Below are 288,358 nucleotides of genomic sequence, written 5' to 3'. Positions count from 1 at the left end.
ACGGGGGACCGTGTTGTGGGTGTTTCAGGGGAAAGGGTTCCATTTCACCTCCATCATCGAGGACGTGACAATGGTTAATAAAATCTCCCCATGTCTGCCAATTTTTTTGCACAGTTTTGTAGGCCTTCTCATACAGCTGCAACTATATATGCATTCGTAAATCAAGACTTTTCTTGAGTTGGGCTCTGGGATGGTGCAACTGTTGAGAATGTGAGCATATGGTTGTGTGGGGGAAAGGGTTTGAGTCTGTTTGAGTGTGTATGAGTGTGTGGGTGTATGTGTGTATCCCACAACTGTTGCGAGGGAGTAAAATATGTTAGGAACAATATAGGATGATTCACAATAATTGTTTGCTAATTTAATAATTGCTTGCAATAATGTAATTTTGATAATGGCAAGACTGGTGGGAGGTAAAATCCTTTGCAAAAGTTGCCTACATTACTACAAACATTAATAGCTAATTATGGAAAATAAGAAACAGGATTTTTTAAAATATATATGTATAGTTTTTGATGGCTATATATAATACAAATCGAGGTGAGGGCGATGGAAATTTATTTGGCAGTTGATCGACTTCTGTTCTGTGAGTGGCACTGTGTGCTCTTTTCGAAGGATGGATCCCAGTCTCTTCAGGGATATGGGATCTAGGCGGTTGGGGGTGGTCTGCTGGGCATTGGGATGACAACCCAACTCGGTATGAGGAGGGCTTTTAGCGGGTGGAATAGTGGGGACCAAATGGAGGTTTACTTGGTAGCAATGCAAATGTCATGGTACAGCTATAGAGACACTCAATCATCATGTTACTTTTTAATGGTACGTTTACAAACATATATTTTGATAAATAGAATGGAAAGTTGTGTCTCATTATGGTAAGTGGTGAAATAAGTATAGCCAGTTATAATTGTAATGGCTTAGCAGATAACAAGAAAAGACGATCAGTATTTACCTGGCTAAAAGAGAAAGAATATAATATCTATTGTTAACAGGAAACTCATTCAACAATTTTAGATTAAGTTTTGTGGAAAAAGGACTGGGGGTGAAATATATTTCTCCCATGGGCAAAGAAATTCAAAAGTGGTGATGGTATTAATTAACAGTAATTTTGATCCAAACGTGCAAATTGTCCAAACAGATCATCAAGGTAGATGGATTACTTTAAATATGTTATTAAATTAACATCTGTACAGAAAGACTCATGAGAAGGCCAAATTACAGAGGAGGAACTTTTTGATGTCGTTAAAGCCTTTAAGGCTGGGAAAAATCCAGGGCTGGATGGCATACCAGTGGAATAATACCAAACCTTTTTTGATATACTCAGAGGCCCATTATTAGCCTTATTTATCCACTCCTATATAAATGGTGTATTATCGGACACGCAGCAAGAAGGTCTGATATCATTATTACTGAAACAGAACCCAAGTGTTATATATAAAGATCCAGTCCATTTAAAAAATTGGAGGCCTCTTACACATCAGTGTTGTGATGCAAAAATCCTAACTAAATGCTTGTCACATAGAATTAAAAAAGTCTTGTCAGATATTATTTATCCTAGTGAGACATGATTTTTACACGGACGATACATTGGAGATAATTTAAGACAAGTACGGGAAACAATAGAATACTATGAAATATCGGGGAAACCAGGCCTGGTTTTCATAGCTGATTTTGAAAAGGCTTTAGATAAAGTACAACTGGAGTTTATATATAAATGCCTAGAATATTTCAATTTTGGGGAATCTCTTATAAAATGGGTTAAAGTTGTGTATAGTAACCCTAAGTGTAATATAGTAAATAATGGCTACATCTCAGAAAGTTTTAAACTATCTGAAGGAGTAAAACAAGGTTGTCCACTATCGGCATATCTATTTATTATTGCCATCGAAATGTTAGCGGCAGGTAGCCTAGTGGTTAGAGTGTTGAACTAGTAATGAAATGTTAGTGGCAGGTAGCCTAGTGGTTAGAGTGATGGACAAGTAACCGAAAGGTTGCAAGATTGAATCCCAGAGCTGACAAGTAAAAAATCTGTCGTTCTGCCCCTGAACAAGGCAGGCCGTCATGGCAGGCCGTCATGTTCCTAGGCAGTCATTGAAAATAAGAATTTGTTCTTAACTGAATTGCCTAGTTAAATGAAGGTAAAATAAATTGTAAAAAATAAATACAAATTAGATCCAACAATATTATATTAATGGATTAGAAATCCGTGGCTTAAAAACTAAGGTGTCATTGTACGCTGATGATTCATGTTTTCTTTTAAAACCACAATTAGAATCCCTCCACAGCCTCATAGAGGATCTAGATACTTTTGCTAACCTCTGGATTAAAACCAAATTATGATATGATTGGATCAAAAAAAATGCAAATTGTACAATACCGTGTAGTTTACCAATAAAATGGTCTGACTGGGATGTGGACATATTTGTATACAAATCACAAAATAAATAAATGAACTCACTGCAAATTTTTTATAGAAAGTTAGCAAAAATAGATAAGATATTGCTACCATGGAAAGGAGAATGCCTGTCTATTTGTGGAAAAATCACCGTGATTAACTCTTTAGTCATATCACAGTTTACCTATTTGCTTATGGTTTTGCCTACACCTGCTTTTTAAATGATATGAACCAAAAATATTCAATTTTACTTGGAATGGCAAGCCAGACAAAATTAAAAAGGCCTATTTATATAACGAATATGAATTCGGAGGGCAAAAATTATTAAATATTAAAGCATTAGACCTCTCACTAAAGGCATCAGTCATACAAAAGTTATAATTAAATCCAAACTGGTTCTCTAGTAAATTGGTAGGAATGTCTCACCCCATGTTCAAGAATGGCCCTTTTCCCTTTATTCAGATTACAACTGCTCAATTTTGGTTGTTTGAAAAGGAAATAATGTCCAAAATATTGTTATTTTTTAAACAAGCCTTAGATAGTTGGTTGCAATTTCAGTTTAATCCACCTGAAAAGACAGAACAGATAATACAACAAATATTGTGGTTAAACTCAAATATATACACTGCTCAAAAAAAAAGGGAACACTAAAATAACACATCCTAGATCTGAATGAATGAAATAATCTTATTAACTACTTTTTTCTTTACATAGTTGAATGTGCTGACAACAAAATCACACAAAAATAATCAATGGAAATCCAATTTATCAACCCATGGAGGTCTGGATTTGGAGTCACACTCAAAATTAAAGTGGAAAACCACACTACAGGCTGATCCAACTTTGATGTAATGTCCTTAATACAAGTCAAAATGAATCTCAGTAGTGTGTGTGGCCTCCACGTGCCTGGATGACCTCCCTACAACGCCTGGGCATGCTCCTGATGAGGTGGCGGATGGTCTCCTGAGGGATCTCCTCCCAGACCTGGACTAAAGCATCTGCCAAGTCCTGGACAGTCTGTGGTGCAACGTGGCGTTGGTGGATGGAGCGAGACATGATGTCCCAGATGTGCTCAATTGGATTCAGGTCTGGGGAACGGGCGGGCCAGTCCATAGCATCAATGCCTTCCTCTTGCAGGAACTACTGACACACTCCAGCCACATGAGGTCTAGCATTGTCTTGCATTAGGAGGAACCCAGGGCCAACCGCACCAGCATACGGTCTCACAAGCGGTCTGAGGATCTCATCTCGGTACCTAATGGCAGTCAGGCTACCTCTGGCGAGCACATGGAGGGCTGTGCGGCCCCCCAAAGAAATGCCACCCCACACCATGACTGACCCACGCCAAACCGGTCATGCTGGAGGATGTTGCAGGCAGCAGAACGTTCTCCACGGCGTCTCCAGACTCTGTCACGTCTGTCACGTGCTCAGTTTGAACCTGCTTTCATCTGTGAAGAGCACAGGGCGCCAGTGGTGAATTTGCCAATGTTGGTGTTCTCTAGCAAATGCCAAACGTCCTGCACGGTGTTGGGCTGTAAGCACAACCCCCACCTGTGGACGTCGGACCCTCATACCACCCTCATGGAGTCTGTTTCTGACCGTTTGAGCAGACACATGCACATTTACGGCTTGCTGGAGGTCATTTTTGCAGGGCTCTGGCAGTGCTCCTCCTGCTCCTCCTTGCACAAAGGCGGAGGTAGCGGTCCTGCTGCTGGGTTGTTGCCCTCCTATGGCCTCCTCCACATCTCCTGATGTACTGGCCTGTCTCCTGGTAGTGCCTCCATGCTCTGGACACTACGCTGACAGACACAGCAAACCTTCTTGCCACAGCTCGCATTGATGTGCCATCCTGGATGAGCTGCACTACCTGAGCCACATGTGTGGGTTGTAGACTCCGTCTCATGCTACCACTAGAGTGAAAGCACCGCCAGCATTCAAAAGTGACCAAAACATCAGCCAGGAAGCATAGGAACCGGGAAGTGGTCTGTGGTCACCACCTGCAGAACCACTCCTTTATTGGGGGTGTCTTGCTTATTTCCTATAATTTCCACCTGTAGTCTATTCAACAGGATGTGAAATTTATTGTCAATCAGTGTTACTTCCTAAGTGGACAGTTTGATTTCACAGAAGTGTGATTGACTTGGAGTTACATTGTGTTGTTTAAGTGTTCCCTTTATTTTTTTGAGCAGTATACTAATTGATTAAAAAAACCTTTTTTTCAATGAAATGTTTAAAAAAGGTATAATTTCAGTGAATCATATCATTAATAGGACTGGTGGAGTTATGGCACACATGCAGCTAACACAGACATATGGAAATGTCTGCTCTACCCAAAATTACAACCAACTAATTGCAGCGTTACCACAAAAATGGAAGAGGCAAGTAGAAGGGGAAAAAATAAGAAACTTGTGTCAGCCCTACATTAAAGAACATTAAAGAACATAAATGGTTAAAGAAAAGTGTGATAAATGAAAACATATACCAATTTCATTTAAGGACAAAAAAATTGACAGCTGTGCCAAATAAATTGCAAAATAGTTGGGAAAAGATTTTCGATGTACCCATTTAATGGCACATGGTTTATGAATTGACATGCAAAACAACGCCGGATTCAAAACTTCGAATTTTTTTATTTAAATTACAATTCAAAATTCTTGCAACCAATAGAATGTTATATATATATGTGTGGGATACTGTCTTCCCAGCTCTGCAGCTTTTTCTGTGAGGAGGCAGAGTCATTAGATCATTTATTTTGGTATTGTCCATATGTAGCTCGTTTTTGGTCACAGGTCCAGGAATGGCTGAAGAATTGCAACATTTGACTAGAACTAACGCTGCAGATAACAATACTGGGTGATTTGAAAAGCCATAGTCAATCAATCAATAATATATTTTTTTTTTTTTCCAAAATGTTTATCTTCAATTTACAATCTGTAGAAGTTATGAGAATAGAAAGGTTCAGTACTTTTGTGAAGCATCACATCACAGTTGAAAAATATATGGCAAATAAAAATCCAACATGGATGGTGTTAAGAGACAGGTGGGAGGGGTTGAAAGGAGCGGTAGGGTGGGACTAATAACCACTCCACAAATTTCTTGTTAACAAACTATAGTTTTGCCAAGTCGGTTAGGACATCTACTTTGTGATACAGTAATTTTTCCAACAATTGTTTACAGACAGATTATTTCACTTATAATTCACTGTATCACAATTACAGTGGGTGAAAATTTCACATACACTAAGTTGACTGTGCCTTTAAACAGCTTGGAAAATTCCAGAAAATGATGTCATGGCTTTAGAAGCTTCTGATAGGCTAAGTGACATAGTTTGAGTCAATTGGAGATGTACCTGTGGATGTATTTCAAGGCCTACCTTCAAACTCTGTGCCTCTTTGCTTGACATCATGGGAAAATAAAAAGAAATCAGCCAAGACCTCAGAAAACAATTGTAGACCTGCACAAGTCTGGTTCATCCTTGGGAGCAATTTCAAAACGCCTTAAGGTACCACGTTCATCTGTACAAATAATAGTACGCAAGTATAAAAACCATGGGACCACGCAACCGTTATACTTTTCAGGAAGGAGACGTGTTCTGTCTCCTAGAGATGATCGTACTTTGGTGCGAAAGTGCAAATCAATCCCAGAACAACAGCAAAGGACCTTGTGAAGATGCTGGAGAAAACAGGTACAAAGGTATCTATATACACAGTAAAAACGAGTCCTATATCAACATAACCCATGGTGTGGCGTTGGAATAGCCCCCGTGATATGCAACTTTTCAGGGAAGTTAGGCACAAATATACACAGGCAGTTAGAAAAGCTAAGGCTACCTTTTTCAAACAGAAATTTGCATCCTGTAGTACTAACTCAAAAAAATTCTGGGACACTGTAAAGTCCATGGAGAATAAGAGCACCTCCTTCCAGCTGCTCACTGCTCTGAGGCTAGGAAACACTGTTACCACCGATAAATCCACTATAATTGAGAATTTCAATAAGCATTTCTCTACGGCTGGCCATGCTTTCCACCTGGCTACCCCTATCCCGGTCAACTGCCCGGCACCCTCCACAGCAACCAGCCAAAGCCCCCACCATTTCTCCTTCACCCAAATCCAGATAGCTGATGTTCTGAAAGAGCTGCAAAATCTGGACCCATACAAATCAGCCAGGCTAGACAATCTGGACCCTCTCTTTCTAAAATGATCTGCCGAAATTGTTGCAACCCCTATTTCTAGTCTGTTCAACCTCTTTTTCGTATCGTCTGAGATTCCCAAAGATTGGAAAGCTGCCGCGGTCATCCCCCTCTTCAAAGGGGGTGACACTCTAGACCCAAACTGCTACAGACCTATATCTATCCTACCCTGTCTTTCTAAGGTCTTCGAAAGCCAAGTTAACAAACAGATTACCGACCATTTCGAATCCCACCGTACCTTCTTCACAATGCAATCTGGTTTCAGAGCTGGTCATGGGTGCACCTCAGCCACGCTCAAGGTCTTAAACAACATAATAGTCGCCATCGATAAGAGACATTACTGTGCTGCCGGATTCATCGACCTGGCCAAGGCTTTCGACTACTTCATCATTATTTTTACAAAAATATAATAGTACAAAAAAAATATATATATATAAATAAATAAATAAATAAAAATGCATGAAATGAAATGTATGCATTCACTACTGTGAGTCGCTCTGGATAAGAGCGTCTGCTAAAAGACTAAAATGTAAAATGTAATAATATTAATAGCAAAAAACAGTTTACCTCAAATCAAAAGGTTTACAATAGTCAGGTCAATGATTTTGACAGCCTTGGTTTCTCAAATGATTGCCTCGCCTGGTTTACCAACTACTTCTCTGATATAGTTCAGTGTGTCAAATCGGAGGGCCTGTTGTCCGGAACTCTGGCAGTCTCAATGGGTGTGCCACAGGGCTCAATTCACGGGCCAACACTTCTCTGTATACATCAATGATGTTGCTCTTGCTGCTGGTGATTCTCTGATCCAACTCTATGCAGACGACACCATTCTGTATACTTCTGGCCTCTCTTTGGACACTCTGTTATCTAACCTCCAGACGAGCTTCAATGCCATACAACTCTCCTTCCCACACCTGCTCGCCCGTCCAGCATCACTATTCTGGATGGCTCTGACTTAGAATGCGTGGACAACTACAAATACCTGGGTGTCTGGTTAGACTGTAAACTCTCCTTCCAGACTCACATTAAGCATCTCCAATCCAAAATTAAATCTAGAATCGGCTTCCTATATTGCAACAAAGCATCCTTCACTCATGCTGCCAAACACACCCTCGTAAAACTGACCATCCTACCGATTCTCAACTTCGGTGATGTCATCTATAAAATAGCCTCCAACACTTTACTCAACAAACTAGATGCAGTCTATCACAGTGCCATCCGTTTTGTCACCAAAGCCCCATACACTATCCACCATTGCGACCTGTACGCTCTTGTTGGTTGGCCCTCACTTCATACTCGTCGTCAAACCCACTGGCTACAGGTTATCTACAAGTCTCTGCTAGGTAAAACCCCGCCTTATCTCAGCTCACTGGTCACCATAGCAGCACCCACTCAATGCACGCGCTCCAGCAGGTATATCTCACTGGTCACCCCCAAAGCCAATTCCTCCTTTGATCATCTTTCCTTCCAGTTCTCTGCTGCCAATGACTGGAACGAACTGCAAAAATCCCTGAAGCTGGAGACTCATATCTCCCTCACTAGTTTTAAGCACCAGCTGTCAGAGCAGCTCACAGATCACTGCACCTGTACATAGCTCATCTGTAAACAGCCCATCTATCTACCTACCTCATCCCCATACTGTATTTATTTATTATCTTGCTCCTTTGCACCCCAGTATCTCTACTTGCACATTCATCTTCTGCACATCTACCATTCCAGTGTTTAATTGCTATATTGTAATTACTTCGCCACCATGGCCTATTTATTGCCTTAACTTACCTCATTTGCACTCACGGTATATATACTTTTTTGGTTTTCTTTTGTTCTACTGTATTGTTGACTGTAAGTTTTGTTTATTCCATGTGTAACTCTGTGTTATTGTATGTGTCGAATTGCTACGCTTTATCTTGGCCAGGTCGCAGTTGCAAATGAGAACTTGTTCTTAACTAGACTACCTGGTTAAATAAAGGTGAAATAAATAAATAAAAAAACCTGAAAGGCCCCTCAGCAAGGAAGAAGCCACTGCTCCAAAACTGCCATAAAAAAGCCAGATTACGGTTTGCAACTGCACATGGGGACAAAGAACATACATTTTGGAGAAATGTCCTCTGGTCTGATGAAACAAAAATAGAAATGTTTGGCCATTATGACCATTGTTATGTTTGGAGGAAAAAGTGGGAGGCTTGCAAGCCGGAGAACACCATCCCAACCGTGAAGCACGGGGGTGGCAGCATCATGTTGTGGGGGTGCTTTGCTGCAGGAGGGACTGGTGCACTTCACAAAATAGATGGCATCATGAGGGTGGAAAATTATGTGGATATATTGAAGCAACATCTCAAGACATCAGTCAGGAAGTTAAAGCTTGGTCGCAAATGGGTCTTCCAAATGGACAATGACCCCAAGAATTCTTCCAAAGTTGTGGCAAAATGGCTTAAGGACAACAAAGTCAAGGTATTGGAGTGGCCATCACAAAGCCCTGACCTCAATCCCATAGAAAATTTGTGGGCAGAACTGAAAATATGTGTGTGAGCAAGGAGGCCTACAAACCTGATTTAGTTACACCAGCTCTGTCAGGAGGAATGGGCCATAATTCACCCAACTTATTGTGGGAAGCTTGTGGAAGGCTACCCGAAATATTTGACCCAAGTTAAATAATTTAAAAGCAATGCTACCAAATACTAATTGAGTGTATGTAGACTTATGACCCACTGGGAATGTGATGAAAGAAATAAAAGCTTAAATAAATCATTCTCTCTAATATTATTCTGACATTTCACATTCTTAAAACATAGTGGTGATCCTAACTGACCTAAGAAAGGGAATTTTTTCTAGGATTAAATGTCAGGAATTGTGAAAAATGTCGTTTAAATGTATTTGGCTAAGGTGTTGTCACGTCCTGGCCAGTATATAAGGTTAATTGTTTTGTAGTTTGGTCAGGGCGTGGCAGGGGGTATTTGTTTTATGTGGTTCGGGGTGGTGTGTTTGTGTAAAGGGTGTTTGATTTAGTAATTCCGGGTTTTGGTTTATGTTTAGTTAATTCTATGGTTAGTCTAGGTTGTGTGTTTCTATGTTTGGTTGATTGGGGTTGGGACTCTCAGTTGAAGGCAGGTGTTGTCTATCTGCCTTTGATTGAGAGTCCCATATATTAGGGTGTGTTTGTATGTGTGATTTGTGGGTGATTATTCTGTGTATAGCCTTGTGCCTTACCAGACTGTTTATTTGTCGAGTGTTCGTTTTTTGTGTTTTGTATGTTCGGTTTTGAAGATAATTAAAAATCAAGATGAGCATTCACGTACCTGCTGCGTATTGGTCCACATTTTCTGATGACGATTTCGCATTATCGTCAGAAGACGAAGACAACAACTGTGACAGGTGTATGCAAACTTCCGACTTCAACTGTATATGAATGGGTGTGTACGTATAAATATATATATTTACCAATATATATATTTACCAAAAAAAAGATATGGGAAATTGGAAATGATGCAGACAATTACATTGATGGATGCAACAATCTTTCCGCAATATTGAGCTGATCTACCCCTAAATTATTTTTACAAAAATATAATATTAATAGCAAAAAAACAGTTTACCTCAAATCAAAAGGTTTACAATAGTCAGGTCAATGATTTTGTCATATTTTTGTTCAACATTGAATTTCACCCTGATCAGCATGACTAGGTCTGAAAGAAGTTAATGGTACGAGGTAAGGCCAAAATGGATTAAAAGGTTTTACATTTGTATTTCAATCATGACACATAGGAGGACTACAAACGTTTTCACCAATACTCCTTTACTTAGCAATGCTAATGTCAAAGTATATTATGAAAATATTGGATCATGACCACAACTTGTCTGATATTACTTGAAGCAGGTCCAAACTACAGCAAACAGACTTCAACTCACATTCAAGTCCCGAAATATGGACGGCCTAATTAGTCCAATAAAATACACTCGTAATTCCAGCTAGTCACTATATTATGTTGTCATGTTCTAGGAGCAGTCTTACAAGACTGCCAAAATGAACTGGTGATAAAGTGAGTGGGAAATGCAGTTAGCTAGACTAGCTACTATAGCTGCTGATGCACTGACCACAATATTTATCTATAAGCATCACCCACAAGTCAAAAAAGCAATTATAATTTGGCTAAATAAACAACTCACCTTAAATCAGATTAGTCCTCAATATATAGTAAGCAGCTGAAATAAAGAGAACAAACTAGCATGAGGCTAAAAAAGCTTGGTGCTGAATTGAGACACGGCCATGGAACCACCACGTGGAGCAGACTAACTGCACAGGACAGGGGTGAGCTAGTTAGCTAGCATGCTAGCTATCTAGCAAAGATGTGCAAAAAGTGAAACACAAATAACTCTAACATTAGCTGCACACACACAATCAAAACTGTTAATTTGTATGTTACACTGCAGTCTGACAACCAAGTATCAAGTATTTCAATTAAAATAGCAAAATAATATAATTTAAATAATTGTTTGAAACTCACCTTTGCGATGAACAAATTAGGATTTTGTTGATCCAACAATGGCGGTGAGAAAAGAGTAAATTTTAACGCAGAAACTGAGTTTATGGGCGGGGTTTTGATGATGCTTACACTTACTGAGTAAAAGTCTACACTAATAGAGTAAAATTGTATACCTTAGCAATTAACATCAGTTATCAGCACTGATGTGGTCATTTGGCACTGCCAGTTGCTAAAACAACTCTATGGGAGTCAATCACTTTTGACACAGTGAATATAACACTGGTGATTTTACTGTGTGCATTCAGGGATATGTACAAATGAATGTAATATTTGAGGTTCTCTCTCACCAATTGATAGTACAATGTACACACATATATTTACAGTTTGTAAATGTGTGATATGGGTTTTAGAGACATTTATTTCGATATTACAAAGAAAAACATTTATAAACAATGCACTGAGCCTTGCTGTTGGAAAAGCACAGGAGTGTCCGACATTTCGGCTGTCGCAGATGCACCTCCCCCAACTTCATTCCTCGACTTTTGTGTCCAGTCATTTGCTTCGGGCCTTCTCCCTCAAAACAAGCCCAAAGGAACACGGCGTATCTGGTGTGATCCACAGGGTGTGTTCGTGCAGTAAGCCTAACGAAGATGAGTGTAGATTAAAGTTGCAGAGTGAAGTGGGGGAGGTGCATCGGCTACAGCCAAAAGTCAAACACTGTACAGGTTTTCATACAACAAGGCTCCGATCAACACAGCAGTGACAAGATAGCTGCTATTGTTCAGAAAAGTTGTTCTGTATAAACTTTTTTATACTCCATATCACACATTCAAACTGAAAACATAACATGTGTACAATTCATTGGTTAGAGAGAGGTCTCAAATAACACTTTCATTTGTATCCCCTGTTGCGTTATAATGGCGCCAAAGTTGGTTTCTGTTTCAGTCACGTCTTTGTTCACGTGGGTCGTTGGTAGACCAATAGTGCTTCCCACAATGCAGTTGAAGACTCCATGGTAACAGTCCATGAGAAGCAACTGCAGCGACTTGAAGGCTACTTCATCAAAAACTGCATGGCATTTGATCACATTTAATTTTTGTATTGTTCACGTTGACATTTAGTCTATCACAAGTCTGATATTTTATCCTCGTAATGCAACACATTTTAAAGGGATGTGACCAACGATGGCCAACGTCTTGACAAAAGTGACCCACTTGAACACGCCCATTTAAAATCACAGAGTGCATTGCCATTTACAACAATTTACAGTAAATAATGAATACAGTACTTTACTGTTAGTTTTAGTGTAAAATACTGTAAAAACAAATCATGTTTTACAGCACTATAGCAAACCATGACCTCTGCTTGCAGAATCATTGAATATGAAATGAGTGAGCAGGAGTTGTAGACATAACAAGCCCAGAATGAGTAGGAGTTGTAGACATAACAAGCCCAGAATGAGTAGGAGTTGTAGACATAACAAGCCCAGAATGAGTAGGAGTTGTAGACATAACAAGCCCAGAATGAGCAGGAGTTATAGACATAACAAGCCCAGAATGAGCAAGAGTTGCAGACATAACACGCCCAGAATGAGCAGGTGTTGTAGACATAACACGCCCAGAAATAGCAGGAATTCTAGACAGAAAGCCAAGAATGAGCAGGAGTTCTAGACATAGCGGTTAAAGGTCCCTAAAGCAAGACACATAACTGCACTCTATACTCCTCTGTAAACTGGTCATCTCTGTATACCTGTAGCAAGACCCACTGGTTGATGCTTATTTATAAAACGCTCTTAGGGCTAACTCTCCCCTATCTGAGATATCTACTGCAGCCCTCATCCTCCACATACAACACCCGTTCTGCCAGTCACATTCTGTTAAAGGTCCCCAAAGCGCACACATCCCTGGGTTGGTCGTCTTTTCAATTCACTGCTGCTAGCGACTGGAACGTGATGCAACAAACACTCTAACTGGACAGTTTTATCTCATTCTCTTCATTCAAAGACTCAATCATGGACACTCTTACTGACAGTTGTGGCTTTTTTGCATGATGTATTGTTGTCTCTACCTTCTTGCCATTTGTGCTGTTGTCTCTGCCCAATAATGTTTGTATCCTATGCTGCTGCCACGTTGTGTTGCTACCATGCTGTCTTGTCATGTGTTGCTGCCATGCTAAGTAGTTGTCTTGGGTCCCTCATTATGTAGTGTTTTCTTTCTTGTCGTGATGTGTGTTTTGTCCTATATTTTATTTTATTTATTTTTTGCCTTTTGGTAGACCGTCATTGTAAATAAGAATTTGTTCTTATCTGACGTGCCTAGTTAAATAAAGGTTAAATTAAAATAAAATACAAAATAACAAGAATCCGTGGCAAAAAAATCTGGTGTTTGGTTCCTTGAGTAAACAGGGAAGTGGCTCTTTCTCTCCTAAAAGTTAAATGCATAATATACAGTCCAGTCAAAGACAAGAACACATTGTTTCAGTTCCTCTCTCAGGACATGCAATGCGTCATGATCTGGGTTGGACTGGTCATACTTCATAGTTTAATTCCTTTATGGGTTTTCAAGCAAGTCGAATATTCACATTCAAGTCTGCATGCTTGCTCTAGTCAGGGCAAAATAGTTAGATGTACAGTGGTTCTTCCTTTAAAAGTTGCGGCTTACTGCAGAACAGCTTGCAGGGTGCCGCAGAATTCTATGGCACATTATTTAAGTGTCAGCCATTGTTGCCAGAATGACGCAATTTACCGCAATATGCCACCATCTACCACAAACGGTCACGGCATAAACTCAAAACTTTTAAAGGAAGAACCATTGTAGCATGTTGCTGTGTCACACTAACTCCATAATACTGCAAGTCTTTCAATAAGCCAAGGAGACTGATTCCTACCATGTACTGAAGTAGAAAGCTCTACAGCAAACCATGAGCTCCCTCTAGTGGTATCAACTAAAATGAGAGGGGTAGAATAGATATAATATCTGATGGTTTTGTCCAGTATTGTAATAACCTTTGGGTACTTTCTGATACTGATGCAGACACTCTGATTCAGAGCAATTTACAGGAGCAATTGGCGTTAAGTGCATTCCTCAAGGACGCATCGACAGATTATCAAACTGACAGTGTTAGGCCGGCATTCAATCTGATCAGGGGTTGATGACAATGCGGACTTTAAAGGCAATTTCTGAACATTGCCTTTAAAAGCCGCATTGTCTTCAACCAGCGATCATATTGAAATCTGGCCTTAAGTTTCCATACTGAGTGTATCCATCTCAGGTCTGGTTTAGGTTAAAAAAAAGTCTCAACAGTAGAAACTTTAACTTTAGTTAATTTATTTAAAAAATACTCTTATGTACTCATGCTAGCCAAAAGATTGAAGAAATAGAATACAGACTCAAGAAATAGATCACTGTTTTTCTTTAAAGGTACATTAAGGAGTATCATCACTTATTAGAAAAATAAAGTAAAAACTCTCCCTATTAATTTTATTTTATATTTTTGTTAACTGCATTTGTCTTGTTGGTTATTGTTTTTCTATTTTATTTGTTGTTTCCCATTGGGCGTGTGTATAGTTTTGTGTATTGTGTTATTGTTTTGTGTTAAATATGCAAAAAAAAGTTAGCATATTTTTTATTTCTTTTTATTTCACCTTTATTTAACCAGGTAGGCCAGTTGAGAACAAGTTCTCATTTACAACTGTGACCTGGCCAAGATAGAGAAAAGCAGTACGACACAAACAACACAGAGTTACACATGAGATAAACAAACGTACAGTCAATAACAAAATATAATAATTGATATAATAAATAAATGATTACCTTGCACTTTGAACTGAAATCTTTGTAATCTGTCAGAATGAGAGGTGAGTGAGGAACTGCCCATTGGTGTACAGATTTAGGATCTTCATTTTAGCCAGTTTGCTACAGCAGGAAAATAATCCTACAGCAAGAGGAAATGTGAATTATGTGGATTACAATTAATGGATTTTTTTAAAGTGTTAATACATTGACATTTTAAGATGGAAATTACAAGTCCTTTTAAACCTCAAATACACTACACATTTAACATTTCCTGCGTTGCAAGAAAGTAGTTTCAGGTAAATGGACAAGGTTTCAGGTGAAACAGGATATGATCCTACTATGACCGTGATAAATTAAAGGGATAGTTCGATATGTGTCTGCGTCTAGTTCGAAGGAAGTTAGAGGTTGTTTTGCGAGCATGCTAGCTGTTCCCATAGACTTCCAGTAATTGCGCTAAAGCTAGTTTGGAACAGACTCAGAGGCATAGAAATTGTATTCACAAGTTAATTTGCTTCTGGGGAAGCAGGGTTTCATTGCCAAAATCCTAACTATCCCTTTAAGGACTAATATAGGATTTAGATAGAATAAACCTTGTGGGAGGGCAAAGATGACATTTGAATTTCGTTTCACTGAAAACAGCAACAGCCACACCCAGTGGATTGGTACACCTCACCTGTCTCCAATAGTACAAATACGTTGTTCAGACAGGAGCGAGGTGTAACATACGGAGAGGACACTATCAAGTAAGTTACTGAATTTGATTCCGCATTTCCCGATATTCACTTTACAAGAACAGCTGGATAACATAATAAGCAAAAAAGTAATGTTCTTGAAAACAATTTTGAATCAGGAATTTACATTTTTTAAACCCAGGATGGAAGTAATATCTTTGTCTATGTATTCCGATATGCAACAATAGGAGGCAAGGTCAGGAAGGAAAGTGACACATTTCCAGCAGATATGTCTCAGAGAGCAAGACATTCTGGTAAGCACTATCTCCTTAACTATCTCCCGATCATTGTAGCTACCTAGCTTGCTGTTGCTAGCTAATTTGTCCTGGGATATAAACATTGGGTTGTTATTTTACATGAAATGCACAAGGTCCTTTTTTCCTGGATCATTGTATACTTTTGACCAATTCTGAGTCACACAAAATCATTCAATCACAGATGAAAGGGTAAACCTAGTTAGTTTCAGTTCAGCTTTCAATCACCCATGTGGGTATATGCTCCTAAAAACCAATGAGGAGATGGGAGATGCAGGACTTGCAGCGCGGCAAAAAGAAAACCAAGTTCCATTTCAGAGCCTGGCTATGCAGAAGCTCATTGATGCGCACGGGTAGTTTGGGGGAAATTACTGAATAACATGTATCTGTAAATGTATTTTGCAATGCTGGCACTGTAAAATGCAGGCGTAAAATGCATGTAACATTATACCATTGTAGGACGCACAACTTGCACAAGTACAGGTTGTATCAACTGTCTTGTCCTTTGATTACAGGGCGGGGCTTTACTGGTAGGCCTTATGCCAGGAACAGGGGAAACCGTGAAGCACTGTCTGTTCATCAGGACACTAGACCACGAAGGATTAGACCAAATGGTGACTACTCTTTGTACTACTATTTGTATTTCATGCTTAATTCAGACATTCACTCAACGAACAACAAATACACTACATACACATTTCAGAAAAATATGTAGATGTTTATATATGTCTCATATATTTGTAAGACTGAAAGGACAGCGAGGATATATATTTAATTTCGATGTAATATTACAATGTATTATCATATGAATACAACAGTGAATAGAATTTTTCCTCAAATTGTGTTTTAAATATTTCTTAAAAAATACATATGAATAAAAATAGTGCATACAACTATGTTATTGCCTATTCAAAGGTGGTGGAATCTGACTACTGTTATATGGTTTAGAAATAGACAGTCATTCACGTTTTAGAGTAGGTTGAAGATATGTGCATAACGTGATATATGATGATCTTACTTTATTCTATTTGACTATTTCTGGTTTTGTCTACTGAATTGTCGCTTGATTGCAGGGAGGGGATTTACTGATAGGCCTAACACCAGGAACAGGGGAAACTGTGAAGACCTGTCTGTTCACCAGTTCACTAGACATCAAAGAATCAGACAAAACGGTAACCAGTCTTTGTATTTAATGCTTAATTCAGTGTGTACTCCATGAACAAACACAGTCCATACAAATTAGAGAGAAGGAAGTTGACAAATATTCAATACTATGCTGAATATAATCTCAGTCTTTGTTTTAAAATGATTGTGTTCAACTGTGACTGTGTAGTACTGATTTAGAAAAACACCAATCATAAATATTTCTGATTATGTTAGAGATAATTATACACTGCTCAAAAAAATAAAGGGAACACTTAAACAACACAATGTAACTCCAAGTCAATCACACTTCTGTGAAATCAAACTGTCCACTTAGGAAGCAACACTGATTGACAATAAATTTCACATGCTGTTGTGCAAATGGAAGAGACAACAGGTGGAAATTATAGGCAATTAGCAAGACACCCCCAATAAAGGAGTGGTTCTGCAGGTGGTGACCACAGACCACTTCTCAGTTCCTATGCTTCCTGGCTGATGTTTTGGTCACTTTTGAATGCTGGCGGTGCTTTCACTCTAGTGGTAGCATGAGACAGAGTCTACAACCCACACAAGTGGCTCAGGTAGTGCAGCTCATCCAGGATGGCACATCAATGCGAGCTGTGGCAAGAAGGTTTGCTGTGTCTGTCAGCGTAGGGTCCAGAGCATGGAGGCACTACCAGGAGACAGGCCAGTACATCAGGAGACGTGGAGGAGGCCGTAGGAGGGCAACAGCCCAGCAGCAGGACCGCTACCACCGCCTTTGTGCAAGGAGGAGCAGGAGAAGCACTGCCAGAGCCCTGCAAAATGACCTCCAGCAGGCCACAAATGTGAATGTGTCTGCTCAAACGGTCAGAAACAGACTCCATGAGGGTGGTATGAGGGCCCGACGTCCACAGGTGGGGGTTGTGCTTACAGCCCAACACCGTGCAGGACGTTTGGCATTTGTCAGAGAACACCAAGATTGGCAAATTCGCCACTGGCGCCCTGTGCTCTTCACAGATGAAAGCAGGTCCACACTGAGCACATGACAGACGTGACAGAGTCTGGAGACGCCGTGGAGAACGTTCTGCTGCCTGCAACATCCTCCAGCATGACCGGTTTGGTGGTGGGTCAGTCATGGTGTGGGGTGGCATTTCTTTGAGGGGCCGCACAGCCCTCCATGTGCTCGCCAGAGGTAGCCTGACTGCCATTAGGTACCGAGATGAGATCCTCAGACCCCTTGTGAGACCATATGCTGGTGCGGTTGGCCCTGGGTTCCTCCTAATGCAAGACAATGCTAGACGTCATGTGGCTGGAGTGTGTCAGCAGTTCCTGCAAGAGGAAGGCATTGATGCTATGGACTGGCCCGCCCGTTCCCCAGTCCTGAATCCAATTGAGCACATCTGGGACATCATGTCTCGCTCCATCCACCAACGCCACGTTGCACCACAGACTGTCCAGGAGTTGGCGGATGCTTTAGTCCAGGTCTGGGAGGAGATCCCTCAGGAGACCATCCACCACCTCATCAGGAGCATGCCCAGGCGTTGTAGGGAGGTCATACAGGCATGTGGAGGCCACACACACTACTGTGCCTCATTTTGACTTGTTTTAATGACATTACGTCAAAGTTGGATCAGCCTGTAGTGTGGTTTTCCACTTTAATTTTGAGTGTGACTCAAAATCCAGACCTCCATGGGTTGATAAATTGGATTTCCATTGATTATTTTTGTGTGATTTTGTTGTCAGCACATTCAACTATGTAAAGAAAAAAGTATTTAATAAGATTATTTCTTTCATTCAGATCTAGGATGTGTTGTTTAAGTGTTCCCTTTATTTTTTTGAGCAGTATATAATGTGATACATTTATGATGATCTTGACTTATAATGTCCTATTTGACACAGCTGCCACTCAAGGAATATTCACACCCAAAAGGCATCTGTCAAACCTGATTGTCTCCCTCTTGCAACCACTGTCCATTGTAGAAGATGCTGGTTTCCAGGCATTTGTGGATGCCATAAAAAATCCTGGCACCCTCATTCCAAAGGAGACATTTTCTATTCGAAAAGACCTTCTCAGAATGTACAATAAGACGAGGCAGAAGGTAGAGCAATCCCTTGCCTTGGCTCATGACATTGTCTTAACAGCTGAACTGTGGGTTGCAAGAGCAGAAGAGTCTTATCTGACAGTGACTTGCCATGTCATCGACACAGAATGGAACCTCAATTCCTACGTATTAGAAACAACTAAAGTCCTGGGTGAAGATGCATCAGTCGACATAGTAAAACAACTGATAGAAATTGCAAACGATTGGAGAATTAAGGAAAAGATTCACACTGTGGTGACAAACATAGATGGATCCATGAGAGAAGACATTTCTAGAAATGGATGGACACACATTCCTTGCTTTGCCCACACTTTAAACCTGGTGTTCAAAGATACGTTGATGAATGATCCTGTTCTAAAGGCAATGCTGAGAAAGTGTCAGAAGATTGTGAGGTTCTTCCACAATAACATAGAAGCTCAGAAAAAGCTAAAAGAGGCTCAACTCCAACAACAGTTGCCGCATCATGGCCTGATCCAGTCTGTTGGTGATGGATGGTTCTCTTGCTTCCACATGCTGAAGAGACTTGCTGAGCAATACATGGCTATCAATGCTTAGCCAAAGGCAAGAGTTCGACCTCTGTCTTAATGGATCTGACATAACTAAAGCCTCCAGTGCCGTAGCAGCCCTTCAGCCTTTCAAAGATGTGACAGAAGAGATGTCACAGAGATGTAAAGACATCTCTAATAATCAGAAGTACTACTTCCTCTCCAACAGCATTCCTCTGGTCGCAGAACTTCAGACAAAAATCAACAAAGAACAAAGGGGAAACGATGTAGCTAATCACTTAGCCATGTAATGCAAACTTCATTTTGGTGATTTGAAGAAGAGCCAACAACTGGTCCTTACCACAGCCCTGGACCCAAGGTTCAAAAACCTCATACTGAATGTCAACGACAGTGAAAGTGCTAATCACTTCCTAACTAAATTGCTTAAAGATCTCAAAGCAATTTCATCTCCACTGGTAGGTTCATCCGATGTACCGAACTTAGTTCAACTGCTGAAACAGTACAGGTTGGGTTAGAGTGGTGTTGCCTGGGGTAGGATGGGCTAAACTGGTATGGCTTGAAGTAGGTTTCACACTGGTGTCTGATCCGATACACAGTTCAATTCCAGAGACGGAAAACCCACTTGCATGGTGGAGATTAGAAGGATCTGAGAAATTCAAGGATCTGAGCAGGGTAGCCCTTAGAAGCCTTGGTGTGGTTTCTACAGCGATCCCCTTGGATTGGGCTTTCCATGAGACAGATAAAAAGTTCTACAGCAGACGAAGTTGCCTGGAGCCAGAGAATATCAACATCATACTGTTTCTGAACAGCAACTACACTCCTTAGTTGTAAAGAGGGTCAGTAGTGGTCACATGGTTATCTTTTAAATTAGAACAAAGTATGGTCTAGCGATCTATTCCTCTAGAATTGATATAGCGCTGCCAGCATGGGTTCGAATCAAGCCCATGGCTCTTTCAGCACTCACTCTTACCTTGCCTATCTGATAAACAATAAAATATGTAAAGAGTTGGACAGCCCCACTCCTTTAAAACAAGATAACAACTTAGAACTTACTGTATATAAGAACATTGTAATATGAACTTGAGCCATACTTAAATGAAAAGAACAATCTGAAAGCTGAAATGGATTGTGACTGCCACCTAGTGGAGAAGAGACTAACTGGTCTTTGATTTTTTCCCCCAGTATTTTTGGTTTTATCCAATCCTTCCAGACAATACAAGATAACAATGTGACACGGTATGAACAGAAACTATCATAATCTCTTGGTATTTTGAGGATGAGTTGAGAATCATGACGGGTTGATGTTTAAGGCAGCCAGTCCTGTAGTTTGGAAGCTTTGGCAGAGTGGCCCTTATGCCCACACTAAACAGAAACTCACAAAAGCAGAGATGTCATCCTTGTCATACTTCTTTTCAAGGTCAAATAGGCTTCTCTCTACACCTGTAATACATAAAATAGAGAGATTCTTTTCAGTTTAACCTTGAGATTCCTTTATTGAAATCTGAAGGTACATTTTTGGTTGAGTAAATCTTGAGTAAAAATAATGATGTTATATAGTCATACTGTATGTACCAAGAATAAATATTGAGTGATGTTATTGTACATTTATCAAATATACTGTCTGCTACACAATATGAACACATGTACATTTTAAAATGTTCATCAGTAAATGTACATTTGAAATGTGTCTCAATGCATTCCTGTCTTTATTCCAGTATAGGACAGTTTAAAGGACTGTTTTAACTGATGTCAACTATAGGCAGAATATCCACATTTAGAAAGTTTTGTCAACCAGTAGAAGGAATCATTTTTGTACAGGTTCCAAAACCAAGACCAACACATTATCTACTGGTGCCAAAATGGGCAAGTCATACCTTGTAGAAGGTTACCATGGGTGAACCTGAGTTGTTGTGGCTGAGGTAGGTTGGGTTAGAGTGTTGTTACATTTTACATTTACATTTACGTCATTTAGCAGACGCTCTTATCCAGGGCGACTTACAAATTGGTGCATTCACCTTATGTTACCTGGGGTAGATTGGGATAGAGTGGTGTTGCCTGAAGTAGGTTGGGTTAGAGTGGTGTTGCCAGGGGTAGATTGGGATAGAGTGGTGTTGCCTGAAGTAGGTTGGGTTAGAGTGGTGTTGCCTGAAGTAGGTTGTGCTAGAGTGGTGTTGCCTGGGGTAGGTTGGGTTAGAGTGGTGTGGCCTGGGGTAGGTTGGGTTAGACTGGTGTGGCCTGGGGTAGGTTGGGTTAGAGTGGTGTGGCCTGGGGTAGGTTGGGTTAGAGTGGTGTGGCCTGGGGTAGGTTGGGTTAGAGTGGTGTTGCCTGGGGTAGGATGGGCTAAACTGGTATGGCTTGAAGTAGGTTTCACACTGGTGTCTGATCCGATAGTTGATGTTCTCCATGCTGGGTACTGGAGAGAGGGCTAGCTTTTTGCAGGTGGAACTTGAGTGGTCAGCTCCACTAGTGGTGCGTTGAGAATATCACTGGGGAAGCCAAGCCAGGGAAGAAAAGCCATATTACAACCTATGTGTTGTGAATATTGTCTTGGTTGATTTATAACCTGGTAGTTCATAATCCTTGCCACCGTCATCCAGTATGACTAAGGCTGAGACAATAAGAAAACACAGTGGCAGAATAAATTCTACCACTCCTTTGTTTCATTACAAAACCAGAGAAGTCCAGTGAAGTACACAAAGCATACTGCGTGTAACAAACAGTTCCATGAGCTACAGCATGGTCAATCAAGTTAATGTTTCCGACATTTCATACTACTAAACAACTATTGCCTCCGCTATTCCAGCACCATTTTAACTTCAACAGTTGAACATCATCAAATCACCTCAGCTTAGTCTAATGCAGGTACAACTTAAAAATACCAGAAACAATTCAATTCTATCAACGTAAGCTAAATATGATTTAGCTGTTCATGGTACTGATTTCTGTGTGTGTGTGTGTGCAAGTAGAAAAAATATGTTGACTCACCCCTACTTGTAGAGAAATGACAATGCTATCCTCCTCGCATTCATTTTGCTGAAACATCTAGGACTGTCATACAGTACACACTTTTAGTTTTTGTTGTCTTAGGCCACCTGGCTAAAATGCTTGCTCTCTAGCCTAAATCCCTTTCATGGGCAATCACCGTTATAATCACCGTTATAATAGTTGGCCACAAAAGAGTATTAAGTAATACCAGCTAGCTAGCTAGCCACCGGTGGGCAACGACACAACTACGTGCAGCAATTCAAGTTTTTTCTGTCAATGACGATTGGCTTTGGATGTGATCTGATTGGTGTGAAGTCAAATCCTAACTGGCTTCCCTTGACAGTTAAAAAAAAAAATTGGTGTGCCAGGACCATTCACAGTTGAGCTCACTCAGTTTAGCTCAACACTATTATTTAATACTGTTTTATCAAAGGAGGCCAAATGCTCGCTGGCTTCCCTTGCATTCAATGCTACGGGTGGCAACAATGTCATATTATTTTAGACCAGACAGCATCAGACAGATGGGCTACACATTAGAGACAGAGGGATGCTGTTTTGCTCACTCTAATGATTTCTCCGGTGAGATACATTCAGCCTCTTGTGAATTGAAGGAAAATATTAAACAGAGAGACAAATCTATTATTTTCTGTATTTTGTTGTTACATTTTTTGGGGAAGCCATGAATACATGCCATTTTTCAGCTTTGTTCTTCTGAGGGGAAAAAAAATGCAAACATCATAAATATAGACTTTAATAGATTTGTGTAGATAGATTTCACAGTCATTTCTAACATCTACTACACTAGGCTAGAGCACAGAATACAGTATATGTGGCTTGACCTCAGTAGAACCAACCATTGAATGATCCCTGTCAGTGTAGGCTTTACTTATGGTCTGTCATTTTGGGCTGAAGATTTAAAAAATAGACTGTAAGTAAACAAGAATAAAAGCAATTTTGTGTCATAAAGTAAACTTGTTAAAAATGCACATAATCACACGAGGTGAAGGGGCATCTTACTGGGCTGAAACTGCTCCATATGGACAGAAGCCAATCAGATAATTGAGACACATTATCAAACCTGGGATATGGTGACGCCTGAACTTCGTAACTGTTGAGAGGATGAAACATTTCACAAAACGAATGTCATGGCCTGTATTAAACCTCTCTACGAATGGTAACAGCTCTACCCAAACGGAAACATGGCACCTCACCTAGATTTGAGTTAAAGAAAGGAACTATGAAGGTTGTCCCATCTCACGGTATCTGTTTTTATTAGTCACCCAACTTCTTACAAATTCTATTAATAATAGTCCTCTCCAAGCTGGTGAAAAAATTTTTATAAGCCAGCTGGCTGACGATACTACACTTTTTCTGAAAGACGCTAGTCGATCAATGTGATAGATTAGATGTTTTGGAAAATGATTCTATGTCTTAACATTAACAAATGCAAACTCAAAAGTATTGTGGAGCACCTGCACCTAAATGTAAACAGTACCTGCACCTTTTTCAGTCCAAGTCAAGTACAGGTGACAACCTCATATTATGGTATTCCAGTGAAAGAATAACTTACACATTTAGGCATAACCATTACAAAGGATCAAACATCTAGAGGCATCCTACATTTTAACCCTGTTATTTATTTTCAACTGAAGAAGCTAAACCAATGGCTACAGCGGGAGTTATCTTTAAAAGGAAGAGTCCAAATAACCAAGGCTGAGGGTATCTATAGACAAACATATTCGGCTCTATCTTTACATCTTGACAGGAAAACAAGCAAAGAGATAGACCAGATGCTTTCAACTTTCTGTGGAGAAACCGTAACCTTTATATGAGGAAAACTGTTGTAATGAACACTCATGAGTATGGTGGGCTTTATTGTCTGGACTTTTCAACCTTAAATAATACTTTAAGGTCAATTGGATAAAACAATAGCAAAGAAGACCCACTTCTATGTGGAACTTTATTCCTCATTGTGTCTTCTCTACTTTTGGTGGCCCTAACTTCATGTTGGTTTGCAATTATAATATTGACAAGGTTCCAGTGAAACTCTCTGCTTTTCATCGTAAGGTTTTTTGTCATGGTCCTTAATTTATAAGCATCATTTCTCTCCACACAAATATCTGGAATAATCGGGGCATATTGTATAAAAAATAAATCTTTGTTTTTAGAATATTGGTTCCAAAATAATATCGTATTGGTGAACCAACTTGTAAATGCAGAGGTTATTTTACTTAGTTATGAGGAATTATTATCCCTGTAACACCTAAAGAATTTGCAGTCATTTTAGATGATATTCCCTCAGGGGTTGCTTATTATTCATGAACATGTCAAGACATGATCCTCAGAACTTAGCTTCGATTATCCCTGTTGACTCATCAGTAGGAAAGATGTATTTTTATTTTGGTCCGTACAACAATAATATAATTATATGTGCCTTGTTTTAACAAGATGTTGTATCTATACCTCATGTTATGCATTATTGGAATCATTTTATTAATAATATCTGTTGGAAAAAGTTTGGATGTTGGCTCACACATACCTACTTATTAACTAAATAAAGGAAGTTTACTTTAAAATGATTCATAAATATTATCCTGCTAACCCCCAAGTTTAACCTGTTAGGGCTAGGGGGCAGTATTGACACGGCTGGATAAAAAACGTACCCGATTTAATCTGGTTACTACTCCTGCCCAGTAACTAGAATATGCATATAATTATTGGCTTTGGATAGAAAACACTCCAAAGTTTCTAAAACTGTTTGAATGGTGTCTGTGAGTATAACAGAACTCAAATGGCAGGTCAAAACCTGAGAAGATTCTGTACAGGAAGTACCCTGTCTGACCATTTCTTGGCCCTGACCAGGTGAACTCGGGTATTTTGGGTCAGGGTGTCATGTTGGGTATTTTTCCTTGGTTTGTTTTCTATGTTTGCGTTATAGCCTTGTGTTAGCTCTATGTGGTTTATTTCTATGTTGGGTTCTGTCGATTCCCAATCAGAGACAGCTGTCGCTAGTTGTCTCTGATTGGGATCACATTTAAGTCCCTTTTCCCCCCATGCTGTTTGTGGGGTGTTGCCTCTTTGTGTTTTGAGCAGTTAACGTATCGGCATTTTCTTGGTTTTGTGTACGTGTTTATTTCAGTGTGAAGAATAAACATGTGTTCGCTCCCAGCTGCGCTTTGGTCCGCTTCCTCATCACCCGACGATGATCGTTACAGAACACCCCACCAAACCAGGACCAAGCAGCGGGAGGATAAGGAGCGCGAGAGATGGTCTCGCGAGGGGAAGGAGTTCTGGACCTGGGAGGAGATCATGTCGGGGAAAGGACCCTGGCGGAAGGATTCCCAGGTCGAGGAGGTAATGCCAGCCGGTGGACGGAGTCGCAGGCGGCGGTCGAGGAGGCCCGGAAGACACCCCCAATAAAAACATTTGGGGGGGCTAATGGGGTGGTCCGGAAGGGCAGAGGAAGAGCCCAGACCACTGCTCTCGTGGGGGATGACGGCGGAGGAGGAGACGAAGATGAGGCGGTTGATTGAGGACCTGCTGAGGGAAGATCTGGAGGAGGAACCATGGAATGCGGAGTTGCGCGCTGTGTCGCCAGTGCGCCCGCACAGCCCGGTGCGTCCGGTGGACATGCCCAGCACATGCCGTGCTAGGATGGGCATCCAGCCAGGACGAGTGGCTAAACCGGCTCCACACTTCAGTTCACCAGTGCGTGTTCACAGTCCTGTCTGGCCCGTCCCTGCTCCCCGCACCAAGTCCACAGTGCATGTCCACAGTCCTGTCCGGCCCGTCCCTGCTCCCCGCACCAAGTCAGTGGTGCGTGTCCCCAGTCCGGCCCGGCCCGTTCCTGCTCCCCGCACCAAGCCAGTGGTGCGTGTTCCCAGTCCGGCCCGGCCCGTCCCTGCTCCCCGCACCAAGTCAGCGGTGCGTGTCCCCAGTCCGGCCCGGCCCGTTCCTGCTCCCCGCACCAAGCCAGTGGTGCGTGTTCCCAGTCCGGCCCGGCTCATTCCTGTTCCCCGCACCAAGCCCACGGTGCATGTCCACAGTCCGGCCCGGCCCGTCCCTGCTCCCCGCACCAAGTCAGCGGTGCGTGTCCCCAGTCCGGCCCGGCCCATTCCTGCTCCCCGCACCAAGCCAGTGGTGCGTGTTCCCAGTCCGGCCCGGCCCGTCCCTGCTCCCCGCACCAGGTCAGTGGTGCGTGTCCCCAGTCCTGTCCGGCCCATCCCTGTTCCCCGCACCAAGCCCACGGTGCGTGTCCACAGTCCTGTCTGGCCCGTTCCTGTTCCCCGCACCAAGCCCACGGTGCGTGTCCATAGTCCTGTCCGGCCCGTTCCTGTTCCCCGCACCAAGCCCACAGTGCATGTCCACAGTCCTGTCCGGCCCGTTCCTGTTCCCCGCACCAAGCCCACGGTGCATGTCCACAGTCCTGTCCGGCCCGTTCCTGCTCCCCGCACCAAGCCAGTGGTGCGTGTTCCCAGTCCGGCCCGGCCCGTTCCTGCTGCCCGCACCAAGCCAGTGGTGCGTGTTCCCAGTCCGGCACGGCACGTGTCCGGTCCACCGGTGCCCAATCTTGTTCCGGTCGACAGGCTCCGCTCCGGAGCCTGAGCATGCCGCTCCACAGTGGTCCAGTCCGGGCCAGAGGGGTAGGGCTAAGGTGGAGGCAGGGGAAAGAACACGCCCGGGGCCAGAGCCTACACCGAGGGTGAGGCGCCCACCCGGGTCCCCCCCCCAATAGACTTAAGTTTGGTGCGCCGGGAGTACGCACCGTTGGGGGGGGGGGTACTGTCACGCCCTGACCAGGTGAACTCGGGTATTTTGGGTCAGGGTGTGTCATGTTGGGTATTTTTCCTTGGTTTGTTTTCTATGTTTGCGTTATAGCCTTGTGTTAGCTCTATGTGGTTTATTTCTATGTTGGGTTCTGTCGATTCCCAGTCAGAGACAGCTGTCGCTAGTTGTCTCTGATTGGGATCACATTTAAGTCCCTTTTTCCCCCACGCTGTTTGTGGGGTGTTGCCTCTTTGTGTTTTGAGCAGTTAACGTATCGGCATTTTCTTGGTTTTGTGTACGTGTTTATTTCAGTGTGAAGAATAAACATGTGTTCGCTCCCAGCTGCGCTTTGGTCCGCTTCCTCATCACCCGACGACGATCGTTACAATATAAGTGTCTTATATCAGTTGAAAGCAAAATTCTTGTTTATCTAACTGCACTGTCCGATTTACAGTAGCTATTACAGCGAAAGAAAGCCATGCGATTGTTTGAGGACGGTGCCCCACATCAAATATTTTTCCACCGGCTCAGGTTTCATAAATTCACGAATAGTGATTAAATATTCACTTACTTTTTGAAAATCTTCCTCTGATTTGTCATCCAAAGGGTCCCAGCTATAACATGTAGTTTCATTTTGTTAGAAAAAATCCTTCTTTATATCCCAAAAAGTCTGTTTAGTTGGCACCATCGATTTGAGTAATCCACTCGTTCAACATGCATAGAAAGAAGTCCGAAAATCAACCCTTAAACTTTGTTTCAACAAGTCAAAATAAGTTTCTATTTACTTCTCAGATACCGTAAAATGTAATCGAACTATAATATTTCTTACAGAAAGAAGTATGTTCAATAGGAAACTGATTTTAGCAGGTGTGTCCTGTCTTCATGGTGCGCGCAAACACGAATTTCCAAGACTGTGTCCCTGTACCAAAACTGATATTTCTTATTTGTTTTTGAAGTTACAAGCCTGAAACCTTGAACATAGACTACTGACACCCTGTGAAAGCCATAGGAATTGCTTCTAGGGAGCTAATTTTCAGTATGACCTTATACTTGCCATTGTAAGAGGATGGTCTATCAAAAAAAAGAAATTCCAGTTGGTTTTTCTTTGGATTTTCTCCTAGCATATCTATTGTGTTATATTCTCATACATTATTTTAACATTTCTACAAACTTCAAAGTATTTTCTTTTCAATGGTACCAATTATATGCATATCCTGGCTTCAGGATCTGAGCAACAGGCAGTTTACTTTGGGCACGTCATTCAGGTGGAAATTGAGAAAAAAGGGGCCTAGCCTTAAGAAAAAAGACAAACTCAAATTGTACATTTTGTAATGGCGACCCAGAAACGGTGTTGCATCTCTTTTGGCATTGTATTCATGTAAAGAATCTGTGGCAAGACATCAGTAGATTTATAATTGGTCTAATTTATTAAGATTTTACCCTATTATGGAGAGATGTACAGATTTGATTCTTTACAGTACCTACAATAAAAACAATTTAAAATAATTGTATGTAATTAAGGTCAATATTATTTTGGCCAAATGTGATATTCACAAATGTACATTTACAAACAAAACACTCCTTTTTCTTTCTTCTGCATTCCTGATTTCTGTCATTGTTAGCTTACCTGTGAAGTATTGACATAAGCTCAGAACCACTTGTGTTTCAAACATGGTTATGATGCCCTACCCTTGGCCCAACCACAGATAGATAGAGCCTGCCTGCATTCCTGATTTCTGTAACTGTTAGCTTACCTTTGTAATATTGACATAAGCTCAGAACCACTTGTGTTTCAAACATGGTTCTGTTTTATCAATTGCTGTGCTGATCAATAGACAGTTCATTACTTCTGTCAAACTAATACATAGCTTAAAGTTATGTTTGTACTTACAATAGGCCTATATCTAAAAATACATACAGTCAAATAACATATACTGTGTATATCAGAGCTCTGATAGGTTGAGGGACGTATCCCGGAAGTTGTCATAATTACTGTGCCAGTCTATGGAAGGGGGTGAGAACCATGAGCCTCCTAGGTTTTGTTTTGAAGTCAATGTACCAAGAGGAGGACCAAAGCTAACTGTCCTCCAGCTACACCATGATGCTACCTTACAGAGAGCTGCTTAGGCTACTGTAGACCTTCATTGCAAAACAGTGTGTTTTCATCAATTATTTGGTGACGTGAATATATTTAGCATAGTTATATCTAAAAAGGATAACTTTTTAAAACATTTTATTATTTAGTTTTTTATGAAATTCACAGAGGATGATGGTCCTCCCCTTCCTCCTCTGAGGAGCCTCCACTGGTAGGGATGGTGGCCATCTCATGGATGAGGGCAATGACCTCTTCCTTGAGAGTCTGAAAGCTGGGCCCGCATCGACAAAGCGTCTCATGTGACCAATACAATTTCATTTGATTTGATTTGAGAGATCATTGATGAAAACCTGCTCTAGAGTTCTCAAGCCCAAAGACTGGGGCGAACAGGACAACAACCCTTCCAACAGGACAACGACCCTAAGCACACAGCCAAGACAATGCAGGAGTGGCTTCGGGACACCTGCCGCCCCATCATTATTATACTGTATGATTCAGTGCAAAATGCCTATCACATTATTCAAAATTGGTAAAAAAAAATTAACAAAAAAAGGTTATGCATGCCAACATATTAACCAAGAAACAAGAGTAGGCAAAGTGATCGTGCCAGTCAAAAATTATATCAAACATTTTACCACTGCAACATTTGATTCACAGTGGTTGTCTGAAGTGCCTATACATTTCACAGCTGGTGATGCCTCTTTGCGATTGGTTATTCCCCATAATTTGCAACATGTCAATTAGCGTCATCGCTATCTTTCCTTTGCGGTACTTCAAACTCGTGAGATATACTTTTATGAGTGGATTTTACTCCTGGCTCCAAGTTTGTCTGAGCAGTGTCTTATCATCATCCTAAAACTTCCTCTGCGCTGGGAGTTTCTTTGTTGTTGTTGTCTTAAAACTGGTTTTAACAGGATTCCTAGGACTTTTTCTGAGACACTTTGTAGATACGGGCCCTGGTCTCTCCTCCATTCTAGCAAGATGCACACAGTAGTACACATCACCACACTCACTGCCACTTGCCTGCCCTCCATGAACCCAAAGGCTCTTTTAAGAGCCACCTAGTATATTAAAATAAGTGTGTGAGGAAAGGAGGGGGAGGGGGGGCTGTCAAAACTGTTAACCACTTAAATGTAACTAAATATAATCGAAATTGTAATCTACTTAATCCCCAAAAGTAATTTATCATGAGAGGGCCATAAACAATAACAAGTAATGTTGCATACTCAAAACAAATGTTAAAATCTCACCTTTTATGGTACTTTTTATTTTTTATTGCTGAGCTATAGTCACTTTTGAGGACACAAGCTCAAGTACACAATACAAATATTATACAAATATGAAATATTTTATATGATGTTTTTTCTATTCAACAAAACTGTATTAATTAGGCTTGATGCTTTCTAGATATAGTATAATCAAATTAAAAAGCGACTAACTATAAGATTTCACCTTCCTTATCTGTAAAATACATATTTGTATGTTCAGTGTTAGAGAAAATGTACATATTTTCTAAAGGTCTCTCTTGATCAAAATGTCTGCCCCCATCGCTGTGAACGTCTCAGAGTTCTAGCTTAGCTTCTTCAACTTGTTAGGAACGCACCCGTCATCTCATATTAATCTTGTCCGACTATGACAAAGAAAGTGTTTTTAGATGAATGGCTATAAATCGATCTCTGAATGCAGGGGCGCAACTTTCACAGGGGATGGGTGAGGACATGACCCCCCCACATTCTGAAATTACATTTTTGTTCCCACTAGTTTTATCATTGCACTGTGATACAAAAAGTGGCACAAGTGTGCTTTAGGACCATGCAGACACCTCAAAGTGTTTCAGCTGGCTGGATTTAGGACCACGTAGACAGACGTGCGAACAGAGGCAGCTGTTGTCTGTGTGTGTTGTGCTTTTTCTCTGAGTTTTATTAAAAACAACCAGAGAATTGATGTAGCTGGCAAGGTAACTGCTGTTTGACTTAACAGAAAAAAATATTTATTCCCAGTGCTGAGCTAGTAGTGTAACTGACATATAACGTTAGCTAATGTTTCATCCCCTCTCGACTGAAGTTCTGTCTGAAGTGAATGAACTAGCTAGCTAACGTTAGCTAGCTAGTAGCTACCACAGCCAGTTCTGCTCTAGCTATCTGTCAGGTAGCAGTGTCTAACAGCTGTTGTGTGTATGGAAATGTTTTGTAGCCTTTGTTTTGTCACGTTTCAACAGAAGTAAATTTACTTTGCTAGTTTTTGTAGCTACCATAAGAACTATCCAAAAGTTGGCTAATATTAGCTAGCTAGCTGACTAACTTTAGGTATAACAGAATTGTTTTTGCCTCAATCATATTAGACCTGAATCAAATGATGAAACCAGCGGCCAAACGATTGAAGACCGTTTATTCTGACATTGTTTAACAGGGCAATGTGAGTTTTTATTAGAGTCAGTATAGCAATGTAACATTTTGAACCTGTCAGTTTCCATAGGTAATTCCCTACTTTTCACACGGACACGGTATAAATAGCTCTACAGGATTCACTGTCATGCTGCACGGTCAGTACACAACACTATGCTCATCATGTTTTAGCAGGATTGGATGGTGACAGGTGTCCCAGCAGAGTCAGACAGCCAGGGAAGACCAGGCTATGGAGCGCAGGTGAATTTTGCAGTATATTAAAACAATCAGTGAATAGATACAAAGTTCCATCTTGAGTTGATGGGTAGGCTTCAGTCTAAGATCTGAGAATAATGGTAATTTCAATTATATTTTAATTTCTTACATTTTATTTCACCTTTATATAACCAGGTAGGCTAGTTGAAAACAGGTTCTCATTTGCAACTGCGACCTGGCCAAGATAAAGCATAGCAATTCGACACATACAACAACACAGAGTTAAACATGGAATAAAACAAAACTTACAGTCAATAATACAATAGAACAAAAGAAAACAAAAAGTCTATATACAGTGAGTGCAAATGAGGTAAGTTAAGGCAATAAATAGGCCATGGTGGCGAAGTAATTACAATATAGCAATTAAACACTGGAATGGTAGATGTGCAGAAGATGAGTGTGCAAGTAGAGATACTGGGGTGCAAAGAAGCAAGATAAATAAATAAATACAGTATGGGGATGAGGTAGGTAGATAGATTGGCTGTTTACAGATGGGCCATGTACAGGTACAGTGATCTGTGAGCTGCTCTGACAGCTGGTGCTTAAAACTAGTGAGGGAGATATGAGTCTCCAGCTTCAGAGATTTTTGCAGTTCGTTCCAGTCATTGGCACCAGAGAACTGGAAGGAAAGGCGGCCAAAGTAGGAATTGGCTTTGGGGGTGACCAGTGAGATGTAGCATGCGCTCCAGCAGGTATGAGTGGGTGCTGCTATGGTGACCAGTGAGCTGAGATAAGGTGGAGCTTTACCTAGCAGAGACTTGTAGATAACCTGTAGCCAGTGGGTTTGGCGACGAGTATGAAGTAAGGGCCAACCAACACTATACACTACCCACCATTGCGTACAGGTCGCAATGGTGGGTAGTGTATGGGGCTTTGGTGACAAAACGAATGGCACTGTGATAGACTGCATCCAGTTTGTTGAGTAGAGTGTTGGAGGCTATTTTATGGATGACATCACCGAAGTCGAGGATCGGTAGGATGGTCAGTTTTACGAGGGTGTGTTTGGCAGCATGAGTGAAGGATGCTTTGTTGCAATATAGGCAGCTGATTCTAGATTTAATTTTGGATTGGAGATGCTTAATGTGAGTCTGGAAGGAGAGTTTACAGTCTAACCAGACACCCAGGTATTTGTAGTTGTCCACGTATTCTAAGTCAGAGCCGTGCTGGACGGGCGAGCATGTGCGGGCAGTGATCGATTGAATAGCATGCATTTAGTTTTACCTGCGTTTAAAGAGCAGGTGGAGGCCACGGAAGGAGAGTTGTATGCCATTGAAGCTCGTCTGGAGGTTAGTTAACACAGTGTCCAAAGAGGGGCCAGAAGTATACAGAATGGTGTTGTCTGCGTAGAGGTGGATCAGAGAATCAACAGCAGCAAGAGCGACATCATTGATGTATGCAGAGAAGAGAGTCGGCCTGAGAATTGAACCCTGTGGCACACCCATAGAGACTGCCAGAGGTCCGGACAACAGGCCCTCCGATTTTACACACTGAACTCTATCAGAGAAGTAGTTGGTAAACCAGACGAGGCAATCATTTGAGAAACCAAGGCTGTCGAGTCTGCCAATAAGAATGTGGTGATTGACAGAGTAGAAAGCCTTGGCCAGGTCGATGAATACGGCAGCACAGTAATGTCTCTTATCGCTGGCGGTTATTATGTCGTTTAGAACCTTGAGCGTGGCTGAGGTGCACCCATGACCAGCTCTGAAACCAGATTGCATAGCGGAGAAGGTACGGTGGGATTCGAAATGGTCGGTAATCTGTTTGTTAACTTGGCTTTCGAAGACCTTAGAAAGACAGGGTAGGATAGATATAGGTCTGTAGCAGTATGGGTCTAGAGTGTCACCCCCTTTGAAGAGGGGGATGACAGCGGCAGCTTTCCAATCTTTGGGAATCTCAGATGATACGAAAGAGAGGTTGAACAGGCTAGTAATTGGGGTTGCAACAATTTCGGCAGATCATTTTAGAAAGAGAGGGTCCAGATTGTCTAGCCCGGCTGATTTGTATGGGTCCAGATTTTGCAGCTCTTTCAGAACATCAGCTATCTGGATTTGGGTGAAGGAGAAATGGTGGGGGCTTTGGCGGGTTGCTGTGGAGGGTGCCGGGCAGTTGACCGGGGTCGGAGTATCCAGGTGGAAAGCATGGCCAGCCGTAGAGAAATGCTTATTGAAATTCTCAATTATAGTGGATTTATCGGTGGTAACAGTGTTTCCTAGCCTCAGAGCAGTGAGCAGCTGGAAGGAGGTGCTCTTATTCTCCATGGACTTTACAGTGTCCCAGAATTTTTTTGAGTTAGTACTACAGGATGCAAATTTCTGTTTGAAAAAGGTAGCCTTAGCTTTTCTAACTGCCTGTGTATATTTGTTCCTAACTTCCCTGAAAAGTTGCATATCATGGGGGCTATTAGATGCTAATGCAGAACGCCACAGGATGTTTTTGTGCTGGTCAATGGCAGACAGGTCTGGAGTGAACCAAGAACTATATCTATTCCTAGTTCTAAATTTTTTTGAGTGCGGCATTTTTATTTAAGATGGTGAGGAAGGCACTTTTAAAGAATAGCCAGGCATCATCTACTGACGGGATGAGGTCAACGTTATTCCAGGATACCCCGGCCAGGTCAATTAGAAAGGCCTGCTCTCAGAAGTGTTTTAGGAAGCGTTTGACAGTGATGAGGGGTGGTCATTTGGTCGCAGACCCATTACGGATGCAGGCAATGAGGCAGTGATCGCTGAGATCTTGATTGAAAACAGCAGAGGTGTATTTGGAGGGCGAGTTAGTTAGGATGACATCTATGAGGGTGCCCGTGTTTACGGATTTGGGGTTGTACCTGGTAGGTTCATTGATAATTTGTGTGAGATTGAGGGCATCAAGCTTAGATTGTAGGATGGCCGGGGTGTTAAGCATGTCCCAGTTTATGTCACGTAGTAGCTCGAGCTCAGAAGATAGATGGGGGGCAATCAATTCACATATGGTATTGAGGGCACAGCTGGGGGCAGAGGAAGGTCTATAGCAAGCGGCAACAGTGAGAGACTTGTTTCTGGAAAGGTGAATTTTTAGAAGTAGAAGCTCGAATTGTTTGGGTACAGACTTGGATAGTAATATAGAACTCTGCAGGCTATCTTTGCAGTAGATTGCAACACCGCCCCCTTTGGCAGTTCTATCTTGGTGGAAAATGTTACAGTTAATGATGGAGATTTCAGGGTTTTTGGTGGTTTTCCTAAGCCAGGATTCAGACACGGCTAAGACATCTGGGTTGGCAGAGTGTGCTAAAGCAGTGAGTAAAACAAACTTAGGGAGTAGGCTTCTAATGTTAACATGCATGAAACCAAGGTTTTTACGGTTACAGAAGTCATTATTGAACCATTGATTTTATTCTTAGATAATTATTTTCATTGGTAATTATTTGCCATGCCTCATCCGAGCAGGATCAGATGGTGACAGTGGTCTCAGCAGGGTCAAAAATGTAATGCTCTGATCCAGTGAAAGCGTCATAAAATATCGGATTACTTCTTGTCCCTTGCACAAATAGCCGACAGCTGTGTCTGTCCCGAACTCACTGGTGCGGGTAAACTCTGAGGGCCCAGAATATTTTATACAATGTTTCAAGTTTGCAAGCACGAGTTTCTGGGCGGCCCAGTTGATAGTTGATACAATGTTTCAAGTTCGTTGCAGACAGAACATGTGTAGCCAATGTAATTTCTAAGATATGTATTTTGCTCAAATATTTTTTTTTAAACACACACAATAATGGTGTATAGGTACTTTGTAGTAAAGACAAGTATGCAATTCTTATATAAACATAAAAAGCAGACAGATTCAGAAAATACCCAGAGTTGTAGGTACAAAATAAATAATACAAAATAAGATATACAGAACAAGGACAGGTAAACAGATATTACCTCCCACATCCATCCCTCATAGGATATGTATCTTTATCAGGATTGCAGCCTGCAGTTTGCAACGTTCTTATGTGGTGTAGGCTATTTCTACATAGTTGCCAATGGCATTAAAAGTTACTTATAGATTTGTATAATTTTCATTTAGATTTAGATAGAATGTAGATTAACCACAGACAATGATTTTGAGATACAAAGACTATTATAAATGACATGTGACTGTTCCACTAAAATGTCCATATAAAAATCATAACTGGAATGCAGATTGGTAGAAATGGTAAGATAAATTGTTGCTCCAAATATAAAAGGTTGCCGATCGCTGGTGTAGCCTATTACCGGCAACTTCAGGAGCTTAATGGCAGAATCTGAAAAGGCCAGCATCAGCGGGAGAAAGAGGGTCGGGAACAGGTATTTTTCTTCTGAGTCATTTGTGTGTCTTAATTATTTAATCAAACAGCATGCTTAAAGCATCAGAAAAGGTCAGTACGTATAGTTAATTTTAATAAAACACATCGGGTGTTGTTTTATGTTTTATTTTTATGGAAAAATATACCTGTCGATTCTGAGGGAGGACCCCCAGACTCCCTGCCAGGTTATGTCCCCCCCACTTCTAAAACCAAAGGTGCGCTCCTGTCTGAATGTGTTCCCGTGATAAAAGTACTCTCTCCTACTGCTCTACGATGTTTGTAGGCATGTCCTTTGTCAGTGGCTGTGACGACGGGTTCAGTCAGGAGTTGATGGACGTCGGAAGAGAACATTAAATGGTAGGAGGTTCAAGAGGTTTCAGATTTCACATCCGTCACACAGGCTCAGAAAACATACTCTGTGTCCATGGGAACCAGGGCTATCCATTTTTATGTACGGTGTCCACAAATCGATTTCTAAGCAAAAATATCGATCGGAACCGGTACCAAAACCACGCAGGATGTGTGACTGTATGCAAGCACCTACCTTTTGACTGTATCATTACTTGTTGTAACAACAACACAACTTCATAACAAACCTTCTGACATTAGACTACATGGCCCAGTCCCACTAAAACTACATCCCCCAGAAGGCTGAGTGATGCTTCCATCCTCTCCATGGATACAGAACCCCCTGGGTTAAAATTGTCTGACTATGACTGCAGTGATGAACAGGGTACTCCGTGGAGTATGCACAGTCATAGTAGCCCACTGATTCAATGGATAAAGACAGAAAAGATCACTACATTCACTAGTCACCATAGATACTCTAATTTCTCTATGATGCTACCCAATTTGACCCCTATCACACCTCAGTCATACCACACCGTCATATCTCATTCCAGAGCTGGGGTAGAAACCTATTGTACTGGAAATGTAATGGAAATAGGATCAGAGTTGCACTTCTTGGACACCCTTGTATCTCTCCTGTGGCCATGGAGGAACCTTCACGTGTAGCCATTCCTGCACTGTCTGCGTATCCAGAACCTGAACACTATGACCCTCTTACAGTGGCTTGCGAAACTATTCACCCGCCTTGGCATTTTTCCTATTTAGTTGCCTTACAACATGGAATTAACATGGATATTTGGGGGGGTTGTATAATTTCATTTACACAACATGCACACCACTTTGAAGATGCAAAATAAAGTTATTGTGAAACAAACAAGAAATAAGACAAAAAAAACAGAAAACTTCAGCGTGCATAACTATTCACCCCCCAAAGTCAATACTTTGTAGAGACACGTTTTGCAGCAATTACAGCTGCAAGTCTCTTGGGGTATGTCTCTATATGCTTTGCACATCTAGCCACTGGGATTTTGTCCCATTCTTCAAGGCAAAACTGCTCCAGCTCCTTCAAGTTGGATGGGTTCCGCTGGTGTTCAGCAATCTTTAAATCATACCACAGATTCTCAATTGGATTGAGGTCTGGGCTTTGACTAGGCCATTCCAAGACATTTAAATGCTTCCACTTAAACCACTCGAGTGTTGCTTTATCAGTATGCTTAGGGTCATTGTCCTGAAGGAAGGTGAACCTCCGTCCCAGTCTCAAATCTCTGGAAGACTGAAACAGGTTTCCCTCAAGAATTTCCCTGTATTTAGTGCCATCTATCATTCCTGACCAGTATCCCAGTCCCTGCCGATGAAAAACATCCCCACAGCATGATGCTGCCACCACCATGCTTCAATGTGGGTATGGTGTTCTCGGGGTGATGAGAGGTGTTGGGTTTGTGCCAGACATAGCGTTTTCCTTGTTGGCCAAAAGCTACATTTTAGTCTAATCTGACAAGAGTACCTTCTTCCATATGTTTGGGGAGTCTCCCACATGGCTTTTGGCGAATAAGTTTGCCTTAAGCAATGGCTTTTTTCTGGCCGCTTCCATAAAGCCCAGCTCTGTGGAGTGTACGGCTTAAAGTGGTCCTATGAACAGATGCTCCTTCAGGGTCATCTTTGGTCTCTTTGTTGCCTCTATGATTAATGCCCTCCTTGCCTGGTCTGTGAGTATTGGTGGGCGGCCCTCTCTTGGCAGCTTTGTTGTGGTGCCATATTCTTTCAATTTTTTAATAATGGATTTAATGGTGCTTTGTGGGACGTTCAAAGTTTCTGATATTTTTTTATAACCCAACCCTGATCTGTACTTCTCCACAACTTTGTCCCTGACCTGTTTGGAGAGCTCCTTGGTCTTCATGGTGCCGCTTGCTTGGTGGTGCCCCTTGCTTAGTGGTGTTGCAGACTCTGGGGCCTTTCAGAACAGGTGTATATATACTGAGATTATGTGACAGATCATGTGACACTTAGATTGCACATACAGTGAGGGAAAAAAGTATTTGATCCCCTGCTGATTTTGTACGTTTGCCCACTGACAAAGAAATGATCAGTCTATAATTTTAATGGTAGGTTTATTTGAACAGTGAGAGACAGAATAACAACAAAAAAATCCAGAAAAACGCATGTCAAAAATGTTATAAATTGATTTGCATTTTAATGAGGGAAATAAGTATTTGACCCCCTCTCAATCAGAAAGATTTCTGGCTCCCAGGTGTCTTTTATACAGGTAATGAGCTGAGATTAAGAGCGCACCCTTAAATGGAGTGCTCCTAATCTCAGTTTGTTACCTCTATAAAAGTGTTTGGAGGAGGAGGAATGCTGCCTATGACCCCAAGAAAACCATCCCCTCCGTCAAACATGGAGGTGGAAACATTATGCTAAGGGGGTGTTTTTCTGCTAAGGGGAAAGGACAACTTCACCGCATCAAAGGGACGATGGATGGGGCCATGTACCATCAAATCTTGGGTGAGAACCTCCTTCCTTCAGCCAGGGCATTGAAAATGGGTCGTGGATGGGTATTCCAGCATGACAATGACCCAAAACACACGGCCAAGGCAACAAAGGAGTGGCTCAAGAAGAAGCACATTAAGGTCCTGGAGTGGCCTAGCCAGTCTCCAGACCTTAAACCCATACAAAATCTGTGGAGGGAGCTGAAGGTTCGAGTTGCCAAACGTCAGCCTCGAAACCTTAATGACTTGGAGAAGATCTGCAAAGAGGAGAGGGACAAAATCCCTCCTGAGATGTGTGCAAAGCTGGTGGCCAACTACAAGAAACGTCTGACCTCTGTGATTGCCAACAAGGGTTTTGCCACCAAGTACTAAGTCATGTTTTGCAGAGGGGTCAAATACTTATTTCCCTCATTAAAATGCAAATCATTTTATAACATTTTTGACATGCGTTTTTCTGTATTTTTTGTTGTTATTCTGTCTCTCACTGTTCAAATAAACCTACCATTAAAATTATAGACTGATCATTTCTTTGTCAGTGGGCAAACGTACAAAATCAGTAGGGGATCAAATACTTTTTTCCCTCACTGTAGGTGGACTTTATTTAACTAATGATGTGATTTTTGAAGGTAATTAGTTGCACCAGATCTTATTTAGGGGCTTCGTAGCAAAGGGGGTGAATACATATGCACACACCACTTTTCGATTTTTTTAAATATTTCTTTTGGAAACGTGTTCTTTTTTTCATTTCACTCCACCAATTTGGACTATTTTGTGTATGTCCATTACATGATATTCAAATAAAAATCTATTTAAATTACAGGTTGTAATGCAACAAAATAGGAAAAACTGGGGGATGAATCCAAGGGGGATGAATACTTTTGCAAGGCACTGTATCTCTGTCGCTACTGTGGCAGCCTGGAGAAAAGGAACATGAGGGGAGAGAAATTAGGTTTCTTATCAATGTAAACTGTGCTACCTGACGCTAGGGGGCAGTAGATACTAAAACCAGCTCGTGAAATTTTGTCTTTCCCAGACTCGGCTAAATAATGTTCCCCATGAGTGAAAATCCTAAAAACTTGTCTGCTCAACTGTATGCCAGTGCACATATGCATTTATAGATGCATACAATGCTACAATGCTCACTCCCCTGGCAGCACCCCCAACAGGCCATGTGTCTGTCTAAACGCAGCCAAAGAGACTTTTCATATAACCCACGCATCCACACATTTAGTCATCCTTCAAATAGTTTCCCCTGATCCAATGCACAAACAACAATTGCAGACAACAAATACAGGGATACAGCAACATTTTAATTACAGAGCAAATCATTTGCAGTTACCTATCTTCATCAGCCTAACTCACCTCATCTGGTTTGTGTGCATTCAACCCCATAGCAATTGAGCTTCCCTGAGATTACAGTGCTTTCAGAAAGTATTCAGACCCCTCGACTTTTTCCACATTTTGTGGAAAAAGCCTCCACAGCCTTATTCTAAAATTGATTGAATAGTTTTTTTTACTCATCAGTTTACATACAGGATATGTCATTATGACAAAGCAAAAACTAGTTTTGACATTTTTGCTAATTTATATAAATACACACGCTTTTTCAGTTCTGCCCACACATTTTCAATGGGATTGAGGTCAGGGCTTTGTGATGGCCACTCCAATACCTTAACTTTGTTGTCCTTAAGCCATTTTGCCACAACTTTGGAAGTTTGCTTGGGGTCATTGTCCATTTGGAAGACCCATTTGCGACCAAGCTTTAACTTCCTGACTGATGTCTTGAGATGTTGCTTCAATATATCCACATAATTTTCCACCCTCATGATGCCATCTAATTTGTGAAGTGCACCAGTCCCTCCTGCAGCAAAGCACCCCCACAACGTGATGCTGCCACTCCCGTGTTCCACGGTTGGGATGGTGTTCTTTTGCAAGTCTCCCCCTTTTTCCTCTAAACATAATGATGGTCATTATGGCCAAACAGTTCTATTTTTGTTTCATCAGACCAGAGGAAATTTCTCCAAAAAGTACGATCTTTGTCCCCGGTTTTAGAGCAGTGGCTTCTTGTTTACAGACAGATTAAACAGCATGTTCATTACACAGGTGCACCTTGTGTTGGGGACAATAAAAGGCCACTCTAAAATGTGCACACAACACAATGCCACAGATGTCTCAAGTTTTAAGGGAGCGTGCAATTGGCATGCTGACTGCAGGAATGTCCACCAGAGCTGTTGACAGATCATTTCTTATTCATTTCTCTACCATAAGCCGCCTCCAACGTCATTTTAGAGAATTGGGCAGTACATCCAATTGGACTCACATCCGCAGACCACGTGTATGGCGTTGTGTGGGCGAGCGGTTTGCTGATGTCATTATTGTAAACAGAGTGCCCCATGGTGACGGTGGGGATATTGTATGGGCAGGCATAAGCTACAGACAACGAATACAATTGCATTTTGTTGATGGCAATATGAATGCACAAAAATACATGACGGAATAGGGAGGCCCATTGTGAGGCCCATTTTTTTTAAGGTATTTGTGACCAACAGATACATATCTGTAATCCTAGTCACGTGAAATCCATAGATTAGGCCCTAATACATTTGTTTGAATTGTTGAACGCTGAGCTGTAGTCAATGAACAGCATTCTCACATAGGTGTTCCTTATGTCCAGGTGGGAAAGGGCATTGTGGAGTGGGATTGAGATTGCATCATCTCTGCATCTGTTATGGCTGTATGTGAATTTGAGTGGGTCTAGTGTTTCTTGCATGATGGTGTTGATGTGAGCCATGACCAGTCTTTCAAAGCACTTCATGGCTACCGACGTGAGTGCTACGGGTCTGTAATCATTTTGGCATGTTACCTTCACTTTCTTGGACACAGGGATTATGGTGGTCTTTTTGAAACATGTAGGTATTACAGACTCGGCAAGGGAGAGGTTGCTAATGTCAGTGAATACTCTTGCCAGTTGGTCCGCGCATGCTTTGAGTACACGTCCTGGTAATCCGTCTGGCCCCGTAGCTTTGTGAATGTTGACCTGTTTAATGGTCTTGCTCACATTGGCTACGGAGAGCGTGATGCTCTCATGGTGCTGGTGCTCTCATGCATGTGACAGTGTTGGTTGCCTCGTAGCGAGCATAAATGCATTTAGCTCATCTGGTAGGCTTACGTCACTAGGCAGCTCGTGTCTGGGTTTCCCTTTGTAGTCCGTAATAGTTTTCAAGCCCTGCCACATCAGACGAGCATCAGAGCCGGTGTAGTAGGATTCAATCTTAGTCCTGTATTGATGCTTTGCATGTTTGCTGGTTTGTCTGAGGGCATGGTGGGATTTCTTGTAAGCTTCCGAATTAGTGTCCCTCATCTTGAAAGCGGCAGCTCTAACCTTTAGTTCGGTGTGGATGTTACGTGTAATCCATGGCTACTGGTTGTGAAATGTACGTACAGTCACTGTGCACTTATTGATGAAGCGGTGACTGAGGTGGTATACTCCACAATGCCATTGGATGAATCCCGGATAAATCCCGGAACATATTTCAGTCTGTGCTAGCAAAACAGTCCTGCAGCATAGCATTCGCGTCATCTGACCACTTCCGTATTGAGCAAGTCACTGGTACTTCCTGCTTTAGTTGTTGCTTGTAAGTAGGAATCAGGAGGATAGAATAATGGTCAGATTTTCCAAATGGAGGGCGAGGAAGAGTTTTGTATACATCCCAGTGTGTTGAATAAAGGTGGTCTAGAGTTTTTTTGTCCTCTGGTTGAACATGTGACACGCTGGTAGAATCAGTTTGTGGTGGTAAATAGACGGCTACGAATAATATAGATGAGAACTCTTTTGGTAGATAATGTGGTCTACAGCTTATCATGAGGTATTCTACCTCAGGTGAACAATACCTCGAGACTTCTTCAATATTAGATATCGTGCACCAGCAGTTATTGACAAATAGACACACACACCCACCACTTGTCTCACCAGACGTAGCTGCTCTGTCCTGCCGAAACATGGAGAAGCCAACCAGCTCTATATTATCCATGTCGTCGTTCAGCCAAGTCTCGGTGAAACATAAGATATTACAGTTTTTACTGTCCCGTTGGTAGGATAGTCATAATCATAGATCATCCAGTTACAAGGCATCCCGCTCTCTGCCCCCTTTTTCTCCGTCTATATTTTCTTCATGCTGATGATGGGGATTTCGGCCTTGTCTCGACAAAGCAGTATATCCTTTGCGTAGGACTCATTAAAGAAAAAATCTTTGTCCAGTTTGAGGTGAGTAAATCGCTGTTCTGATGTCCAGAAGCTCTTTTCGGGCATAAGAGACGGTAGCAGGAACATTATGTACAAAATGAGTTGCAAACAATGCGAAAAAACTAACAAAATAGCACAATTGGTTAGGAGCCCGTAACATGGCAGCCCTCCCCTCTGGTACCATTATTACCTTAATGGACCTATTGTTTCATTAATGGACGACATATATACCTATTGTCAAATTAATGGACGACATGTTGGCCTAAATCAGAGTTGCTTAATATAAAAAGGCTGATGCTTCTAAACCATATATCCCAATCTGACTGTGTAGGTGCCTCATATTTATCCTTCTCAGCAATAAAAAATAAGCTTGACAATTTTCTTGGATTAATGATCTGTACTGTATCTGGCAGACAAAAAGCTAACACAATAGATTAGATTATACAATGCACTCCCTGTCAATACAGCTATTCTAGCCTGTCTATGCTTAGAGAATGTCATTACCAATGATCTGTATAGCAGATATAATTTAAACTGAGGTTTATTTGGTAAGAAACACAGATTGGCTGTATTTTTATGTCTAACTGTATGAGAAGTGTGTGGACTTGATGGAGAGGAGCATCTCTGTCAACACTGAGTGTGAATACCAGCGTCTTACACAAGTTCCACCTCAGCCCCTTATGCTGCTAACTGCATAAATAAAAACGTGAACTGACTTGTTCAAGTATTTTCTCTATGAAACAGGTTCCCATAGGGACAGATAGACAACATAACACAAAATAACACAGAATACGAAATAAGCCACAACACCGCTCCAGGTAAAGATTACCAACTTTCTTTTTATTGAAAAATATAGCTGTTATTTCAATAGAGGACGTGTGAGGGAGGTAAATACACTGAACGAAAACATAAACACAAAATGTAAAGTATTGGTCCCATGTTTCATGAGCTGAAACAAAAGATCCCAGAAATGTTCCATACGCACAAACTTTCTCTCAATTTTGTGCACAAATTTGTTAACCTCCCTGTTAGTGAGCATTTATCCTTTGACAAGATAATCCATTCACCTGACAGGGGTGGAATATCGAGAAGCTGATTAAACAGCCAGATCATTACACAGATGCACCTTGTGCTGGGGAAAATAAAAGGCCACTGAAATGTGCACACAACACAATGCCACAGATGTCTCAAGTTTTGAGGAAGCGTGCAATTAGCATGCTGACTGCAGGAATGTCCACCAGAGCTGTTGCCAGAGATTGAATGTTAATTTGTCTACCATAAGCCATCTCCAACGTTGTTTTAGAGAATTGGGCAGTATGTCTAACCGGCCTCACAACCGCATACCACGTATATGGCATTGTGTAGGCAAGCGGTTTGCTGATGTCAACGTTGTGAACAGAGTTCCCCATGGTGGTGGTGGGGTTATGGTATGGGCAGGCATAAGCTACAGTTTAATTAATTTCATTTTAAATCGATGGAAATTTTAATGTACAGAGATACCGTGACGGCCCATATTGAGGCCCGTTTCTTTTTAAGGTATCTCTGACCTTCGCAGTCATGAAATCCATAGATTAGGGCCTAATGAATTTATTTCAACTGACTGATTTCCTCATGAACTATAACTAAGTGAAATCTTTGAAATTTTTGCATGTTATATTTATATTTTTGTTCAGTATATATGTATACACAGTAGAATGAGAAAGAAAAGTAGCACATACCTGGCATAAAAACTAGCCACAGAGTAGAAAAAAATAAAACACTCTCCAGCTGAACCTTTAAGCCAGTTCTTTTTCACAATCCCTTCCCCTTGTATGACTCCTCCTCCACCCCCCACCCCCCCCCCCCAACAGGCATCAGGCCAGGGCACTGAAATCTTCTTGTGGTTAAAACCCACTTTACTTTCTGATGTCTCTTCAATAGCGTCACTATGCCATAATGCCTATAACAAACATAGTAATAGTCACTGTTTTTCATGGATGGCACCATTAGTGTTTATCTACTTCACTTCAGTAGCAAATAAAATGGTGGTGGACAGGTATGAGTGTTTTGATAGAAAATTAAAAGGTTCTTTATAAAGTGTCCCGGCATTGGTGAAGAACAGCTAAGGGATTGCAGCAGTTTAACCCACTTTCCATAGACAGATTCTACAACAATGGAACAAGCAACTGAGTTTAAAACAATAAAAACATAAAAGAAATCCCAAATTTGGCCCATTTACAAATGAACAGTGTGAGAGGCCTGAGATTTAAGTTCCCTGTACTGCTGTAGCCCGTAAATGTTTCCTTCAAACATCAAGACTCAATATGACATGTCAGAGGATGATTACATACATACTTGGCACATTTACACCTGGTCATTTTAATCTCTGAACCGATCTCCCTTTAATACAGACATGTACACATGGAATTCTAACATACATAGCATGAATATATGGCTGAGTGATGTCACATCCTGCCTAGCATTAGGCTACTCCCCTGACCTAATACCATTGGATAATGTGTTCCCCTCTCCAAACAACACCATAACAGGGAACAGTGTCACATATGGCACAAATGTAATTTTCTCTCACTCAAGCATAAAGTCAATAGATTATGGTACTTTCAAGACAACTCGGAACTCTGAGGAAAAAACTATGTCAAATCGTGACATCAGTGATCTTCCAGTCGGAAAATAAAATCAGTTTTAGAAAGACGCCCGAGTTTCCGACTTGGATGACTGTTCAAAATGATTTTCCCAGTCAGACCTAGTTCAGAGATTCCCAGTTGTTTTGAACACGACAATACTCAGGGATCCAGGAAGGCGTGAACAGGGACTTCCTGCTTTACTTTAACAGATTAGATTTTTGTCTGACCAAATAAATGAGAGGGAGGGGGGAACCTATAGTCACACTCTATTCATCCTAAATGGCACCCTATTCCCAATATAGTGCACTACTTTTGTCCAGAGCCTTATGGGCCCTGGTCAAAAGTAGTGCGCTATATAGGGAATAGGGTACCATTTGGGATGCAAATACTGTAGCAGCAATCTAAAGGAAAAGGGAACAGGCGTGCCTGCCATTTCCTTTCCCAAACATATGACTCATGAATGGATGACTCGTTGGTTTGGTTACCGACCAATCAGCCAACAGAGTTCATGAATGAGAGGGTGGAGGGAAGCCAGAGGGTGTGCTGATTCAATCTGCTCCTACAGTATGTTTATGAATGAGAGGGTGGAGGGAGGGAAGCCAGAGGGTGTGCTGATCCTACAGTATGTTTATGAACGAGAGGGTGGAGGGAAGCCAGAGGGTGTGCTGATTCAACCTGCTCCTACAGTATGTTTATGAATGAGAGGGAAGCCAGAGGGTGTGCTGATCTAATCTGCTCCTACAGTATGTTTATGAATGAGAGGGAAGCCAGAGGGTGTGCTGATTCAACCTGCTCCTACAGTATGTTTATGAATGAGAGGGAAGCCAGAGGGTGTGCTGATCTAATCTGCTCCTACAGTATGTTTATGAATGAGAGGGAAGCCAGAGGGTGTGCTGATTCAATCTGATCCTACAGTAGCCAGGTCTGCGTGGCACAATGGAGAGAGGAGGGTAATATTGTCATTTATAACTAGTGTTCTACTATTACTGATACCTTCCTCCCTTCAAACTCCTCTCTTTCTCCTGATCCTACAAGCCTGGGGTGAGTAGGGGGGGGAAGAGATGACCACATAGATATGACAGTCTACTGTACGGTCACTAGTCTTGTTCACAACCACCATCTCTGCTCCTGTGAGTTATGTATTTGTTTTCATCTGTTTCTAAACATTTGTACAATAAAAGCACTACTGGTCATGAAAGCTTCTACAAAAAGGCCATTTATTTTCAAAATGTTCATTTTTTTCTATTTAATAATAAGTCAAGTTAATTTAAAACATTTACATGGAAACAAAACAAAGATTTTATATGTACAATAGTTAGTGTTTTAGGGAGTGAACTATGTTGCTACACCTTGGCAGTGCTTGCAGGGGATATATGACTGAGTCCATTGATCTAAGCTAAAGTGCCATGGACTCACGGCCAAACCCAAACCTAGCCTAATCAACTCCAAAGCTAAAGCTTAAATTGGCTCACTGAGTAGGCTAGTACGTTAGGCTTTAGAACAACTAAAGATCACCAAAATCCAACCTTTAACTAAATTCCTCCAATCAACATGGTGACTTAAAACAGTGCACAATATGATCTACCCCTTATTAGAAGTAGTTATTAGATAACAAATGAAACAAGCTAACTGTTGGATCATTTAGGACTTCAGAGTGTGTTGGCTGTATAGAGTATGTCTAGTGAACAGGACAATAAAGCTGACTAATGGTTGGAATAATGAACAACCAAGTTGTGCCATTGATTAAGAACCTGAAGACCAACTTATCAATTCTGAATGTAGTAAACATAGTAGAAGCCACCTTTATTTACCCTTTGAACATTAACAAAACCAATATTTTAACTGCATCTCACCTCACTCAACACACACATACACATACAATCCATTCAATGCCCCAAAGAATGCTGGGATACATTTCACTTCCTTTCTCCAAAGCAGTGTGGAAATATACAGTTCAGTCCGTGACCTCACATGACTCTACACCTCACGCATTACACCTCCATCTGGGTGATCAACAGTTAATGCTTCGACCTCTGTGACCTCTGTCAATCTCCATATGTCCGCTTTCAAAGAATGTGATAATCAGTGTCATGACCGCTGGTTGGTTTTCCCTTACCTAATAATGCGCAATAAGGAATATGCCAGTACTGTAGCCAGGACTGTAGCTATGGTAAACATGAAGGGAAATCCTCTGAATGGAAAGACAATGGTGGCGTGGGTGGGATATGGTTCTTGTTGAATATGAGTGGATATAAGGGTTGATCCCCTTATAAGGAGAAACACACTTTAAATGACATATTGGAACTGTGGGATTAGATCATCATAACGGCAGATCATAGTTCTACAAAAAGAATCCCTCAAACCAATAACTGGTGTCTCAGAGTTGCAGTGTGTGTGTGTGTGGGGGGGTGTGTGTGTGTGAGTGAGAGAGTTAGTGGTCGACACGGAATTCTGTAATGGGCTGGAGAAATGGACTCATGGGACAGGCATTTACATTTCCAACTGTGGGACAAACACACACACACACACACACACACACACACACACACACACACACACACGAGTAAATAAGGTTAAATAACAGATGGTGTATGGGTATTCCTGATCCAGGAGGTATAGCAGAACTGGGTGTCCCCGTATAGAAGTTCTCAGGATAGATCCATATGTAGGGATTTGTGCGGTCTTTACCGTGCTCCCAACCCCTCCCAGACTTATTATAGCTTCAAAACTCATTAAAAATAATTATCTCCTTCGGTGACCTCACAAACCACGTTCTGGTGTCTTTATTAACCACGTTCTATGGTGGTGACATTACAGCCCTGTTCTGTTTTACACCCTGATCTCATCATCATCCTCATCCATGAAGGAGAAGTCTTTATCGTCCTCCCCTCCAGCCCCCCGAGAGCTGTACTTGGCGCTGTCCGTGTCCCCCTCCTGCAGGTGGAGGAGTGGTTTCTCCTCAAGAGCCGCAGAGCCGGAGGAGGACACGGAGCAGCTGTCCAGGTGGCTGTGGGGGTGGTAGTTCCTGCGAGGGGTGTAGAGGGGGTCGGCCATGATCTTCTGCTGAGGATAGGTGCGTGGGGGCCTGACTGGAGGCTGTAGATCCACCTGGTCCTCGATCTCATCCTCCGTGGTGGGAGGGCTAAAGGGGGGTGACCCGCGGCCCTCGCTGCCCTTCCCCTCCTCGTACCCCAGGTCGTCTTCCTCCCAGCCCTTCTTTTCCATGACGCTGAGGATGTCCCCCAGCATGGAGGGTCCCAGGTCAATGTGGAATGACATGATGGACTCCGCATGCTTCATCCCGCCACCCCGAGGATGTGACGGGGGCAGGTCAGTCAGTTCTCCAAAGTTACGCTCGTCAAACTCTAGATCCAGCATCGCCATGGCACCGTTGACTGGATTGCTGATTCCATCGACCTCGGGCAGCTTCTTCAGAGGGCTGGAGGAGACGCTCTTGGGCATCTGCTGACCACCGCCCATCCTGACCACGTCCTCGTCATTGAGGTAGGGCAGGGAGATGGCGTTCTTCACAAAGTTTGGCGAGCCACCGGGGGGCGCCAACGAGTTGTTCTTGTACATGTCACCGCGGTTCACCGACTGGGAGCGCTTGCTGCTCCTAAAGGTTCGGGACAGCAGGCCTGGTTTGGGTCCAGGGGAGCTCTGCTGGACCTCTGGACCTTGTTCTTTAGGGGGCTCCCCAGACCGGGTACTTAGAAAAGAGGTGTCCCCGAAGGCGTCCCCGCCACGACCCACATGCATGGTGTGTCTGAAGTCCCCCAGTGGGGCGCTGATCATCTCCGCAGTCAGGTCGGCCCGGGAGCGACGCTTGGACTGGTTCGAGGTTAGCTGCTTGAGAATAGGCATGGTGATGTCTGATGAAGTCTGATTTAATACGCCACAAGACCAGAAACACCTGATTGGTGCTGAGAGTTATGTGATATTTGTGTCTTTCTCACATTTAATAGTAAACTGTGTTGTCAAGGCAAGGATTGATCCACATCTCTAGAGTACACAGCCATTGTGGTCCTTCAAACAGCTACGGTGAGTTCTGGTCCAGATAATCCCCAAATCAACCTAAGGGAAAAACAGAAGAGAGGACACATTAAAATCACATTGCAAGAACCATGCAAACCAACTCAGATCCTCAAAGTTGGCATGGAAACTAACTATAACACAGAGTAGCTTTGTAATTTTATTCCTTTGGAGAACAAGCACATGACACATGACAGTAAACAATCTATTTCCAATAGCTGCGGACTGCGTCTGCGGCCAGAATCTAGACAACTTTGTCGCTCTGCCTCAAATGTGGAAACTTTTTTTGCCAGGCCGGGGCTTTGAAATGAAACCTCCAGTTGAGTGGTTCCAAACTCTAGGGGGACAAAAGGTAGGTATTCTGGAATTTTTATTTCACCAAGTAGGCTAGTTGAGAACAAGTTCTCATTTGCAACTGCGACCTGGCCAAGATAAAGCATAGCAATTCGACACATACAACAACACAGAGTTACACATGGAATAAACAAAACATACAGTCAATAATACAGTAGAACAAAAGAAAACAAAAAGTCTATATACAGTGAGTGCAAATGAGGTAAGATAAGGTAATAAATAGGCCATGGTGGCGAAGTAATTACAATATAGCAATTAAACACTGGAATGGTAGCTGTGCAGAAGATGAATGTGCAAGTAGAGATACTGGGGTGCAAAGGAGCAAGATAAATAAATAAATACAGTATGGGGATGAGGTAGGTAGATAGATTGGCTGTTTACAGATGGGCTATGTACAGGTGCAGTGATCTGTGAGCTGCTCTGACAGCTGGTGCTTATAGCTAGTGAGGGAGATATGAGTCTCCAGCTTCAGAGATTTTTGCAGTTTGTTCCATGAAGTAGAGGGGGTGAAGTAGAGGGGGTGGAGGTGGGACTTAAGTTCTTTCTCACTTAACTGGAACTCTAACATTTCTCTGCCTGAACTAAAAGTACTTTTTAAAACAGGGGGAAACACGTTTCAAGTCATCGGAATACATTTTTCATGCAAATGCTTGTCTTTAATAGAACTTCCAAGTTCCCATAAATGCTGAAGTATTGTTTAAAAGCGGCAGCCGGAATATTAATCAGTTGGGCTTTTCAATTTTTAGGAGACGGCTGGCTGTCTGGAGTCCCTGCTTCCACTACAGTACTCTGTTCTACTGCCGCAGTTCTGCAATTCCCATTTGGGCCCATGCCCGCCTCTCTCTCCCTCTCTGCGTCTCTCTCTCTCTCTCTCTCTCCTACATTACCCTACAGTCATAGGATACTGGGAGCTTGAGGGGGCTCCAGCTGCCAGGAATAAAGAGAGGATGAAAAAAACTATGAAGACAGAAGGGTTGGAACAGAATGATACAGGTAGTTATTGACAGTCGATACATTTCTTCTGCAGCTTGGATTCATTTAAAGCAACAGCTCAGAAGTATCGACTGTCAATAACTAACTGTATCATTCTATTCCAACCCTTGTCAGTGACTGACTATCATTCTGTTCTAACCCTTCTGTCAAAGACTGACTATCGTTCTGTTCCAATCCTTTGGTCAGTGACTGACTGTCGTTTTGTTCCAACCCTTCTGTCACTGGCTGACTATCGTTCTGTTCCAACCCTTCTGTCACTGGCTGACTATCGTTCTGTTCCAACCCTTCTGTCACTGGCAGATTAAAACTCTCTCTGAGTCTCTCCTGCTTGATCTTGGATTTCTCTCTTTCTCACGATTTCCAGACATCTTTAAGCCAATGGGACGTTTGAAGCTTGTACTGTTTTCACACAGCCGTTTTTCTGCAGGTACTGGTTTCTGTGTAAATAATGACCTAAAGAATCTCACGCCCATCAGAGCCTTCTTATATCTATCCCATTAAGCTACATATGGTCCATATGTCACCGGTCACTTGTATTATTGCAACACTCAAAGCATGCTGTGACTGATCATTGTGATCAGAACTTAAGTTGTGATTAGAGTCAGGGGCCCTGATAAGTCTACAGCCCTGCCACGAGGATATCATTTACTGCTTACATGCTCTGGATTTCACAGCAGACACTTTGATCTGCAACCTGGCAGCATTTTGACCTATGACTCAATAAGCCTGATGATATGGGCCATTTCAGAAGCTGATGATACGGGCCGTTTCAAGAGTGTCTACTTACCTAAGCCAATCTGTCTTCGTGTCACCATTGACCCCGCAATGAAATAAGATCTCAAAACATAATGGTGTGGAGTGGACAGTAGCAAAGTTGGCAGCTTTTAATGGGATTAAAGTTACTGTCCCCAGGTAGGCCAGCAGCCAGCAATAAGACCCAGTAGGCACATGGGTAGGCCTAGGTGACGTCAACAAGGGTTTCAATGTGGCTGCTAGGCGCCATCCAATCATTCTCATGTTTTAAAACCACAGCGCACGCGTGCACACACACACACACACACACACACACACACACACACACACACACACACACACACACACACACACACACACACACACGGCACACCCTCTAGACTCTGTGTATTTGTGTATTCATACCCTCTGGATGAATGGGGCCTCAGGCAAAAATATTCCAAAGCAACGTCACCCTCAAACATTTACATCTCTGACAACAAAGGCCCATTCAACTGAAAAAGCAACTGTAGCAGCAGAGAGAACAGAGGGGGTTTTGAAAGATGATATGTTAACCCAGTTCTTCTCCTTTCAAAGGACAGAACGTCCCTAAGGACAATTCAATGATCTTCTTGTCTGCCTACTGTGGTTTAACCTCTTTATTCAGTACCTTCAGAAAATCTGTCCTCAGTCATAAGGATTGTTAGTGTGTGGGGAGAGGTTTTGCACCCTCAACAAAGAATTCCCCTTTAGACAAACACAAGGACAACTGTATTGACTAAGACTGAGCATGAATACTGCACAAGGGGTTTGGAGAAGTAGAAACTTTGTAATGGAATTTCCCATCTTCACCTTTTCACCAACAACTAAAACACTAGCCATTATGAAGCGCTAACTGCTCCAAAACAACCATACAAATTAGCTCAGCCATCACCGCTTTTGAGGGTCACAATTGTGCAATCTCACATTGTGCTGTTGTGGCTAAGGAAGTCCCTTAAGGAGGCCTAGCTTACTTTACTGCAGAGTGATCCGCCATTACCTATTACATTATTACACAACTCACTATGCATGAGACCACAATCCTCTAGTCAGTTTGCCGGCCCGTCTGCCTCTCTTCTATATGCCGGCCCGTCTGCCTCTCTTCTATATGCCGGCCCGTCTGCCTCTCTTCTATATGCCGGCCCGTCTGCCTCTCTCTCTCATTCAATGTGCAGGCCTACAGTGCTTTCAGAGAGTATTCATACCCATTGACTTCAAGCCGAAATTCAAAATTGATTAAAGAAATCTAAAAATCTCACACATCTACACGCAATACCCCATAATGACAAATTAAATACAGAAATACACTATATATACACAAAAGTATGTGGACACCCCTTCAAATTAGTGGATTTGGTTATTTCAGCCACACCCGTTGCTGACAGGTATATACAATCGAGCACACGGCCATGCAATCTCCATAGATAAACATTGGCAGTAGAATTGCCTTACTGAAGACCTCAGTGACTTTCAACGTGGCACAGTCATAGGATGCTACCTCTCCAACAAGTCAGTTCGTCAAATTTCTGCCCTGCGAGAGCTGCCCTGGTCAACTGTATGTCACGTCCTGACCAGTAATAGGGGTTATTTGTTATTGTAGTTTGGTCAGGACGTGGCAGAGGGTATTTGTTTTATGTGGTTCGGGGTGGTGGTTTGTTTAGTAGGGTATTTGATTTATGTATTCCGGGGGTTTTTGGGCACTGTTCTATGTTAGTGTATTTCTATGTTCTGTCTAGTCTTTTGTATTTCTATGTTTTGTTAATTGGGGTTGGACTCTCAATTGGAGGCAGGTGTTTTCTAGTTGCCTCTGATTGAGAATCCTATATATAAGTATGTGTTTGTTGAGTACTTTGTGGGAGATTATGCTGTGTATAGCTTTGTGCCTTACCAGCCTGTGATTAGTCGTTGTGTTTTCTTTGTGTACGTGTTTGTTTTGGTTCTCCTTCTTGTCCGTTTATAATAAAGAAGATGAGTGCACATTTCCCCGCTGCATTTTGGTCTAAATACGACGGCAACTGTTACAGAATCTCCCACCAAACAAGGACCAAGCAGCGGGGTAAGGAGCATCGGAACAAGTATATGGACTATCAGGAGAATTGGACCTGGGAGGAAATTCTGGATAGGGCTGGACCATGGCATCAGGCTGGGGATTACCGTCTCCCACCGGAGGACATTGAAGCAGCCAAGGCAGAGCGGCGAAGGTATGAAGCCATATACGCGCCGATAAAGCACGAGAGGCAACCCCAAGACATTTTTTTGGGGGGGCACACAGTTTGGCTGGGCCAAGGGTGAGCCCTAAGCCAGCTACCCGTGCTTATATGCAGGATCGTATGGAGTGGAGGGCGCCGAGTTTTGCAGAAGTGCGCACGATCTCGCCCATACACACGCACAGTCCAGTGCGAGTTATCCTAGCCCCTTGCAGATGCCGTGCTAGAGTGGGCATCCAGCCTGGTAGGAGGATGCCTGCGCAGCGCGTCTGGTCACTGGTGCGCCTCCGAGGACCAGGCTACCCTACGCCCGCTCTACGCACGGAAACCATCAGGCCCCTGCACAGCCCAGTTCGCCCTGTACTAGCACCCCGCTTGTACAGGGTTACTAGTTCCATCCAGCCAGGACCGGTTGTGCAGGAGGTGCGATCGAGACCGCCTGTGCGCCTCCACGACCCAGTATATCCACAGCCAGCATCACGCACCGGGCCTCCAGTGCGTCAGCCCAGTCCGGCTCAGCCTGTTCCCGCTCCCCGCACTAGCCCTGAGGTGCGTGTCCCCAAACTGGAATTTCCAGTACCAGCACCACACATCAGGCTTCCAGTGCGGCAGCCCAGCCTCGAGCGTCCGACAACAGTGCCCCGTCCAGAGCGTCCGACAACAGTGCCCCGTCCAGAGCGTCCGACAACAGTGCCCCGTCCAGAGCGTCCGGTAAGAGTGTCTAGCCCGGAACCGAGTGAGACGGCCCGCAGTCCGGAACCGAGAGAGTCTGCCCGCAGTCCGGAACCGAGTGAGTCTGCCCGCAGTCCGGAACCGAGTGAGTCTGCCCGCAGTCCGGAACCGAGTGAGTCTGCCCGCAGTCCGGAACCGAGTGAGTCGGCCCGCAGTCCGGAACCGAGTGAGTCGGCCCGCAGTCCGGAACCGAGTGAGTCGGCCCGCAGTCCGGAACCGAGTGAGCTGGCCCGCAGTCCGGCAAGAAGGACCTTGGTCATGGAGGTGACCAAGAATGCAACGACCACTCTGACAGAACTACATAGTTCCTTGGCTGAGATGGGAGAACCTGCCAGAAGGACAAGTCTCTACCACGCTTCACCAATCTGGCCTTTATGGGAGAGTGGCCAGACAGAAGCCAACCCTGAGAAAAAGGCACGACAGCATGCCTGGATTTTCCAAAAATGTATGTGAAATTCTGAGCGCATAAGCCAAAAGATTCTGTGGTCTGATGAGATAAACATTTAACTCGTTGTCTTGAATGACAGGCCCAGCTCATTACCCGTCTAACACCATCCCTACCGTGAAGAATGGCGGTGGCAGCATCATGCTATGGTGATGCTTTTCAGCGACAGCAACTGGGAGACTGGTAAGGATAGAGGGAACAATGAATGGAGCCAAATACAGGAAAACCTTGAGAACCTGCTTCAGAGTGCAAACAACTTTAGACCGGGGGTGAAGATGTACATTCCAATAGGACAATGACACCAAGCATACAGCTAAAGCAATGCTGGAATAGCTGCCTGAACAAGAATGTGAAAGTCCTTGAGTGGCCCAGCCAAAGCAAAGACTTGAATCCCATTGAAAATCTGTGGAAAGACTTGAAGATAGATGTGGAGAAGCAGTGAACAACGGATTTAAGAGGTTGAGAATCTGAAAGGAAGAAAATCCCCAAATCCAGATTTGCAAAGCTGATACAGACATACCTAAGATGATTCAAAAGGTGTAATCACTGTCAAAGGTTCTTCTACAAAGTGTTGACTCAGGGGTGTGAATACTTACAGTACCAGTCAAAAGTTTGGACACACCTACTCATTCCAGGGTTTTTCTTTATTTGTACTATTTTCTACATTGTAGAATAATAGTGAAGACATCAAAACCATGAAATAACAGATATAGAATCATGTAATAACCAAAAAAGTGTTAAAACAAAATATATTTTATGAGATTCTTCAAAGTAGGCACCCTTTGCCTTGATGACAGCTTTGCACACTCTTGGGATTCTCTCAACCAGCTTCATGAGGTACCCTGGAACGCATTTCAATTAACAGGTGTGCCAGGTTAAAAGGACATTTGTGGAATTTCTTTCCTTCTTAACCTGTTATGGCTAGGGGGCAGTATTTTCACGGCCGGATAAAAAACGTACCCGATTTAATCTGATTATTACTCCTGCCCAGAAACTAGAATATGCATATAATTATTAGCTTTGGATAGAAAACACTCCAAAGTTTCTAAAACTGTTTGAATGGTGTCTGTGAGTATAACAGAACTCATTTGGCAGGCCAAAACCTGAGAAGATTCCATGCAGGAAGTGCCCTGTCTGACAATTTCTTGGCCTTCTAAATTATCTCTATCCATTACAGGGGATCTCTGCTGTTACGTGACACTTCCTACGGCTCCCATGGGCTCTCAGAAGGTGGCAAAAAGCTGAATCGTGGCTTTGCAGGCTCTGGCTGAAAAAAAGTAGCGCGTTTGGGTAGTGGCTGGTCACAGTACTGTGAGACTCAGGCTCGTGCCCGAGTCGACCCCATGATTGTTTTCTTTCGTCTGTTTACCTAAACGCAGATTCCCGGTCGGAATATTATCGCTTTTTTACGAGAAAAATGGCATAAAAATTGATTTTAAACAGCGGTTGACATGCTTCGAAGTACGGTAATGGAATATTTAGAAATCTTTTGTCACGAAATGCGCCATGCTCGTGACCCTTATTTACACTTCGGATAGTGTCTTGAACGCACGAACAAAACGCCGTTATTTGGATATAACAATGGATTATTTTGAACCAAACCAACATTTGTTATTGAAGTAGCAGTCCTGGGAGTGCATTCTGACAAAGAACACCAAAGGTAATCAAACTTTTCTAATAGTAAATCTGACTTTGGTCAGGGCTAAACTTGGTGGGTGTCTAAATAGCTAGCCGTGATGGCTGGGCTATCTACTCAGAATATTGCAAAATGTGCTTTCACCGAAAAGCTATTTTAAAATCGGACACCTCGATTGCACAAAGGAGTTCTGTATCTATAATCCTTAAAATAATTGTTATGTTTTGTGTGAACGTTTATCGTGAGTAATTTAGTAAATTCACCGGAGGTTTGCTAGTTCTGAACGTCACATGCTAATGTAAAAAGCTGTTTTTTGATATAAATATGAACTTGATTGAACAAAACATGCATGTATTGTATAACATAATGTCCTAGGTGTGTCATCTGATGAAAATCATCAAAGGTTAGTGCTGCATTTAGCTGTGGTTTTGTTTTTTGTGACATATGCTAGCTTGAAAAATGGGTGTCTGATTATTTCTGGCTGGGTACTCTGCTGACATAATCTAAATTTTTGCTTTCGCTGTAAAGCCTTTTTGAAATCGGACAGTGTGGTTAGATAAAGGAGAGTCTTGTCTTTAAAATGCTGTGAAATAGTCATATGTTTGAAAAATTGAAGTTTTTGTATTTTTGAGGAATTTGTAATTCGCGCCACGCCTATCATTGGATATTGGAGCAGGTGTTCCACTAGCGGAATGTCTAGATGTAAGAGGTTAATGCGTTTGAGCCAGTCAGTTGTGTTGTAACAAGGTAGTGGTGGTATACAGAAGATAGCCCTATTTGGTAAAAGACCAAGTCAATATCATTGCAACTCAAATAAGCAAAGAGAAATGACAGTCCATCATAACTTTAAAACATGAAGGTCAGTCAATCCGGAAAATCTCAAGAAATTTCAAGTGCAGTCGCAAAAACCATTAAGCGCTGATGAAACTGGCTCTCATGAGGACCGATACAGGAAGGGAAGACCCAGAGTTACCTCTGCTGCAGAGGATAAGTTCATTAGAGTTAACTGCACCTCAGATTGCTGCCCAAATAAATGAGTCAGAGTTCAAGAAACAGACATCTCAACATCAACTGTTTAGAGGAGACTGCATGAACCAGGCCATCATGGTTAAATTGCTGCAAAGAAACCACTACTAAATGACACCAATAAGAAGAGACTTGCTTGGGCCAAGAAAGACGAGCAATGGAAACTAGACTGGTGGAAATCTGTCCTTTGGTCTGATGAGTCCAAATTTGAGATTTTTGGTTCCACCTGTCGTGTCTGTGTCAGACTCAGAGTAGGTGAACGGATGATCTCCACATGTGTGGTTCCCACCATGAAGCATGGACGAGGTAGTGTGATGGTGCTCTGCTGGTGACACTGTCTGTGATTTATTTAGAATACAAGGCACACTTAACCAGCATGGCTACAGCTGCATTCTGCAGCGATACGCCATCCCATCTGGTTTGCGCTTAGTGGGACTATCATTTGTTTTTCAATAGGACAATGACCCAACACACCTCCAGACTGTGTAAGGGCCATTTCCCCAAGAAGAAAAGTGATGGAGTGCTGCATCAGATGACTTGGCCTCCACAATCACCCAACCTCAACCCAATCGAGATTATTTGGGATGAGTTGGACCGCAAGTGCTCAGCACATGTGGAAACTCTTTCAAGACTGTTGGAAAAGCATTCCAGGTGATGCTGGTTGAGAGAATGCCAACAATGTGCAAAGCGGTCATCAAAATATATTTTGATATATATGATATACGGCGTTATCTTTTGCTTTAAATGTAATGTAAGTGCCTTAATGTCTTTACTCTTCCTGGGGACTAATGGGGATCCCTAATACATAGAAAGAGGGCTGTTAAACAGGGCTAACACAGAACTAGGGTTATACATAGAAATAGGGCTGTCAAAAGTATTGCACTATGTAGAGAATAGGGTGCCATTTGGCAGTGGTTCTTAAACCTCTCCTTGGGGACTCCCAAACAATTGTATTGTAGCCCTGAACTAGCACACCTGATTCACCTAGACAAAGGCTTGATGATTAGTTGAATTAGGTCTGCTAGCTGTGGAATAGATCAAATACATGGACCGGCTGGGGCTCCCAGAGGAGAGGGTTCAGAACCAGTGCCATATGGGACACAGTCTGTGTCTCAGTCCCTGCATATTGGGCTCAGAGGGGAAAACAACAACTGCTACACTTGAGGGGGAATGGAATACGTTAGAAAACATACATTGGATGTGATGCATCATTAGAAAACATTCATACTCAGGATAAAAGACCTCCGTGTGTACTCTTTTAATAACAAAAAGGCCCAAACCTCACACCTTGGGTCACTATAGGAAATGGCCCTTAAGGGCCCCAGTGTGTGTTTGAGAGAAGTGTCTTACCACTTGGCCCCATTACAATTACATCCATTCAAATACAGTTCCCACTATCCATAGCCACAGTCAAAATTGTCTATGTTGTAAAAATGTATGGAAAGAAAAATTAATTTAAGGTTAGGCATAAGGTTAGCAGTGTGGTTAAGGTTAGGTTTAAAATCAAATTTTAAGAGAAATTGTAGAAATAGGCAGGGTTTAGGACTTTGTGGCTGTGGTAACTAGTGGCGACGTTTCGTTACAGATGTAGGATCTTCATTTGATCACTTTAGTTGCTGTTAATTTTCCTGCACCGCAGGAAATTAACATTTGTAGTGCATTTTAGTTTTAAAAAGGTGTCTAAAGTTATCAATAGCCACTTTGAATACATTGATTTGCCCAGATTTTTTTTTTAATCAACCCCTACAAAAATTTCCATTGATTTCATTTAACATAATAATTCACACTTCCTGGCGCTGCAGGATTATTTTCCTGCTGTAGGAGACTGGCTCAAATTACGATTCTAAATCTGTATGCGTTAACGTAAATATAAATCATGCAAGCTATACGAAGCTACAGTACATACACAACCCACAAGCAATTCAAAACAACCTTCCAAACTGCTTGCTTATTTGTAGCACCTTCATTGGGGTGGCAGGTAGCCTAGTGGTTTGGACTAGTAACCAAAAGGTTGCAAGATCGAATCCCTGAGCTGACAAGGTAAAAATCTGTCGTTCTGCGCCTGAACAAGGCTGCTTTCGCATTTTGTTTCCTTGTCGCGGCACTAATGAATATCACGATACTGGTATCGTCCCGGCCCTTCAGTTTACGTTGAGCATTAACTAGACTGCAAGAAAAATATTAGTAAAAAGGAAAGCCATTTGCTTCTTTGCCTAGGATGTCATGCATGGGTAAGAGTAGTCACTGGGGAATCCACTGAGCCCAGCTGTATGGCCCATAATATGCTGCTCTACACACAAATACAGTGGTTCTAAGAACACCTCTGGGAGCTGGATTCCATCACAGTGATCTTTCAAATGCTGCTCACAGCTGGACTAGTCGAGAAGGCCAGGCAGCCCATGCTAGCTAGAATTCCACAGCTACACTCCAGACTTAAAGAAACACACATGACATCACAAAATCTGTGTTTAACTTCAAATACGGTCTCCAAATTAATTTCAGCAACTACTTAAATGAGAGAATTAATAGGATGTGCGCTCTATTTTGCCCTTCTTCAATCTGTGTTTTGAATCTGAGCATCATGCAAAAGCATTAGCCTAGCCAGAGATGGTGTCTTTATGTAACAAACTTTAAGCACTCAAAGCATCATGACACCAGATCCAACTGGCAGTAAGGTCTATGAATGATTAACAACATCTTATGTCGCCCTCAGCCCCAGGGCACCGACAGAGAGGATATTTTCTACTCATAGCATGGTTCCAGGAACTGTGGTGGATGCATAACGTGCAGGGCCGGCTCTAGCCTTTTGCAGGACCCAAGCGAGACTTGGTGGGCAAAACATTTTAGTGCCTCCCACCCTTGATGGCGGAGAGAAAAACGTAAGTTTTAAAGTGAATTTCCTGCAATTCTACTCATTTTGCCATGACTTATGCTATGTTAATGATATCTGATTGAGTGTGACTAACAAAATCAATGGGGGCCCCCCTGGAGGTCAGGGCTCTGCGTGTCTGGTCGGTATTCTTAGCAGCCTGGGGCCCTCGGTGACTGCTTATGCCAGGTGCCAGCTCTGGTAACGTAGCCAGCCCAGAAGAGCTAGGCGTGTCCCTATACTGTGAGTCAGGCACATCCCCATCGACCTCTTACTCTGCTAATCCTCCTGGTTCACAAGCCACAATCCTCCAACTATGTTCCACACAGATTACGCTCTTCACACCCTCTCTTCCTCAGAGTATGCACACACATAAGAGGATTGGGAAATGTCATCCATGTAGCCAAGTCAAGTCAATCTTCCATCGCTCCTTCCTTTCACAGCTAGACTACCTAGGAGAGAAACAAGCACACACTGCAGTCCAAAACCATGCTAGTTTTATTTTGGGGTCCTTTTAATTTTTCAAAAGGAAAGCCTGAGAGAGAACATGACTTATTCACTAGGTGGAAGGGAGGGTACTGGTTGTGTAATGTAAATAGAGTTGGATATTTTGTGGATCTTACACAACTGCAGAGTCACTAATGTATGCCCAGTTAGATATTCAATTCTAACTGGGCATAGTCACATTTTAGTATATATTAACAATGTCATAGGCTGTTAACTGTTAATAAGAAAGAAATAAACAGCTGACATGCTTGCGCCATAAGTTGCTAGCTTTATATCACCACAAAAATCAATTTTCCTTTCAGTGTTCCACAACCATCACTCATACCACATGTTCCCAATGTGTCAGCCATGTTTGTGCAACTATTTCAAATCAAATCGTATTTGTCACATGCGCCGAATACAACAGGTGTAGACCTTACCATGAAATGCTTACTTACAAGCCCTCAACCAACAACGCAGTTAAGAAAAATCAGAGTTAAGAAAATATTTACTAAAAAATAAAATAGCAACAAAATAACAATAACGAGGCTTTATACAGAGCGTGCCGGTACAGAGTCAACGTGCGGGGGCACAAATTAGTCCCGGTAATTGAGGTAACATGTACATGTAGAAAGGGGTGGGGTAAAGTGACTATGCATAATAAACAGCGAGTAGCAGCAGCGTAAAAAGGGGGGGGGCAGTGCAAATAGTCCGGGTAGCCATTTGAATAGCTGTTCAGCAGTCTTATGGCTTGGGGGTAGAAGCTGTTGAGAAGCCTTTTAGACCTAGACTTGGCGCTCCGGTATCGCTTGCCGTGCGGTAGCAGAGAAAACAGTCTGACTAGGGTGGCTGGAGTCTTTGACAATTTTCAGGGCCTTCCTCTGATACCGTCTGGTATAGAGGTCCTTGGCCCCGGTGATGTACTGGGCCATACGCACTACCCTCTGTAGTGCCTTGCGGTCGGAGGCCGAGCATTTGCCATACCAGGCTGTGATGCAACCAGTCGGGATGTTCTCGATGGTGCAGCTATAGAACTTTATGAGGAGCTGAGGACATATGCCAAAACTTTTCAGTCTCCCGAGGGGGAAAAGGCATTATTGTCCCCTCTTCACGACTGTCTTGGTGTGTTTGGAACCATGATAGTTTGCTGGTGATATGGACACCAAGGAACGTGAAGCTCTCAACCTGCTCCACTACAGCCCCATGGATGAGAATAGGGGCGTGCCGGTCCCTCTTTCCTGTAGTCCACGATCATTTCCTTTGTCTTGATCACACTGAGGGAGAGGTTGTTGTCCTGGCACCACACCACCAGGTGTCTGACCACCTCCCTGTAGGCTGTCTCATCATTGTCGGTGATCAGGCCTACCACCGTTTTGTTGTTGGCAAACTTAATGATGGTGTTCGTGCTTGGCCACTCAGTCATGAACAGGGAGTACAGGAGGGGACTAAGAACGCACCCCTGAGGGGCCCCCATGTTGAGGCTCAGAGTGGCAGATGTGTTGTTGCCTACCCTTACCAACTGGGGCGGCACGTCAGGAAGTCCAGGATCTAGTTGCAGAGGGAGGTGTTTAGTCCCAGGGTTCTTAGTTTAGTGATGAGCTTTGAGGGAACTATGATGTTGAACGCTGAGCTGTAGTCAATGAATAGCATTCTCACGTAGATGTTCCTTTCTGTCCAGGTGGGAAAAGGCAGTGTGGAGTGCAATAGAGATTGCGTCATCTGTGGATCTGTTGGGGCGGTATGCAAATTGGAGTGGGTCTAAGGTTTCTGGGATGATGGTGTTGATGTGAGCCATGACCAGCCTTTCAAAGCACTTCATGGCTACAGATGTGAGTGCTACGGGCCAGTAGTCATTTAGGCAGGTTACCTTTGTGTTCTTGGGCACAGGGACTATGGTGGTCTGCTTCATGGGCTAACACTGTAATTCTGTTAGACATTGTATATATTACATTATGCATGTTAAGTTATTATCACATGTGGACGGTGCCTTGTTCTGTTCATGTGCTGCATTGTGGTGGTAGGGTCTGGAGGAACCAGGTTACCAGAGGATAACCATTCCACTGTGAAGGCTAAAGTCCTGCTAAACTTTCCACCTAAAGCTTGTAGACTCAAGCCTGTGTGTTCATTACTGTTGATTTGGCAAAATATTTAAGGCTACGTGATGTTGTTGTCCTAAAAAAAGCCTCTCTATATTCCAAAAGACATATCCATGTATTCTTACAACAAGAGTGAAACACTACAACTAGACTAATCCATTTAACCAATGATAGCATCCCTGTTTTGTTTAACTTTGAACTGGTAAATCCCCCATCCCTCCCCCATTGTTCACACGCCTTGAGAAATGTCTCACTGTGAACTCAATCCCACCCCCTTCAACTCACAACACTTCATCCATGTCTAAACTATTTACCCATCATCCTCTACTCTGAGCACAGTGTGAACTCATGACCTCCTCCTCATCTCTTCACCAGGCCCTGGGCTAAAACCATGCAGCTTACACTACAGGTTAAGTATCTTCATGTTTTGATGCATAGACCTATTCCTTCCTGCAAGTTAAATACAAACCATCCAATTTCCAGGAAATGTCCAACCATATCCTATATATAGTGAATTCAGGGTGATGTACGTAGGCAGTGTTGTAGAATGATGTCAATATCATTTGAATTATATTCTGATAATGGCCATGTAAACAGAACAGTCATTCTGGACACAGGCTAACCCACTGTTTCAGTGTCACATGTACAGAAATAATTATCATAGTCACCATAACCCATTGTTCCAGTTTCTCTTTATAACCAATGGGTTGGTATGTTATCTGATAGGGCGGCCTTCATATGACTAATGAGAGTGAGAAAGCGCTACGGAAGGAGAAAGAAAGAGAAATGGAAAGATACCCCTCCGTATATTGTGAAATGCTGTTGTTGTCAGCTCCTGGTCCACCCTGAAGTGTCTAACTATCAGCAAACAGACTCTCCTGGAGGGAGGGAGGGAGGGAGGGAGGGAGGGAGGGAGGGAGGGAGGGAGGGAGGCATGGTACTACTTTGCCGTCTCACACTCCCTGCCCAGAAGGAGTGCATGCCAACGCTGTGAACCAACACAGGCTTTTACACAGGCTGTCCTCCAAGCCCTGCATGGAGCATTTCCAAACTGTCATTAGCCCCTACAGAGAGGCACAGAGGGGGATTGTGAGTGTGTGTTATTAATCAGTGAACCTCTCCTTCCCAGTCAGAGAGGCCTGATGGGCTCTCCTCTATCCCAGCAGCAGCCAGGAGAATACAGGACAGGCTCAACAGGCTAACAGGCTAACAGCTGATCCACAATAGATTGAGAGAGCTTCTATTGAGGATAATTTTATATGAAAGGAGAGGCTGTGCCCCAACCCTCATTACATTGGGACAGATGCCCATACCATTGCCAGAATTAGGCTACAGTTTCCATTCACTCCTGTAGTAGGAAAAACATCGTCATGACAATGTGCCATTTCCCTAAACCCTAGGTGTACTTTGTGCCTACAATATTACTGCACAATGGAACATTGATTGGAGCTAATTTTCAAAAAATAAATAAAAATAAAAGTCCTCCAGATGGGTGAGCCATTCGCAAACAGAGTGCTCACCCATGATGGCTCTGCCTATCCGCACCCCAGAGTGCTCACCTATGATGGCTCTGCCTATCTGTACCCCACAGAGTGAGCGGAGCGGCAGCTGGAGAGAATGTGTCAAATCACCAGAAAGATTAGCAGATACCAGGGCAGAATCTGTTCAGCCAATGCAGCAGTTACTGCTGATAAACAAACACACACAGTTACAGTAAAACTCATGGGGTAGGGAGCTCTGACCAAGCAGCTTTCTCTCTCTAATTGACAAGATAATAAACAGCAAGGTACACGCGTTCACAACACCAACAGCATACCAACCTGCATCCCACTGCACCCTTCCTTCTGAAACTAAGCAGCGTTGGTCCTGGTCGGTCCCTACAAAGCCTCTCAAACATATCTCTACACACACACACACACACACACACACAGCCTCTCAAACATCTCTTTACTACAGCCATAATACAGATTCACAAGCTGAAAAACACATCACAGTAAATAGGCTGGTCTTATTTGTTTGAACCCTTATTTAACTAGGCAAGTCAGTTAAGAACAAATTCTTATTTACAATGACGGCCTACCCCGGCCAAACCCTAACCTGGACGATGCTGGGCCAATTGCGCACCGCTCTATGGGACTCCCAATCATGGCCGGTTGAGATACAGCCTGTGATACAGCCTCTAGCAATGAGATGCAGTGCCTTAGACCTCTGCGCCACTCGGGAGCGGTGATCCGAGTGGTACGAACACATCCAGTAAATATGTTGTCTGAATGAGAGGCTGGCACAAACACAACACAGTAAATATGTTCTCTGAATGAGAGGCTGGCACAAACACATCACAGTAAATATGTTGTCTGAGTGAGAGGCTGGCAAGCACATCACAGTAAATATGTTGTCTGAATGAGAGGCTGGCACAAACACAACACAGTAAATATGTTGTCTGAATGAGAGGCCGGCACAAACACAACACAGTAAATATGTTGTCTGAATGAGAGGCTGGCACAAACACAACACAGTAAATATGTTGTCTGAGTGAGAGGCTGGCACATACACAACACAGTAAATATGTTGTCTGAGTGAGAGGCTGGCACAAACACATCACAGTAAATATGTTGTCTGAGTGAGAGGCTGGCACAAACACAACACAGTAAATATGTTGTCTGAGTGAGAGGCTGGCACATACACAACACAGTAAATATGTTGTCTGAGTGAGAGGCTGGCACAAACACATCACAGTAAATATGTTGTCTGAGTGAGAGGCTGGCACAAACACAACACAGTAAATATGTTGTCTGAGTGAGAGGCTGGCACAAACACAACACATCACCGTAACACGCATCATTAGGTTGATTACATCGCTGCTAAATTTAGCAGGATTCACTGACTGGTGTCTTTTCACCGCTGACTGAGTCAGTTTGTGTGTGTGTGTGTGTGTGTGTGTGTGTGTGTGTGTGTGTGTGTGTGTGTGTGTGTGTGTGTGTGTGTGAGAGAGAGAGACTCTTTCCCAGCGACTTTACAGGAATGCCCAGTTCAGGGCATTTGCTAGGGGAGGACGATGGGGGAATAGGACACATTTGCTAGGGGAGGACGGGGGAATAGGACACATTTGCTAGAGGAGGACGATGGGGGAATAGGACACATTGGCTAGAGGAGGACGATGGGGGAATAGGACACATTGGCTAGAGGAGGACGATGGGGGAATAGGACACATTTGCTAGAGGAGGACGATGGGGGAATAGGACACATTTGCTAGAGGAGGACGATGGGGGAATAGGACACATATGAGCCAGTGGCCTTTGTCAAGCCAGCCCCTGCTGAACAGATACATTGTACACTCAGACAGTGTCACCTCTAATTGATAGAGACAAATACCGAGTCTGCAGCTGTTCAGAGAGCACTGCGGTAGTTAATACCAAATCTATGCCAGCCATGTTATTGCATCCCTCGTCTACCTGCATACCTCTCTTACCACTGTCTCTTTCTGTGTCCCTGTCACCATCCTCCCGTTTTTCTCTATGGGGGTTTGGCATTCAGCTAACGAGCAGGTCTGATTTCCCAGAAATAATGATTTCCCAGAAACAGTTTATTTCTTTTACTTAAGACAGCGAGTTTACATGCAGAAGAGCCTTTGGAGAATGTCTTCATGTGCATTCACTAGTATGTAGACCAGGGCTATTCTAGTATATTCTTACGGGGGCAGACTTAATATTTTATTTACAGGGGGGCCAGACATTTTCTACATGGGATAACTTTTCCAAAGACTGTTATAAAAAGAAATGCACAAAAACACAATTATAATCTTATGAAGCCCTTTTATTTTATTAAAATGTAATGTTGCTAAAAGTTCATTTTAAGTGCTTTAAGATTAGCTTAATTCAGTGCATCAAATGGTTTAAATAATGGAACATATTTGTACTTAGAACACAGTTCACCTGCATCATATTAATTCATTCCTGCTTCCCTGTCTGTTTTACATTCATCTTTTGTGTTTATTTAAACATAGGAAACCTTTAATGGATGGCATGTCTCAGTTGACCAGCATCACATTCTGTTCTGTTTTCTATTTCTTTTATTTTTTTAAGCACATAGAAACCTTTTATGTATGACATCTCTGCAAAAGCTGGTCAACTGAGATAAGTCTCCCCATCCCCCTCATCAGTAGAGGACGGGTTCCTATAACAAACTGCACCCTCCCCAAGGGGACTTCAACTCATCAAATCTCATTGCAAATCTAGCTTTCAGTTTATCTAAAAACTCAGACATCTTGGGAGTGATATGTACTGATGACTGAATATACGTAGTTGCACAGTCTAGGGAAATTGAGCATTTTGTTTGGGCTCAAATCAGGAGGACAAAATAACATTTATTTAGAAAATAAGTCGATTTTTCTATCGTGTCAAAAACTGTTTAATCCCTCCCCTGTAGTCCCAAATTAAGTCCATTCAATTGACTGAAGATGTCCCTAAAAACCAACATCTGATATGAACTCCTAATCAAGCATTTTTGCTAGATGTGTTGGCTTTCTTGTGGCGGCAGTCGAGGAGCAGAGCAACTATCTTCTCCCTAAACTCACATAAGCTGCTGCTCTCGAGAGCACTATTACCCTTGTTTAGCCACCGAACATCAGTATGTGAAAGTAGATCATGATGCTCAGCAGACTAGGAAACATATATAGGCCCTGACGTAGGCTATTGGAGAGCCATAAAGGCTTGGCGCAGTTCCCTCCCTGACAGTAGCGAACACACACACAGCACAGAGTGTGAGTGTGTTTGAGAAAAGCGAGAGCCAGAATCGCTAATCTTGATCACAAAATACAGTTGAAGACGGAAGTTTACATACACTTCAGCCAAATACATTTAAACTCAGTATTTCACAATTCCTGACATTTAATCCTAGTAAAAATTCCCTGTTTTAGGTCAGTTAGGATTACCACTTTATTTGAAGAATGTGAAATGTCAGAATAATAGTAGAGAGAATGATTTATTTCAGCTTTTATTTATTTCATCGCATTCCCAGTGGGTCAGAAGTTTACATACACTCAATTAGTATTTGGTGGCATTGACTTTAAAATGTTTAACTTGGGTCAAACGCTTTGGGTAGCCTTCCACAAGCTTCCCACAATAAGTTCAATTCACCCGACAGAGCTGGTGTAACTGAGTCAGGTTTGTAGGCCTCCTTGCTCGCACACACTTTTTCAGTTCTGCCCACAACTTTTCTATGGGATTGAGGTCAGGGCTTTGTGATGGCCACTCCAAAACCTTGACTTTGTTGTCCTTAAGCCATTTTGCCACAACTTTGGAAGTATGCTTGGGGTCATTGTCCATTTGGAAAACCCATTTGCAACCAAGCTTTAACTTCCTGACTGATGTCTTGAGATGTTGCTTCAATATATCCACATCATTTTCCACCCTCATGATGCCATCTAATTTGTGAAGTGCACCAGTCCCTGCAGCAATGCACCCCCACAACATGATGCTGCCACCCCCGTGCTTCACGGTTGGAATAGTGTTCTTCGGCTTGCAAGCCTCCCCTTTTTCCTCCAACCATAACGATGGTCATTATGGCCAAACAGTTCTATTTTTGTTTCATCATACCAGAGGATATTTCTCCAAAAAGTATGATCTTTGTCCCCATGTGCAGTTGCAAACCGTTGTCTGGCTATTTTATGGCGGTTTTGGAGCAGTGCATTCTTCCTTGCTGAGCGGCCTTTCAGGTTATGTTGATATAGGACTTGTTTTACTGTGGATATAGATACTTTTGTACCTGTTTCCTCCAGCATCTTCACAAGGTCCTTTGCTGTTGTTCTGGGATTGATTTGCACTTTTCGCACCAAAGTACGTTCATCTCTAGGAGACAGAACACATCTCCTTCCTGAGCGGTATGATGGCTGCATGGTCCCATGGTGTTCATACTTGCGTATCATTGTTTGTACAGATGAACGTGGTACCTTCAGGCATTTGGAAATTGCACCCAAGGATGAACCAGACTTGTGGAGGTCTACAATTTTTTTCTGAGGTCTTGGCTGATTTATTTTGATTTTCCCATGATGTCCAGCAAAAAGGCACTGAGTTATAAGGTAGGCCTTGAAATACATCCATAGGTACACCTCCAATTGACTCTAATTATGTCAATTAGCCTATCAGAAGCTTCTAAAGCCATGACATCATTTTCTGGAATTTTCCAAGCTGTTTAAAGGCACAGTCAACTTAGTGAATGTAAACTTTTGACCCACTGGAATTGTAATACCGTGAATTATAAGTGAAATAATCTGTCTGTAAACAATTGTTGGAAAAATTTACTTGTGTCATGCACAAAGTAGATGTCCTAACCGACCAAAGAAATTTGTGGAGTGGTTGAAAAACTAGCTTTAACGACTCCAACCTAAGTGCATGTAAACTTCCGATTTCAACTGTAGGTAGTTACAGTGCCTTCAGAAAGAATTCACACCCCTTTACCTTTTCAAAATTTTGTAGTGTTACAAGGTGGGATTACAATTGATTTAAGTGTCATTTTTTTGTCACCAATCTACACAAAACACAATTTTTAAGTCTTGCCATAGATTATCAAGCCGATTTAAGTCAACTGTAACTAGGCCACTCAGGAACATTCAATATCGCCTTGGTAAGTAGCTCCAGTGTATAGTTGCCCTTGTGTTTTAGGTTATTGTCCTGCTGAAAGGTGAATTTGTCTACCAGTGTCTGTTGGAAAGCAGAATGAACCAGGTTTTCCTCTAAGATTTTGCCTGTGCTAAGCACTATTCTGTTACTTTTTGTCCTAAAAAACTCCCTAGTCCTTGCCGATGACAAGCATAACATTATGTGTTGTGTTGGACTTGCCCCAAACATAACGCTTTGTATTCAGGACATAAAGTTAATTTCCTTGACACATTTTTACTTTAGTGCCTTATTGCAAACATGATGCATGTTTTGAAATATTTTTATTCTGTCAAGGCTTCTTTCTTTTCACTATGTCAATTAAGTTAGTATTGTGGAGTAACTCATTTACATTTTAGTCATTTAGCAGACGCTCTTATCCAGAGCGACTTACAGTAGTGAATGCGTACATATCATGCATTTTTTTATTATTTTTTTTGTACTGGCCCCCCGTGGAAATCAAACCCACAACGTTGGCGTTGCACACACCATGCTCTACCAACTGAGCCACAGGGAAGACTGTTGATCCATTCTCAGTTTTCTCCCATAAAAGCCATTAAACTCTGTAACCATTGGCCACATGATGAAATCCCTGAGCGATTTCCTTCCTCTGGGACAAATCACTCACTCAACGCTAAACCTCGTTTAGATCTATTATTGAATAATGTGGCTATTGAGCAAGTTGAGGAGACTAAACTGCTGGGTGTCACCCTAGATAGCAAGCTGTCAAAGTTAAAACAGACTCAATCGTTGCTAAAATGGAAATAGGTCTGTCCATGATAGGTTGTTGCTCTGCCTTCTTGACACATCAGTTGACCAGACAGGTCCTACAGGCCCTAGTTTTGTCACCCCTGGACCACTGCCCAGCTGTGTGGTCATGTGCGGCTAAGAAGGACATAGGTAAATTCCAGTTGATCCAGAACAAAGCAGCACATATCACACTTAGATGTACACGGAGGGAAAGTGTCAGTAACATGCATGTCAATCTCTCATGGCTCAAAGTTGAGGAGCGATTGACTGCATCACTATTGGTCTTTGTGAGAGTGTGTTGAAGGTACAGAACTGTCTGTTCAAGCAGTTGGCACACAGTTCAGACACTCATCGGTACAACAACACAAGACATGCAGCCAGAGGTCTCTTCACAGTCTCCAGGTCCAGAACAGAGGCTGTTCACAGTATTAAATAGAGCCATGACTACATGGAACTCTGCCAACCCAGGTAATTCAAGCTAGCAATAAAACCAGATAAAAAAAACAGATAAAATAACACCTTACTGCACAAAGGTGACTTGTATTATATATATTGTAATTTGCACTATATTATGTATTAGACCTAGATATTGTGTGTATGTACTGATATGTAGGCTGTGTGAGACGTTTTAAATTGATGTATTTCAGTCCTTGACTAATAATGTTCAGTACTTTGTATTATGACATGTTTCATGTGCACCCCAGGAAGAGTAGCTGATGCTTTTGCATTGGCTAATGGGGATCCTAATAAACACCAATACCAATTCAAAAATCATGTTCAACACTTATTGCACACGGAGTGAGTTCATGCAACTTATGATGTGACTTGTTAAACACATTTTTACTGCTGGACTTATTTAGGCTTGCCATAACAAAAGGGATTTAATACATTTCAGCTTTTCATTTTTAAATTAGTAAAATATTTAAAATAAACATAATTCCACTTTGACATTATGGGGTATTGTGTTCAGGCCAGAGACACAAAATAATTTTTTATTCATACTGTAACTCAACAAAATGTAGAAAAATGGGTATGAATACTTTCAGAAGGCACTGTATTTGTAGATGAGTGATTCATCAGTCAGACTAAAATGTAAACACACACTTTCTCTCACGGTTCACACACACACATCCAGTCTGTCTCTATAGACTTAGACTAGCACAAAGCCAGCAGAACTGAAGAACCAACAACGTCACAGATCACAATGGACCCAGATCAACAAGAAACAAAGCAGTGCTTTCAGTGTAAAGGGAGACGGAAGCCAAACCCTAAAAGGGTTCCACACACACAGCACGTTGGGCCATCTCCTGAGAACTGACCCAGTAGACATGGCAGGCCAGTTCAGCCCAGAACACTCTCTATTCACTCGGAGTAAAAAGGACTGCATGGCCAGGATACTGCTGACAGACAAAGGACTATTAGAGGTATGACTCTCAGGGAATTATGTTACTTCTATAGACCAGACCAGTGGTCTAGGAGGCACAGTGGTCCAGGAGGAACAGTGGACTAGGAGGAACAGGATGGATCGACCCTCTAATGGAGTGGCCAAGGTTAACACAGAGGAGGCCGCTGAAAAGACAAAGAAGGAATGCCGTCATCTCTCCCCAGTGGCCGTAGGCCTGAGAGATACAGAACGGAGGGAGAGCACGAAGGGAGAGAACAATGGAGAACCACTGAACTGTGAACAGGCCAGAGCATTTCTCTCTCTGACAGACAGACCAGCTGCACATCACACAGCACAATCTGTTTTGAATACATAGGACTCCTCTAGTGAGTAGTCTACAGTATTGCCCATCTGCCTAACTACTAGGCCAGTCAAAGCAGTGGTGGTGTGTCAAAGCCAGAGGTGAAGGGAATTAATGCAATCAGGGTTAATGGTGAACCATGTCTCCATTGAAACCTTTATCAAAGCACACGAGGGACAATCAGACCAGAAGGAGGGACAATTCAACTTGCAATCCAATATCTACGAAGTGTAAACACTGCAACCTCATTTACATATTGTAAACAAAAACACTCCCCTAAAACATTGTTCGATTTGGTTGAAGAGAAAAGCGACTGAAGATGGCCTCAGACTGTACCTTGGGAATGTGACTCACCATGAGAAAATGACATGATTTCTAGTCATTTCAGGTCGTATTATCTTAAATTTCACAGCTTCTCCACGTCCATTGTCTAAACGCTTGTCTCTAAACGGTTGCCATTTAAACCTAGGCTTCTGGGTAAAAACTGTACTGTAGAAGCTATTTGTGCAAAATTATACAAGATTTTTGGGGAGACCTCTTCTACAATATGCTACTCCAAATATTGTGATATTCAATATAATCATTTTGCTCTGGTACTGACTAGATCATTCTAGATTGTGCCATTTTTGTTTTTATTTAATATATTAGTTGCATTCTCATTAAATAATATTAGTATGGGGAGAAAAAAAAGGCTTAGTTAATTAAATTAGACTTGATATTCAACATATTGATACAGACTGATAAAACTGCACAGTTTGGATTTGTAGAGTTTAAATAGAGTACAGTCTCAAACTTCACAATATATCATCAATGTGAAATATCACAATATTCAACTGAATTCTATAAAATCGGCCCAACCCTATGCTATAGTACAACCAGTAGAACAAATCCATCTTGTCAAGCAGAAGCTGAAAATATCAGCCTGAAGTGCTGTTGAACCACAGATGCATACGTTTACAAGGCTCCCGAGTGGTGGAGCTGTCTAAGGCACTGCATCTCCATGCTAGAGCCATCACTACAGACCCTGGTTTGAGTCCAGGCTGTATCACAACCGGCTGTGATTGGGAGTCCCATAGGGCGGTGCACAATTGGCCCAGCATCGCCGGGGTAGGCCATCATTGGAAATAAGACTTTGTTCTTAACTGACATGTCAAGTTAAATAAAAAAATTGACAGCCAAACTGGTTATTAGCTGGTAGCTCAGAGGACGCTCATAGGATTACAACCTAGCGACGACAAGAGCTGAAATGCGGACGCCTTTCAGAGTTAGGTAGCTACAATATCAGCTAACAGGGTCCAGGCCACTTCAGAAACATTCGAAACACTCATTCAAATTCTAGCAGGTGAAGTCAGCTAAGGCCCATAAAACAGTAAAGTTCAACAGGTAAAGTTCAAACCTCAAGAAAGTATAAAGACATCAATTTTCAAGTTCAACTGCTTCTTACTTCCATGTTGAACAGGGTTCAGATAAGTTCATGTCCTCAGCAAGACGTGTCTAACTTAAAAGGCATCTGCTTCCTGTTCAGGAGAAAGGTAGTTCCTGTAATTTTGCCAGACACAATATCCCTTCTCTGGGACTCCAGTATTATCCAAGATCAACAGGAGAGAAAATAACCAAGACGAGTAACCTGCTATCAACCACAATAATGTGCACACACACACTAAGGGATATAGCAGGGGTATTCAACACTTCCCCAAGGAGGTCCTCCTGAGTACTGCTGGGTTTCTGTTCTACCTGATCATTAAGTTGCACCCACCTTGTGTCCCAGGTCTAAATCTGTCATTGATTAGAGGGGAAGAATATAAAAAAGCAGTGGAACTGACTTCATGGTCCAGATTTATATTTGAGGGACCTATAACCTAAACTGGCTACTCAAGTCACACAAGGTGTCAACAGTTTAGAAAGTTTGAATAATTCATATTGAATTACCGAAGAGAGTTTAGACCACATCACCCACTGACACCCAATCCAGCCAACGTGTGTATAAAAATAGCTCTAGATTTGTGTCTTGAGTTCTGCGTGGATATAAAGGTCGCTGGGTTGAATGTTCACCTGGGGGTCAAAGGCTTGCATCACGTGAGGACTGATTGAGGCAACACCCTTGGGATAATACTTCATTCATTACGTTATCCAAAATACTTACTGAAAAATGGCATAATTAAAATGTATTGTTAAAAGATTGAATGGCCATTAAAATCATATTGGTGATTATGAGACTTATGGGCCTACATTGCATTGTGAGCCTCAGGCAGAGAGGTCAGACCTATTGGTTCTGATGTGCTGCAGAGTCTGTAGACAAAGTAAGTGGACCCTTCAAGCCCAAAATGGCAAGTCTTCCTCTAATCATACCCAGTTTCCTATAGGCAGTCACTGGGGTGAAGGTAGGTAGGTAGACTGCAGCAAACTCAAACATTTCATTGCATTTCCTGCCTGGTTTAGAGGGGAACAGGCAGATCTACACATGGTCCACACAAGAACACTACATGGTCCACACAAGTAGGAAACCTTTAGCCAAATTGGGCATATGAGGCAGCTAATGATTATGGGCTATGGGTGTACAGCCCTGGAAATCATCCTGAGGACTTGCCACTTTAACTGTTGAATCGCTGGGGAATTTGTTTGGCACCTCTAGAAATTCGACACAATCTGACTGTGAAATACGCCTGAAGTCAGCTGTTTTTACAAGAAGCAGCCTCTCGTCAATGTGTCTGAATCCACCCTTCCTCCAATGCTGCAGATTGTAGGGAGATGACCTCATCGTAGTGCAGAGCAGAACTGGGCAGGTAGCCAGCAGGAGCCTCTACCTTCACAACACCCAGACAGCAGTTACCACCAATCACACAGCTTCAATTAAAGTACAGTCAGAGTCCCAACATCTGAGGGCAAAGGTCAGAGGCTGTCTGCTCTGCAGTGCAACCCAACACAAAGCCAAGTTCATGTCACCATGTCTCAATAATTTTGTTTAGAATAACAGTTGCTACAAGAAGGGGGGTATAATCACTGAACTTTGAGAAAAGTATTGACAAAATAAATGGAAACCCTAGCGGAAGTTAGAGGCTTTACTAGTGGTTGATGCTGTTTACAGTACTTGGCCTACACATGATGACTCAATTGCCTAGATGCAACACAATACCATGTCCTGTAATTATCTATCAGGTCAAATCAAAATCACTCGGCTGATGCGATACAGTGACACCCATCTACTGAGGAACGAGTGGCGTGCCAAATATGATAACAGGCTCAGGGCACAGAGGTAATGAACTGGAAAATAGACAATTTGGCAAGGAAAGAGGAGGGAAGGGGTGAGAGAGAGTGAGAGAGAGGGGGGAAGAGAGAGAGAGGGGGAGATAGAGAGAGGGGAAGCGGGAGATGGGGGAAGAGAGAAAGAGAGGGGAGAGAGAGAGGGGGGAAAAGAGAGATGGGGAAGAGAAAGAGAGTTGGGGAAGAGAAAGAGAGAGGGGAAGAGAAAGAGAGGGGGAAGAGAAAGAGAGGGGGAAGAGAAAGAGAGGGGGAAGAGAAAGAGAGGGGGGAAGAGGAAGAGAGGGGGGAAGAGAAAGAGAGATGGGGAAGAGAGAGATGGGGGGGAGATCATCTGGGAAAGTTTTTAATAGTAAACACAAGCATCAACTCAGTACTGTCAGACAGAATAACGCTTGGCTAGTTTGTTAGCTACAGTAAACCTCTAATCATGCTAAAATGCCATGGGATGGATGATGATGCTCAATGTTTTCCCATGTAGAGTAATGTTAAAATAACCTGTCTTCCTATTGGAGCACTGACGCGTTACACCCCATCTGCCATTTCTAAGTCCTACAGGACATTCTATCTACTGTATTAGGGAACTAGTTATTTGGAGCATTTATGTTTTCCCCCCCAGTAAACCACTTCATAATCGCAAATAAATATTGCATTTAAGCCTATTTTATGCTCAATTAAAGTCTATTAAAAAAAACATTAATCGAAAAGAGGAGGAAAGTCCCTCAAATTTCTTGTCGCTCTCGCTCGGGATGGCAGAACTCACAACAATAACTTTTTACTAGTCACATATTTTCAGCTTCAATGAATGCAGCCATCACACGCTACAATAGAAGTAACAATACATACATTAACCCTGTAGGTCATTGATTTAAAGTGGCAGGCAACAACTTTCAGACAGGCAGATCACCTAAAGTGATGTTCAATTGTTGTAATGATGGGGGTCTTATCAAAACGAACCCAGTTAATAAGACCTTTTTAAACACAATGAATATATCTTCATCGTTGGTGGGTTGAGTTACAGACACGATAAACAAAACCGGGAAGACTAGGCTGTATGGTTGTGAGTTAACGTACAATAGACTGCGCTCTCCTATATTGAGGAACCAGCCAACGAACTGCCCCTACACGACGAGAGTGCATGGCGCTGAGATTGTTCCACAAACATATTTTATATTCAAAAGAGATGTAAATTCTTATTTTTCCTTTTACCAATGTTGCTCCACGATTCAAAGGTATTTGAACGTTGTATGAACTATGTTTAAGCGTTATGATCGTCAATAACAATTCAATATATACATTTTTTATATGTAATAAAGACAAATGTAATCAAGCCAATACTCAGCAGTTCAAATCACACAATTACAAATATGTTCAAAATGTTACCTTGATTTCTGGTAGTCCAGACTGGGAAATTGAAAAGAGAAAGTTGAATTTCAAAATTGAGTTCTGAACAGAGCAGGATTAGTCGAAATACACAACCGCTTTTAAAGGACAAAGGATACCGTCCTTTTACAGAATACGATATTGCTAAAATCGTTTTTGAATCTGACTACTTCATCTACAAAGTGTTATGAATTTCCCACGAGTCCAACAATAAGGTAGGCTATGATATCGGTCCACAGTCCTAATGAAGCCTACGTCCGTCAAATTTGCTGTGCTGTGGCGCACAAAAACTGAACAGTCAGAGAGAAAGAGGCGAAGCGAGAGGGATAAGGTTAACTTCTCCCAAAATCTTTTTTTCTCCAGCAGGTGGCGTTTTTTCCCGCTCGCCAAGCCTAGAGATTTAGTATGGAGGTTAACGAGAGATTCGAACGTGGTCAACACAAATATAATAGTTTATTTGCTCCGTGTGGTTTATTTGATAGAATATATGTTTCGTAATGGTTAGGTTGTTACGAGTGTACTGATATAAGTAGGACACGTGACATCCCGGCAACTTTGAGAAACAGTTGTGCCTGTTGCTCACACGCGTTACTGCCCTCTCATTGGCTAAAATAGTCCCACCTGATCTTGCCCCCGCCTGACCGCCTTCCATTTTTGAAGACATTTCTTTCCATTATTAGAGCGGACACTAGAGAATCTTGCCAATATAATGGATAATCTGTGGCGCAGTCCTTTCCACTACTTTCTCTGCGCTCACCACCCTCCCATCCCCTATCGCGGTTTAAAGGGCCAGTACACAATTTCCTGACTGTCACAAAGGAATATGTGTGTATCAAGTTACAATGGGTATTCAACCTGAGGTGAAATACTGCAGCAGGTCCGTGAAAATATATAGAAAAAAATTAACAAAAGAGGAAAAATACGTATTTTATTTAAAGGTTTTTATGAATACTGCTAGCAACAACATAATTATAATTCCATGCCTACTGTACAAAGAGGAGAATAACTAATACCTAATGCCACTCCCACCGGCTGCTGCAAAGCTTTCTTGACTTGGAAGTACATTTTTGCCAACACATGGCTAACCATTGTTTAACCAGCTAAACGGCTGCTATTAGCAGAAATCACAGTAGGTTGTTGGAACCTTAATTGGAGAGGATGGGTCCCTGTAGCAACAAAAGGTTCATCATCTTCATATTCACCAAAATCACCATCACCATTATTATCACCATCATCATCATCTTCTTCATACTCATCATATTCACCACCATCACCATCATCATACGGGGTGGCAGGTAGCCTAGTGGTTAGAGCATTGGGCCAGTAACCGAAAGGTTGCTGGATCGAGTTGACAAGGTAAAAATCTGTCATTCTACACCTGAGCAAGGCATTTCCCCAGGCGCCAAATATATGTCAATTAAGGCAGCCACCTGGCACCTCTCTGATTCATAGGGGTTGGGTTAAATGCGGAAGACACATTTCAGTTGAAGGCATAATCATTGCCATATTACAGAAAGCAGGCAACCAGAAAAGTGATTTTCTTTTTTAATTTAGAAAATAATGTATTTTGGTCATCATCACATCAGGTCAACTGACCATGTGGTGCAAGGACAACAACCTCTCCCTCAACGTGGTAAACGTGATCAAGACAACGGAGATGATTGTGGAAAAGGTTGACCGAGTACAGCCCCTCATTCTCATTGACGGGGCTGTAGTGGAGCACGTTGAGAGCTTCAAGTTCTTTGGCGTCCACATCACCAACAAACTGACGTGGTCCAAGCACATCACGACAGGCGTGAAGAGGGCACGACAAAACTTATTCCCCCTCAGGAGACTGAAAAGATTTGGCATGGGTCCTTAGATCCTCAAAAGGTTCTGCAGCTGCAACATCGAGAGCATCCTGACAGGTTGCATCACTGCCTGGTATGGCAATTGCTCGGCCTCCAACCGCAAGGCACTACAGAGGTTAGTGAGTACAGCCCAGTACATCACCGAGGCTAAGCCTCTTGCCATCCAGGACCTCTATCCCAGGTGGTGTCAGAGGAAAGCCCGAAAATTGTCAAAAGCCTCCAGCCACCATAGTCATACACCTGTTCCCTCTGCTACCACACGGCAAGCGGTACTGGAGTGCCAAGTCTAGGTCCAAGAGGCTTCTAAACAGCATCTACCCCCAAGCCATAAGACTTCTGAACATCTAATCAAATGGCTACCAAGACTATTTGCATTGCCCCCCACCCCGTATTTTAGGCTGCTGCTGGTCTCTGTTATTGTCTATGCATATTCACTTTAATAATTGTAACTACATGTACATATTACCTCAATTACGTCGACTAACCGGTACCCCCGCACATTGACTATGTACCAGTACCCCCTGTATATAGCCTCGCTATTGTTATTTTACTGCTGCTCTTTAAAACCTGTTGGGGCTCGGGGGCAGTATTGAGACATTTTGAAAAAAATATGTGCCCATTTTTAACTGCCTCCTACACCAACTCAGAAGCTAGGATATGCATATTATTAACACATTCGGATAGAAAACACTCTGAATTTTCTAAAACAGTTTGAATGGTGTCTGTAAGTATAACAAAACTCATATTGCAGGCAAAAACCTGTGAAAAATAGATCCAAAAAAATGTGAATTTTGTGACTGTACTATTTAGTGTCATTGTTTTATAGATACCATAGTGAGAAAGGATTCATTCATTCGCAACACCTACGGCTTCCACTAGATGTCAACGATCTTTATAAAGTTGTTTGAAGCGTCTATGATAAACAGAGAGCAAATTAGAATCCAAGGAAGTTGACATGTCATCACTTCATTTTTTTGCGCCTGCGCATAAATCTGAGAAACGTGAGTTTGTCATCATTTTTTATCTAGACATAGGATAGGTTGTGTGCAAATATTACTGATGTTTAACGTTAAAAATGGACCAAAAGATTAATGCTAAACAACATTTGACATGTTTGAACGAACATAAATAGATTATTTACTAGGTTTTTTTAGCTTTTCGGCGTGATTTTACCAGCTCCCCCAACCACGTTTTGTGGGAGCATAATGAACGCTAAGTACTTGGTGTTATTTGGACATAAATTATGAACTTTGTCAAAAGAAACCACATTTGTTCCGGACCTGGAATGCCTTCCGGACCTGGGATCCTGCCTTCTGATGGAGATAATCAAAGGTAAGGGGGTATTTACAATGTTATTATCGATTTTAGATGATGCTAACTGTATAGCATAGCCTGTTGTTCTTAGCATAGCACCCCGTTTATTGCAAAATGTGATTTCCCAGTAAAGTTATTTTGAGATCTGGCCATTCGGTAGCAATTACGAGATGATAATATATTATTCTTTGAATGACAATATTATAATTTACCAATGTTTTCGAATAGTAATTTTGTTATGTTCACCGGAAGCATTTCTGAGAAGAAAAAATCTGAATTTCACGCTACTGTAAAATGCTGTTTTTGGATATAAATATGAACTTGATGGAACAAAAAATGCATGTATTGTATAACATAATGTCCTAGGAGTGTCATCTGATGGAGATTGACAAAAGTTAGTGCATAATTCAAGCTGGTTTCTGCTTTTGGTGACGCCTGACCTTGAATTGAAAATGGATGTTTGTACTTTTGTGGCTATGTACTGTCCTAACATAATCTAACTTTATGCTTTTGCCGTAAAGCCTCTTTGAAAATAGAACAATGTGGTTAGATTAAGGAGATGTTTATCATTTAAATTGTGTAAAATAGTTGATTGTTTGAGAAATTGAAATTATTAGATTTTTGATGTTTTGAATTTCCAGCCTTGTTAGCAATCCCGACTCGGGGTTCATTGCTAACCTGTAGCCCCAACAGGTTAATTGTTTATTACTTTTATTTATTTTCTTTTTTAGGTATTTTTCTTAAAACTGGATTGTTGGCTAAGGGCTTGTAAGTAAGCATTTCACTTTAAGGTCTACACCTAATGTATGTGACAAATAAAAATAGATTTGATTTGATTTGATATTATGCCCAGAGCCAGTAAAGCATCACAACACCTTCAAGTGATTTTGTTTTTCTCAGCATAATCTAATAAAGAATATATTTAAATCACACAGAATACATACTTCGCACTAAAACACACAATATATTAAAATAAGTCCTGGTAGATACAATAGGTACTGTATGCGTGCCATTTGGGTCGTTCTGAAGGTCCCACAGTCAGATCCACCACTGTGTCTAGTAGCTGATTGAAATGGCGTTTCCCCTGGCACAGTACGACAACATGATAACAAAAATATATTCTGAGAGAAAATGTATCATCTCTAGAGGCATGATATCATAAAAGTTATTTATGTTGCATTGTTCCATAACCTTCTGTCAAATCGATCAGCATAATTTTTAAATCAATCGTAAGTGAATTATAAAAAAAATCAAATTCATATAAGAGAAAAACACTGAAGTAAAAACAAAATGTGGCACTGTTGGTTTAATTACTTTTCCATTGAAGGACATTATTACTTCATGTCGGACACAGCAAAACATCTGTCGTATTAATATTAAGGTTTGTTTTCACAAAGGTAGTGCACTGGGCTTTAAGGTCCTGTATTAGCAGACTGATATTGCCATCTGTAGCGTGTGCAAAAAAAGAAATCTGCCACATCATATATCCACTACCCTTGGATATATGATTACTTTCTTGTGTGCCCTCTGTTATGTTTTGTAATCAGAAATGGGCTGTGTGTGTGTCAAATCAAATCAAATGTTATTTGTCACATGCGCCGAATACAGCAGGTGTAGACCTTACCATGAAATACTTACTTACAAGCACTTAACTAAGCCCTTTGCTGATTTTGTTTCCCCAGGCATTCTCATTTGTTGACTTCTGTAATCGAAAAATCCTTGGTTTCATGCATGTTAACATCAGAAGCCTCCTCTCTAAGTTTGTTTTACTCACTGCTTTAGCACACTCCACCTTTCCTGATGTCCTTGCCGTGTTTGAATCCTGGCTTAGGAAGGCCACCAAAAATTCTGAGATTTCCATACCCAACTACAACATTTTCCGTCAAGATTGAACTGCCAAAGGGGGAGGAGTTGCAATCTACTGCAGAGATAGCTTGCAAAGTTCTGTCATACTTTCCAGGGCTATGCCCAAACAGTTCGAAATGAATCTCTCCAGAAATAAGTCTCTCACTGTTGCCGCCTGTTATAGACCCACCTCAGCTCCCAGCTGTGCCCTGGACACCATATGTGAATTGATTGCCCCCCGTCTATCTTCAGAGTTACTTACTTCTGTTAAGTGACATAAACTGGGATATGCTTAACACCCCAGCAGTCCTACAATCTAAGCTAGATGCCCTCAATCTCACACAAATGATCAAGGAAACCACCAGGTACAACCCTAAATCTGTAAACATGGGCACCCTCATAGATATTATCCTGACCAACTTGTCCTCCAAATACACCTCTGCTGTTTTCAATCAGGATCTCAGCGATCACTGCCTCATTGCCTGCATCCGCTATTGGACCGCGGTCAAACGACCACCCCTCATCACTGTCAAACGCTCCCTAAAACACTTCTGCGAGCAGGCCTTTCTAATCGACCTGGCCCAGGTATCCTGGAAGGATATTGACCTCATCCCATCAGTCGAGGATGCCTGGTCATTCTTTAAAAGTAATTTCCTCACCATCTTAAATAAGCATACCCCTTTAAAAAAAATGTAGAACTAAGAACAGATATAGCCCTTGGTTCACTCCAGACCTGACTGCCCTTGACCAGCACAAACACATCCTGTGGCGGACTGCAATAGCATCGAATAGTCCCCGCGATATGCAACTGTTCAGGGAAGTCAGGAACCAATACACACAGTCAGTCAGGAAAGCAAAGCCTAGCTTTTTCAAACAGAAATTTGCATCCTGTTGCTCTAACTCCAAAAGTACACGGTCACCACCGATAAATCCATGATAATCAAAAGTTTCAATTATCTTTTCTCTACGGCTGGCCATGCTTTCCTTCTGGCTACCCCAACCCCGGCCAACAGCTCTGCACCCCTCGCAGCTACTAGCCTGAGCCTCCCCAGCTTCTCCTTCACCTAAATCCAGATCGCAGATGTTCTGAAAGAGCTGCAAAAACCTGGACCCATACAAATCAGCTGGGCTAGACAATTTGGACCCTCTCTTTCAAAAATTATCCGCCGCCATTGCTGCAAGCCCTATTACCAGTCTGTTCAACCTCTCTTTCATTTCGTCCGAGATCCCTAAAGATTGGAAAGCTGCCGCGGTCATCCCCCTCTTCAAAGGGGGTGACACTCTAGACCCAAACTGTTACAAACCTATATCCATCCTGCCCTGCCTTTCTAAAGTCTTTGAAAGCCAAGTTAATAAACAGATCACTGACCATTTTGAATCCCTCCAAACCTCCTCCGCTGTGCAATCCGGTTTCCGAGCTGGTCACGAGTGCACCTCAGCCACACTCAAGGTACTAAACGATATCATAACGGCATCGATAAAAGACAGTACTGTGCAGCCGTCTTCATCGACCTGGTCAAGACTTTCGACTCTGTCAATCACCGTATTCTTATCGGCAGACTCAATGGCATTGGTTTCTCAAATGACTGCCTCGCCTGGTTCACCAACTACTTCGCAGATAGAGTTCAGTGTGTAAAATCGGAGGGCCCGTTGTCCGAACCTCTGGCAGTCTCTATGGGGTACCACAGGGTTCAATTCTCAGGCCGACTCTTTTCTCTGTATATATCAACGATGTCGCTCTTGCTGCGGGTGATTCCCTGATCCACCTCTATGCAGACGACACCATTCTGTATACATCTGGCCCTTCTTTGGACACTGTGTTAACTAACCTCCAAACGAGTTTCAATGCCATACAATACTCCTTCTGTGGCCTCCAACTGCTCTTAAACGCTAGCAAAACCAAATGCATGCTTTTCAACCGTTCGCTGCCCGCACCCGCCTGCCCGACTAGCATCACTACTCTGGATGGTTCTGACCTAGAATACGTGGATAACTACAAATACCTAGGTGTCTGGCTAGACTGTAAACTCTCCTTCCAGACTCATATCAAACATCTCCAATCCAAAATCAAATCTAGAATTGGCTTTCCATTTCGCAACAAAGTCTCCTTCACTCACGCCGCCAAACTTACCCTAGTAAAACTGACTATCCTACCGATCCTCAACTTTGGCGATGTCATCTACAAAATAGCTTCCAACACTCTACTCAGCAAATTGGATGCAGTCTATCACAGTGCCATCCGTTTTGTCACCAAAGCGCCTTATACCACCCACCACTGCGACCTGTAAGCTCTAGTTGGCTGGCCCTCACTTCATATTCGTTGCCAGACCCACTGGCTCCAGGTCATCTATAAGTCTATGCTAGGTAAAGCTCTTACATTTCCCTCACTAACTTTAAACATCAGCTATCTGAGCAGCTAACCGATCGCTGCAGCTGTACATAGTCCATCTGTAAATAGCCTACCCAATCTACCTACCTCATCCCCATATTGTTTTATTTACTTTGCTGCTCTTTTGCACACCAGTATCACTACTTACACACGATCATCTGCTCATCATCATCTGCTCATCTATCACTCCAGTGTTAATCTGCTAAATAGTAATTACTTTGCTACTATGGCCTACTTATTGCCATATCTCCTCATGCCATTTGCACACACTGTATATAGACTTTCATTTTTTTCTATTGTGTTATTGACTGTATGCTTGTTTATTCCATGTGTAACTCTGTTGTTTCTGTCACACTGCTTTGCTTTATTTTGGCCAGGTCGCAGTTTTAAATGAGAACTTGATCTCAACTAGCTTACCTGGTTAAATAAAGGTCAAATAAAATAATAATAATAAAAACAGGCAGTACAGGAAGGGACTTAGTGATGAGCTTTGAGGGAACTATGGTGTTGAACGCTGAGCTGTAGTCAATGAACAGCATATTCACGTAGGTGTTCCTTTTGTCCAGGTGGGAAAGGGCAGTGTGGAGTGCAATGGATATCGCATAATAATAATAAGAGAGCGAGAGTTGCACCCCTTCTGAAAAAACCTACACTCGATCCCTCCGATGTCAACAACTACAGACCAGTATCCCTTCTTTCTTTTCTCTCCAAAACTCTTGAACGTGCCGTCCTTGGCCAGCTCTCCTGCTATCTCTCTCAGAATTACCTTCTTGATCCTAATCAGTCAGGTTTCAAGACTGGGCATTCAACTGAGACTGCTCTTCTCTGTGTCACGGAGGCTCTCCGCACTGCTAAAGCTAACTCTCTCTCCTCTGCTCTCATCCTTCTAGACCTATCTGCTGCCTTTGATACTGTGAACCATCAGATCCTCCTCTCCACCCTCTCCGAGTTGGGCATCTCCGGCGCGGCCCACGCTTGGATTGCGTCCTACCTGACAGGTCGCTCCTACCAGGTGGCGTGGCGAGAATCTGTCTCCGCACCATGCGCTCTCACCACTGGTGTCCCCCAGGGCTCTGTTCTAGGCCCTGTCCTATTCTCGCTATACACCAAGTCACTTGGCTCTGTCATATCCTCACATGGTCTCTCCTATCATTGCTATGCAGACGACACACAATTCATCTTCTCCTTTCCCCCTTCTGATAACCAGGCGGCGAATCGCATCTCTGCATGTCTGTCAGACATATCAGTGTGGATGACGGATCACCAGCTCAAGCTGAACCTCGGCAAGACGGAGCTGCTCTTCCTCCCGGGGAAGGACTGCCCGTTCCATGATCTCGCCATCACGGTTGACAACTCCCTTGTGTCCTCCTCCCAGAGTGCTAAGAACCTTGGCGTGATCCTGGACAACACCCTGTCGTTCTCCACTAACATCAAGGCGGTGACCCGATCCTGTAGGTTCATGCTCTACAACATTCGCAGAGTACGACCCTGCCTCACACAGGAAGCGGCGCAGGTCCTAATCCAGGCACTTGTCATCTCCCGTCTGGATTACTGCAACTCGCTGTTGGCTGGGCTCCCTGCCTGTGCCATTAAACCCCTACAACTCATCCAGAACGCCGCAGCCCGTCTGGTGTTCAACCTTCCCAAGTTCTCTCACGTCACCCCCGCTCCTCCGCTCTCTCCACTGGCTTCCAGTTGAAGCTCGCATCCGCTACAAGACCATGGTGATTGCCTACGGAGCTGTGAAGGGAACGGCACCTCCATACCTTCAGGCTCTGATCAGGCCCTACACCCAAACAAGGGCACTGCGTTCATCCACCACTGGCCTGCTGGCCCCCCTACCTCTGAGGAAGCACAGTTCCCGCTCAGCCCAGTCAAAACTGTTCGCTGCTCTGGCACCCCAATGGTGGAACAAGCTCCCTCACGACGCCAGGACAGCGGAGTCAATCACCACCTTCCGGAGACACCTGAAACCCCACCTCTTTAAGGAATACCTAGGATAGGATAAAGTAATCCTTCTAACCCCCCCCTTAAAAGATTTAGATGCACTATTGTAAAGTGGTTGTTCCACTGGATATCATAAGGTGAATGCACCATTTTGTAAGTCGCTCTGGATAAGAGCGTCTGCTAAATGACTTAAATGTAATGAAATGTAATAATCTGTGGAACTGTTTGGGCATTATGCAAATTGAATTGGGTCTATGGTTTCTGAGATGATGGTATTGATGTGAGCCATGACCAGCCTTTCAAAGCACTTCAGATGTCTGTGCTACGGGGCGGTAGTCATTTGGCAGGTTAACTTGTCATTCTTGGGAACAGGGACTATGGTGGTCAGCTTGAAACATGTAGGCATTACAGACTCGGTCAGGGAGAGGTTGAACAGTTCAGTGAAGACACTTGCCAGTTGGTCAGCGCCAGCTCTGAGCAAGCATTGAAGGCATTTAGATCGTCTGCTAGGCTCGCGTCACTGGGCAGCTTGCGGCTGAGTTTCCTTTGTAATCTGTAATAGTTTGCAAGCCCAGCCACATCCGACATCCTACAGTTTAGTAGGATTCAATCTTAGTCCTGTGTTGAAGCTTTGCCTGTTTGATGGTTCGTCGGAAAGCGGGATTTCTTATAAGCGTACGGATTAGTATCCTGCTCCTGGAAAGTGGCAGCTCTAGCTTTTAGCTCGGTGCAGATGTTACCTTTAATCCATAGCTTCTGGTTGGGATATGTATGAACGGTCACTGTGGGGTCGACATCATCAATGCACTTATTGATGAAGCCAGTGACTGATGTGGTAAACTCCTCAAGAGCTTTGAAAGGCTGGTCAGACCACTTCCGTATTGAGCAAGTCACTGGTACTTCCTGCTTGACTTTTTGCTTGTAAGCAGTAATCAAGAGCTTTGAAAGGCTGTGTGTGGAGTAAAGGTGGTCTAGCGGTTTTTTTCCTCTGGTTGCACATGTGACATGCTGGTAGAAATGAGGTAAAATGGATTACTAGGTAAAATGGCCACTAGAAGCACCGCTTCTGAGTGAGCATACTCTTATTTGCTTATGGCCTTATACAGCTCGTTGAGTGAGGTCTTAGTGCCTGCATAGGCTTATGGTGGTAAATAGACAGATGAAAAATATAGATGAAAACTTGGTAAATAGTGTGGTCTACAGCTTATCATGAGGTACTCTACCTCAGGCAAGCAAAACCTTGAGACTTCCTTAATATTTTGATTGTGCACAAGCTGTTATTGACACAGACACAGACCACCACCCCTCGTCTTACCGAAGGTTGCTGTTCTGTCTTGCAGATGGACAGAAAACCCAGCTAACTGTATATTATCAACAGTTTTCAGCTGTGGTAACATAATTCCAAAAGGGTTTTCTAATGATCAATCAGCCTTTTAAAATGATAAACTTGGATTAGTTTACACAACTTAACATTGGAACACAGAACTGATGGTTTCTGATAATGGGCCACTGTACGCCTATGAAGATTTTGTCACGGCTGTTCAAATGATCAGACCAATGCGCAGCATGGTTGTAGTTCCACATCTTTATATTTATTGTGAAACGTAGCAAAACACCAAATACTTGAAAAATACAAAAACAACAAACCGTGACGCAGAGAGGAAAACACACTACTCAAAATGAACAACCCACAAAACCAAAAGGAAAAACCCCCTACATAAATATGATCTCCAATTAGAGACAACGAGAACTGGCTGCCTCTAATTGGAGATCATCCCAATAACCCCAACATAGAAATATAAATCTAGAAAAACCACATAGAAATAGGAAACAAGAAAACCACCCAAAACACCCCCTGTCACGCCCTGACCACTCTACTACAGAAAATGACCTCTTACCAGGGTCAGGACGTGACAGTACCCCCCCAAAGGTGCAGTCTCCGACTGCATACAAAAAAGCCCCAACAAAACAACCACAAAAACACAAGGGGAAGGTAGGGAGGGTGACAAAAGTCTATGGCGGCTCTGGTGCTGATCCTTCCTATCCCTCCGATCCTCCAGCAACGGAGGTGACTCCGACTCCGGGCGTAACCCCCATTCTGCCCGCAGATCCCTCCACTTCTGTAACACCGACCTGTGGATCATTATCAGAAGAAGCGGACTGTAGATGATTACCGGAAGCTCTGTGCAGCAGACCGCCGCTGAAGGTTCTGGGCTGCAGACTGCCGCTGAAAGCTCCGGACTAGGGAGCGTTGCTGGAGGCTCCGGACTGGGAAGCGTCGCTGGAGGCTCCGGACAGGGAGGCGTCGCTGGAGGCTCCGGACTAGAAGGCGTCGCTAGAGTCTCCGGACTAGGAGGCGTGTCAGTAGGTTCCGGACTGTGGGCCGTGTCAGTAGGTTCCGGACTGTAGGCCGTCTCAGTAGGTTCCGGACTGAAAAACGTCGCCGGAAGCTCTGGACGGGGAACTGTCGCTAAAAGCTCTGGACGGGGAACTGTCGCCGGAAGCTCTGGACAAGGAACTGTCGCTGGATGCTCTGGACGGGGAATGTGCACTGGAATCCTGATGTGTGGTACTGGCATGGGTGGCGCCAGACTGATAACCCCCACCTCAGAACGAGTGCAGGGAGCAGGAACAGGACACTCTGGACTGGGCATGCGCACTGGAGGTCGGATGCGTGGAACTGGCTTAGGTGACGCCAGACTGGTAACACACATCTCAGGACGAATGCAGGGAGCAGGAACAGGACGTACCGGGCTATGGAGGCGAACCGGAGACCCGGCATGCTGAGCAGGCCTACTCCTTCCTGGCTGAATCACCATCTTCGCCCTACACCAGTGAGGAGCTGGCACCGAGCGCACCGGGCTGTGAATGCGTATGGGCGATACGCCCGCTCCGTAGTGCTCTTTCTGCCAGTACCTCTCTTCGGAATCTTGCATTGAGCTCCGCGCTTGACTCCCTGACTGGCTCCTGTCGGCTCCACGGCTCTCTCCGATATGCACGGGAAGTTAGATCAGGTCTCCCCCCTGATGTCGCCAAACTCCCCGTACCCCCCCCCCCCAAAAAAATAGTTTTGGGGCTGCCTCTCCGCCTTGCCTATAGGTGGATATAACGCCTCGTAGTATCGTCGCTCCCTCTTTGCTTCTTCAATTTCCTCCCTCGGGCGACGATACTCCCCAGCCTGCCTCCAGGGTCCTTTACCATCCATAATTTCCTCCCAAGTCCATTCCTCCAGATACTCCTTACCATGCTGCTTGGTCCTTTTGTGGTGGGTTGTTCTGTCACGGCTGTCAGAATGATCGGACCAACGCGCAGCATGGTTGTATTTCCACATCTTTTTATTTATTGTGAAACGTAGCAAAACACCAAATACTTGAAAAATACAAAAACAACAAACCGTGACGCAGAGAGGAAAACACACTACTCAAAATTAACAACCCACAAAACCAAAAGGAAAAACCCCCTACATAAATATGATCTCCAATTAGAGACAATGAGAACCGGCTGCCTCTAATTGGAGATCATCCCAATAACCCCAACATAGAAATAGAAATCTAGAAAAACCACATAGAAATAGAAAACAAGAAAACCACCCAAAACACCCCCTGTCATGCCCTGACCACTCTACTTTAGAAAATGACCTCTTACCAGGGTCAGGACGTGACAGATATTCCATAAAAAAATCAGCCGTTTCCATCTACAATAGTCATTTACAACGTTTACAATGTCTACACTGTATTTTTGATCAATTTGATGTTATTTTAATAGACAACATTTTTTGTTTTTCTTTCTAAAACAAGGACATTTCTAAGTGACCCCAAACTTTTGAACAGTAGTGTATATACTCTACAAATAACATTATGGCACAGTTGGAGTCTGTGTGTGTCTACGAATAGGACCAGGGATGCGGTTTGGACAGTCTAAAAAAGGAGCAGACTATATTATTTTTGTCTCAAAGAAAAAAAAAAGGCAAAAAGAGTCCAGGTTATTTTCTGACCAGCTTTGATTTCTCTCAAATGACCTCCCCACTACATGTCTGTTACTGGACGAGTTTATCAGAACAATGAATGAGCTGATGAATGATTTGCTGTATTTATGTTGTGAAACTCCCTCCTCTCATTGAGAAGATCATTGAGTTATGTAATTGTGGTCCGAGTGGACTGGACTGGGGTGAACTGGGCAAGGTCAGGAGGGGACAGCTGTAGCCATGTAACAGGATTTCTCAGGTCTACTGATCCAATAACCCTACACACTGATAGAAGCCAGGTGGGATTTCAGCTTTCAGCGCCTAGCCTACAGTGCACACAAGATAACACACAGGACACAAAAACCCTGCTTTCCTTCTCGTCAGTGTTCCTCTGAAGTATGGGATATCCACAAGTGGAAGGGTCGCTGGCCTTTATAGGGAAATCATCGTAGATTATAAATGAGCTATTATTAAGTTATAATTGAATGTGATGTCCCTACTAAACACTTCTATCTGGCATTACCTTCCTGTGTACATGACACATTCACTGTTTACTGTCAACACCGTCTCAGCGTATGGTACCATGGTTACAGTCATACAATTTCATTTCAATGCCACACTCCATTCACATCATCCCCAATCTCCAAATCCTTTACCCCCCTTCCCACCCCTCTCCTTCCATTCCATTTACAGTATTGATACAGTACCAGGACAGGAATCCCATTGAAAAATAATTTATTTTGGAAATGTATCGTTATCATATATCCATTCAGAATCAACATAATGATAGATGTTTTATTTGTGTACAGTGAAATCACCCCACAAAGAAAAAAACACATGACAATTTTGGAATGATGAATAAACTGTGACTACCACAACTGAGTATGTAATTAAATGTGGCTGTGTCCTGCCTGTGGCTGTGTCCTGCCTGTAGCTGTAATAGTATGTGGCAATATCCTGCCTGTGACTGCTGTGTCCTGCCTGTGGCTCTACTATTATGTGGCTGTGTCCTGCCTGTGGCTGCTGTGTCCTGCCTGTGGCTGCTGTGTCCTGCCTGTGGCTGTACTAGTATGTGGCTGTGTTCTGCCTGTGGCTGTGCTATTATGTGGCTGTGTCCTGCCTGTGGCTGTGCTAGTATGTGGCTGTGTCCTGCCTGTGGCTGCTGTGTCCTGCCTGAGGCTGTAATAGTATGTGGATGTGTCCTGCCTGTGGCTGTACTAGTATCTGGCTGTGTCCTGCCTGTGACTGCTGTGTCCTGCCTTTGGTTCTACTATTATGTGGCTGTGTCCTACCTGTGGCTGCTGTGTCCTGCCTGTGGCTGTACAAGTATGTGGCTGTGTCCTGCCTGTGGCTGCTGTGTTCTGCCTGTAGCTGTGCCAGTATACGGCTGTGTCCTGCCTGTGGCTGTACTAGTATGTGGCTGTGTCCTGCCTGTGGCTGCTGTGTTCTGCCTGTGGCTGTACTAGTATGTAGCTGTGTCCTGCCTGTGGCTGTGCTATTATGTGGCTGTGTCCTGCCTGTGGCTGTGCTAGTATGTGGCTGTGTCCTGCCTGTAGCTGCTGTGTATTGCCTGTGGCTATAATAGTATGTGGATGTGTCCTGCCTACGGCTGCCATGTCCTGCCTGTGGCTGTACTAGTATGTGGATGTGTCCTGCCTGTGGCTGTGCTAGTATGTGGCTATGTCCTGCCTGTGGCTGTGCTAGTATGTGGCTGTGTCCTGCCTGTGGCTGCTGTGTTCTGCCTGTGGCTGTAATAATATGTGGCTGTGTCTTGCCTGTGGATGTAATAGTATGTGGCTGTGTCCTGCCTATGGCTGTAGTAGTATATGGCTGTGTCCTGCCTGTGGCTGTACTAGTATGTGGCTGTGTCCTGCCTGTGACTGCTGTGACCTGCCTGTGGCTATACTAGTATGTGGCTTTGTCCTGCCTGTGACTGCTGTGACCTGCCTGTGGCTATACTAGTATGTGGCTTTGTCCTGCCTGTGGCTGTGCTATTATGTGGCCGTGTCCTGCCTGTGGCTGTGCTAGTATGTGGCTGTGTCCTGCCTGTGGCTGCTGTGTCCTGCCTGTGGCTGTAATAGTATGTGGCTGTGTCCTGCCTGTTGCTGCCATGTCCTGCCTGTGGCTGTACGAGTATGTGGATGTGTCCTGCCTGTGGCTGTGCTAGTATTTGACTGTGTCCTGCCTGTGGCTTCTGTGTTCTGCCTGTGGCTATAATAGTATGTGGCTGTGCTAGTATTTGGCTGTGTCCTGCCTATGGCTGCTGTGTCTTGCCTGTGGCTGCTGTTTCCTGCCTGTGGCTGTGTCCTGCCTGTGGCTGCTGTGTTCTGCCATTGGCTCTACTAGTATGTGGCTGTGTCCTTCCTGTTGCTGTACTAGTATGTGGCTGTGTCCTGCCTGTGGCTGTACTAGTGTGTGGCTGTGTCCTGCCTGTGACTGCTGTGTCCTGCCTGTGGCTGTAATAGTATTTGGCTTTGTCTTTCCTGTGGCTGCTGTGTCCTGCCTGTGGCTGTGCTAGTATATAGCTGTGTCCTTCCTGTTGCTGTACTAGTATGTGGCTGTGTCCTGCGTGTGACTGCTGTGTCCTGCCTGTGGCTATAATAGTATGTGGCTGTCTCTTTCCTGTGGCTGCTGTGTCCTGCCTGTGGCTGTGCTAGTACGTGGCTGTGTCCTGCCTCTGGTTGCTGTGTCCTGCCTGTGGCTGTACTAGTATGTGGCTGTTTCCTACCTGTGGCTGTACATAGCATGTGGCTGTGTCCTGCCTGTCGCTGTACTAGTATGTGGCTATATCCTGCCTGTGGCTGTGCTAGTATGTGGCTGTGTCCTGCCTGTTGCTGTACTAGTACGTGGCTGTGTTCTGCCTGTGGCTGTACTAGTATATGGCTGTGTGCTGCCTGTGGCTGTACTAGTATGTGGCTGTGTCCTGCCTGTGGCTGTGCTAGTATGTGGCTGTGTCCTGCCTGTGGCTGTAATAGTATGTGGCTGTGTCCTGCCTGTGGCTGCCATGTCCTGCCTGTGGCTGTACGAGTATGTGGATGTGTCCTGCCTGTGGCTGTGCTAGTGTGTGGCTGTGTCCTGCCTGTGGCTGTACTAGTGTGGATGTGTCCTTCCTGTGGCTGTGTACAGTATGTGCCCTTTAAGCTGGTCATGGAGGGCAGGCGCCAGGCGGGCAGTGCCTACCTACCCTCCCTCTTCTCCTTCTGAGCATCCTGTACAGTCTCTTGTATCCAGACACACGGTGAACACTAAAGCTTTTGTCGAAGAAGTGTTATCATCAATCGTCAGCAGACAATAGTCACATATTCAGATAGGACTGAAAGTCAATCACAACTGCATTGTGCATTTGTGAATCCATTCCATGGCATCATCTCTTTACTTCGGCTCAAAGGCTTCCTGCCCCCGATGATGATGTCACTGACAGAGAGCAGCACCTGAGCCAGATGAGACATGCAGAGGCGCCTATTCTCTGTCTGTTTTTCAAAATGGCTCTTGTGTCTGAGCCTGCTCCTTTCTGTATGCCCACATGTGAGAATCATTGAACACAAAGAAACTTAAAATCTTGCTGGCTGTGTTTTTATCATGACACATTGTATTATGTACATCATTACACATTCACTGTCAACACCATCTCAGTGTATGCTACCATGGTTACAGTCAGACAATTTCAAGGCCACTCTCCATTCACATCAAGCCCCCCACCTACACACACTCCTTCCATACCCTTGACAGTATGCAGTACCAGGACTCCCATTGAAAAATAATTTATTTTGGAAATGTACCGTGATCATATATCCATTCAGATTCAGTATAATGATGGTTATTTTATTTGCGTACAGTGAAATCACCCCACAGAGAAAAAAGCAGATGAGAATTTTGGAATTATGAGTACGAGTCTGGAATTAAATGTACGTGCCCTTTCAGCTTGCCATGGAGGGCAGGCGCCAGGCGGGAAATGCCTTAGCCTGGGCATCCTGTACACACAGTGGATGCTCTGTATAAAGCTTATGTTGAAGAAGTGTTATCATCACACGTCAGCACAGACAATAGTCTCATTCAGATAGGACTCATAGTCAGTCACACATGCATTGTGCGCTCATCATCATCACCACCATCATTGTTACACAACATGAGAGAGAGGTGAATCCATTCCATGACATCTCTTTGTACAAGCTCAAAGACTTCCCATGATGATGTCACTGACAGAGAGCAGCACCTTGAGCTAGGTGAGAGAGACCCCAAAGAGCCGATAGATGAAGAGCTCCAGAAACTGCTTCTCCAATAGAAATCCAAGATCACGCTTGTAGGCGATGTCATGGCGATGTTAGCTAGCTAAGCTCATGTGCAGGCCATAAAATCAAAGGCACTCCTTCCATATAAAGTCATTTTTTTACAAAATGGAAAAAAAGTGTCAGTTTGTCACTTTTACAAGGTCGAAGTAATGACATGTTCAGCTACTTAAAACATTGGCTCAAATCTAATCTGGGTTTGAGAAGTCTGTGGAGACCAGCGGAAATGCATATTCTCTGTCTGTTTTTCTAAATGGCCCTCATGTCTGAGCCTGCTCCTCTCTGTGTGCCCACATGTGGGAACCAATGAACTCAAAGAACACTTTAGATGCTGTCTGTGTTATCATTTCCAGTCTTTATAGTTTGATGTGGAAGCATGATGATGTCAATGATGTTGTTGTGGGCCCCTGGGCATGTGCGGTGGCGGTGTGTTGAGGGTTGCGAGTGAGTCGTGATGCCACAGGTTAGGTTAGATCATCAGTATAGGAAGGGCTTTTAGATGTCTTCACACCCAGCACCTGTCAGATCTGTAGAAGGCTCATAGTGGCTGATGAGCCTCTGTAGGAGTAATGACCTGGAATGCATCCCAAATGGTACACTATTCTCCTTTTATTGCACTAGTTTTGACCAGTCCCATAAGACTCTGGTCAAATTGGTGAACTATATAGGTAATAGGGTACCATTTGGGCCGCAGCCTTGGTCAGGCCCATTAAACAGTCTGCTTTAGTGGTGTCAGATCAATACACTGTACAAATATACTTTATAATTAGAGATTAACACCAGTATCCGCGACCCCCCCCAAAAAAATGACGGGATATCGGGAACTATAATATATAGTGCTTTCGGAAAGAATTCAGACCTTGACTTTTTCCACATTTTGTTAGGTTACAGCCTCATTCTAAAATTTATTAAATAAAAAATTGTCCTCATCAATCTACACACAATACCCCATAAAGACAAAGCGAAAACAGGCTTTTCGAAATTTTTGCAAATGTATTAAAAAACAAGCATTTATTTACATAAGTATTTAGACACTTTGCTATGAGAATCGAAATTGAGCTCAGGTGCATCCTGTTTCCATGAATCATCCTTGAGATGTTTCTGCAACTTGATGAGAGTCCATCTGTGGTAAATTCAATTGATTGGACATGATTTGGAAAGGCACACCTGTCTATATAAGGTCCCACAGTCGACAGTGATTTCAGAGCAAAAACCATGCCATGAGGTCGAAGGAATTGTCCGTAGAGCTCCGAGACAGGATTGTTTCAAGGCACATATCTTGGGAAGCGTACCAAAGAATTTCTGCAGCATGAAGGTCCGCAAGAACACACTGGCCTTCATCATTGTTAAATGGAAGAAGTTAGGAACCAACTCTTCCTAGAGCTGGCAGGCTGGCCAAACTGAGCAATCGGGGAGAAGGGTCTTGGTCGGAAAGTGACCAAGAACCCGATGGTCACTCTGACAGAGCTCCAGAGTTCCTCTGTGGAGATGAGAAAACCTTCCAGAAGGACAACCATCTCTGCAGCACTCCACCAATTAGGCCTTTATGGTAGAGTCGCCAGATGGAAGCCACTCCTCAGTAAAAGGCACATGAAAGCCTGCTTGGAGTTTGCCAAAAGGCACCTAAAGACTCTCAGACCTTGAGAAACAAGATTCTCTGGTCTGATGAAACCAAGATTGAACTCTTTGGCACGAATGCAGAGTGTCATGTCTGGAGGGAATCTACCACGATCGTTACAGTGAAGCATGGTGGTGGCAGCATCATGCTGTGGAGATGTTTTTCAGCAGCAGGGACTGGGAGACTAGTCAGGATCGAGGCAAAGATGAACGGAGAAAGGTACAGAGAGATCCTTTATGAAAACCTGCTGCTGGGGCGAAGGTTCACCTTCCAAATGGACAACAACCCTAAGCACACAGCCAACACAATGCAGGAGTGGCTTCGGGACAAGTCTCTGAATGTCCTTGAGTGAACCAGCCAGAGCTCGGACCCGATTGAACATCTCTGGAGAGACCTGAAAATAGCTGTGTAGCAACGCTCTCCATCCAACCTGACAGAGCTTGAGAGGATCTGCAGAGAAGAATGGGAGAAACTTCCCAAATACAGGTTTGCCAAGCTTGTAGCATCATACCCAAAAAGACTCAAGGCTGTTATCGCTGCCAAAGGTGCTTCAAAAAAGTATGGAGTAAAGGGTCTGAATACTTTTGTAAATTTGATAGTTTTTTTATTTTTAATACATTTGCAAAAAAAAATTCAACCCTGTTTTAGCTTTGTCATTATGGGGTATTGTGTTTAGATTAATGAGGGGGGAAAAACAATTGAATCCATTTTAGAATAAGGTTGTAAAAGTCAAGGGATCTGAATACTTTCCAAAGGCACTTTATAATTTCTATGGAAAAAGTTAATCTGTTTAATATATCTGACTTCATCCACACATTAGACCACTGATCACAATTCTAGCGGCCTACCAATTCAGACTACTCAACACAAGTCCCCAATAGATTCCTTTTAACTGGCATCGTTGACTATCATTAAACTGTAGCAGACTACATGCGACCTTTGCTTACCATAACTGCGTTGAATCTCAATCTCACGTTCACAAATCTCCAAACTAGCTTTGCGGCACTGGCAGAGGCTCCAAAATACAAACTGCCACTCACTGTTAACAAAACGGCTGATACATTGTGTCCGCAAAAGCACTCAAGGAAATGGACATTTGCAACGTTGTTCCATGATGTTACACTAACAAAAGTAAGAGCATGATTTTAAAGATCCGCAGGGAATTGATAAACCATGGTACTGAATCTCCGCTACTGCGGCCATTTGCTTTTCTGTTTGTTTAGGGCAGCATCAGAGACTACATTCCCTAAGACTAAGCCAACACAGTAAGTATTCTAGCGGTTAAGAGCATTGTGCCAGTAACTGAAAGATTGCTGGTTTGAATCCCGAGCCGACGAGGTGAAAAATCTGATGTGCCCTTGAGCATTTCACTTAACCCTAATTGCTCCTGTATGTCCCTCTGGATAAGAGAGTCTGCTAAATGACTAAACTGTTGTCAAAACAACCACCACTTGGCCTCATTCCCATGATAGTGAGAGGAAAGGACCAACAAGCTTTCCGTCAATGGTAGGCTAAAACGAATGACGTTTTCACTAGGTTGTAATAACCTCCAGATATTTTACAAGTCGGCCAACAGTGCTTCATATGTCTACATTAAAACTAGATTACATCAACGAAATAGTGTGGTGACTTTGAGAACTTTCAGTTGATTAAGATGAAACAAAAACAACAAGAAACTGTTAGATTCCTGTGTATATTTTTCAGTGGTAGAATTATGTCAGATTTCCTTCGCTGGTATTATATGCTTTTAACTAGCACTTTCGCTTTCAACAGGAATACTGGGATGCCTGAGAAGGGCTTGTAAGGGAACATTTTCAGGAAAATATGAATCCCTAGTTATAATGAACCATGGCATGTCTGATCCACTAAAGGACACAAAGAACTTGCAGACCAACCTCAACATTTTTACTTCAGACATACTGTACATTTTTCATATCTGCCAAGGCGTGCAGGCAACTAGGTCCTTGGTGTACAGCACAGAGATGTGACCTGCTTGTGACATCGAAATGCTGTCAGACTCAATAGTGCGTACCCTATAGACCAGGCCAGATAACTGCTGAGGATCATGGTCCATAGGTTAAATAGGGGGAGGTCACTAACATATCTCACATTAACACCCAGAAACTTAATTTACCTAATTGGACAGGACTGGGCATTTAAAGACTGCCAGGGGGCTCATTTCAGCCTCAATCTCCCCCTTCCTCCTCACTTTCATTACTTTGTATTTTCTATACCCTGTTCCTCTTTTCATCCTTTAAACTCTATTGATTTCGCTCGCTTGTAGGGCCCAATTTTGGGATCCCAGTTTCATTGGTGCTTGTTACCCGAGTGTGGATTGACGCTATGACACTTTTATCATCTTGTAGATATTTTTTTCAAAGAAATTCTTGCCTTTTTACAGTATCTAACTAAATTATTCTCTTGTTGTATGTGTGTAGAAGTGTAACAATGAAAGAGAGAAAATAAATAATACATTGAAACTCATGCAAATCAATCAAACAGAAACATGAATAGATACTGTCTTGTTCTCAGCAGCTGTCTATGGGTTAAAGAATGGAAATAAAACTATACCAGCACATGCACACAAGAGGAACAATGTACTGGAATAAAGTATGTAACTTCTGTCCTGTCTGTGTACAGTATGATCCTTAAAACACAACTCAGTAATAAAAAGAAAAGAATAAAAACAAGTAAGAAAAAATGGAGAAACAGAAATCAATATGGTGGATTCCGAGGGTTTCTTTTGTGTTGGGTATTTACTCTCTAGACACGTTGGGCAGCAGGGTGGGTTTTGTTTTCAGAAGGGAACACAGATCCCTCTCGGAATCAAACGAAGGAGGAGAACCCGGCGATGGGGGCCCGAGATCCAGGGGCTGGGCTGGGGCTGCTGGGGGGCCAGTAGGACAGGGTGTTGGAGTGGCTGGGAGGGGTGGAGTTGGGGAGCTGCTGAGAGGGGGTGGGAGTCCGGCTGCCTTTAGGCCTGAACAGACTACCCTGGCCCTGGGGTGTGAGGCCCTGGGGTTGACCATGGGGCTGGGTCTGGGGCTGGGGTGGAGGGGTGGTGGAGGTGAGCTGGGGTGGCAGCGGGGGCAGGTGTGGTGACGGGGCGCAGGGCTCCGGGTCACCCGACTCTGATTCTGTGTAGTTGTAGGCCTGTGCCCGGGAGATGCCCTTCTGCTGGCGGCGCCAGGAGTTGTAGTAGGTGGGGTCACTGATGTAGTGGCTCACAAAGGAGTGTGTCTTCTGTCTGTTCTGGTCCACTTCGTACTCACTGTCACTGCCCTGAGAGGGGAGAAGGGGGAGGGGGGAGGGGAGAGGGGAAAAGGGAGGGAGAGAGAGGAGATGTTATCAGCACAATACCACATATTCTCTGAGAAGTTAGAGATGTGATAATGTGTGTTATTGGGAGGTTCAGAGGACAGTGTATTTCAATAACACACACACACACACACACACCACCATACACACACACCAAACACACACACATACCACCAAACACACCCACCACACCCACTACCAAACACACACTGTTGCTGCGGGTGATTCCCTGATCCACCTCTACGCAGACAACACCATTCTGTATACATCTGGCCCTTCTTTGGACACTGTGTTAGCAAACCTCCAAACGAGCTTCAATGCCATACAACACTCCTTCCAAGGCCTCCAACTACTCTTAAAACCTAGTAAAACTAAATGCATGCTCTTCAACCGATCGCTGCCCGCACCCGCCTGCCCGACTAGTATCACTACTCTGGACGGTTCTGACTTAGAATATGTGTACAACTACAAATACCTAGGTGTCTGGTTAGACTGTAAACTCTCCTTCCAAACTCATATTAAACATCTCCAATCCAAAATTAAATCTAGAGTCGGCTTCACTCACGCTGCCAAACATACCCTCGTAAAACTGACTATTCTACTGATCCTCAACTTCGGCGATGTCATTTACAAAATAGCCTCTAACACTCTACTCAGCAAACTGGATGCAGTCTATCACATTGCCATCCATTTTGTCACCAAAGAACCATATACCACCCACCACTGCGGCCTGTATGCTCTCGTCGGCAGGCCCTCGCTACATATTCGTCGCCAGACCCACTGGCTCCAGGTCATCTATAAGTCTTTGCTAGGTAAAGCGCTGCCTTATCTCAGCTCAGCTGGTCACCATAACAACACCCACCCGTAGCACGCGCTCCAGCAGGTATATCTCACTGGTCATCCCCAAAGCCAACACCCCCTTTGGCCGCCTTTCCTTCCAGTTCTCTGCTGGCAATGACTGGAATGAATTGCAAAACACACTGAAGTGGGAGACTTATATCTCCCTCACTAACTTTAAGCATCAGCTGTCAGAGCAGCTTATCGATCGCTGCAGCTGTACACCGCCCATCTGTAAATAGCCCATCCAATCTACCTACCTCATCCCCATATTGTTTTTATTTACTTTTTTCCTCTTTTGCACACCAGTATTTCTACTTGCAGATCATCATCTGCACATCTATCACTCCAGTGTTAGTTAATATGCTAAATTGTAATTACTTCGCTACTATGGCCTATTTATTGCCTTACCTCCTCACGCCATTTGCACAAACTGTATTTAGACTTTTTCTATTGTGTTATTGACTGTACATTTGTTTATTCCATGTGTAACTCTGTGTTGTTGTTTGTGTCACACTGCTTTGCTTTATCTTGGCCAGGTTGCAGTTTTAAATGAGAACTTGTTCTCAACTGGCCTACCTGGTGAAATAAAGGTGAAATAAAAATTTACAAAAATAAACACACACATGCACTACCAAACACACACACACACCTCGGGAAATTACAATTGGCTCAGAACAGGGCAGCACAGCTGGCCCTTTAAAGTACACGGAGAGCTAACATTAATAATATGCATGTCAATCTCTCCTGGCTCAAAGTGGAAGAGATATTGACTTCATCACTACTTGTTTGTGTAAGAAGCGTTGACAAGCTGAACGCACCAAGCAATCTGTTTAAAATAGTAGCACATAGCTCGGACACCCATGCATACCCCACAAGACATGCCACCAGAGGTCTCTTCACAGTCCCCAAGTCCAGAACAGACTATGGGAGGCTCACAGTACTACATAGACCCATGACTACATGGAACTCTACTCCACATCAGGTAACTGATGCAAGCAGTAGAATCAGATAAAAAATAATTAAATTTTTTTTTAAAAAGATAAAAATACACCTTATGGAACAGCGGGGACTGTGAAGAGATGCACGCACTCTACACACGCGTACATTGTAATATTGTTATATGGTGGTATTATACATTTTGTATTGTAGATATGTAGTGGTGTAATATTGTTGTATGATGGTGTTATACATTTTGTATTGTAGATATGTAGTGGTGTAATATTGTTGTATGGTGGTATTATACATTTTCTATTGTAGATATGTAGTGGTGTAATATTGTTGTATGGTAGTATTATACATTTTGTATTGTAGATATGTAGTGGTGAAACGGTTGTCCAAAGGAGTAGACCAAGGTGCAGCGTGGTAAGTGTTCATCTTTATATTTATTTTAAATCCGAACACTTAAAATAATAAACAATGATAAACGACCGTCAGATCTTGCAGGCTATACCAAGCAGTACAAAAATAAGATCCCACAACTCAAGGAGGGAAAAAGGGCTGCCTACGTATGGTTCCCAATCAGAGACAACGAATGGCAGCTGCCTCTGATTGGAAACCATACCTGGCCAAAACATAGAAATATAAAACATAGAATGCCCACCCCACACTAATAAAATAGAGAAATAAACCGTCTCTCTCAGGTCAGGGCGTGACAAGTGGTGTAATATTGTTGTATGGTGGTATTATACATTTTGTATTGTAGATATGTAGTGGTGTAATATTGTTGTATGGTGGTATTATACATTTTGTATTGTAGATATGTAGTGGTGTAATATTGTTGTATGATGGTGTTATACATTTTGTATTGTAGATATGTAGTGGTGTAATATTGTTGTATGGTAGTATTATACATTTTGTATTGTAGATATGTAGTGGTGTAATATTGTTGTATGGTGGTATTATACATTTTGGATTGTAGATTTGTAGTGGTGTAATAATGTTATATTATGTACTGTTTTATCTTTTGTTTTATATGTAATGTTAGTGCCTTAATGTCTTTGGACCCCAGGAAGAGTAGCTGCTGCCTTGGCAGCACCTAATGGGCATCCCCAATTAAATAGAAAACTACACACACGAAGAGGCTGTCTACACATGATCATGATTGGAGAGGAGGATGAATCATCACTGGACGTGCAGAGTAATCAGATCATCAACACATCAACTGGGGTCATAAGATGATTGATTGGGTTTAACATTACATTTACTACAACAGCCACACGTTGAGCTAACATATACTATGGGTATTCATCACATACAGTTTAACACTAGGAAGATACAGGAGAGATACCACAGGATCCAAGAGAAGTTTAATTGAGGAGAGGAAAGGAGGGGAGAGGAGGGAAGAGGAGGGGAGAGGAGGGAACAGGAGCAGAGAGGAGGAGAGAGGAGGGAAGAGGGGAGAGAAGGGGAAAGGAGGGGAGAGGCGGAGTGAGAAGGATGGAGAAGGAGAGGAGAGGTTAACAGAGGAAGAGAGGAGCAAGAGGGATGGGGGCTAAGGACAAGTCATTCTCCTACTATCAGTCTACAGACACACAAGCATGCAGAAAGCCACAGAACCTCACCCAGTTCAGTGGAAGCACACGCAGACCACCCGTCCCATATGAGAACACCAGGGCCTCCTATGGGTGACATGGACAAAGACATACATGGTTTAAAACGCCACAGTACAGTATGGCAGCCACCATGATCCCTCTGTGGTTCAGATCCCTCCTTGGAACCATCATCATCTCTTAAAGAGGCACTTCAAGGGTATGCCTTAATAATATAATAATAAAATATGCCATTCAGCAGACACTTTTATCCAAAGCAGTAGTGTGTGCATAAAACGTTCGTATTGGTGACCCCAGCGGGAACAAAAGCCACATAGGACAACTGGACCCTTATCCTACCAGTTAACCCCGACACACACCATGAAACTGATCTGACAAACACACCATGAAACTGATCTGACAAACACACCATGAAACTAATCTGACAAACACACCATGAAACTAATCTGACAAACACACCATGAAACTAATCTGACAAACACACCATGAAACTAATCTGACAAACACACCATGAAACTGATCTGACAAACACACCATGAAACTGATCTTACAAACAAGGTGAAACATGGAAGAATGTATTCCATGATCATGGTGCACAACCTTAGGATATAGGCTACCACCTAGTGCTTCTATCTATTTCATTCAAACAATCACAATAGGAATTTGGGTATATTTCCAATAAGCACATTCTAGTTGCTGAACTCCTACCTTGTATCTTTGCTAGATGCCTGGCATATGCTCATCTGAATCATGACACCCAACATTCCAGTTGTTAAACAAGAAACAGCTCTCTCATTGGTCACTCTGTAGGGTCTGTTCATGGTCAACCAACTCTCAGCTCTCCTGCTATGGTACTACTGCACATGTGATACATATGACCACACTCATATCCATCCTCTCCTGCACCGTCCCAACAGGTGTGTGTGTGTGTGTGTGTGTGTGTGTGTGTGTGTGTGTGTGTGTGTGTGTGTGTGTGTGTGTGTGTGGTGTGTGTGTGTGTGTGTGTGGTAGGGCGGAGAACAGGGTTGACATACTGGATTGCGTTACACCCCGGCCCACCCTCACTAAGGCTTTTGAGTGTGTGTGGAACAGATGGTTTGTTCTCCTTCAACGTTATCATCCACCCCTCCCTGCCTCCCTCCATTCCACATCCTTGTCCAAAATAAACTCAACGGTCCTATTGTGGAATCTACACTAAAATAAGTTTAGTTAAAATACGCCTTGAGGGGCCTTAGTCTGTGAAACAGTGATTCATTCAAACACATTAAAAGGCTAATTAGGGGAGATGACTGCTCTGAATGGGCCAAATCCTCTGGAATTTCTTAGACATCTCAGGAGACTACCAGACTTTTCAGGAGACTACCAGACTTCTCAAGAGACTACCAGACTTCTGAGAAGACTACCAGACTTCTGAGAAGACTACCAGACTTCTGAGAAGACTACCAGACTTCTGAGAAGACTACCAGACTTCTGAGAAGACTACCAGACTTCTGAGAAGACTACCAGACTTCTGAGAAGACTACCAGACTTCTGAGAAGACTACCAGACTTCTGAGAAGACTACCAAAGCAAGTGAAATAGATCAACAAAGTGAAAAAAAACTATCACAAATGAACAGTAAACATTACACTCAGAAAAGTTTCAAAGGAATAGAGACAATGTCTATACACTTGGTTGTAACGATGTACAGTGTTCTCTCTCTCTCTCTCTCTCTCTCTCTCTCTCTCTCTCTCTCTCTCTCTCTCTCTCTCTCTCTCTCTCTCTCTCTCTCTCTCTCTCTCTCTCTCTCTCTCTCTCTCTCTCTCTCTCTCTCTCTCTCTCTCTCTCTCTCTCTCTCTCTCTCTCTCTCTCTCTCTCTCTCTCTCTCTCTCTCTCTCTCTCTCTCTCTCTCTCTCTCTCTCTCTCTCTCTCTCTCTCTCTCTCTCTCTCTCTCTCTCTCTCTCTCTCTCTCTCTCCAACTCTCTTGGTTAGACTTCTCAGGAGACTACCAGACTTCTCACGAGACTACCAGACTTCTCAGGAGACTACCAGACTTCTCACGAGACTACCAGACTTCTCAGGAGACTACCAGACTTCTCAGGAGACTACCAGACTTCTCAGGAGACTACCAGACTTCTCAGGAGACTACCAGACTTCTCAGGAGACTACCAGACTTCTCAGGAGACTACCAGACTTCTCAGGAGACTACCATACTTCTTAGGAGACTACCAGACTTCTCAGGAGACTCCTAGACTTCTCTGGAATTTCCTAGACTTCTCTGGAGACTCCTAGACATATCTGGAGACTCCTAGACATCTCAGGAGAATACTAGATTTCCCAGGAGACTACTAGACTTCCCAGGAGACTACTAGACTTCCCAGGAGACTCCTAGACTTCCCAGGAGACTCCTAGACTTCCCAGGAAACTCCTAGACTTCCCAGGAGACTACTAGACTTCCCAGGAGACTACTAGACTTCCCAGGAGACTACTAGACTTCCCAGGAGACTAGTAGACTTCCCAGGAGACTCCTTGCCCTGGTATAGATGGTCTGTTGGGGCCAGAGTGGAATGCATTGTGGAGTCTTTAGTGCTGTTCTATCCATCAAACCTTGTGAACTTTATCTTGGGGATTGAGGTTGTAAGAACCCCCATAACCCTACACCCCATAACCAAGAGAGTTGGGAAGAGAAGGAGAGAGAGAGAGAGAGAGATACAGAGAGAGTGAAAGAGAAGGTGAGAGAGGATGAGAGCGATACAGAGAGAGGAGGGAGAGAGGAAGAGAGAAAACACTGTACATCGTTACAACACTGTGTATAGACATTGTGACATTTGAAATGTCTCTATTCCTTTGAAACTTTTCTGAGTGTAATGTTTACTGTTCATTTGTGATAGTTTTTTTCACTTTGTTGATCTATTTCACTTGCTTTGGTAATGTAAACAGTTTCACACTCATCATTGTTACAGTGAACACAGCAGGAACCCCAGGCAGCAGGTAAACACTCGGACAGTACAGAGGGAGGGGGAGTGTGTGTGTTTGTTTGAGTGTGTATTTGTTTGAGAGCATGTGTGTGTGTGTGTGCGTGCGCACGCTTGTCATATGTATGTCTGGTGCGTGTGTGCCTGCGCACGTTTGTGTGTGTAAATATGATTTTTTTAAACATATTGAGTCCCTTGCGAAATCCCCTAAAATCCAGCTGTACATCATTTGAGACAGGGATTTAGTGTGACTAGGCAGTTCTAATCCCCCTCTGCACACGCTGCAACTGCTGTTGTTTATGATGAACTAATCAGACAGATGTGACAGATTTTGCTCTGGGCTTTTTAACCATGTCTTAAATGTCTAACATAACATGCATTTGTGAATATTATGTCATGAATTATAGTCAATCATTATCAGGTATTTCCTCTTTGTTTAAAAAAATATATATTTCCTTTTTTCTGCATTTCACTAAGACTCTAGCTAGCATTATTCAAAGCCTGTTCTATTTTTACTTGGTTCCAGGAAGTGACATCATATGACTTAATGGTTCTTTCCAAAAATGCTACAGATGAACCCTCAGAGCAGTTCCAGACAAAACAATCCTCTGTGTTGTCAATGGAGACAACCATAACACAGCAGACATGTTTCTCTCTGTGGTGTCTAGGTCTGTGCTCCAGCAGCCGGACACAGCGTCAAGATACTGTATTGTATGTTCTTTCATCAAGCAACACACAGATTGAGCCCCAAATGGCATCCTATTTACTCTTTAGTGCACTACTGACAAGGGCCCTAGGGCACTATAAAAGGGCACTATGCTATAGGGCACTATGCCATTTGGGACGCACACACTATCTTCAACCTCCCATCGACTCAGATGAGCTCACTCCATTCTCAACTGCTGGTTTCTATCCAGAGTGTCACACACACAAACACACAGTGACACTGGCTAAACAAACTGCATAAGGACACACTGTCTATTGGCTTCTAAAGAGTGTGTCTTGTCTACCTGCCGCCTGCCCAGGTACAGTTGTGGTGGTGGCCCGGTTGCCTCGACAACCCCGCATTAACTTATTCTTCTAAATCCCTTCTTAAGGGGAGGACAATAGCCAATTTATACCTGCCAGTGGAGGACTGAACTGGAGGCCCATAGGGCTTAATGGAGACAACCCCAGCAACAACCCAACACTGAGCAGAGCTGATAGCCTGATGTTGTGTGTGTGTGTGTGTGTGTGTGTGTGTGTGTGTGTGTGTGTGTGTGTGTGTGTGTGTGTGTGTGTGTGTGTGTGTTCGTGCATGCGCGTGAGAGCTAAGCTGATAGCCTGGAGTTATCCGCTCAATAAAACTTCAAAAGGGACATCACGTTACTGGTCATCTGTAGAATGGACCACTGGTGATGATATGGCTGTGCTTTGAGAGGGGATGGCAGGGTAACCGCAGGGCTATGGGGAGGAGGCCTGGGCCTGTACGTCTGGGGTGGTGCAAATGGAGGTTGGAGGGCTGGAAGGCCAGATAGGCTAGGGTTGTTGAGATTGTTTGACAATAAGGAAGTATGGAATGGTAGATATGACAGGCTAATGATGCCATTTAAAAATTGCTTATATTGGAGGATGTTTTGGATGTAAGGAAACATCCTGTCTGTAGCAGTTCATTGGGTGAGATTCACATTGATGTGAAAGGAGCTAAACTTTTGATAAGGGAACAGCTGGAGAGAGACATCTGGCTACTGAGGAATTCATACTGGTATGTATTTAGCAGAAGCTGAGTCTGAGTCCCAGATGGCACCCTATTCCCTGTATAGTGCACTACTACAGTACCAAAGGGCTCTGGTCAAAATAGTGCACTATATAGGGAATAGGGTGCCATCTGGGAGACTGATCATTTGGGAAAGCTAGAGTCGAAAATTCCAAGATGAAAGAAAACTTAGAAGGCTGAAACCAGGGGAATTCAGGACCGCTTTCTCCCTCCATTTGCAGGTTTCCACACAAACCACAAGAACAGAGCAGAGGAAAACAGAAACAAGAGGATCAGTATAGACAATGAGCTAGAAGAGAAAAATAGACAAATTAAAAGAGAGAAAAATATAATTGGAGCTGGAGAGAGAGAGAAAGAGAGAAAAGTGAGAGAGAGACCGTGAGAGAGAGAACGAGAGATCCAGTTCATTGATGAGAGCTGTTCATTGGGCCCCAGCCCCCCTGTGTGTCTGTCTGTTCCTCTGATTCAGCAGATGACAACACAGCAGACTGGGAAGGGATGTAAGGGGCATTATGGGTAACGGTGACCCAAAACGAGGACAGGGCTGTGGAAGGAATTCAGCCTGGGCCTGAGAACGCAGCAGACCCTCCAGTCTGTGTGCGTATGTGTGTGTGTTTGTGTGCGCGTGTGTGAGCATCCTCTGTGCTTGATTCCGACCACCACCAGAGCTGGGCACTGGCTAATGGCCTTACTCCCAGAGCGTGCCTCCAGCTCAGCCTGACTGCCCCATAGAGACCAGGAGAGACATTGGACACATTTCCCATCCAAACCCTACTCTATCAATGCCCTGAGTGTCTGCTTACGGACATTATACCACTACCAGTACACTGGACAATGCACTGAGCCAAACACTCCGGGTTGAATTTTCAACTGTCCCTCCCCAATCCTAACCTTAACCATTAGGGGGGATATACAAAACTGACCACAGATCAGCATCTATGGGCATAGCATCAATGTAAAGGTGAGGTGCAGTGGGATCCAACATGTTGACAGACAGTGAGATGGGAGACGTTAAGGGGAGTACATACTGTCGGTACCTTAGAGTCTGATATCTCAGATGGTTTCTCTGTCAGGCTGCTGCTCTCAGCCGGGATCAGATCGTTGTACTTGGTGGTGCTCAAATCCTCGTCAGAGTAGTTGAGACTGCCTGGGCTGGGCCGAGGAGGAGACCTGAGGAGACAGGACAATATAGACAGATTAATATACACTGAATGGACAAATCATTAAGAACATGTTAGTCTATGTCATGCTCTTTCCATGACATAGACTAACCAGGTGAATCCAGGTGAAAGCTATGATCCCTTATTGAGGTCACTTGTGAAATCCACTTCAATCAGTGTAGATGAAGGGTAGGAGACAGGTTAAAGAAGGATTTGTAAGCCCTGAGACAATTGAGACGTATTGTATATGTGTGCCATTCAAATGGTGAATGGACAAGACAAAAGATTTAAGTGCTGCTGGGTTTTTCACGCTCAACAGTTTCCAGTGTGTCTCAATAATGTTCCACCATCAAAAGGACGTCCAGCCAACTTGACACAACTGTGGGAAGCGTTGGAGTCAACATGGGCCAGCATCCCTGTGGAACGCTTTCTACACCTTGTAGAGTCCATGCCCCGACAAATTGAGGCTCTTCTGAAGGCAAAAGAGGGTGCAACTCAATATTAGGAAGGTGTTCTTAATGTTTTGTACACTTAGTGTATAATTACATAACATTCTAATTACATTTCTATGGCAAGGACAGAGCCATTGGCAGTCCTATCAGTCAGTCACTGGCTAATGCACAACATTGGCATTCAAATGAGTTACACTAATATGATCAAATAATAAAGGAATTCTAGCTACAGTACACTCACTTTAACAGAAAGACCCTCTACATAACAACTTGTATAAAATCACAGAGAAATCCCATTCACACACCAGAGTGAAATGGCAGAGCAAATGTATGAAAGGAACCAGGAAAACAGCTGAAGGATACACACTGATCAGTCAAAATGTACTGAACTGTCTCCACGCATTTACCAATAGTGGTATAGAAAGGGATAGAAGAGAAGGCGCCCTCTAGTATTTGATGGAAACAGATTGGCAGTGTGTTTGTCTGGTGGTGGGGAGGTGGCTGTGGGGTATTGTGAGGGAGGGGGGGTTGCTATCAGGATCTTGGAACAGCCATGAGATCCCAGCCTGTCTATTGTCAGTATTGCCTGAGATGATCTCTTCTGATGAAACACTATGTGGGCTGTCTGTGGAATGTCATTACAGTTAGCCTTGTGACTGACTCATAAATTCAACTCTTGTAGAGTGGAGGAGCTCACTGCATAGGCAGAAATCCCATGCAGTCTCAGATAGGAAGGCTCAGGTTGTGTAGATTAGGTTATGTTCAATCCCCATGCAGTCTCAGATAGGAAGGCTCAGGTTATGTTCACTTTATTGTAAAGGTTATCAACATACATATAAATAACGAGATCCATTTAAGAGCCAACAGCCATGTTTCAGGGAGCGTAGGTGACAGTTTTAAAACCTCTCCATTCAGAGATACGTGTGGAGTGTGGAGGTTTACAAGGAGTGAGAGAGGCTATTTATGAGTATGGAGTGAGAGAGGGTATTTATGAGTATGGAGTGAGAGAGGGTATTTATGAGTATGGAGTGAGAGAGGGTATTTATGAGTATGGAGTGAGTGAACACGTTTAGTGGGCAGGGTCAAAGGGGAGGTTTTGAGAATGCTATGAGAGAGAAGGGGAAAGAGAGAGACCTCACAACATCCACAAGTGGTGCAGTCAGAACATCTCTCTCAAAACACTCAAGGTTCTTCTTAGAACTTGGTGAAAAAAATGTTTTTGTATTCTGCATAAGTTCCTCCACATTTTCCTCCCTCTGTCCCGAAAAGCCTGTTAAACAATCAGAAATCAGTTTATGCTGATTGGCCTTGGTTGGTTTGGTTGGGAGAGCCTCTCTCGATCTCTCTCTCCTCTCTCTCTCTTTCTCTGGCCACACTGTCACTGAAGGGCCTGAAAATCAACTTTATTTTTTCCACAAATATTTATAATTTAGGTTGAGTGCATTCCTGAATCCCAACATTTAAGTAAACATTTGAAACTTTCATGAGAAAGAAATTTGGAGAAGAGGGTGGAGGGTTATCATATCATGAGCGTGTTGCTGAAAAATGTGAACTAATCCACAAAAACCTTCAGGGAAATCCCGGAGAGAGCTGTAATTCAATTACTAATAATAATGTTAATAATTTATAACAAGACTACATTTAATACTCTTAAACTTGGATGCAGGAGAGAAACGCACACAATAGAAAGCTAACGTATTATTGCCATTTTCCATCTCTACTGTGTCTCGGTTATGAAACACGAAACATTAAAATGGGATATGAAGGTTATGAGGAACAATACTACCGCTGCGGCGGTTTTTGCATCGCCTGTTATTTGGACGAATCACGATTTCAAGTGAGTGCACATACACCTGGTATCTTTCGGAAGGGGAGGGGTTCATTTGGCCCATAGATGACAGTTTGTAAATCCTTGATCCTTTAACCTCCTCCACTGTGACCTTGCAGACAGCTGTTCTAGAAAGAGGAGGACACGCAGTCACTAATGAAGGACAGCATCGTTTGATAAGCGATAGAATTTGCAAACCTACATCTCTCTCCTTGCTCCTAGAGATAAGATCATGTTGAGCTAGCTCTGGTCATTATTTCATTTGGTCCCCACGGCCCTTCAATTTTAGGGCTCCCGAGTGACGTAACGGTCTAAGGCACTATATCTCAGGGCTAGAGACACTGAAGACCGTGGTTCAACCCCGGGCTGTATCACAACCGGCTGTGATCGGGATTCCCATAGGGCGGCACACAATTGGCCCAGCGTCGCCCGGGGAATGTTTGGCCGGGGTAGGCCATCATTGTAAAATAATAATTTGTTCTTATCTGACTTGCCTAGTTAAATAAAAGATAAACGGTCATGCTGCTCCCACTATGGTCATTCCCCCCACCCCCTCAACAGTTTTTACTCTGCCTCCATCCCAATGGACAATTATTTACTCATCAGTGCTACAGTTATGTATATAATTACATAGTGCTATTTCTGTTGTTATTGTTGTTTTTATTACCATTGTCATTATTTAATTTAGTCCATGTTAGAGATCGGAGCCTAACATTGTCACTGTACTCTGCAATCACACCTGCAACCCTGTACATGTGACTATTATCAAATCAAAACAAATTTGATTGGTCATACATATATTCAAATCAAACTTTATTTGTCAAATACAACTACAAGCCGAAAACAAGCCAAAAACAACAAGTGTAGACCTTACCGTGAAATGCTTCCTTACAAGCCCTTAACCAACAGTGCAGTTCAAGAAGAGTTAAAGGTTTTGTTCACATTGGCTACCGAGAGCGTTATCACACAATCATCCAGAACAGCTGGTGCTCTCATGCATGCTTCAGTGTTGCTTGCCTCGAAGCGAGCATAAATGCATTTAGCTCATCTGGAAGGCTCATCACTGGGCAGCTCGCGTCTGGGTTTCCCTTTGTAGTCTGTAATAGTTTTCGAGCCTTGCCACATCCGACGGGCATCAGAGCCGGTGTAGTAGGATTCAATAATAATCCTGTATTGACAGTTTGCTTGTTTGATGGTTCGTCTGAGGTTATAGCAGGATTTCTTATAAGCGTCCGGATTAGTATCCCGTTCATTGAAAGCGGCAGCTCTAGCCTTTAGCTCGATGCGGATGTTACCTGTAATCCATGGCTTCTGGTTGGGATATGTACGTACGGTCACTGTGGGGACAACATCATCGATGCACTTACTGATGAAGCCTATGACTGGGGTGGTGTACTCCTCAATGCCATTGGATGAATCCCGGAACATATTCCAGTCTGTGCTAGCAAAACAGTCCTGTAGTGTAGCATCCATGTCATCTGACCACTTCCGTATTGTGCGAGTCACTGGTACTTCCTGCTTTAGTTTTTTCTTGTAAACAGGAATCAGGAGGATAGAATTATGGTCAGATTTGCCAAATCTTCGGGGGAGAGCTTTGTATGCATCTCTGTGTGTGGAGTAAAGGTGGCCTAGGATTTTATTTCCTCTGGTTGCACATGTGACATGCTGGTAAAAATGTGGTAAAACTGATTTAAGTTTGACTGCATTACAGTCCCCGGCCACTAGGAGCGCCGCTTCTGGGTAAGCATTTTCTTCTTTGCTTATGGCATAGAGTTGGTTGAGAGTGGTCTTAGTGCCAGCTTCGTTCTGTGGTGGTAAATAGATGGCTACAAATAATATAGATGAGATCTCTCTTGGTAGATAGTGTGGTCTACAGTTTATCATAAATCCTCTCTAGAATACGGTCTAGTTTCCTGAATTTCCGCCTGACTGATGTGGCCAAAGTAAACTTCCTGTTACTCAGGCCCAGGACATGCATATAATTGGTAGCACTGGATAGAAAACACTTTGAAGTTTCTAAAACTGTTAAAATAATGTCTGAGACTATAACAGTATTTATACGGCAGGCGAAAATCTGATAAAAAAACAACCAGAATTTATTTTGTTGTTGAGGTCCCAGGCTCTTATAATGGAAACCTATTGTTCCTATGTAATTCTGTCTCCCAGATTGCAGTTCCTATGGTTTCCACTGAATGTCAACAGTCTTTATTGAAGGTTTCAGGCTTGTTATTAGCCCCATCTCTTTCAACCATACAGTTTTTCAATTCCTCATCAATCCATGGAGCCTTAACAGTTCTGACAGTCAGTTTCTTAACAGGTGCATGTTCATCAATAATTGTAAGATGCAATTTCTTAAATCCATCAAGTGCAGAGTCTGGATGCTCCTTATTAATCACATCAGACCAACAAATATTTTTAACATCATCCACATAAGAGTCACAGCAAAATATTTTGTATGATCTCTCATACACTATTTTAGGCCCAGCTTTCAGTACTTTGGCTTTTCTGGAGATAGCCACTATATTGTGATCACTGCATCCAATGGGTACGGATACAGCTTAAAAGTGAAAGTGTGATAGATACATGTGGATGATCTTGTTCCTGTGGTGTTTGTAAACACCCTGGTACTACAGGTTGATTAATAACCTGAACCAGATTGCAGGCACTGGTTACAGTGAGAAGCTTCCTCTTGAGCGGACAGCTTGATGAAAACCAATCAATATTCAGGTCCCCAAGAAAGTAGACCTTTCTGTTTACATCACATACACTATCAAACATTTCACACATATTAGATACTGACTGTAAGCACATGGTGGCCTATAGCAACACCCCAAAAGAAACACCCCAAAAGAAAAGGCTTTAGGTGTGCCAAGTGAACCTGCAACCACAACACTTCAATAACACTTGACATAAGATCTTCTCTATTCATTTCGGAATATGGCTCTGAATATATACAGCAATACCTCACCCATACGCATTTCTGTCTCTTTTATATATGTTATACTGCTACTGCTGTATTATCAAATGAATTATCTAAGTGAGTCTCAGAAATGGCTAATATATGAATGTTATCTGATGTTAGCGAGTTACTGATTTCATGAACCTTATTTCTAAGGCTACATATATTAATATGGGTTATTTCAGCACTTTCCTGGGTAGCTTTTTAGAAATAGACATAATATGGAAAAGAGCAAACAACCTACCCAACCTCTAATGGTCCTGGGCTAATGACACACAGCAGACTTCACAGCAAGTTTCAGAGACACATTGGACTGGTTCCACCATTGTGTCTTCTGTGAGAAGGGACTAGTCATGGCTGGGATGGCCCCTCTATGGGCAGACAAAGGGTTAAGGAGTGAATGTGAAGAAAATGTTATTGCTGGCCCTGTGAGAGATTATGATAAACTGCCTGTTTAAGAATTCAGAGGAAGCTCCACTCAACAGGCCCACTCCTCCCTTCATTCCCTTCTCTCTCCCCTCCCTCTTTCCCTCACTAACTCTGATGCTTATTCACTGTTGAGTGAGGTGTGAATTGTTTAACAATTCTCCGGCATAGAGAGGGGGTTGTAGCACCCTCATCACCCTCTTCAGCCCCAAAATCCAGTTTAGGAGTAGTAGGTTGGTTGGTGTGTAGTGAATGCCGAAGGGGTGTAATCCACCCTCACCCCCTCCTCTGCTCCCCTCCTCGGGCCTGTGGGACTCATTAACAATGACTGCAGTTGCGTTCCACAGCTTTGTGAACTCCGGGAGTGCTTCAAGCTCCTTTAACTCATACCCTCATTCCTTCCTTAATCGCTCTTGGCCAAAGGCCACTTCCCACTGGGCACAGACGTAACTTCAATGTCTAGTTTGGATTTACATTTGGTTAAGTTGTCAACTAACGTGAATTCAATGTGAAATCAACAAAACATTTCACCACGTCAATAAATGTAGGTTAAAAGTTATATGATTCAATGCCATCACATTACATTTGTTGGTTGAAATGACATGGAAACATTGATTCAACCAGTTTTTTCCTAGTGGGTTATCACCAGTGGTGTAAAGTACTTAAGTAAAAATACTTTAAAGTACTTGTTAAGTATATTTTTTTCAGGAATCTGTAGTACTATTTATATTTTGGATAAATTTTACTTCACTAGATTCCCAAATAAAATGATGTCCTTTTTTTCTCCATACATTTTCCCTTACACATGAAAGTACTCGTTACATTTTGAATGGTTAGCAGAACAGGAAAATTGTCTAATTCACACACTTATCAAGAGAACATCCCTGGTCATCCCTACAGGCCTCTGATCTGGCGGACTCACTAAACACATGCTTCATGTGTAAATGATGTCTCAGTGTTGGAGCATGCCCCTGGCTATTCGTACATTTAAAAAAACAAGAAAATGGTGCCGCCTGGTTTGCTTTATAAGGAATTTCAAAAGATGTATACTTTTACTTTTGATACTTAAGTATATTTTAGCAATTACATGTACTTTTGATACTTAAGTATATTTAAAAACAAATACTTTTAGACTTTTACTCAAGTAGTATTTTACTGGGTGACTAGTCATTTTACTTGAGTCATTTTCTATTAAGGTATCTTTAGTTTTACTCAAGTATGACAATTGGGTACTTTTTCCACCACTGGTTATCATTGAAGATGTAAACACACTGGCTCAAATAAGACAACATCCGTTTCCATACTCTCTCTCTCTAGGAAGTACTGAGGATCTTCAACCTTCCAATAAGTTAAGACACTGTTATTCAGAGGAGCTCGCCAACAACACAGCTAACACAATCACTTCAAACTGAAGCTGGAATGACTGCAACCTAGCAACACTTCGTTTCGTTGTACCTTTTTTTCAATTGACATTTCTTTGTATATATACATAAAAATTGTGCCAGCTGATTCATGATTTCGACTGGCTGAGAAACGCTGCCTCCCGACTCTCGACACGTTCATTACTATGGGACAGCTGGAGATCTAATTTGAATATTGAAACAATGTTGCAAATGTCGTAGAGACAGACAGCAAGGTTTATTCAAATCTCCACTGTTGAAAACTAAATGTTAGTCTAAAAGAAATGTGAGATAATGTCTAGATGTTTTTTTATAGTGGAGATCAAGTTTATAAATTGCCTGCCTAGGCTGATGAGACAGCAGATTGAATAATCAGATGGAGCCGAGTTAATAGGAATTTTAACATCATAGATTTAGCTCTGTGGTAATTTGTGGAATAGATACCGGCTGGAATGCAGTTTTAACCAATCAGCATTCAGCACCTCGGCAGTGGGGAGTTCAAAGATATCTGAGGTGCATCTTAGCATTCCTCTTCTCACACATAATCTCTCCCCCTGGCTACCTGGCTGCTCTTCAAAGTCCAATGCACCTTTGATCCTACCCCAAGGGCAAAAAACAAATAAACACACACACGCACACACGCACACACACACCTCCTGGGGTATCAAGGACAGGACTATTTCCCCTGGGCACAGCATCACAGCATCAGACAGAGGGCACTTGGCTTTCCAGCTGGTTCTTATGAGCTTGATCACACAGTCAGTCCCAAATGGCACCCTATCCCCTATTTAGTGCACATATTTTGACCAGAGTCCATAAAATTCTGGTCAAAAGTAGTGCAATATGGAATTAATTGCCATTTGGGATGCTCACACAGTCAGTCAGTCAGTCCCACACACCTTAATGCTATCTCCTCTAACTTAATACCATGCCGCTGGCACAAGTACACACACACTTACACACTCCACACAGAGTTAAATGCAGTGAGCAGTAGAGCAGGAACTCCCAATATGTTGCAATGCTGTGGTTAATCCTAATTTACTGTATGGTAGTACAAAGAGCCAAACAGTAAAATGCTGTGGTTAATCCTAATTTACTGTATGGTAGTAGAAAGAGCCAAACAGTAAAATGCTGTGATTAATCCTAATTTCCTGTATGGTAATACATAGAGCCAAACAGTAAAATGCTGTGATTAATCCTAATTTACTATATGGTAATAATGCCAGGTCGCAATTGTAAATGATTGTAATTGTCAACTTGCCTACCTGGTTAAATAAAGGTGAAATAAAAATAAATAAATACACAGAGCCAAACGGTAAAATCCTGTGGTTAATGTAGCACAGAATCGTCTCGGTGTGTATTCCGCAGGTTGAACCTCACACCGTTCTTTGTGGCTCGCGCCATCTTTTCTTCCGTTCCATGGCGTCACCTTAACATGTGCTGACAATACAACACAACAGATGAACCGGAATGACATTCACTCTCACGGGTGGCAAAAATGAACTAGCTGAAAGCCACGCCCCTACTAAGTCCTCCAGTCTTCTGCTCTAACCCGGTGGATCACAGCTCAATAACCCAACTGGCTGGGTCAAAATAACCCAACGTTTGTTCTGTCCACTATTTACCGAGCACTGGGTGGAATTTAATCCAGCCTTTTTTTGAGTGCAGGCCAGCTAAAGCAAAAGCTTAACGTTTTTTGAAATAGTATTTGAACCCAGGTCCGGAATATACTGCATGTCACGGTTGTCGTTGGTAAAGGAGGACCAAAATGCAGCAGGACTGTGTATGCTCATCTTGACGTTTATTTAAACTATAATCAAGTGAACACCAGAACAACAAACAAACAAAACGAACTTACGATCAACGAACAGTCTTGAAAGGCTCACTCACGTTAAACAAGAAACAATCTCCCACAAAACCTACACCAAACAATCTCCCATATATAGGACTCTCAATCAGAGGCAACGAGGAAGCACCTGCCTCCAATTGAGAGTCCCAAACCCCCATTAACCTAACATAGAAATACACTCACTTGACTACACATAGAAATACATAAACATAGACCATAAACCAAAAACCCGGAAATACTAAATCAAACGCCCTTCTACCAAAACACCACCCCGAACCACATAAAACAAATACCCTCTGCCACGTCCTGACCAAACTACAATAACCATTAACCCTTATACTGGCCAGGACGTGACACTGCATCATAAGAAAGCAGCCATTCTCTTTGTGTTTTACAGTGGAAATACGGGGTTAATAGGAGTATACATTCCATCAAAGTAAAAAGTTTGTTCCATCCATCGGCCTTAGTTGGACTTCTCCAAGCATGATACAAGTCATAGGCAATGTCCAAATACCCATACTGGTGTTCTAAAATTTGGGCTTTTTGGGTATGCTTAAATAGAACATTTTATAGTACATGAAATTTTGGAAATTGAGTTTGCTTTAAATGCAGAATGTAATACTTATTTCAGCTTTTATTTGTAGAATTCGCTGCACACTTTTGAGGAGGAGAATTGTCTTTTCACACCAATTGTGTCTGACAACAGTTGATAATCAGAATACAAATAGAAATGAATGGCGGGGAACAGGCTCATTAGATGACGCCTTCTCAGTATGGGTGAGTATTATGTTGATATTTGCTGCTTACTGCATACGTTTTTACTAAACAGGACATTCTAAATAGTATGTACTACGATTAGTACACAGTATGTAATTTTAGTAAGCGGTAGGCAAGCCAAATTTCAGACACAGCCATAGGGTTTTCTCAATAATGATAAACTTAGTACCATAATACTTAGCATTGTAACTATACAGTATTGTCAAAAACATATTCAAACCAGTCAATTTAAAGGTGCAATGAGTAAAAGTGTCAACTCAAGGTACTGCAAAGACATTTGTTTACATGCCAAGTAGGGAAGGGACGATACCAGTATTGCAATATTTTTTTCATGGCAAAAATAAAACACGAAGCAGACCCTTTCATCCTTTAAATTCTTCGATCCTTTAAAAACCTGCTGTATGTAACAAATGGTGTGCTATAGCTTGGAAAATACATACATTTGACTCTGGATGACGACATGATCATGTACTTGGTGTGGCCATAGCTAGAGACATGTTCTTGGTGTGACCATAGCTAGAGACATGTTCTTGGTGTGGCCATAGCTAGAGACATGTTCTTGGTGTGGCCATAGCTAGAGACATGTTCTTGGTGTGGCCATAGCTAGAGACATGTTCTTGGTGTGGCCATAGCTAGAGACATGTTCTTGGTGTGGCCATGGCTGGTTACTGACCTGGTATAGACACCGTTCTTACGGCAGAAGGAGTTCTTGACGGACAGCCGTCGGTTGTTGAGTTCCAGGGCGGGGAAGCGTCCCTCGTCCAGGCTGACCATATCTCCATGGGTCAGGGCATTACAGTTGGAGTTGTTCCCTGATGAACACACATAGAGAGACACTGTGACCACAGGCCAGAGGGACGGACGGACAGGCAGGTGGGGGTTAGTGATGCTGTATGTCATGTAGCCCACTCTAGTACTGTTACTACTGTATGGTTGTGCCCCAAATGGCTCCATATTCCCTATTTAGGCCCTTGTCAAAAGTAGTGCACCATATAGGAAATAGGGTGCCATTTGGAGCGTACACTATGAGTTGTATAGAAACACTAGAGGATGAATCATGGATGGATGTTATGCATAATATTATGTTATTACCACTACTAATGTTACTACTGAGGAGTGACTGGAATGATTCCAGAATTATGTCATCACTAGTATATTAGGCGATTGAAGCCAGGCATCTAAACACTGATGATAGATTCCACAATATTCAACAAAAACACAGCCTTTAAACCTAAACTAAAACCCACAAAGTCTAGGTCAATAGCCTTATCAGCTGATGTTGATGTAAAGATGCTGATTTAAAACTGATTTGTGTTGTTACTTCTCTGACCTCTGACCTACCCTCTGACCTACCCTCTGACCTACTCCTTCTTAGCGAGAGCTTTGATCAGCAGACTCTATTGGGCCTGGGTCTACAGTATGATAATATAGTCCCTGCCTATGAGTGAAGTAGGAATCTACGAGAAGGCAAGGGTCCAAACATCAACTACCCCCCTGATATACCAGACCCCTCCAAAGACATCTGGGAGCGAAGCTGTCATTATGCAAATAGTCACTCTATTTGCAGTCACACTAACAAACTGATTTGTTAACTAGGACTGGTCCAGTTTTCCATGAGGGTGTTACAGGGGGTCTGTGAGAGTATCTTTGTGTGAGAGAGCAGAGAAGAAAGGGAAGCGAGAGAGAAGGGAAGAAAGGACCTCTTGTGTTTCGTCTGTCAGTCAGAAACATGGGCAGTGACCCGCGGGATGCCCTACCCTGGCAGGATTGCCCGTGAACCAGACTGGCACTGACAGTGCCACACAGCAGAGATAAGTGCTGAGCCAGAGGAAATACCCTCTGATTTCAGAGAGAAGCAGACTAGATACTGTAGGCCCTCTGCTATACTCCTCCTCTATAGATCTCTCCCTCCCTCTCTCCACCCAAAACCAAACCATAATCCTAACAAATAGCTTGTTGTTCTACAATACTCCCCCTCTACTATACTCCCCCTCTACTATACTCCTCCTCTATAGATCTCTCCCTCCCTCTCTCCACCCAAAACCAAACCATAACCATAACAAATAGCTTGTTGCCTAGTAATATCAGGTCAATGACATCTTCGTCTCTGCCTCTCACCTGAGTCAGATTTCTTGGCGTACTTCTTGCTCTGTCCTCTGATGATGAGGATGAAGACCAGAAGGAGGATGAAGATAAGACCTACCAGGGCCACCACCACCAAGAACCACCACTCCTCGTAGAATGGCGCCACCTTTTTGGCTGGAGGAGAAGAACACATATAACAACTGGACCAAACACAAGGACAGGGCAGGGAGCACTGATGCAAAGGTAGCATCTGAAAATGACTCTGGTACATTTGTGCTATACTGATTAGTCTTATATTCTATATAATGAAGTAAGATTGTCATTGATTAACATGAAAACCTTAAGCTCAATGGCTTGTGTGTGCCCCAAATGACACCCCTATGAGCCCTGGCCAGAAGTGGTGTACTAGGGAATAGGGTGACATCTGGGACATACTGAAGATATATGAAATAACTCACCAGATATGGAGGCTGAGGGTGGACTAGGAGACCCGTAGCCATAGTCGTTCACGCCAATAACCCGGAAGTCATAACTAACCCCTTGCTTCAGAATGTCCATGTTGAAGGCGTATGACGTCACTTCCTTTGGGATGTCCTTGATCAAGATATCCCACAAGCCCTCATCTGTTGGCAGAGTAGAAGAAGTAGAATGTATTTCAATGAGTAGTAATCAGACATGACAAAACATAGTGGTAAAACAGACTCATTGATATAAAAGCTTATTTAAAACCTCTTACATCTAGACGTTCCGCTAGCGGAACACCTGCTCCAATATCCAATGATGGGCGTGGCGCGAAATACAAAGTCCTCGAAAATCCGAAAACTTCAATTTTTCAAACATATGACTATTTTACACCATTTTAAAGACAAGACTCTCCTTTATCTAACCACACTGTCCGATTTCAAAAAGGCTTTACAAAGAAAGCAAAACATTAGATTATGTCAGCAGAGTACCCAGCCAGAAATAATCAGACACCCATTTTTCAAGCTAGCATATAATGTCACAAAAAACAAAACCACAGCTAAATGCAGCACTAACCTTTGATGATCTTCATCAGATGACACTCCTAGGACATTATGTTATACAATACATGCATGTTTTGTTCGATCAAGTTCATATTTATATCAAAAACCAGCTTTTTACATTAGCATGTGACGTTCAGAACTAGCATACCCACCGCAATCTTCCGGTGAATTTACTAAATTACTCACTATAAACGTTCACAAAAAACATAACAATTATTTTAAGAATTATAGATACAGAACTCCTTTATGCAATCGCTATGTCCGATTTTAAAATAGCTTTTCGGAGAAAGCACATTTTGCAATATTCTGAGTAGATAGCTCGCCATCACGGGCAAGCTATTTTGACACCCACCATGTTTAGCCCTCACCAAACTCAGATTTACTATAAGAAAAATTGGATTACCTTTGCTGTTCTTCGTCAGAATGCACTCCCGGGACTTCTACTTCAATAACAAATGTTGGTTTGGTTCCAAATAATCCATAGTTATATCCAAATAGCGGCATTTTGTTGTGCGTTCAAGACACTATCCGAAGGGTGACGCGCCCGACGCGTTTCGTGACAAAAAAATTCAAAATATTCCATTACCGTACTTCGAAGCATGTCAAACGCTGTTTAAAATAAATTTTTATGCGATTTTTCTCGTAAAAAAAGCGATAATATTCCGACCGGGAGTCGTTGTTTTCGTTCAAAGACTGAAAAATAAAACATGGAGTCTTCTCGTGCACGCACGCACGCGTCCCCAGTCTCATTGTTCTCAGATCGACCACTATCCAAATGCGCTACTGTTTTTCAGCCAGAGACAGCAGAGTCATCATTCACCGTTCTGCCGCCTTCTGAGAGCCTATGGGAGCCGTAGGAAGTGTCACGTTACAGCAGAGATCCTCAGTTTTCAATAAAGAGAGTGTAGAAGGCCAAGAAATGGTCAGAGAGGGCGCTTCCTGTAAGGAATCTTCTCAGGTTTTGGCCTGCCAAATGAGTTCTGTTATACTCACAGACACCATTCAAACAGTTTTAGAAACGTTGGAGTGTTTTCTATCTAATTATATGCATATTCTCGTTTCTGGGCAGGAGTAATAATCAGATTAAATCGGGTACGTTTTTTATCCGGCCGTGAAAATACTGCCCCCTATCCATAACAGGTTAAAAGCCTATGGAATTAAAACAATCTGACAATGTCCAAGGTAACTCATACCACATACACATTATGCAAGTCATATATTTTACAGCTTCCATATGGGGCTCTCTGGTCTTTGAGAGGTACAAAAACGGGTCTAAAACATGGGTAGGTATGACTCACAAGAGGGACTATTATGGGATGTTTCATGTTTGCTTTTGTAATGGCTGCCAGAATCCATAAGGGCTAAGTGCTAATAACCATAAATATTATTTGGAGTTTGACAGTGTTCATGGAGTGCTCGAGAACATCAGCCAACACCAGAGTTTATTTAACGTTTATGTCAGTAGTGAAGAAGTGAAGATATGAAGGATCAATTGAATGTGTAGTAACGCCAGCAGTTTTTCCTTGACTATGACAGACTATGCACTAGTAACAAGAAGAGCTGACTAGTCCTACTGATGTGGTTAAGGGCAGGGTCACTTGGACCGTGGCAGGATATTAGGATAAGACAGAGGGTCAGGGGGGTTGGGGTTTAGGGGTATGTGTTTGTGGCATCCTAATCATCCTCTAAGGCCCCCAAACTCATCTGTGGACCTCCAAGCCAGTTCCACTGCTTTTTTCCCATTGTTCCCCTCTAGTCAGGGACTGATTTAGACCTGGGACACAAGGAGTGTGAAATCAGGTAGAACAGAAAACCATAAGGTTGAATAGCCCTGCTCTAGGGAGATCAATGTAATCCATACGAAGCTAAGCCTCTGCTGCCTAAAGGGGTTTCCCACCATGTCAGTCAGTCCCATACTCTCAACATCTGGGGCTTAGTGCCCCCAACTGATAGTGAAATCCATCCCTCACTCTGTGCCTCCCTCCCTACATACATCATCCATTTATTCCCTCTGTACGGCTGTCCCTGTGCACCGATGACGTGGACATCGATTAAGGCAGCTCCCCACACCTCTCTGATTCAGAGGGGTTGGGTTAAATGCGGAAGACACATTTCAGTTGAATGCATTCAGTTGTGCAACTGACTAGGTATCCCCTTTCCCCCCTTTCCCAATCACAGATGAAACGTGATACTACGTCTCAAGCTCTGCTGCACCTCAATCAATAGAATAGAGAGTGAGCATCACCATCTGTGGAAACACATTGACACTCTATTCTTAGACAGATTATTCCTGTCCAAGCAAGTATCAGGCCGGGCTAAGAGATTGCATGATTGGAAAGAATGTAAACCGTGAATCAATCTGAAAGGGTCCAGTATGTGAACCAGGACAGGGTTCACTGCAGATGCACTGCTGAGGCTCTTAGTTCCACTAGAAGCTAAAAGGAATACATCAAGCAGTGGAGTCCAGTATGTCACGTGTTGGGTGTATATACCTGAAGGTCTGGCCTCAATGACGTAGCGTGTAATAGGCGACCTCCCGGGATCACCGTTGGACCAGTGGATGGTAAGAGCTGAGCCGTACCGGGAGATGAAAGGCTCTCCAGGGGGGCCTGGGGCTCCTGCGTGGGGTCAACGGTTAGAGAAAGGTTTGAGGGTCAGGCAGCCTCAATATACTTTCAAAAATATTATGGCACATTCAGGGCCTAATCTTAAATTGAGACCATCACACTGACATTTGTAAATCATGCATTGATGTTAATTGAAGATTTGCACAGAATGTTGAGCTAAGTGGGGCGGCAGGTAACCTTGTGGTTAGAGCGTTGGGCCAGTAACCGAAAGGTTGCTAGATCGAGTCACCGAGCTGACAAGGTAAAAATCTGTTGTTCTGCCCCTGATCAAAGGCAGTTAACCCACTGTTCCTAGGCTGTCATTGTAAATAAGAATTTGTTCTTAACTGACTTGCCTAGTTAAATACATTTAAAAAAAGAGGGCATATTGCAAGTTACAATTTGGGCCTCAGTGAACTATAAAGACAGCCAAAGATAGACAAACCTTCCCCAGGCCCCATGGTTATGTTAGCCTCCACCTCAGGCCCATAGGTGAACGTCTTGGCCCGGATCCTGAAGTTGTAGGTCACCCCATCAGCCAGGTCCTTGATCTTCATCCAGAACGGGGCCCCTTTGACGTCCACCGTCACTATCTTACTGACGCCTGGGGGGGAGGGGGAGTGAAGACAGTCGGCACAGGCCACGGAAGATTCTAGACAAACACACCACATGTAAAATGGGGCTAATACCCAGGGAATGGATTGGAACAACATGAAACACACACACACTGACATAGGCACAGTCCAACATTTGTTGGGACATACATGGGAAATGAATGAAAAGGGTTAACATAGTAACATTATCAAATGATTCAGCATGTTATTTGGTGTCAACAAAGGAAATGAAGGCCACCACTCATTCAGTAATGAAATAATGTAGTTTTCAATATAGTTATTAAGTTATTTGGTTCGTTGATGTTTAGCCACAAACAGTGAGACTGAGCTCGTGTCCCAAATGACAATCTACTTCCTATATAGGGCAGAAATAGTGCACTACATAGGACATGGGGTGTCATTTGGGATGCATTTCAAAAATGTGCATTCATTGTGAATTGTCAGATGTGAGATGTGGGACATGACGAGGTGGGTGTCTTACCGTCAACAGGGGTGCAGGGCTCGTAGACCAGCCGGTAACCCTCCAGAATGCCGTTGGGGTAGGTGGGCTCACCCCAGGACACGTTGACTGACGTGGTGGTCAGCTCACTGAAGTGAATGAAGCTGGGAGCACTGGGGGCTGGAGTTCAGAGGACACACAGGTCAGAGGTTAGGGGTCAAATGTTAAGGGTTAGGGGCCATAGACAGTAATGCTACATCTTGGATTGTATACTTTGACATCCTTTTTATGATGGCCTCAGAATACAGGACAATTTGAGTTATGATTTCTATTTTGAAGATTGGAAAGACATTGCAAAAACAATTTAGGATATGTTGTTTGTTTTTTGTCATTTTCTATCAGCCATCATATCGTCAGGCTCCAGTGCCTATAGGCTACAGTGCCATAGACGAGCTTGTGACACTAACACAGTACAGCCAACACAGCTCTCATTGTGTGATGAGCCTTCTGCTATCAGTCCTGTGAAAAACAGGCTTCATTGTGTGATGTGCCTCCTGCTATCAGTCCTGTGAAAAACAGGCTTCATTGTGTGATGTGCCTCCTGCTATCAGTCCTGTGAAAAACAGGCTTCATTGTGTGATGTGCCTCCTGCTATCAGTCCTGTGAAAAACAGGCTTCATTGTGTGATGTGCCTCCTGCTATCAGTCCTGTGAAAAACAGGCTTCAATATGTGATGTGCCTCCTGCTATCAGTCCTGTGAAAAACAGGCTTCATTGTGTGATGAGCCTCCTGCTACCAGTCCTGTGCATCTCTTCTCCTCAACACACTTGTCACCTGCTTCCGTCTTTTCCGCCAAAAAGGCTACAGCCCTCTGTATCTACCACCCCCTTACACCCCTCCACTCCCTCTTGAGATATCAAACACAGAAAACTGCAAACATTTTTCGTTTTACGAGGGGATCGGATGAGACACACATTTCTACAGTGACTGTTCAGAAGGGAGGGAGGAAGACCTTTGGAGGGAAAAACTATCTGGCGACTGTCTTCTGTTGCTATTTAGAACACTGAGCCAGAGACAAAGCATTTCCAAGAAACCACAGGAAGGAGCTTGGAGAAAAAAAGGACTTTTAGCCTCTAAACATTTTCATACCATCTTATACCAAACAAGACTCTTCAGGGAACCAGTAGATGAGTCAAGAGATTGAAAGAGGTAATAGAAAGGGAACTGATGTTTATGCTATGTGGTTTCTAACATTCTTGGCTTGGCATGCTGACAGCAACAATTAGGTGCATTGTATAAAAGCTCACAGATAGAAACCCCTGGATGGTTTGTGGGAGTTGGAGGAGGAATTTGAGTCAATAGAATTGCTTTCTTTTCATTTTAAGATAGACAGTTCCTGTGTGTGTGTGTGTGTGTGTGTGTGTGTGTGTGTGTGTGTGTGTGTGTGTGTGTGTGTGTGTGTCCCTCCCTTACCAGCCTGTTGTGTACGGCCCCTGGTTGGGGGGCTTCGGGGCCCGTCCCCTGCTGCATTGAAGAGGGCCACACTGATCATGTAGGTGGTGTATCCAGTCAGGTTCTTCAGCTTGACCCCTCCCTCTGGCAGGAACAGGGTGCGCAGTCTCTCCGTCTCATTCTTGCGCTGGATCTCCCAGAAGTACACCTGGAAGGAGAAGGAGGAGTAGATATGGAGAACATACACATCTTAGCCCACAGCAAAGATGGCCTTTAAATCCAACTGGGATTAAAGAGAAGCAAACATGTGTAACTGCCATTGCATTTGAATGACTTCGATTGGAATTATTTAAATGATGTGCATTCTATGGTAACTCCATCCTTGTTAAACGCTCCTCTTCACCTTGTATCCCTGGATGTCTCCATTCTGAGTGTCCAATGGAGGAGGCTCCCACGTCACGTCCAGCTGGGTGGCCGTTGCTGATTGGATGGCCACGTTCTGAGGTGGGGCGGTGGGTACTGTGAAAAAATAAAGACGAAAAATTAAGCAAGAAACAACATTAAAAACAGGATAGATTTCAGTGAAACCCTTTTCAGTGGATTACTTGCCTCACTGTTCCTGGAAACACTACAACACTATTGTCTATCTGCCTGTGTGTGGAATGGTAGCTGTTTGGCTGAGAACAGGGAAAACCATCCTCACTGTACACTCCCAGGCTCTCACAGTCAAAGACATGGGGATTTAAGAAAAGTAAACGTATCCTGAAACCTGAATGAACTTAATGGTACCAATTCAATAGATGTTTGCCAAAAGCAGCTTGACAAGCAGAATAATCCCACTGCCTTCAGTTCTACTGTTCAGGGAGGTCAGATAGTCTATAGTTCTACTATTCAGGTCCTCCGTTGAGGTGATGATTGAAATGACAAGAAAAGCAGAGAGAAAGAGAGAGAGAGATTGTGTGTGTGTGTGTGTGTGTATTACACTCCCTCACTCTGCGACTTACCTGCTTCTCCTACAAACACTTCCTGTGGTGTGCTGGTTGGTCCCTCCCCCACGGCGTTATACACACTCATCCTGATCTCATAGCGCTTGTGTTTGCTCAGGTCTGGGGAACAAGGAACAACACTGACATTAACCAACAACCCAGCACAATATTTAATTTCACTTTTATTTAACCAGAAAGGACCCTTGAGGTTAGAAAACTATTTTGTGGGGGCGACCAATACATGCCAGAAAATACATTTGTTGATTTTGTTCAAATAAATGTCTTATGCAGCAGTTAGAGTCTATCCAAGGATGTAATTGAGTTGTTATTGCGTACTGGAAAGCAATACCCTGAAATATGTGACCGTCTGGTTTTGTGCTGCTTAACAAAACAAATACAAGTTCATGAGCCCATGAAACTTGGAATGGACAAGCAAGTCTACCGGCGATTCCTATTGAAAATACAATCCAACCACATAGACAGAGCGTCTTTAAATCAGGGCACGAACAGACAAACAAAGCATGTGGCAACAACTCCATTAGACTTACAGTGGGGAAAAAAGTATTTAGTCAGCCACCAATTGTGCAAGTTCTCCCACTTAAAAAGATGAGAGGCCTGTAATTTTCATCATAGGTACACTTCAACTATGACAGACAAAATGAGAAAAAAAATTCCAGAAAATCACATTGTAAGATTTTTAATGAATTTATTTGCAAATTATGGTGGAAAATAAGTATTTGGTCAATAACAAAAGTTTCTCAATACTTTCTTATATACGCTTTGTTGGCAATGACACAGGTCAAACGTTTTCTGTAAGTCTTCACAAGGTTTTCACACACTGTTGCTGGTATTTTGGCCCATTCCTCCATGCAGATCTCCTCTAGAGCAGTGATGTTTTGGGGCTGTCGCTGGGCAACACGGACTTTCAACTCCCTCCAAAGATTTTCTATGGGGTTGAGATCTGGAGACTGGCTAGGCCACTCCAGGACCTTGAAATGCTTCTTACGAAGCCACTCCTTCGTTGCCCGGGCGGTGTGTTTGGGATCATTGTCATGCTGAAAGACCCAGCCACGTTTCATCTTCAATGCCCTTGCTGATGGGAGGTTTTCACTCAAAATCTCACGATACATGGCCCCATTCATTCTTTCCTTTACACGGATCAGTCGTCCTGGTCCCCTTGCAGAAAAACAGCCCCAAAGCATGATGTTTCCACCCCCATGCTTCACAGTAGGTATGGTGTTCTTTGGATGCAACTCAGCATTCTTTGTCCTCCAAACACGACGAGTTGAGTTTTTATCTGACCATATGACATTCTCCCAATCCTCTTCTGGATCATCCAAATGCTCTCTAGCAAACTTCAGACGGGCCTGGACATGTACTGGCTTAAGCAGGGGGACACGTCTGGCACTGCAGGATTTGAGTCCCTGGCGGCGTAGTGTGTTACTGATGGTAGGCTTTGTTACTTTGGTCCCAGCTCTCTGCAGGTCATTCGCTAGGTTCCCCCGTGTGGTTCTGGGATTTTTGCTCACCGTTCTTGTGATCATTTTGACCCCACGGGGTGAGATCTTGCGTGGAGCCCCAGATCGAGGGAGATTATCAGTGGTCTTGCATGTCTTCCATTTCCTAATAATTGCTCCCACAGTTGATTTCTTCAAACCAAGCTGCTTACCTATTGCAGATTCAGTCTTCCCAGCCTGGTGCAGGTCTACAATTTTGTTTCTGGTGTCCTTTGACAGCTCTTTGGTCTTGGCCATAGTGGAGTTTGGAGTGTGACTGTTTGAGGTTGTGGACAGGTGTCTTTTATACTGATAACAAGTTCAAACAGGTGCCATTAATACAGGTAACGAGTGGAGGACAGAGGAGCCTCTTAAAGAAGTTACAGGTCTGTGAGAGCCAGAAATCTTGCTTGTTTGTAGGTGACCAAATACTTATTTTCCACCATAATTTGCAAATAAAGTCATTAAAAATCCTACAATGTGATTTTCTGGATTTTTTTTCTCATTTTGTCTGTCATAGTTGACGTGTACCTATGATGAAAATTACAGGCCTCTCTCATCTTTTTAAGTGGGAGAACTTGCACAATTGGTGGCTGACTAAATACTTTTTTGCCCTAATGTAGTTTCACTCTCCATTTCCTCGTGACTCCAAGTCAAGGCAGCGGACTATATCATATACATTTCCTCAGGACTTCAACTCAAGGCAGCTGACTGTATCATATACATGGCTACAGATAACACACTGAGTAACTTATTTCTGCTTTATGACTAAATTGTGTGTGGTGTGAATGTGTATGTGTGTGTGTGTGTGTCTACCAGCACTAGGGCACTGTGCTGTTCAGTATGTGTTTCATCAGCAGTGAGACAGACCGTGTTTCATCAGCAGTGAGACAGACCGTGTTTCATCAGCAGTGAGACAGACCGTGTTTCATCAGCAGTGAGACAGACCGTGTTTCATCAGCAGTGAGACAGACTGTGTTTCATCAGCAGTGAGACAGACTGTGTTTCATCAGCAGTGAGACAGACTGTGTTTCATCAGCATGAGACAGACTGTGTTTCATCAGCAGTGAGACAGACTGTGTTTCATCAGCAGTGAGACAGACTGTGTTTCATCAGCATGAGACAGACTGTGTTTCATCAGCAGTGAGACAGACTGTGTTTCATCAGCAGTGAGACAGACTGTGTTTCATCAGCAGTGAGACAGACCGTGTTTCATCAGCAGTGAGACAGACAGTGTTTCATCAGCAGTGAGACAGACAGTGTTTCATCAGCAGTGAGACAGACTTGTGAGACAGTGTGTGTGAGACAGACTGTGTGAGACAATGTGTGTGAGACAGACTGTGTGAGACAGACTGTGTGAGACAGACTGTGTGAGACAGACTATGTGAGACAGACTGTGTGAGACAGAGTCGGTGAGACAGAGTGTGTGAGACGCAGGCAGGCCTGTGAGGACTTACTATCCAGCTCATACTGGGTGAGAGAGGACTCGCTCAGGTTTCTCACGCTGTAGGGGGCTGTGAGGGTGATGGGTCAAACATGAATAGGAGAGAGAGGGCAGTCAGAAGAGAGAGGGGGGTAGAGAAGAGACGTTATTTTGTTAGTGTGGTACCGCAGTGCCAAGTATAGGTCCAAAAGACTCCTTAACAGCTTCTTCCCCCAAGCCATAAGACAGCCAAACAGTTAATCAAATGGTTACCCAGACTATTTGCATTGACATTTTTTTAAGCTGCTGCTACTCAGTGTGTATTATCTAATTTTTTGTTTTTATACACACACACACACACACACACACACACACACACACACATACATACATACATACATACATACATACATACATACATACATACATACATACATACATACATACATACATACATACATACATACATACATACATACATACATACGAACATATATTCAGTTGAAGTCGGAAGTTTACATACACTTAGGTTGGAGTCATAAAAACTCGTTTTTCAACCACTCCAGACATTTTTTGTTAACACAACAATTGTTTACAGACAGATTATTTCACTTATATTTCATTGTATCAAAATTCCAGTGGGTCAGAAGTTTACGTACACTAAGTTGACTGTGCCTTTAAACAGCTTGGAAAATTCCAGAAAATTATGTCATGGCTTTAGAAGCTTCTGACAGGCTAATTGACATCATTTGATTCAATTGGAGGTGTACCTGTGGATGTATTTCAAGGCCTACCTTCAAACTCAGTGGCTCTTTGCTTGACATCATGGGAAAATCAAAAGAAAGTTAAGACCTCAGAAAAAAAATTATATACCTCCACAAGTCTGGTTCATCCTTGGGAGCAATTTCCAAATGCCTGACGGTACCACATTCTAACAATAGCACGCAAGTATAAACACTATGGGACCATGCAGCCGTCATACTGCTCAGGAAGGAAACGCGTTCTGTTTCCTAGAGATGAACGTACTTTGGTGCGAAAAGTGCAAATCAATCCCATAACAACAGCAAAGGACCTTGTGAAGATGCTGGAGGAAACAGGTACAAAAGTATCTATAATCACAGTAAAACGAGTCCTATATTGACATAACCTTAAAGGCCGCACAGCAAGGAAGAAGCCACTGCTCCAAAACCGCCATAAAAAAGGCAGACTACTGTTTGCAACTGCACATGGGGAGAAAGATCATACTTTTTGGAGAAAAGTCCTCTGGTCTGAAGAAACAAAAATATAACTGTTTGGCCATAATGACCATTGTTATGTTTGGAGGAAAAACAGGGATGCTTGCAAGCCGAAGAACACCATCCCAACCGTGAAGCATGGGAGTGGCAGCATTCTTTGCTGCAGGAGGGACTGGTGCACTTCACAAAATAGATGAAATCATGAGGAGGGAAAATGATTTGGATATATTGAAGCAACATCTCAAGACATCAGTCAAGAAGTTAAAGCTTGGTTGCAAATGGGTCTTCCAAATGGACAATGACCCCAAGCATACTTCCAAAGTTTTTGCAAAATGGCTTAAGGACAACAACGTCAAGGTATTGGAGTGGCCATCACAAAGCCCTGACCTCAATCATATATTTTGTGGGCAGAACTGAAAAAACGTGTGCGAGCAAGGAGGCCTACAAACCTGACTCAGTTACAACAGCTCTGTCAGGAGGAATGGGCCAAAATTCACCCAACTTATTGTGGGAAGCTTGTGGAAGGCTACCTGAAACGTTTGACCCAAGTTAAAGAATTTAAAGGCAATGCTACCAAATACTAATTGAGTGTATGTAAACTTCTGACCCACTGGGAATGTGATGAAAGAAATAAAAGCTGAAATAAATCATTCTCTCTACTATTATTCTGACATTTCACATTCTTAAAATAAAGTGGTGATCCTAACTGACCTAAAACAGGGAATTTTTACTAGGATTAAATGTCAGGAATTGTGAAAAACAGAGTTTAAATGTATTTGGCTAAGGTGTATGTAAACTTCCGACTTCAACTGTATATAGATATATACACACACACAGTGCTTTCGGAAAGAATTCAGACCCCTTGACTTTTTCTACATTTTGTTATGTTACAGCCTTATTCTAAAATGGATTAAATATTTTCTCCCCCTCATCAATCCACACACAATACCCCATAATGACAAAGCAAAATTAAAAAAATAATATATTTATAATAAAAAGAAAACGGAAATATCACATTTACATAAGTATTCAGACCCTTTACTCAGTACTTTGTAATCACCTTTGGCACTGATTACAGCCTCGAGTCTTCTTGGGTATGACGCTATAATATTGGCACACTTTTGGGGAGTTTCTCCCATTTTTCTCTGCAGATCCTCTCAAGCTCTTTCAGGTTGGATGGGGTGCGTCGCTGCACACTATTTTCAGGTTTTTCGTCCCAGATGGTATCCCTAGCCGCATCCTCAGAGCATGCGCAGACCAGCAGGCTGGAGTGTTTACGGACATATTAAATCTTTCCCTATCCCAGTCTGCTGTCCACACATGCTTCAAGATGGCGACCATTGTTTCGGTACCCAAGAAAGCAAAAGTAACTGACCTAAATGACTATCGCCCTGTAGCACTCACTTCGGTCATCATGAAGCGCTTTGAGAGACTAGTCAAGGATCACATTACCTCCACCCTACCTGATACCCTAGACCCACTTCAATTTTCTTACTGCCCCAATAGATCCACAGACGATGCAATCGCCATCGGACTGCACACTGCCATATCCCATCTGGACAAGAGGAATACCTATGTAAGAATACTGTTTATTGACTATAGCTCAGCATTCAACCCCAAAGTACCCTCCAAGCTCATCATTAAGCTTGAGGCCCTGGGTATGGACCACGCCCTGTGCAACTGGGTCCTGAACTTCCTGACGGGCCATCTCCCCAGGTTGTGAAGGTAGGAAACAACACCTCCACTTCACTGATCCTCAACACTGGGGCCCAAAAGGTTGCGTGCTCAGCCCCCTCCTGTACTCCCTGTTCACCCATGACTGCGTAGCCACGCACACCTCCAACTCAATCATCAAGTTTGCAGATGACACAATAGTAGTAGGGTTAATTACCAACAATGATGAGACAGCCTACAGGGAGAAGGTGAGGGCTCTGGGAGTGTGGTGCCAGGAAAATAACCTCTCACTCAGCATCAACAAAACAAAGTAGATGATCGTGGACTTCAGGAAAGAACTTTGAAAGTTTCAACACGTGCAGTCACAAAAAATATCAAGCGCTATGATGAAACTGGCCCTCATGAGGACCGCCACATGAATGGAAGACCCAGAGTTACCTCCGCTGCAGAGGATAATTGACCAAGCATTATCACTATTGGAGACAGATTTTAAGATATTACAAGGGTCTTTTATACAGCTGAAACTTGTTTTAAATGCAAAGAAAACACATTTTATGATTTTTAATAGGTTCAAAAAGTTGGTTGAAAATACACTTGCACTTACGAGCTTAGATGGTTCTCGAATTAATCAGGTCTCGGCATATAAATACTTAGGGATATGGTTTGATGATAAACTGTCTTTAAAAATGCATATTGACGAACTTTGTAAACGGCTAAAATTCACGCTATGCTTCCTCTATAGAAACAGGACATGTTTATCCTCTACAAATAGAAGACAAATTGTGCAAGCTACTTTTATGTCTGTTATAGATTATGGGGATATTATTTACAAGCATGCTACGGCATCAACACTTAAATCGCTGGATGCTACTTATCATTGCGCACTTAGGTGCACTAGCTACAACACCCACCACTGTGTTTTATATCAAAATGTGGGTTGGACTTCATTGTCCGTGAGACAAGAACAACATGCTCTCGTGTTTGTCTATAAAGCACTTCTGAATAAGCTACCTTCTTATTTATCATCACTCATCAATATTAGCATTATAATTCCTAAAACCAGGTCTCAAGCATGGATTACACTTGAGGCCCATGTGATTTCCACAGAGTTGGGTATGGCTGCCTTTTCCTGTTACGCTCCTTGCATATGGAATAGCCTGCAGACTAAACTTAAACTTGAGACTCTTGTCCCCCTTGCCCATTTTAAATATTTATTGGAGGATATTTATTTTTGTATTTCTTGTAACTGTTTCGGGTAATGCAAGTTCCTGTGCTGTCAGGGGAATAACCTATGTGTAAATGTAATCAGTTGCTGTATTTTGTGTTATCTGTGATCGTTTTTTTGTCTTATGTAGTTTCTTAATCACTATACCTAAACTGTATGTGTAAACATGTATACGCAGGGCCCAGCTGTAAAAGAGACCTTGGTCTCAGTCTGTGTTCCTTGTTGAAATAAAGGAATAATAATAAGTTCATTAGAGATACCAGCCTCAGAAATTGTAGCCCAAATAAATGCTTCACAGAGTTCAAGTAACAGACACATGTCAACATCAACTGTTCAGAGGAGACTCTGTGAATCAGGCCTTAATGCACAAATTGCTGCACTAGCACTACTAAAGGACACCAATAAGAAGAAGAGACTTGTTTTGGCCAAGAAACATGAGCAATGGTCTGGAGTCCAAATTGGAGATATTTAATTCCAACCGCCGTGTCTTTGTGACACGCGGTGTCTGTGAACGGATGACCGCCATGTGTATTTCCAACCGTAAAGCACAGAGGAGGAGGTGTTATGGTGTGGGGGTGCTTTGCTGGTGACACTGTTTGTGATTTATTTAGAATTCAAGGCACACTTAACCAGCCTGGCTACTACAGCATTCTGCAGCGATACGCCATCCCATCTGGTTTGGGCTTATTGGGACTATGATTTGTTTTTCAACAGAACAATGACCCAACACACCTCCAGGCTGTGTAAGGGCTATTTGACCAAGAAGGAGAGTGATGGAGTGCTGCATCAGATGACCTGGCCTCCACAATCACCCGAGCTCAACCAAATTGCGAAGGTTTGGGATGAGTTGGACCGCAGAGTGAAGGAAAAGCAGCCAACAAGTGCTCAGCATATGTTGGAACTCCTTCAAAATGGTTGGCAAAGCATTCCAGGTGAAGCTGGTTGAGAGAATTCCAAGAGTGTGCAAAGCTGTTATCAAGGCAAAGGGTGGCTATTTGAATCTCAAATATATTTTGATTTGTTTAATTAATACTTTTTTGGTTGCTAAATGATTCCATATGTGTTATTTCATCGTTTTGTGTTCCCTAATATTCTGCAATGTAGAAAATAGTACAAATAGAAAAAACCTTTGTCCTAAAACTTTTGACCGGTAGTGTACATAGACTTGAAATCACTGGCCACTTTAATAATGGAACACTAGTCACTTCAATAATGTTTACATATTTTACATTACTCATCTCATATGTATATACAGTATTATATCCTATTCTACTGTATATTAGTTTATGCCGCTCTGACATTGCTCATCCATATATTTATATATTCTTAATTCCATTCCTTTACTTAAATATGTGTGTATTGTATGTATTGATGTAAAATTGTTACATATTACTTGTTAGATATAACTGCACTGTTGGAGCGAGAAACACAAGCATTTCACTACCCCCAATAACATTAACTAAACATGTGTATGTAACCAAGAAAATGTGATTTGTCTCTCCAGAGATGTTCCACTAGGTTCAACTCTGGGCTCTGGCACGGCCACTCAAGGACATTCAGAGACTTGTCCCGAAGCCATTCCTGTGTTGTTTTGGCTGTGTGCTGTCGTGTCTTTGGCATCATTAAAAGTGAAGACTTATTTTATCAAATCAGTTCTCTGTAATTATTATTACGTGATTAAATTAATCATGTAAATGTAATTAACTAGGAAGTCGGGGCCCCTAGGAAAATCTTCAGATTAAAAAGTTATAATTTTCCTAATATAACTCTTCAGATATTTTAATATCTGATCAATTAGTCTTCTAATTAATGAATTATTCTTTACCTCACATTAGTCTCATTCCAAACGTCGTAACTTGATGGTTATCTGCTCGAACCCAGCCTTTACTATGAATCATTCATACACCAATTGTCTTAATCATTTATTTACTAACTAAATAATCACAAAAATGCATAAACAAACAGCACAGTAGATATGGTTACAACGAAATGATAGGGGAGATTCCCTAGTGGGCTAAGCCGATATGACGGCTTGGTGGACAAAGGGAAGTGGGTGTGTACTGAGAACAAGCGGGAAGACAAAAGGAATCATTACACAGTTGATAATTATACTAATTGAAATGCTAATCCTTTGCACATGAATGCTCACTCATTCGGAGCGTCTCTCTCTCTCTGCTTCCCTGAAGTCCTTCGTGGTTACAATGGATACTTCAGAGTACCATTCAAAAATGTTCTCATTGACAGATGTTTTGGCGGTTGTCGGCATTCACAATCCCAGGTTTACATCATTTCTAGCTGCAGACTAGTAATTAGTATCTAAGATTTGCTCTTATTCTGTAGGGATCGATAGTCTCAGAGTTTAACCATTTCCCGCCGTGTAGCCAATGTTGCACGTGGTATGGTTAGGAATTCAACAAACATTACAACCTTAGCTTACACTGAGGTTTTTGTGGTCTGAAGATTTCTGATTTCCTCAGGAGGTTTTTTTCCTTTTTTTCGTCTGGCCACTCTACCATAAACCCCTGATTGTTGGAGTGCTGCAGAGATGGTTGTCATTCTGGAAGGTTCTCCCATCTCCACAAAGGAACTCTGGAGCTCTGTCAGAGTGACCATCGCGTTCTTGGTCATGTCCCTGACCAAGGCCCTTCTCCCCCGATTGCTCAGTTTGGCCAGGCAGCCAGCTCTAGGAAGAGTCTTGGTGGTTCCAAATATCTTCCATTTAAGAATAATGGAGGCCACTGTGTTCTTGGAGACCTTGCTGCATAAATGTTTTGGTACCCTTCCCCAGATCCGTGCCTCGACATGATACTGTCTCGGAGCTCTACGGACAATTCCTTTGACCTCATAGTTTGGTTTTTGCTCTGATATGCATTGTCAACTGTGGGACCTTATATAGACCGGTGTGTGCCTTTCCAAATCATGTCCAATCAATTGAATTTACCACAGGTGGGCTCCAATAAAATTGTAGAAACATCTCAACAATGATCAATGGAAACAGGATGCACCTGCGCTCAATTTCTCATAGCAAAAGGTTGAATACTGTTTTTGATTTTTAATACATTTGCAAACATTACAAACATTTGCAAACATTACTTTTGTCATTATAGGGTATTGTGTGTCGATTGATGAGGAAAAAAAATGAATTTAATCCATTTTATAAGGCTGTAACATAACAAAATGTGGAAAAAGTCAAGGTGTCTGAATACTTTCCGAAGGCACTGTATACATAACAAAATGTAGCTAATATGTTCTTACTTACTTAAAAAAAAACTCTGCTTAAGGGCTTGTAAGTAAGTATTTCACTGTAAAGTCTACACCTGTTGTATTCGGTACATGTGACAAATACAATTTGATGTGACTGTTCTGCAAGAACCAGTGAAAAACTCACACAATCATAGAAACCCGCACAAACGTCATCAAAGAGAAATGAAACATCACACAGACCGAGCAGATAGTTGAAGACTATTAGAAGAGGATTCTAAGAGGTGTAGTGTCAGGTGTGAGGCACAGCCAGTGTTACAGGAAGACAATATAGGAGAATGTTTGGTTCACGTTCTGATGGAGTTCTGTGTGGCCTTGTTGAGAGATGGTGGTTGATGTGAGGTTGTAGGAGCATTTTGGGGAGGTTATGACAATACTCACAGTTGAGCTCAGTCCAAGTATTGGAGGGGCTGTTGGCGGTGCGTACGGAGAAGCTGCGGAGGCGGTCGTACATGAGCTCCCGGTACCGTATCCGGAAACCCAGGAGGATACCGTTAATCTTCTCCTCAGACGGATGCTGTGATGACAACACATAACGTGAGACTACCATTAGGTCATGTTCAACATAGTCCCTTTCACGGACTGTCATATTTACAAAGCCGAGCAAGCTAACTAGTTATTTGATTAAAAATAATAATATGTTTCATTGATAACTCGCTTTACGATCATCCCATTTATGGCAAGCCCTCCCCGGCAAAGCATGGCCAGTGTACAACAGGACTAAGATAAAGAGACAGGATTCAAAAATCCCCAGACAACCGGAGCTCATCCATGGCTGATTCACACAGACAAAAATCCCCAGACAACCGGAGCTCATCCATGGCTGATTCACACAGACAAAAATCCCCAGACAACCGGAGCTCATCCATGGTTGACTCACACAGACAGAAATCCCCAGACAACCAGAGCTCATCCATGGCTGACTCACACAGACAGAAATGTCCAGGCAACTGGAGCTCATCCATGGCTGACTCACACAGACAGAAATTCCCCTGTTGTAAAACATTAGACAACAGGGACAGAACAAATGGAAAAGAGAAGAGTGAGAGAGAGAACAGGGGAAAGAGAGAAGAGATTGGATGTCTCGGTGTAAAACTCCTACAGGCAGTAACCTGGGAACTCTCCATCTCCCCTTTATGACCTGCTAATTCAGGTGTTAGTGTTAGAGAGAGGAGGTGTGTGTTCCACTCAGTCTAAGTACACCCTATTCACCATGCTACCCTCTCATTACCACCCACTGACTGACAGATGACTGGGTTTTACTGCAGATAGGAAGACAGACATCAGAACCAATCACCACATCTCTTCTTACCTGCCAGCGAATCAGCACGGATGTAGTTGTGTGTGGTGTGACAGAGAGGATTGTGGGGGCTTCGTCAGGGGCTGCAACAGAAGGAGAGAAAAGAAGAAAGGTTGAAAGCGAGGACAATTAGTTGAGTCTACCACCAGGCACAAATACCTAATGCAGTGGTATTCACAGCATACATACAACTAAAGAGAACATCTCACCCATTGGTAAACAAGTGAAATATGGCCATGAGAGTGATTTGAAGGAAGAACATTTCTTGAATTAAAGTTAGTTCTGCTCGGTTGACACTGTTTGGTTTTAAGTGCCCCCCCCCGTCGTACAGCAACCACAGATGGTGAAGATGACATCACCTATTCTGCTGCTGCCAATAATGTCCTCACCACAGCATTACATTAACTCATCCTGACATTCTACTCAGGGAAGGATTCTAACCCAACACTGATGTAAAACATACAGAACCCCTGCCTACGAATGTGGCAATGTGGCAAAACCAAGGACAATGAAGACCAAATCATGTGTGGATAATATGATGTCCACAAGGATCTTTATTTTCAATGCAGTAAGATACCACAATGTGAAACTAGTTGAAGTCTCCTACCGTCCTGTAGTGTGGTGATAACTTCACTCTCCTCGCTGTATTCACTGTCTCCTATGTCGTTGGTGGCTTTCACTCTAAACTGGTAGGAGATGAAGGGCTTCAGCCTAGCAACAGAGATGTAACACATGACAACATCATTCTCAGTCGTTACAATTTTTTTTTCAACCTTTCAAGTTCCATTTAGGGCTAAGTGCAGCTTTTCCAAGCAAATATCACAGCTCAAGGGTCTACACTGTGATAGGAAACCTTCCACTATGTACCCTTGTTAGTGCACTGGGTAGGGTGCTAGGTAGTGTGCTAGGTAGGGTGCATACTGTACCTGCCAACTATGTAGAAGCTGGACTCGTGGTTGACCGAGGCAGAGTGGACGGTCCAGTTGCTTTCGGGCAGTTCTCTCAGTTGCACGGTGTAGTAGCGGACCGGAGAGAGGCCGTCGCTGCCTGGTTCCCATGACAACAACACGCTGCGGGCCTGAACATTCTCTTGGGGCACCATGGGACGACCGGTGGGCTGAGGTCGAGCTGGGGGGGAGAGAGAGAGGAAGAGAGTGGGGAAAACAGAGGGGGTTAAAGAGGCTAACAAGGTTAACAAAAACAGTTCTACGATAACAGAAAGAAAGTTTGAACTGTGTACAGGTTCTTATCAGGTTAAACAAATGACTTATACCATACACAAATGGCTTTATCATTAGCCTACAGGGGTCACAAACTTCAAGTGCTTGTGTAAAAGCACTAAAAAAATAGCTTATTACTGCAGATGTAACCGGGCAGAATATGACTCATTAGAAACCAATGTGCTGAATCTGTAAACCACTATCAGATGAGATGAGTGTTTCTTCTGAACTCGTTGGAATTCTCTGTTGTTTACGGTAACTGCCTGACTCAGCCCAGCCACTCTAACATTTTGTGTCAACCCTGAGAAAATAAACCTGTCTGCTCTATAACACATGTAGACAATATTCTGTGGTATGCTCTATAAGTACAATAACTCATATGGTAATGTAACATAAAACTTGATCTAAGTACACAAAATATACAATCATTTCTGTAATGTCCGATAAGCTACAATAACTCATACTATAACTTTTCCATATGTTTCCATAGTAACCTCACTTTTTGATATATTCAATAAGTACAATAACTCATACACTGATGTGATATAACACATCATCTGACATATCTTTCAATTCACAGTTACCTCTCTTCTCGGTGGTGACCACCAGTGCCTCTGCGGCCTCCCCCCAGCCCTTGCGTGTCTGGGCTGTGATGCGGAACATGTACACTGACTCTTGTTTCAGGCCAGTCACCGTGTACTGGCGAGCACTTGGGTTTAACACGTCTACTGTGGCTGTGTTGCTATTGGTCGAGTTCAGACGATACGTGATCTGATAGGCTGAGAAGAGAAAAGAGAAAACACAACATGAAAGCATAGAGTCAGACACTATTAACTTGACGATTAAACTTAATGTCTGTCAACATTTCCTTCAGAAGATATGGACACCCACATGTTAAAGTGAAACTGACAGTTTTAACTACTTTGCAGACAAACAGGCAATTATATCAGTCAAAAATATAAAATATCCAGTTTATGCTTCAAAAACATCTTCATTTGACTCAACATTCCATGATGTACAGTAAGGCATTGTTGGCAGAATAGATGGATGTAGTTCAATGCATGATTAATATAATTCCCCAATACATTTCTTGGTAGTCCCAAAAATATTGCTATTGGGTTGTCAATCACAGCTGGCCTGGTACATTGTTTGCTGCCGCCACCCATTCTAGATGCACTCTTTCAGTTTCAATATATTTTGAACAAAAACAGAGGACCGGGAAGATGACTGGTGTAAGGGTGCGTGCTGGTGGCAGGGAAGTCAGGCGCAGGAGATCGAACTTGGTATAAAACGGAGTAGTTTAATAAACGCTCAAAAACTCAGAAAACCAAAATATACAAAATAATACCAGTGGGTACAAAACCTGTCGCACACCAGAACATAACTTGCACAATGCTTACAAACAAACAATCACCGACAAGGACAATGAGGGAAACAGAGGGTTAAATACACAACATGTATTGAATGGGATTGGAACCAGGTGTGATACAAGACAGGACAAAACCAAAGGAAAATGAAAAGAGGATCAGTGATGGCTAGAAGGTCGGCGACTTCGACCGCCAAACGCCGCCCGAACAAGGAGAGGGACCAACTTCGGCTGAAGTCCTGACAACTGGGACGGTTGGGAATATCATTACAATCAAACTAGCAAGGGCAAGTCAGTCATAATGTGGCTAATAGGCTAGCGCACTTGTCAAACAAAGCGCGCGGGCTGAATAGGACACACAAGCGTGTATAAATTAGTAAACAGTTGAGTCATTAACTTTATAAAATTACAGCTTGATGCGCACGCATAGGTGAATTCAACTTCAATTGCGTTTACAATGCGTAGCAGAGGGTTAAGTGTACAGACAAATGCCAGTCCTAGCTGGGCTACTAAAATGTTGCAGTCTGGCTTCGGTTTATAAAGCTTGACAATAAATAACCAAAAAACTAAACCTGCAACAAAACACCATACAAAAGAGAAACATGTAGGCCTATTACAGCAACTTTTGAGCAGTAGCCTAGGTTGGGCTACTCAACTAATGTTGCAATACATTTTGAGTGCACCATACAGCAATGCTGCATTGCTAGGTCAAAAGTTGGTTATAACTAAATCATCATAGTCAAGGTGTTGTTGTTTTTGTTTGCTGTATGAGGGGGTCATTCTTGTGGAGTCTGGACAGGTTAAACATGAAAGGTCAAGGTCTGGTCAGGGTCAAAGGTCAAACCACATACCCAGGATGATACCATTAGGCTGGGACGGGGACTGCCAGATGAGACGCACCGAGGTGGTTCGGACCTCAGGGAACAGGATGCCCACTGGAGGGCCAGGCACTGGAGACGAGAGAGTGGCAGAGGGGTTAGACTATTTAACACCTCTTTCTTCACTTCAGATGCATTGGTTTACTGAATGGTAGTGGGCATTGGTATACTATAACATCAAATTCTGGATAAGCTATTTGAAAGCTTGAAAATATCCTGTATCCACCACTACTTGATGGCTAAGGGCCCTACATGTAGTATACAGTTAGACAGGCCTATATTAGGCAGCCCAGAGCATACCGTCGTCCAGAGTCCTCTCCAGTATGAGTGGTGAGCTGGGCATGCCGTCTCCGATGCGGGTGAAGGCCAGGACCTGGATCTCATAGAGGACGTATTTCCCCAGACCAGTCAGCTGGACACTGTGGCTGGCATTCCCCTCCACTGTCCACAACTGGAGGGACGAGTCAGAGTCCTTCTCCCTAAACAACACCTGAAAGAGGAGAGAATAGAAGAAAAGAGAGGATAGATGAGAAGAGTGGAGAAGAGAGGGAAGAAGAGAAGAGGGGAGAAGAGAAGAGGGGAGAAGAGAAGAGCAAAAGGAAGATATTGAATTAGAGAGTGGGAGAGAGAGTAATGGAATTATTTTTGTGTACAGTATTGTATCCCTCTTGGAGGCGAGGGTGATGACTAAGCACCTCACACACCTTGTATCCCAAGATCAGTCCATTCCGGTCTGGTTCTGGTACTTCAAACCAGCGCACCAGGATACTGCTGGAGGTTGTGGCAAAGGCTGACACGTTGGTGGGGCCACAGGAGGGGACTGGACGGAATAAAACAAAAAAAAACTTTTAAGACCGAAATCCAGTTATTTTACGCTGATGATACTGTTATTTATTGTTGTGCCTCGTCTCTCACAAAAGCTTCCCAGAACTTGCAAACTGCTTTTTATACTGTTCAACATACCTTGTGTCAATTGAAGCTTATCCTCGTTACTGACAAAACTAAACTAATGTTGTTTTCTAAAGCAAGAAATTAGACCTCTGAACCTTTCACCTATTACTACCCGTCAGGGCAAGGAGATTGAGACTCTAACCTCATATAAATATCTTGGAATATTAATTGATCACAGCCTCTATTTTATATTGCATGTTCAACAACGTAAAAAAAAACTGAATTTGGGATTTTGGGATTTTATTTTAGGAATAAGGCCTGTTTTTCTTTTGAAGCCGGAAGGAGGCTAGTATCAGCTACATTTATGCTTATACTAGACTATGGTGATATTTTATATATGAATGCTTCCGCTCAGTGTTTGAGATCAATTGACAACCTTTACATAGAGCATTGAGATTTTTTTCAAACTGCAAAAACCTTAAGCACCACTGCAATTTATGTACCAGGGTTGGCTGGCCTTCTCTAGTCAACATAGGCTCAGTCACTGGTATACTTTTACAAAGTCATTTTGAGTTTACTAGCATTTTATTTGGCCATGTTTATTGTTCAGAAATGTGGTGGGTACTCTCTTCGTTCGCAGGACTTTATCCTGCTAACTGTTCCAAATGTCCGAACTGAATTTGGCAAAGGGGCTTTAATGTCCTCTGCGCCATTGGCTTGGAACGCCTTACAAAATATTTTTAAACTGGAAGAACTTGTCCCGATTGGTGTTTATAAGTCATTGATGAAGGATTTTGAGGCTGATTCCCTGACCTGTCAATGTTTTTAATTTGCTGTTTTATGATTTTATTATACTGTTGTGAATTCTATGTTTTTTTACTAGATTACCTGTAGTTTTTCATGTTGTCTGTCTGTAATTGTGCAATGACTTGGTGCTGCCTATCTTGGCCAGGACGCTCTTGAAAAATAGATTTCAAATCTCAATGAGTCTTTCCTGGTTAAATAAAGGTTAAATACATAAATAAAAATACATCTTAATGGGACATTGTCTGTGTGTGTGTTAAAGACATAGACACTGAGGCCTAGGGTCTAACCCAGGTGTAACTGTAGCTCCAGATAATCAGGCCAGCTAGGCTATGACTCTTTCCTGGCACACGTCCCTGGATATAATAAACTCAGCAAAGAAATAAACGTCCTCTCACTGTCAACTGTGTTTATTTTAAAAAAACTTAACATATGTAAATATTTGAATGAACATAACAAGATTCAACAACTGAGACATAAACTGAACAAGTTCCACAGACATGTGACTAACAGAAATGGAATAATGTGTCCCTGAACAAAGGGGAGGTCAAAATCAAAAGTGACAGTCAGTATCTGGTGTGGCCACCAGTTGCATTAAGTACTGCAGTGCATCTCCTTCTCATGGACTGCACCAGATTTGCCGGTTCTTGCTGTGAGATGTTACCCCACTCTTCTACCAAGGCACCTGCAAGTTCCCGAACATTTCTGGGGGGAATGGCCCTAGCCTTCACCCTCCGATCCAACAGGTCCCAGACGTGCTCAATGGGATTGAGATCCGGGCTCTTCACTGGCCATGGCAGAACACTGACATTCCTGTCTTGCAGGAAATCACGCACGGAACGAGCAGTATGGCTGGTGGCATTGCCATGCTGGAGGGTCATGTCACGATGAGCCTGCAGGAAGGGTACCACATGAGGGAGGAGGATGTCTTCCCTGTAACGCACAGCATTGAGATTGCCTGCAATGACAACAAGCTCAGTCCGATAATGCTGTGACACATCGCTACCCTAGACCCTGACGGACCCTCCACCTCCAAATCGATCCTGCTCCAGAGTACAGGCCTCGGTGTAACACTCATTCCTTCGACGATAAATGCGAATCCGACTATCACCCCTGGTGAGACAAAACCGCGACTCGTCAGTGAAGAGCATTTTTTTCCAGTCCTGTCTTTTCCGGCGACGGTGGGTTTGTGCCCATAGGCGACGTTGTTGCCGGTGATGTCTGGTGAGGACCTGCCTTACAACAGGCCTACAAGCCCTCAATCCAGCCTCGCTCAGCCTATTGTGGACAGTCTGAGCACTGATGGAGGGATTGTGCGTTCCTAGTGTAACTCAGGTAGTTGCTGTTGCCATCCTGTACCTGTCCCGCAGGTGTGATCTTCGGATATACCGATCCTGTGCAGGTGTTGTTACACGTGGTCTGCTACTGCGAGGACGATCAGCGGTCCGTCCTGTCTCCCTGTAGCACTGTCTTAGGCGTCTCACAGTACGGACATTGCAATTTATTGCCCTGACCAAATCTGCAGTCCTCATGCCTCCTTGCAGCATGCCTAAGGCACGTCCATGCAGATGAGCAGGGGCCATGGGCATCTTTCTTTTGGTGCTTTTCAGAGTCAGTAGAAAGGCCTCTTCAGTGTCCTAAGTTTTCATAACTGTGACCTTAATTACCTACCGTCTGTAAGCTGTTAGTGTCTTAACGACCGTTCCACACGTGCATGTTCATTAATTGTTTATGATTCATTGCACAAGCATGGGAAACAGTGTTTAAACCCTTTACAATGAGATCTGTGAAGTTATTTGGATTTTTACTAATTATCTTTGAAAGACAGGGTCCTGAAAAAGGGACGTTTCTTTTTTTGCTGCGTTTATATGTGATGTTAAAGCTTTTGATTCTGATTCTGAAGATGCTGCTGGAGTGAGTGGAAAAAAGGAAAAAACACAGAGGAATTCCACATTGTAGCCCATGTGTTCCCAATTTCCTCCTCTGCTCCCCACTCCCTAAAGTCTGGTAACCACAGTGACTGCACCAACGAAGAGAGAGAGAGAAAGAGAAGGCAGACAGATGGGTTGATGTCTGTTTCATATGGCTCCATGAAGCAGAAAGAGTAAAACTACCTTGGCCCCCAGCCATACACGTGGATAGCTAAAGAGCTAATATGCAGGAGGTCTGGGCCAAACCCACATATGGGTGAATATAACCTGCACACAGTGTTGTGTGTGACTGAAAACCTGGTACTTTAGATCAGAATATTGGTACTTTAGATCAGAATACTGATATGGTAGATCAGAATACTGGTTCTGAAGATCAGAATGCTGGTACTGTAGATCAGAATGCTGGTACTGTAGATCAGAATTCTGGTTCTGTAGATCAGAATTCTGGTTCTGTAGATCAGAATTCTGGTTCTGTAGATCAGAATGCTGGTACTGTAGATCAGAATGCTGGTACTGTAGATCAGAATGCTGGTACTGTAGCCATAGGCCATGCATTTTAAGTCCTAAATTACTGAAGTGTGTAGGTCAAAGGCCCCCAAATTAAAGACTGAACATCAGTGCTGTGTGTGAGACTCCACCAATTGTTGAGATGTGAACAGTATATTAACCAGATAAAACAGCATCTACAGTATACAAAGAGGCTGCATCCCAAATTGCACCATATTCCCTATGGACCCTGGTCTAAAGTAGTGCACTATACTATATAGAGAATTAGGTGCCATTTGGGACAAAGGCAGTGTGATCTCACCAGACTCCCTGGTCCTTCCTCTGACAGGCTGGCTCCAGGGCCCGGCCCCGATGCCATTGAGAGCCTGAACCCTGACATCGTACTCTGTCCACTCCTCCAGGTCCTCGATGGTGAACTCCCTCTCCAGCCGGTCAGCGATCACATGGGTCAGCGCCCTGCCCTGGGAGCCTGTACGGGAGTACTGGATCCGGTAGCCCACCACCTCTGGGTCCCCATTGTACTCCCACTCTGGTAGGGGCTGGGGGGGATACGAGGTGGATGTAGAGGTGGAGAGGGCGAGAGGGGGAGGGAGGGGGAGAGAGGGAGGGAGAGAGAGAGAGGGTGAGAGAGAGAGGGGAGAGAGAGGGAGAGGGATGGAGAGGTAGAGGGAGAGGGAGAGAGGTGGAGAGGGAGAGGGTGAGAGAGAGACAGAAATGAAAGAAAGGAGAGAAAAATACACAATAATCAGTATAAATCAAACAGCCAGTCATCATCGCTTGATGATGAACCCAGAGCATCACATCATAATGTCAGTCAGTTGAGACGTCACGTACCACCCATCGGAGCCACAGACTGGTCTCGCTGGCCGTGCGCAGTGTGACGTTAGCGGGGAACATATCTGGACGGGCCTGCAAGGTCTGGATCTTCCTGGAGGGCTGACTGGGAGGACTAGTCCCCACAATGTTCACCTGACGCATACGGAACCTACCGAGGGGGAGGGAAGTAACAAGAGCAAAGTGATCACAGGAGAGGTCCATAGGGCCCAGAGGGCTCACGGCTCTATTCATTACATCTAAACTAGACTAGACTAGACTAACAGAGATCATGAAGCTGTATCGTTTTGAGTTAATGGGGCCCAGGAGTGTATAAGGTGTTAGAGATTAGGTACACTACCTGTAGAAGGGTTAGAGGTTAGAGTTTAGAGGTTAGGTACACTACCTGTAGAAGGGTTAGGGGTTAGAGGCTAGGTACACTACCTGTAGAAGGGTTAGGGGTTAGAGGTTAGAGGTTAGCTACACTACCTGTAGAAGGGTTAGGGGTTAGAGGTTAGGTACACTACCTGTAGAAGGGTTAGGGGTAGAGGTTAGAGGTTAGGTACAGTACCTGTAGAAAGGTTAGGGGTAAAAGGTGTATATGGTTAAGTATGTTACCAATAGAAGGTGTAGGGGTTAGTTACACTACCTGTAAAATGTGTATGGGCTTAGTCCTGGCACCTCCAGGGATCGGGCATCAGGCTCGTTGGGCAGCTGGTGAACAATCACCCAGTCCTCATTGTCTCCTATCACACTGACCTACACACAACAACAACACAACAACATGATATAGTGTGCGTCCCAAATGGTACACTATAAGTAGTGCAGTATATAGGGAAAAGGGTGCCATTTGGGACTCAGCCCATAGTCGATGTTGGTCACAGATCAGGGGAGCAGCCAGAGACTTTCTCTGGGGAGAAGACCTTACCTGGGCCTCTACCTGCCAGCGAGAGATGGAGGTCTTTCCATCGTAGCCGGGTTTGAACTGGAGAGTGATAGATCGAGGGCCAATGTTGGAGATGGCCATGTTGGTGGGAGGACCAGGCAGCTCTACACACACACAGAGACAGAGAGACAGAGACACAGAGAGAGAGACAGAGAGACAGAGAGACAGAGACAGAGACAGAGAGAGAGAGAGATTTAACACATATCATTAGGAGCGAATAATACAGGGAGAACAGGAAGGAACAGAGAGGGTATCAAGGGCCAGACAGGGCCTTTAGTACAGTGAAGAGTTGAAGTAATGAGTCGACAGAAAACCTAATACAGTGGTCTCTATGCCTAATGCAATGTTGTTTTTGACTTGAGGTTTTCTACATTACATTCTTTATCTTTTAAATCCTTCCTGATTCAGGACTATGCTTCTACTACATTAAAATGCTCAAGATTTAAGGTACTTCTCCAATAAGTCTTTCTGACTGAAAAGTATCAACAGCATTGTTTAGGCTTGGATCTCAGTTGTAATATCTGTCCTCTGGAGTCCTATTAACCCTAAGTTCGATGTCCACGCCCCCTCTGGAATTAATTAGCATAATAAAGAAATCCCCATACAAATCCATCGGTTTAAACTAGAGACATCTGTTTGTTTTGCATTGGATGCGTCTCAATTCACATTGCTCTTCCTCATCTGCGGTGAAAGGTTACAGAGGTATAGCGGTGTTTGTCAGGCCATGAGACATCCCGAAAATCAGTCTTCTCACAAAATCTTCTGTAGCGTCCGAACGGTTTGACCTACAAACTACTATGGAAAGATGAAACTCCCACGAACATGATGGTGTTCTCCGTTTTGCTCTATGACCCTCACAAGTGTCTTGGGACTCGTCTGAATTCGGTACAGCCGATCTGCCAACTTCTGTCTGTAGCGTCCAAACAGTTTGGGCTGAACACTAATATGTGACTCTCACGAACATGCACATGTCTGTTGTTTTGCTCTAGCATGCCCACAGGCCTCACAAGACTCATCTGAAGGTCCCCCGGTACCAGTTGAAAAAATGAATGTAAGTACAGTATATATGGAGACTGTTTAATGCCAAAATAAGGGGTTAAATAAGTGTACAAAACAATAATAAATGTTACCTGATCTTTCTTATATCTCTCACTTCAGAAAAAAATTATTTTAGATTTTTGGGGGGCTATCTGTTTTTGTCCCCCCCTCCCCCGATTTAGACAGGGCTTGGACTCTTATGGGTTAAAGTTGTGGGTTAAAGTTTAATTTATGGGTTCAAGTTGACTACAGGGAAATCTATTACTTTGTGACAGTGCAGCCTTGTGGTCTAAAATGGATACTGCACTGGTGATGAGCCAATGCTGTTGAGTAGCAGTATCTCGCTCTCATGGAAGTTTCACTTCACTCAACTTGAATTTCTGAGATAATATAAAACAAACCATTTTAGATCAGCGGGTAGAGATGGGGATCTTGGAAAAAGCTCTTACATAGAGATAGCCCTATACATAGTATGCCAATTCATGATACACATTTACATTTGGATATTGTATTTTTATTTACATTATGAAAATATCAATATCCTAATGTAAATGGTTATTATTAATATCATGAAGTTGGCATATTCTTTATAGGGATAAAATAAACAGCCAAATCAATAGCAATTGCATTTCATCTCACTTTTTACATTTATGGATGGCTTATTCTCTGCAAATCCTGCTGGAGAAAAAGCTGAAGTATGTGTGTATGTGGGTGTGGTATTCCAGGAGCTACCAACACGCAGTCGGAATCAGCATAGTGTGCGGTTCCAGCATCAGACTCAAACACATGAAGAGGAACATCTTTATCATGGACTACGACGGACAGCTAAGATTAGTTCGAGGTAACTCACGATCAAATGATTGTGGATCACAAGCTGCTACACAAGTACAGTTATTTGCCTGTAAGTTACCGTACAGTGCAGCCTACACTGGAAAAAAAAAACTTCTGTTGTTTTTACGGTAAATTACTGGCAGCCAGTTACCTGTAAGTTAATGAGTGAAAACGTTTGGGAACCCCTGCCCTAGGGTACTCAGTGGAGGCTGCTGAGGGGAGAATGACTCATAATAATGGCTGGAACGGAGCGAATGGAATGGCATCAAACACCTGAAAACCATGTCTTTGATGTATTTGATACCATTCCATTTATTCAGCTCAAGTCATTACCACAAGCCCCTACCCCACAATTAAGGTGCCACCAACCTCCTGTGAGGGTACTATATAGTGAAAGGGGCCAAATCTTCAACTTGATGTAGTGGGTCTATTGGCACATGTAGACTATATACCTGGAATAGTAAAAGCATCACATTTAAAGCTGAAATATGTCACTTTTTGAGCGACCTGAGAAAAACCACATAAAAAATGTGAGTTATAGGTATGTAATTCCCATTGAAAGCAAGTTTAAAAAGAGGTAGATCTGTTCTATGTGCACTATTTCTATGCTTTCCTGTTTTAAAGTTTCGTTGTTGCGTCTTTTACTTTTGGTTTAAAACATCAGCTTCAAACAGCTGAAAATGTTGGTTATGGAAAATATATTTCACAGAGGTTTAGATGGTACAATGATTCTCTACACATGTTTTGTCACATAAATTGAAATTAGGTGATTTATTAGAATTTTAGCAACATGGAAATGGCTGAATGATTTCTACGTAGTCCATCTTTAAAATAACTGTCCAGTGTTTACATATTTCTGTGAAATATTACCTATAATTAATTACAATATGAGTGAAATAGCTTTCCTTCAACAAATTGTAATTGAGTATGTTAAAAAACTGCTTTTCTGTGATGGAATGGTGTGGGCTTATACCAGTCATAAAACATATTAATGCGAGTAGACTGCTGATTGGCCAGCTCATTCTCTTCAGGAGGATGACATCATCCTCTATGGGGAAATAGCAAGCATTTTTTAAACGGTCTGTTTGAGATACAAGTTTGAGGTGGGGATTTTGAAGTGTTTTTTTTCTCCAATTTATACTTTGGCCACAAATACGAGTATAGGACGAATCAACAACATTATATGGGAATGAGTTAAAAGAATATTAACTTTTAAAGGTGAGATTTTCAATGGACAGTTAGGATACTTTAAATCATTATCATGACTGGTTTTACAGACAAAAGCACAGTGTGAGATCTCAAGGGTGGGGACGTAGAGCTAAAGCCATAGACTATCTTTTTATAGTAAAAGAGTTGAAGTAATCACCATTCTGGAAAAATAACCATAGCTCTATACTGTACTAACTGTAACCCTCGATAGAATGGGTAGTTTTACTTGACAGCTCTGAAAGACATACTGTATAGTGTCTGGGGGAGCCGCAGGTGCAGTAATAATTTACTGGAGGTCTTGTATTTCTATAATACACTGTACCGTGTTTTAATAGGAAACTGTAAACTGGAATTATCCTAAATGGTCTCGATGGGCTCTTACTTTTGAGCCATGTGTCATTACTGACCTGGAGCTACACACCAGGGACTGAGCCATGTCCCGGTACTGACCTGGAGCTACACACCAGGGACTGAGCCATGTCCCGGTACTGACCTGGAGCTACACACCAAGGACTGAGCCATGTCCCGGTACTGACCTGGAGCTACACACCAGGGACTGAGCCATGTGTCGGTACTGACCTGGAGGTACTCCAGAAGAGATTGTGGAGGAGGACAGTTTTCCCTGGCCCTTGGAGGTCATGCCGGCCACCTCAATGGTGTAGGTGGTGAGGGCGGTCAGCCCCGTGACGCGGTACTCCAGGGTCACGTTGGGGAGGTAGTGGGTCACCCGTGTGTTGGTGCGGTTAAACTCCTCCCATGAGATACGGTACCCTGGAACAGAGAATCAATCAAATTCATCAATCAATCCAATATTATTTGTTCAGGTCCCAATGTCTTTTGCATGGTGTACCTGTGAGGAATCCGTTCTTCTCTTCAGGTTCTCTCCAGCTCACTTTGAGAGACGTGTCGAGGATCTCTGTGAAGCTCAGGTCACCCACCGCCCCAGGAGCTAAAGAGGAGGGCACAGTGGTTATTTTTTATTTGACCTTTATTTAACTAGGCAAGCCAGTTAAGAACTAATTCTTATTTTCAATGACAGCCTAGGAACACTGGGTTAACTGCCTTGTTCAGGGGCAGAACGATTTTTCCTTGTCAGCTCGGGGATTCAATCTTGCAACCTTTTGGTTACTAGTCCAACGCTCTAACCACTAGGCTACCCTGCCACCCCATTATCATGATGAGAATTATAACAGAATGGATGTCAATAGCATACATAATTACATTCTGTAGATCTATTTTAAAATATTAGGCTTTTTTTAAATTGCCCGTTGAACAGTCATTACAGCAACTAAAATAGGCAGAATGAGGCTTTTACTAGGAAAATTGTGTAATTACAAGTAAAAGCCTAGTACAGTATGGCCAACCCTTTATCTCTTGAGAAAATGTGTCCCAATTAAATGTGAATGTGTGCAAAACCCTAATTGTAGCCTACGTATTCAATAGGACTGTAGAACTAGGCTGATACTGTGCATTAACAATACATTTGACCCAGTGGGCATGTTTCAGTATGATTGGCCATGTCCACTAAACAGTGAGTGTGTGTGTTTATGTGCGCATGTTGATCTCACTGTCTTCATGTGTCCTCAGGCCGTTAGCGGGGCTGCGGGGGCCGTCTCCCGGCGTAGTGAAACACAGCACAGCGCTGTAGTACTCTGTGAACTTCTTCAGCCCCGTCACGTAGCCCACATGCACACTGTCCTGGAAGTTAGGTCTCACTGTAACCATGGTGACCTCCTCTTCCTGACCTGGCTCCCATGCCAACAGCTAGCAGAATGGTTAATGGGAACAGAGAAGGAGAGATCAAACTAGAAATAAAAACTAAATGGTAGAACATCTAATAGGACTGACTGGTTTCCTGACATTTTGGATGGGAACCAAAGAGCACCAAATGTCAAATAAAACAGTATTTGTCCACAATTTCCCCCAGAAATAGAACTGTTACTCCAAGTCTAATAATTTTCAAATGTTTTGTTTAAACCAAATCTTCTGTGCTCGTGACCTGCTCTGGGGTGTCATTTGGCATCATAACTGCCGTATGAATAGTTAGCGCCAGTGTCAACGTGTTCTGCCAGTGAGTAAGCACTGGAAGGCAGGGCTGGAATGAGTCCACAGAGAGAGGATGAAAAAGAGAGCTTTTAATTGTGGTGTATAGCAGGTCTAATGTATAGGGATTGCATACACATCAGAATGAGAGAGTGGCCAATTAGGTGTTTAGATGATTACTACCATTGGCAAATCTGTTGGGTCTATTTCTATATTGGTGCCCAGGCTGTGAGTAGAGTTTGCCTCTGGGAAAGCGAGTGTGGAGTTGGCACACGGTGAGGTGGGTGTGTAAGCTGAATGTGGAATATATGGATGTCCCCTCTGCTTCCGTTTCTTCTCTCTCTCTCTCTCTCTCTCTCTCTGTCTCTGTCTCTGTCTCTGTCTCTGTCTCTGTCTCTGTCTCTGTCTCTCTCTCTCTCTGTCTCTCTGTAACCTCTCTCTCAGGACAGCCCCTGCCGTCAGAGATAGTTTAACAGTGACTGCTAAGATGTCCTGATAAGTGGAGCCAGAGTCATTCTCATGAACTCTTCTGAGAGAAATACAGTGTCATCACATCACACAGACTATATAATCAAGTTCTAGTACAGCTGATTCTAAGCAGTCATTCTCTGTACATCTCATTCTAAGCCTATAAAGTACATATTTAAACGACCGCTGACTTTCTTAAACCATCTTCCTTGGCAGTGTGAGCTGGAGAGATTGAACAAACGACTTCCAGATCTAGTTAGCCACAAGATAGATAGCTGGCCAAATGCTCCAAAAATGAAGGTCAAAGAAACAAATCGGAAGCCATCTTTCACAATGTTTGGTAGTGGCATATCTGTTTCCCCTTGTGACACAGTATGAGGCGTACCAGCCTATCATCCAGTCAATCGATTGTACTGCCCCTAATGACAGGCTGCCTAGTGTCTCTGAGACTGCCCATAATGACAGGGTGACTGGTGTCTCTAACCTTGCAGCCATAGTTCTATCACCCATTAGAGGGTACTGCCCTTAGTGACAGGGTGACTGGTGTCTATCACCCATCAGAGGGTACTGCCCTTAGTGACAGGGTGACTGGTGTCTATCACCCATTAGAGAGTACTGCCCTTAGTGACAGGGTGACTGGTGTCTATCACCCATTAGAGAGTACTGCCCTTAGTGACAGGGTGACTGGTGTCTATCACCCATTAGAGAGTACTGCCCTTAGCGACAGGGTGACTGGTGTCTATCACCCATTAGAGAGTATTGCCCTTAGTGACAAGGTGACTGGTGTCATCACCCACTAGAGGGTACTGACCTTAGTGCCAAAATGACTGGTGTCTATGATGTCCCTCACCTTGTATCCCTGGTTGATCCCATTGATGAACTGAGGGTTAGGGGCAGCCCAGGTGATACGGATGGTTGTGGAGTTGACGGCCTCCACCTGAACTTTACTGGGGGCTATAGTCGGCACTGCGGAAGATAAGAGGAGAAGAGAGATAAAGAGAGAGAGAGAGGTGAGATGGACGGACAGAGAGAACAGGATACAACCAAACGAAACACATTTCAGATTGGACAGCCTTGGCTAGGTATTGATTCTGCAGGGCAGAGGCCACCATATTCACATCTTCACTCTCTTTTTTTTCTTCTCCTATCTTGAGGCTCAGGACTTATTACAACACTGTGGCTTTACTGCTCTCAGTTTCCAGCTCCGGGCTCAAACTTGAAATCTACGGCCAAGGTAGTGTAATGTACTACTCAGACCTTACAGACGATTCAACAGGAATACATACCTCTATTCAGCAAGGATTACATTTATTCAGCAATATTTCAATAGCATTTGGCACGGATGCTAACTCAAGGTTTTTGGTCCAGTGCTGACTGCGCTGCCTTCTACATGAACTGTATCAAGAAAATATCCTTGTTGAATATCATTCTTATATCCTCCAAATGGGCATGATGCTTGACAAGTAAATTTATGTGTCAACTCATGAAATAGGTATTTAACCTGTTTGGGATAGGGGGCAGTATTTTCACGGCCGGATAAAAAACGTACCCGATTTAATCTGGTTACTACTCCTGCCCAGAAACTAGAATATGCATATAATTATTAGATTTGGATAGAAAACACTCTAAAGTTTCTAAAACTGTTTGAATGGTGTCTGTGAGTATAATAGAACTCATATGGCTGGCCAAAACCTGAGAAGATTCCATACAGGAAGTGCCTTGTCTGACAATTTGTTCTCCTTTTAGGGCATCTCTATCAAAAATACAGCATCTCTGCTGTAACGTGACATTTTCTAAGGCTTCCATTGGCTCTCAGAAGGCGCCAGAAAGTGTAATGAGATGTCTGCAGTCTCTGGGCTAAGTACAGCAGCAGAGTTTGTTACTGGCCTGCCTGGGGGACAGTGACACTGGAGATGTGCGTTCATGTGAATTCTCAATTTTGTTCTTTCAGTCTTTGAATGGATACAACATCGCCCGGTTGGAATATTATCGCTATTTTACGCGAAAAATAGCATAGAAATTGATTTTAAACAGCGTTTGACATGCTTCGAAGTACGGATACTGACCTGAACGCACGAACAAAACGGAGCTATTTGGATATAACTATGGGTTATTTCGAACCAAAACAACATTTGTTGTTGAAGTAGAAGTCCTGGGAGTGCATTCTGACGAAGAACAGCAAAGGTAATCCAATTTTTCTTATAGTAAATCTGAGTTTGGTGAGCACCAAACTTGGTGGGTGTCAAATTAGCTAGCCTGTGATGGAAGAGCTATCTACTCAGAATATTGCAAAATGTGCTTTCGCCGAAAAGCTATTTTAAAATCTGACACCGCGATTGCATAAAGGAGTTCTGTATCTATAATTCTTAAAATAATTGTTATGTTTTTTGTAAACATTTATCGTGAGTAATTTAGTAAATTCACCGGAAGTTTGCGGTGGGTATGCTAGTTCTGAACATCACATGCTAATGTAAAAAGCTGTTTTTTGATATAAATATGAACTTGATTGAACAAAACATGCATGTATTGTATAACATCATGTCCTAGGAGTGTCATCTGATGAAGATCATCAAAGGTTAGTGCTGCATTTAGCTGTGGTTTTGGTTTTTGTGACATATATGCTTGCTTTGAAAATGGCTGTGTGATTTATTATTGGCAGGGTACTCTCCTGACATAATCTAATGTTTTGCTTTCGCTGTAAAGCCTTTTTGAAATCGGACAATGTGGTTAGATTAACGAGAGTCTTGTCTTTAAAATGGTGTAAAATAGTCATATGTTTGAGAAATTGAAGTTATAGCATTTTTAAGGTATTTGTATTTCGCGCCACGCTCTACCATTGGATATTGGTGAGGCGTTTCGCTAGCAGAATGTCTGTCCCTAACAGGTTAAAGGCAACTTCTCCACAGGTAAAATCCTTTCCATTCAATTTCCTTCCAATGTCATCTAAGTATTTATCTGACTGACAAGCATAATGAGCAATGAGCAGAGACCTTTACAGCTCACATCTGACTGACAAACATAAAAGACAATGATCAGAGAATATTCCAACTCACATCTGACTGAAAAGCATCAGGGAAAATGAGCAGAGACTATTCCATCTAACATCTGACTGACAAGCATAAGGGAAAATAAGCAGCGAGGATCCAGGATCACTCACCTCCCTGCAGCGTCCACTCAGTGACCTTGTGGCTGAAGGTTCCTAGCCCCGCCCTGTTGTAGGCTGCCACCTCTATCTCATAGTTGGTCCAGATGATCAGGTCCTCCAGGAGAATGTTGGTAACGTCTGGTTTGGAGATGTTCTTACTCTGGTAGTCCACCGGAAGACCTGTTAGACGATACCTGAGAGGGGGGGAAGGGAGGGAAGGAGGGAGGGAGGGATAGGGGAGAGAGAGGGTGTAGAGAGAGGAGAGAGAGGAGAGGTTAGTCTGGTCTGGTTTGGATATGTTCTTACTCTGGTAATCCACCGGGAGACCAGTTAGACAATACCTGAGAAGAGACAGTACAGTCTAGTCTGAGACGATTGTAACTACAAGGCCATCCAGGGTGAAGAGACAGTACAGTCTAGTCTGAGAAGATTGTAGCTACAAGGCCATCCAGGGTGACAAAATTGAGTAAAAACTGATTCTTAGTTGGAGAACAAGACATTCAACTCTTGTGTTTTTGTATTATGGTCCCTGAGACACAGTGCCTGTTAAGGCCAGGGGCTGTAGTACATCCTATCTACAGTAGAGGGAGACAGAGCAGTAGTCAACAGCACTCGCCAGAGTGAGCAAATGACGACGACGACAGAGTGATTGGAATATCTACAGAATGCCTGCCAACTTATTCTACACCATGACACAACCAGCTACAAACCTACTGCAAACTAAGTGTATCCTTACTGATAAACTGCCAGAGCTATAAGAGTAACTCCTAAAATTCTTCTTTCTCTCACATTGAACCACAGCTAGTGGTTTTACTTCATTTTGAACATGAGCTCTTATGTTATGTGCTTCCATGTAGCATAACAACTCTCGTCCTTGATTCAGAGAGCCAGGGAGGGTTATAGCAGCCAACCAATCCTGTTATCCCATGGTTCTCACCGGACGCTGTAGCCCCTGAGAATCCCGTTCTGGTGGCTCTCTGGTGGGGGCTGCCACTGGATCATGATGGACTGGTTGGTGCGGCCGCTGGCGATCACATTCTGGGGAGGGGCACTGGGAGGTTCCTCTGGTAGAGATACACTGCAGAGAGGAGAGAGAGCAGAGAAAGTTTGGAAGGATAGAGTGTTGTTTGTTTTTCTGTCAGAAGAGAAGACAATGCAGCGTGTTGATTAATCTGTAGACAGGCTCTGTCACTTCTTTCTCTTCCATAACCTGTCTCATGACCTCTTGCTCTTTTCAATAATCAACACAATGTCATGAGAATGGCGCTGGAATGTATAGCGGCCATTTTACGGGCTGTTTTGTGTTTTTCTGTGCTGATCTTAACTTATTATATATTTTTTTTACATAATGTTTCCGCTGTCGTTTTCTATGGCCAAAAAAAACTTCTGGACATCAGAGCAGTGATCACTAACCTTGATTTGGATGAAGATTTCTACTTCAATGGGTCGGCGGCCCAGGACATACTGCTCACCCTGGACCAGGCCCTAATCCCCAACACTCAGAAGAGAAGGAGATGGCGATATAGAGGGCGACGTGCGGGCACCCTGACGAAACTACAGAGGCGAGTAAATAAACCGCCTCTATCCTCTGTTCTATTGGCGAATGTACAATAATTGGAGAACAAACTGGACGAGCTCCATTCGAGACTACCTTATCAATGGGACCTGAAGAACTGTGATATCCTATGTTTCTCTGAAACTTGTCTGAAAAAGGACATGGATAACATACTGAAACTCTAGATCCCCTTTACTCCACACACAGAGACACATACAAAGCTCTCCCTCGCCCTCCATTTGGCAAATCTGACCATAACTCTATCCTCCTGAATCCTGCTTACAAGCAAACATTCTAACAGGAAGTACCAGTGACGCGCTTAATACGGAAGTAATCTGATGAAGTGGATGCTAAGCTACAGGACTGTTCGCTAGCACAGACTGGAATATGTTCCAGGACTCATTCGATGGCATTGTGTAGTTCACAGTCCACAGTACACAGTCGCCGGCCTCATTAAAATGCTGTGAAATAGTCATATGTTTGAAAAATTGAAGTTTTTGTATTTTTGAGGAATTTGTAATTCGCACCACGCCTATCATTGGATATTGGAGCAGGTGTTCCGCTAGCGGAACGTCTAGATGTAAGAGGTTTTAACAAAATGCATTTTTTGGCAGAAATGCCTTCTCGAACATGTGAACTTTCATCTGCCTTAATATCAAACTTGTACGTCATCTGTAAATACGAATGAAAATGTTAAATTACGAGCCTAGTTGGTTTAGCCACAGAGAAAGCCAGCAACCTTCGCGCTAGCCATGATTTGCTGAGATAATGAGTGGTCTAGACATGCCGAGAGATGAGTTTGGATTCGACTGCAGTGTGGCATCTTGTGTCTGTAAAATGAGCTGCTCGTAATGCCTAGATAGTCCTTTCTACTGCAGTTTATTTGAAAGATATAACTTTAGCCACGGAGAACTGCAAATATGTTGCTACTGCTCTCAATAACATTCCTGCTCTGAAATTATCAGGCGCTATCGACAAAGGTCAGTGGGGAAAAGTTGTGATGATGTAATACTTTCTGGACCGCAATCGTGCCACGCAATGCTTACTCTCTCTCACTCTGAAAAAAAACCTGTTTTGAAATCAGTGGAACACAACCAGCCAAACAAGCTGTGCAAACTAAACAGAAAAAACACAGGATGTCTTATAAAAGGGGTTGCAGTCTGCCGTGAAGCTTTCATCCATGTATACAGGTAAGAATCTAGCTACAGATTCAGATATTATAAGATTCTAATTTTGTCAGAATGTTGTTTTCATTGCAAGCTAAAGCTTGCTGTTAGCTAGACAGTTAGAGTTCAATCGCTGGCTTGCTAACTAACAATGAACATAACGTTATTTGTTTAACCTCTTGGCGTTCCCCTAGGATAGGGGGCGCTAAAGCGATTTTTGAAAAAAATTCGTGCCCATTTTAAATGGCCTCCTACTCAAACTCAGAAGCTAGGATATGCATATAATTAATACTTGTGGATAGAAAACACCCTAAAGTTTCTAAAACTATTTGAATGGTGTCTGTGAGTATAACAGAACTCATATGGCAGTCAAAACCCCGAGACAGATGGAAACAGGAAGTGGAATTCTGAATTGCGAACTCAACTTCATCACGTTGCCTATTAATCAAACCGTGAGCTATGGTTCATTGAGCACTTCCTATTGCTTCCACTAGATGTCCCCAGTCTTCACAAATTGGTTTGAGCCTTCTACTGTTAAAATTGAATGAATGAGACGCTGTGGAACGTGGTCACACGGAGAGGGCCATCACCATTATGACGCCGGCGCCCCTGGTTACCCTCCCCTTTCGAAACGTTTTGAAACACAATGCAATCGTCCCCCTCGAATCTTATTGGCTCTCTTGTTGAAAAACGCCCTGAAGATTTATGTTATACAACGTTTGACATGTTTGAACGAACCTAAATGGGGAAAAAATTCATTTTCTCGAAATGGCTGTCCCGTGGCCGACGGAAGTTTTGGAGCAGCCTTCAGACGCGCTAACAAGAACAAGCTCTTGGAACATAAAGGAGTCATTTTTTCGAACGAAAATACATTTGTTGTGGACCTGGGATTCCTGGAAGTGCTTTCTGATGAAGACAACCAAAGGTAAGGGATTATTGACAATAGTATACAAGACTAGATGTGATATGCGATTGTTCCAAGATGGCTAGCCTATTGCTATTGCTAGCCTATTGTTCTGAGTATCGCATCCCCTTTTATCGCAAAGTGTGATTACCCAGTAAAGTTATTTTTAAATCTGGCATTACAGGTGCTTTCAAGAGATATTCATCTATAAATCTTAGAATGACAATATTACATTTTAAAAATGTTTTCGAATAGTAATTTAGTAAATTGTAGCTCTGTTTCATCGGATGCATTTGAGGGAAAATAGTTAGTCAACGTTATGCACCGATGTAAAATGCTGTTTTTATATATAAATATGAACTTTATCGAACAAAAGAATGCATGTATTGTGTAACATGATGTCCTAGGTGTGTCATCTGATGAAGATTGTCAAAGGTTAGTGCTGCATTTAGCTGTTTTTTGGTTATTTGTGATGAATGTGGTTGGTCGGAAAATGGCTATGTGGCTACTTTTACGATATACTCCTCTAACATAATCTAATGTTTTGCTTTTGCTGTAAAGCCTTTTTGAAATCGGACAATGTGGTTCGATTCAGGAGAGGTGTATCTATAAAACGATATAATTTGAAAAAAATCTTTTTTTTTTTTTATTATTACATTTTGTTATGCTAATGGTGATATGATTTTTCGCTGGATGGCCGCACAGGGGTTAACTTTAGCTTGCTATGACAATCGGTTTGTATTGCTAGTTATGTTACTCTATGGATTGGGATTATATTTAAAAATTTTGCTAGCTAACGTTAACATGACATGTCTAAACAAAAGACCCCAAGTTACAGCTTGCTGTTAGTTAGCTAACGTCAGCTGAGGTTAGGTGGCTGGCTTGCTAGCTAACATTAACTTATGTGTATAAAGTGTGTGTAAAGTTAGTGTAGTTTTATCAGAATGCCATTTCACATTGCTAGCTAGCTAACATTAGGCTTTAAAGCTTGCTTAGCTAGCCAACTGATGTTAGATGGCTGGCTAGCTACAGTAGCTAACATTCCCTGCATGAACTGTGTGTAGTGATATCTCAGAATGCCATTTTGCATCTATTGTAAAATAATGCTAAAATATTTGTATCTGGAATTTGTCTTTCAGCATCAATCAGTAGAACACGCCTGACTCTAATCCACCATTCATACAGTCATCAAAAAGAGAGCTGGCCCAAGCAAGCAAAGGCAGCAGTGCAGTCATCAACTACAAGCACCATTTCTTCAACTACGGAGTTGAACTCAAATCGATGGCGCCAACTAAACAGACTTTTTGGGATATACAGAAGGATTTTATCTAACAAAATGAACATGCATGTTGTAGCTGGGAATCTTGGGATTGCAAATCAGAGGAAGATTTTCAAAAAGTAAGTGAATATTTCATCGCTATTTGTGATTTTATGAAGCCTGTGCTGGTTGAAAAATATTTTTACGTGGGGCGCCATCCTCAAACAATCGCATGGCATGCTTTCTCTGTAAAGCCTATGGTAAGTCGGACAATGCAGTTAGATTAACAATAATTTAAGCTTTTAAACGATATAAGACACTTGTATGTACCTAGATGTTTAATATCCATGATTTTTATCATTATTTATTCACCGGAAGTTGTCGACATGATCCCAGAGAGGTATGTATGGAATACTATGTGATACACATGCACGTAACAGTACAGTCATGGCCAAAAGTTGAGAAAAATACAAATATTAATTTTCACAAAGTCTGCTACCTCAATTTGTATGATGGTAATTTGCATATACTCCAGAATGTTATGAAGAGTGATCAGATGAATTGCAATTAATTGCAAAGTCCCTCTTTGCCATGCAAATGAACTGAATCTCAAAAAAAACTTTTTCACTGCATTTCAGCCCTGCCACAAAAAGACCAGCTGACATCATGTCAGTGATTCTCTCGTTAACACAGGTGTGAGTGTTGACGAGGACAAGGCTGGAGATCACTCTGGCATGCTGATTGAGTTCGAATAACAAACTGGAAGCTTCAAAAGGAGGGTGGTGCTTGGAATCATTGTTCTTCCTCTTTCAATCATGGTTACCTGCAAGGAAACACATGCCGTCATCATTGCTTTGCACAAAAAGGGCTTCACAGGCAACGATATTGCTGCCAGTAAGATTGCACCTAAATCAACCATTTATCGGATCATCAAGAACTTCAAGGAGAGCGGTTCAATTGTTTTGAAGAAGGCTTCAGGGCGCCCAAGAAAGTCCAGCAAGCGCCAGGACCGTCTCCTAAAGTTGATTCAGCTGCGGGATCGGGGCACCATCAGTACAGAGCTTGCTCAGGAATGGCAGCAGGCATGTGTGAGTGCATCTGCATGCACAGTGAGGCGAAGACTTTTGGAGGATGGGCTGGTGTCAAGAAGGGCAGCAAAGAAGCCACTTCTCTCCAGGAAAAACATCAGGGACAGACTGATATTCTGCAAAAGGTACAGGGATTGGACTGCTGAGGACTGGGGTAAAGTCATTTTCTCTGATGAATCCCCTTTCCGATTGTTTGGGGCATCCGGAAAAAAAGCTTGTCCGGAGAAGACAAAGTGAGCACTACCATCAGTAAAGCATCCTGAGACCATTCATGTGTGGGGTTGCTTCTCAGCCAAGGGGGTGGGCTCACTCACAATTTTGCCTAAGAACACAGCCATGAATAAAGAATGGTACCAACACATCCTCCGAGAGCAACTTCTCCCAACCATCCAGGAACAGTTTGGTGACAAACAATGCCTTTTCCAGCATGATGGAGCACCTTGCCATAAGGCAAAAGTGATAACTAAGTACCTCGAGGAACAAAACATCAATATTTTGGGTCCATTGCCAGGAAACTCCCCAGACCTTAATCCCATTGAGAACTTGTGGTCAATCCTCAAGAGACAATCAAAAACCCACAAATTCCGACAAACTCCAAGCATTGATTATGCAAGAATGGCTGCCATCAGTCAGGATGTGGCCAGAAGTTAATTGACAGCATGCCAGGGCGGATTGCAGAGGTCTTGAAAAAGAAGGGTCAACACTGCAAATACTCTTTGCATCAACTTCATGTAATTGTCAATAAAAGTCTTTGACACTTATGAAATGCTTGCAATTATACTTCAGTATTCCATAGTAACATCTGACAAAAATATCTAAGACACTGAAGCAGCAAACGTTGTGGAAATTAATATTTGTGTCATTCTCCAAACTTTTGGCCACGACTGTATATAAAGTATGCTGATGTACTGGTGTGACGCCATTTAAGCAGTGGTGTAAAGTACTTAACTAAAAATACTTGAAAGTACTACTTAAGCAGTTTTTTGTGGTATCTGTAATTACTTTACAATTGTATATTTTTGGCAATTTTTTCTTCACTACATTCGTAAAGAAAAATAATGTACTTTTTAGTCAATACATTTTCCTTGACACCCAAAAGTAAATTGTGCAATTTGCATGCTTATCAAGAGAATATCCCTGGTCATCCCTACTGCCTCTGATCTGGCAGACTCACCAAACACAAATGCTTAATTTGTGAATTATGTCTGAGTGCTGGAGTGTGCCCCTGGCTATCGTCAATTAAAAAAAGAAGAAAAAATAATTGTGCCGTCTGGTTTAATATAAGGATCAATTTAGACAAATGTGTCTGGGTAAGTGTCTAATATTTATAACATGTTTTATCTGGACACTATGTTTACCTGGAATTGTTCCTTGTTGTTGGCTACTACCACTTTTAGTCTTAATATTTTCTACACTACTCATCGTTTAGCACATTACCTCACGTGAATTCTTAAAGAGATGGGTGGGGCTAAGGCTTAAGAGGGTGTGAACAATGATGAATGGGTTTACACAAAGGAGAGTGCTCCAGTAGGTACCAAAACTTTCAAAGGCCCTTTTCTCAAAAGTGAGTTTACAAGTTGATCAACTTTCAAAGCAGAATTACTTCCCCATTGTTCCTCAATTGCAGTGTATGATATACCATTTTGTATCTCTGAGTCTCTACTTTTGTCCAATGTAAACACAAATGTTGCGGCATAAGACCGATTTGAGCTGGTCAGTCACAAATACGGAATTATGTAGTAACCAAACTCTAACTATTTTATATTTTTGATTCTTCAAAGTAGCTACCCTTTGCCTTGATGACAGCTTTGCACACACTTGGCATTATCTCAACCAGCTTCAGCTGGAAGGCTTTTCCAAAAGTTCTGAAGGAGTTCCCACATATGCTGAGCTGCATCTCAATTGGGTTAAGTTTGGGTGACTGTGGAGGACAGGTCATTTGATGCAGCACTCCAACACTCTCTTTCTTGGTCAAATAGCCCTTACACAGCCTGGAGGTGTGTTTTGGATCATTGTTCTGTTGAAAAACAAATGACAGACCCACTAAGCACAAACCAGATAGGATGGTGTATCGCTGCAGAATGCTGTGGTAGCCATGCTGGTTAAGTATGCCTTGAATTCTAAATTAATCACTGACAGTGTCACGAGCAAAGCACCCCCACACCATCACACTTCCTCCTCCATGCTACACGGTGGGAACCACACATGCGGAGATCATTCGTTTACCTACTCTGCGTCTCACAAAGACACAGTGGTTTAAACCAAAAAACTATGGGTCTTCGTTTCCTGTGGCGGTCCTCATGAGAGCCAGTTTCATCATAGTGCTTGATGGTTTTTGCGACTGCACTTGAACAAACTTTCAAATTTCAAATGTTCCGCATTGACTGGCCTTCATGTCTTAAAGTAATGATGGGCTGTCATTTCTCTTTGCTTATTTGAGCTGTTCTTGTCATAATATGGACTTGGTATTTTACCAAATAGTGGTAACTTCTGTATACCACCCCTACCTTGTCACAACACAACTGATTGGCTCAAACGCATTAAGAAGGAAAGAATTTCCACAAATTAACTTTTAAAGAGACTCAACTGTTAATTGAAATGCTATCTACAGGATAGAAATTACTAAAAATAAAGAAAAACCCTGGAATGAGTAGGTATGTCCAAACTTTTGACTGGTACTGTGTATGTACATATCTACCTAAATTACCTCGTTCCCCTGCACATCGACTCGATAATGGGACCCTGTGTATATAAGTTATCGTTACTCATTGTGTATTTATTATTACTTTTATTATTATGTGTTTTACTTTTATATTATTTCTCTATTTTCTTTCTCTGCATTGTTGGGAAGGGACTGTAAGTACGCATTTCACTGTTAGTCTACCCCTGTTGTTTACAAAGCATGTGACAAATAACATTTAACTTGATTTGATTTTGTCCATGCTATCTGCAGTATCTGTGTCTAAGCTGTGTACAAAACCATCACTCTGCCTTAATGAATTTCCTACTGATGGATACACATAAGGTACCTAGCCAGAGAGAGAAAAGGCTAATACCAAAGACCACAGCGGACCAGTCAGCTGATGCTGAATCAATTCAATCAATTCAAAACCAAAGGGCCCATACAGAGATATGACTTTTCAGAAAGCGAGGCGCAGTTGAGATTAATTGTGGCACTTTAGGATCAAATGGAAGCACAAAGCGCTCAGTGTGAACCCCTGCGCTGTCGGACGTGAGCCTCCTATGGCTCTCCTCTCAGCTGGAGATGGCTGGGGATCCAACTGCTCACATTTGAGCTGGCTTGACGAGCTAGCCTGTGTAAGAGGAGGGATTGAGTCCCAAATGAACCCCTATTCCCTACATAGTGCACTACCTTTGGCCAGAGCACACTACTTTATGAGAAGTGACTCAGGCTAGTGAAGCCAACCTGATCTCAACAATCTCCCAGGACACCCCCAAAGCCCTCTCTGAGTGAGTGAAGTGGTGGCGTGTGTCTGGCTGCATCGGCTCAATTACTAATCCTTCAGCAGATAAACACGCACAAACACAACACACACACACACACACACACACACACACACACATATATAAACCGTGGACAATGTGTACTGGCACGGGATCACACACTGGTTGACTGAGAGACTGAGTAGGCTGTTATCATTGCACGACAGGGGATAAGGGGCTTTAGAGGGGAGAGAGGAATCCTGGGAGGGCTCTCTCTCTCTCTCACCGGTCAGTCTCCTTGCTGAACTGGCCCTTGCCCACGTCGTTGACGGCACATAGGCGGAACTGGTAGGAGCGTGCTGGTATGAGTCCACTGACGGTCACCGCTGTCGACTCAGGCTCTATGTTGGCCAGGAGGATAGCCCAGGGAGCGTCTAGCACAGGAAGAGAGAACAGACACATATCAAACCTGCAGATGATCTAATCCTTGTCTTCATTCTATTCCTCCTACTAACAGTGGTTTATTCTTTCTCATTATCCATCTGCCTGTGTCCTAATGAGATCACTCACTGTTCTCAGAGACCTCGAGGATGTAGCGAAGTAGGGGGCTGTTCCCGTCGAAGGGCTTGGCCCAGGTCAGGTTAATGGCCCTCTTTTCTGAGGAACTTAGCAGGGCCACAGGGTTCTCTGGAGCATAGGGCAGCTGCCTGAGGGGTGGGGGGGTAGACAGATAATCAGAGAGGTTGTCAAACAGATGGGCAGACAGAAAGATGAGATATGACTGGATGAGTTTTAAAAAATACTTTCTTAGAGGTATGATTTACTCAAAATCCATCATTATAGGAAACCAAGGACAGCAGGGTAGAGAAGAAAAGAGAGAGACAGACAGGAGTGGGGTAAGACAGTTGAGAGACAGGAGAAGTGAGAATGGGGAGAGAGGTGAGACAGGAGAGGTGAATCAGGAAAAGTGACATAGGAGAGATTAGACATGAGATGTGTGACAGAAGAGGTGAGACAGGAGGGTGAGACAGGAGGGGTGAAAATGGGGAGAGAGGTGAGACAGGAGAGGTGGGACAGGAGAGGTGAGAATGGGGAGAGAGGTAAGACAGGAGAGATGGGACAGGAGAGGTGAGAATGGGGAGAGAGGTGAGACAGGAGAGATGGAAGGGAGAGATGAGAATGGAGAGAGAGGTGAGACAGGAGAGGTGAGAATGGGGAGAGAGGTAAGACAGGAGAGATGGGACAGGAGAGGGGAGAATGGAGAGAGAGATGAGACAGGAGAGCTGAGAATGGGGAGAGAGGTGAGACAGGAGAGGTGGGACAAGAGAGGTGAGACAGGAGAGGTGAGACAGGAGAGATGAGACAGGAGAGATGAGACAGGAGAGATGAGACAGGAGAGCTGAGACAGGAGAGCTGAGACAGGAGAGCTGAGACAGGAGAGATGAGACAGGAGAGATGAGACAGGAGACAGGAGAGGTGAGACAGGAGAGGTGGGACTGGAGAGGTGGGACTGGAGAGGTGGGACTGGAGAGCTGTGCTACAAGAAGACAATGAGTAAGAGGTGGCAAAAGAACGAGAGGTCAGAAAGTTAGAAAATGTTGAAGGTATTTTTCTGTGTGTGTTAAAAAGAGACAGGATGAACAAGAAAGAGAGACAGAGAAAACAAGAGGATGATAAAGAGGGAGAGAGAGATATGTCGATGGTGTTACCTGACTCGGAGGTGTGCGCTGCGTGAGTCGTTGCCTCCTACCGACATAACCCTACAGGTGTAGGTCCCGATGTCACCTGACCAGGTCTGGGAGATGTGGAGGGTACCATCCGGGTCCAGCCGGATACGGGGGATAGACTGGGCGTTGATGACCGAGCCCTCCTTCTCCCACACATACCTACAGTTTAGAGGTCCAATGCAGACATTGTTATCTAAATATCAAATCATTTCTGGGTAACAATTAAGTACTTTTCAACTAAAATGGTCAAAAAGAAAAAAAATGACTTCTTATCAAATAACAATTTCTCAAGCAAGAATTTTACTAGGACTGTCTGGGAGTGGTCTGAGTGAGGATGGGATAAACTGTAACTAGCTGTAATTGGCAGAGGTTTGGAACTCTCTTTCTTATTGGTCTATTAACTAATTTACTGCCAAAACTCCATCCCACCAAAACAGACTGAAATTTCAGGCGGCCTTTTCAAACAGCTCTTACACAAAAAGGGCATAATCATACATTTCCCAATTTCACAGTATCATTCCATCCTCATAGTGTGAAAAATATATATATAGAAGACAGGAAATCACGTTTTTGACTGCATTGAGCCTTTAATACACAGTTGCTTCTTGACATGCACAGCAGGTGTGACCTGCCCCTGTGACCTTGTCATATTGTGCAATGTTAGTGTGTGTTGTTGTATGTAAGGTTGGAGAAAAGTGTGTGTGTCCGTGTGTGTATAAGATGCTTTGTGTGCATCTCACTCGCTCTGTGTGTGTGTGTGTGTGTGTGTGTGTGTGTGTGTGTGTGTGTGTGTGTGTGTGTGTGTGTGTGTGTGTGTGTGTGTGTGTGTGTGTGTGTGTGTGTGTGTGTGTGTGTGTGTGCAGTGTGTCTGTATAAAAGTGTACTGTGTGTGTGTGTGTGTGTGTGTGCACATAGTGCTTGGTGTGTGTGTGTGCTCTCCTACCTGACAGTGACACTGGGGTCGTGTGTAACTCCACAGGTCACGGTGGCCTTGGTGCCTTTGATGACACTCTGGTCCTGAGGGGGGGTGTTGATACGGGTGCGAGCTGTAGGGAGAGAGAGTGGGTGTATGAACACACACACACTAGAAATAGAAGGATGCAGTGCGTGCTGCACATTCTGATTTCTCCAAGTGGCACGTTGTCCCTGGATCAAGTCACACGTTGTCCCTGGATCAAGGCACACGTTGTCCCTGGATCAAGTCACATGTTGTCCCTGGATCAAGTCACATGTTGTCCCTGGATCAACAAACATTTTGTCCCTGGATCAAGTCACATGTTGTCCCTGGATCAAGTCACATGTTGTCCCTAGAACAAGTCACATGTTGTCCCTGGATCAAGTCACACGTTGTCCCTGGATCAAGTCACACGTTGTCCCTGGATCAAGTCACACGTTGTCCCTGGATCGAGGCACACGTTGTCCCTGGATCGAGTCACACGTTGTCCCTGGATCGAGTCACACGTTGTCCCTGGATCAAGTCACATGTTGTCCCTGGATCAAGTCACATGTTGTCCCTGGATCAAGTCACATGTTGTCCCTGGATCAACAAACATTTTGTCCCTGGATCAAGTCACATGTTGTCCCTGGATCAAGTCACATGTTGTCCCTAGAACAAGTCACATGTTGTCCCTGGATCAAGTCACATGTTGTCCCTGGATCAAGTCACACGTTGTCCCTGGATCAAGGCACACGTTGTCCCTGGATCAAGGCACACGTTGTCCCTGGATCAAGTCACACGTTGTCCCTGGATCGAGTCACACGTTGTCCCTGGATCAAGTCACACGTTGTCCCTGGATCAAGTCACACGTTGTCCCTGGATCAAGTCACATGTTGTCCCTGGATCAAGTCACATGTTGTCCCTGGATCAAGTCACATGTTGTCCCTGGATCAAGTCACATGTTGTTCCTAGAACAAGGCACATGTTGTCCCTGGATCAAGTCACATGTTGTCCCTGGATCAAGTCACATGTTGTCCCTGGATCAAGTCACATGTTGTCTCTGGAACAAGTGTCACGTTGTCCCTGGATCAAGTCACACGTTGTCCCTGGATCAACAAACATTTTGTCCCTGGATCAAGTCACATGTTGTGCCTGGATCAAGTCACATGTTGTCCCTGGATCAAGTCACATGTTGTCCCTGGATCAAGTCACATGTTGTTCCTAGAACAAGTCACATGTTGTCCCTTGATCAAGTCACATGTCGTCCCTGGATCAAGTCACATGTTGTCCCTGGATCAAGTCACATGTTGTCCCTGGATCAAGTCACATGTTGTCTCTGGATCAAGTGTCACGTTGTCCCTGGAACAAGTGTCACGTTGTCCCTGGAACAAGTGTCACGTTGTCCCTGGAACAAGTGTCACGTTGTCCCTGGATCAAGTCACACGTTGTCCCTGGATCAAGTCACACGTTGTCCCTGGATCAAGTCACATGTTGTCCTTGAATCAAGTCCATCGACCAATCAGATAATAGTCTACTATGTAACATAATTGAAATGTGTAAGATTTGGCAAGTCTCCCCAGGATCGACACAGTGCACTAGACCCCCCCCCCCCCCACCCCCCACACACACACACACACACACACTCACCCCACACCACAAGGTCAGCAGCAGCCTCGTCTATGCCCCGGGAGTTGCTGGCCATGCAGGTGTAGGTGCCAGCGTCTGATATGTGGGATGGGGAGATGAGCAGGCTGCCTGACTCCAGCAAGGTGAACCTGGGCAGCTGAACAGAACCACTGGCCAGAACACGCTCACCTGGAAGGACAAAGAGAGAGATCGAGAGAGAGAGAGAGAGAGTTTGTTTGCTGGGGACAGTAATACGTCTTTTGTAATTTCTTAGTTTTATTGTCACATGCACAACAAGTACAGTGAAATGCTTAACAAGCTCTTCCCAACAGTGCAGTAATCAATGTCAAAATAGAACAACTAATAATAATAATAATAATAATAATAATAAACTAAATTAAAATATATACAGCACCAGTCAAAAGTTTGGACACACTTACTCATTTAAGGTTTTCTTTGTTTTTACTACTTTCTACATTGTAGAATAATAGTGATGACAACAAAACTATGAAATAACAAATGTGGAATATCAAAATATATTGACATTTTAGATTCTTCAAAGTAGCTCCCTTTTGCCTTGAAGACAGCATTGCACACTCAATCAACTTCACCTGGAATGCTTTTCTAAAAGTCTTGAAAGAGTTCCCACCTATGCTGAGCACTTGTTGGCTGCTTTTCCTTAACTCTGCGGTCCAACTCATCCCAAACCATCTCAATTGGGTTGAGGTCAGGTAACTGTGGAGGCCAGGTTGTCTGATACATTACTCCATCACTCTCCTTCTTGGTCAAATAGCCCTTACACAGCCTGGAGTTGTGTTGGGTCATTGTCCTGTTTAAAAACAAATAACAGTCCCACTAAGTGCAAACCCGATGGGATGGTTGCCATGCTGGTTATGTGTGCCTTTCTAAATACATTCTGAATAAATCACTGACAGTGTCACCAGCAAAGCACCCCCACACCATCACACCTCCTCCTCCATGCTTCATGGTGGGAACCATACATGCAGAGATCATCCGTTCATCTTCTCTGCATCTCACAAAGACACAGTGGTTTGAACCAAAAATCTCAAATTTGGACTTATCAGACTAAAGGACAGATTTCCACCGGTCTAATGTCCATTGCTTGTGTTTTTGGCCCAAGCATGTCTCTTCTTTTTGTTGCCCTTTAGTAGTGGTTTATTTGCAGCAATTTGACCATGACGGCCTGATTCACGCAGTCTCCTCTGAACAGTTGATGTTGAGATTTGTCTCTTACTTGAACTCCGTGAAGCATTACTTTGGGCTGCATTTTCTGAGGCTGGTAACTCGAAGTTATCCTCAGGAGCAGAGGTAACTCTGGGTCTTCCTTTCCTGTGGTGGTGCTCATGAGAGCCAGTTTCATCATGGAGCTTGAAGGTTTTCGCGACTCCACTTGAAGAAACATTCAAAGTTCTTGACATTTTCAGGATTGACTGACCTTCATGTTAAAGTAATGATGGACTGTTGTTTCTCTTTACCTATTTGAGCTGTTCTTGCCATAATATGGACTTGGTCTTTTATCAAATAGTGCTATCTTCTGTATTCCATTTTTATTTATCCATGCAAGTCAGTTAAGAACAAATTCTTATTTACAATGACAGTCTACCGGGGAACAGTCGGTCAACTGCCTTGTTCAGGGGCAGAACAACAGATTTGTATCTTGTCAGCTCGGGGATTCAATCCAACAACCTTTCGGTTACTGGTCCAATGCTCTAACCACTAGGATTCCCGCCGCCCCAAATACCACCTCTACCTTGTCACAACACAACTGATTGGCTCAAACACATTAAGAAGGAAAGAAATTCCACATATTCACTTTTAACAAGGCACACCTGTTCCAGGTGACTACCTTGTGAAGCTGGTTGAGAGAATGCCAAGAGTGTGCAAAGCAGTCATCAAGGCAAAGGGTGGCTACTTTGAAGAATCTCAAATATAAAATATATTTTGATTTGTTTAACACTTTTTTGGTTATTGCATGAATCCATATGCGTTATTTCATAGTTTTTATATCTTCACTATTATTTTACAATGTAGAAAATAGTAAAAATAAAGAAAAACCCTGGAATGAGTAGGTGTGTTCAAACTTTTGACTGGTACTGTATATAATACAGAAAACACGAGAAATAAGAAATATGACATGTCTGATGTCATATTTCTTTATGTTTAAAGCTGGAATATGGAACTTTCTGGGTGACCCGACCAAATGCACATAGAAATGTGAGTTATAGATCTCTCATTCTCATCGAAAGCAAGTCTAAGAAGTACATATTTTCTATGTGTGCCATTTATATGCTTCCAGTTCTTACGTTTAGTTTTTGCATCTTTTACTTTCAGTTTTTCACAGCAGCTTCAAAAAGCTGACAATACAATATTATTGGTTATATAATATATTTCACAGCTCTTTAGAAGGTACAATGATTCTTTACATGGAAATTATGCAAACTATTAGAATTTTAGTAACCAGGAAATGGCGGAGTGATTGCTGTATATTGTACCTTTAATTATTTTTTAAATAAAACATTTAATAAACCAATGTATACTATTAATCTGCATGAGCTAGATAGACTGGTACCATGGGAGATGTGCATTCACCCATCCTATTGCAGATAGTTGAGTAATGCTATGATTGTATTGTTCCATTCTGTTTAAGTCCATTGTTTATACATCATGGAAAAAAGCAGCCATATTGTGAATAGTCACCTATGACATAGTGTGTGCCTGGTTGAGTGGTGCATTGGAGAGAGTCTGACCTTTCTGCCAGGTGATAGCTGGTCTTGGTGCTCCTGATGTTTCACAGTGGAGAATGACTGACATGCCGTCAATCACCGTGCTGTCAGATGGTCCAGCTGTGATGTTAGGGGCAATGCCTGAGGACACACACACACATTGCCTCAAATGACAAAGGCAGGTAGAGGGCTACAGAGAGGTGAAAGAGAGAAGTCATCTTCAATAGGAACTCATCTTCAAATCCATCCAGACATTTATTGGCTGTGTCTGTTACAGACTTTCTCTGTCCTGGATCTCATTGTTCAGTAGCACTAACACTCCCAGGATTAACACAGCAGTCACCCACCTTTCATTTCCTTCATACCTTCCTCTCACAACCCAGAAAGAGAGGGAGGGAGTGGAGGGAGGGAGGGGAAAGGGAAAGAGACAGGGCGATAAAGCATTCTCCCCCGCTCACAACAGGGGACTAATTAGGAAGCATGTGACAAATAACATTTGATTTGATTGAGTCCTAGAAGATGACAACAGAACATGCCACTCATCCAACTGACAGAGAGAGGAAAAGAGGAAGGTAAAGAAAGAGAGAAAGAGAAGGGAGTGGTATGGGGCAAAGAGATATAGAACAGGAATAAATAGGGAGAGAGAGAGAGAGGGAGGCAATAATACTAGGAAGGATATGACATAAGATGGTGACACAGGTAGAGAGAGGGAGGGAGGCAATAATACTAGGAAGGATATGACATAAAATGGTGACACAGGTAGAGGGAGGGAGGCAATACACTAGGTAGGGTATGACATAAATGGTGACACAGGTAGTGAGAGGGAGGGACAGAAAGATTCCTTCACTCTGTTAACATGGTCACATTAAGTAGTACACATCAATGAGACATGTTCACAGAATAAGTCAAATAAAGGACACAAGTAAAAGAATGAGTAAAAGGAGTTGTAGCCAGAGTAAAAGGATTAGTAAAATGAGTTGTAGCCAGAGTAAAAGGATGAGTAAAAGGAGTTGTAGCCAGAGTAAAAAGAGTTGTAGACCGAGTAAAGGGATGAGTAAAAGGATTTGTAGACAGAGTAAAGGGATCAGTAAAAAGGGTTGTAGACAGCATACAAGGATGAGTAAAAAGAGTTATAGCCATAATAAAAAGATGAGTAAAAAGAGTTGTAGCCAGAGTAAAGGGATGAGTAAAAGGATGAGTAAAAGGAGTTGTAGCCAGAGTAAAAGGATGAGTAAAAGGAGTTCAAATCAAATCAAAGTTTATTTGTCACGTGCACCGAATACAACAGGTAGACCTTACAGTGAAATGCTTACTTACAGGCTCTAACCAAAAGTGCAAAAAAGGTATTAGGTGAACAATAGGTAAGTAAAGTAATAAAACAACAGTAAAAAGACAGGATATATACAGTAGCGAGGCTATAAAAGTAGGGAGGCTACATACAGACACTGGTTAATCAGGCTGATTGAGGTAGTATGTACATGTAGATATGGTTAAAGTGACTATGCATATATGTTGAACAGAGAGTAGCAGTAGCGTAAAAGAGGGGTTGGCGGGTGGTGGGTGGTGGAACACAATGCAGACAGCCCAGTTAGCCAATGTGCGGGAGCACTGGTTGGTCGGCCCAATTGAGGTAGTATGTACAAGATTGTACAGTTAAAGTGACTATGCATATATGATAAACAGAGATTAGCAGCAGCGAAAAAGAGGGGTTGGGGGGTTGGGAGGGGCACACAATGCAAATAGTCCGGGTAGCCATTTGATTACCTGTTCGGGAGTCTTATGGCTTGGGGGTAAAAACTGTTGCAAAGGCTTTTTGTCCTAGACTTGGTACTTCGGTACCACTTGCCATGCAGTAGAAGAAAGAACAGTCTATGACTGGGGTGGCTGGGGTCGTTGACAATTTTTAGGGCCTTCCTCTGGCAACACCTGGTGTAGAGGTCCTGGATGGCAGGCAGCTTAACCCCAGTGATGTACTGGTCCGTAATCACTACCCTCTGTAGTGCCTTGCGGTCAGAGGCCGAGCAATTGCCGTACCAGGCAGTGATGCAACCAGTCAGGATGCTTTCGATGTTGCAGCTGTAGAACCATTTGAGGATCTCAGGACCCATGACAAATCTTTTTAGTTTCCTGAGAGGGAATAGGCTTTGTCCTGCCCTCTTCAGGACTGTCTTGGTGGGTTTGGACTATTCCAGTTTGTTGTTGATGTGGACACCAAGGAACTTGAAGCTCTCAACCTGCTCCAATACAGCCCCGTCAATGAGAATGGGGTGTGCTCGGTCCTCCTTTTCCTGTAGTCCACAATCATATCCTTAGTCTTGGTTACGTTGAGGGATAGGTTGTTATTCTGGCACCACCCGGCCAGGTCTCTGACCTCCTTCCTATAGGTTGTCTCGTCGTTGTTGGTGATCAGGCCTACCACTGTTGTGTCGTCTGCAAACTTAATGATGGTGTTGGAGTCGTGGGTGAACAGGGAGTACTGGAGGGAACTGAGCACGCACCCCTGGGGAGCGCCAGTGTTGAGGATCAGCGTGGCAGATGTGTTGCTACCTACCCTCACCACCTGGGGGCGGCCCGTCAGGAAGTCCAGGATCCAGTTGCAGAGGGAGGTGTTTATTCCCAGGATCCTTAGCTTAGTGATGAACTTTGAGCGTACTATGGTGTTGAACGCTGAGCTGTAGTCAATGAATAGGATTCTCACATAAGTGTTGCTTTTGTCCAGGTGGGAAAGGGCAGTGTGGAGTGCAATAGAGATTGAATCATCTGTGGATCTGTTTGGGCGGTATGCAAATTGGAGTGGGTCTAGGGTTTCTGGGATAATGGTGTTGATGTGAGCTATTACTAGCCTTTCAAAGCACTTCATGGCTACGGACGTGAGTTCTATGGGTCGGTAGTCATTTAGGCATGTTGCCTTTGTGTTCTTGGGCACAGGGACTATGGTGGTCTGCTTGAAACATGTTGGCATTACAGACTCAATCAGGGATATGTTGAAAATGTTGTAGACACAGTAAAGGGATGAGTAAAATGAGTTGTAGACAGCGTAAAAGGAGTTGTAGACAGAGTAAAGGGATGAGTAAAAACAGTTGTGGACAGAGTAAAAGGAGTGAAAAGACTAGAACAACAGGAAAACTCACTAGTGACAGCCAGGTAGGTGTTGGTCTGCACCTCTCCTGCCAGGTTCCGTGCAAAGCATTGGAACATCCCTGTGTCATCAGGAAGAAGGCCGTTGACCTGCAAACTGCCCCCGACTAACACCCTATACCTGGGGGTTTTCACTGGGCTGATGGGCACCGCATCCTTATACCACACAATGTCTGGTTGAGGCACACCTACAGGAAGGATAGAAGTAGTTAATTAAATACTGGGAAAGCATCAAACACACATATGTCTCCAAATGTCGACATTTGTGGGGACATTTAATCAAACACACACACACACCTGTACATGTGGACATGTGGGGACATGTAATCAAACACACACCTGTACATGTGGGCATGTGGGGACATGTAATCAAGCACACACACACACCTGTACATGTGGACATGTAATCAAACACACACATACCTGTACATGTGGACATGTGAGGACATAGATAACAAACACAGACACAGATAGATACACATGATCATGCTCTAAACTCATACATGTGGGTCCATATGGACACAGATAGATACACGTGATCATGCCCTAAACTCAAATATGTGGGTCAAAATGGTAACTGCCAAAATAAAGGAAACACTTGAGTAAATTAGGGATACAAAGTATGTTGAAAGCAGGTGATTCCACACAGGTGTGGTTCCTGATTTAATTAAGCAATTAACATCCCATCATGCTTAGGTTCATGTATAAAAATGCCCAGCAGCCCATTATTTTGGCTACCATAGCTAGAAGAGATCTCAGTGACTTTGATGAGGGGTCTCAAAGACACAGGTTTAACCTGTTAGGGCTAGGGGGCAGCATTGACACGGCTGGATAAAAAACATACCCGATTTAATCTGGTTACCACTCCTACTCAGTAACTAGAATATGCATATACTTATTACATATGGATAGAAAACACCCTAAATTTTCTAAAACTGTTTGAATGGTGTCTGTGAGTATAACAGAACTCAAATGGCAGGTCAAAACCTGAGAGATTCCTTTACAGGAAGTGGCCTGTCTGACCATTTCTGGAACTTCTTTGCCATCTCTATCATTTACTAAGGATCTCTGCTCTAACGTGACACTTCCCACGTCTTCCATAGGCTCTCAGAGCCCGGGAAAAAAGAGAATGTCGTCATTCCAGCCCCAGGCTGAAACACATTATCGCCTTTCTCAAGTGGCCCATCAAGAGACACTAGCTTATGCGCGTGACCCCGACCGCCCCCGCCTTTGGGATTTTTTTCCTCTGTTTGCCGAAAAGGAGATTCCCTGTCGGAATATTATCGCTTTTCTACGAGAAAAATGACGTAAAAATTGATTTTAAACAGCGGTTGACATGCTTCGACGTACGGCAATGGAATACTTTGAATTTTATTGTCAGGAATTGCGCCAAGCGCGACACTTCTTTACTATTTCGGATAGTGTCTGGAACGCACGAACAAAACGCCGCTATTCGGATATAACGATGGATTATTTTGGACCAAACCAACATTTGTTATTGAAGTAGACGTCCTGGGTGTGCATTCTGACGAAGACAACAAAAGGTAATGACATTTTTATAATAGTAAATATGATTATGGTGAGTGCTAAACTTGCCGGGTGTCTAAATAGCGAGCCCGTGATGCCTGGGCTATGTACTTAGAATATTGCAAAATGTGCTTTCACCAAAAAGCTATTTTAAAATCGGACATATCGAGTGCATAGAGGAGGTCTGTATCTATAATTCTTAAAATAATTGTTATGCTTTTTGTGAACGTTTATCGTGAGTAATTTAGTAAAATGTTAGCGAATTCCCCGTAAGTTTGCGGGGGGTATGCTAGTTCTGAACGTCACATGCTAATGTAAAAAGCTGGTTTTTGATATAAATATGAACTTGATTGAACAAAACATGCATGTATTGTATAACATAATGTCCTAGGGTTGTCATCTGATGAAGATCATCAAAGGTGAGTGCTGCATTTAGCTGTCTTCTGGGTTTTGGTGACATTATATGCTGGCTTGAAAAATGGGTGTCTGATTATTTCTGGCTTGGTACTCTGCTGACATAATCTAATGTTTTGCTTTCGTTGTAAAGCCTTTTTGAAATCGGACAGTGTGGTTAGATTAACGAGAGTCTTATCTTTAAATGGCTGTAAAATAGTCATATGTTTGAGAAATTGAAGTAATAGGATTTTGAAGATTTTGAAAATCGCGCCACAGGCTGGCAGTGGCTGTTACGTAGGTGGGACGAATTCGTCCCGCCGGTCCCATAGAGGTTAAAGGATGTGTATGCATGTATGAGTGGGTGTGTGTCTCAGTCACCAGATCTCAACCCAATTGAACACTTATGGGAGATTCTGGAGCGGCGCCTGAGACAGTGATTTCCAACAGCATCAACAAAACACCAAATTATTGAATTTCTCGTGGAAGAATAGTGTCGCATCCCTCACCAAAAGAATTTCAGACGCTTGTAGAATCTATGCCAAGGTGCATTGAAGTTGTTCTCACGGCTCGTGGTGACCCACGCCCTAATAAGACACTTTATGTGGGTGTTTCCTAATTTGGCAAATATTTAGAGTACCAGGCAAAAATTTTGACAAACCCACTCAATCAAGGGTTTTTCTGTATTTTTACTATTTTCTACATGGAAAAATCTAGTAACCAAAAAGTGTTAAACAAATCAAAATATATTTTCGCTTTAGATTCTTCAAAGTAGCTACCCTTTGCCTTGATGACAGCTTTGCACACTCTTGGCATTCTCTCAACCATCTTCACCTGGAATGCTTTTCCAACAGTCTTGAAGGAGTTCCCACATATGCTGAGAACTTGTTGACTGCTTTTCCTTCACTCTGCTGTCCAACTCATCCCAAACCATCTGAACTTGGTTGAGGTCGGGTGATTGTTGAGGCCAGGTCATCTGATGCAGCACTCCATCACTCTCCTTCTTTGTCAAATAGCCCTTACACAGCCTGGAGGTGTGTTGGATCATTGTCCTGTTGAAAAACAAATCATAGTCCCACTAAGCGCAAACCATGGGATGGCGTATCACTGCAGAATGCTGTAGTAGCCATGTTGGTTAAGTGTGCTTTGAATTCTAAATAAATCATAGACAGTGTCACTAGAAAAGCACCCCCATACCTCCTCCTCCATGCTTCACAGTGGGAACCTCACATGCGGAGATCAACCGTTCACCTTCTCTGCATCTCATAAAGACACGGCAGTTGGAACCAACAATTTGGACTCATCACACCAAAGGACAGATTTCCACCGGTCGAATGTCCATTTCCCGTGTTTCTTGACCCAAAAGTCTCTTCTTCTTATTGGTGTCCTTTAGAAATGGTTTCTTTGCAGCAATTCAACCATGAAGGCCTGATTCATGAAGTGTGCCCTGAACAGTTGATGTTGAGATGTGTCTGTTACTTGAATTCTGTAAAGCATTCATTTGGGCTGCAATTTCTGAGTTACAGTTAAGTCTAATGAACTTATCCTCAGCAGCAGAGGTAACTCTGGTTCTTCCTTTCCTGTGGCGGTCCTCATGAGAGACAGTTTCATCAAAGTGCTTGATGGTTTTTGCGACTGAACTTGAAGAAACGTTCAAAGTTCTTCAAATTTTCCGAATTGTCTTAATGTAATGATGCACTGTTGTTTATCTTTGCTTACTTGATATGTTCTTACCATAATTTGGACTTGGTCTTTTACCAAATAGGGCTATCTTCTGTATACCACTCCTACCTTGTCACAACACAACTGATTGGCTCAAACGCATGAAGAAGGAAATACATTTCACAAATGAACAACATACACCTGTATAAACCTTTTAAGGATCGGACCTTTTTTTAATTTTTGCCTAAAATGACATGTCCAAATATAACTGCCTTTAGCTCAGGACCTGAAGAAAGGATATGCATATTCTTAATACCAGTTGAAAGGAAATACTTAGAAGTTTGTGGAAATGTAAAATGAATGTAGGAGAATATAACTAATTAGATCTGGTAAAAGATAATACAAAAAAACATGCCTTTTTTCCCCAATATCTTTGAAATGCAAGAGAAACGTCACAATGTACTATTCCAGGTCAGGTGTAATTTCGATTTTGGCCCCTAGATGGCAGCAGTGCATGTGCAAAGTTTTAGACTGTTTTAATGAAAGATTGCATTTATCTCCAAAATTTTGCATCAAGACTGCCCAAATGTGCCTAATTGGTTTATTAATACATTTTCAAGTTAATAACTGTGCACTCTCCTCAAACAATAGCATGGTATTATTTCACAGTAATAGCTACTGTAAATTGGACAGTGCAGTTAGATTAACAAGAAGTTAAGCTTTCTGCCCACATCAGATATGTCTATGTCCTGGGAAATGTTCTTGTTACTTACAACCTTATGCTAATCACATTAGCCTACATTGGTTGCTCCACTAAAATTTGTTTGATTATGCTGCAGGATTTAGAGATCATTTGTGGTTTAGTACGGTACCCTGCGTCACCACTTCATATCTCCAGACCAGCGCAAGGGGGAGTTAGAGAACTGATTATGCTTTTGAGTTCTACTGTGTCTCTAATTGACAATGAACAGGCGACATAAACCTATATAGAAACTGATAATTGTGCACAACTTCAGAATTACTTACTAAAACTGTTACAATAAAGTTTTTATTATTTTATTTTGTTAGGATTATTTTGCTCTGACTGTAGTACTGTAGCCTACCCCCGACCTGTCATGTTGAAACAGCACCTGAGTGGCACAAAGGTCTAAGACACTGCATAGCAGTGCAAGCTGTGTTGCTACAGTTGCTGGTTCAATACCTGTGTCAACAACGGGATTGCCTTGCAGTTCTCCAGCCTTCTTCTTGAATGAATACGCTATTGTCCGGTTGGAATATTATGGACGTTTTATCTTAAAAATACCCTAAGGATTGATTGTAAACAACGTTTGACATGTTTCTACGAACGGTAATGGAACTATTTGACTTTTCGTCTCGGGTACTGCGCTTGCGTGTTATGCCTTTGGATAGTGATCTGAACGCACAAACAAAACGGAGGTATTTGGACATAAATATGGAGTATTTCGAACAAAACTAACATTTCTTGTGGAAGTAGGAGTCCTCGGAGTGCATTCTGACGAAGATCAGCAAAGGTAGGTAAGACAATATTTGTAATACCAATTCAGAGTTTTGTTGATGCCAGAACTTGGTGGGTAGCTGTATAGCTTGCTTCGATGGCTGAGCTATGTATTCAGAATATTGAACAATGTGCTTTCTCCATAAAGTTATTTTGAAATCTGGCAAAGCGATTGTGTCAAGGAGTAGTGTATCTATAATTCTTTCAATAACTGTTGTAAATTTTATCAACGTTTATGATGAGTATTTTTGTAAATTGATGTGCACATTCACCGGGGGTTTGGTGGGAATACATTTTCTGAACATCACGTGCCAATGTAAAATGCTGTTTTTGGATATATATATGAACTGCTGCTCGATCATCCAATTTTTCCAACTTAATTGAGGAAAATAAGAACAATCCAAAATGTATTTTTGATACTGTCGCAAAGCTAACTAAAAGCAGCATTCCCCAAGAGAGGATGGCTTTCACTTCAGCAGTGATAAATTCATGAACTTCTTTGAGGAAAAGATCATGATCATTAGAAAGCAAATTACGGACTCCTCTTTAAATCTGCATATTCCTCCAAAGCTCAGTTGTCCTGAGTCTGCACAACTCTGCTAAGACCAAGGATCAAGGGAGACACTCATGTGTTTTAGTACTATATCTCTTGACGGAATTATGAAAATAATCATGGCCTCTAAACCTTCAAACTGCATACTGGACCCTATTCCAACTAAACTACTGAAAGAGCTGCTTCCTGTGCTTGGCCCTCCAATGTTGAACATAATAAACGGCTCTCTATCCACCGGATGTGTACCAAACTCACTAAAAGTGGCAGGAATAAACCCTCTCTTGAAAAAGCCAAACCTTGACACAGGAAATATAAAAAAACTAACGGCCTATATCGAATCTTCCATTCCTCTCAAATATTTTAGAAAATGCTGTTGCGCAGCAACTCACTGCCTTCCGGAAGACAAACAATGTATACAAAACGCTTCAGTCTGGTTTTAGACCCCATCATAGCACTGAGAATGCACTTGTGAAGGTGGTAAATGACCTTTTAATGGCGTCAGACCGAGGCTATGCATCTGTCCTCGTAGACCTTAGTGCTGCTTTTGATACCATCAATCACCACATTCTTTTGGAGAGATTGGAAACCCAAAATGGTCTACATGGACAAGTTCTGGCCTGATTTAGATCTTATCTGTCGGAAAGATATCAGTTTTTCTGTGGATGGTTTGTCCTCTGACAAATTAACTGTACATTTGAGTGTTCCTCAAGGTTCCGTTTTAGGACCACTATTGTTTAAACTAAATATTTTACATCTTGGTCATTCAGAAACATAATGTTAACTTTCACTGCTATGCGGATGACACACAGCTGTACATTTCAATGAAACATGGTGAAGCCCCAAAATTGCCCTCGCTGGAAGCCTGTGTTTCAGACATAAGGAAGTGGATGGCTGCAAATGTTCTACTTTTAAACTCGGACAAAACAGAGATGCTTGTTCTAGGTCCAAAGAAACAAAGATATATTCTGTTGAATCTGACAATTAATCTTGATGGTTGTACAGTCGTCTCAAATTAAACTGTGAAGGACCTCGGTGTTACTCTGGACCCTGATCTCTCTTTTGACGAACATATCAAGACTGTTTCAAGGACAGCTTTTTCCCATCTACATAACATTGCAAAAATCTGAAATTTTCGGTCCAAAAATGATGCATAAAAATGAATCCATGCTTTGTCACTCTAGGTTGGACTACTGCAATGCTCTACTTTCCGGCTACCCGAATAAAGCACAAAATAAACTTCAGTTAGTGCTAAATACGGCTGCTAGAAACTTGTCTAGAACCAAAAAATGTGATCATATTACTCCAGTGCTAGCCTCTCTACACTGGCTTCCTGTTAGGCAAGGGCTGATTTCAAGCCACTGCCACTCTAACCTGGTGGTCCCAGCGCGCACAACCCACGTGGAGTTCCAGGTCTCCGGCAGCCTCTGGAACTTCCGGTCTGCAGCCAACAAGGCAGAGTTAATCTCAGCCTATGCTACCCTCCAGTCCCTCGACTTCTTGGCACTGACGGAAACATGGATTACCACAGATAACACTGCTACTCCTACTGCTCTCTCCTCGTCTGCCCACGTGTTCTGGTCAGCGGGGTGGTGGCACTGGGATCCTCATCTCTCCCAAGTGGACATTCTCTCTTTCTCCCCTGACCCATCTGTCTATCGCCTCCTTTGAATTCCATGCTGTCACAGTTACCAGCCCTTTCAAGCTTAACATCCTTATCATTTATCGCCCTCCAGATTCCCTTGGAGAGTTCATCAATGAGCTTGACGCCTTGATAAGTTCCTTTCCTGAGGATGGCTCACCTCTCACAGTTCTGGGTGACTTTAACCTCCCCACGTCTACCTTTGACTCATTCCTCTCTGCCTCCTTCTTTCCACTCCTCTCCTCTTTTGACCTCACCCTCTCACCTTCCCCCCCTACTCACAAGGCAGGCAATACGCTTGACCTCATCTTTACTAGATGCTGTTCTTCCACTAATCTCATTGCAACTCCCCTCCAAGTCTCCGACCACTACCTTGTATCCTTTTCCCTCTCGCTCTCATCCAACACTTCTCACTCTGCCCCTACTCGGATGGTATTGCGCCGTCCCAACCTTCGCTCTCTCTCTCCCGCTACTCTCTCCTCTTCCATCCTATCATCTCTTCCCTCTGCTCAAACCTTCTCCAACCTATCACCTGATTCTGCCTCCTCAACCCTCCTCTCCTCCCTTTCTGCATCCTTTGACTCTCTATGTTCCCTATCCTCCAGGCCGGCTCGGTCCTCCCCTCCTGCTCCGTGGCTCGACGACTCATTGCGAGCTAACAGAGCAGGGCTCCGGGCAGCCGAGCGGAAATGGAGGAAAACTCGCCTCCCTGCGGACCTGGCATCCTTTCACTCCCTCCTCTCTACATTTTCCTCTTCTGTCTCTGCTGCTAAAGCCACTTTCTACCACTCTAAATTCCAAGCATCTGCCTCTAACCCTAGGAAGCTCTTTGCCACCTTCTCCTCCCTCCTGAATCCTCCTCCCCCACCCCCCTCCTCCCTCTCTGCGGATGACTTCGTCAACCATTTTGAAAAGAAGGTCGACGACATCCGATCCTCGTTTGCTAAGTCAAACAACACCGCTGGTCCTGCTCACACTGCCCTACCCTGTGCTTTGACCTCTTTCTCCCCTCTCTCTCCAGATGAAATCTCACGTCTTGTCACGGCCGGCCGCCCAACAACCTGCCCGCTTGACCCTATCCCTTCCTCTCTTCTCCAGACCATTTCCGGAGACCTTCTCCCTTACCTCACCTCGCTCATCAACTCATCCTTGACCGCTGGCTACGTCCCTTCCGTCCTCAAGAGAGCGAGAGTTGCACCCCTTCTGAAAAAACCTACACTCGATCCCTCCGATGTCAACAACTACAGACCAGTATCCCTTCTTTCTTTTCTCTCCAAAACTCTTGAACGTGCCGTCCTTGGCCAGCTCTCTTGCTATCTCTCTCAGAATGACCTTCTTGACCCAAATCAGTCAGGTTTCAAGACTGGTCATTCAACTGAGACTGCTCTTCTCTGTGTCACGGAGGCTCTCCACACTGCTAAAGCTAACTCTCTCTCCTCTGCTCTCATCCTTCTAGACCTATCTGCTGCCTTTGATACTGTGAACCACCAGATCCTCCTCTCCACCCTCTCCGAGCTGGGCATCTCCGGTGCGGCCCACGCTTGGATTGCGTCCTACCTGACAGGTCGCTCCTACCAGGTGGTGTGGCAAGAATCTGTCTCCGCACCACGTGCTCTCACCACTGGTGTCCCCCAGGGCTCAGTTCTAGGCCCTCTCCTATTCTCGCTATACACCAAGTCACTTGGCTCTGTCATATCCTCACATGGTCTCTCCTATCATTGCTATGCAGACGACACTCAATTCATCTTCTCCTTTCCCCCTTCTGATAACCAGGTGGCGAATCGCATCTCTGCATGTCTGGCAGACATATCAGTGTGGATGACGGATCACCACCTCAAGCTGAACCTCGGGAAGACGGAGCTGCTCTTCCTCCCGGGGAAGGACTGCCCGTTCCATGATCTCGCCATCACGGTTGACAACTCCATTGTGTCCTCCTCCCAGAGTACTAAGAACCTTGGCGTGACCCTGGACAGCACCCTGTCGTTCTCCACTAACATCAAGGCGGTGACCCGATCCTGTAGGTTCATTACATTTTACATTTTAGTCATTTAGCAGACGCTCTTATCCAGAGCGACTTACAAATTGGTGCATTCACCTATAATATCCAGTGGAACAACCACTTTACAATAGTGCATCTAAATCTTTTAAGGGGGGGGGTTAGAAGGATTACTTTATCCTATCCCAGGTATTCCTTGAAGAGGTGGGGTTTCAGGTGTCTCCGGAAGGTGGTGATTGACTCCGCTGTCCTGGCGTCGTGAGGGAGCTTGTTCCACCATTGGGGTGCCAGAGCAGCGAACAGTTTTGACTGGGCTGAGCGGGAACTGTGCTTCCTCAGAGGTAGGGAGGCGAGCAGGCCAGAGGTGGATGAACGGAGTGCCCTTGTTTGGGTGTAGGGCCTGATCAGAGCCTGAAGGTACGGAGGTGCCGTTCCCCTCACAGCTCCGTAGGCAAGCACCATGGTCTTGTAGCGGATGCGAGCTTCGACTGGAAGCCAGTGGAGAGAGCGGAGGAGCGGGGTGACGTGAGAGAACTTGGGAAGGTTGGGAAGGTTGGGAAGGTTGTAGGTTGATGTCCCCGGTTCATGCTCTACAACATTCGAAGAGTACGACCCTGCCTCACACAGGAAGCGGCGCAGGTCCTAATCCAGGCACTTGTCATCTCCCGTCTGGATTACTGCAACTCGCTGTTGGCTGGGCTCCCTGCCTGTGCCATTAAACCCTACAACTCATCCAGAACGCCGCAGCCCATCTGGTGTTCAACCTTCCCAAGTTCTCTCACGTCACCCCACTCCTCCGCTCTCTCCACTGGCTTCCAGTTGAAGCTCGCATCCGCTACAAGACCATGGTGCTTGCCTACGGAGCTGTGAGGGGAACGGCACCTCTGTACCTTCAGGCTCTGATCAGGCCCTACACCCAAACAAGGGCACTGAGTTCCTCCACCTCTGGCCTGCTCGCCTCCCTACCTCTGAGGAAGCACAGTTCCTGCTCAGCCCAGTCAAAACTGTTCGCTGCTCTGGCACCCCAATGGTGGAACAAGCTCCCTCACGACGCCAGGACAGCGGAGTCAATCACCACCTTCCGGAGACACCTGAAACCCCACCTCTTTAAGGACTACCTAGGATAGGATAAAGTAATCCTTCTAACCCCCCCCCCTTAAAAGATTTAGATGCACTATTGTAAAGTGGTTGTTCCACTGGATATCATAAGGTGAATGCACCAATTTGTAAGTCGCTCTGGATAAGAGCGTCTGCTAAATGACTTAAATGTAAATGTAAGGTTTTACTGCTAACCTACAAAGCATTACATGGGCTTCCTCCTACCTATCTTTCCGATTTGGTCCTGCCGTACATACCTACACGTACGCTACGTTCACAAGACGCAGGCCTCCTAACTGTCTTTAGAATTTCTAAGCAAACAGCTGGAGGCCGGGCTTTCTCCTGTAGAGCTCCATTTTTATGGTATGGTCTGCCTACCCATGTGAGAGACAGGCTCGGACTCAACTTTCAAGTCTTTATTGAAGACATATCTCTTCAGTAGTTCCTATGATTGAGTGTGGTCTGGCCCAGGAGTGTGAAGTTGAACGGAAATGCACTGGAGCAACGAACCGCCCTTGCTGTCTCTGCCTGGTCGGTTCCCCTCTCTCCACTGGGATTCTCTGCCTCTAACCCTATTACAGAGGCTGAGTCACTGGCTTACTGGTGCTCTTCCATGATGTCCCTAGGAGGAGTGCGTCACTTGAGTGGGTTGAGTTACTGACGTGATCTTCCTGTCTGGGTTGGCGCCCCGCTTTGGGTTGTGCCGTGGTAGAGATCTTTGTGGGCTATACTCGGCCTTGTCTCAGGATGGTAAGTTGCTGGTTGAAGATGGGGCCACAGTGTCTGTCGACCCCTCCTGTCTCAGCCTCCAGTATTTATGCTGCAGTAGTTTATGTGTCGGGGGGCTAGGGTCAGTCTGTTATATCTGGAGTATTTCTCCTGTCTTATCCGGTGTCCTGTGTGAATTTAAGTATGCTATCGTAATTTTCTTTCTTTCTCTCTCTCTCTTTCTCTCTCTCTCTCAGAGGACCTGAGCTCTAGGACCATACCTCAGGATTACCTGGCCTGATGACGCCTTGCTGTCCCCAGTCCACCTGGCCGTGTTGCTGCTCCAGTTTTAACTGTTCTGCCTGCGGCTATGGAACCCTGACCTGTTCACCGGACGTGCTACCTGTCCCAGACCTGTTGATTTCAACTCTCTAGAGACAGCAGGAGTGGTAGAGATACTCTGAATGATCGGCTATGAAAAGCCAACTGACATTTACTCCTGAGGTGCTGACCTGTTGCACCCTCGACACCCACTGTGATTATTATTATTTGACCCTGCTGGTCCATTTGAACATCTTGGCCTTATTCTGTTATAATCTCCACCAGGCACAGCCAGAAGAGGACTGGCCACCCCTCATAGCCTGGTTCCCCTCTAGGTTTCTTCCTAGGTTCTGGCCTTTCTAGGGAGTTTTTCTTAGCCACCGTGCCTCTACACCTGCATTGCTTGCTGTTTGGGGTTTTAGGCTGAGTTTCTTTACAGCACTTTGAGATATCAGCTGATGTAAGAAGGGCTTTATAAATACATTTGATTTGACTTGATATGTACTATCCATAGTGTTGATGTCTTCACTATTATTCTATAATGTAGAAAATAGTTTAATTAAGAAAAACCCTGGAATGAGTAGGTCTGTCCAAACTTTTGATTGGTACTGTATATGTGCATGTGTCTCACCTCGTGCCTGACAGGGGATATCCACAATTTTCTCCATCTCAGCAGTGATGTGTTTCTCTGGTTCCTTCACAAACTGGGGAGGCTCTGAAAGAGAGCGAGAGATATGGTGAGGTAATTGTCAGACAGCTGAAGCAAATAAAAACCTTGAGGAGTACTTAAAGTCTTACGCAAATCTCCTGAACATTGCATGATTTACCCAAAACCTTGAATTTACAACATCCCTTATTCTCAAGATGACATTTGGCCGTCATAATCTGTATGGAACGTAAATTCATGAACACAAATCAAACAAACCAAACAAAAACTATTTAATATTTTGCCATGCTTACCATGTGCATGTAAATAGGCCCCTGATAGGCCCCAGAGTCATACCCTGTACATGTAAATATGCCCCTGATAGGCCCCCAGAGTCATACCCTGTACATGTAAATAGGCCTCTGATAGGCCCCAGAGTTATACTTTGTACATGTAGGTTGGCCTAGGCCCCAGAGTCGTACTTTGTACATGTAAGATGGCCTAGGACCCAGATATATTCTTACCTTGTACATGTAGGTTGGCCTAGGCCCCATACATATTCTTACATTGTACATGTAGGTTGGCCAAGGCCCCAGAGTCAAACTTTGTACATGTAAGTAGGCCTAGGCCCCAGATATTTTCATACCTTGAACATGTAGGTAGGCCCCAGCATTGACAGAAGGCACACTGCTGCTGCTTAGGACCACCTCACACTCATAGAACCCTGAGTCACCGACCACAGGGCCGATAATGGTCAGTCTGCGGTTGAAGTCACTCAGACCACTGGTGACCAGAACCCTGTTCTTCCTCCATGTGATGCTGAGTTTGATCAGCGGTCTGGGATGGAAGAGAGAGAGAGACACTCATGATATTGAAAAGACAGAAATCTATTTACCAAATATCTTTGTGCATTGCATCAGCCAAATACAGACAGATTAGTATTTGACTCATTAATAACTCATTACACATTTGTATAAAAAAGAGTTTTTGTCTCAAAATTATCCATCAAAACCAATCAGTCTGGCAGGAAGACAACAGAGGATCAGTCTGTCAGGAACACAATAGATAATAACAGAGTAGAGACTAGGGAGTGACAGCTAGAGTATGTTGTCACAGTGGGCCTCCGGGGTGGTGGGTGGTGGGTGCGGGGGGGGCGGGGTTACCTTGCGTTTGCGACACACTCCATGGTGACTTCAGACGTGCCTGACACTACACTGGTGTTTGTTGGGGGGATGATTATGGTGGGGGCGATGGGGTCTGCAGGCCCACCAACATCTAGAGAGAGAGAGAGAGAGAGAGAGAGAGAGAGAGAGAGAGAGAGAGAGAGAGAGAGAGAGAGAGAGAGAGAGAGAGAGAGAGAGAGAGAGAGAGAGAGAGAGAGAGAGAGATATGACCACATCAGAATCAAACAGTGATCAGTGCAATACATATGATACAATCTAAAAGGTATGTAGTTCATATTGAGTGTCCCTACGGATGGTCTGCTCTGATTGATTATATAGCCCAGGCTCATCTTCAGGCCGGAGCCATGTTGTCCGTTACATGTCAGTCTTAATCTAAAATAGTATTTTTTTTAAATCCTCATTATCCCTATAATGTGAAAGTGAAAACTGTTTTTTAGATATTTTTGCAAATGTATTGAAACAGGTCGCCAAGAACACAGTGGCCTCCAAAATTCTTAAATGGAAGAAGTTTGGAACCGCCAAGACTTTGGAGAGGCTTTTGGGACAATTATCTGAATGTCCTTGAGTGGCCCAGCTAGAGCAACAACTTGAACCCGATCAAACATCTCTGAAGAGACCTGAAAATAGCTTTGGAGCAACGCTCCTCATCCAACCTGACAGAGCGTGAGAGGATCTACAGAAAAGAATGGGAGAAAGTCCCCAAATACAGGTAGGGAAGGCTTGTAGCGTCATACCCAAGAAGGCTTGAGGCTCTTATCGCTGACAAAGGTCTGAATACTTATGTAAATGTGATATATCAGGTTAGAATGTTTGATCAATTTACATTTCTAAAAACATTTCCTAAAACCTGGTTTTGCTTTGTCATTATGGGGTATTATGTGTAGACTGATGAGGGGAAAAAAACTATTTAATAAATTCAGCAAAAAAAGAAACATCCCCTTTTCAGGAATTTGTCTTTCAAAGATAATTCGTCAAAATCCAAATAACTTCACAGATCTTCATTGTAAAGGGTTTAAACACTGTTTCCCATGCTTGTTCAATGAACCATAAACAATTAATGAACATGCACCTGTGCAACAGTCATTAAGACACTAACAGCTTATAGACAGTAGGCAATTAAGGTCACAGTTATGAAAACTTAGAACACTAAAGAGGCCTTTCTACTGACTATGAAAGACACCAAAAGAAAGATGCCCAGGGTCCCTGCTCATCTGCGTGAATGTGCCTTAGGCATGCTGCAAGGAAGCATGAGGACTGCAGATGTGGCCAGGGCAATAAATTGCAATGTCCATACTGTGAGACGCCTAAGACAGCGCTACAGGGAGACAGGACGGACAGCTGATCATCCTCGCAGTGGCAGACCACGTGTAACAACACCTGCACAGGATCGATACATCCGAACATCACCCCTGCGAGACAGGTACAGGATGGCAACAACAACTGCCCGAGTTACACCAGGAACGCACAATCCCTCCATCGGTGCTCAGACAGTCCGCAATAGGCTGAGAGAGGCTGGACTGAGGGCTTGTAGGCCTGTTTTAACCTGTTGGGGCTAGGGGGCAGTATTTGCACGGCCGGATAAAAAACGTACACGATTTAATCTGGTTACTACTCCTGCCCAGAAACTAGAATATGCATAACATTTGTAGATTTGGATAGAAAATACTCTACGGTTTCTAAAACTGTTTGAATGGTGTCTGTGAGTATAACAGAACTCATATGGCAGGCCAAAACCTGAGAAGATTCCATACAGGAAGTGCCCTGTCTGACAATTTATTGTCCTTCTGTAGCCTCTCTATCAAAAATACAGCATCTGTGCTGTAACGTGACATTTTCTAAGGCTTCCATTGGCTCTCAGAAGGCGCCAGAAAGTATAATGAGATGTCTGCAGTCTCTGGACTAAGTACAGCAGCAGAGTTTGTTACTGGCCTGCCTGGGGGACAGTGACATTGGAGATGCGCATTCATGTGAATTCTCAATTTTGTTCTTTCAGTCTTTGAATGGATACAACATCGCCCGGTTGGAATATTATCGCTATTTTACGAGAAAAATCGCATAAAAAATTATTTTAAACAGCGTTTGACATGCTTCGAAGTACGGTAATGGAATATTTCGATTTTTTTTGTCACGAAATGTGCTCGCACGTCACACTTTGGATACTGACCTGAACGCACGAACAAAACGGAGCTATTTCAATATAACTATGGATTATTTCGAACCAAAACAACATTTGTTGTTGAAGTAGAGTGCATTCTGATGAAGAACAGCAAAGGTAATCCAATTTTTCTTATAGTAAATCTGAGTTTGGTGAGGGCCAAACTTGGTGGGTGTCAAATTAGCTAGCCGTGATGGCCGAGCTATCTACTCAGAATATTGCAAAATGTGCTTTCACCGAAAAGCTATTTTAAAATCTGACACGCGATTGCATAAAGGAGTTCTGTATCTATAATTCTTAAAATAATTGTTATGTATTTTGTGAACGTTAATCGTGAGTAATTAAGTAAATTCACCGGAAGTTTGCGGTGTGTATGCTAGTTGCTAGTTCTGAACATCACATGCTAATGTAAAAAGCTGTTTTTTGATATAAATATGACCTTGATTGAACAAAACATGCATGTATTGTATAACATAATGTCCTAGGAGTGTCATCTGATGAAGATCATCAAAGGTTAGTGCTGCATTTAGCTGTGTTTTTGGTTTTTGTGACATATATGCTTGCTTGAAAAATGGCTGTGTGGTTATTTCTGGCTATGTACTCTCCTAACATAATCTAATATTTTGCTTTCGCTGTAATGCCTTTTTGAAATCAGACAATGTGGTTAGATTAACGAGAGTCTTATCTTTCAAATGGTGTAAAATAGTCCTCTGTTTGAAAACTTTGAATTATGACATTCTGTGGTTTTACATTTTGCGCTCTGATGTGTCACTGGCTGTTGAATAGTGCGGGACGATTTCCGAACATCACCCCACGATGAAAAAGTTAAAACATGCTTTTCAAAATGTACCACATTTATTAAAAATTAAATACAGAAAAATCTCATTTACATAAGCATTCACACCCCTGAGTGAAAACATGTTAGAATTACCTTGGGCAGCGATTACAGCTGTGAGTCTTTCTTGGTAAGTCTCTAAGAGCTTTGCACAGCTGGTTTGTACATTATTTGCCCATTATTCTTTTCAAAATGTTCACGCTCCGTCACATTGGTTGTTGATCGTTGCTTGACAACCATTTTCAAAACTTGCCATATATTTTCAAGCAGATCTAAGTCAAATCTGTAACTTGGCCACTCATGAACAATCACCGTCTTCTTGGTAAGGAATTCCAGCGTAGATTTGGCCTTGTGTTTTAGGTTATTGTCCTGCTGAAAGGTGAATTCATCTCCCAGTGTCTGGTGGAAAGCACAGTCAATATCTTGGATTTTTCCTGTGTTAGCTCTATTCCGTTTCTTTTTAATCCTCTAAAACTCCCCAGTCCTTAATGATTATAAGCATACCCATAACATAATGCAGCCACCACTATGCAGCCACCACTATCCATAAAATATGGAGAGTGGTGCTCTGTAATGTGTTGAATTGCATTTGCCCCAAACATTACACTTTGTATACAGGACAAAAAGTGAATTGCTTTACCAAACTTTTTGCAGTATTAGTTTAGTGCCTTGTTGCAAACAGGATGCATGTTTTGGAATATTTGTATTCTTTACAGGCTTCCTTCTTTTCACTCTGTCAGTTAGGTTAGTATTGTGGAGTAACTACAATGTTGTTGATCCATCCTCAGTTTTTTCCTATCACAGCCATTAAAATATGTAACTGTTTTATCATTGGCCTCCATTGTGAAATCCTTGAGCGGTTTCCTTCCTCTCCGTCAACTGAGTTAGGAAGGACACCTATATCCTTGTAGTGACTGTGTGTTTTGATACACTATCTAAAATTGAATTAATAACCTCACTGTGTTCAAAGGCATATTCAATGTCTGGTTTTAGGTGCCCTTCTTTGCGAGGCATTGGAAAACCTCCATGGTCTTTGTGGTTGAATCTGTGTTTGAAATTCACTGCCCGACTGAGGGACCTTACAGATAATTGTATGTGTGGGGTACAGAGATGTGGTAGTCATTCAAAAATCATGTTAAACACTATTATTGCACACAGAGTGAGTCCATGCAACTTATTATTTGACTTGTTAAGCATTTTTTTCTCCTGAAATTATTTAGGCTTGCCATAACAAAGGGGTTGAATACTTATTGACTCAAGATATTTCAGCTTTTAATTTTTTATTCATTTGTAAAACTTTTGAAAAACGTAATTCCCCTTTGACATTATGTGGTATTGTATGTAGGACAGTGACAAAAAATACCTTGAACTGCACTTGCCTGCTTTTTATTCACAACAAAATGGGAAAAAAGTCAAGGGGTGTGAATACATTCTGAAGGCACTGTAGCCTGAAGTTAAGGCTATTTTACAAACTAATAAAAACGAACAGTTTTTATTCAACCTTAAAAATGACATACCCAATCTAACTGCCTGTAGCTCAGGCCCTGAAGCAAGGATATGCATATTCTTGGTACCATTTGAAAGGAAACACTTTGAACTGTATGGAAATGTGAAAGGAATGTAGTGTAATATAAAACAATAGATCTGGTAAAAGATAGTACAAAGAAAAAGCCAACCAATGTTTTGTATTTTTTATTTTGTTTTGTATTTTTTTTGTACCATCATCTTTTAAATGCAAGATAAAGGCCATCATGTATTATTCCAGCCCAGGTACAATTTAGATTTTGGCCACTAGATGGCATCAGTGTATGTGCAAAGTTTTTAGACTGATCCAATGAACCATTGTATTTTTGTTAAAAAGACTGTCCAAATGTGCCTAATTTGTTTATTAATAACTTTTCATGTTCAAAATTGTGCACTCTCTTCAAACAATATCATGGTATTCTTTCACTCTATTTTGTGATTATTTTGGCATTATATTCACTTTTTTTGCACAAAATGTATCTATCATTTCTGCTGATGGACAAGAACTTCTAATTTACATTATTTTATAGGATAATATGTTTACTGCTGATATTTATTACTGCAGTTGGGAAAGAGCTTGCAAGAAATGCATATCACTGTACTTGTGCATGTGACAATTAATCTTTAAGTTTTTAAATGGTTGAAAACGTGGTGATAACACATTTAGATCACAGGAAAAGAAATGTTGTGCTTTTAGATGGTTGAAAGTGTAACATGTGGGATACGACCCCGGGTCTCACACGGGAGCATCCAACGTCTTAGACCAAGAGGAAATTTGGTCCGAGGGCAGACACTGGTTTTGGAAGTTTGCAGGCGGGGCTGCCTCATAACATGACCATGAGCAAACATTCTCACTAGATTCACCCCCCTTTGACCTCCTCCACAATGAGAGACCACCCTACTTCGGGCACCAATGTAACACACGGGATATGAATCAGAGTCACTCATGGGTGCAACCGATGTCTTTGACCGTTAGACCATGAGGAAATTCTCTTTTGGTCTGAGGGCAGACACTGGTGTTGAACATCGCAGACGGGGGCTACCTCATCACATGACCGTGATCAACTGTACCCGACTCATGTCCATTACAAAAGCCTAGATTTTGTGTTTTTACTTAACCAGGCAAGTTAGTTAAGAACACATTTTTATTTACAATGACGGCCTACCCCTAACCAAGACGACGCTGGGCCAATTGTGCGCCGTCCTATGGGACTCCCAAATCACAGCCGGTTGTGATACAGCTTGGAATCTAACCAGGGTCTGTAGTGACGCCACTAGCACTGAAATGCAGTGCCTTAGACCGCTGCGCCACTCGGGAGCCCTAGTGATAATACATTAGGAATTCAACAAACGTCTGGCTGTCTTTTTGGATAAAGATTAAAATCTCATTGATCAACATCTCAACCAAATATTACCCAAATGTTCACGTTGAAATAACGTGTTGTGATGGCAGCATACACACCTCAGGAACAACTGAGAAAGTTTGTGTCTGTCTTTGTGTGTGGTACTCCTTCTTTCACACTCCGACACTGATCTAGGGTCAGTTGAGTGTTGGTGGACCTCAGGGAGGTCCAGTGGAATAATGCTGTGTCAGGGACCTCCCTGCAGGGACCGAGAGACACACACTGCAGCATACTGAAACACTCACTGCAGCATACTGATACACGCACACACACACACACACACACACACACACACACACACACACACATCATACTGTATGCTTTAGTACCCTTGTGGGGACCAAACCCTAACCCTAATTCTAAACCTAAACCTAATTTTAACCCTAAACCTAAACCCTAATCTTAAAATAGCTTCTGTCCTTGTGGGGGATGTGGGAAATGTTCCCACGAGGGAGAATTTTCTTTGTATCAAATCAAATCAAATTTTATTGGTCGCATACACATGGTTAGCAGATGTTAATGTGAGTGTAGCAAAATGCTTGTGCTTCTAGTTCTGACGGTGCAGTAATATCTAACGAGTAATCTAACAATTTCACAACTACCTTATACAGACAAGTGTAAAGGGATGAATAAGAATATGTACATATACATTTATGGATGAGCGATGACCGTGCGGCATAGGCAAGATGCAGTAGATGGTATAGAGTACAGACTATACATATGAGATGAGTAATGTAGGGTATGTAATCATTATATAAAAGGTGGTTTAATTGTTTAAAGTGACTAGTGATACATTTATTACATCCAATTATTAAAGTGGCAAGAGATTTGAGTCAGTATGTTGGCAGCAGTCACTCAATGTTAGTGATGGCTGTTTAACAGTCTAATGGCCTTGAGATAGAAGCTGTTTTTCAGTCTCTCGGTCCCAGCTTTGATGCACCTGTACTGATGTCGCCTTCTGGATGATAGCGGGGTGAACAGGCAGTAGCTCAGGTGGTTGTTGTCCTTGATGATCTTTTTGGTCTTCCTGTGACATCGGGTGATGTAGGTGTCCTGGAGGGCAGGTAGTTTGCCACCGGTGATGCGTTATGCAGACCGCACTACCCTTTGGAGAGCCTTACGGTTGTGGGCAGAGCAGTTGCAGTACCAGGTGGTGATACAGCCCGACAGGATGCTCTCGATTGTGTTTCTGTAAAAGTTTGTGTTTTCGGTGACAAGCCAAATTTCTTCAGCCTCCTGACGTTGAAGAGGCGATGTTGCGCCTTCATCCCCACGCTGTCTGTGTGGGTGGACCATTTCAGTTTGTCATTGATGTGTACGCCGAGGAACTTAACTTTCCGCCTTCTCCACTAATGTCCCGTCGATGTGGATAGGGGGGTGTGCCCTCTGCTGTTTCTTGAAGACCATAATCATCTCCTTTGTTTTGTTGACGTTGAGTGTGAGGTTATTTTCTTGACACCACACTCTGAGGGACCTCACCTCCTCCCTGTAGGCCATCTAGTCGTTGTTGGTAATCTAGCCAACCACTGTAGTGTCGTCTGCAAACTTGATGATTGAGTTCGAGGCGTGCATGGCCACGCAGTCATGGGTGAAAAGGGAGTACAGGAGAGGGCTGAGAACACACCCTTGTGGGGCCCCAGTGTTGAGGATCAGCGGGGTGGAGATGTTGCTTCCACCTGAGGAGGAAGCCCGTCATAAAGTCCAGGACCAAGTTGCACAGGGCGGGGTCAAGACCCAGGGTCTCGAGCTTAATGACGAGTTTGGAGGGTACTATGGTTTTAAATTCTGAGCTGTAGTCAATGAACAGCATTCTTGCATAGGTATTAATCTTGTCCAGATGGGTTAGGGCAGTGTGCAGTGTGCAGTGTGATTGCGTTTGCGTCGTCTGTGGACCTATTGGGGCGGTAGGCAAATTGGAGTGGGTCTTGGGTATCAGGTAGGGTGGAGGTGATATGATCCTTGACTAGTCTCTCAAAGCACTTCATGATGACAGAAGTTAGTGCTACAGGGCGATAGTTGTTTATCTCAGTTACCTTAGCTTTCTTGAGAACAGGAACAATGGTGGCCCTCTTGAAGCATGTGGGCACAGCAGACTGGGATAGGGATTGATTGAATATGTCCGTAAACACACCAGTCTGTAAGGGAGTGCATAACTGGCGGCAGGGAAGTCAGGCGCAGGAGAGCAATACTGGGTAATCACCGGAGCAGTTTTATTCATAAAATCCACCGGAAACCAGAACAACAAACAAATGGGTACAAAACCCATCGAGCACCAGAGAAAATTTGCACATGCACTTACAATAAATAATTGTGTGGTGTGTGGGAAGACAAGACAAAACAAAAGGAAAATGAAAAGTTGATCGATGATTGCTAGAAGACCGGCGACGCCGACCGCCGAGCACCGCCCGAATAAGGAGAGGAACCGACTTCGGCGGAAGTCGTGACACAGCCAGCTGGTCTGCACATGCTGTGAGGACGTGGCTAGGGATGCTGTCTGGGGCAGCAGCCTTGCGAGGGTTAACATGTTGAAATGTTTTACTCACGTTGGCCATGGTGAAGGAGGGCCCACAGGTTTTGGTAGCAGGCCGTGTCAGTGGCACTGTATTGTCCTCAAAGCCAGCACAGAAGTTGTTTAATTTGTCTGGGAGAAAGATGACGGTGTCTGCGACGGGGCTGGTTTTCTTTTTGTAATTCGTGATTGACTGTAGACCCTGCCACATATGTCTCGTGTTTGAGTCGTTGAATTGCGACTCTAATTTGTCTCTATACTGACGCTTAGCTTTACTGACCTTGTGGGGACATTGGGGGATTTCTGGAACCCACACAGATAGTGATATAAGCCTACACACACACACACACACACACACACACACACACACACACACACACACACACACACACACACACACACACACACACACACACACACACACACACACACACACACACACACACACACACATATATACTCTGGCAAGGGCTTTGTGTCCTTCCACCAGCCATACATACCATACTGACTCTGACTGCTCTGTTCTGTCTGCTCTTTTCTGTCTGTCTGGTCTGTCTGTTATAAGGGCTAGGGGGCAGTATTTTCACGGCCGGATGAAAAACGTACCCAACTTGAACAGGTTACTACTCTGGCCCAGAAACGAGAATATGCATATTATTAGTAGATTTGGATAGAAAACACCCGGAAGTTTCTAAAACTGTTTGAATGGTGTCTGTGAGTATAACATAACTCATATGGCAGGCAAAAACCTGGGGAAAAGTCAAGCAGGAAGTTGAAAATCTGAGGTTGTAGTATTTTCAAGTGATTGCCTTGACTGTATACAGTGACTTAGGGTTCATTTTGCACTTCCTAAAGCTTTCACTAGATGTCAACAGTCTTTAGAATGGTGTTTGAAGATTCTATGGTGAATGTGATGGGAATTACAGCACAAGGAAGTAGGTGTCCCATTATAAGGCATGGGCTCAGTCATGCGCAATGACTTGGGAGCGAGCTGAGTTCATATTCACTCCTTAACCTGTTAGGGCTAGGGGGCAGCATTTGCACGTCTGGATAAAAAAAATGTACCCGATTTAATCTGGTTACTAATCCTACCCAGTAACTAGAATATGCATATACTTATTATATATGGATAGAAAACACTCTAAAGTTTCTAAAACTGTTTGAATGGTGTCTGTGAGTATAACAGAACTCATTTGGCAGGCAAAACCCTGAGACATTTTCTGACAGGAAGTGGATACCTGATGTGTTGTATTGACTTTAAACCTATCCCATTGAAAAACACAGGGGCTGAGGAATATTTTGGCACTTCCTATTGCTTCCACTAGATGTCACCAGCCTTTACAAAGTGTTTTGAGTCTTCTGGAGGGAGATCTGACCGAACAAGAGCCATGGAACGATGATGTCCCATTAGACACCTGGCGCGCGAGTTCATGTTGGGTACCCTCGTTCCAATACGTTATAAAAGTGTATGCATTCGTCCACCTTGAATATTATTCATGTTATGGTTAAAAAAGGCCCTAATGATTTATGCTATACAACGTTTGACATGTTTGAACGAACGGAAATATATTTTTTCCCCTCGTTCATGACGAGAAGTCCGGCTGGCTTAGATCATGTGCTAACAAGACGGAGATTTTTGGACATAAATGATGAGCTTTTTTTAACAAAACTACATTCGTTATGGACCTGTGATACCTGGAAGTGACATCTGATGAAGAGAATCAAAGGTAATGGATTATTTACATAGTATTTTCGATTTTAGATCTCCCCAACATGACGTCTAGTCTGTATCGCAACGCGTATTTTTCTGGGCGCAGTGCTCAGATTATTGCAAAGTGTGATTTCCCAGTAAGGTTATTTTTAAATCTGGCAAGTTGATTGCGTTCAAGAGATGTAAATCTATAATTCTTTAAATGACAATATAATATTTTACCAATGTTTTCTAATTTTAATTATTTAATTTGTGACGCTGACTTGACTGCCGGTTATTGGAGGGAAACGATTTCCTCAACATCAATGCCATAGTAAAACGCTGTTTTTGGATATAAATATGAACTTGATAGAACTAAAAATGCATGCATTGTCTAACTTAATGTCCTAGGAGTGTCATCTGATGGAGATTGTAAAAGGTTAGTGCATCATTTTAGCTGGTTTTATGGTTTTGGTGACCCTGTCTTTGACTTGACAAAACATTACACACAACTCTTGTAAATGTACTGTCCTAACATACTCTAAATTTATGCTTTCGCCGTAAAACCTTTTTGAAATCGTAAAACGTGGTTAGATTAAGGAGATGTTTATCTTTCAAAGGGTGTAAAATAGTTGTATGTTTGAAAAATTTGAATTTTGACATTTATTTGGATTCAAATTTGCCGCTCTTGAAATGCACCTGCTGTTGATGGAGTGCACCACGGGTGGCACGCTAGCGTCCCACCTAGCCCATAGAGGTTAAGAGAACGGATAGGTCCGGTTGGAATTTTATTCAAGATATATGATAAAAACAACCTAAAGATTGATTCTATACATTGTTTGACATGTTTCTAGAAACTGTAGTATAACTTTTTTGACTTTTCGTCTGGACTAAGTAAGCATGCGCGTTGTGGATTTGGATAGTGAACCTAATGCGCGAACAAAATTGATTATTTGGACATAAATATTAACTTTATCGAACATTTATTGTGGAGCAGGGTTCCTGGGAGTGCCTTCTGATGAAGATAATCAAAGGTAAGTGAATATTTATAATGTCATTTCTTAGTTTTATTGACTCCAAGATGGCGGGTTTCTGTTTGCTTGTTATTGGTGTCTTCTGGGCTGTACTCAGATTATTGCAAATGGTGCTTTCGCCGTGAACCTTTTTTGAAATCTGACAAAGCAGTTACATTTAGGAGAAGTGTATATATAATTCTGTGCATAACACTTCCATATTGATCAAAGTTTATGATGAGGATTTCTGTAATATGTGTGCTCATTGTGCGCATTCACCGAAGGTTTGGAGGGAAAACATTTCTCAACATTACGCGCCAATGTAAAATGCTGTTTTTGGATATAAATATGAACTTTATCGAGCAAAACATACATGTATTGTGTAACATAATGTCCTAGGAGTGTCATCTGATGAAGATTGTCAAAGGTTAGTGTATAATTTTAGCTGAATTTCTGGTATTTGCGACGCCTGTCCTTGCTAGGAAAATGGCTGTGTGGTTTTTCTTGTGTTGGAACTGTCCTTACATAATCTAATTTTATGCTTTCGCCATAAAGCCTTTTTGAAATCGGACAATGTGGTTGGATTAACGAGAGTCTTATCTTAAAATGGTGTAAAATAGTTGATTGTTATTGAAAATGGAATTATGAGATTTTAGCTGTTTTGAATTTGGCGCTCTGATTTTCCACTGGCTGTTCTCAAAATCTATCCCATTAAAACTAGTTGGGGCTAGGGGGCAGTATTGAGAATTTTGAAAAAAATATGTTCCCATTTTTAACTGCCTCCTACACCAACTCAGAAGCTAGGATATGCATATTATTAACAGATTTGGATAGAAAACACTCTGAATTTTCTAAAAACTGTTTGAATGGTGTCTGTAAGTATAACAGAACTCATATGGCAGGCAAAAACCTTAGAAAAATACAAGCAGGAAATGAGAATTTTGTGGCTGTACTATCTTCGAGTCATTGCCAATAGAACACACAGTGACAAAGGATTCATTTTGCACTTCCTACGGCTTCCACTAGATGTCAACGATCTTTATAAAGTTGTTTGAAGTGTCTATGATGAACAGAGACATGCGCGTTCATGTGAGATGAGTCTTTGTATTTCAAACATTTATCAAGACACAGGAGAGGTCCTGTTGAAATATTTATCCGTTTCACGTTCTCAAGGCCCTAAAGGTTGATGCTAAACAACGTTTGACATGTTTGAACGAACGTTAATAGATTTTTTTTTATTACTTTTCGTCGTGACTTTTCCCTCCCCCGCCCTACATTTTGAGTAGCCTACCGAACGCGCTAACAACATGGAACAACTTGGAGTTATTTGGACATAAATTATGAACTTTGTCGAAAGAAACAACATTTGTTGTGGACCTGGGCTTCCTGGAAGTACCTTCTGATGAAGATTATTAAAGGTAAGGGAATAGTTCTAATGTTATTTATGATGTTAGATGACTCCAACATGCCGGCTAACTGTATAGCCTAGCCTATTTTTCTGAGCGCAGTAGTCAGATTATTACAAAGTGTGCTTTCCCAGTAAAGTTATTTTGAAATCTGTCAATGCGGTTGCTTTCACGAGATATTAATCTATAATTCTTTGAATAACAGTTTAATATTATATCCACGTTTTATAATTAGTTTTTTTTTTTATTCACCGGCAGTTTTTGAGGGAGATACATTTTCTGAACGTCACGCGCCGATGAAAAAATGCTGTTTTTAGATATAAATATGAACTTGATGGAACAAAAAATGCATGTATTGTCTAACATAATGTCCTAGGAGTGTCATCTGATGAAGATTGTCAAAGGTTAGTGCATAATTTTAGCTGGTTTTCTGCTTTTGGTGACGCCTGTCTTTGCATTGACAAAACATTACACACAGCTATTTTCAATGTACTCTCCGAACATAACCTGTTATGGATAGGGGGCAGTATTTTCACAGCCGGATAAAAAACGTCCCTGATTTAATCTGATTATTACTCCTGCCCAGAAACTAGAATATGCATATAATTATTAGCTTTGGATAGAAAACACTCCAAAGTTTCTAAAACTGTTTGAATGGTGTCTGTGAGTATAACAGAACTCATTTGGCAGGCCAAAACCTGAGAAGATTCTGTACAGGAAGTACCCTGTCTGACCATTTCTTGGCCTTCTTTGCCATCTCTATCCATTACAAAGGATCTCTGCTGTTACGTGACACTTCCTACGGCTCACATGGTCTCTCAGAAGGTGGCAAAAAGCTGAATCGTGGCTTTGCAGGCTCTGGCTGAAACAAAGTAGCGAGTTTGGGTAGTGGCTGGTTACAGTACTGTGAGACTCAGGTGCGTGCCCGCGTCGACCGAATGCTTTGTTTTCTTTCCTCTGTTTACCTAAACGCAGATTCCTGGTCGGAATATTATCGCTTTTTTACGAGAAAAATTGCATAAAAATTGATTTTAAACAGCGGTTGACATGCTTCGAAGTACGGTAATGGAATATTTAGAAATCTTTTGTCACGAATTGCGCCATGCTCGTAACCCTTATTTACACTTCGGATAGTGTCTAGAACGCACGAACAAAACGCCGCTATTTGGATATAACGATGGATTATTTTGGACCAAACCAACATTTGATATTGAAGTAGCAGTCCTGGGAGTGCATTCTGATGAAGACAACAAAGGTAATCAAACTTTTGTAATAGTAAATCGGAGTTTGGTCAGGGTTAAACTTGGTCGGTGTCTAAATGGCTAGCCGTGATGGCTGGGCTATCTACTGAGAATATTGCAAAATGTGCTTTCACCAAAAAGCTATTTTAAAATCGGACATATCGAGTGCATAGAGGAGTTCTGTATCTATAATTCTTAAAATAATTGTTATGTTTTTTGTGAACGTTTATCGTGAGTAATTTAGTAAATTCACCGGATGTTTGCGGGGGGTATGCTAGTTCTGAACATCACATGCTAATGTAAAAAAGTTGGTTTTTGATATAAATATGAACTTGATTGAACAAAACATGCATGCATTGTATAACATAATGTCCTAGGGTTGTCATCTGATGAAGATCATCAAAGGTTAGTGCTGCATTTAGCTGTGGTTTTGTTTTTTGTGACATTATATGCTAGCTTGAAAAATGGGTGTCTGATTATTTCTGGCTGGGTACTCTGCTGACATAATGTAATGTTTTGCTTTCGCTGTAAAGCCTTTTTGAAATCGGACAGTGTGGTTAGATTAACGAGAGTCTTGTCTTTAACCTGTTATGGCTAGGGGGCAGTATTTTCACGGCTGGATAAAAAACGTACCCGATTTAATCTGGTTACCACTCCTACCCAGTAACTAGAATATGCATATACTTATTACATATGGATAGAAAACACCCTAAAGTTTCTAAAACTGTTTGAATGATGTCTGTGAGTATAACAGAACTCATTTGGCAGGCAAAAAACTGAGAAGGTTTCATGCAGGAAGTGGCCTGTCTGACAAGGTGTCGTTCTTCTTGTCTCTGTTTATTGAAGAGTGAGGATCTTAGCTGTCCCGTGACACTTCCTACGGCTGCCATAGGGTCTCAGAAGGCGGTAAAAAGCTGAATCGTGGCTTTGCAGGCTCTGGCTGAAAAAAAGTAGCGCGTTTGGGTAGTGGCTGGTTACAGTACTGTGAGACTCAGGCTCGTGCCCGCGTCGACCGAAAGCTTTGTTTACTTTCCTCTGTTTAGCTAAATGGACATTCCTGGTCGGAATATTATCGCTTTTTTACGAGAAAAATGGCATAAAAATTGATTTTAAACAGCGGTTGACATGCTTCGAAGTACGGTAATGGAATATTTAGATTTTTTTTGTCACGAATTGCGCCATGCGCACGACCCTTATTTACCCTTTCAGATAGTGTCTGGAACGCACGAACAAAACGCCGCAATTTGGATATAACGATGGATTATTTTGGACCAAACCAACATTTGTTATTGAAGTAGCAGTCCTGGGAGTGCATTCTGAGGTAATCAAACTTTTATAATAGTAAATCTGATTTTGGTGAAGGCTAAACCTGCCGGGTGTCTAAATAGCTAGCCCGTGATGCCTGGGCTATGTACTTAGAATATTGCAAAATGTGCTTTCACCAAAAAGCTATTTTAAAATCAGACATATCGAGTGCATAGAGGAGTTCTGTATCTATAATTCGTAAAATAATTGTTATGCTTTTTGTGAACGTTTATCGTGAGTAATTTAGTAAATTATTAGCAAATTCCTATGCTAGTTCTGAACGTCACATGCTAATGTAAAAAGCTGTTTTTTGATATAAATATGAACTTGATTGAACAAAACATGCATGTATTGTATAACATAATGTCCTAGGTGTGTCAACTGATGAAGATCATCAAAGGTTAGTGCTGCATTTAGCTGTCTTCTGGGTTTTTGTGACATTATATGCTAGCTTGAAAAATGGGTGTCTGATTATTTCTGGCTTGGTACTCTGCTGACATAATCTAATGTTTTGCTTTCGCTGTAAAGCCTTTTTGAAATCCGACAGTGTGGTTAGATAAAGGAGAGTCTTGTCTTTAAAATGCTGTGAAATAGTCATATGTTTGAAAAATGGAAGTTTTTGTATTTTTGAGGAATTTGTAATTCGCGCCACGCCTATCATTGGATATTGGAGCAGGTGTTCCGCTAGCGGAACGTCTAGATGTAAGAGGTTAAAATGCTGTAAAATAGTCATATGTTTGAAAAATGGAAGTTTTCGGATTTTAGAGGAATTTGTATTTCGCGCCATGCCCATCTTTGGATATTGGAGCAGGTGTTCCGCTAGCGGAACGTCTAGATGTAAGAGGTTAACCTATCTTTATGCTTTTGCCGTAAAGCCTCTTTGAAATCGGACAATGTGGTTGGATTTAGGAGATGTTTATCTTTCAAATGGTGTAAAATAGTTGATTGTTTGAGAAATTGAAATTATTAGATTCTTGCAGTTTTGAATTTCCCGCCATGGTATCTTGTCAAGCAATCCCGTTAACGGGATCAGAGCGGGAAGGGGTCCCCAACAGGTTAACGGGATAAGAACAGGAAGGGGTCCCCTAGAGGTTATGTCTGTTTTGTTCCGTCTGGACTGTCTGTTCTGTTCTGTCTGCTCTGTTCTGATCTGTCTGCTCTGTTCCGGTCCCTCTACTCATCAACTAGCTCTACTCATCTGAGATCTAATGTCTGGGTCTGAGTTCTGTTCTAATCAACTCTCCCCCTGACTGTGCCATAGGCAATGTTTGCTCCCTCTACAATTATAGATGTGACGAAAGTCATGTCTATATTAGGCATTGGATGAAGCTCAGTGTTAAATTCAAATCTCGATGAAAATGGGGGGGGGAGGGGGGTACTGTCACGACTTCTACCGAAGTCGATGCCCCTCCTTGCTCGGGTGGTGTTCGGCGGTCGACGTCACCGGTCTTCTAGACATCATTGATCCGTTTTTAATTTTCCATTGGCCTTGTCTTGTTTTCCTACACACCTGTTTCCAATCCCATTAATTACATGTTGTGTATTTAACCCTCTGTTTCCCCTCATGTCCTTGTCGGTGATTGTTTTTGTGATGTTATGTTAGGTGTGTTTTGAAATCGGTGTGCAACGGGTATATGTTACCCATGTTATTTTGTACTTTGGTTTTGGAGTTTGTTTTTTAAAACCTCTTGGGGCTAGGTGGGACGCTAGCGTGCCACCCGTGGTGCACTCCATCAACAGCAGGTGCATTTCAAGAGCGGCAAATTTGAATCCAAATAAATGTCAAAATTCAAATTTTTCAAAAATACAACTATGTTACACCATTTGAAAGATAAACATCTCCTTAATCTAACCACGTTTTACGATTTCAAAAAGGTTTTACGGCGAAAGCATAAATTTAGAGTATGTTAGGACAGTACATTTACAAGAGTTGTGTGTAATGTTTTGTCAAGTCAAAGACAGGGTCACCAAAACCATAAAACCAGCTAAAATGATGCACTAACCTTTTACAATCTCCATCAGATGACACTCCTAGGACATTATGTTAGACAATGCATGCATTTTTAGTTCTATCAAGTTCATATTTATATCCAAAAACAGCGTTTTACTATGGCATTGATGTTGAGGAAATCGTTTCCCTCCAATAACCGGCAGTCAAGTCAGCGTAACAAATTAAATAATTAAAATTAGAAAACATTGGTAAAATATTATATTGTCATTTAAAGAATTATAGATTTACATCTCTTGAACGCAATCAACTTGCCAGATTTAAAAATAACCTTACTGGGAAATCACACTTTGCAATAATCTGAGCACTGCGCCCAGAAAAATACGCGTTGCGATACAGACTAGACGTCATGTTGGGGAGATCTAAAATCGAAAATACTATGTAAATAATCCATTACCTTTGATTCTCTTCATCAGATGTCACTTCCAGGTATCACAGGTCCATAACGAATGTAGTTTTGTTCAAAAAAGCTCATCATTTATGTCCAAAAATCTCCGTCTCGTTAGCACATGATGTAAGCCAGCCGGACTTCTCGTCATGAACGAGGGGAAAAAATATATTTCCGTTCGTTCAAACATGTCAAACGTTGTATAGCATAAATCATTAGGGCCTTTTTTAACCAGAACATGAATAATATTCAAGGTGGACGAATGCATACTCTTTTATAACGTATTGGAACGAGGGTACCCAACATGAACTAGCGCGCCAGGTGTCTAATGGGACATCACCGTTCCATGGCTCTTGTTCGGTCAGATCTCCCTCCAGAAGACTCAAAACACTTTGTAAAGGCTGGTGACATCTAGTGGAAGCAATAGGAAGTGCCAAAATATTCCTAAACCCCTGTGTTTTTCAATGGGATAGGTTTAAAGTCAATACAACACATCAGGTATCCACTTCCTGTCAGAAAATGTCTCAGGGTTTTGCCTGCCAAATGAGTTCTGTTATACTCACAGACACCATTCAAACAGTTTTGGAAACTTTAGAGTGTTTTCTATCCATATATAATAAGTATATGCATATTCTAGTTACTGGGTAGGATTAGTAACCAGATTAAATCGGGTACATTTTTTTTATCCAGACGTGCAAATGCTGCCCCCTAGACCCAACAGGTTAATTAAATACTCCAGATTAACCAATTTGGTTTCTCCTGCGCCTGACCTCCCTGCCACCTACATACACAAATATGACAATCCTAAAGAAAAAAAAAAATATATATATATATATATATATATATATATATATATATATATATATATATATATATATAATTTGGCTCTATGTATTTTTAGATATAGGCCTATTGTAAATGTGTAGTATTGTTGTCATAATCTTTATTGCATAAATAAATACAAGTACGAACACAACATAAAGCTACATATTTTTTGGACAGAGGTAATGAACTGTCCATTGATCACTGTGTCCAACACACCACCACCTGTTGTTATGTTGGGCTCCTACTGACGAAAAAAATGATATTTTTAAGTTATTGTTTTTCATTTACATGTATTTCTAAAATATAGGTTTAAGGAAATACAGGCATGCACTACATTACTACATGACAAAACTGCTCAATCAAGCCTGATGCTGATGGTTTTGTAAGTATAAAAGCAAAGCATGCTTTCATTTAATAAAAAAAGCATGAAAAGGTAGTGTAATGGGATAATGTCTTACCGTGGTGTGTGAAGAATTCAATACTTTACCTTGTATGGGATACAAATCACATTAATGTGGAAGCACCTACTCTGTAAGCACCTCCTCTAAGAGTATGAATTATGCTGTTTGAGAAGGTTTGAATCCTAAGCAACCTTCCTACACATAGTTTGAAGTACAAAACCAACATAGCCACTGTAGTAGGTCAAAGCTGTGTGCTGGAAAACCTTGGTAGAGCATGGGTGGAATAGGCATTGAGATGCTATTTGTCTTCAGACCAATGCCTATTCTCATTTAAAAGGTAGTTTTTTTGTCTTTAATCGTGTCTAATTCCATGAAATGCACCTGCCTGCTTTTAATTATCTTTTTCAAAATACAAAATACTTTTCTATTCGATTTCTTTATAATGATTCACAATTTTGTGGTCCCCTTTCACACTACATTAGTATCAAAAGTCTGATGGCACTATGGTGTGATAGGAATTTCTGCTAAATGAACTAAATATACATGTATATGTAAAAATGAACAATTGCAAAGCATGCTGAGTTTTAATCTAATGAGCTCCACTCCGAAACAAGGCCAATGACAATAGCCAGTGTGATTTGCAGTATACATTTACATTTTGGACAACTAAGGTAGTTAAACAACAACATATCACAGTCAGCAAGTAAAAAGTTTTCATAACCATTCCTGAGAATGTTGTTGCTGTTCAGCCGGTCACTTACAAATGTTTTTTGTATTTTAAAATACATGTATTTTAACTCAATACAATACTTTGCAAAAGAATCGTATACTTAACTTTGATACATTGATCTTTAGGGTATTTTGTAGTTGTATTTCGTATTATCAAATTTATGCCCATCCCTCTGTGTGTGTGTGTGTGTGTGTGTGTGTGTGTGTGTGTGTGTGTGTGTGTGTGTGTGTGTGTGTGTGTGTGTGTGTGTGTGTGTGTCTCTCCATATGGTTTCAGTACTACTCACTGTCGACAGAAAGGGTTATGGGTTGGCTGGTCTTGTTTTCACCGTTCTTGTCGTTGACAGCCTGTACATAGTAACGTCCAGCATCAGGGGCCACCGTGGACAGGATGACCAGAGTGTTGTCCAGAGTAATGGCTCTGAGGAACACAGAGACACGTTTGGTCACTACACTGCCACAAACACCACTGACAAAAAGGCCCCTCCGCACATTCACACACACTTTACAGTGTAAAACATCCCCAGGAAGGAACGCCTTCCAGGTTTTTGCAGAGCTGAATAAGATTACAGTTGTCCTGTTATATTCTTGTTGTGTGTACCAGCTTCTCCCCTGCTCCAGCCTCTCCCACCCTGTGTTGTGCTGACCAATGGAGTGAGACCCAGGCCTCCTCTCTCTGCATTCTACCAATTATAGCCCCACCTCGGTTTACAATCAATGTTTACTTATTATCAGCGCCTGTTCACCAATTTGGAGCTGGATTGCATGTTCCGACTCATTGCCCCCGACCCCCTCTCCCTTTCCCTCCCTTCCTTCTCTCTCTCCTCCAAGAGTCAGCATACTAACGTGAATGCATCTCTCCCCTGGAGGAACGCAAACCACAGTGAGGATAAAGCGATACTGTATATACGGTACACACACATCCTACTGTATATACGTTACACGCATCCTACTGTATATACACGGTACACGCATTCTACTGTACATATGGTACACGCATCCTACTGTATATACGGTACACGCATTCTACTGTGCATACGGTACACACATCCTACTGCACATACGGTACACACATTCTACTGTACAAGCAGGGAAATAGAAAATAAATGTTGGATACAAATAAACAGATATAATTCATACAAAAATAAAGATATATACAAACACATATGTGCACCTTTGACATACATTATTAGGCCTTTCTTCACATGCATATCCAGAGACAACATTTTTACCTTCAATGCTGCACTCTCCTGAATGAACAAGGCCATGGTATTGATAATAAACTGGAAGTCTGAGAGACTTAACAAGTATGCACTTGGCAACCAGGAGCAGAAGTAAGATGTTGTTGTGATTCATGATGGGTTGTAAATAAGGGGCTCGGCTGTGTGTCCTGGCAGTGTGCTTTGCTTGTGTTCTGTTCGGAGCGGTGAGGTACTAGGATTGGCTTCCTGGGGTGTATGCTTGGCCCTTCAGCTTGGTGCCAGGCGGCGCATCCCCCCACCTCTACTCACAGAGACAAATGAATACACACATGTAAACACAAACACACACAAACACAAACACACGCATGCACACACACACACAATCAACCCCTTCACCTCCCACCACACGTTCACCCAGTTTAGATCCCATCTATGTGAATTGAGTTCTTGAATTGCCATGGAATTTGCATCCCATTGCAACCATGAAACACATTTTAAAATGACAAATAGTTACACAAGTTGATATTGAACTCTTTATCAGTGATGAAACATAACTTTTATACTGCCAACACTTTATGTTTATGAATTGTTTAAAGTACTTTGGGCAAGCAAATTGCCTTGTCCCAGTAGTGATGAGTTTTGGGGATGTAGAGATTTATTTTTGTGAGACATTTTGTTTTTCATGAGGGGGTTACAGGTATAATATACAAATTCATATAATTATATACTTTGTACTTACCTGTGGGCTGCCACTCACAAATGATGAAAAAAACGGATTACTGAGGTCATATTTTTCCATATTCTGTTCCAATTAAAGGGTTTTTCAGGTTCACTTAGATATGTGGACCACACCTTTTCAATGGATATCATGACATGAGCTTTCCAGAAGTTGTTTATACTGTACATTATAGAGAACATTCTTTTCAGGAGCCCAGATCAGAGTAGTTGACTTTCCAAGGGGACTCCGTAGGCCAGGAGAGCTGACTTGAATTGTGACTATAGAAAAGAGGAGGTGCCTGGTAATATGCATGTGTCTATCAAATCTTGGAATGTTCTCAAATCATTACTGTCCATGATATCTGTACAGATTCTACAGATGACACAGATGTTAAGCTACAGGACTGTTTTGCTAGCACAGAGTGGAATATGTTCCGGGATTCTTCCGAAGGCATTGAGGAGTACACCACATCAGTCATTGACTTCATCAATAAGTGCATCAATGACGTCATCCCCACAGTGACCATACGTACATACCCCAACCAGAAGCCATGGATTACAGGCAGCATCCACACTGAGCTAAAGGTGAGAGCTGCCGCTTTCAAGGAGCGAGAGACTAATCCGGACGCTTATAAGAAATCCCACTATGCCCTCAGATGAACCATCAAACAGGCAAAACGTCAATACAGGACGAAGATTGAATCGTACTACACCGCCTCCAACGCTCGACGGATGTGGCAGGGTTTGCAAACTATTACAGACTACAAAGGGAAGCACAGCGACTAGCTGCCCAATGACACAAGCCTATCAGAAGAGCTAAATTACTTCTATGCTCGCTTCGAGGCAAGCAACACTGAAGCACGTACGAGAGCGTCAGCTGTTCCGGACAACTGTGTGATCACGCTCTCCGCAGCCGATGTGAGTAAGACCTTTAAACAAGTCAACATTCACAAAGCCGCGGGGCTAGACGGATTACCAGGACGTGTACTCCGAGCATGCGCTGATCAACTGGCAAGTGTCTTCATTGACAATTTCAACCTGTCCCTGACTGAGTCTGTAATACCAACATGTCTCAAGCGGACCACCATAGTCCCTGTGCACAAGAACACTAAGGTAACCTGCCTAAATGACTACTGACCGGTTACACTAACATCTGCAGCCATGAAGTGCTTTGAAAGGCTGGTCATGGCTCACGTCAACACCATTATCCCAGAAACACTAGATACACTCCAATTTGCAAACCACCTCAACAGATCCATAGATGATGCAATCTCTATTGCACTCCACACTGCACTGTCCCACCTGGACAAAAGGAACACCTACGTGAGAATGCTATTCAACGTCTACAGCTCTGCGTTAAACACCATAGTGCCCTCAAAGCTGATCACTAAGCTAAGGACCCTGGGACTAAACACCTCCCTCTACAACTGGATCCTGGACTTCCTGACGGGCCACCCCCAGGTGGTAAGGGTAGGTAATAACACATCTGCCACACTGATCCTCAACACGGGGGCCCCTCAGGGACACGTGCTCAGTCCCCTCCTTTAATCCCTGTTCACCTATGACTGCATGGCCAGGCATAAATCCAACACCATCATTATCTTTACAGACGACACAACAGTGGTAGGACTGATCACCAGCAACGATGAGACAGCCTACAGGGAGGTCAGAGACCTGGCCGTATGGTGCCGGGGTAACAACCTCTCCCTCAACGTGATCAAGACATAGGATATGATTGTGGACTACAGGAAAAGGAGGACTGAGCACACCCTCATTCTCATCGACGGGGCTGTAGTGGAGCAGGTTGAGAGCTTCAAGTTCCTTGATGTCCACATCACCAACAAATGATCATGGTCCAAACACTCAAAGACAGATTTAGCATGGGTACCTCAGATCCTCAAAAAGTTCTACAGCAGCACCATCGAGAGCATCCTGACTGGTTGTATCACTGCCTGGTATGGCAACTGCCCGTCCTCTGACCGCAAGGCAGGACTAAGGGTAGTGCGTACAGCCCAGTACATCACTGCTGCCAAGCTTCCTGCCATCCAGGACCTCCATACCAGGCGGTGTCAGAGGAAGGCCCTAAAAATTGCCACCCTAGTCATAAACTTTTCTCTCTGCTACCGCAGTACCGGAGCACCAAGTCTAGGTCCAAAAAGCTTCTTAACTTCCCTGGGCTTGCGTCCCATCTAGTCAACAGCCAGTTGAATCGCATGGCGCGAAATACAAATACCTAAAAAATGCTATAACTTAAATTTCTCAAACATATGACTATTTTACACCATTTTAAAGACAAGACTCTCGTTAATCTAACCACATTGTCCGATTTCAAAAAGGCTTTACAGCGAAAGCAAAACATTAGATTATGTCAGGGGAGTACCCTGCTAAATATAATCACACAGACATTTTCAAAGCAAGCATATATGTCACAAAAACCAAAACCACAGCTAAATGCAGCACTAAATCTACGCTGGAATTCCTTACCAAGAAGACGGTGATTGTTCCTGAGTGGCCAAGTTACAGATTTGACTTAGATCTGCTTTAAAATATATGGCAAGTTTTGAAAATGGTTGTCAAGCAACGATCAACAACCAATGTGACGGAGCGTGAACATTTTGAAAAGAATAATGGGCAAATAATGTACAAACCAGCTGTGCAAAGCTCTTAGAGACTTACCAAGAAAGACTCACAGCTGTAATCGCTGCCCAAGGTAATTCTAACATGTTTTCACTCAGGAGTGTGAATGCTTATGTAAATGAGATTTTTCTGCATTTAATTTTTAATAAATGTGCTACATTTTGAAAAGCATGTTTTAACTTTTTCATCGTGGGGTGATGTTCGGAAATCGTCCCGCACTATTCAACAGCCAGTGACACATCAGAGCGCAAAATGTAAAACCACAAAATGTCATAATTCAAAGTTTTCAAACATAGGACTATTTTACACCATTTGAGAGATAAGACTCTCGTTAATCTAACCACATTGTCCGATTTCAAAAAGGCATTACAGCGAAAGCAAAATATTAGATTATGTTAGGAGAGTACATAGCCAGAAATAACCACACAGCCATTTTTCAAGCAAGCATATATGTCACAAAAACCAAAAACACAGCTAAATGCAGCACTAACCTTTGATGATCTTCATCAGATGACACTCCTAGGACATTATGTTATACAATACATGCATGTTTTGTTCAATCAAGTTCATATTTATATCAAAAACCAGCTTTTTACATTAGCATGTGATGTTCAGAACTAGCATACTTCCGGTGAATTTATTAAATTACTCACGATTAACTTTCACAAAATACATAACAATTATTTTAAGAATTATAGATACAGAACTCCTTTATGCAATCCGGCCATCACGGCTAGCTAATTTGACACCCACCAAGTTTGGCCCTCACCAAACTCAGATTTACTATAAGAAAAATGTGATTACTTTTGCTGTTCTTCGTCAGAATGTACTCCCAGGACTTCTACTTCAACAACAAATGTTGTTTTGGTTCCAAATAATCCATAGTTATAACCAAATAGCTCCGTTTTGTTCGTGCGTTCAAGTCACTATCCGAAGGTTGACGCGCGAGCGTATTTCGTGACCAAAAAAATACTAAATATTCCATTACCGTACTTAGAAGCATGTCAAACGCTGTTTAAAATAAATTTTTATGCTATTTTTCTCGTAAAATAGCGATAATATTCCAACCGGGCTACGTTGTATTCATTCAAAGGCTGAAAGAATTTTTTTTAGAATTCTCATGAACGCGCATCTCCAGTGTCACTGTTCCCAGCCTGACCACTCACAAATTCCCCTGCTGTTCTTCGCCCAGAGACAGGAGACATGTCATTCCACTTTCTGGTGCCTTCTGAGAGCCAATGGAAGCCTTAGAAAATGTTACGTTACTGCAGAGATGCTGTATTTTCGATAGAGATGCAACAGAAGGATAACAAATTGTCAGACAGGGCACTTCCTGTATGGAATCTTCTCAGGTTTTGGCCTGCCATATGAGTTCTGTTATACTCACAGACACCATTCAAACAGTTTTAGAAACTTTAGAGTGTTTTCTATAAAACATCTACTAATTATATGCATATTCTCGTTTCTGGGCAAGAGTAGTAACCAGTTTAAATCAGGTACGTTTTTTATCCGGCCGTGCAAATACTGCCCCCTAGCCCCAACAGGTTTTAACAGCTTCTACCACCAATCCATAAGACTCCTAAACAGCCAATCAAATGGCTACCCCCCCCCCCCTCCTTTTACGCTGCTGCTACTCTCCGGTTATTATTGACGCATAGTCACTCTACCTACATGTACATTTTACCTCAATTATCTCGACTAACCGGTGCCCCCACACATTGACTCTGGACTGGTACCCCCTGTATATAGCCTCGCTACTGTTATTTACTGCTGCTCTTTAATTATTAGTTACTTTTGTTTTTATTGATCTATTTTTTTTTAACACTTATTTTTCTTATAACTGCATTGTTGGTTAAGGGCTTGTAAGTAAGCATTTCACTATAAGGTCTACACCTGTTGTATTCGGCGCATGTGACAAATAACATTTGATTTGATTTTGACCATTGGGGTGATGCAAAAAGCCGCCCTCCAGATTGCAAGGCGTAATTGTGAAATATTGGAGTATGGGCATGCCATTTTGATTCCCAGTTATATTGTTTTTTAATTTTGCGCCAAATAGCGATTATGTGTGTAATAATAGAACCAAAGCATAGTTCACATTGTTTAAGGGATATACAGTATCAGTGAAGACCACCTCTTCCAGGGCAATAGGAGACACCATATTTCTCTCTATACTCAGCCAGGGGCGGAAGAATCATGTCTAAACCAATTTAATATGGGGTGAAATGCCTGGAAATACAATTTCATGTTTTGTGCCGATAGTCCTCCTACGTCTTTTCCTATTTGTAAGTTTGTTCATTTTATCCGGGATCACTTACATTACCTTATACAGTGCATTCAGAAAGTATTCAGATCCCTTCATTTTTCCACGTTTTGTTACATTACAGCCTTATTCTAAAATGGAATAAATACATTTTGTGTAACATATTGTATATTTTGCATCTTTGTAACATATGTTACAGATTACAATCCATATTATACCATTGAAAATGGGTGATTGACGTCCACAAATGAACACATATCATACCAAATGGATTGTCTCGGATTTACATACAGAATAATACGAAATTATCTAAGACCAGGTTGGTGTGTCTGAGCTGAACCCATAATAAAAACACACATTATCTCTCCAATGCTGCATGTGGAAAACAATAGAATGGCTCCCAGTAGAGGAGAGAGATCGAGGTGATGTAAGGAAGCGACAGGGTGTTATTGGTGATGTATACCTGTTCTTTGGGTTTTTACCATGACTTACGAGTTCCAACCGCTCGACTGATTGATTTTAAAGTACTGTATCTCCAAGCGAGAGAGGCTTCATTTGGGATTCCCTGAGCGTTGTATAGGCCTCAAAACTGTCTGTCGCCCCAAAGCGCTTCGCAGGACTGACTGAGCAGAGGCTTATGATCCACGGTTAATATTTAATACCATCGTCCTAGCTCATCGCCTTGGAAACACATGCTGGACCATCGCTATAGTGATCAATTATGGATTCCCTTAGGGATGTGGACTGTCCAGTGCGTTAAATGAATCCCAGGTGATTCCCGGGACCTTTCCAAAACAGGGACACTGCGTAGCGATGCCTGTAGCTTAAAGGATAAGAAACTGGCCCGGGATGAATATAGTTAGTATAGTGGATAGATATTCACTGTGTTAACAGGCAGTAGGACTAGAATACTCACACTGTGTACCTGAATACTTGTAAACATATAATCTGCAGTGAAAGATACATAATGCACTGTTCATACACTGAATTTATGGCAAGTTAGAAGTGGTCTGGTACGGTTAACAGCTTTGCTTGATGTACCAATTGGTTTCATACAACCGCTCTCAACGACACAGAATTCAGGCATAACAGTGACCTCTTCTGTTGAAGAAACCACAAAGTTTATTGGACTAAAAATACAAAAGATGATTCACACACCTGTGCAGTGCGGAAGTTAATGTTTGAAACAGTGAATATGATCGGTTTAATGTGTCTTGGTTAACGTGACGTGTCCTCAGATTTCGTAACTCCCTTTTACTAAAGAATCACAAAGAGTCTTCTCATCCCTAAAATAAACCATGAGTTCTGCTAGCAATAGTGATATTAAGGATACTATGTAACTTAGACATTCCATTTTCTTCCGAGATTACAAAACAACATATATGTTAATGTAGTGAACATCGGTTATGAATGTTTCAACCTCTCTGTTGAGAAGTTGTGTATTTACTGTCATTTCCTGGTTTCAAAGAGCACCAGAAACTACACTAACTGTGAGCTTTAGCGTTTCTTCTGTCACTACAGAAACAGACCCTGGGTCAGTTCTAAAGCGAACACCTGCAAATCCGAGGCCATGATTGTGCTTTTGTTGTTGGTGTGGTAGCGAAGCAACCTTTATTTGCATACAATTAACATAAAATACATAATTTAAAGGTGCAATATGCAGAAATTGCTCCGTCATTTCATGGTTGCTAAAATTCCAATAGTCTGCCTATTTTCAGTTTTGACAAAACAAGCAATGTATAATTTAAACCATCAACCTTTTGATTACCGGCCCAACTGTTAGGCTACCTGCTGCTCTATATATTATTATGAAATTACCATTTCTCCAGACTGTGTGCTTCACCCGCGCTGAAAAAGCGGCAGAGGCTGCTGAACCATCTTGGTGCACTGCAATGTTTCACTCTATCCAGCTCTTCCAAAGAGAAAGTTTTGAATTTTTGTGTTTGGTGTGGCGATAGAGCAGTGTTTGAAAGAGGGCTTAACAATGCTCTCTCTCTCTCTCTCTCTACCTCTCCCAGCCACAATCTTAATATACGTCTCTGTACTAGGGCTGTTACGATGACGATATTACTGCCACACCGGTCAACACGAGTCATGACGTCACTGAAATTCCATGTGTCTGTTTAATTAGGCTTCTCCAAGCTCTTATGCTGCTCATGGTCATTAGTAGCCTACCAAACTTTACAACTGCCTGGTACTCAGCACTCTATTGTCCCTCTAATCACTCTGTCATCAATGCAAATATTCAAAAATCTAATCAAACACTTCATGAGAGCATGTTGCTCAACATTTCTATAGGCTATGCAATTGCGTGAGAAAGAGTTTTGATGGCCTCTATTAAAAAAGGAGGATCCCATCAGCTTTCTATAGGCTAGGCCTACTAGCTCTGCAAGGCAGAAGGCTGCAAGGCAGAAGGCTGTACAGCAGGCAACAGCTCTAAGAAATGTTGGCCGCCTAGACAGTTGGTACAAGAGCCCAGCCTGGCTGTGCTGTGCTGATGCCTAGAGTTGTCATGTAACTCCATTTGTAATTATTTCCTATCTAGGGTTAATTTATTTATTTGATGCCATGGGGGAGGAAAGTGATTGACAGCTAACATTGATAATAATTCTGTACCAGCTCCCATCAATATCGGTATGTGTGTTGGTGCGTGTGCTTGCACGCGCGTAGTCTTGTGTGTTTGTGTGTGTGTGCTTGAAGTGTATGAGTGTAAAACGCTGTTGACATAGTGTGACAGTGTCCACACTATTCTGAGACACACACAATGGAAGAGTGTAATGTCATACTGTATGTTGTGGTGGTCTCTTTCTCTCTCTGTCTCCACCCCCCACCCTCCATCTCTCCCCCCCCCCCTCACCCCGACACCCACCTCAGACCTCGATTACTTACAGACAAATAGCCATGGCCGGAGCCAGCCTCCGCCAACCTCCCCCAGTAGAGACAGAGGTCGGGGGGGATCAAGCGGCAGACAGGCCTGGGACAAATATGACTCAAACCAGTGCCGACACCCTGCCTTCCATCGCTCCACAACATATCGCTCTGATGAAAACCTACAGCTCCAAGGTAGATGGAGGGAGGGAGGGAAGGGGAGACATGGAAGAGAGAAGGGAGGCCGGTGCTCATAAAAACAGCCACTCGCTTTTCTGCCCGGGAGCTCTCATGATTTGTAGCTGGCTGCTTGACTTTCCACTCCCTACTGCTGGAGTTATTTTCAGAACTAAGCTATTGAGTATTCATACAATTCATTTTCATCTCTCGATGTCTGAGACACAGTGCCAGATCAATCAGATCTCCTGCCATCCACGTCAGCCTCCTCACACCTACAGTACTCCACCAGGACATATTTCTCCTTGACCACTCCTCCCTGTTCGCCAGGTCAACTAGTCAGTGTGAGGCAGATGAAGAGTTTGGTCTGTTCCGTCACACATACGTTTGAACGCACACACACACACACACACACACACACACACACACACACACACACACACACACACACACACACACACACACACACACACACACACACACACACACACACACACACACACACACACACACACACACACACACGACTACACACACACACATACAAACACTACACATAAAAAACACACACGCAAGACTACACACACCTGCACACACACACATATACGCACACACAGATGTACAAGACTACACACACACACCACATTGAGTAATGCAGAATCCATATTAGACTGACAAGAGGTGGATGTCTCAGGCAGACCCATTAATTGACCACTCTCTCCAAGCAGCAAATTGATAATTGCACAGCGGGTGTCAGCACAGCATCGTTGTTCCTCCTCCTCCTTCGTCTTCTCCTCTCTGTGACTTTCTAGGTACACCGCGTTAGATCGGGCCGTAGCACTCAGAGATAAATCCATGTCTTAACGTCTTGAGAAGAGACGAGAGAGACATTTCAGGATGAAAACGTATTCTAGGGCCCGCCTGAGTCCTGTACTCCTCCCTGTGCCTGATTCACATTCCAATCTGGAAAACGGTGCGGTGCAATTCCAGGTAAATGGGTTTACCGAAGGGGGCTCTGATTATACAGCACATTAAGTCTCGGGAATAACATAACAAATCACAGCGGCCAAATGGACAAGGCCCTTCAATTGCATTCCCATTCAATAAGAGAAGAGTAATGGCTATTAGAGCTAAATAAGTGCTTTCTCTCCCCTCGGCCTCACACAGTCCTGGCACACTGTATTCCAATGAGCATGGGATCCAGTCGGTCTAAACCAATCTAGTGCAGAGCAGATCGGCTAGAATTCGAGACACCAAACCTGTCCAGGACAGTTGATTTCAATCAATTTCAGAAAATCGGATAAGAGACAAAGAAAGCAGTTTGGGTTTTCTTTTGTGAACAGATGACTGCTCATTTCAGTTAAGGTGAGAAAGGGACATATTTCTGTTGTTGCAGATCCACAATGGTCCTAAAGGATCAATATGAAAAGTGTAAAGAACTCAACTAATGCATAGAAGTCTTTCTCTGTGACAAGGACATTCACAGTCTGAAAGGACAGAGCAGTGGATGCCATAAAGAACAGCTGCTTAGGCAGCGTGGCAGAGAGAGAGAGAGAGAGTAGTGGCAGGCCCACTATGAGACATTGCCTCTATCAAGGGGAAAATGGAGGCAGGGGAGCCGAGATGGGGAATTCTCTGAACCACCATGGAACTCCTTTACTTTACACATCCATTGTAAGAGATACAAATATGTTAATTTCCCTGTTCGATCAAGGGAGACCAGTCCAATATGCCTTTGAATGTTGAGGAAAATGTTCCCACCACTCCCCAGAATCTCTCTCCAAGCAGTAGGCTACACCTTCACACAACTAAACCCGCCCAATGTCCTTGGAATCCAAACTCCCTCCCCCCAGGCAGGTATCGAGACTCCCTACTAGGTCCAACGTGACACACACACACGTGCACACACACGTGCACACACACACACACACACACACACACACACACACACACCAAACTCCCAGGTCCAACCCGCACTGCATTTTACAGTGTAATAGAAATATTCTCTGAACAGCATCAATGTGCCAAAGAAGATCAGGAGAAGAAGTGATACCCCTAGGGTCAATTGTGTTAGATTTTAGAAGATGATGGATTGTTTCCATCTTATTACTGCTGCGATTCAGGGAAGGCCCTGTTCTTTAGTGGTAGAGGAGAGAGGACAGAAAAGAAAGACAGACGTAGTGAGGCGAAACCCTGTAGAGCCTGCTGCACATTACACCTCACGTAGAAGGTTAGAGAGAGACAAATCTCTTTATTATTTTGTAACTTTTGTAATGTTTACTGTTAATTATTTTATTGTTTATTTAACTTCTGTTTATTTAACTTTTGTTTATTATCTATTTCACTTGCTTTGGCAATGTAAACATTTGTTTCCCATGCCAAAAAAGCCCCCTAAATTGAAATTGAATTGAGAGAGACAGAGAGACAGAGAGCGACAGAGAGAGACAGATCAAAGATAGTGATAGATTGGTGGTACTGTATATTGCCTCATTATCAATACCCTCATATTCCCCCATAGGGCCTCGCACAATTGGCCCAGCGTTGTCCGGGTTTGGTCGGGGTAGCCCGTCATTGTAGATAACAATGTGTTCTTAACTGACTTGCCTAGTTAAATAAATGATTCCATTTAAAAATATTAAAAACCTGGAGAAGAATCCCCTAAGCAAGCTGGTCCTGGGGATCTGCTCACAAACAGACCCAACATAGCCCCAGGACAGCAACACAATTAGACCAAACCAAATCATGAGAAACAAAAAGATAATTACTTGACATATTGGAAAGAATTAACAAAAAAAACTGAACAAACTAGAATGCTATTTGGCCTTAAACAGAGAGTACACAGTGGCAGAATACCTGACCACTGTGACGGACCCAAAATTAAGGAAAGCTTTGGCTGTACAGACTCAGTGAGAATAGCCTTGCTATTGAGAGAGGCTGCCATAGGCAGACCTGGCACTCAAGAGAAGACGGGCTATGTGCACACTGCCCACAAAATGAGGTGGAAACTGAGCTGCACCTCCTAACCTCCTGCCAAATGTATGACCATAATAGAGACACATATTTCCTTCAATCCAAATCGATACTTCAAGCGTAGAACCTTGAATTTGGACAAAAATACCTGAAAGGATTCCTACTTCCAAAGATTGCCAAGGACTACCCAGCAAAACAACAACCAGCATAAAAAGACTGCCAAGGACTAACCAGCAACACAACAACCAGGAGATCAAGACTGCCAAGGCAAACCCAGCAACATAACAAGCAGGAGATAAAGCACAGAAAAAAACTACAAATAGCGGCCAACCTACATCTGAGTGAGAAAATTTCCAATCCGTAGTTATTTCCAAGTGCCAAGAATGAAAATAACTATATTACAATAATCTCTTGATATCGTAATAAAATATATCTTACTATATGAAGACTCAAATGCTTAGTTAGTACATTGCAGACATCCCGTCAGCAACTTCAAATTGCAATGAGGTGTGAAGTAAGAGGTGTGAATGCCCTTGAATACAATGGCAGCAGAGCACCACAGCCTCCACAACCCAAACAAAGAGGCCTCACACCCCTATCCAGAGGCCACACCCCTATGCAGAGGCAATCTAAGTACAGTCCCCCCCACAGATTTTTTTTTTATCCTGCATGTAAAAGGTACAAGGAGAAGCTCCTCAAAGAAAATCCAGATATGCTTATTTACTGACAACAATGGATACGTAAACAATCTCATCTTCCAGACAGGGATGCAGCATGAGCCCCATCCTCTTCAACATTTATATGAATTAATTGGTGAGGGCACACGGCCTCACCCTACTGGACGTGGAAATCAAATGTTGACTGTTTGCTGATGATCTGGTGCTTCTTTCCCCAACCAAAGAGGGCCTACAGCAGCATCAAGATCTTCTGCACAGGTTCTATCAGACTTAGGCCCTGACAGTAAATCTCAGTATGACAAAAATAATGCTGTTCCAAAAAAGGTCCAGTTGCCAGGACTACCAATACAAATCTATCTAGACACTGTTGCCCGAGAGCACACAAAGAAGAATACATACCTCGGCCTAACTATCAACACCACAGGTAACTTACACAAGACTGTGAACAATCTAAGAGATGAGGCAAGAAGGGCCTTCTATGCCATCAAGAGGAACATAACACTTGACATCCCAAATAGGATCTGTCAAAAAATACTTAACAGTTACGGAACCCATTGCCCTATATGGCGGTAAGGTCTGAGATCCACTCACCAACAAATAATTCACAAAATAGGACAATACCCAATTGAGACTCTTCATGCAGAATTCTTTAAAAACATAGTTTGTATACAACTTAAAACCCCAAACAATGCACGAGTCAGAATTAGGAGTATACACACTAGTTATCAAAGTCCAGAAAATAGCTGTTAAAAATTCTACAACCACCTAAAAGGAAGTGATTCCCACATATTCCTGCACAAAGCCCTAACCTACAGTGAGATTAATCCGGAGAAGAGTCCCCTAAACCAGCTTTTTTTGGGGCTGTGTTCACAAACAGACCCCACAGAACGCCTGTCAGCAACACAATTAGACCCAACCAAATCATGAGAAAGGAAAAAGATAACTATTTAATACACTGGAAAGAATAAACCAAAAAACAGAATACCTGACCACTGTGACTGACCCAAAATGACAAAAATCCTTGACAATGTACAGACTCCGTGAACATAGCCTTGCTATTGAGAGAGGTCACCATAGGCAGACTTGGCTCTCAAGAGAAGACAGGAAATGTGCCACAAAATTAAAGTTGAAGTAGGAAGTTTACATACACCTTAGCCAAATACATTTAAACTCAGTTTTTCACAATTCCTGACATTTAATCCAAGTACAAATCCCCTGTCTTAGGTCAGTTAGGATCACCCGTTTATTTTAAGAATGTGAAATGTCAGAATAATAGTGAAGAGAACGATTTATTTCAGCTGTTATTTCTTTCATCACATTCCCAGTGAGTCAGAAGTTTACATACACTCAATTAGTATTTTGTAGCATTGCCATTAAATTGTTTAACTTTGGTCAAACGTTTTGGGTTGCCTTCCACAAGGTTCCCACAATAAATTGGGTGAATTTTGGCCCATTCCTCCTGACAGAGCTGGTGTAATTAAGTCAGGTTTGTAGGCCTCCTTGCTCGCACACGCTTTTTCAGTTCTACCCACACATTTTGTATAGGATTGAGGTCAGGGCTTTGTGATGGCCACTCCAATACGTTGACTTTGTTGTCTTTAAGCCATTTTGGACATATTAAGCCAACTTTGGACATATGCTTGGGGTCATTGTCCATTTGGAAGACCCATTTGCAACCAAAGTATAACTTCCTGACTGATGCCTTGAGATTTTGCTTCAATATATCCACATCATTTTCCACCCTCATGATGAAACCTATTTTGCAAAGCACCCCCACAACATGCTGCTGCCACTCCCGTGCTTCACAGTTGGGATAGTGTTCTTCGGCATGCAAGCCTCCCCCTTTTTCCTCCAAACATAACGATGGTCGTTATGGCCAAAGAGTTCTATTTTTGTTTCATCAGACCAGAGGACATTTCTCCAAAAAGTACGATCTTTGTCCCCATGTGCAGCTGCAAACTGTAGTCTGGCTTTTTTATGGCAGTTTTGGATCAGTTGCTTCTTCCCTGCTGAGCAGCCTTTCAGATTATGTCGATATAGGACTTGTTTTACTGTGGATATAGATACTTTGTACCTGTTTCCTCCAGCGTCTTCACAAGATCCTTTGCTGTTGTTCTGGGATTAATTTGCACTTTTCGCACCAAAGTATGTTCATCTCTAGGAGACAGACTTGTGGAGGTCTACATTTTTTTCTGATTTATTTTGTGATTTCCCCATGATGTCAAGCAAAGAGGCACTGAGTTTGAAGGTAGGCCGTGAAATACATCCACAGGTACACCTCCAATTGAATCATATTATGTCAATTAGCCTATCAGAAGCCTCTAAAGCCATGACATCATTTTCTGGAATTTTCCAAGCTGTTTAAAGCACAGTCAACTCAGTGTATGTAATCTTCTGACCCACTGGAATTGTGATACAGTGAATTATAAGTGAAATAATCTGTCTGTAAACAATTGTTGGAAAAATGACTTGTGTCATGCACAAAGTAGATGTCCTAACCGACTTGCCAAAACAATAGTTTGTTGACAAGAAATTTGTGGTTTGGTTGAAAAATAAGTTTTAATGACTCCAACCTAAGTGTATCTAAACTTCCGACTTCAACTGTAGGTGGAAACTGAGCTGTACTTGCTAACCTCCTTTCAGTATGACCATATTAGAGACACATATTTCCCACAGATCACACAGACCAACAAATAATTTGAAAACAAACCAAACATTGATAAACTTCCATATCTGTTAGGTGTAATACCACAGTGTGCAATCACAGCAGTAAGATTTGTGGCCCATTGCCATGAGAAAAGGGCATTCAGTATAGCACAAACAAATTTGGAAATACCAACAATATTTATCTGTTAATTTATCTTCCCTCACTGTTCGTACTCCAACTATTTGCACATTGCTAACACACTTTTCATAGCTGATAATTGAACAGTTGAAATGTCTTTATCTTTTTAAACCTTTTTGAGTGCAGTACTTACTACGAATTTCGAATCGCTTTTTGTTGATGTTGTTTCTTCTCACATTTGTTTATTGTTTATTTCACTTGCTTTGGCAATGTAGACATGTTTCCCATGCCAATGAAGCCCCTTGGCATTGAGAGAGAGAGCCACACATGTGGACATCATCTGTTCACCTACTCTGCGTCTCACAAAGACATGGTGGTCAGAACCAAAAATCTAAGATTTCCAACGATCTAATGTCCATTGCTCATGTTTCTTGGCCCAATCAAGTCTCTTCTAATTATTGATGTCCTTTAGTAGTGGTTTCTTTGCATGAAGGCCTGATTTACACAGTCCCCTCTCAACAGTTTATGTGTCTGTTACTTAAACTCTGTGAAGCATTTATTTGGGCTGCATTCTTAGGTGCAGTTAACTAATTAACTTATCCTCTGCAGCAGAGGTAACTCTGGGTCTTGCTTTCCTGTGGCGGTCCTCATGAGAGCCAGTTTCATAATAGCGCTTGACGGTTTTTGAGACTGCACTTGAATTTATTTTTTTTCTTCACATTGACTGACCTTCTTTTCTTAAAGTATTGATGGACTGTCATTTCTCTTTGCTTATTTGAGCTTTTCTTGCCATAATATGGACTTGGTCTTTCACCAAATAGGACTATCTTCTGTATACCACCCCTACCTTGTCACAACACAACTGATTGGGTCAAACGCATTAATTAAGAAAGAAAGATATTCTACAAATGTACTTTTAACAAGGCACACCTGCTAATTGAAATGCATTCAAGGTGACTACCTCATGAAGCTGCTTGAGAGAATGCCAAGAGTGTGCAAAGCTGTCATCAAGGCAAAGGGTGCCTTCTTTGTAGAATTTAAAATATATTTTGATTTGTTTAAAACTTTTTTGGTTACTACATGATTCTATATTTTTTAGTTGATAGTTTTGATGTCTTCACTACTTTTCTAAAATGTAGAAAATAGTAAAAATAAAGAAAACCCTTAAATGAGTAGGTGTGCCCAAACTTTTGACTGGTACTGTATATCTGGAGCCAATCCTTTCACTGTAAATGAGCAGTGCTCCCAGTCTCCCACTCGGGGCTGCCAAGTCAGTGAGAGTGCCAGAGAGACAGAAAGCTATTGCCTCTTTCCAAAAGCACCTCTCTATTTGTCCCCTTTTTTAGTTTAAGAGGTAGAATGCCAAGACAAGAATCCCATTTGAGGCTTTCAGTGGCGCCGCCAGGCACTCAGAGCCTCACACTCCTATTCCCCCTCTCAGAGCCCCCCTATCTAGCCCCAATGTAGTCTGATAGTACCAGGCCTCTCTCTAAACTGGTAAACAAGTCTCCCTCGCTGCCTCGCCTCCATTAGAGGGCAGAATAAATGGAGAGTAGAGGAGAGGCCCTGGGAGTACATTTCACTGAGGCCGAGACCTCTTTCAAGTGATGGAGACATAGTTACAAACAGACAGAACATGCAATCTATCACGCTCTGTCTCCCTCTCTCCTTCTCTTCCTCTCTCTGTCCTCCATGTCACTCTCAGACACATGCACTAACAACCTTACGGCACCCTAGACACATAAAACACGCAGATGGAGCCAACTGATATGAAACACAACATAATGAACAACCCATTCACACTAACACATAATAGACAACATAGCTATTGTTTATCAAATAGACAGCATCTTGAGGTATAAAAACATAACATTTTATTTGACAACAATGAGAGAGAGGGAGAGGGAAGATGGGAGAGGGAAGAAGAGAGAGAATAAGAGAGAGTGGGAGAGAGAAGAGAGAGAGTGGGAGAGAGAAGAGAGAGATAAGGAGAGAGGGAGAGAGAGAGAGGGAGAGGGAAGAAGAGAGAGCATAAGAGACAGTGGGAGAGAGAAGAAGAGAGAGTGGGAGAGAGAAGAAGAGAGAGAGTGGAAGTGGGAAGAAGAGAGAGAATGGGAGAGAGAAGAAGAAGAAGAGAGAGAGAGAGAGAGAGAGAGAGAGAGAGAGAGAGAGAGAGAGAGATAGCTGCATAAGAGACATCATCATCATGCATCTTACATGCGGCTGCTGGGCGGTATCTTGCGTCCGTCTCTGAACCATGTGACCTGCGGCTGGGGAAAGCTCCTGATGCGTGGTGCGGGAACCACTGCCCCCTCCCCCTGAGAGACCGACTGGGCGCGCTCACCCTCCTCAAAACCGCCCATAACTAAATGAAGAAAGAAGAGAAAGAAAGAAAAACAAATGTTTAGTTAGTCTTTGGGAGAATATTCTCTCTCAAAATTGATCCTTTGATTTCTTCGTTTTTTTCAACATCTGTTTTGTGGACTGAGGTGGTTTGACACAGCCTGTGATTGGTTGTCACATATGGAGGCAGTGGGACTGTAGATTTAGTGACTCACTGAGGGAACATGGTATTGACTCAGATCAATCTGTCATAACACCACTAACAAATGTATTTTTTTAATATATTTTTTTCCTTTATTTAACTAGGCAAGTAAAAAATGACCCGCCATTATGTTTAACAGCAGAGAAAACCCCCTAAATGACATTTATCTACTTTAAATTTGATTCATTTTCCAGAAGTGACCCCAACATTAGAAAAAGTGAAACATCACCTTTGTTCATATTTCCATGAAAGCTGTACACCACCAGGGTACAAAGATTGTCTTATGGTCATTTTTGACGCGGCAGTTATAAAATAATTGACACACCACAAAAACCACAAAGACACACATACACACACAGAATGATAAATTGAGATGATGTGTTCTACTGATTGAACTCAGCCAGCAGTTCCTGAAGAGGAAGATCACCACGGTTGACAACTCCCTTGTGTCCTCCTCCCAGAGTGCTAAGAACCTTGGCGTGATCCTGGACAACACCCTGTCGTTCTCCACTAACATCAAGGCGGTGACCCGATCCTGTAGGTTCATGCTCTACAACATTTGCAGAGTACGACCCTGCCTCACACAGGAAGCAGCGCAGGTCCTAATCCAGGCACTTGTCATCTCCCGTCTGGATTACTGCAACTCGCTGTTGGCTGGGCTCCCTGCCTGTGCCATTAAACCCCTACAACTCATCCAGAACGCCGCAGCCAGTCTGGTGTTCAACCTTCCCAAGTTCTCTCACGTCACCCCGCTCCTCCGCTCTCTACACTGGCTTCCAGTTGAAGCTCGCATCCGCTACAAGACCATGGTGATTGCCTACGGAGCTGTGAAGGGAACAGCACCTCCATACCTTCAGGCTCTGATCAGGCCCTACACCCAAACAAGGGCACTGCGTTCATCCACCTCTGGCCTGCTGGTCCCCTACCTCTGAGGAAGCACAGCTCCCGCTCAGCCCAGTCAAAACTGTTCGCTGCTCTGGCACCCCAATGGTGGAACAAGCTCCCTCACGACGCCAGGACAGCGGAGTCAATCACCACCTTCCGGAGACACCTGAAACCCCACCTCTTTAAGGAATACCTAGGATAGGATAAAGTAATCCTTCTAACCCCCCCCCCTCCTTAAAAGATTTAGAAGCACTATTGTAAAGTGGTTGTTCCACTGGATATCATAAGGTGAATGCACCAATTTGTAAGTCGCTCTGGATAAGAGCGTCTGCTAAATGACTTAAATGTAAATGTAAATGTAATGGTTGGCACAGTTAGAAAGAACAAGCCATAGTTCCCCCCTGCACTCCTTGCAACAAAGGGGAGAGAGGCCTTCTCATCAAAGTTTGCCTTCACCCCACCACCACTCTAGTTTCTTACCTCCCAAAGAGGAACAGGAACGTGGACATGGCACAAAACACCTGAGATCAGTGATCGTGAGGACAGGAAGCCAGCCATCTTCCTGGACTACAACCACAACAAAGGAGGTGTGGACAACCTGGACAAGGAGATTGGAACTTACAGCTGCAGGAGGATGTTCTCAGGAGGATGTGTCCTCATACAATGCCTTCATGATATAGAACAAGATCAACTCTACCTGGATGCCTGATAAGCAGAACAAGAGGAGGGTGTTCCTGGAGCAGCTAAGAAAGGCACTTGTAACCCCACACATTCAAAGAAGGAAGCGTCTCCCCCGCACAGCAGCCTCTGCAGCGCTTGTGAAAGCTGTTCAGGGGGCTGAATCTTGTCCTGATTCACCTGAGGATGCAGCTGGGGCAGCAAGAGGAGGAGATGCCAATTCTGCCCCCTAAAGAAGGACTGTAAAACAAATACTATGTGCTGCACATGTGAGAAATACATCTGCAAAGTCCATGCACACACACACTTGCATACTGTCCTACATGTGCTAATTAAAGTTGATTGATCTTTGTTCTTCACATTTTTGTTTTGTATCTATTATCTTATTTAATTATTATTTATTGTTGTTTATACGCCTTGTGGCTGGGGGGAATGGTTCAAAAAATGGGAGAGGACTAGTATTTTGTTGTTGAATTCCTCATTGTACAGTATGTACGAATATGTCACTATGTTGCCAAAAAAGGTCAAGACTGTTAGTTACCCTTCAATAAAATGCATTCAAAACAACTTTCTGCACATTTCTGCTACTTTCTTAGGCCATACAAGTGCTATCTCTTGCTAAAAAATGTAAGGGTTTAGTGAAGGCAGGTCATTTTCTACCCTTAGGACAAGGGGAGCATACATAATATTAAGACTACACAACGGATAAGACAAATTCTTATGACGTCCTACCCCGGCCAAACTCTAACCCGGACGATGGTGGACCAATTATGTGCGGCCCTATGCGACTCATAATCATGGCCGGTTGTGATACAGCCTGGAATCGAACCAGGGTCTGTAGTGATGCTTCTAGCACTGAAATGTAGTGACTTAGTGACCTTAGACCGCTGACTATAAGTGGCTGCTCATGTACCTAGAGAGCCAGCATGAGGGTCCACACTCAGGTTACTAGGGCACGTTGAAGAAAAAAACAGTGCTGTGTTGCTGCATCATTTGAAGCAACACAAACGGAGTCCAGCAACTCCATGAGTCAAGACTACAATATAGTTTAACTCAAAAACTATCACTGAATTGTTTTCATAAAAAAAACTCTAAACAAATTAAATAGATACCCTGAGTGTAAAAAACCATTATGAACACCTACTCTTTCCATGACATAGACTGACCACGTGAATCCAGGTGAAAGCTATAATCCCTATTTGATGTCACTTGTTAAATCCACTTCAAATCAGTATAGACGAAGGGGAGGAGACAGGTTAATTAAATTATTATTTTTAAGCCTTGAGACAATTGAGACAAGGATTGTGTATGTGTGCCATTCAGAGGGTGAATGGGTAAGACAAAATATTTAAGTGCCTTTGAACGGGGTATGGTAGTATGTGCCAGGCACACCGGTTTGTGTCAAGAACTGCAACTCTGCTGGGTTTTTCACGCTCAACAGTTACCCGTGTGTATCAAGAATGGTGCACCAACCAAAGGACATCCAGGCAACTTGACACAACTGTGGGAAGCATTGGACTCATCATGGGCCAGCATCCCTGTCGAACACTTTCGACACCTTGTAAAGTCCATTCCCCAGCAAATTGAGGCTGTTCTGAAGGCAAATGGAGGGGGGGGGGGGTCTTGATGTAGGCTGCTTCATGGCGCTATGGCAACAATAGAACTGCTATACTGTGACTGTCATGTTCATATTACTTACTGTATATTTCACATTATAATGCAGTCTTCTTGTCTTTCTCAGACTTTCTTTATTGAACATAATCATATTTGTTTTGGTGCATTTTAAAGTAAAACATTGTATTGGTAATAAATACATTTTCTAAAGTCCTTAGGAGAAGATGCAGTAAAAACTGTACAACATCACAACGTAGCTTTGCTACCTCCAAGCTGAACATAGCAATGTCGTCAACTAACATTAACTGCGTTTTACACAGGCAGCCCAATTATGATATTTCCCCAATTATTGGCAAAAGAGCTCATCTGATTGGTCAAAAGAATAGTTAGTAAAAAAAAATATTTGGCTGCCTGTATAAACGCAGTCATTGTCACCTCAAACTAAATAAAGGATTGCTGAAGAATCCACAAGGCTTTAGAGTCCACAAGGTTGTTCAAATGAGACTATATGCTTGAGCAGTGGCTGTCCCTGATGCTGTATGCCTAGTTGAGCTACAAGTCATGAAAGACACAGAGCTGGGGACTCAAAACGGTAAGTTTCTGTCAGTTTTCCCACCAAGTAGAGGTTAACCTGTTAGGGCTAGGGGCCAGTATTGACACGGCCGGATAAAAAATGTACCCGATTTAAACTGGTTACTACTCTTGCCCAGAAACGAGAATATGCATGTAATTAGTATATTTGGATAGAAAACACTCTAAAGTTTCTAAAACTGTTTGAATGGTGTCTGTGAGTATAACAGAACTCATATGGCAGGCAAAAACCTGAGAAGATTCCAAGCAGGAAGTGGCCTGTCTGAGAATTTGTAGTTCTTCTTTAGATTCTCTATTGAAACTACAGTATCTGTGGGGTTACGTAGCACTTTCTAAGGCTTCCATTGGCTCTCCAAAGCCTTCAGAAAGCGGATTGAGGCATCTCCTGTCTCTGGGCAGAGTACAGTAGCTCAGTTTGTCAGTGGTCTGCCTGGTGACAAAGAAATTGGATATGCTCATTCACGAGACCACGCTGTTTTTTTTCCCTCTTTGAATGAATACACTATTGTCCGGTTGGAATATTATCGCTATTTTATGAGAAAAATACCATAAAAATGGATTTTAAACAGCGTTTGACATGCTTCTAAGTACGGTAATGGAACATTTTGAATGTCTTTGTCTCGAAATGCGCTCGCGCGTTACCCTTTGGATAGTGACCTGAACGCACAAACAAAACGGAGGTATTTGGACATAACTATGGATTATTTGGAACAAAAACAAAATTTCTTGTGGAAGTAGCAGTCCTGGGAGTGCATTCTGATGAAGATCAGCAAAGGTAATACAATTCTTCTAATACTAATTCTGAGTTTAGTGTGCCTCGAAGTTGGCGGGTGTCAAAATATCTAGCCGTGATATCAGAATATTGCAAAATGTGCTTTCGCCGAAAAGCTATTTTAAAATCTGACATAGCGATTGCATAAAGGAGTTCTCTATCTATAATTCTTAAAATAATTGTTATGTATTTTGTCAACGTTTGTGATGAGTAATTTAGTAAACTCACCGGAGGTTTTCGGGTGGGGATACATTTTCTGAACATCACACACCAATGTAAAAAGCTGTTTTTTGATATAAATATGAACTTGATTGAACAAAACATGCATGTATTGTATAACATAATGTCCTAGGAGTGTCATCTGATGAAGATTATCAAAGGTTAGTGCTTCATTTAGCTGTGTTTTGGGTTTCTGTGACACATATGCTTGCTTGGAAAATGGCTGTGTGATTATTTTGGGCTATGTACTCTCCTAACATAATCTAATGTTTTGCTGTGGCCGTAAAGCCTTTTTGAAATCGGACAATGTGGTTAGATTAACGAGAGTCCTATCTTTAAAATGGTGTAAAATAGTCGTATGTTTGAAAAATTGAAATTATTGTATTTTTGAGGTTTTTGTTTTTCGCGCCACGCTGTTCCACTGGCTGTTGAATAGAGTGGGACGGTGACGTCCCACCTAGCCCATAGAGGCTAAGTATTTTGAAGCCGCTGATCTGAGGTATGTGTGTGCCAATAGGACGCAGTGTTTTGATTCTTGAAATTGTTTACTTACGTTTGTATTATTCTATTTCATTTGTTCCCAGGGGGAAAGGGGAAGGCACCTAGGGAGTGCTTACGAAAGAGGCCTGCGGGCATACATAACCCGTAGCATTTACTGTCTATGCACAATAGGTAAGACCTGGGCGGACCACCTCTTGTATTTTGGTTAGCGCACCATGTGGTGCTAGTTAGGTAAGTAATGGGTAGGCAGGTAAGGTAGGAGAGGGGGCTCTTTAACTTTTAAGGTTTCGGACCGGGGGAATGTCGCTGGAGGCTCCGGACCAGGGGAACGTCGCTGGAGGCTCTGGACCGGGGGGTTGACGCTGGAGGCTCCAGACCGGGGGACATCGCTGGAGGCTCTGGACTGGGAAACGTCTCTGGAGGCTCCGGACCGGGGGACTTCGCTGTAGGCTCCGTGCCATGGATCATCGCTACAGGTTCCACACCATGGATCATCACTGGAGGCTCCGGGCCATGGATCATTACCGGAGGCTTCGTGCCATGGATTATCATTGGAGGCTCCGGGCCATGGATTATCACTGAAGGCTTTGTGCCATGGATCATCCCTACAGGCTCTGGGCCATGGATCATCACTGGAGGCTTCATGCCATGGATCATCCCTACAGGCTCCGGGCCATGGATCATCACTGGAGGCTTCGTGCCATGGATTATCACTGGAGGCTCCAGACCATGGATTATCACTGGAGGCTTCATGCCATGGATCATCACTACAGGCTCCGGGCCATTGATCATCACTGGAGGCTTCGTGCCATGGATCATCACTGGAGGCTTCGGACCATAGATCATCACTGGAGGCTTCTTTCGTGGAGCTGGAACAGGTCTCACCGGACTGGGGAGACGCACTGGAGACCGGGTGTGCAGAGCTGGCACATGGTATACTGGGCCGTGGAGGCGCACTGGAGGTCTGGAGCTTAGGGCTGGCACAACCCGTCCTGGCTGGATGTTTACTTTAGCCCGGCAAGGGCGGAGCGCTGGCATAGGACGAACTGGGCTGTGCAGGCGCACTGGCGACACAGTGCGCAGAACTGGCGCAGGATATACTGGGCCGTGGAGGCGCACTGAATGTCTGTAGCGTATGGCTGGCACAACCTGTCTTTGCTGGATGCTAAACCCAGCTCGACAACTGCAGGGCGCGGGCACAGATCGCACCGGCCTGTGAGTGCGCACTGGCAACACAGTGCACATCACCGCATAACACGGTGCTTGCCTCATCCCTCGCTCCCCACGGTAAGCACGGGCAGTTGCCTCAGGTCTCCACCCTGAGTCTGCCAAACTCCCCGTGTGCCCCCCACCAAATTTTTTTGGGGCTGCCTCCCGGGCTTCCTTCATTGCCGTGCCTCCCTATCTCATCACTGTTCCTCCCTCGCTGCTTCCACCTGTTCCCATGGGAGGCGATCCCTTACGGCCTGGATCTCCTCCCACATCCAGGATCCTGTGCCATCCAGGATGTCCTCCTATGTCCACCTCGTCTTCCCCGTAGGCGCACGCTGCTTGGTCTTCTTGTGGTGGGATCTTCTGTCACGATCGTCAAATTGAGTAGACCAAGGCGCAGCGTGCGTAGAGTTCCACGTGTTAATAAATGAAACTCACCAAAACAAATGCAGAAGCAAACGAAACATGAAGTAATGGTGTGCTCACAGGCACAACACAAAAACAAGATCCCACAACTCAAAGAGGGAAAAAGGGCTGCCTAAGTATGATTCCCAATCAGAGACAACGATGGACAGCTGCCTCTGATTGGAAACCACACTCAGCCAAAACAAAGAAATAGAAAAACTAGATTGCCCACCCCACATCACACCCTGACCTAACCAAACTAGAGGAAAATAAACGTCTCTAAGGTCAGGGCGTGACACAATGACCCTAAGCATGCTGATAAAGCAACACTCAAGTGGTTTAAGAGGAAACATTTAAATGTCTTGGAATGGCCTAGTCAAAGCCCAGACCTCGATCCAACTGAGAATCTGTGGTATGACTTAAAGGAGCTGGAGCAGTTTTGCCTTGAAGAATGGGCAAAAAGTGGCTAGATGTGCCAAGCTTATAAAGACATACGCCAAGACACTTGCAGCTGTATCTGCTGCAAAAGGTGGCTCTACAAAATATTGACATTGGGGGAGTAAATAGTTTTGCAAGCTCAAATTTTCAGTTTTTTTGTCTTATTCCGTCTTTATTTCACAATAAAAAATATTTTGCATCTTCAAAGCGGTGTGCATGTTGTGTTGATGAAATGATACAAACCCCAACCAAAATTCATTTTAATTCCAGGTTGTAAGGCAACAAAATAGGAAAAATGCCAAGGTGGGTTAGTACCTTCGCAAGCCACTGTATATTTCACAGACTCGTGGCTGAACGACAAAATAAATAACATACAGCTGGCGGGGTTTACGCTGCATCGGCAAGATAGAACCGCGTCTCCGGTAAGACAAGGGGTGGCGAACTGTGTATATTTGAAAACAACAGCAGGTGCATGCAACCTAATAGTAAGAAAGCCACTAGGTTTTACTCGCCTGATGTAGAGTTTCTCATGATAAGCTGTAGACCACACTATTTAACAAGAGAGTTTTCATCTATTTTCTTCATAGCTGTCCATTTACCACCACAAACCAATGCTGGCACTAAAACCGCACTCAATGAGCTGTACAGTATATAAGCAAACAGGAAAGCGCTCATCCAGAGGCAGCACTCCTAGTGGCCGGGGACTTTAATGCAGGGAAACTTAAATCCGTTAAATCCGTTTAACCTCATTTTCACCAACATGTTAAATGTGCAACCAGAGGATAAAAAACTTAAGAACACCTTTACTCCACACACAGAGACGCGTACAAAGCTCTCCCTCACCCTCCATTTGGCAAATCTGACCATAATTCTATCCTCCTGATTTCTGCTTACAAGCAAAAACTAAAGCAGGAAGCACCAGTGACTCCGTCAATAAAGAAGTGGTGACATGACACAGAACCTGTTAGGGATAGGGGGCAGTATTTGCACGGCCGGATAAAAAACGTACCCGATTTAATCTGGTTACTACTCCTGCCCAGTAACTAGAATATGCATATAATTGTTTGATTTGGATAGAAACACCCTAAAGTTTCTAAAACTGTTTGAATGGTGTCTGTGAGTATAACAGAACTCATATGGCAGTCAAAACCCTGAGACAAATCCTGACAGGAAACTGAAATCTGATGTGTGGATATCACTTCAAACATTTGCCATTGAAACACACAGGGGCTTGTGAATCATTTAGCACTTCCTATGGCTTCCACTAGATGTCCCCAGTCTTTACAAAGTGGTTTGAGTCTTCTATGGTAGTAACTGACCCAAAGAGAGGTTGTTGATATTGGTCAAAGGGGATGGGCCATTACCATTGTGACGTCGGCGCCAATGGCTACTCTCCCTTTTCGAAACGTTTTGAAAAACAATGCAACCGTCCCAATGGAATATTATTGAAGCCCTGGTTGAAAAAGCCCCTAAAGATTTATGTTATACAATGTTTGACATGTTTGAACGAACTTAAATATATTTTTTTTGCTCATTCCTGACGACAAGTCAGACGCACACGGTACATTTTCACTAGCCTTCGGAGCGCGCTAACACTATTGGGACATAAATTATTAACTTTTTTGAACAAAACTACATTTGTTATGGACCTGGGATCCCTAGAAGTGCCTTCTGATAAAGATAATCAAAGGTAAGGGATTATTTACAATAGTATTTTTGATGGTTGATCGTTCCAAGATGGCTCCAACATTTATAGCCTAGACTTTTTTTCTGGGCATACCACGTCGTTTATTGCAAAGTGTGATTTCCCAGTAAAGTAATTTTCAAATCTGGCAAAGCGATGGCATTGAAGACATGTTAATCTATAAGTCTTTGAATGACAATATTACATTTTAACAATGTTTTCGAATAGTAATTTTGTAAATTGTAGCGCTAATTCACCGGAAGCATTTGAGGGAAAAGATTTTCTGAACGTCATGCGCCGATGTAAAATGCTGTTTTTATATATAAATATGAACTTTATCGAACAAAAAATGCATGTGTTGTGTAAAATGATGTCCTAGGAGTGTCATCTGATGAAGGTTGTCAAAGGTTAGTGCTGCATTTAGCTGTGTTTTGGGTATTTGTGATGCATGCTTGTTGCTTTGAAAATGGCTGTGTGATTATTTCTGGCTGGGTACTCTGCTGACATAATCTAATGTTTTGCTTTTGCTGTAAAGCCTTTTTGAAATCGGACAACGTGGTTCGATTCAGGAGAGGTGTATCTATAAAACCGTGTAAAATAGTCATATGTTTGAGAAATTGAAGTTATAGCATTTATGAGGTTTTGCATTTAGCGCGACGCGATTCCACTGGCTGTTGATTAGGGTGGGACGCAAGCGTCCCACTGGCCCAGACAGGTTAATGACATTTTCAAACTGTCCCTGACTGAGTCTGTAATACCAACATGTTTCAAGCAGACCACCATAGTCCCTGTGCCAATGAAACTAAGGTAAGCTGCCTAAATTGCTACCAACCCGTAGCATTCACATTTGTAGCACTCATGTAAGTCGCTCTGGATAAGAGCGTCTGCTAAATGACTTAAATGTAAATGTAAATGTAGCCATGAAGTGCTTTGAAAGGCTGGTCCCATCAACACCATTATCCCGGAAACACTAGACCCACCCCAATTTGCATACGCCCCGAACAGATCCACAGATGATGCATTCTTTATTGCACTCAACACAGCCCTTTACATTCAGGACAGATGGAACACCTATCTAAGAATCCTATTCATTGAATACAGCTCAGCATTCATCAGCAAAGTGCCCTCAAAGCTCATCACTAAGCTAAAGACCCTGGGACTAAACACCTCCCTCTGCAACTGGATCCTTGACTTCCTGATGGGCCGCCCCCAGGTGGTAAGGGTAGGTAACAACACATCTGCCACGCTGATCCCCAACACCGGGGACCCCTCAGGGGTGCATACTCAGTCCCCTCCTCTACTCCCTGTTCACTCATGACTGCATGGCCAGGAACGACTCCAACACCATCATTAAGTTTGACAACAACACAACAGTGGTAGGCCTGATCACAGACAATGATGAGCCTACATGGAGGAGGTCAGAGACCTGGCCGTGTGGTGCCAGGATAACAACCTCTCCCTCAATGTGATCAATACAAAGGAGATGATTGTGGACTACAGGAAAAGGAGGACCGAGCATGCCCCCATTCTCATCGACGAGACTGTAGGGGAGCAGGTTGAGAGCTTCTAGTTCCTTGGTGTCCACATCACCAACAAACTATCATGGTCCAAACACACTAAGACAGTGGTGAAGAGGGCAATACAAAGCCTGTTCCCCTCAGGAGACTGAAAAGATTTGGTATGGGTCCTCAGATCCTCAAAAGGTTCTCAGCTGCACCATCGAGAGTATCCTGACTGGTTGCATCACTGCCTGGTATGGCAACTGCTCGGCCTCTGACCACAAGGCACAGGTTAGTGCGTACGGCCCACATCACTGGGGCCAAGCTTCCTGCCATCCAGGACCTCTTTAACAGGCGGTGTCAGAGTAAGGCCTTAAAAATTATTGAAAGACTGCAGCCACCCTGGTCATAGACTGTTCTCTCAGTTACTGCACGGCAAGTGGTACCGAGCACCAGATGTAGGTAAAAACTATTCTCAACAGCTTTTACCACCAAGCCCTAAGACTCCTGAACACCTCATCAAATGGCTACCCAGGCTATTTGCGATGTCCCCCCACTTTTATGCTTCTGCAACTCCCTGTTTATAATCTATGCATAGTCACTTTAACTCTACCTACATGAACAGTCGATGTCGGAAGTGTACAAACACTTAGGTTGGATTCATTAAAACTAGTTTTTCAACCACTCCACAAATTTCTAGTTAACAAACTATTGTTTTGGCAAGTCGGGTAGGACATCTATTTTGTGCACGACACGATCAATTTTTCAAACAATTGTTTACAGACAGATTATTTCACTTATAATTCACTGTATCACAATTCCAGTAGGTCAGAAGTTTAATAGATTAAGTTGGCTGTGCCTTTAAACAGCTTGGAAAATTCCAGAAAATGATGTCATGGCTTTAGAAGCTTCTGATAAGCTAATTGACATAATTTGAGTCAATTGGAGGTGTACCTGTGGATGTATTTGAAGGCCTACCTTCAAACTCAGTGCCTCTTTGCTTGACATCATGGGAAACTCAAAATAAATCAGCCAAGACCTCAAAAATTGTAGACCTCCACAAGTCTGGTTCATCCTTGGGAGCAATTTCCAAACGCCTGAAGGTACCACGTTCATCTGTACAAACAATAGTACGCAAGTATAAACACCACGTAGCCGTCATATCGCTCAGGAAAGAGACGCGTTCAGTCTCCTAGAGATGAACGTACTTTGGTGCGAAAAGTGCAAATCAATCCCAGAACAACAGCAAAGGACCTTGTGAAGATGCTGGAGGAAAAAGGTTTGAAAGTATCTATATCCACAGTAAAACAAATCCTTTGTCGACATAACCTGAAAGGCCGCTCAACAAGGAAGAAACCACTGCTCCAAAACCGCCATAAAAAAAGCCAGACTACAGTTTGCAACTGCACATAGGGACAAAGATCTTACTTTTTGGAGAAATCTCCTCTGGTCTGTTGAAACAAAAATAGAACTGTTTGGCCATAACGACCATCGTTATGTTTGGAGGAAAAAGGGGGAGACTTGCAAGCCGAAAAACACCATCCCAACCGTGAATCACGGGGTGGCAGCATCATAGTGTGGGGGTGCTTTGCTGCAGGAGGGACTGGTGCACTTCACAAAATAGATGGCATCATGAGGGTGGAAAATCATGTGGATATGTTAAATCAACATCTCAAGACATCAGTCAGGAAGTTAAAGCTTGGTCGTAAATGGGTCTTCCAAATGGACAATGACCCCAAGCATACTTCCAAAGTTGTGGCAAAATGGCTTAAGGACAACAAAGTCAAGGTATTGGAGTGGCCATCACAAAGCCCTGACCTCAATCCTATAGACAATTTGTGGGCAGAACTGAAAAATCGTGTGCGAGCAAAGAGGCCTCCAAACCCAAATACTAATTGAGTGTATGTAATCTTCTGACTCACTGGGAATCTAATGAAAGAAATAAAAGCTGAAATAAATAATTCTCTCTACTATTATTCTGACATTTCACATTCTTAAAATAAAGTGGTGGTCCTAACTGACCTAGGATTAAATGTTAGGAATTGTGAAAAACTGAGTTTAAATGTATTTGGCTAAGGTTTATGTAAACTTCTGACTTCAACTGTACCTATTACCTCAATTACCTTGACTAACCTGTGACCCTGCACACTGACTCTGTATCGGTAGGCCTTGTATATAGCCTCGTTACTATTATTTTACTGCTGCTCTTTAATTATTTGCTATTTTTTTAAATATTTTTTATTTTTCCATTTTTTACTTATCACATCTCTATTAAAACTGCATTGTTGGTTAAGGGCTTGTAAGTAAGCATTTTACTGTAAGGTCTACACCGGATGTATTCACGTGACAAATAACATTTGATTTGATTTGATCTGAAAATTGTTTTGCATCGAATCAACTAACTAGGTTTAATTGTTATTTGATTCAATTAATCATGTAACAATTAACTCATTAGGATTTGGGGCACCACGGAAGAAGTTGTTTAATGAGTTACAATCTCCAAAATTAAACTCTAGATGATGTAAGATATATATCATGCTGACACGCTCTCTGAGCTCCCTCGGGTGTGACTACTTACTGGGGCAAAGTATTATCAAAACTATAATTTGGTTAGAAAACAAAAATCACATTCATATCTTAACAAACATATTCTCAGCATCTTTGATATTTCCTACACAACGTAAAGAATGAAAACCTGAAATATACAGTGTGGATACAGTTGAAGTTAAATATATTCATTTTAACATGTTTATACCATTATTAATGACATCACAAAATAGACAAATCACAAAATTAGTTTTCCATATATCATCTCTCATCATTCCCCACATTCGGATTTTAAGAATATTGTTCCAGTGTTCACTTTTGGACGGCTTTTAGATTTTGGGCGGCAAAAAGTCTCTGTAACAAAGCCACATTACTATTTCCAATACTACAGGGAAAAGAGTCCTCTGCTGCATATAATTTACGACCGGGTATGAGGTGACACAAAACCCCTGCATCAATTCCTTTCCCCTCTGCTTGTGAGAGGGGTCTGGTAGAAGTTGATCCATTTTAAACCTGATCTTTGGATCCTCACAGGAGAGTCATGACAGAATACATATGTAGTCTGGCGTTGCTGTGCTGCATAAGAACAAATGCAAATCTGGGAAATGTTCAAATGAAAATGGTGCCGGAAGAAGTGGCAGCAGTTTTACGGGCCCAACCAATTGTGCTATTATGTGGGTTTTTTTCGAGTTATTTGTAACTTATTTTGTACAGTGAGGGAAAAAAGTATTTGATCCCCTGCTGAGTTTGTACGTTTCCCACTGACAAAGAAATTATCAGTCTATAATTTTAATGGTAGGTTTATTTGAACAGTGAGAGACAGAATAACAACAAAAAATCCAGAAAAACGCATGTCAAAAAGGTTATAAATTGATTTGCATTTTAATGAGGGAAATAAGTATTTGACCCCCTCTCAATCAGAAAGATTTCTGGCTCCCAGGTGTCTTTTATACAGGTAACGAGCTGAGATTAGGAGCACAGTCTTAAAGGGAGTGCTCCTAATCTCAGTTTGTTACCTGTATAAAAGACACCTGTCCACAGACGCAATCAATCAATCAGATTCCAAACTCTCCACCATGGCCAAGACCAAAGAGCTCTCCAAGGATGTCAGAGACAAGATTGTAGACCTACACAAGGCTGGAATGGGCTACAAGACCATCGCCAAGCAGCTTGGTGAGAAGGTGAGAACAGTTGGTGCTATTATTCGCAAATGGATGAAACACAAAAGAACTGTCAATCTCCCTCGGCCTGGGGCTCCACGCAAGATCTCACCTTGTGGAGTTGCAATGATCATGAGAACGGTGAGGAATCATCCCAGAACTACACGGGAGGATCTTGTCAATGATCTCAAGGCAGCTGGGACCATAATCACCAAGAAAACAATTGGTAACACACTACGCCGTGAAGGACTGAAATCCTGCAGCGCCCGCAAGGTCCCCCTGCTCAAGAAATCACATATACAGGCCCCTCTGAAGTTTGCCAATGAACATCTGAATGATTCAGAGGACAACTGGTGAAAGTGTTGTGGTCAGATGACACCAAAATGGAGCTCTTTGGCATCAACTCAACTCACCGTGTTTGGAGGAGGAGGAATGCTGCCTATGACCCCAAGAACACCATCCCTACCATCAAACATGGAGGTGGAAACATTATGCTTTGGGGGTGTTTTTCTGCTAAGGGGACAGGACAACTTCACCGCATCAAAGGGACGATGGACGGGGCCATGTACCGTCAAATCTTGGGTGAGAACCTCCTTCCCTCAGCCAGGGCATTGAAAAGGGGTTGTGGATGGGTATTCCAGCATGACAATGACCCAAAACACACGGCCAAGGCAACAAAGGAGTGGCTCAAGAAGAAGCACATTAATTAAGGTCCTGGAGTGGCCTAGCCAGTCTCCAGACCTTTATCCCATAGAAAATCTGTGGAGAGAGCTGAAGGTTCGAGTTGCCAAACGTCAGCCTCGAAACCTTAATGACTTGGAGAAGATCTGCAAAGAGGAGTGGGACAAAATCCCTCCTCAGATGTGTGCAAACCTGGTGGCCAACTACAAGAAACGTCTGATCTCTGTGATTGCCAACAAGGGTTTTGCCACCAAGTACTAAGTCATGTTTTGCAGAGGGGTCAAATACTTATTTCCCTCATTAAAATGCAAAGCAATTTCTAGCATTTTTGACATCCGTTTTTCTGGATTTTTTTGTTGTTATTCTGTCTCTCACTGTAAAATTATCGACTGATAATGTCTTTGTCAGTGGGCAAATGTACAAAATCAGCAGGGGATCAAATACTTCTTTCCCTCACTGTACATAACGTTTCTGCAACCGTATCTTACGGCAAAAAAAGAGCTTCTGGATATCAGGACAGTGATCACTCACCTCAGATTAGACAAAGATTTTTTTCTACAACAAAGATGACACACAAGACATTCTCCAGACACCCCACAGGACCGACATCCCCGTTATTTGCAAGAGGAAGCGACGCAGGTACAGAGCACAAAAAGCCGGAACCCTGGTGAGGACCCGGAGATGGCGACTGAGAAAGCTGCCGTTACCGTCAATACTACTCGCCTCTGACAAGCAGAGGGGAAAAGAATTGATGCAGGGGATTTGTGACACAATAGGGAATACTAGAAAGGGGGGTACTAGGGAGGACATTACCAGGGAGGGGAGTACTAGGGAGCACTAGGGAGGGGAGTACTAGGGAGGAGGGTACTAGGGAGTGCTAGGGAGGGAGTACTAGGAATGGGGATACTAGTGAGGGAGTACTAGGGAGGGGTACAAGGGAGGAGAGTACTAGGGAGGAGGGTACTAGGACAGAATGTACTAGAGAGTACTAGGGAAAGGAGTACTGGGGCGGAGAGTACTAGGGATTACTCGGGAGGAGAGTACTAGGGATGGGAGTTAGAGAGTACTAAGGAGGGCAGTACTAGAGAGGAGAGTACTAAGGGAAGGGAAATAAAAGGGAGTACTAGGGAGTGGAGTACTAGGGAGGGTAGTACTAGGTATGGCAGTACAAGCGAGTACTAAGGAGGGGAGTACTAGGGAGGGGAGTACTAGGGAGTGCTTGGAAGGGGATTATTATGGAGGGGAATACTATGGAGTACTAGAGACAGGAGTACTAAAGAGGTGAGTTCTAGGGAGTACAAGGGATGGCAGGACAAATAAGGGCAGTACCAGTGGGGATGTATCAGGGAGGGGAGTCCTAGGGAGGGAGGTACTAGAGAGTACTAGGGTGGAAAATACTAAGGAGGAGAGTAATAGGGAGGGGAATACTAGGGAGTACTAGGTTGGATATTACTAGGGAGTAGATTACTAAGGAGGGGATTATTTGAGAGAACTAGGGAGGAGATTACTAGGGAGGAGAGTACTAGGGAGTAACTGGGAGGGGAGTACTAGGGAGGACAGTACTAGGGTGGGGAGTACTAGGGAGGAGAGTTCTAGGGAAGAGAGTGTTTGGGAGTACTAGGGAGGGAAATACTAGGGAGTTCTAGGGAGTACTAATGAGGGAGAAATTAGGGAGTACTATGGAGGAGAAAGCTTGGGAGGGGGGTACGAGAGAGGAGAGTACAGGGGAGGAGGGTACTAGGGAGCACTTGGGAGGTGAGCACTAGGGAGGGGAGTACTAGGGAGTACCTGGGAGGAAGGTACAAGGGGGTACTAGGAAGGGGAGTACTAGGGATGGGAATAATAGTGAGGGAGTACTAGGGCATTCTTGGGACGGGAATACTAGGGAGGAGAGCACTAGGGATTACTAAGGAGGAGAGTACTAGGGACTACTAGGGAGGAGAGTAGTAGGGAGGGCAATACAAGAGGGGAAAGTACTCAAGGAAGGGAAGTACTAGGCAGTGCTAGGGAGGGGAGTACTATGGAGGGCAGTACAAGAGAGCACTAAGGCGGGGACTACTAGGGAGGGGAGTACAAGGGAGTACTAGGAAGGGGATTATTTTGGAGGGGAAAACTAGAGAGTACAAGAAAGAGGAGGGGTACTGTGGAGTACCATGGATAGCAGTACCTATGAGGGCAGTTCAAGGGACGTATGTACCAGGGAGGGGAGTACTAGGGAGGGAGGTACTAGGGAGTACTAGGGATGAGAGTATTTGGGAAGGGAGTACTAGAGAGGGGAGTACTAGGGAGGAGATTACTAGGGAGGAGGGTACTGGGGAGAAATAGGGAGGGGGTACTAGGATGGCTGTACTAGCTAGGTGAGTACAAGGGAGGAGAGTACTAGGGAGGAGAGTACTGGGGAATACTAGGGAGGAGAGTACCAGGGAGGGGTTCTAGGGAGTACTAGGGAGAAGATTACTTTTGGAGGGGAGTACTAGGGAGGGGAGTACTATGGATGTGGATACTAGTGAGGGAGTACAAGGGAGGGCTACAAGGAAGGAGAGTACTAGGGAGGGGAGTATTAGGGAGGGGAGTACTAGGAAGGAGAGTACTAGGGAGTACTAGGGAGGGAAGTACTAGCGAGGAGAGTCTTAGGGAGGAGAGTTCTAGGGAATACTAGGGAGGGGAGTATTAGGGAGGGAGGTATTATGGAGTACTAGGGAGGAGAGTACTAGGGAGGGGAGTACCACGGAGTACTAATGAGGGAGTACTAGAGAGGGGAGTACTAGAGAGGAGGGTACTAGGGAGTACTATGGAGCGGAGTACTAGGGTTGGGAAAACTAGTGAGGGATTACGAGGCAGGGGGTACAAGGGAGGAGGGTTCTAGGGAATACTATGGAGGGGAGAGGTAGGGTGGAGAGTATTAGGGAGTACTAGGGCAGGGAGTACTAGGGAGGGGAGTACTAGGGAGGAGAGTACTAGGGAGGGGAGTACATGGGAGGGAGTACTAGGGAGTATAGTACTAGGGAGTACTAGAGAGGGGAGTACTAGGGAGGGAGTACATGGGAGGGGAGTACTAGGGAGTACTTGGGAGGATAGTACTAGGGAGTACCAGAGAGGGGAGAACTGGGGAGTACTAAGGAGGGGAGTACTATGGCAGAGAGTACTAGGGAGGAGGTAACTAGGGAAGACAGTGCTAGGGAGTACTAGGGAGGAGAGTACCAGTGAGGAGAGTACTATGAATTATGAGGGAGGACATTACTAGGGAGTACTAGGGAGGAAAGTACTAGAGAGTAATATGGAGGGGAGTACTAGGGAATAGAGTACTAGGGAGGGGAGTACTAGGGGTTACTAGTGAGGAGAGTACTAGATAGCACTAGGGAGGAGATTACTCGGGAGTATTAGGGAGGGGAGTACTACGGAGCAGAGTACTAGGGAGGGAGTACATGGGAGAGGAGTACTAGGGAGTACTAGGGAGGATAGTACTAGGGAGTATGAGAGGGGAGTACTAGGGAGTACTAGGGAGGGGAGTACTATGGCAGAGAGCACTAGGGAGGAGATAACTAGGGAAGAAACTGCTAGGGAGTACTAGGGAGAAGAGTACCAGGGACGAGAGTACTAGGAATTATGAGGGAGGAGATAACTAGGGAGTACTCGGGAGGAAGGTACTAGAGAGTTATATGGAGTGGAGTACTAGGGAATAGAGTACTAGGGAGGGGAGTACTGGGGGTTACTAGTGAGGAGAGTGCTAGATAGCACTAGGGAGGAGTTTACTCGGGAATACTAAGAAGGGGAGTACTAAGGAGGAGAATACTAGGGCATACTAGGTTAGGGGAGTACTAGGGAGGAGAGTGCTAGGGAGTACCAGGGAGGATAGTACTAGGGAGTACTAGGAATGAGAGTAAGGGAAAAAGGGAAAGGGGGATACCTAGTCAGTTGTACAACTGAATGCCTCCAGTACTAGGGAATACTAGGGAGGGGAGTCTAGGGAGGATAGTACTAGGGAGTATTATGGAGGAGAGTACTAGGGAGTACTAGGGATGGGAATACTACAGAGTACTAGGGAGGGCTGTACTAGAAGGGAGGGGTTTTCATAAATTTAAAAACTCTGCAGTTCAACCGGAGATTAACAGATGTTGTTGTCAAATAAGGGAATAAAATAAGTGACAGTCATTATAAAAACCACAGCACAACATTATCCATCTAATGAGAGGGTTGAGTGGAACAGCTGTCCGGGGGGACATAGGCTCAGTAAATGAGATGCAGGTAGATATTTTCTCCACAGATGGAGCTGGCACACTCTCCCACAGCTCCTAGCAAAGGGAACCTGTCTGGATACTCTGTAACACTGTTTACTCGACAGGCAGAGTATCATCAGGGGGATACTCACACACACTACCTACAATCCAGTTGGTTTCACTTGCGCACACACACACACACACACACACACACACACACACACACACACACACACACACACACACACACACACACACACACACACACACACACACACACACACACTTGCATGCACACACACAGACCCACGCACTTGCATGCACACACACACACAAACATGCCAATTCAGGAAGTGATTTGAATAAAAAATTCAAACATTTTCAAACTTTCAAATAATATATTCTACTTTTCTGTTTATTGAAAAGTAATTGATTATTGAATTGTCAATTTAGTTGACTTCCTGAATTGACTGCCACACACAGTCACAGTCACTTACATGCAACCTGCACTTCAGTCCTCCTCTGTAGTAAGGCTCCTACACGGTTCCTGATGATACATTGGTAGAAGCCAGCATGGGAACGGTCCAGAGATGGAATCAAGTACCTGCAAAACACACACATTACACACATTCACACATATATATTAGATATCTAGAACACATACGATACACCCACATTAGATTGTTGAAAATCGCACAATACACACATTAATTAAAATGAAGTGAGCTTTATGCGACATCTATTTGTCTGAACACACACAATACCCCCAAATGACTAGAGTGAATTAAAAACCCCACATGACAAGAGTACCTACAATATCCCCCCTTGAAAGGACTACCTACAATATCCCCCCATGACTGTATCACCTACAATACTCCCTCCCACATGACAGTGTCACCTACAATACCCCCACATGATTGTGTCACCTACAATACTCCCACATGAAAGTGTCACCTACAATACCCCCACATGATTGTGTCACCTACAATACCCCCACATGACTGTATCACCTACAACACCCCCACATGATTGTATCACCTACAATGCCCCCAAAAGACTGTAGCACCTACAATACCCCCACATGACTGTATCACCTACATTACCACCACATGATTGTATCACCGTCAACACCACCACATGACTGGAGTACCGACAATACCCCCACATGACTGGAGTACCGACAATACCCCCACATGACTGGAGCACCGACAATACCCCCACATGACTGGAGTACCGACAATACCCCCACATGACTGGAGGACCGACAATACTCCCACATGACTGGAGCACCGACAATACCCCCACATGACTGGAGTACCGACAATACCCCCACATGACTGGAGTACCGACAATACCCCCACATGACTGGAGTACCGACAATATCCCCACATGACTGGAGTAGCGACAATACCACCACATGACTGGAGGACCTACAATACCCCCACATGACTGGAGTACCGACAATACCCCCACATGACTGGAGCACCGACAATACCCCCACCTGACTGGAGTACCGACAATACCCCCACATGACTGGAGCACCGACTATACCCCCACATGACTGGAGCACCGACAATACCCCCACATGACTGGAGGACCGACAATACCCCCACATGACTGGAGGACCGACAATACCCCCACATGACTGGAGCACCGACAATATCCCCACCTGACTGGAGTACCGACAATACCCCCACATGACTGGAGAACCTACAATACCCCAACATGACTGGATAACCTACAATAACCCCACATGACTGTATTATATACATTAAACCCACAAGACTGAAGCACCTACAATATCCCCCACATGACTGGAGAATCTACAATATCCCCACATGACTGGAGCACCTACAATACCCCCACATGACTGTATCACCTACAACACCCCCACATGATTGTATCACCTATGACACCCCCACATGACTGTCTCAACTACAATACCCCACATGACTGTATCACCTACAATACCCCCACATGACTGTCTCACCTACAATACCCCCACGTGACTGTATCACCTACAATACCCCCACATGATTGTATCACCTACAATACCCCCACATGATTGTATCACCTACAATACCCCCAAAAGACTGTAGCACCTACAATACCCCCACATGACTGTATCACCTACATTACCACCACATGACTGGAGTACCGACCTTACCCCCACATGATCGGAGTACCTACAATACCCCCACATGACTGGAGTACCGACAATACCCCCACATGATCGGAGTACCGACAATATCCCCACATGACTGGAGGACCTACAATACCCCCACATGATCAGAGTATCGACAATACCCCCACATGACTGGAGTACCGACAATACCCCCACATGACTGGAGCACCGACAATACCCCCACATGACTGGAGTACCGACAATATCCCCACATGACTGGAGATCCTACAATAACACCACATGACTGGAGTACCGACAATACCCCCACATGACTGGAGTACCTACAATATCCCCACATGACTGGAGTACCTACAATGACCCCATATGACTGGAGAACCGACAATACCCCCACATGACTGGAGCACCTACAATACCACCACATGACTGGAGTACCTACAATATCCCCACATGACTGGAGGACCGACAATACCCCCACATGACTGGAGTACCTACAATACCCCCACATGACTGGAGTACCTACACGACCCCCACATGACTGGAGTACCTACAATACCCCCACATGACTGGAGTACCGACAATACCCCCACATGACTGGAGCACCTACAATACCCCCACATGACTGGAGTACCGACAATATCCCCACATGATTGTTTCACCTACAATACCCTCACAATACTGGAGTACCTACAATACCCCCACATGACTGGAGTACCTACACGACCCCCACATGACTGGAGTACCTACAATATCCCCACATGACTGTATCACCTACAATATCCCCACACGACTGTATCACCTACAATACCCCCACATGACTGGAGTACCGACAATATCCCCACATGACTGGAGTACCTACAATATCCCCACATGACTGGAGTACCTACAATACCCCCACATGACTGGAGAACCTACGATAACCCCACATGACTGGAGGACCTACAATATCCCCACATGTCTGTATCACCTACAATACCCCCACATGACTGGAGGACCTACAATACCCCCACATGTCTGTATCACCTACAATACCCCCACATGACTGGAGTACCTACAATACCCCCCCCCCATGACTGGAGTACCTACAATACCTCCAATTGACTGAATCATCAACAATACCAAACTCGTGACTGGAGCAACAACAATACCCCACCCATGACTGCAGCAACTACAATAATCCCACATGACTGAAGCAACTACATTTCCCCCACATGACTGGAGTACCTACAATACCTCCCCATGACTGGAGTACCTACAATACCCCCTCCCCCATGACTGGAGTACCCACAATACCCCCCCATAACTGGAGTACCTATAATACCCCCCATTTACTGGAGTATCTACAATAGCCCCCCATGACTGGAGTACCTACAATACCCCCACATGACTGGAGTATCAACAATACACTGGACTTTTGACATTGACCCCCCTCCCACACTTGTTTTGTTCACTGCTGCTACTCGCTGTTTTTTATCTATGCATAGTCACTTCACCCCTACGTACATGTACATATTATCTCAACTAACCTGTACCCCCGCACACTGACTCTGTACTAGTACCTCTTGTATATTACCTCTTTATTGTTATTTTATACATTTTTCTTTTTTTCTTTGGAAAATATTTTCTTGAACTGCACTGTTGGTTAAGGGCTTGTAAGTAATCATTTCACGGTAAGGTCTACAATTGTATTCGGCGCATGTGACAAATAAAGTTTGATTTGATTTAAAAATTAACAAAAAGATACATTTATTTTAAAATGCATTTATTAAAATATATGTATTTCGAAATGTATTCATTATAATGCATGCATTTTATATTTTAAAACTGAAATACTGTATATTTGCAAGTAGAGCAACAACATACAGCAACAACATTCTCAGAAACAGTTACAGAAACATTTTACTTGCTATAGCGATGATATGTTGTTTATCTACCTTAGTTGAATACACTGAAGTCACTCTGGTTAAGAGTGTCTGCTAAACAGGCACTTGCATTGATAGGGCTCTACCTGTGTAGAGCACATGCTCCTAACAGTCTCCAAAGTGCCTTTTTCGGTGGTGGTATAATTTCCTCATAAAAACATTTTTGTTTTATAGATTTTTTGTCGTTGCTGTTCTGAACCCACTCTCCGAAAGTCGTCGTTAAATTCTTAACTATGTTTCAGAACCAAAAAGATGTGCATCTTGATTGTTGACCAATGGCCAGTCATCATCATTGGCTGGCATGCATATCCAGATTAGTGACCAGAAAGAACTCATTTAATATCCTCCAGTTTTGCCTGGCACAAACAGAAAAGTCTATGTTTAGTATCCATTTTCAAAATCAGTTTAGCAATCTACTACTGATTTATCTTTACCAGAACAATAGCTACCTGGCGATTTGATTGATTATTTTCATATTTCAGATAGGCCTAGTTTGGGTGCACACTGGTTGAATCAACGTTGTTTCCATGTCATTTCAATGAAATTATGTTGAACCAACTTGGAATCGACATTAAATTTACATCTGTGCCCACTGTGAGGCTACTGTCTATTTGTTTAAAGATAAGCAGTTGTAACATCGCACGGCCGTCAATATTATGGGATGGAGATGTAACATATTCTGGGGAATGTTTTACGCTATTTGTGAGGAAAAACGTGGCTACCTGGCTAGCAATGAGCACTCTGCAGGAAGGCTGCCCTCTAAATTGATAGAGCTTTGCAGACAGAACATGCTTTCCATCTGATCCTGCAACCTCCAAGTAGCCTAGGCTGTATAATTTTGCTCGCTCCGGACTCCAGAGAAGTGACATGATGTATCCATCCCTTGCGGATATTGGCTGCTAACATGGATGACTTTCAGCTGCAAATACAGGTGTAAAATGCAGTTTATTTCTGTAGCCTATCTTGAGTTTTGAAAACTCACCACTGTTTATGGCTGTAACGAAAGGCTACATTTGCTCAGCAATTGTGGGTGGATGTTCGCATGTGCACATGTGCATGACTCGACCTTTGCCTCTCCCGAGCCCGTTGGGGAGGTGCAGCAATCAGACAAGAACGTAATTGTGGAGAAAAAGGGGGGTAAAAAAAATATACTAAAATAAAAAGTTTTAAAACCACTGGGATAACTTGATAGGGTGAACAAACGGAGTTAGGTTGGATATAGTCATGGTAGGCTACAGTATTTCTTATGATCTTTTATGTTGACTGGATATGTGTTGGTCATTGTTTATAAAAGCAGCATTCATTCCAGTTTAAAATAGTTTAGCTGAGTACTTTCCTTATCAGATTGATCTGTTTTCGCCTCTTCTTCTAATAATTGCTCAGCTAGTCTGTGAGTGCGGTAGCATACATTTTTTGGGGGGGGTTTCCATTATAATTTTTTTTCACATGCCCCCCAAAAGGTCTGAACAGGGCCCTGCTGCGAAATGAACATTACCTGACCAAAGTGAATTGCAAAGCACATTGGGTATTATTATTGGCCTTGTTTCAGGGGTGGCGCTCAATAGAACAACACTCAGCATGCGTTGCAACTATTAATTTTTACATATACACTACCGGTCAAAAGTTCTAGAAAGACTAATCATTCAAATGTGTTTCTTTATTTTTACTATTTTCTAAATTGTAGAGTAATAGTGAAGACATCAAAACTAAGAAATAACACATAGAATCATGTAGTAACCAAAAAGTGTTAAACAAATCAAAATCTATTTTATATTTAAAATTCTTCAATTAGCCACCCTTTGCCTTGATGACAGATTTGCACACACATGGCATTCTCTCAACCAGCTTCATGAGGTAGTCACCTGGAATGCATTTCAATAGCAGGTGTGCCTTCTTAAAAGTTAATTTGTGGAATGTCTTTCCTTCTTAATGCGTTTGAGCCAATCAGTTGTGTTGTGACAAGGTGGGGGGGGGGTATACAGAAGATAGCCTATTTGGTAAAATACCAAGAACATATTACGGCAAGAACAGCTCAAATAAGCAAAGGGAAATGACAGTCCATCATTACTTTAAGACAAGAAGGTTAGTCAATACAGAACATTTCAAGAACTTTCAAAGTTTGTTCAAGTCCAGTCGCAAAAACCATCAAGCGCTATGATGAAACTGGCTCTCAGGAGGACCGCCACAGGAATGGAAGACCCAGAGTTACCTCTGCTGCAGAGGATACGTTCATTAGAGTTACCAGCCTCAGAAATTGCAGCCCAAATAAATGCTTCACAGAGTTCAAGTAACAGACACATCTCAACATCAACTGTTCAGAGGAGACTGTATGAATCAGGCCTTCATGTACGAATTGCTGCAAAGAAACCACTAAAGGACACCAATAATAAAAAAACACTTGCTTGGGCCACGAAACATGAGCAATGGACATTAGACCAGTGGAAATTTGTCCTTTGGTCTGGAGTCCAAATTGGAAAGTTTTGGATCCAACCGCTGTGTCTTTGTGAAACGCTGTGTGAGTGAACGGATGATCTCTGCATGTGTATTTCCCATCTTAAAGCATGGAGGAGGAGGTGTTATGGTGTGGGGGTGCTTTGCTGGTGACACTGTCAGTGATTTATCACTGTCAGTGATTTATTTAGAATTCAAGGCACACTTAACCAGCATGGCTACCACAGCATTCTGCAGCGTTACGCCATCCCATCTGGTTTGAGCTTAGAGGGACTATCATTTGTTTTTCAACAGGACAATGACCCAACACACCTCCAGGCTGTGTAAGGGCTATTTTACCAAAAAGGAGAGTGATGAAGTGCTGCATCAGATGACCTAGCCTCCACAATCCCCCGACCTCAACCAAATTGAGATGGTTAGGGATGAGTCTGACCGCAGAGTGAAGAAAAAGCAGCCAACAAGTGCTCAGCATATGTGGGGATTCCTTCAAGACTGCTGGAAAAGCATTCCAGCTGAAGCTGGTTGAGAGAATGCCATGAGTGTGCAAAGCTGTCATTAAGGCAAAGGGTGGGTCTTTGTAGAATTTCAAATATATTTTGATTTGTGATTTGTGATTCCAAATGTGTTATTTCATAGTTTTGATGTCTTAACTATTGTTCCACAATGTAGAAAATAGTACAAATATAGAAATACCCTTGAATGAGTAGGCGTTCTAAAACTTTTGACCGGTAGTTTACATTTATATTTACTTCATTTAGCAAAATCTCTTATCACACCATAGTGCCATCAGACTTCTGATACTAATGTAGGGTGAAAGGGGGCCACAAAATTGTGAACCACTATAAAGAAATGGGATAGAAAAGTATTTTGAAAATACAAACTACAGCTCTCCCCATCTATTCCAGAGTGTGTTACTGAAGTAGACCCTAGAGAGATGAAAACAGCAACATCAGCAATGCAGGTGTTATGTACACATCCAGCAGCCAACAGCCCACCCACACCCTCCCTATGACCTTGAGTTCACTGTACGCCCCATGGAGTTGCAGTACCTACTCTGTCCCATGCGGGGACAGCCTAACACATCATATTCAATACCATACCTTAGCAGGATGGAGTAATAATGTCAACGTAACGATAGGACACTAACACTTCGTAAGTCGTCATGCTCTCTGAGTCTGGCAGCAGAGAATAAAATGTCTGCTATCAAGGAGGGGGATATCACACAAGGAAATTACCATAAAAGGAGAAATGCAGGGAAAGCAGGGATACCATCTGGACTCTCCATGATGATTAATAAAAGGTAAAAATCCATTGATGTGTTTGACACTGGAATGAAACACAATGCCTGGGTCTTTGGTCAGGGAGCCAGACTCCACTACACCAAAGGGACATCTCTTTCCTTTGGTCTATTATATTTCACTACTTTCTGTCCTACAGTGAGGTAGCGTCCGGTCTATTCGTTTTCCCACACAAACTCCTAGTTTGAGAAGGTCTAAGAGGAAAAAGGGACTTTTATGTCGACAATCACGGTACTGGTGGTACTGCAACTCTCTTCTCTGAGCAAACCTGAAGTTACAAATTGCCTAATTTTTTTTTTAAGTCTTCAAAACGATTTTGTTCTGCCCTGATGACTTGTCATAACTTTTCATTTGTATCTAGTAACATCCAGTTAATACTGAGTAAAAAGTGATTATATTACCTTAAAGTTATGATCTGAGCTCTGGCTCTGTAAATAGCTCCAGTAAATTAACCCCTTTTTCTTTACAGTTAACCATTTATATACTTAGCGGTTCCTGTGTGCGAACCGAACGTTTGATATAAAGGAACATAACCTGGAGACGTTGGCCTACAAATAACTGTAGTGGGAAAGCACTCCCTGACCCTGCGGATCAATGCTGCGGAGAAAAGAGGAGCGAGACAGAGAGGGATTAGGGGAGGGAGGGAACACAAGGGAGTATAGAGGAGGATAGTTTGGAGTTTCGATCTTGATGCTTTAAAAAGCTATTGACCTCAGATGGAGATCAATAGACACAATAGAGTGGGGAAGGTAAAGAGATCTGCCCAGACAGAGGGGATAAGAAGGAGAGAAACAGAGCGAGAAAGAGAGAGAGAGCAAGAGAGAGAGAGAGCAAGATAGCGAGAGAGTGTGTGAGAGAGAGAAAGCAAGAAATGGAGAAAGAGAGAGACAGTGAGTGAGAGAGGAGAGGAGAATTCCTGTGGCTCAGTTGGTAGAGCATGGTGTGTACAATGCCAGGGTTGTGGGTTCGATTCCCACGGGGTACCAGTACAAAAAATAAAAAATAATGTATGAAATATATGTATTCACTACTGTAAGTCGCTCTGGATAAGAGCGTCTGCTAAATGACTAAAAATGTAAAATGAAGAGAGAGGGAAAGATGACAAACAGGCCAGCCACAAATCATCTGGTGAAAGAAAGGGACCAAGGTCTGCCTGGAACTGGCTAGAGAAGAGGACCAGTTTTGTCACACTCATCAAATCAAATTTTATTTGTCACATACACATGGTTAGCAGATGTTAATGCGAGTGTAGCGAAATTCTTGTGCTTCTGGTTCAGACAGTGCATTAATATCTAACAAGTAATCTAACAATTACCCAACAACTACCTAATACACACAAATCTAAAAGGGGTGGATGAGAATATGTACATTTAAATATACGGATGAGCGATGGCCGAGCGGCATAGGCAAAGTGCAATAGATGGTATAAAATACAGTATATACATATGATATGAGTAATGTAAGATATGGAAACATTATTAAAGTGGAATAATTTAAAGTGGCATTGTTTAAAGTGACTAGTGATCCATTTGTGAAATCTCCATGTAGACAGCAGCCTCTCTGAGTTAGTGATTGCTGTTTAGCAGTCTGATGGCATTGAGATCGAAGCTGTTCTTCAGTCTCTCGGTCCCAGCTTTGATGCACCTGTAATGACCTCGCCTTCTGGATGGTAGCGGTGTGAACAGTCAGTGTCTCAGGTGGTTGTTGTCTTTGATGATCTTTTTTTGCCTTCCTGTGACATTGGGTGCTATAGCTGTCATGGAAGGCAGGTATTTTGCCCCCAGTGATGCATTGTGCAGACCGCACCACCCTCTGGAGAGCCTTGCGGTTGAGGGACGAGCAGTTGCCGTACCAGGCTGTGATACAGCCCGACAGGATGCTCTCGATTATGGATCTGTAAAAGTTAGTCAGGGTTTTGGGTGACAAAACACATTTCTTCAGCCTCCTGATGTTGAAGAGGTGCTGTTGTGCCAACTTCACCACACTGTCTGTATGGGTGGACCATTTCAGTTTGTCGTTGATGTGTACGCCTAGGACCTTAAAACTTTCCACTATCTCCACTACTGTCCCTTCGGTGTGGATATGGGGCTGCTCCCTTTGCTGTTTCCTGAAGTCCATGATCATCTCATTTGTTTTGTTTACGTTTAGTGAGAGGATGTTTTCCTGACACCACACTCCGAGTGCCCTCACCTCCTCCCTGTAAGCTGTCTCGTCATTGTTGGTAATCAAGCCCACTACTGTTGTGTCATCCACAAACTTGATGATTGAGTTGGAGGTGTGCATGGCCACGCAGTCGTGGGTGAACAGGGAGTACAGGAGGGGGCTGAGCATGCACCCTTGAGGGGCCCCAGTGTTGAGGGTCAGCAAGGTGGAGATGCTGTTTCCTACCTTCACCACCAGGTGGCGGCCCGTGAGAAAAGTCCAGGACCCAATTGCACAACGTGGGGTTGAGGTCCAGGGCATCCAGCTTGACGATGAGCTTGGAGGGTACTATGGTGCTGAATGCTGAGCTGTAGTCAATGAACAGCATATAATAACCCTGTTGACTGCTGTGTTTCTGTGTCCACTGTGTTTCTGTGCTTCATTCACAACTGTTTTTCTACATGTTGTGATTTCTGGATGCACCACGGTTGATTCTCAATTCAATAGAGAAGCAGGTAAAAGGAAAGGGACCTTGGACCTCCGCCTCTAATATGGTTGAAAATAATGCAAGGAGAAACATTGTCAACTCCCCTCCTCTTGAAATATTTTCAATAATAATAAAAAAAAACAATCATCAGGAAAAATCATTGTTGTTATTCCATATTCACTGTTACCCCATTATTATATAATTTACTGTAGAAAAGGCTTCCATGTACAGCAGGGAGACATTCAAATTTCACAGCTGAGCAGGAACTGTAAGAATCTAAAGAGAGGTCGACAGAGGGCCAGGAGGAGGGAGGGAGTGAATGAGGGAGGGAGAGGAGGAGAGGAGGAAACATTGATTGACAGGGGCCTGGGTTGATAGCGTGATGTGGGGATCAGGGGTGGGAGGAGCCAGAGAGGGCTGTAATAACTGGTCCGTAATGAGGTATCAAACCATATTAGTGCTGGCGTTAGCACGGTGCACGGAGCAACTGGACTAAATTACTTCTGGTGTCAATTAATGTTAACGGACTAATTAGGAGCTAACAGTAAGCTAGCAGTAAGCTAGAGGTAAGCTAGCGGCGTTAGCGACACTTCTCGTTTTGTTCACCAGGTCAATTAAGACGTGTCTTCACGCGTTAGTAAACAAAATGGATGTTTTGCATATATGTAGCGCAACATGCAATGGAAGTAGCATTAACTTGAGTAACTGGTAAGGGAGAGGATTGAATCAGAGAATCCTCTGGAACGTTGCAGAGAGATTTAGAAAGAGAGGGGGGAGGGAGGTGAGAAAGCTGTGAGGTGGTGTTTGTGCTCCGCAGTCTGACCTTGAGGACACCTGTGGAGATTTCAGTCCTCAGTCTTGAGCCTGAACTTTCAGGGTGACTTTAACCAGAGTTTCGTCGCTCTCTCCCTCCCTCTCTATCTCTCTCAATTCAATTCAAAGGGCTTTATTGGCATGGGAAACATATGTTTAATTTGCCAAAGCAAGTGAAATTGATAATAAACAAAAGTGAAATAAACAAAAATTTTACAGTAAACATTACACTAACAAAAGTTCCAAAAGAATAGAGACATTTCAAATGTCATACTACGTCTATATACAGTGTTGTAACGATGTGTAAAAAGTTCTCGTACAAAAGGGAAAATAAATAAATATAAAAATGGGTTATATTTACAATGGTGTTTGTTCTGTATATGTATTTATTATGGATCCCCATTAGCTGTTGCAAAGGCAGCAGCTTCTCTTCCTGGGGTTTATTATGGATACCCATTAGTTCCTACCAAGGCAGTAGCTACTCTTCCTGGGGTTTATTATGGATTCCCATTAGCTGTTGCCAAGACAGCAGCTACTCTTCCTGGGGTTTATTATGGATCCCCATTATTTCCTGCCAAGGCAGCAGCTCCTCTTTCTGGGGTCCAAACACATTAAGTGTGTTTCGCATCACAGTGCCCACTGTTCCATAAGGTGTATTTATATCTGTTTTTTAAATCTGATTCTACTGCTTGCATCAGTTACCTGATGTGAAATAGATTTCCATGTAATCATGGTTCTTTGTAGTACGGTGCACCTCCCATAGTCTGTTTGGGACTTTGGGATTGTGAAGAGACCTCTGGTGGCATGTCTTGTGAGGTATGCATGGGTGTCCGAGCTGTGTGCTAGTAGTTTAAACAGAAAGCTCGGTGCATTCAGCTTGTCAAAACATATTACTAAAACAAGTAGTGATGAAGTCAATCTCTCCTCCAATTTGAGCCATGAGAGATTGACATACATAATTTTAATGTTCGCTCCACATGTACTTTTAAGGGCCAGCCGTGCTGCCTTGTTCTGAGCCAATTGTAATTTTCCTAAGTCCCTCTGTGTGGCACCTGACCACACGACTGAACAATAGTCCAGATGCGACAACACTAGGGCCTGTAGGACCTGCCTTGTTGATAGTGTTGTTAAGAAGGCAGAGCAGCTCTATATTATGGATAGGTTATCAATATGTTTGACCATGAAGTTTAGAATCCATGGTTATTCTAATCAGTTTTGTCACCTCAACCTGCTCAATTTCCACATTATTCATTAAAATGTTTAATTGAGGTTTAGGTTAAGTGAATGATTTTTTCCCAAATACAATGTTTTTAGGTTTTTTTTATATTTAGGACTAACTTATTCCTTGACACCCATCTTGCCACCCATTCTAACACTAACTGCAGCTCTTTGTTCAGTGTTGCAGACATTTCAGTCACTGTTGTAGCTGAAGTGTATAGTGCTGAGTCATCCGCATACAAAGACATATTCAAAGCCAGTGACATGTCGTTAGTAAAGATTGAAAAATGTAAAGGTCCTAAACAGCTGCCCTGGGTAATTTTTGATTATACCTGGATTATGTTGGAGAGGTTTCCATTAAAGAAAACCCTGTATGTTCTGTTAGACAGGTAACTCTTTATCCATAATATAGCAGGGGGTATAAAGCCATAACATATATGTTCTTTACTGGTAGTCATTTTCTTGTGGCAACAGGTCACAAACGTTACTGCTGTGATGGCACACTGTGGTATTTCACCTAATAGATTTGGGAGTTTATCAAAATGGTGTACTCTCTGTTTAGGGACAAATAGCATTCTAGTTTGCTCAGTTTTTTTGTTAATTCCCAAGAACTATACAGCAAATGCTCTGGACCAGCAAAAGAAGCACAACAGAAACCTGAAAATACCATCCAACCTGGAACTGAGTGAGTAGTGTTTGGTCTGAAGCTACTTTTAAAGCCAAGAAGAAAAATAAATTACAATACTCTATTTTACTTCATAAGGACTGAATGCTATGCTAATGTTACCAAGCTTGCTAGGACAGAATAGATCTGGCTGCAACTTCAATTACCACTAAAGTGTGAAGTGAGATGTGATAACTCTTGAGCCCAACAATGGCAGGAGAGTTTCACAACCTACCCCACTCAACTGAAGAGGCCTTTGAATCCCCCTCCCTCTGTGCAGAGGTCATTACAATAGAGTACCCCCTGGATGTAGAAAATGAGAAGGCACGGAAGGGGTACAAAAATAAGCTTCTCATGGACAATTCAGAGACACTTTTTGCTGACTGTTACAAAAATGAAAAAGTAAGCAACTTAGTCTTCCACACAAACCATCCCCTTGCATGGCACAGTGGTATACAGTATTTACACACTACTCCACAGTCAAGAAGGGAGGTGTTAGCGATGGGTGGAAACTCAGAATACTAGACAACGAGGACTTTGAGTCAGCCAATGTCAACCTGTACAAGTCTGGAACAGTATTGGTACAGGGCAATCCCAAACCATTTCAGATGGACATTCCACAGAATCAAGGAGGGAGAGCATAAGGAAAAGCTCTCTCTTGAGAAAGATAAGCACACCCTGAGCCTGTCAGACCAGACCTCTTCATTAAACAGCCCCACACATGAGCAACCCCAAGCGGAAAGTCAAGCTCCCAGCACAGAGTACTACTCCCTCATTGAAATAAAGGATAAATTCACCCAGCTGAAGGTAAGGCAAGTGGAGCTGGAAGAGCAGATGAACACACTCCAGTCAGCACAGACACAGACAACAGTCCAGCTCAACAACACCCACCCAACCAGACCCGGAGAGCTGGAGGAGGAGAGAGACATGTCTGCACTCTGGACTGTGGTGAGACAACTTCAACAGGAGAAAGAGCAGAAGAGGAAGAAGGCCCAGCAGCAGGAGAAGAACAGAGCACTAGAGGAGAAGGTGAGAGTGCTGGAGCAGAAGGTGAGAAAGATGATGTGTGACAGAGAACAACCCATTATAGAGCTGGCCACCCCCACAGAGGAGCCAGCAGAACAGCCCACCACAGATCCTGAACAAAGTCTCGACACCACAGCAGAACAGTCCACGCCAGACCCTGACCATAGCCCCAACATCACAGCAGGACAGACAAATGAAGAACCCCAAGCCCAGGAGATCCCACCCCCTCTGAGCACCCCCCTGTCAGCCACCCTGATAGCTTTCCTGACAACCCTCTCACATCCACTGAGGACATACACAAGCCACAGATTGTAGTCCTTATGCACTCAAACAATAAACATTTACAAGAAAATTAACTTTTCCCCAATTACACAGTCTCTAAACTCTGGTGCACAAACACCCAGCCCGCCCTAGACCTTCTGTGTGAGGAACAACTAGGGTCACCCAGCCAAATAGTAATACACACAGGCACAAACGACCTGAGAGCACAGCAGGAAAGGGTGGCCACAGCACTCAAGGGAATGTTTGAAAAATCTTCTTCTACTTTCCCAAACACCCAAGTGGTTATATCCACCCTGCTACCACAAAAATACTTTCAGTAGGTAAACACTTACCCACCATACAGTGGTAAGTAACTGTGCCTCAAAACCAAATGTTTACCTGGCCCACCACTCCCCCCTTGACTAGAACAGCATTTATGACTAGGTCCACCGATACAAGGCAGCAGCGCTCACCTTCGCCAGGACCCTAAAGGACATCGCACTCAACCACAGCCCCAACAACTCACACAAGAGCAACAGATCAACAGACACCCCGACCCCAGACCAAAGCGACAATCTCCCAGACCTGCACAAAAAGGGCATCAACAGGGCCTCAACAGTCACGGCCCAGGCTGTGAGTAGGCAAAAAGGCCCAACCCCCACTCTTACACTAGCCCAAGCCAATGGCATGTACCAGATGCTCAGAAGGCTCTGCCCACACTTCCTGGTCTGAGGCCAAACCACACGACCAACAACATTGGACACTTTATGGAACACAAAGCCTTCACAATCTCATCCTGGAATATCCAAGGCCTGAGGTCATCTGCCTATGACCTAAAGAGCAGGAACCTGGACTTCAACAAAGAAATTAGAAATACAGACATTGTCATCCTACAAGAAACATGGACTCGAGGAGATGGACACACAGGTTTCCCTCTAGGTTACGGAGAGCTGGTAGTCCCATCCACAAAACTATCAGGTGTGAAACAGGGAAGGGACTCAGGGGGTATGCTAATATGGTATAGAGCAAACCTAACTCACTCTATTAAATTAATCAAAAAAGGAATATTTTACATTTGGCTAGAAACTCAAAAGGAAATTATCTCAACAGAGAAAAATGTCCTCATGTGTGCGACCTATATCCCTCCACCAGAACTCATATATTTTAATGAACATCTTAGGACTAGGCCCCTTTTTTTCTAAATTTCCGCCAGACTAACGTGCCCAAAGTAAACTGCCTGTTGCTCAGGCCCTGAAGCCAGGATATGCATATAATTGATACCATTAGAAAGAAAACACTTTGGAGTGTGAAGAAATGTTAAAATAATGTAAGAGACTATAACACAATAGATATGGTAGAAGAAAATCCGAAGACAAACCAACCGGAAATGTTTTTTTTTTTGTTGAGAGCCCATGCTCTTACAATGGAAAGTATAGGGGCACACTGAATTCTAGCCACCAGGATGCAATTCCAATGGCTTCCACATGGTGTCAGCAGTCTATGTTCAAGGTTTCAGGCTTGTAACTTCCAAAACAAATATGAAATATGAGTTTTAGTAGAAGGACATAGTCTTGGAAATTCGTGTTTGGGCGCACAATGAAGACAAGACGCACCTGCTAAAATCTATAAAATCTAAGTTTCCTATTGAACATACTTCTTTCCATAAGAAATATTATAGTTTGATTACATTTTAGGGTATCTGAGGAGTCAATAGAAACGTATTTTGACTTGTTGAAACAAAGCTGCTCTGGCACCCCAATGGTGGAACAAGCTCCCTCACGACGCCAGGACAGCGGAGTCAATCACCACCTTCCATAGACACAATCACCACTCCTACTGCTCTCTCCTCATCTGCCCACGTGTTCTCGCACACCCCGAGAGCATCTGGCCAGCGGGGTGGTGGCACTGGAATCCTCATCTCTCCCAAGTGGACATTCTCTCTTTCTCCCCTGACCCATCTGACTATCGCATCCTTTGAATTCCATGCTGTCACAGTTACCAGCCCTTTCAAGCTTAACATCCTTATCACTTATCGCCCTCCAGGTTCCCTTGGAGAGTTCATCAATGAGCTTGACGCCTTGATAAGTTCCTTTCTTGAGGATGGCTCACCTCTCACAGTTCTGGGTGACTTTAACCTGTTAGGGCTCGGGGGCAGCATTGACACGGCTGGATAAAAAACATACCCGATTTAATCTGGTTACCACTCCTACTCAGTAACTAGAATATGCATATACTTATTACATATGGATAGAAAACACCCTAAATTTTCTAAAACTGTTTGAATGGTGTCTGTGAGTATAACAGAACTCAAATGGCAGGTCAAAACCTGAGAGATTCCTTTACAGGAAGTGGCCTGTCTGACCATTTGTTGAACTTCTTTTCCATCTCTATCATTTACTAAGGATCTCTGCTCTAACGTGACACTTCCCACGTCGTCCATAGGCGCTCAGAGCCCGGGAAAAAAAGAATGTCGTCATTCCAGCCCCAGGCTGAAACACATTATCGCCTTTCTCAAGTGGCCGATCAAGAGACACTAGCTTATGCGCGTGACCCCGACCGCCCCCGCCTTTGGGATTTTTTTCCTCTGTTTGCCGAAAAGGAGATTCCCTGTCGGAATATTATCGCTTTTCTACGAGAAAAATGTCGTAAAAATTGATTTTAAACAGCGGTTGACATGCTTCGAAAGTACGGTAATGGAATACTTAGAATTTTATTGTCACGAATTGCGCCAAGCGCGTGACACTTCTTTACTATTTCGGATAGTGTCTGGAACGCATCGAACAAAACGCCGCTATTCGGATATAACGATGGATTATTTTGGACCAAACCAACATTTGTTATTGAAGTATCTGTCCTGGGTGTGTATTCTGACGAAGACAACAAAAGGTAATGAAATTTTTATAATAGTAAATATGATTATGGTGAGTGCTAAACTTGCCGGGTGTCTAAATAGCGAGCCCGTGATGCCTGGGCTATGTACTTAGAATATTGCAAAATGTGCTTTCACCAAAAAGCTATTTTAAAATCGGACATATCGAGTGCATAGAGGAGGTCTGTATCTATAATTCTTAAAATAATTGTTATGCTTTTTGTGAACGTTTATCGTGAGTAATTTAGCGAATTCCCCGGAAGTTTGCGGGGGGTATGCTAGTTCTGAACGTCACATGCTAATGTAAAAAGCTGGTTTTTGATATAAATATGAACTTGATTGAACAAAACATGCATGTATTGTATAACATAATGTCCTAGGGTTGTCATCTGATGAAGATCATCAAAGGTGAGTGCTGCATTTAGCTGTCTTCTGGGTTTTGGTGACATTATATGCTGGCTTGAAAAATGGGTGTCTGATTATTTCTGGCTTGGTACTCTGCTGACATAATCTAATGTTTTGCTTTCGTTGTAAAGCCTTTTTGAAATCGGACAGTGTGGTTAGATTAACGAGAGTCTTATCTTTAAATGGCTGTAAAATAGTCATATGTTTGAGAAATTGAAGTAATAGGATTTTTAAGGTTTTGAAAATCGCTCCACAGGATAGCCGTGGCTGTTACGTAGGTGGGACGAATTCGTCCCGCCTAGCCTAGAGAGGTTAACCTCCCCACGTCTACCTTTGACTCATTCCCCTTTGCCTCCTTCTTTCCACTCCTCTCCTCTTTTGACCTCACCCTCTCACCTTCCCCCCCTACTCACAAGGCAGGCAATACACTGGACCTCATCTTTACTAGATGCTGTTCTTCCACTAATCTCATTGCAACTCCCCTCCAAGTCTCCGACCACTACCTTGTATCCTTTTCCCTCTCGCTCTCCTCCAACACTTCTCACTCTGCCCCTACTCGGATGGTATCTCTCCCACTACTCTCTCCTCTTCCATCCTATCATCTCTTCCCTCTGCTCAAACCTTCTCCAACCTATCTCCTGATTCTGCCTCCTCAATCCTCCTCTCCTCCCTTTCTGCATCCTTTGACTCTCTATGTCCCCTATCCTCCAGGCCGGCTCAGTCCTCCCCTCCAGCTCCGTGGCTCGACGACTCATTGCAAACTCACAGAACAGGGCTCCGGGCAGCCGAGCGGAAATGGAGGAAAACTCGCCTCCCTGCGGACCTGGCATCCTTTCACTCCCTCCTCTCTACATTTTCCTCTTCTGTTTCTGCTGCTAAAGCCACTTTCTACCACTCTAAATTCCAAGCATCTGCCTCTAACCCTAGGAAGCTCTTTGCCACCTTCTCCTCCCTCCTGAATCCTCTTCCCCCTCCCCCCCTCCTCCCTCTCTGCGGATGACTTCGTCAACCATTTTGAAAAGAAGGTCGACGACATCCGATCCTCGTTTGCTAAGTCAAACGACACCGCTGGTCCTGCTCACACTGCCCTACCCTGTGCTTTGACCTCTTTCTCGCCCCTCTCTCCAGATGAAATCTCGCGTCTTGGGACGGCCGGCCGCCCAACAACCTGCCCGCTTGACCCTATCCCTTCCTCTCTTCTCCAGACCATTTCCGGAGACATTCTCCCTTACCTCACCTCGCTCATCAACTCATCCTTGACCGCTGGCTACGTCCCTTCCGTCCTCAAGAGAGCGAGAGTTGCACCCCTTCTGAAAAAACCTACACTCGATCCCTCCGATGTCAACAACTACAGACCAGTATCCCTTCTTTCTTTTCTCTCCAAAACTCTTGAACGTGCCGTCCTTGGCCAGCTCTCTTGCTATCTCTCTCAGAATGACCTTCTTGACCCAAATCAGTCAGGTTTCAAGACTGGTCATTCAACTGAGACTGCTCTTCTCTGTGTCACGGAGGCTCTCCACACTGCTAAAGCTAACTCTCTCTCCTCTGCTCTCATCCTTCTAGACCTATCTGCTGCCTTTGATACTGTGAACCACCAGATCCTCCTCTCCACCCTCTCCGAGCTGGGCATCTCCGGTGCGGCCCACGCTTGGATTGCGTCCTACCTGACAGGTCGCTCCTACCAGGTGGTGTGGCAAGAATCTGTCTCCGCACCACGTGCTCTCACCACTGGTGTCCCCCAGGGCTCAGTTCTAGGCCCTCTCCTATTCTCGCTATACACCAAGTCACTTGGCTCTGTCATATCCTCACATGGTCTCTCCTATCATTGCTATGCAGACGACACTCAATTCATCTTCTCCTTTCCCCCTTCTGATAACCAGGTGGCGAATCGCATCTCTGCATGTCTGGCAGACATATCAGTGTGGATGACGGATCACCACCTCAAGCTGAACCCCGGCAAGACGGAGCTGCTTTTCCTCCCGGGGAAGGACTGCCCATTCCATGATCTTGCCATCACGGTTGACAACTCCATTGTGTCCTCCTCCCAGAGTGCTAAGAACCTTGGCGTGACCCTGGACAACACCCTGTCGTTCTCCACTAACATCAAGGCGGTGACCCGATCCTGTAGGTTCATGCTCTACAACATTCGCAGAGTACGACCCTGCCTCACACAGGAAGCGGCGCAGGTCCTAATCCAGGCACTTGTCATCTCCCGTCTGGATTACTGCAACTCGCTGTTGGCTGGGCTCCCTGCCTGTGCCAGTAAACCCCTACAACTCATCCAGAACGCTGCAGCCCGTGAGGAAGCACAGTTCCCGCTCAGCCCAGTCAAAACTGTTCGCTGCTCTGGCACCCCTATGGTGGAACAAGCTCCCTCACGACGCCAGGACAGCGGAGTCAATCACCACCTTCCGGAGACACCTGAAACCCCACCTCTTTAAGGAATACCTGGGATAGGACAAAGTAATCCTTCTACCCCCCCCTAAAAGATTTAGATGTACTATTGTAAAGTGGTTGTTCCACTGGATATCATAAGGTGAATGCACCAATTTGTAAGTCACTCTGGATAAGAGCTTCTGCTAAATGACTTAAATGTAAATGTTAATGAAACCCCACCTCTTTAAGGAATACTTGGGATAGGATAAAGTAATCCTTCTAACCCCCCCCCAAAAAAAATATATATAGATGTACTATTGTAAAGTGGTTGTTCCACTGGATATCATAAGGTGAATGCACCAATTTGTAAGTCGCTCTGGATAAGAGCGTCTGCTAAATGACGTAAATGTAAATGTAGATTTTCGGATTCCTTTCTCTGCATGTTGAATGAGTGGATTACTCAAATCGATGGCACCAACTAAACAGATCTTTTGGGATATAAAGAAGGATTTTATCTAACAAAACAGCACTGCATGTTATAGCTGGGACCCTTTGGATGACAAATCAGTGGAAGATTTTCAAAAAGTACGTGAATTTTGTATATTTTGATGTGGGGCGCCGTATTCAAACAATCACATGGCATGCTTTCGCTGTAATTGCTACTGTAAATCGGACAGTGCAGTTAAATTAACAACAATTTAAGCTTTCAGCCGATATAAGACACTTGTATGTATCTAAATGTTTAATATCCCACATTTTTATGATTATTTATTTGAATTGCGCGCCCTTCATTTCCACTGGAAGTTGTCCCGCTAGCGGGATGCCTAACCCTATGAATTAATGAAGACTGCTTCTCCATTCTGGAGGGGGAAATCAATAATTTCCAGGCCCAGGGACATGTACTAATCTGTTGAGACATAAATGCCAGAACCTGACAAGAACCTGACATCCTCAGCACACAGGGGGAGGTGCTACCTGGAGGTGACAACATAACCAACAAAAACGAGTCACAACTTCTGCAGCTCTGTTGCATGCTGGGCATGTACATAGTCAATGGTAGGCTTCAAGAGGAACACCTATAGCTCTTCTCTTGGCAGTAGTACTGGAGACTACTTTATTATTGACCTCAACCCAGAGTCTCTCAGAGCGTTCACAGTCAGCCCACTGACACCCCTATCAGATCTCAGCAAAATCACAGTTTACTTTTACAGAGCAATACTCAATCATGAAGCATCAAAGCCAAAGGAACTGAATAATATTAAGAAATTATATAGAAGGAAGGAAAGTAGTGTAGAAACCTACCAAAAAACAATTAGGCAACAATTCATGAAATCCTGTTTTGACAACATCCTGGACAAAATGTTTCAATGTAATAGTGAAGGTGTAAACGTGGCAGTAGAAAATCTATACAGTATATTTGACCTCTCAGCTTCCCTCTCAAATCTGAAAATGTCAAGCAGATAACTTAAACAATTAATAACATTGACAAATGGTTTGATGAAGAATGGAAAAACCTAAGAAAGAAAACGAGAAACCTATCCAACAAAAACATAGAGACCCAGAAAACCTGAGCATACAACTTCAATATAGTGAATAACTAAAACAATACAGAAGTACAATACGGAGAAAGAAGGAAAAGCGCGTCAGAAATCATAGAATCTAACGAATCGATAGACTATAACCACTTCTGGGAAAATGTGGATACACTAAACAAACAACACCAAAACGGAGGTGTACGGATTAACCACTTCTCCAATCTTTTTGGCTCAATAACAAAGAACAAACAGCAAAAACATATATACTACTGGTCAAAAGTTTTAGAACACCTACTCATTCAAGGATTTTTCTTTATTTTTACAATTTTCTACATTGCAGAATAATAGTGAAGGTGTCAAAACTATGGAATAACACATATGGAATCACGTAGTAAACAAAAAAGTGTTTTGCAACCAAAAAATAAATACAAATATATTTAATATTGGAGATTCTGCAAAAAGCCACCCTTTGCATTGGTGACAGCTTTGCACACTCTTGGCAATCTCTCAACCAGTTTCACCTGGAATGCTTTTCCAGCAGTCTTGAAGGAGTTCCCACATATGCTGAGCACTTGTTGGCTGCTTTTTCTTCACTTTGCAGTCGGACTCAACCCAAACCATCTCAATTTGGTTGAGGTTGGGGGATTGTGGAGGCCAAGTCATCTGATGCAGCACTCCATCACTCTCCTTCTTGGTAAAATAGCCCCAAACCATATGGGATGGCGTATCACTGCAGAATGATGTGGTAGCCATTCTGGTTAAGTTTGCCTGGAATTCTAAATAAATCACTGACAGTGTCACCAGCAAAGCACCCCCTAACCATAACACCTCCTCCTCCATGCTTTATGGTGGGAAATACACATGTGGAGATCATCCGTTCACCCACATCTCGTTCCACCGGTCTAATGTCCATTGCTCATGTTACTTGGCCCAAGCAAGTCTCTTCTTCTTATTGGTGTCCTTTAGTAGTGTTTTCTTTGCAGCAATATGTGCATGAAGGCCTGATTCACACAGTCTACTCTGAACAGTTGATGTTGAGATGTGTCTGTTACTTGAAATCTGTGAAGCATTTATTTGGGCTGCAATTTCTAAGGCTGGTAACTCTAATGACCTTTTCTTCTAGAGCAGAGGTCATTCTGGGTCTTCCATTCCTGTGACGGTACTCATGAGAGCCAGTTTCATCATAGTGCTTAATGGTTTTTGCGACTGCACTTGAAGTAACTTTCAAAGTTCTTGAAATGTTTCGTATTGACTTGTCACGGCTGTTCGAAGGAGCGGACCAAAATGCAGCATGTTCGTAGTTCCACATATTTATTAAACGTGAAACTGAATGCAATACACTTAAATACTTGAATAATACAAAACAACAAACTGTGACGAAGTGAGGACAGCACACCACTCAAAAGACAATAACCCACAAACAACAATGAGAAAAACCCCTACTTAAATATGATCTCTAATCAGAGGCAATGAGGATAAGATGCCTCCAATTAGAGATCAACCCCAAACAATCCCAACATAGAAATAGAAAACATAGAACAACCCAAAACACCCCGTCACGCCCTGCCCTACTCCACTATAGAAAATGACATCTTACTAGGGACAGGACGTGACAGTACCCCCCCCCAAAGGTGCAGACTCCGAATGCAAACAAACCAAAAAAAAAAAAAACAACCACAAAACACAAAGGGAGGGTAGGGTGGGTGACTAATGTCTATGGCGGCGGCTCTGGTTCCGGGCGTAGTACCTCCACCGCCCGCTGATCCCCCCGCTTCTGTATGTCCGGAGGAACCAGACCATGGATCATCGCCAGAGGCTTCGGACCGCCATCCACCGCTTTAGACTCTGGGCTAAAGGCCGCCGCTGAAGACACTGGGCTGCAGACCGCCGCTGAAGGCTCTGGGTTGCAGACCGCCGCTGAAGGCTCTCGGTTGCAGACCGCCGCTGAAGGCTCTGGACTAGGGATGCACACTGGATGTGCGATGCGTGGGACTGGCATAGGTGGCGCCAGACTGGTAACACGCACCTCAGGTCGAGTGCGGGGAGCAGAAACAGGACACCCCGGACTGGGCAGGCGCCCTGGAAGTCCGATGCGTGGGACTGGCATAGGAGGCACCAGACTAGTAACACACACCTCAGGGCGAGTGCGGGGAGCAGGCACAGGACATACTGGGTTATGGAGGCGCACTGGAGAGAGAGTGCGAGGAGCAGGAATCGGTCTCACCGGACTGGGGAGACGCACTAAGGGCCAAGTGCTCACAGCAGGCACTGGCTGTACCGGGTTATGGATGCGCACTGGAGGGAGAGTGCGAGGAGCAGGAATCGGTCTCACCGGACTGGGGAGACGCACTAAGGGCCGAGTGCTCACAGCAGGCACTGGCTGTACCGGTTTATGGATGCGCACTGAAAGGAGAGTGTGAGGAGCAGGCACAGGACGTACTGGATTATGGAGGCGCACTGGAGGTCTGGAGCGTATGGCTTGCACAACCCGCCCTGGCTGGATGCTCAACTCAGCTCGACAACTGCAGTGTGCAGGCACAGATCGCACCGGCCTGTGAATGCGCCCTGACGACACAGTGCACATCACCGCACAACACGGTGCTTCTACAGTCACTCGCTCCCCACGGTAAGCACGGGGAGTTGTCTCAGGTCTCCACCCTGACTCTGCCAAACTTCCCATGTGCCCCTCCCCCCCAAAAAATGTTTTGAGAATGCCTCTCGTGCTTCCTTCGTTGCCTTGCCTGTTGATCTCGTCGCTGTACTTCCCTCGCTGCTTCCACCGGTTCCCATGGGAGGCGATCCATTCCGGCCTGGATTTCCTCCCACGTCCAAGATCCTTTTCCCTGCAGTATGTCCTCCCAAGTCCATTTCTCCTGCTGCTCCATTCCACGCTGCTTGGTCCTTTTATGGTGGGTTATTCTGTCACGGCTGTTTGAAGGCGCGGACAGCGTGTTCGTAGTTCCACATATTTATTAAACGTGAAACTGAATGAAATACACTTAAATACTTGAATAATACAAAACAACAAACCGTGACGCAGAGAGGACAATACACTACTCAAAAGACAATAACCCACAAACAACAATGAGAAAAACCCCTACTTAAATATGATCTCTAATCAGAGGCAATGAGGATCAGCTGCCTCCAATTAGAGATCAACCCCAAACAATCCTAACATAGAAATACAAAACTAGAACTTAAAATTAGAAATAGAAAACATAGAACAACCCAAAACACCCCCTGTCACGCCCTGCCCTACTCTACTATAGAAAATGACATCTTACTAGGGTCAGGATTAGACATGACTTACCTTCATCTCTTAAAGTAATGATGGACGGTCTTTTACAAAATAGGGGGGTAACCAGAAGTTAGCCCTATCTTCTCACAACACAATTGATTGGCTCAAACGCATTAAGAAGGAAAGACATTCTTCAAATTAGAGAAGGCACACCTGTTAACTGAAATGCATTCCAGGTGACTACCTCATGAAGCTGGTTGAGATAATGCCAAGAGTGTGCAAATCTGTCATCAAGGCAAAGGGTGGGTATTTGAAGATCCCCAAATATAAAATATATTTTGATTTGTTTAGCCTCTCTTGGGTAGGGGGCCAGTATTTTGACGTCCGGATGAAAAGCGTTAGGTCAAACTGATTTAAGTTTGCCTGCACTAAAGTCCCCGGCCACTAGGAGTGCCACTTCTGGATGAGCATTTTCTTGTTTGGGTATGGCCTTATACAGCTCGTTGAGTGCGGTCCTAGTGCCAGCATTGGTTTGTGGTGACAAACAGACAGCTACGAATAATATAGATAGTAAATAGTGTGGTCTACAGCTTATCATGAGGTACTCTACCTCAGGAAAGCAATATCTTGAGACTTCGCGCACCAGCTGTTATTGTCAAATAGACACACACCCCCGCCCCTTGTCTTAGTAGACGTAGCTGGGGAGGACATCATGAGGGATGGATAGGGGACCACTACACTCACCTGCCACTGGGGAGGACATCATGAGGAATGGGGGACCACAACACACATTGGTCCTGATGCCCTGACCCTGACTGATACTGTTGTGTTGTCTGTCTGTTTATTGGTCCTGATGCCCTGACTGATACTTTTGTGTGGTCTCTGTCTGAGTTCTTATCTTCCTGAGGGAAGGTAGATAACAGCAAGCAGCAGCTCCATCAACAATAGAGATAACACTGAACACACACACACGCACACTCAGTCCAGTTTGGGGTGTGACAGACATGTTTATGTCAGCTCATCGTCTCTCATCACCCCGACATTCCATTTACACCTCTGTACGAGCACACACACACACACACACACACACACACACACACACACACACACACACACACACACACACACACACACACACACACACACACACACACACACACACACACACACACACACACACACACACACACACACACACACACACCTTATCCAGAGATCAGACCAATGCTTTCCACATGATTAAGATCTCCCATTTAACTCTCTCCCTCTCTTTCTTTCCTTCTCTCTCTCCCCCAACTCTATTTGCCCCCCCTTCTCTCTCTCTCTCTCTCTCTCTCCCTCTTCTCTCTCTCTGTCTCTCTCAATTCAAACGGCTTTATTTGCATGGGAAATATTGTTTACATTTCTAAAGCAAGTGAAATAGACAAGAAACAAAAGGGAAATAATCAATCAGAAATTAACAGTAAAAAAAATAGACATTTGAAATGTGATATTATCGGTAATGTTGGTACAACGTGCAAATAGTATGAAAAGTATGTAAGGGAAACCACGGAGTCAATGTGAGGGGTTGTGACGACCCTCCCACTCTGTCTGCCAAAACCACAGAATCAATACGAGGGGTTATGATGACCCTCCCACTCTGTCTGCCGAAACCACAGAGTCAATGTGAGGGGTTGTGACGACCCTCCCACTCTGTCTGCCAAAACCACAGAATCAATACGAGGGGTTATGATGACCCTCCCACTCTGTCTGCCGAAACCACAGAGTCAATGTGGGGGGTTGTGACGACCCTCCCACTCTGTCTGCCGAAACCACAGAGTCAATGTGGGGGGTTGTGACGACCCTCCTACTCTGTCTGCCGAAACCACAGAGTCAATGTGGGGGGTTGTGACGACCCTCCTACTCTGTCTGCCGAAACCACAGAGTCAATGTGGGGGGTTGTGACGACACTCCCACTCAATCTGCCGAAACCACCGAGCTACCCCATTTCTTTCTTTTGCTCTTGTTTACTTAATAGGATGTCGGTGGGCGCTGGGGAGGGTCATCAGTGAAATGGGACACACCTTGGCTCGTGTGTGTCCCGGGGATAAATACACCTTTCTCTGCGTTGTCTCCCTCTTTGTTACAGGCTATGAGACGGTTCGTAACAGGGTACATGTTAGTAGAGGTAATTGAGGTAATACAGTATGTACGGTGCATTCAGAAAGTATTCAGACCCCTTGACTTTTTCCATATTTTTATTATGTTACAGCCAAACAATTGATTAAATAGTTTTTTGTCTTTATCAATCTACACACAATACCATGTAAGGACAATGCAAAAAAAGGTTTTTAAGAGTTTTTTTTATGTATTAAAAATAGAAAACTATTACATTTTGCATACGTTTTCAGACCCTTTACTCAGTACTTTGTTGAAACAGCTTTGGCAGTGAATACAGCCTCGAGTCTTCTTGAGTATGATGCTACAAGCTTGGCACATCAGTATTTGGGGAGTTTCTTCCATCCTTCTCTGCAAATCCTCTCAAGCTCTGTCAGGTTGGATGGGGAGCTTTGCTGCACAGTTATTTTCAGGTCTCTCCAGAGATCTTCGATCTGGTTCAAGTACGTGCTCTGGCTGGGCCACTCAAGGACATTCAGAGACTTGTCCCGAAGCCACTCCTGCATTGTCTTGGCTGTGTGTTTAGGGTCGTTGTCCTGTTGGAAGGTGAACCTTCACCCCAGTCTGAGGTCCTGAGCGCTCTGAAGCAGGTTTTCCTCAAGGATCTCTCTGTACTTTGTTCCGTTCATATTTCCCTCGATCCTGACTAGTCTCTCAGTCCCTGCCACTTAAAAACATTCCCACAGCATGATGCTGCCACCATCATGCATCACCGTAGGGATGGTCACTTGACCATAAATGCATGATTGGCGGAGTGCTGTAGAGATGGTTGTCCTTCCAGAAGGTTCTCCCGTCTCCACAGAGGAACTCTGGAGCTCAGTCAGAGTGACCATCGGGTTCTTGGTCACATCCCCTGATTTTTTTTGGTACCCTTCCACAGATCTGTACCTCAACACAATCTTGTCTCGGAGCTCTACGGACAATTCCTTCGACCTCATGGCTTGGTTTTTGCTCTGACATGCACTGTCAACTGTGGGACCTTAAATAAACAGGTGTGTACCTTTCCAAATCATGTCCAATCAATTGAATTTACCACACGTCCACTCCAATCAAGCTGTAGAAACATCTTAAGGATGATCAATGGAAACAGAATCCAGCTGAGCTCAATTTCGACTCTCATAGCAAAGGGTCTGAATACTTATGTAAATAAGGACTTTCTGTTTTTTATTTCGAATGCATTAGCAAAGATTTCTAAAAACCTGTTTTCGCTCTGTCATTATGGGTTATTGTGTGTAGATTGATGACACAAAATATAATTTAACTGATTTTCGAATAAGGCTGTGGAAAAAGTCAAGGGGTCTGAATACTTTCCGAATGCACTGTAGATGTTAGCAGGGGTAAAGTGATAATGCATATATAATAAAGCAGCGAGTAGCAGCATAGTAAAAAAGGAGCTCAATGCAAATAGTCCGGTTAGCCATTCAATTAACTGTTTAGCAGTCTAATTGCTTGGGATAGAAGCTGTTAAGGAGCCTTTAGGTCCTAGACCAGGACCCCTTGTCGTGTATGACTAGGGTGGCTGGAGTTTTTCACAATTTTAGGTCCTTCCCCTGACACCGCCTGGTACAGAGGTCCTGGAAGGCAGGAAGCTTGGCCCCAGTGATGTACTGGGCTGTACGCATTACACTCTGTAGCGCATTGCGGTCAGATGCCGAGCAGTTGCAATAACAATCGGTGATCCAACCTGTCAGGATGCTCTCAGTGGTGCAGCTGTATAACTTTTTTAGTATATGAGGATCCACGCCAAATGTTTTCAGTCTTCTGAGGGGGAATAGGCTTTGTCGTGCCCTCTTCACAACTATCTTGGTGTGTTTGGACCATGATAGTTTGTTATTACAGTTTTTCTCCATTGGTTTGGCTCATTTCTTGAAACAGAAATTACATTCTCAAAACTACATGGACAAACCTCCAAACCACTTGGCAATTGTTCACAACATAATTGAATTTCTCATTCATTGCATCAAATTGCAAATGTCTAAGTACATGTCTCAATGTCTCAGTACATCTTTGAAATGATTAAGTACATGTAGCCTACATTTAGCACAATTTCCAAGTGAATAGATCTTATCGATCTAAACTGATTGTTGATTCTCAGTCTAATGGTTGTTCGCTCCAAAACGTGTCAGCGTCATTTCATTGTATAAGTCATCACATGCACAATAGTATGTTCAATTGTAAAAATGAGTCAAGAACATAATACCATGAATACCATATATGAACCCCTTGGAACATTTGATACATTTATTACAGCAATTGACAGTCAGGTGAAACTAGAACTTGACTAACGAAGGAGGAGTTTCACACATCTCAGATGACCAATCAAACAGTATGTTTAGTTACCTGACAGGTGCTGTCCATGACTGTGAATGCTGCCAAACATCTATGTAAAGAGCTTGACCATGCAGGACCAGTACAATTTTTTAACATGGAGGCACCTGGCCAAGTAAATGAACAAGGGCAACTGCCTGCTCGAGGAAGAGGAAGAAGAAGAGGAGGAGGAGGAGGAGTAAGGGTGCGTGGTGGTGGAAAAGGGGGAAGAGGCCGAAGAGCACGAAGACACTATGCTGTCCCGGATGAAATTCGGGCCACAATTATAGACCATGTCATCAACCATGGCCTCACAATGGCGGAGGCAGGTCGCCGAGTGCAGCCTAATGTGCCTCGCTCAACAGTCTCCTTTATCATCCAAACCTTTCGCAGAGAAAACAGGTATGTAGTCAGTCAATGATGGAATTATATGTTGTATAGGACAGGACACTGTGCATAGAGCAAGAAATATATTTATTTACACATTTACCTATTCATTTAGTGTGTGTGTGTGTGTGTGTGTGTGTGTGTGTGTGTGTGTGTGTGTGTGTGTGTGTGTGTGTGTGTGTGTGTGTGTGTGTGTGTGTGTGTGTGTGTGATAGGCCTACAGTAATATCTTACCTCAATGGGATGTTATGATACTAAAAATGACACGAAAAACATTGGAGAAAATAAACTATGGAATAGTTTATTTTCTACAGTATTGATGATACAGTTTACAGTAGTATTCCAGTCACTGTGCAGTGATGCATTAGAATTGTGGTTAAGTTACTGTAAGTAAAATAACAATACAATTACATAGGTAACTCATTCTGTAAGGAATACATAAGGTATACATTGCGAATGGAGTGTTGTCCTTTGACTTCTATATCTAGGATTGGACGACAACCTTGCACAGGTGGCAGAGGAAAACTTCTCAATGAACAACAAGAACAAGAGATCTGTAACATGGTGATGGCAAATAATGCCATCACATTGAGACAGATCCGCACTGCAATCCTACAAGACAATGCCATATTCCAAAATGTCAACTCTATAAGCAACTCCACAATAGACCGGATATTGAAGAAGCATCAGATGACAATGAAGCAAATTTACAGGGTACCATTTGAGAGGAACTCTGATAGAGTGAAAGAGCTGCGGTACCAGTATGTACATGTAAGTCAGTTACTGGTTGTCCATCATTATAACCTTTTTACAATTAAGCAGTGGTTCCCAAACTTTTTTGGCTTCAGTACCCACTTTACCTGATTTGTGTATCCAGGTAATCCAGGTATGGAAGTATTTGATTTATCTGACTTCAACATTTCGCCTAAAAACTGCAGCTTACTGTATGATGCAATTATCATTATAATCCTTATTTTGAAGAATATAACATACAATAAGAAAAGGGGTCAAAGAGCTGCAATTAGTGCCTCCCATGTAAATCTAATACTGTGGGTTTTACTGTAACATTTCAGTAAGTCTAGTCATTGATGATTTCCCCCCTCCCCTTTCTGTCAAATACCCCCTGTAGTACCTCTGTATAGGGGTACATCTACCCCAGGTTTGGAACCACTGGAGTAGTGGCCAGTAGTATATTGAACTTGTGGAGAACATAGAACATTCCTATGTAATTGTCTGTAACTGTAGTGTATGACTCTTCTGTATGAATGATTTGATGTTTTCTTTTTTTACGCTATTGTAGAGAATAATGGCATTGGAAGGAAACGAGACCCATCACATCCTCGTGTTTGTGGATTAAGCTGGCTTCAACCTGGCCAAGGGCCGAAGACGTGGCCGTAATATTATTGGCCACCGGGCCATGGCGGATGTCCCAGGCCAGCGAAGGGGCAATATAACTATGTGTGCTGCCATATCTGAGAATGGTGTGGCCACTCACATCCCCAGTCTTGGCCCATACAATACACAGAAGCTCCTCATCTTCTTGGACCGCCTTCATTTTGATTTGATCCCTGAAAATGAGAGAGGTCTCGTAGGGCCTCACCTATCACAATATGTCATTGTATGGGACAATGTGAATTTCCACCGTGGCCCGCTCATCAGGGCCTGGTTCACTCCTCATCCAAGGATGGTCATGGTGCTCCTACCACCTTACTCTCCTTTCCTCAAACCTATTGAGGAGTATTTCTCCGCTTGGAGGTGGAGAGCATCGGGCTCAAGATCAGAGGTCCCTGCTCCATGCAATGGACGCTGCGTGTGAGGATATTACAGGAGATCAGTGTAGGGGATGGTTGCGACATGCACGCCGTTTCTTCCCTCTTTGCATCGCAAGGGAGAATATACGTTGTGATGTGGACGAGAATCTGTGGCCAGACAGACAGCAGCGTGTGGATGGCCAGGAGGGTGAGGATGGTGGCCAGGAGAGGGAGGGTGAGGACAGCGACCAGTGAAGAACTGTTAGTTGTGAAACTCCAGCTTTATTTACAGCACTGTAGGCTGCATATAATTTTCATTGTTTTTTGTTTGTGTGTTTATATTACAGTATATTATGCTGTATACATTTTCTTTTTACTCTGATGTATGGAAGTTACTTTATGTGTGTGAATGATAATGGTTACAATTTCCTTGGCAGTATGAGTGCAATGTGTGATGTCTAACCTTGGAGGCTACTCTTACTCTAAAATCCTATTTCTTTTTTCAGTTTTATATATTCTGTTAGCTGGACAAAAAACAGTACAGTAACCATTGTCAATGAAGGACTGGGCTAAGACTGAATGGTGGACATGAGGGATATTTCAGTGGTCCTCTGCCATAGTGACAAAACATCTAAACATTTTGACTTGCAGTGCTTACACAATGCCAAAGGGACGTAGCATTTTGGGGGCACTGACTGTTTAAATGAGAAGGAAATATAGTTTTGGTTAAAGCACCAAGAGTGTTGAGAACGTCCGGTCTGTTTCAAGAAATGAGCCAAAGCAATTGAGAAGGATCTTTGCCATTTTCGTGGCACTGACTCTTTATATGGGAAAGGAATTTAGTTTTGAAGCATGAGTGAACAGTTTTAGGAGAGATATGAGCTTTTGCAAGTGAGCTATAGTGTTGTGCTGAACTGTAAGACTGTTTTGCCAAATGATCTTAGAGTTTTGAGAATGTAATTTCTGTTTCAAGAAATTAGCCAAACCAATGGAGAAAAACTGTAATTTGGACGCCAATGAACTTGAAGCTCTTGACCCGCTTCACTACAGAACCGTCGAAGTGAGTGGGGGCATGCTCGGCCCCCTTTTCCTGCAGTCCACAATCAGGTTGAATTTACAATGGTGTTTGTGCTCCACTGGTTGCCCTTTTTATGTGGCAACAGGTGAGAAATCTTCCTGCTGTGATGGCACACTGTGGTGTTTCAGATAGATAGATAGATAGATAGATAGATAGATAGATAGATAGATAGATAGATAGATAGATAGATAGATAGATAGATAGATAGATAGATAGATAGATAGATAGATAGATAGATAGATAGATAGATAGATGATAGACGTCTCTCTCTCTCTCATGGAGGTCAACGGTTGTGAGTGACATTGCAGCAGATGTGAGACTGAGGAGAGGAGGAGCAGGGAGGGCAAAAGAGAGAACCAGGGGAGGGCTGAAGAGAGGAGAACCAGGGGAGGGCTGAAGAGAGGAGGAGCAGGGGAGGGCTGAAGAGAGGAGGAGCAGGGGAGGGCTGAAGAGAGGAGAACCAGGGGAGGGCTGAAGAGAGGAGGAGTAGGGGAGGGCAGAAGAGAGGAGGAGCAGGGGAGGGCTGAAGAGAGGAGAACCAGGGGAGGGCTGAAGAGAGGAGAACCAGGGGAGGGCTGAAGAGAGGAGAACCAGGGGAGGGCTGAAGAGAGGAGGAGCAGGGGAGGGCTGAAGAGAGGAGGAGCAGGGGAGGGCAGAAGAGAGGAGAACCAGGGGAGGGCTGAAGAGAGGAGGAGCAGGGGAGGGCTGAAGAGAGGAGGAGCAGGGGAGGGCTGAAGAGAGGAGGAGCAGGGGAGGGCTGAAGAGAGGAGAACCAGGGGAGGGCTGAAGAGAGGAGGAGCAGGGGAGGGCTGAAGAGAGGAGGAGCAGGGGAGGGCAGAAGAGAGGAGGAGCAGGGGAGGGCTGAAGAGAGGAGAACCAGGGGAGGGCTGAAGAGAGGAGAACCAGGGGAGGGCTGAAGAGAGGAGAACCAGGGGAGGGCTGAAGAGAGGAGAACCAGGGGAGTGCTGAAGAGAGGAGGAGCAGGGGAGGGCTGAAGAGAGGAGGAGCAGGGGAGGGCAGAAGAGAGGAGGAGCAGGGGATGGCCAAAGAGAGGAGCAGCAGTGGAAGGCTGAAGAGAGGAGCAGCAGTGGAAGGCTGAAGAGAGGAGCAGCAGTGGAAGGCTGAAGAGAGGAGCAGCAGAACAGAGCTGAAGAGAGGAGGAGCCTGACAGGGCTGAAGAGAGGAGGAGCCTGACAGGGCTGAAGAGAGGAGGAGCAGCGGAGGTGGGCTACACCTCACCTGTACTTCAGTAAGAAGTGTGTGAGCTTGGTGCCATTTTGGATCTATGGAGGTAATTACAGTATATAGTGGCAGCACTCACCTGTACTCCTGTGAGAAGCGTGTGAGCTCAGTGCTATTGTGGATCCATTTGAACTCCAGGGGCCAGCTCCCCTCTGCCATACACGTCAGCACCAGCCTGTTACGCTCCAGGTGCAACTGGCTCCGCACCGGCTCCGTCTTAAAGTAGGGCGGCACGTCATCTGGAGAGGGGGATAGGAGAAAGAGAGAAAGAGAGAGACAGAGTCACACATGGAAGATACTCACAGGTTCACAGGTGATCAATTAACAGCATCAGAAGAACAGAGAGAGAAGCAAACCTTGGTGATCATACAGTGAATGTATGGGGAGACACATTCAGTGTAGTTCTGTGATAGCAGGGACATGCTTGTGTCACCCAAATGAATCTGGACATGTTCCACTGCTCTCGCTCTCTAATCTAACTAGTAACAGAGGGCCGCAGCATGCTGACTAGTAACAGAGGGCCGCAGTCTGCTGACTAGTAAAAGTGGGCCTCAGCCTGCTGACTAGTAACAGTGGGCCTCAGTCTGCTGACTAGTAACAGAGGGCAGCAGTCTGCTGACTAGTAACAGTGGGCCTCAGTCTGCTGACTAGTAACAGTGGGCCGCAGCCTCCTGACTAGTAACAGAGGGCCGCAGCCTGCTGACAAGTAACAGTGCTGACTAGTAACAGTGGGCCTCAGCCTGTTGACTGTAACAGAGGGCCGCAGTCTGCTGACTAGTAACAGAGGGCCTCAGCCTGCTGACTAGTAACAGAGGGCCTCAGCCTGCTGACTAGTAACACTGGGCTGCAGTCTGCTGACTAGTAACAGATGGCCACAGCTTGCTGACTGTAACAGAGGGCCTCAGCCTGCTGACTATAACAGTGGGCTGCAGCCTGCTGACTAGTAACAGTGGGCCACAGCCTGCTGACTAGTAACAGAGGGCCACAGTCTGCTGACTAGTAACAGAGGGCCACATTCTGCTGACTAGTAACAGTGGGCCTCAGCCTGCTGACTGTAACAGAGGGCCACAGTCTGCTGACTAGTAACAGTGGGCCTCAGCCTGCTGACTAGTAACAGAGGGCCACAGTCTACTGACTAGAAACAGTGGGCCTCAGCCTGCTGACTGTAACAGAGGGCCGCAGTCTGCTGACTAGTAACAGAGGGCCGCAGTCTGCTGACTAGTAACAGAGGGCCACAGCCTGCTGACTAGTAACAGAGGGCCTCAGCCTGCTGACTAGTAACAGCGGGCCGCAGTCTGCTGACTAGTAACAGCGGGCCGCAGTCTGCTGACAAGTAACAGAGGGCCTCAGTCTGCTGACTAGTAATAGAGGGCCTCAGCCTGCCGACTAGTAACAGAGGGCCGCAGCCTGCTGACTAGTAACAGAGGGCTGCAGCCTGCTGACTAGTAACAGAGGGCCGCAGTCTGCTGACTAGTAACAGTGGGCCTCAGCTTGCTGACTAGTAACAGAGGGCCGCAGCCTGCTGACTAGTAACAGAGGGCCTCAGTCTGCTGACTAGTAATAGAGGGCCACAGTCTGCTGACTAGTAACAGTGGGCCACAGCCTGCTGACTAGTAACAGAGGGCCAGAGCCTGCTGATTAGTAACAGAGGGCCTCAGTCTGCTGACTAGTAACAGAGGGCCGCAGTCTGCTGACTAGTAACAGTGGGCCACAGCCTGCTGACTAGTAACAGAGGGCCGCAGTCTGCTGACTAGTAATAGAGGGCCTCAGCCTGCTGACTGTAACAGAGGGCGCAGTCTGCTGACTAGTAACAGTGGGCCTCAGCCTGCTGACTGTAACAGAGGACCGCAGTCTGCTGACTAGTAACAGTGGGCCTCAGCCTGCTGACTAGTAACAGAGGGCCGCAGTCTGCTGACTAGTAACAGTGGGCCTCAGCCTGCTGACTAGTAACAGAGGGCCGCAGCCTGCTGACTAGTAACAGAGGGCCACAGTCTTCTGACTAGTGACAGAGGGCAGCAGTCTGCTGACTAGTAACAGTGGGCCTCAGCCTGCTGACTAGTAACAGAGGGCCGCAGCCTGCTGACTAGTAACAGAGGGCCGCAGCCTGCTGACTAGTAACAGAGGGCCGCAGCCTGCTGACTAGTAACAGGGGCCTCAGCCTGCTGACTAGTAACAGAGGGCCGCAGCCTGCTGACTAGTAACAGAGGGCCGCAGCCTGCTGACTAGTAACAGTGGGCCTCAGCCTGCTGACTAGTAACAGAGGGCCGCAGTCTGCTGACTAGCAACAGAGGGCCGCAGCCTGCTGACTAGTAACAGAGGGCCGCAGCCTGCTGACTAGTAACAGAGGGCATCAGCCTGCTGACTAGTAACAGAGGGCCTCAGCCTGCTGACCAGTAACAGTGGGCCTCAGCCTGCTGACTGTAACAGAGGGCCGCAGTCTGCTGACTAGTAACAGTGGGCCTCAGCCTGCTGACTGTAACAGAGGGCCGCAGTCTGCTGACTAGTAACAGAGGGCCGCAGTCTGCTGACTAGTAACAGAGGGCCACAGCCTGCCGACTAGTAACAGAGGGCCTCAGCCTGCCGACTAGTAACAGAGGGCCGCAGCCTGCTGACTAGTAACAGAAGGCCGCAGCCTGCTGACTACTAACAGAGGGCCTCAGTCGGCTGACTAGTAATAGAGGGCCTCAGCCTGCCGACTAGTAACAGAGGGCCGCAGCCTGCTGACTAGTAACAGAGGGCCGCAGCCTGCTGACTAGTAACAGAGGGCCGCAGTCTGCTGACTAGTAACAGTGGGCCTCAGCTTGCTGACTAGTAACAGAGGGCCGCAGCCTGCTGACTAGTAACAGAGGGCCTCAGTCTGCTGACTAGTAATAGAGGGCCACAGTCTGCTGACTAGTAACAGTGGGCCACAGCCTGCTGACTAGCAATAGAGGGCCAGAGCCTGATGACTAGTAACAGAGGGCCTCAGTCTGCTGACTAGTAACAGAGGGCCGCAGTCTGCTGACTAGTAACAGTGGGCCACAGCCTGCTGACTAGTAACAGAGGGCCGCAGTCTGCTGACTAGTAATAGAGGGCCTCAGCCTGCTGACTGTAACAGAGGGCCGCAGTCTGCTGACTAGTAACAGAGGGCCGCAGCCTGCTGACTAGTAACAGAGGGCCGCAGCCTGCTGACTAGTAACAGAGAGCATCAGCCTGCTAACTAGTAACAGAGGGCCTCAGCCTGCTGACCAGTAACAGTGGGCCTCAGCCTGCTGACTGTAACAGAGGGCCGCAGTCTGCTGACTAGTAACAGTGGGCCTCAGCCTGCTGACTGTAACAGAGGGCCGCAGTCTGCTGACTAGTAACAGAGGGCCGCAGTCTGCTGACTAGTAACAGAGGGCCACAGCCTGCCGACTAGTAACAGAGGGCCTCAGCCTGCCGACTAGTAACAGAGGGCCACAGCCTGCTGACTAGTAACAGAAGGCCGCAGCCTGCTGACTACTAACAGAGGGCCTCAGTCGGCTGACTAGTAATAGAGGGCCTCAGCCTGCCGACTAGTAACAGAGGGCCGCAGCATACTGACTAGTAACAGAGGGCCGCAGCCTGCTGACTAGTAACAGAGGGCCGCAGTCTGCTGACTAGTAACAGTGGGCCTCAGCTTGCTGACTAGTAACAGAGGGCCGCAGCCTGCTGACTAGTAACAGAGGGCCTCAGTCTGCTGACTAGTAATAGAGGGCCACAGTCTGCTGACTAGTAACAGTGGGCCACAGCCTGCTGACTAGCAACAGTGGGCCAGAGCCTGCTGACTAGTAACAGAGGGCCTCAGTCTGCTGACTAGTAACAGAGGGCCGCAGTCTGCTGACTAGTAACAGTGGGCCACAGCCTGCTGACTAGTAACAGAGGGCCGCAGTCTGCTGACTAGTAATAGAGGGCCTCAGCCTGCTGACTGTAACAGAGGGCGCAGTCTGCTGACTAGTAACAGTGGGCCTCAGCCTGCTGACTGTAACAGAGGGCCGCAGTCTGCTGACTAGTAACAGTGGGCCTCAGCCTGCTGACTAGTAACAGAGGGCCGCAGTCTGCTGACTAGTAACAGTGTGCCTCAGCCTGCTGACTAGTAACAGAGGGCCGCAGCCTGCTGACTAGTAACAGAGGGCCACAGTCTTCTGATTAGTGACAGAGGGCCGCAGTCTGCTGACTAGTAACAGTGGGCCGCAGCCTGCTGACTAGTAACAGAGGGCCGCAGCCTGCTGACTAGTAACAGAGGGCCGCAGCCTGCTGACTAGTAACAGTGGGCCTCAGCCTGCTGACTAGTAACAGAGGGCCGCAGCCTGCTGACTAGTAACAGAGGGCCGCAGCCTGCTGACTAGTAACAGTGGGCCTCAGCCTGCTGACTAGTAACAGAGGGCCGCAGTCTGCTGACTAGTAACAGAGGGCCGCAGCCTGCTGACTAGTAACAGAGGGCCGCAGCCTGCTGACTAGTAACAGAGGGCCACAGTCTGCTGACTAGTAACAGTGGGCCACAGCCTGCTGACTAGCAACAGAGGGCCAGAGCCTGCTGACTAGTAACAGAGGGCCTCAGTCTGCTGACTAGTAACAGAGGGCCGCAGTCTGCTGACTAGTAACAGTGGGCCACAGCCTGCTGACTAGTAACAGAGGGCCGCAGTCTGCTGACTAGTAATAGAGGGCCTCAGCCTGCTGACTGTAACAGAGGGCGCAGTCTGCTGACTAGTAACAGTGGGCCTCAGCCTGCTGACTGTAACAGAGGGCCGCAGTCTGCTGACTAGTAACAGTGGGCCTCAGCCTGCTGACTAGTAACAGAGGGCCGCAGTCTGCTGACTAGTAACAGTGTGCCTCAGCCTGCTGACTAGTAACAGAGGGCCGCAGCCTGCTGACTAGTAACAGAGGGCCACAGTCTTCTGATTAGTGACAGAGGGCCGCAGTCTGCTGACTAGTAACAGTGGGCCTCAGCCTGCTGACTAGTAACAGAGGGCCACAGCCTGCTGACTAGTAACAGAGGGCCGCAGCCTGCTGACTAGTAACAGTGGGCCTCAGCCTGCTGACTAGTAACAGAGGGCCGAAGCCTGCTGACTAGTAACAGAGGGCCGCAGCCTGCTGACTAGTAACAGAGGGCCGCAGCCTGCTGACTAGTAACAGAGGGCATCAGCCTGCTGACTAGTAACAGAGGGCCGCAGCCTGCTGACTAGTAACAGAGGGCCTCAGCCTGCTGACTAGTAACAGAGGGCCTCAGCCTGCTGACTAGTAACAGAGGGCCGCAGTCTGCTGACAAGCAACAGAGGGCCTCAGCCTGCTGACTAGTAACAGTGGGCCGCAGTCTGCTGACTAGTAACAGAGGGCCGCAGCCTGCTGACTAGTAACAGTGGGCTGCAGCCTGCTGACTAGTAACAGTGGGCCACAGCCTGCTGACTAGTAACAGAGGGCCACAGTCTGCTGACTAGTAACAGAGGGCCACATTCTGCTGACTAGTAACAGTGGGCCTCAGCCTGCTGACTGTAACAGAGGGCCACAGTCTGCTGACTAGTAACAGTGGGCCTCAGCCTGCTGACTAGTAACAGAGGGCCACAGTCTACTGACTAGAAACAGTGGGCCTCAGCCTGCTGACTGTAACAGAGGGCCGCAGTCTGCTGACTAGTAACAGAGGGCCGCAGTCTGCTGACTAGTAACAGAGGGCCACAGCCTGCTGACTAGTAACAGAGGGCCTCAGCCTGCTGACTAGTAACAGCGGGCCGCAGTCTGCTGACTAGTAACAGCGGGCCGCAGTCTGCTGACAAGTAACAGAGGGCCTCAGTCTGCTGACTAGTAATAGAGGGCCTCAGCCTGCCGACTAGTAACAGAGGGCCGCAGCCTGCTGACTAGTAACAGAGGGCTGCAGCCTGCTGACTAGTAACAGAGGGCCGCAGTCTGCTGACTAGTAACAGTGGGCCTCAGCTTGCTGACTAGTAACAGAGGGCCGCAGCCTGCTGACTAGTAACAGAGGGCCTCAGTCTGCTGACTAGTAATAGAGGGCCACAGTCTGCTGACTAGTAACAGTGGGCCACAGCCTGCTGACTAGTAACAGAGGGCCAGAGCCTGCTGATTAGTAACAGAGGGCCTCAGTCTGCTGACTAGTAACAGAGGGCCGCAGTCTGCTGACTAGTAACAGTGGGCCACAGCCTGCTGACTAGTAACAGAGGGCCGCAGTCTGCTGACTAGTAATAGAGGGCCTCAGCCTGCTGACTGTAACAGAGGGCGCAGTCTGCTGACTAGTAACAGTGGGCCTCAGCCTGCTGACTGTAACAGAGGACCGCAGTCTGCTGACTAGTAACAGTGGGCCTCAGCCTGCTGACTAGTAACAGAGGGCCGCAGTCTGCTGACTAGTAACAGTGGGCCTCAGCCTGCTGACTAGTAACAGAGGGCCGCAGCCTGCTGACTAGTAACAGAGGGCCACAGTCTTCTGACTAGTGACAGAGGGCAGCAGTCTGCTGACTAGTAACAGTGGG

General features: G+C 43.5%; 2 protein-coding genes across 5 annotated transcripts; both read right to left on the bottom strand.

Annotated features, from left to right (window-relative positions):
- Nucleotides 1-44,274: 44,274 nt before the first annotated feature.
- LOC106610563 (cdc42 effector protein 4) lies at nucleotides 44,275-77,859 on the bottom strand. The gene is made up of 2 exons (XM_014209951.2): nucleotides 77,516-77,859; nucleotides 44,275-50,153 (listed from the first exon to the last, which is right to left on the bottom strand). Exon 2 carries the CDS (start codon nucleotides 49,941-49,943, stop codon nucleotides 48,909-48,911), a length of 1,035 nt encoding a protein of 344 aa, XP_014065426.1. The 5' UTR covers nucleotides 49,944-50,153; nucleotides 77,516-77,859; the 3' UTR covers nucleotides 44,275-48,908.
- Nucleotides 77,860-97,369: 19,510 nt separating this feature from the next.
- LOC106610476 (protein sidekick-2) lies at nucleotides 97,370-282,141 on the bottom strand. Of its 4 annotated transcripts, XM_045724513.1 has the most exons (45): nucleotides 281,962-282,141; nucleotides 248,610-248,716; nucleotides 228,682-228,829; nucleotides 210,456-210,589; nucleotides 190,716-190,827; nucleotides 190,199-190,389; nucleotides 189,538-189,621; nucleotides 177,487-177,681; nucleotides 174,380-174,496; nucleotides 171,633-171,800; nucleotides 169,992-170,094; nucleotides 169,031-169,207; nucleotides 167,892-168,028; nucleotides 167,608-167,755; nucleotides 158,844-158,984; nucleotides 157,919-158,100; nucleotides 155,612-155,727; nucleotides 153,819-154,014; nucleotides 153,101-153,199; nucleotides 152,830-153,021; nucleotides 149,155-149,276; nucleotides 148,876-148,985; nucleotides 148,248-148,398; nucleotides 147,715-147,952; nucleotides 143,985-144,100; nucleotides 143,581-143,770; nucleotides 143,254-143,352; nucleotides 141,621-141,815; nucleotides 140,743-140,944; nucleotides 140,424-140,527; nucleotides 139,829-139,899; nucleotides 138,898-139,033; nucleotides 131,156-131,212; nucleotides 128,221-128,322; nucleotides 127,620-127,735; nucleotides 127,238-127,424; nucleotides 125,807-125,944; nucleotides 125,157-125,315; nucleotides 124,598-124,723; nucleotides 121,539-121,703; nucleotides 121,114-121,254; nucleotides 119,669-119,807; nucleotides 109,182-109,314; nucleotides 103,448-103,504; nucleotides 97,370-100,010 (listed from the first exon to the last, which is right to left on the bottom strand). In XM_045724513.1, the coding sequence occupies exons 1-45, from the start codon at nucleotides 282,039-282,041 to the stop codon at nucleotides 99,555-99,557; spliced, it is 6,537 nt and encodes a 2,178-aa protein (XP_045580469.1). In that variant the 5' UTR covers nucleotides 282,042-282,141; the 3' UTR covers nucleotides 97,370-99,554. The 4 variants fall into 4 exon arrangements, with proteins under 4 accessions (XP_045580469.1, XP_045580466.1, XP_045580463.1 ...); XM_045724510.1 differs by lacking the exon at nucleotides 103,448-103,504 and having other exon boundaries at nucleotides 281,962-282,121; XM_045724507.1 differs by lacking the exons at nucleotides 103,448-103,504; nucleotides 190,199-190,389; nucleotides 190,716-190,827; ... (2 more) ...; nucleotides 248,610-248,716; nucleotides 281,962-282,141 and having other exon boundaries at nucleotides 109,173-109,314; nucleotides 125,157-125,363; nucleotides 189,538-189,616.
- Between the last annotated feature and the right edge of the window lie 6,217 nt (nucleotides 282,142-288,358).

This window comes from Salmo salar, chromosome ssa01 (genome assembly GCF_905237065.1).
Source record: "Salmo salar chromosome ssa01, Ssal_v3.1, whole genome shotgun sequence".
NCBI classification, from domain to species: domain Eukaryota; kingdom Metazoa; phylum Chordata; class Actinopteri; order Salmoniformes; family Salmonidae; genus Salmo; species Salmo salar.
Note: the sequence above shows the minus strand (reverse complement) of the source record. Positions and strands in the feature narration are given on the sequence as shown.

Excerpts from the sequence above, each read along its gene's own strand:
- LOC106610563 (XM_014209951.2), bottom strand. The coding sequence starts at position 49,943 with ATGCCTATTCTCAAGCAGCTAACCTCGAACCAGTCCAAGCGTCGCTCC.
- LOC106610476 (XM_045724513.1), bottom strand. The coding sequence starts at position 282,041 with ATGGCAGAGGGGAGCTGGCCCCTGGAGTTCAAATGGATCCACAATAGC. Across the intron at positions 143,771-143,984 it reads GACTGATCTTGGGATACAAG|GTGTTGTTTAGGGAGAAGGA; the intron begins GTGTGTGAGGTG and ends CTCCTCTTTCAG. Across the intron at positions 140,528-140,742 it reads AGCTTCTACATAGTTGGCAG|GCTGAAGCCCTTCATCTCCT; the intron begins GTACAGTATGCA and ends CTCTGTTGCTAG.